Raw genomic sequence first — 288,358 nt, 5'->3', positions numbered from 1 at the left:
TGATATTCGGCATATTTTTTACCCAATTACCCACGAATTATCGTATCTCTTATTAAACTATTTGTAACTGATTCATATTTACTCCCCGGTTCTCCACAAATGCGGTACTGTGACACTATCGGTAGGACAGATGTGACTATCTAATCAGGAACTTCTAGAAAACGGCCCGTGACACTATGGTGACATTTATCTAGTCATGACGTTCACGCTGTATATACAACTTCACTGATCAGTTGACTCTGGAACACTTCCGTTCTTATAACTGTGTTTATATATAAAATACAGAAAACTACAACATCTGTGATAGTAAATTAGGAGTTGTTATAATATCTACAGTCTGAGTTTAGCAAACCTAGAACTCAGATCTAACAGCTGAAAAACTACATTGCCTCTATCCCAGGCTCGAACCAGAGGCTGAGAGTACGTTCTTCTAAGAATACTAAATGATGTCTGAATGATATCTGAAAATACCTTAAGAGTTCTAAAGGTGACAAGAGCCACACACTTCTTGATAGATTTACATGATTTTCTCGCCCTGCCTGTAAACCTAGGCGGCTAACGGTATATCTTCCCCAAGAAGTCCAAATGATGTCCGAAGGGAAATTTAACCTCGCTCACAGATTCGTTGTTACAGCTAAAGAAAATTACGTTCGTTTTGTTTTTTAATTTGCTAGGAGCGGCATCTTTTGGTTTAGTAAATTTAATATCTCCGAAGCTCCTTCGTTAGGCTAGAATAGCATACTTGTAGTATTTTCCTTTTGTTTTTACAAGATTCTCAAAACAATCGTTGAGTTGCCTAACATTTGTGTTTCTAAATCAGATTTAGGGATCTAGCTTTCTGTAACGTTTCGTAGAAAATAGTCTTGATTATCCCGGAGTGTCAATCAGTCGAAGAACGGTCGATTGACTGGTTAAGAGGGACTAATTTCATATTAAGGGCAGATAACCTATTTTGGACTCAAGAATGCCCGGATTTAATGGCCTCGGATTTACAACTTTTTCAGTCTATTTTGTTTTGTTGATGTTAAATGGTTATAACTTGTTAAATACAACACGACCGTTTATTCAGGGACTATTAATGTGAGATGTGTAATATCTTAGACCTGCGTTAGCATTCCGTCTTATAACTCGCTGAGTCCAACTTGAATAAGTGTGATCAATATTGATTTCAAGTCCAAATTGTATTATACTCATGGTTCTAATAACCAATCAAACATACCCGTAAGTTATTATATTCCTTACGTTATTTTATTCGTGACTTTTTCGTTGACATTAAACTTACATTATGCAAGAGCTAAATCTGTCTATTACGGGTCTTTGTTTAGGCCTGAAATGTTATATAAATTAATTATTAGACATTAACTAACTTATCCAGACCATTATCAACTCTAGATGGCATCGCTAGCCTGCGATCTTTAGTGGATTGTGGGCCGATTTACTGCATAACTTTACTTCACGATTTAACGATTAAATTCCAGCAAATCGCCTTTATAGTGAGAACTGCCAACTCGTTATCGAATCTCCCATAATGTATCTTTAAGGTATGGTGTACGTATACACGCATGGCATATCCGAGAATACAAAATTGAGATTGAAAGCTAAACGCACATTCGAATCCAACTTTAAGTTATCCATTTTACCACGGTATGTTTTCACGCTGTTAACATGGCCATACTTTGAACTTGTGCTCCTTTTTACATTTTTTTTACAAAACAACATGAATAATTCGGAAACAGTTGCCGATACCACATACGCTACTTGCTGAATTGCAGAGCAGTCTACTTCAATGGATTAAAAATTGAACTCATATCTTGGAAGGACTGGGGAACATATTGCATTTATCAAAACTTGTTTTTGTGTGTAAGTTTTTGTGATAATAGGATAGACCTAAATATTTTCATCAATATCTGATTACAAATGGCTCATGCTCACTCAACCGTAGAGGTACAGATGTAACATTTTCACGATTCATTCCCATATCGCCGAGTTTTATGGGAAAAATTTTGGTCGGCGTTAAGGGGTTGGGTGGCCAAGAACAATAGACCCAAGCTGAAGGATAAAACTAATTAAGCAGATAATTTTGGGAGCATTTATTTTTAAAAAATTTATAACAACTTTTAACAACCTTTAACACATAACATAACACACAATTGTAACTTTTTGCACGCATAAAGTGTCAAAACATAGTCCAAAAATTCTAACAAATTCATTCTTCCTTGTTCATATCTATGTTTCGAATCTTCAATCTTCCTGTTGATATCCGTGTATTTTATCTTTTTAGGTGGTTGTCGATGGCCACTTGAATACTGCAATAACTGAATTTCAATCGCCTTTTGCTCTTCTTGCAAAAATGCTTTTCCAATTATTTTTTTTAGGCGTCCGTGTCAGTTGTTCGTTCTTCGCGTGGTTTGGATGTGGTTCCATTGTATCTGTGTGAATTGCGCGTCTAACCATTGCGTAACCATATAGTCGGCCAGTTGTCTATATTTCGGCCATTATTGAAAACCATGCTTCGTCAATCTGCAAGTAAAAGAAAGATACATATAAATTGTTTATATTAACTATATATTTATATTTACTATATATTTATATTTATATGCTATATACGTCAGTACCATTTAAAAATAGAAAGGCACTTAAATCAGATTATTCTAGAAAACGACTTACTAAATGAATCAAAGCAAAAGTTTGTGAAAACAATGTGTTGACACATTAGTGATTACTTCATCACAATTCCAAGACATTACGAAAAGGTTTAGAGTCTGTACACAGTCTATACATCAGTATCTGGTGTGTCTAATAACAGCAGCGCAGCATCTGTACATGGAGTGGACCAGACGATTGGTGAACGCCATTAGCACCTAGGACCACACTCTCAGAATAGCCTGCGGCAATCCATCGGCTGTGTTTGGTCTCGGTACGACGTTATTACGTCTCCTCTGAATTTCATCCCAAAGAAGTCCAATCGGATTTAAGTCCGGACTAAGGGCTTACCAGTGCATAACGTGGACACCGATCTGCTGTAGAAAGTCCTGAGTAACTCTGGCGGTGTGGGCACGGGCGTTGCCATGCTGGAAACCGTTGTTTCGATGACGTGCGATGTGGTATGACGTGGGGTCTGAGAGCTTGATCGATGTAGTGCACTGGTGTGAAGCCGCCTCCTCTCCCTGGACCAAGATTTTGGAACACCACAGGACCCACTCTCTGGTTCAGGCCGATTCCACTCCAAACCATTATGCTTGGACCTCCCCATGAGTCTCGTTCCATGACACATTGGTCAGAATAACGCTGGCCACGTCGACGCCATCTGGTCCTGCCATCTGCAGTTGATACGCAATACCGACTCTCATCTGTGAACAGAACACTTCCCCATTGCCTGTGTCGCCAGTTCTGGTGTTGTTGGGTAAATTGTAAACGTTCACGTCGATGAGGTAAGGTCCACGACAATGGATGTTCTCTCTGGTTAGACGTCGGCGTACTGTATCGGTACTGATGGGTCTTCCGTGTGTTCCCATCCGTGTGTCTGCACGTTCTGTCTCACAACATGGCGGTCTTGTCGCCTTTTGGTAACCCTTGGTCTACCAGTTCGGGGGCGATCATCCGTGGTGTTGGTGGACCGAATGCGTTGCTGAAGCCTGTAGATGGTCCGAACATTGACCGGGAAGTGGCTTGTTCAGTGTGGCCAGCGTCGAGCCTTCCATGCGCCTGGTTCCTCTGGGCTGCCGTGAGTCGTGGCATGCTGCTCGCGTTGTAGTGTGAATGATTCAACCATTTATGGGGGGTGCATTTTATTGGGCTGGTCCCGCTGAACAGAACGTGCAGCATGAGTTACATGGAAATCATGGAGAACACATTACCATCTCAGAAGTCAGATTGTGGTTTTGAGAACATTTCCTGGGTTCAATTCTGTGTTTTGGAAGGAGCATTATTGCTCGGGTAAAGTTGGAGATGTGGTCACAAATATACAATAAAAACATTTGGCAAGTTTTATGCAATGCGTCTATTCAGAGTAGCATGCCAACCTGACGTTTCTTTTGCTGCTTAGTATATTTTGTTTTAACTATCAAGCGGTTATTATTTGATCGAAACCGCGTTTTGACGAAGAGATAAGACTGTTAGTTTCATTTTTGCTTGTTTATATAAGTCCCGATCAATTTCAAGTTTAGATTTACGCCATCGCTTTTCAGGTCAATCTTAGACTGTCGAATGTCATCTGAAAACCATTTTCTATTCGGTCGTAAAATAATGTTTCTTGTTACGGCTGGAGCATGTTCATCAAGTATGTTTGTTATCAATGTTTTAAAATCTTCAACGCTCAAATTATTTGTATTGCGATTGTGAATAAAATTTGATAGACTAGCGATCAATGGTTTCAGTATAAATCATTTATGTAATTGCCTTAAGTTCATATTTTTCGTTGCGTAATGATCGCGCTTTGTTTTCATTGCAACACGTGGTTGTCAAACTATCTGTCAAAATTAAACCACCCCCACAACAGCTGCATTGATTTCGCCCAACACGTGACGAAGGCATTGTTGTCTTCCACTCGAAATTAGTCAAATTTGCCAAGAGAGAACTTTTTTATTCGTTGGGATATTTAGTTGTGCAATGGATTTTATTGAACTGGAGTTGATTTCAAACACACAGGTAAGTTTATGATAACCAAAGTTTAGTAGCTTGTTCATATTCGAAGAAATCTGTTTAAAATTTACGGTAGTTATCGAACTACAGAATTAAACAACTATCTAACCTTTGGGGATAATTATTTACAACTTTCAAAGCTGCCTATAATTAAAGGACAATATTGGTGCCAGTCATTATCACATATGTGATAGAACTGGTTAAACACGTTCCAAATATTATTTTATCACATGGATCATTGCTACGATAGATGAGTAATCAATGTTTCAACAATGGGAAGTGACGACCGCAAAAGGAAAACACGAGTTATCCCTTTATATAACAGACTGAAGTGACGGGTGATAACAGATACTTAAACAATTCGCTAGGCCCTCGTGACTTATTTTGTCTTAAAATATGTTAACCCTGTAGAATAAAACGTGATAACGGAAACGTCATTTAAATGTGCGTGTCCGTCCACAATTTGTTTGTGGACACGCTACAGGTCACAATTTTTATCCCATTTTGACGAAACTTGAAATATAGGTCTATTTCCCAAAGATCTCAGTTCTTTTCGATAGTGGCATGTCTCGGACCATAACTTCATGAATTATGGTCCCTGATTGTTCGAAAAATCACGTTTTTAGCTTGTGGACACTCTAGAGGTAACAATTTTGATTCGATTTTGATGAAACTTGAAATGCATGTTTATAACCCAAAGATCTTGGTTCCTGTCGATATCGGATCGTACTTCCTGAATTATGGTCTCTGATTGTACGAAAAATAGCGTTTTTAGTTTGTGGTCGCTCTAAAGGTCACACTTTTTACCCGACTTTAAAAAAACCCTAACATTTTAGTATATCATCTTTACACCCTAATGATATTTGAGTTCGAATTTCGTGAAAATCGGACCAAAACTGTCGGACAAAATGGCCGCCCCTTGTAATAATAATAATAATAATTTTTTTTTTCAGTAATTAGGTCGAATGACCCATAGATACATAGTATATAATACTTATATATTTACAAAAATAAATAATTGTCATTTACACAATTTGAAATCTAATCATGTTCAATTTCACTATCTAATAATATTCACAATACTACAATATAATTTTGATTTAAATTATATTCGCTTTATTTACAGTTTTAAATATAAATGATTTTAATTTGTTAATTTATTTAAATCATTACAAATTTTACAAATGTTCCCCTTTTGTGCAAGTGCCTTATCCAGAAAACATGATATGGACACCATAATACTTTTGTCGGCGTTTGAACATATCTGCTTGAACTTATATACATTTTGAACTGGATTTCGATATAGTTTAGGTAAATATTGTATTCTTAATTCATTATAATGTTTACATTCTACCGCACAATCACAAACAGGACAGGCTGAGATATTTACTTGCTTCCATCTAAATAAGTTTGCATTTAAATGGAACAAATTTAATTGTAGCTTAGTTATATTTCTGTTGATTAACGTAAACAGAACACAGTTTTTATAGGGTACAATCACTAGTTTATTCTAAAAGCACGACGTTTCGACAAGTATCCTCTTATCGTTATCAAGCACAAATGACACTTTAGTTAGTTAGTTGTTAGTTGTGTTTTACGTCCGCTTCCACCGAGGTGATATCGCAGACAAGACACTTTAGTAAACTTGTGGACTATATATATGAAATCAATAAGAAACCATCTGCATGGATTAAGAATAACAGTAATAGAAATAATCTGAGGTGTAAAGGATATTTAACAATAACAACAAACATAACAAGGTTATTAGCTACTAATAAACACTGATACTGCACGAGTTGGGGGTTATGAGGCCCTTCAAAGGGTGGCATGTATAGATAGGGGGAAGCTGATTAACGTTGACAGACAAATAGTTTTCCTGGGTTATGTTCAGTTTAAATGTACAGTAAAACTTCAGACTTTCACTGTTTGAGATTTTGGTTGACCATTCCTGTATATGAATGTCAATTAAACGAGTTTTTAATATATTTAAAAAATATTTCGAGCTACCAACTTGCTCACAGTACCAAATCCAAGTGAACTTAAGAGCAATTTTACTTTAGTCACCCAAGTAACACGACCAATAGTATCTAGACGTCTTAACATTGTGTACCTTTGTATGCCGGTGGATTTGTGTCAAAAGTCAGTGCTATGTTAGTGCTTTTACATCTACAATGTTGCAAATGTTTAATGTTACGTGTAAATTGTTCGAAGTCAAATGTGAAAAAATCTTGTAATACTGATATATACATCGTGTAAATTGGCGTCTACTTTTTGTCATTAAACATTTCACATTTCCAAATTTCCACAACACAACACGCCAAACCCCATCTACCCAGATCTTTAAACTTTGAACTCTTACATCTTCTCACATGACACCGGAACTAAGTATTGTAGCCTTCGACATTTCACTTTTGCATCGCAACACAGGGTTTTCAACATGAAATTAGCCAGTATGCAAAAAGGTTCACACGGCACCTATTTTTAATCACGTGACATCTTGCGTGAAGGAAACATAATTTTCAAGCAGGGAATTCTCCCCGGCAAGAGGACTGATAGAAATTGGTTAAAAGACAGCATTGGTGTGTATATTTAACCGAATGCAGTCATTTTGATTTCTTAGACTGAATCTCCTTAGACATCCGTGCACCATTAATGAAATTTCATTTAGGAAAATGCTTAAAATTACAGAAAAGAGAATTAAAAAATTGCTGATACAGAACTACATATCAAAAAATGATTAATACGTATATTAGAAAAGAAAACGATAACAAAGGAAATTCTGAGTTTTTATGTTCCAAGTTTTCGTTTCTACATGTAAAAAACGAAAAGCCGGATTTCTCGGAATTATTTTTCCTATTCCGAAAAGTCAGATTCTTTTCCGACTTTTCGGTAAAATACAGAGTCAAAACCTACAACTCGGAACTGTTAAAAAAAAAGGCAAATAACTCGGAGCGAGTTGCAATTAAAAGAAAATTAAATAAGAATTACATTTAAGTCTTCACATTATTGTCCCGAGTCTTTTTGGAATTTTTCTTAAAATCGCATAATCCCAAAATATCTCACTTCCGATAGCCAAGAATGCTTGGACAAAGTCCCGAGTCTATCAAATACAATCTGGAGAAGAGTAGGCGAGAACTCTGTGATATTCTCTAAAAATGTGTTTTATTTTGACAAACATCGAGTCAAAACCTGAAACTCGGAACTGTTAAAACTTAGAAAATCTTTTCTGAGATTTCCGAATTTTCGGTATGGCCGATTTCCGATTTGGACTGAGTTGCAAGTTGTCTGCAGAAACCGCGCCAAGGTGGATTTATAGGAACTGGGACCAGTGGCGGTGCCGGGGGGGGGGGGGGCATTAGCCCCATCCCTCCCATTAATCTGGTCTGCGCTCTGTTTGCCCCCCTCCCAATAATTTTAGAAAATAAAAAAAAGTATTTGTGTTACGTTTCGGTAATCAATACCTTCTACGGTTAATAAATCCCACATCCCCACTCAGTCATAAACTTGCATGTTGTAGAGCATTTCCGACAGTCTATTTTTCCAAATTTTCTTAGCGAGGTCCCCTATGGACTCGCTACTTTGGCGCTCACAAGGGGAATTCGTTGAGGTTCGCAAGTCCGTTCGTTTGACATTTTGTTCTCTAGTCGGATAAACTAGTGATCAGGCGACGGACGGTATCTGGTCAGATCTTTTTATCTCGACGATCGGTGCCTGACAGAATGCTGTAAGACAGCATTTCCGGGAGTCTATTTTTCAACATTTTCTGGGGGAGGACTCCCTACTTTCACGCTCTTGAGTGGGCTTCGTCGTGATTCGCAAGTCCTTTCGTTTGACACTTTACATCATCGATCAGTGCCTGAAATACTGCCAGGCTGCATTTCCGGCAACCTGTTTTTCAAAATTTTCTGGGGGAGCCCCCTACCCTTAGTTAAAGATCGTGCCTTTGCCTCCTTAACCTTGGACTTTGCCCCAGCTTTGCCCCTCCAATCACCGACGGCTGGCGCCGCCACTGATTGGGACATGAAGAAAAAAAATGTTTAGGGACGGCGATTTGGGCTAAAACTAAAGTAGTGTCGTAAACACGGGTTTTTATTATTTTTATTAAATACATGAATAAAACAAAACTAGTCCCTAATCCGTGCATTAAGCATTCACATACCCTGGAAATTAGAGGGTGCTATTAACACTTTAAAATATATATAACTACAATTATGTACTGTGATAGGACGGTAAAAACTAAAATAAAATCTGAAATGTAGTCAATATAAATAAAATAAAACCAAGTACGAACAATCCAAACCATAAAACAGAATTCGAAGTCCTTAAAAACGTTATAGGCAAAATAGTGTATTCAAGCAAAATAGTGTAATCAGCAAATGGACTGCTCCTCGTGTACAAACACGACAAACAGTGGTGACAGGTGTCCGGAAGAGTAAGCTTACCCTGCCTGGCGCCACACCCGCCATAGCTGCATCCAAACTATTAGGCGAAATGTCGATAAAATAGCGTGATTGGCCAATGAACTATCGGTATGCAAAATGCACGCGATAAACAGTGTTAACGATGTAATAGACATTATCAGGGAGATAGTAATAGTATACGTGTCAATTAAATATATCTAGAATAATAGCCGAGAGAGACACGTTATATTTACCAATCAAATCAATATGACGGCCATAAAACTTTTTAAAGGTTTTAATAAGTTTAGTGCGCAAGTATCCTTGTAGTTGAAGCTTAGATGACAAATGCCTCGATCTACTTAAAAAATCAGAATAAAAGGAACAAGCTCTCGCGTAACGAATTAGCTGAGACACAAACACTCCATAAGCTGGTGATATTGGAATGTTACTACTAATAAATGGAAAGTTAACAATCGGAAAGTCAAAGTCATCACGTTTATCGTACAATTTAACACTCAGTTTGTGGCAATTGTCAAAATCGAGACGCAGATCCAAGTAGGAAGCGTAATTTTTGCAAACGATATGACAAGAAAAATAAAGTGGACAACGTATTTTGTTTACATTAGAAACGTCAGGCTATCTGCTCTGCTTGCCTGAACTGCGCTGATTGGACATTAGTAAACAGACTGGCGTTATCGATCTAGTTAATCATAGAAATATATATTTATATTAATATATTTCTATGTAGTTAAAATATATGTCATTGATTCCATGCTTGAAAACTATTTTTTTTTCTTCACGCGAGATCTCATGTGATTAAAAAAGGTGCCGTATAAAGGAATTTGCATACTGGCTTATTCCGTGTTCTATGTAATTGTAATATGTTGCAGGGTACAATACTTAGTGCGAGTGTCAAATGAGAATATGTCAGAGTGCAGAGTTTAAAGTTCTGGGTAGATGGAGTTTGTTGTGTAATGTGAAATGTTAAATGAGAAAATGTAGATGTCAATTTACACGATGTTAGATACCAAATTCTTTATGCACAGGATAAATAAAACAGTTTGTATTTGTCAGTAGTCCAAGATCATTTACATTTGACTTGGTCCAATTTACACGTAACATTCAACATTTGCAACATTGGAGATGTAAAGGCATTAACAACATAGCATTGACTTTTGACTCAAAGCCCCCGTCATAGCTGTATGGCATATGTATCAGCTTGATCCAATCACGCACACATGACGACATGTATTATAGTGCAAAATTGTGACGTCCACATTCCTCTTTTGACCCTGCTGTTGAGCTACATTGACGGATGCTGAGAATAGATTTACAGAAATCCGTATGTACAAACTCAATATCTTTGCGATATTCATAACCCCAAATTGGTTTTATGATACAATCAAAAATTTTAAACACAATATGGGGAGTTGGTGAACCTGTCTTTCGAAGTAATGTAAACATTGTATGGGCATCAGGGCTTTTTTAGCTTTTACAGACAAGGAAACTATATATTGCTTTACTCCAAAACAATCTCGATGAAAAAAGTAGACCAAGATAATTATAATAAGTGACACATTCAGTATTATAGTATTCTTAATAGTAAAACCTTTCATTATGTCGCAGTGTACCCCCGTTCCTGAAGACTACAACTTTTGTTTTTGATATATTAACTTCTAAAGGGGTTGGATGGCCGAATGGTTAGCACGTGCGCGCTGTATCATAGGCCTGTCATTGAGTCAACTGGCGTGGTTTCGAATCTCCGGTTGTACGTGACAAAGAGTAGGGTTGCCTGTCCAACCTCGTGGGTTTTCTCCGGGTCGACTGGTTTCCTCCCACTGCTAAAGACCCCTACGCGCAAGCGAATTATTGACATAAAAATAAACCATAAGTTAGTCCCGAAATGACCCAGTTTGTGTCGAGTGGACGTTAAACCCCATCTCTCTCTCTCTCTCTTTCTCTCTCTATTGACTTCTAAATTAAATTTACAACAAAATATTTCTAATAAGTTGATTTTACACTGGAGGCCACGAAAAGTATCTGATACAATGCTCAGATCATCTGCATATAGTAGCATAAGAATATCATCTACATCCTGATTTGTGAATATAGCTCGTACATTTCCACTTCTCATACAATCTACAAGCTGGTTGATGTATGAACAGAATAGTAATGGACTTAAAAGTACAACCTTGTCGCACACCTGATTGACAGTTGAGAGTTAGCTTTGAATTCACTTTAACACAAGAATTGACTAATGAATACATATTTGTTAGATCTTGAAACATTTTACCGGATACACCTTTGTTTAGTATAAGCCAATAATTTAAGACGTTTTATGGAATCAAAAGCGCGGGAAATATCCACATCGAGACAGTACATGCGACCTTTGGATTTTGAAATGTATTTTTGTACAAGACCCTGTAGGGTGAATATTTGGTCAATAGTGGAATATTCCATTCTGTACCCCGCTTGTTCTTTACAGTATTTGCCTTTGGACCATTTCTGTAACCTATTGTGGAGTAGAGTGCAGTATATTTTACCTAAACAATCAAGAAGAGAGATCCCTCTATAGTTCCGACAATCCGAAACTGAACCTTTTTTATGAAGTGGAACAATAAGAGCTTTCGACCAGCAATCTGGAAAATCCCCATGATTAAAAATATTATTATAAATAACCGTTAAATTTGGTGCAAGCTTTATAATATACTATTCAAAAAAAGTAGGGGATATTTGATTTGTAAGTGTTATTAAAGTCACCTAATGAAACTGACGAAGAAACAAATGACAAAATGAAATGAAGTTAACATTCATCGATTTATTCCAAATGATCGTTAGACTAAGTAAGGCACAGACTGACCATTATAAGGGTAAAATGATACCCGGGGTCAAACAGCAAAGTTACCACAGCATCACAACCAAGTCAGTAACGGGTAAATCCTCCTCTGTTTGCCAAACAAGCATTGATCCGACGTGGCATACTCCTAATGAGACGCCTAAGGTCATTTTGGTCCAGATTGTCCCATTCCTGTTGCAACGCAGCAGCAAGTTCTTGGACATTGGCAGGACGTTGTTGACGTTGACGTAACCTCTGTCCAAGCATGTCCCAGACATGCTCGATGGGGGAGAGGTCGGGACTCAGTGCTGGCCAAGGTAATGTGGTGATGTTCTGTTGTTGGAGGTAACCTGTAACGATCCTGGCCCCGTGACATCTTGCGTTGTCATCCTGGAAGATGAAACGGCGGCCATGACGTCGTGCGAACGGCACAACATGGACTGCCAATATGTTGTCCCGGTAGTACTGGCCTGTAACACGCCCTGCAACAACATGTAAAGCCGTTCTTCCAGCAACAGTGATGCCTCCCCACACCATAACAGAACCACCCCCAAATCGATCATGTCTAATGACGTTAACGTCTTGGAAGCGCTCGTTTCGACGACGCCACACCCTCCTACGTCTGTCCAAAAAATCAACAGTGAACCTTGACTCATCTGAAAACATCACATTGCTCCAGCGTCGATTATCCCAGTGTTGACGATCCCTACACCAACGACGTCTTGCCTGAATGTGATGATCTCTCAAACAAGGGATCACGCGAGGACGTCGGGCGCGAAGGTGACCCCTATGCAGTCGATTCCGAATCGTCTGGCCACTCACACTGTTTGAAGACGAGCGCTGATCTGATTTGCTGTGATGACACGATTTCTCAAGGCCAAGGTACGGATAAATCGATCCTGGGCTTGAGTTGTCGCCCTTGGTCGACCTGAGCGTGGTCTGTCCTGTACAGATTGTGTATCACGGTATCTGGACCATAGCCTGCTTATGACAGGCTGAGAAACATTCATCGTCCGCGCCAAAACCGCCTGTGTTGTGCCGATCTGTAGCATGCCAAGGGCACGTAACCTTTCATTTTGGGTAAGCCGACCCATATCAAAATTTGTTTTCTGGTCACTAAAACAATTAAACTGATGTTTCCACCCTGGAATTCAATGCCACAATGACTGTAACATTCAAAGTCAGAGTCGTGCAAATCTTGGGTTGGACCCCCATGATGATCCCAAGCATCACCTGCATTCCATGCGGTAGCTATTGGTGCGTTTGGGCGTCACATGTAACTGGAAATGTTTCTTCTGTTAGGTTCTATAGTGACTTTTTTCGTAGTCATTTGCATATTTTAGTATTATGCCCCCAAAATCAAATATCCCCTACTTTTTTTGAATAGTATATATTCTATGACAATTCCATCTGAACCGGGGGAAATTCCCGATTTCATACCTCTAACACACTCTGTAACTTCAATTGTACGCAAATAGTGTAAACATCTGCTATATCAAGGTTGTGGGCCTCCTAGAGGTCACAATTTTGATCCGATTTTGATAAAACTTGAAAAGCGTTTTTATAATCCAACGATCTTGGTTCCTGTCGAAATTCGCACATATCGGATAGTAACTTCCGGAATTATGGCCCTTGATTGTACGAAAAATCGTGTTTTGAGCTTGTGGTCCCGATAGAGGTCACGCATTTTATCCGATTTAAAAAAAAAAATGTGTGAATATATCACAGTTATACACTAATGGTGGTTCAGTTCGAATTTCGACATAATGGCCACCCCTTGTACGCAAATAGTGTAAAATATGGTATGTCAAGGTTGTGGAACCTCTAGAGGCCACAGTTTTATCAATCTGATTAAAACACAGATCCTATTTCGTTTCGTTTTTATAGTTCAAAATTTTGTTTTACTTGTCTTTACTACACTTGGATCTGGAATAGTTGTTATTTAACTCGTGTTCTGAATGGTGTCAGGAATAAGCCAATGAAACGGTCTGTTACGGCGAGCTTTAGGCGTGTTTTGCACGGAACTGTGGGTAACAAACTAGTAACATCAATGCTGATTGGTTAATCCAATGTCTGACGTCATAGGGTCAAAAGCCGCTCTTGTGACCTCTGATGCAACCTATCGCTACAACCGGTCAGATCTTCATGTAGTCTAGGCCATCGGAAGTCGGTCTTTTGACCCCTGACGTGACCTATCGCTATAACTTGTCAGATCTTCATGTAGTGTAGGCCATCGAAAGTATAAAAAAACGAAACGAAATATAGATCTGTATTTTAATCAGATTGCAGTTTTATCCGATTTGGATGAAACTTTAAATGTATGTTTTTATCATAAGATCTTGGTTCCTTTTGATAATCACACATATCCGAACGTAAAATCCTGGATTATGGTCCCTGATTGGTCGAAATATCGCATATTTAGCTTGTGGATTCTCTAGAGGTCTTAATTTTGTTCCGATTTTAAACACCGTTTAGATATATCACCATTCCACCATAATGAAGGTTGAATTCGAATATCGGGTAAATCGAAATGAAACTGCCCGACAAAATGGCCGCTCTTTGTTTGCAAATTGTGTATAAGTATGTAATCAAAGGTTATGGATCCTCTAGAGGTCACAGTTTTTATCCGATTTTATATTCCAAAAAGCTCAGCCCCTTTTGGTATTTGCGTATTTCAGACCAGACCATAACTTTCTGGATTATGGCCCCTGATTGTACAAAAAAATTATCGTTTTTGTTTTTAGCTTGTTCTCTATCCATTTCTTGCAAAATGTGGGCGTATCCTGCCTGGCAGCCGCTGGTTTAACTTTCTATCGGCACATGCCTTATTTTTCTTAAATTAGATATATAATAAGTTTGCCCTTTTGTTTAATTTCACGTTAGACGGAAATTTTTTATCATTTGGTTATCCATTTATAAATATCCTGTAAATGAAATATGTATTAAAAAGTGTTTTGCATTTTAGTAATTATAGTAATTTTTTTGTTTTTTTATGACCACATGTTCATGGGGCCGTATATCATCGTACCGGGAATTCTCGTATTCAAGCCCTTGGCTTAACTTCGAATTTGTCAGACCATGTCAGTGATGAAACATTTCTTCTGAAATTAAGCCCAGGGCTTAAATTCGAAAAGAGGAAAAAACGACAAACAGTATAATGTATACCAATTCGACGTGACTCCATGGGCTTAAATTCGAAAGGGCTTAAATACGAGGATTCCCGGTAATCAGGCTGGTCATTTTTTGATATTTTTTTTACACACATCCATGTTTTGTCTGAGAAGTCATGAGTGTGAATCTTATCAATAGTCATAGTGGGGCCCATTTAATCAAAAGCTTGTAATCGCTAATTCCCTGGCAACCCATCTTTATTTAAAATAAAATAGGTCGGGATTGTTTACTTCTTTATTACAAATGTCATGTTTCCATCTGGGTCATTATTGATCAGTGGGTTTACAAAAAATATTTAATTTTATAAATGGGAGGTTGAAAGGGTTGAATCAATAATAATTGTATTCTGAACATATACAGGTGTTATTTGCTTGTATGGCGAAGATTTAAATTGCAAAATAACGCCAGCTGGTTTCGCCCCATTTTAAGGCTTTACTTTCTTAAAAATAATCAATCAAGTCTTTTATGTTAAAGTAACAGCTGCTTGCAGATGTGTATTGATATCGTGGAGACCTATCTGCAGAAGTCCCGTATAAAATCAAAAGAAAGATGCTTGGGGAGAGGTTTGCGTAGCAGAACTTTCTCAAAACGGTCACATATTTTGGACTTTATGATATGGAGTTACACAAGGTGGGCTCTTTAGATGTTACCTATATGTATTTGTTAACTGTGGCAACATACTCACTAAATTATTGTCAAAGGATTAATATGAAAAAGGGGTTACTTTATAGGTTAATTGTACATTAATGGGAGCGACCGAGCTACAAATACATATGTATGTACCCAGACAGCTACAATAGTAAACTTTTTGTACAAATGGATAAAGTGTAGTATATATGGTTTGAATTCTATGGATTAACAAGGTTTTGCAGTGTTTACAAACGTATGTAATTAGTATATTTTTTATTATAAGTTTGAGGAAGATTAGTTTTCTTCGGATATCACAGCCTTAAAGTCTTTTTGAGATGTCAAAAAAAAAAAATAAATAAAATGTATGGACCATTTCAAAAATTTCGTTTGTGCCATGAAGTAAAGTTTGTGATGAAATAAAAACTGGGGACAAGAGATATATGGATCATTTGCGAGCATCTGAATGTAAAGAACAGTGTAATAAGTAATGTTCGGTATCCACTGGATTGTCAAAGACGTGTCTTAAATATTTATGCGGCTATGTATAATTTGGTTATTTCAGCTTCCGAAATGAAAAAAAAATATGTGGACAATCTTGGTATCTATTTGTAGTTTGTTTTAAAAATCTCTAAATGAGCTTGTATTGATAAAGGTGGGGTCTAGTTTATTGCATCCGTTTATTGTTGAGGGGATAACGGATTTTGGAAAGGTTGATGTGTGACAGAAATATTCATTTAGTTTTTTCTAAAAAATGCCAGATCGCAGATTGTAAGAAGAGGATGGAAATTTAATTAAATCAGAGAGATAGTTGAGGGTCATATTATGTATAATCTTGTACATTAAAATAAGTTTGTGTCTCCTCCGTCTCTCGTGCTGTGGAATGAAACCAGTTTCTTCATATACAAGTTTGTGGCTGGCCCTTTTACTGCTCCGCATATAATCCCGAGTATGTCTAGTTGTAAGGTTTTCAACTTTTGCTTTAGCTCTACGATGCACCCATCCCATATTTCGTCACAATAGTCAAAGTATTTCTAGAAGGACGATAATTAAAAGACTTTAGACAATTAACTTGTTTATATTATAATATTATTTACATGTTTATCCCATTTAGAGTTTCTCTGAAATGTCAGTACTATATGTTTGTCTTCGGTAACTTCATTAACCGGCCTTGTCGAGGTGTAGTGTTTGTAAAATCGGATCTCTTTTAGTAGAAAATGCAAGTGTTTCAGTTTGGAACGGGCTGAAAAGGACCATAGCTATGTGTTTAGAGATGTTATTCAAGTCTTTGTTTAAAGTGTCCGCGCAGGCAAGTGTGTCATATACTTCGAGATAAAGGCTAGTGTCATCTGCAAAAAAGTCTTATATTGTAATTTTTAACAATATCTCTGATGTATATGAGAAATAGAAGTGGTCCCAGGACAGATCCCTGCTGAACACCAGCTGGAATGGTTTGGGCACTAGAGAAGACAATGCCTGGGATTACACTTTGTTTTCTATGTAAGTAACTTTCAAACCATTAGACTAGATCTCCCCTTGTACCAGCCTCCAACAGAGCGCTGCATGCCACACCCTTCGAAAGCATTGTTGATGCCACAGAACACCGCCGTAGTATAATAGCCCTGTTCTGTGGATTGACAAAAGAAAGTGCAAAATATCTATTAATAGAATCTCCTGCGAGAAAACCGCTTTAAAGTTGCAATTTCATATTTTTAAGTTATATTTTTAAAATTTATTAAAATAAAGCCTTAAAAGCGATGGTATCTATAAACAGTCCTACCTTGTTAAAGAATGATCCTATTAATCTTATAATTCACTATTGCCAGTTGAGAAATTGGCAAAAATATAATTTTCTTTTTCAAATTCAAACGTTTGAAGATAGCTACTCCATGATGGAGAATAGAAAACAAGGGAGGTAATTGTGTTATTATTTCCGGTGTAAATGAGTTTAAGTGTGAGAATGACACCTATGATCGTATAATAGTGAGTTGACAACCTATTGAGCAAAAGACATAGAAATAATTATGTTTTGACTTTCTTAGAAAATATGAAATTATAACTTTAAGCTTAGTTAAGATTGCATTTTCCAAGGGAATTTGAAGACGTGTTTGTAGATACAGTTTTCAAAATGCTTAGCGATAACACTCAGAAGCGACACTGGTCTGAACTCCCTGTATAAGACTTGCTGTGACTTTAGTCGTGTCCGCGTTTAGTAAAGAATGATAGAGTAAATAACTGACATAAGGAACTAGATATTTCTTTAGGCATACATTTTAGTAGTTTACCATTAATTTGATCAGGACCGACTGCTTTTGGTGGATCTAATGAGTTTATGGTGTCTTCAACTTCTTTCGGCTTAGTTAACATGGTCAAGTGTTTGCTCTGTCCAGTTGTGAATGGTTAATGAAAAATTAATTCAGACAATTGGCCCAATCTAATGGGATGAAAACCAGGGTTCCATTATTGACGAGATGTGGTATTTGTGCTTTATTTAAGTTATATCTATTCGCGTAAGAATCAACAAGACGCCACCAATCAATTTGATTTTTAACAACATTTTCTTAAATGTCTATGGGCCTCAAACGCCGTATTTCTATCCACAATTGCAGGGATATTTGTGTCTATAATTCATCTGGGTTATCTGAACCATTTATGGTGGAATCCTTCTTTAGATAATCCATCATGATTGCGGGGGCCATTACCGTGCCACTGGAAGACATTATTTCGAATTTATTTTTTGGGAGTTGGTGACGTCACGTGCTTCCACGGTATATTTGACAGTTTGTCTCTGGGTCAAAATGATGAACCCAAGTTTCATCCCGAGTAACAATATGACCCAAGAAAGCACGTGGATCTCCCCGATAGTCCCAGAGATTCTGCTGACTAAACCACGACTCTCTGGCGTTTTTGTTCTTCCGTCAACATTCTGGGCAAACACCGACGGGTAGAATCATTGTTCATGGATTATTGGTTCCTCTGATGATTTACTATTGCCTTGAGCAATAGTAAACTGCGTTATTGTTTCGAGAAAAGCATCAACTTTATCTTGGATGACCAGACCGTGGTTCGTCTTCAGTAACGACCCTGCTGTTTGACTGCACTATATGTATCTAAATGCCCGGATCGTCGATGTTATGCTTCTTGATACTTGATAAACTCCTTAACAACTCACAAGTTTAATGTTTATTAATGGATCATGCAAGTCTTACAATTAGATGTTGATCGAAGCGTGTCTTCCAGAAGAGTGAGATATACAAGATAAGTGGACCTGGGGTCACATGCTAAACAGATTAATTACCACCCGAGTAACTCATTATACTATGAGTAATAATATACCACCCGAGTAACTCATTAACAATATACATATTATGACAATAGACGTAAATGATGCGACCATATTACGCCAAATAACAAATATAATTTTTATATCTTTACTTTTAGTGTCAACGACAATATGAATTGTGATACAAAAAATCTAAATATGTCTTGACATGCAATGGTTGTCAATTTTTTTACATCGGGGAGACGGTTACGCATCTACGGGATAAAGTACGCAACCATCGACGGGATTGTAATATTGAAAATCAGCCCTTATTTGTAAATAGACATATCTTTAGATGTGCACAACACCTACAAGTAAAATTCCAAATTTTCCCTTTTTATAAAATGAAAGCCGATGACATCACGAAAAGGGAACTAATGGAAAACCATTGTTAATATTGTTATATTATGCCCTGATGATACCCCTGTGGCGAAAATATTAGACAGTGATTAGACAATTAATAATGATATAGTTGTTCAATTCATACTATTATAGCTCGCGGAATTCATGTTTTGCACATGCCGAGATATTTTTCTAACAACACGACCAGATTGTTTGAGTTTTGGCGATGCACCCCTCGTACAATTAGAACTGAACGCTGGAATACCTTAAATGAGTTACTGTTAAGATTCCTTAAGCAAATGTTTGCTTAAATAAGTTACTGTTAAGATTCCTTAAAGATACATCATGGAAGATTCAATAACGAGTTGGCAGTTCTCACTATAATAGTTAAAAACTAGATAATGTAAAGGCAATTTGTTGAAAATTTCATTCAAATTGATCGACTATGAACCGAGAACTAAGCGGTTGAAATTTCTGCCTAGCCTCGATCATCATTACTAAAGTCAGTACGATAAACAGCATAGTCTCGATTATCCATTTAATCGTTTAATCGTGAAAGAAAGTTATGCAGTAAATCGGCTCATAATCCACTAAGGATCGCAGGCTAGCATAACCATCTAGAGTTGATTATGGTCTGGATAGGTTAATTAATGTCTAATTAATAAAGAAAGACCTGTAATAGACAGATTTAGCTCTTGCATAATGTATGTTTAAGCAAATAGTGCTAAAATCCCATATGACTTTATTTCGACGAATGGGAATTGTGGCTGTGAAATTCCGATTCTTGTATGGCCCTAACTCTTGATTTTCAAATCCAGGAAGTGTCCAAACTTCACCACTAGAGCTTTTGATCAAACTACAGCACTACCTTTGTACCGAGACAGGTTTTTATTTCAAATTGCCCACTGGTTTCTTATAACCAGCATACAATGCAAACAAGATGACACATAGTAAAATTTTAGTAATGTATTAATGGAAATAACTAAGTTTAGAGGTAATAATTATAGTAATCGGTTATTATATCCAAGCCATACCTAAACTTACAATTGTTACACACGCAACACTAATAAGTACAGTCATTCTCATGCCTTACAAACAATTTATTTATTTACTTTTATACACTAAGATTACAGCCCCAAGATGTTAGAATAAAGGCTAAATATAGAGTTTAAGACCACATACAATTCGAAAATAGTTTGGTCCAAATCTGAATAAAAATATTACTTAAAAAAATCTATCACTTCTATGGCCACGCAGTTAATGTTTACTTGAGATATTGAAATACAGAACTTGTTTTTAACTTTGAAATATAATTTTCCGTATCAAAGATCTGGCTGGTTGGTGCCTTTAAGTAAGATCATTTTAAGTTCAATTTAATTTTTTTTATTACAGCCGAATCTTTACATGTGGATGTATTTAATTACATAATAACAGTCACGAAATTAACATAGAAAATATCTGTGAGTTTAAAATTAACATAGTACATATTTGCGAGTTTGAGATATATGTTAGCGATCTCACTGGTTCTGTATTTAAGTACAATATTGAATTAAAGAAATTGAACACTATGTTCTGTATATTTTATTATTACATTTTCCTTCCAGGCTCTGTCGGTAGCTCTACTTGTGATAATGGCACTTCAATGTAGCATTGCAGGAATGATACCACTGTCAGGAAACACCACACAACCACAACCCACAGTTTCACCAATCAATAATACCCCAAATCATGATAAGTGTTCGAACAAAACTTTTGGAATTACAGAGTGTCACCCGCCTGTATTAAACCAACGAGTGATTCAGCAAAGTTACACGGATGCCTTTTCTCCAGCTTGCACTAGACACGATATTTGCTATAAATGTGTAAGTAAATCAAGCCATTCGACTCATTGTACAAAAGATGTGTAGGGCACATGTGATTGTATGGTGTAACAAAATCAATTAGTTTTTTTAAATCAGGAAGTGACATGAACATAAAAAAAACAACAAAAACAACCCCACCTCTGCGTGTAACCTACTGGTAACAAAAGAGTGGAAGCAAATTTACTTTCAGCCAATCACAAATAGCAATCACCACCAGAACGACATGTGGACCAATGTCGTTTTATTTGGCCGTTTAGGAGATAATTTGTTGGCCGAGGACAGGAAACAAATTGCTAGTTGACTAGGGCGTTTCAAGGCATATCTACCACATTTCACCTTTTGTCTGATTGGAGAATTGTTCAATTTCACTGTATATGTGTAATGGAAGGTAGACAACTCCAATATCTGAATCCTATTACCTTGGAGGCAGACCATCGTAAAAGTTTCGGCTCTAACTTTTCCACAACTTTTTGTTTTCTTGAACCCTCTCCACCACAGGAAGAGCAATAGTCAGGTTGACCACTGAAGCTAGGAATATTCACCATAGTTTACTGACCAACGTGTCAGTAAATATGGAGAGAACGAATACTATAAATAGTTAAAATATACAATTACACGGGGACTTGCCCACTGTGTCATATTTTTCAAATGAACTACCCCTTTTCTACATCAAAATATACAATAAGATTAAATATATCACGGGTTTTTTTCCAAAGTCCACGGTAACTAGCCGAAAACAGATTGATAGCCTACTTTCTTATATCTTTCGGTGTGAATAAGATTTAGTGTTTAAAAATGTTTTGTATTTTTTTTAAGGGGAGCAAGTTCCATAGAAGTCGCGACCACTGTGAGATAAAGTTTCTCGAAGATATGACCAAAATATGTGAAACTTTGGACGGGTTTTATGATGTAAATATATGTGGAGGAGTAGCAGGGACGTTTTATGCCCAAGTTTATCTTTCAGGCAAAGCTAATTACCACGAAATACCCTTAGAATTCTGTTCTGAGTTTTGGGTGGCCGTATGTTTGGGCTGAATAAAATAAATTCTATATTTCATTATTTTTCTTTTGTTTCTATGTATATTATTAGCAGTTATCATGCGATCGTTTGATTGACAGACGATAACTCCACCCACATATTCTCAATTATCAAGTAATATGCTCAATGGCTATGGTAGCTTCGCTTTCATCACCAGTTTCCGGCATAGACATCAGCGACTAACGGTAAACCTTAGCTTGGTCCGCCATTTATTAATTTAATTTTAAATGGACGACTATTTAAATCCAAATTGTATCCAAGCCATCCGTGGGTCTACAGAGTTGATTTTGATCTTGTCGTGTAAATAAAGGTCTAATTAATAATTTCTATAACATCTCAAGCCTAAATAAAGATTTAGCCCTTGGATAATATATCGGATTTCATATCTATATACATGTGTATAAACTCGTAAGTAGTCGAGAATGTTCCCAGGAATCCCAGGGAATTAATATCGATTGATCGCTCTGAAATTTATTGCTTTACCCCTGTAATGTTCTAACTTCCTTTTAATAGTAATTTAGATCATACCGATGTCCAATGAGTTTTGAAAAGAATGTAACTTAACACATGGTTAAATTCTCTTATTCGGGTACACGATGCTTTGTCACCCAACTAGAGCGAGGGCCTAAAATCTGCAGTTTACGCACCGTGGGTTGCAAATTGGAATTTTATTCTAAATTTAATTCACTTCCCATGCAACATAGTAAAATCTTATAGCCACAAAATCAGTTACCCGTTTGTAATGTGTGTGTCCATTTTAGGCTATGGAAAGTAAATAGTATATCGTTTTATTTGTATTTTCGTAGCACTGGAGAAAATGTCAAATGTAATGCATGACGTGAAGACTAATTATTTTTCATCTGATTCGCCTTTCTTGAAGAGCAGAATACACTATTTAATCATTGCTGTTCAAAATGGTTAAGTTAATAATTTCATAAATTAAATTATAATTTATTACTCTTGAAAAGGCAAGAAGAAGGGTTGGTAAAGTAGGCCAATCAAAACAACGGCCTATGAGTTTGTGCAGAAGCCTTTCATTTGATCATCACACGTTTAGCGAACCAAAATGGGGTTCCTGTAACCGCCCTTCTGCCCTGGAATAAATATTTCCAAATTAGGCCTATTGGTGTGTGTGTATGTGTGTGGCGGTGGTGGAGGTGGGGGCTAGGTTTAGACTCGTTTTAAGAAGAAGCAACCCCTCTTCACATTCCCCCACAAGTCGAGTCAAATATTTCAGGTCGATTCCTCGTGACAAGCCTCAGTTCACATCTAATTACCTATGCCAAGTAAGAGTTGTAGGTCTAATATTAATAGTTATAAATTAGTCTACCTGAGGGGTGCATGCCCACTTTTTTCCGAACCCCTAGTTCATGTCTCCCCTAAAATATCTAGGGTGAACGCCCCATAGGAACAGAGATGTGGCCTTAGGCGTAATCCGGATGGCCTGACGAGCCATGTTTGGGACCATGCCGCGTCCCGGGGGTGGGGGGGGGGCTTGGTATTCTTGAAGTATATCAGAATTCACTCCCGACGGCCAATAGTAGGTAAATTCGAGCTATGTTGCACCAAAAGACCTCTGGGCCTGACCGGAAGTGGATTCTAATTCAGTCATTATTTTTTCTAATTTTTTATACGCCTACATTTTTTTGGTGAACACTCTACAGGTCACAATATTTTTTTCCGATTTCTATGAAAATTGAAATATAGGTTTATCACCCTAAGATCTCGATTCCTTTCGATATTGGCATGTATCGGACTGTAACCTCATGGATTATCGCCCCTGATTGTACGAAAAATCACGTATTTAGCTTGTGAACACTGTAGAGGTCACAATTTTTATCCGATTTGGTTTAAACTTGAAATGTATGTTTATAAAACACAGATCTCGGTTCCTTTCGATATTCGCGCATATCGAACCATAACTTCCTGAATTATGGCCCCTGATTGTACGAAAAATCGCGTGTTTAGCATGTGGATCCCATAGAGGTCACATGTTTTATCCGATTGGATATATCACCGTTACACCCTAAGAATGGTTGAGTTCAAATTTCGTAAAAATCGGACCGAAACTGACGGACAAAATGGCCGCCCCTCGTTGGCAAATAGTATACTTTTCTCTGAATTACCACCTTGCCTATAGAAGTATTGCAGGCACAGTGCTCCCACTGTGAGGAGTCCTATAGGCAAAACACAACTCCCCTTTAACCCACTGTATTCTACTTAAGAGGCATGCGGACGACCTCGTATGACTACTCGTGCCTTTCACATGTCCCCAAGTGTTTCATACAAAGTAACAGTTGGGACACTTCCATCTTACGGCAAGGGCCGGTAACTCAGTGAATAGTATAGTTTCCCCTGAATTACCGCCTTGCCTTTACATGTAGATGTAAGTAATGCGGGCACAGTGCTTCTGCTCCGGAATCATTTCACGAATATCAAAACTAAGACAATGACAACAATATGAACTTTATTAACATCCAATAGGGGATTACCGGTGTGCGATCAAAGACAGTTTGCAAAGCAATTTGGAATTTGGGTAGTCATCTATAATAACCATTATGCCCGTTTTAATCTGGGGCATTAAAATTTAGCTAGAATTATAGGGGTTAATTTATCGGGACTGAAACCACGAAGATACTCCAAAATGGGAACATAATATATAAAAGTTCAAAGCCTTATGTACGGAATAATTGACCGAGATTATCAAAAATGGGTTAAACGGGGAAAAATATGTGGTGGGATGAAATGTGTTATGGGGCGAAGTGTGTTATGGGGCGAAGTGAAGTATGTTATGGTGCGAGGTGTGTTGTGGGTTGAGTTAGTATTGGATGTTAATGCTCAGGTAAAGTGGGAGATGTCACAAATATACAATAAAACATTTGGCAAGTTTTATGTAATGCATCTATTCAGAGTAACATACCAACCTGACGTTTCTTGTGCTACTTAGTATATAATAATTGTAATTTGTTGTTCATAAATACGCATTTAGTATAATTTGGAATCTCCCATTTAGGCTACCTCCTGGCTAATTCCTAATCGTGTCTCTTGAAGGGGAGCCTTTGCGTGTGGCTTTCTTTACCCGACGAGAGTTACTTACCTTTGAAATTAACGATATATGGGATTGGTCGATAAAAATAACACAATCATCAATGGCGGATAACTTGAAAACGTGTCTCCCCTATAAATTAATCCAAGGGTTAGTGGAGTAGAACGAAATGAGACCACTGGGGAGACCCGAGGATGAAAAACGATATACCATGGTAACGAAAACTAGACGTTAATTACAATTCATAAGATCAATTTAAAGTGTAAAACAAAGAATACTGGAGACAGGTGATTAAGCAAATGTATAAGACAATATAAATGGGGGCTAATTAAGGTGGATTAAGAACCATTAAAATAAAGTTTACTGAATTAAGTAATACTGTGTAGATTAGCACGATGTATTAAACATTTACTATTTAGTCCAAATTCACCCTACTACAATGGGTCCGTTTCCATTACGTAGCTAAAAACGAGTACATGGAAAACGGGCTTCATGCAAATGTGATGGGACCTGTCCTTTTAACTGGCGAAAACACGTACATAAAAACAGGCCTTTGACAGGATTGTCAATGAAAATTTTATCATATAATACCTGGTGGACTCGCTTGGTTCGAGGGCCGAGAGCTCTCCCACCACTGGAATAATATGATGAACCGTGGTGTTTTTTTTTTGTTGTTGTTATTTTTGAGAGATATACCTGTACAGATAATTCTAAAAACAATGAGTGTCCCAGAGAACATTGAAGCAGGCGTATATATTGTCCCAGCAGAAACACAACTTTTTATTCAATGTAGTTGAGTAGAACAAAAGTTCCGTCTCGCCACCCCTTTTGATTAAGGTATACTATAACTGTCGCGGACCCATAAAGTTATCTCAGTAAGTAACAATGTGCAAATTTAATTCAGAATATAGTTCTACAAAGAAAATAATCCATAAAAAGTAAACATCGAGAAAATAATAATTATAATAAAGAAAACGGAATTATCGTGAAATACATTTTATGCGCATGATTAGAATGACTGGAATATTTTAACGCCCAAAAATCAAAATTTTAATTGAAATAATAAGAACCAGTGGCTGCCAGGCAGGATACTCCCACATTTTTCAAGAGATGGATAGAGAACAAGCTAAACAAAACGCGATTTTTCGTAACATCAAGGGCCATAATTCAGGAAGCTACGATCCGATATGCGCGAATATCGACAGGAACCAAGATCATTGTGATGTAAGCATAAATTTAAGGTTGCATCAAAATCGGAACAAATTGTGGCCTCTATAGGGTCTACAGCCTTGATATAGCACATATTTACACCATTTGCGTTATACGAAGGGCGGCCATTTTGTCCGTCAGTTTTGGTCCGATTTTCACGAAATTCGAACTCAACCATCATTACGGTGTAACGGTGATACATTCACCCGTTTTTTTTTAAATCGGATAATAATTCTGACCTCGAAAGGAACCAAGATCTTTGGGTTATAAACATGTATTTCAAGTTTCATCAAAGCTCTAGAGGGTCCACAACCTTGATATACCATATTTTTACACTGTTTGCGTTCGAGGGGCGGCGATATTTTGTACAATCAGGGGCCATAATCCATGAAGTTACGGTCCGATACATGCCAATATCGAAAGGAAACGAGATCTTATGGAGATAAACCTATATTTCAAGTGTCGTTGAAATCGGATAAAAATTGTGACATGTAAAGTGTCTCCACAAACCACTGTGGACAGACAGGGGCGACGACAATATGCGTCCACATGAAAATGTGGGCGTATAAAAATCCTAAGTATTTCATTTTTAGAAATATTTATTAAAATTACAAGAATATGGAAGAAAAATCACGAATATTTGATTAATAAACAAGGCCTTTTATAATGAAATCAATTGCGCAACGGTCATCGAGGGGGGTAGTCCATTATGACGTCATCAGTCTATATTATTAGTATGTCTATGCCTAGGAGTCGCGTGGCCAAGGTCCAAGGTAAATGACCATTATTAGGGTGACCCACCATAAATGAATATCTCCAAATATCTCGACAATTACGCCACAATATTTATATATATGCCAAGCCTCAAATCAGTTTCACACAATTATAGTCACTAAATAAACGATCATGTTGTACTTAATAAGCTATGACCATTAATCATCTATAAATAATAGACTGAAAACTGGTTCCAAGTGTCGTCCATAACATCCAGACACTTTTGAGTAAAAGATAGGTTACGTGCCCTTGTTTGGAAATTAGTCTCGCTTAACCAGTCTATCGACCATTCTACGTCTGATTGATAGGTCGGGATAATCAAGACTATTTTTTAACGAAACAAAACAGAAAGCTAGAACAAGAAATTGAATTTAGAAATAAGCACGTTAGCTAGCTCAAGAATTGTTTTAAGAAGCTCGTAAAAGTAAAATGAAACTACTGCTAGTATCACGTTCCTGTCTAACCCGAGTGTTTCAGAGATATTATTTGTACTAAACCAAAAGATGCCGCTCTTAACGGTACAGTTAATGATAAAGCGATTTAAAAAATGAAACGAACGTAATTTCTAAATCTGCTGTAATAACCAAGAAGCTTAATTTTACTGCTATTCAAAATCGTCAACAATAATTTTTTTTACGGCTGTAATAGTTGATCGATTTGTAGAGAATTGCACGTGCCATGGCTATTTATAGTATCATACTGTCAGAAAGTTGGTCTCGACACGGCGAATGTGCACGCTTCAGTGGTAGTCTCGAACTATCAGCGGTGGACTGTATTTATTTAGAGTGCATGGGTCACCCTACCATTATGTGTCATTTAGACCCACTTCCGGTCGCCGCAGAAAGTTTCAAGGACACCAAGTTCGCCGGAAGAACTCAAATCATTAGAGAAAATAATGATTGAAATAGTACGTTTGGGGCATCGGAGCCCAAAGGGACCGAGGTTGGGGTCCAGTTCTTGGGACCGTATTCCAGCGATTTCGTGAAACGAAGGGCCATGTTCGGGCCCTATATCTTGGCCCCTATGGACCAAAATCGATTGATTTCTAGAGGATCGATAGCCCGGGGCCCCAGTTTCCATGTATTAAAATTTCGGGCACCTTGGCAAAACCCCAGGGACGCGGCAGGGTCTGTTCATATGGGGCGTGCACCTCATATTGTTTTTCTCCCGAAACACCCCCTAGAGAGTTCAATTCGAGTAAGTGACCTGTATGGAGAAATAATGTTTTTTACGCATGCCTTGGTAAATAGATCTTCAATCCAATCTAGCCTCTACTGGGTATGGAGATTTTCAATATCTAGTTTGGTTGGCATGTTTCATAAAGAACTAGATAGGCTATTAATGTTAGTGTAATCTGCCCTTGAAGAAAGACCAATCGGATGTCCCCCCCCCCCCCCTCCGAGTTAATGATAGTACATTGTACATATAGCGTTCGTTTTGTAAAAAGATGAGCAGACAATCATTTATGGGCTTTTCCATTCAAATTATTTAATCCCCCCCCTCCCCTCAAAAACAAAAAGTAAAAAAAACCCATTATACTGAATAAGCGTTTTATTTAAAATATTAGTGAAATCAAAACAAAGTACATACCAAATTAATTTTCATTGATCCTAAATATGAGTAAAAGTAAGGAAATGTATAATAATGAACACAATGTTATCAAATAACTTTGTGCATTCGGAAATAATTATCTTAATCGTACAGGAACAAGTAGCCAGATATAGTAAAATCGATTACACATTTAAATCCAAAGATTGATAAAATAAATTAATTACATCCATTTAAAGTTTACATTAAATGACCCCTAGTTAATACAAGTCAGCCTATACTTTATAGAGGTATTCATTTTCGAAGTTGCTCAATTAGATTGAAATCAGTGTTTTAATCTATAACAGTGCACATATTTCAAATTATTAATGAACTATCTGATTTGTTCCTGCTTTAACACATCGAATTTTTAAGAAAAATGTAGGGCTATAAATAAATAAATGTTATTATGATATATTTGTTCATACATAAACAGACTAATGTGATGAAAATAGGTAGTTACTATGTCAAAGATTAAAATTCTCTAATAAACACCTTTGAACGCAAAGAAATTTTTATGGTATTATTTCGAAACTATCGGGTTCAATTATTCTATAATTATATTTCTTAGCAGTATGGATATTTTCAAATAATTTTACAATGTGATAATCAAACAATTTTTTAATCCAGCGAGGAAGAGTTTCGATACCAATTTCATTTGCAATCTCATCACACATTTCAAACTGAAAATCTTCCATCCTATGGAGATATCTTGGGGGCCAATTCCTAGCTAAACGTTTTTGTAACTCATCTTGTTCAGCTAAAAGCATCTCCTTTCGTGGAGGCAGTTTAATCTGTTCCTCTAAGACAGCCTTGAAAAATCTGGCTAGTATAGATATGCATGGAAACGGCAAGGAGTTGTTGAGTATACTGATGAAAGACAAAGTGGGGTTTGCGATATTTATGGTATGCTTATATAAATGCCTAATGGTGTTGTCCGGGGTAACTTCAAATCCACAATCAGGCGAGAGGAAGGAAAAGTTATGCCTATACCCCGTATTAAAAACAACAGCATCAATGGCAATCTGTCTGCCGTTTGTTAAGATCACCGCGTTTTTAGTGAACGCTTCAACACTGCTTACCAATTCAACGTTCTTTGGGAAATGCCTAAGTTTGTGCTCCCGTCTGTGACTGAAGTAGACATATTGGGCTAATGAGGCAACTTCTGTGGTTATATCCCAACCCGAAAATGAGGCACCAATGGTAAGCACCGACTTATCTCTGAATATCTCTGGATTTCTATAGGAATGACTATGAATGGTAGTTCCTTTAAACTTCTTCAAGCCGGGGTAATCAGGTATGTTTGGTACTGCATATTGGCTAAAGATATAAAGAAGCATGCCACCCACGTTAACAAGCGCTCATCACATGCCAGCTCTGTTAAAAGTTGGCTGTAATTAAGAGTTATTAATGACGAGTATAGCGCTAAAAGCAAATTTGATTAGTACAATATTTTCAAACGACTGCAGTGTAAATGAGCTTTACTTGTTCATCTGCTTGTAAACAGCATGATAAGAAATTTTGTCACTTAGTCGTGTAACTAACATTAATGTATATTCTTTTTGACCAAAAGCGAATAAACACCATCCCAAAATATGTCTTCAGATACAAAGGTGCGGCATTAAAACTCGCAGCAAATTAAGCGGCAATTACAGTTAGATAACCCATGTCCAAAATATCTAGCCCAGCGTAATTAAGATATCCACACCACCCAAAAAAACTAGTTTAATCTAAATAAGTACAACTTGGTCAACGATAAAACAAAAGTAAAATAACTAAAATCCTTTTTATTATTGCATTTGACTCTTCAAGGTCTCTATGTATGGAACCGACCAATTCTATTTGTATAAAAACTATCTAAAACGAATTTGATTTTTTTAAATGTGTATGGCCTTAGACCATTGGTCCGAAAGTTCAGAACGGATCTGCTCCAATAGAAATAAACTACAGTTGCTCAAGTCCCATGCTATACGACGAATGTATAAAATGTCTTTTATCGACGCAAAAAGCGAGTTCATGTCATTTCTACAATCGCAACGACATTGTAGGTCAGTCTGCCAAAATTACTGCCAAAGAAGTGGGTCGGCATGATTTAGAAACATCGAGATATACTCTAAAATGCACTATTTACAGTAATTTTTAAACAAATCGCCATCGATCCCCTAGAGTGCCACCCTACCACCCCCGTTGGACATAAGATGCTTTTACAATCCATTAGATGGGAACTAATAACCATGGTAAGAGAAAATTACCCAGTGCAGACAATAACAGCATCAAAATCATTCGATGATGGACTGTTGTGTGAGTTATTCAATGGTTCGATGTTAACATTCCATTTAGTTCCCCACAGACCATCGCCGATATGTTTAGGTTTCACCATTAATACTCTTGTATTAAACTAAAATAAACAAAGCATTAATCCAATAATAATATAAATATTTTACATGGAATTAAATAAAACCTTTCAGACAATATAACTTATTTAACAGAAAAGTTAACAACAAAAAGATGCAAGGGTGACTTTATAACAATTTTAACAAAATATATTGTAGTTACCCAGATGTAAGGTAGCAACCGGAAGTGTTCTGTGTACTTCTCTAGATATTTTAAAACCTCGCTATGGCCGAAAAAACTTGGAAGGTCGGAATCGAATTGGAAATCGGGGAAGGCCATAATCTGTTTTGGAATATTTATTCTGTGGAAAAAAAATATTTTCATTAACATATTTGCACTTTTAAATAATTTAGTATTGGTATTTTGTGTTTGATCGGCATACCAAAACTAGAGATTTAAAATTATGTTATACATTTCGATGTTTAAATGGTACTGCCCCAAAATACCTGAGTGATCTCTTACAATCCTATACTCCGGTAAGGACCTTAAGATCAGTAGATAAGAAACTCCTTGTAGTGCCTAGGCCTAAAACAATCCGTTTTGATCACAGGACTTTTCCTACTCGGCCCCAACAGAGTGGAATAATCTGCCACTGGAAATAAAGAACTCTCCTGATATTGCTGTGTTTAGATCCAGACTTAAAACCTTTTTGTTTAAGAAAGCATTCACTTTATGACAGATGTGATCATTTTTGGACTGCGCTTTGAGAATGCTCATGCATGGATATTGCGCAATATTATTATTATTATTATTATACTTTCAATAATATACTATCTGAAAAGTGTTTGTTTTCTTACAATGCACAGGGCACAAGTTGCAATAATATCATAACAACAGAGGAATTATCACCCTGACGAAAAAAAAGTAACAAAATGCGTCATTAATATCATGTACTAAAAATAACCTGAAACTCACAAAATTAATGAAGCACAAGCACTGACTATTTAGAGACAACTATATTGCTCGATAAAATTAGTTTTTTACGAATTGACTTTTAACTACCTGGTCTTCTTTTATGTACATTTAGGTTGTATTCGACAAGCTAGATACTTCTATTCAGACCCTCTATAAGTATGAACGAAGAAAAATGTGAGGCGAAGATTACGATGTTAGCTACCTTGATGGAAAAAAAACCCTTTGAGGATAATATTTCCGAGTTAATGACATAACACATCATTTTATAATAAAATTTAATGATTTTTGTTTACGAAAATCCATACAAAGTTACTTAAATCCTCGCCCATAATCTAACTGGTATATTTTTGAGGATATTTTGAGAGTGGCATTTATGTCTCCTAAATGTAATCTTTCCATTAATTAAAGATATCAAATTTGCCTCTTTTAGCTGCCTATAGGTGTAATATTATCAACAGTTTGTTCCTCCATGATAGCTTAAGTATCGAGCGCCTAAAGTACTCATAACTCTGCTCTATATAAAGTGTTAAAATATGATTATGGTCCCAATTTACAAAGCATTATTTGTAAACAGTTATCATTCTCAAGTTCACAAAATAATCATTTATATAGCGTTTTCATTCTAAAAATATGAAATCATCATTTGGATAACGTTTTCATTATCAAGTTTACAAAATCACCATTAGCATAGCGTTTTCATTCTACAATTTACAAAACCGTCATTTGGATATATCAAAATTTGAAAATGGCCGAATGTCCAAATTAAGGGTTTGGTCCATTACAATTTTAATACTTTATGTTTGCAATCTGGCGCACAATGCAACTCTATTAAAATAATGTTTTATTAAAATACATTTAAGTAACATACACTAGGGATTTGTATATACTACTATGGATTGGTTGTCCACTTTTATCACTACCACGTTGGTCAGAATATATCCATGTTCCGCCTATCCTTGAGCCTTGTTCATAAGCCACTACGTCAAACCTCTCTTGATTCTCGGTGAAGTATCTCAAACAGCCTAATCCGGAAGCTCCGGCCCCAATGATGCAGATACGTTTCTTTTCACTTGGCATACTAAAACAAAAGTTACCATGATGTTGTGAAAATACATGTAATTAAATTTAATACCACATCCAAAGCATACGCGAAATCGCCTTATTTTGAAATTCACTTGCAGAAAAGAACTCTTCCCGAGCTTCTCAGAAACCCCTACCAACCCCCACACTCAGATATTGGTACCTAGTTCAATTGAGACTTTACATGTCTGAATAAACACTGAGCTAATAAAGAAACACTCCAAAATTATCTCAACGTTTTTTTTTAGCAACGTTCTTTTAGATAAATCTATATCTGTCTAGTAATATGACTATTTTTGTTTATCTTTATCTAATAGTACATATGTCTGTAGGCGGACCGCACTGTGTCCCGGGACACATAAATTAAGCAAGCAAACATTCTAAGCAATCAATCGTATATATCAAATCTAATGTTTACCAGTTTAGCGACCCTTTAACCGATGCCCCTGTATTTATGTATAATAGGGCTGACTGAGATCAAAGGTGTCACTAATCTTGGAAAATATATTATGTGGTCACTGTGATAACAAACACCGGTCATCCGTATGATATGGGGTCTGTCGTTGTTACCCCCGTTGTTTTCAAAATACGCACTATGGAAGAAAGGAATTACCATAGACAGTAGTTTTGAGGGACATAAATCCCATAATATACTGTAAACAGCTAAGAACACGACGCAGTGATAAAACTCTAGTACGAGAGGAACATTGGCCCGGGATAGAAAGGGTTTGTGCTTTGTGATGTCTGTCATTGGTGCTTTACCTTTATCCCGGCCTCTACTAATAATAATAATAAAGAACGGGCTATACTATATACCGGAAAACACCATGTTATACTGAATCCCTAGCCCCTTCTTTTAAATCCAATTCTTAGTAGGAAACCCACTAATGTGGCTCTCACCCGAGAGCCCCAAATTTATTCCTTTTTTCTTCAGAAACAAAAATACAAGAATACCAGAAGCACCATCCAAGGAAGACCATCATCGCCACCAACACCAAAAAACAGTTAAATTACCTTTGTATATAAACCTAATGTATTGTATGAATTTAATAAAACTAGGAAATATCACGAACTAATATTTCATCACCCTAGGTCAGTGCTTATGTGGAGACTTAACCTCTCCCCCAAATTCTTAAACCTAACCCTAACTCCCCGCAAACAGCGAATCAGGCTATGGGTTTCCTATTTAGGGTGTTTTCCGATATTTAGTGTGTTTTCCGGTATTTAGTGTTTTTCAGGTGTTTTCCGGTATTCAGTATAACATGATGTTTTCTGGTAGTTTTCTGGTATATAGTATTGCCGTAAGAACTTGTTTTATGACCGTTGACTCGGCGGAACTCGTTGCCCAGTGACACATATGCGCCGCGTGCATCATCCCTTTTGGTAAGTCGGCAAAGAGCAGGTATTTCCCAGTGAATGGGTAAGGTGGTCGCTTACACTGCTGTTGTTAACAAGAAATATGATTTTAGGTTCATTAGTTTGGCCCAAAAACGAAAGCTATCGAAACGACATGTTAATATAAGAGCCTGTCGCACTATTAACAGAAGTAACACACTTGATAAAGCCATTTCATCACTTTATTTTAACCGAAAGAATGCGCCTTTCCCAAATTATTGCCCTTTCCATGCATTTTAGACCTACATGACCACAATAAAGGTACTATACTATGTATGAATGGAACACCGGAATACAAACACCCGTTAAGAGAGAGGGGGGGGGGGGTTAACGTCCACTCGACACAAACTAGGTCATTTCGGGCCTTACATATGGTTTAATTTTATTTCAATAATTCGCTTGCGCGTAGGGGCCTGTAGCAGTGGGAGGAAACCGGAGGACCCGGGGAAAACGCACGAGGTTGGACAGGCGACCCTACTCCTTGTCACGTACAACCGGGGATTCGAAACCACGCCAGTTGACTCAATGACAGGCCTTATGATACAACGCACACGTGCTAACCATTCGGACACTCCCCACCCTTTAAGAGTATATTCAATAGATCGCAAAACCTTGAAATAAAAAATATGCCAGAGTTAACGGTTTAATGCCTTTAATAGTGAATAAGTTTCATCCTCTTTGTGAAATATCACGGGTAATTAAAGTCACTGGACTTTAGTCTCTAATGATACAAGCCCTACATTTTTTTGCAAATGTAAAGAAAGTAAACGTGACATTTTACGGACATATTCGTCTTTATTTGTTTGTGTTTGTCATTACTGACATTTGGTAGGTAAGACGGAAATCATGTCCTACTAATCACCAAAGTATTGCAAATAGTGTGCGACTTAATTATGTTACATCTTTGACTGCAAAGTATGAATGAATCAATCAACTGATTTTTTAAACACGGCAAGGTGACATTGTTGATGTTTAAATCCATTTTTATCGGTTGGCTGGTGATACGTTTGTTTATTAATGATACATTATGTAAGATTTAGATAAAGAACTAGCCATTCTTGCTATAATTGTTCGAAAGTAGATGATGTAAAATAAATAATTTGAAAATTTCATTCAAATTACTCTATTGCAAGCGAAGATGTTAGCATTTGAAGGTTTGACAGACATGTGCAATAATTTCAACCACCGTACTGGTTGATCGAAGCTAAGTCTCGGTCCTCCATATTTGATTAAATCAAAGTATCGCCGAACGAACCATTCTAATCTATTTAATATCGGAGAAATCTGATGCCATCGAGAGTTGATTAAGGCCTGGATCAGTTAATTAATGTCTAATTGATACTTAAGAAAATATTTCAGGCCTAAAGAAAGACCTGCAATAGGCAGATTTAGCTCTTGCATAATGCATGTTTAAACATATCTATTATTCATTGAAAGTCAGTGTCATGGGAGGAGGCAATTTCATTTTATTCATCATCATTTCATCATTTTTCACAAATAGGTTAGTGTGTGTGCGCTATGTGCATTGTGGAGATGTGCAGGGAATTGGATGGACTTTTTGTGGCTTTCAGCCTGGTTACTTCATTAAATCTCATTTTTCATCGGTAAACCAGAGTGAGCAATTTCACAATGGCGGCCGTTTGTTACATTCACGCTATGGTTGCAAGGTAGAAAACTGTACAAGTCAAATTCAGAATTAAAGACACTTTCTCTTCAATACCAGGGCTTCCTGTAGTGATGTAAATAGTGAATATTCTGTGATTTTTGACTCTGTCTTCGATGATTTACCTAAGAAAGGCTTGCATGTTATACATCTAAATGCACGCTCACTCCTACCTAAACTCCGACTCATTGCTTCGAAAGCTAATGCAGCGGCCATAGCTGTTAGTGAAACTTGGTTAGTATTACAAATGAAATTTTTTTACATCTTGAACTACAACATCATTAGAAAGGACAGAAACCGTCATGGCGGTGGTGTGTGATTATATGTCCGATCTGACTTTGCTTCAACTAATAGAACTGACCTAGGTGACACTAATGAGGAATCTGTATTTATCAATCTCCTGTTGCCGAAATCAAAACCTCTTCTAGTGGGTGTTGTGTACAGACCTCCAAACCATAATCATTTCCTAGCTTCTTTCAAAGAACTCCTTTCAAATCTTAAAGCAGACTATGAAACTGTTATTCTTGGTGATCTAAACATGCGTTACCACGACTGAAACCCTGCAGCCAATGTAAAAATTACTTAGATCTTTTGAAACTGTATAACTTTACGCAAATCATCTCCGATTGTACCAGAATTACTCCTAATACCAAAAGCATTATCGACCATATCATATGTAACTTTCCTGAAAAAAATTTGAAATCTGGAATAATCCACTCGGGTTTGAGTGACCATATAGGTGTACAAAAATACCTATAAATCTGCATAATACTGTAAAAATTCGATCTCTCAAAAATTATGATCGGGATGAATTTATAGATAAGCTAACTTTTCGAAATTAGGAAACTTGTTTCAATTTAGGCCATGTCAATGAAGTGTGGTTGGGCTTTAAAAGTACTTTTTTTTGGAAATCTTAAATTCGGTTGCTCCAGTGAAAGAGGTTAGACTAAAACAGAGGACTGAGCCATGTATGTCATCCACCATTTTGGAATTAATTTCTAAAAGGGATTCGCTTTTGGCACGTTTCAAAAAATCTAAAAATCAATTTGATTACAAAAGTTTTTGTAAAGTAAGAAATAATACACAGAGAGTCGTTAAAAGGGAAAAATGTACATATTTGAGTAATAAACTGAATGAACACAAAAATAACCCCAAAAATGTATGGAGAAGTTTAAAAGAATTTGGCTATAAGAATATTAATGGTAAAAAGGTAATATTGTAATATCCAATGATGGTGCGAATATCCATGACCAGAAAACGGTTGCTAATCTCTTTAATGGATTCTTCACTACTGTCGCTTCAACACTAGTTCGACAGTTACCTATACCTACCTCTATTTATAATTATATTTCTAAACTTTTGTCAGATTTCTATGTCAGCAGAACTGTGTAATGCTCACAGTCTTAATTTTAGCCTGCATCATGTTTCAGAAGATTGTGTATATAAGGAGCCCCTATCACTTAATATTGTCAAAAGTACAGGTCTCGATGACATTCCAGTTCGCTTTCCAAATGACGGTGCTGATGTCTTTAAAATACCCATTACATTTTTGATCAATTTATCCATTGCAGAGAATTCGGTTCCGGATAAGCTAAAATTAGCTAGGGTAAAACCATTATATAAAAAAAACCCAGTTCTCTTCTTTTGAGCAACTATAGGCATGCGAGCATTCTCAGTATTGTGTCAAAGATTCTGGAAAAGGCTGTTTATGTACAACTGGAGACTCACTTGAAAGACAATAATTTATTATATGAACAACAATCAGGCTTCAGGGGCAGCCATTCAACTGACACATGTTTGATCAGTTTGCTGGCGTCCTTCCAACATGAAACAAGTTGTCAACGTTGGTGAAACTTTCCCAGACCCCTTGAACATTTCTTGTGGTGTTCCACAGGGCAGCATCCTGGGTCCATTGTGTTTCTGTTATGTGAATGATCAATAGCATACCCGCCCCTTGTAAATTAATCTTATATGCTGACGACAGTGCCATCCTGTGTTCTCATCCAAATCCTGAAATAGTATCTGTAAAACTTAGCGAAGCCTTAAAGACTTGTTCAGATTGGTTAGTAGACAATAAATTATTCCTTCATTTAGGTAAAACTGAATGTATGATATTGGGCCCAAGTAGCAAACTAAAGAAAACTAGTAGTTTTGAAATAGTGTGTAATGATCATGTCATTCAAGCAACCGATAGTGTAAAATATCTGGGTCTATATATTGATCATTATCTCATTGGGTGAATTAATAGTTAATAATATTATTAAAAAGGTCAATACCAGATTGATTTTTTTATTTAGATATAACAAGTCTTTAACAAAGTAAACTACGAAATTATTAACCAATGCTCTTATACAATGCCAATTAGATTATGCATGCTCAGCTTGGTTTTCAGGCTTAAACAAGAAGCTGAAGAACAAACTGCAAATTATTCACAACAAAGTTATCCGATTCGTACACGGCTTAGGTCCTAGAGATTCAATTACCCCAAATTTGTATAAAGATCTAAATAGTTTAAATCTTGAAAATAGAGTCAAGCAACTGAAAATGAACCATGTTCACAAATTCTTTCATGATGGGCCACTGGTGTACATGAAAGCCAATTTTCGCTTAGTCAGGGATGCTCATCTACATAGTACTAGATCAAGCATTTATAATTATGTTGTACCAAAATGCAAAAATAATACCCAATATTCAACTTTCTACTATTCAAGCCTGGAATGAACTTCCAAACAATAGAGAACATAATTGTCACTTTTAAGAAAACTGTTAAACAAAACTTGCTAGCAAAACAAATACAAATGTTTTAGTTTGTTTATGTATGTATACTCCAATGTCTTTCATACCTTTTTATACACCCACATTTTTATGTGGACGTATATTGTCGTCGTCCCTGTCCGTCCGTCCACAATTGTTTGTTAACAGTCTACAGGTCACAATTTTTATCTGATTTCAATGAAACTTGAAATATAGGTTTATCACCCTAAGATCTCGATATTGGCATGTATCGGACTGTAACTTCATGGATTATGGCCCCTGATTGTACGAAAAATCACGTTTTTAGCTTGTGAACACCGTAGAGGTCACAATTTTTATCCGATTTTGTTGAAACTTGAAATGTAAGTTTATAACCCACAGATCTCGGTTCCTTTTGATATTCGTGCATATTGGAACGTAACTTCCTGAATTATGGCCCCTGATTGTACGAAAAATCGCGTTTTTAGCTTGTGGACCCTATAGAGGTCATAATTTTTATCCGATTAAAAAAAAACGTATTATTATATCACCGTTACACCCTAAGGACGGCTGAGTTCGAATTTCGTGAAAATCGGCCCAAAACTGACAGACAAAATGGCCGCCGTTCGTTCTCAAATAGCGTAAAAGTATGGTATATCAAGGTTGTGGACCCTATAGAGGTCACAATTTTTATCCGATTTTGTTGAAACTTGACATGTAAGTTTATAAAGCAAAGATCACGGTTCCTTAAGATATTCGCGCATATCGCAACGTAACTTCCTGAATTATGGCCCCTGATTGTACAAAAAATCGCGTTTTTAGCTTGTGGACCCTATAGAGTTCATAATTTTTATCCGATTTTAAAAAACGTATTATTATATCGCCGTTACACCCTAAGGACGACTGAGTTCAAATTTCGTGAAAATCGGCCCAAAACTGACAGACAAAATGGCTGTCCTTCGTTCTCAAATAGCGTAAAAATATGGCATATCAAGGTTGTGGACCCTATAGAGGTCACAATTTTTATCCGATTTTGATGAAACTTTAAATGTATCGAATTGTAATTTCCTGAATTATGGCCCTTAATTGCAGGAAAAATCACTTTCTTGCCATCTGTCGAAAATGGGGCGTATCCTGCCTGGCAGTCGCTGGTTGTACTTCACATCCCTTATGGTGCACACACATTTTACTATTTATTGTCATATTTCATCCTTCATCTTTCATAAATGAATCTGCCCCTCTATGATGACATAACCTGATCCTCCTCCAAGGACCCCATTGGAAATAAACCTAGTTTTAATTTAAGCAGGTTTTTATGGGTTATCCACAAGAGACAGGTCATTCATGACATCATTTCTTTTTCTCTCATCAAAACTTTCTCATCTTATTTTCATGTAACTTTATATTATCACCTCTATTGACATGTTTGATATGCCTCTTGGAAAAATAAATAAATAAATATTAAAATATCAATTATTTGTAGCGGCTGTGAAGTAACAACTTATGGGTAGCTTCATATACCTTATTCGGTTCTGGCACGCTTTCTATAACACTGGCACTGACACTGCATTACGCCGCCATTTCCCAGGAATGTAACTTACCGCGTTCTGAGGTTTTAAACCAACCCGTTCAACCGACCAAGATGAACCAGTTTAAAACCAGCGGCTGCCAGACAGGATACGCCCACATTTTGCAAGATATGGACACAGAACAAGCTAAAAACAAACAGGATTTTTTGTTCAATCAGAGGCAATAATCCAGAAAGTTATGGTCTGAAATGCGCATATATCAAAAGGGGCTGAGATCTTTGGGATATAAAGATATGTTTTAAGTTTCATCAGAATCGGATAAAAATTGTGACCTCTAGAAGGGTCCACAACCTTCGTATTTCATACTTTTACACAATTTGCGTACAAAGAGCGGCCATTTTGTCGGTTAGTTTCATTTCGACTTTCCCGAAATTCGAATTCAACCTTCATTATAGTGGAATGGTGAAATATTTAAACGGTTTTTAAAATCGGAAAAACAAATTGTAACCTCTAGAGAATCAGGAGCCATAATCCAGGAAGTTACGTTCGGATATACGCGATTATCAAAAGTAACCAAGATCTTAGTGTGTAATTGTGATATATTCACATGTTTTTTTTAAATCGGATAAAAATTGTGACCTCTACAAGGACGGCAAGCTAAAAACATAAAAATTATGACCGCTATAGGGTCCACAAGCTAGAAACGTGATTTTTCGTACAACCAGGGGCCATAATTCCGGAAGTTACGGTCCGATATGCGCGAATATCGAAAGAAACCAAGATCTGTGGGTTATAAACTTACATTTCACGTTTCATCAAAATAAGAAGAAAATTGTGACCTCTAAAGGGCCCACAACCTTGATAAACCATATTTTTACGCTATTTGCGAACGAGAGGCGGCCATTTTGTCTGTCAGTTTTGGACCGATTTTCACGAAATTCGAACTCAACCAACCTTAGGGTGTAACGGTGATATACTAACGAACTCAACCATCCTTAGGGTGTAACGGTGATATACTAAAACGGTGTTTTAAATCGGATAAAAATTATGACCTCTATAGGTTCCACAAGCTAAAAACGCGATTTTTCGTACAATCAGGGGCCATAATTCCGGAAGTGACGGTCCGATATGCGCGAATATCGAAAGGAACCGAGATCTTTGGGTTATAAACTTACATTTCAAGTTTCAACAAAATCGGATAAAAAATTTGACCTCTATAGGGTCCACAATCTAAAAACGTGATTTTTCGTACAATCGGGGGCCATAATCCTTGAAGTTAAGGTCCGATACAAGACAATATCGAAAGGAACCGAGATCTTAGGGAGATAAACCGTTGAAATCGGATAAAAATTGTGACCTGTTCAGTGTCCACAAACAATTCTGGACGTCCGGACGGACAGGGCGACGACAATATACGTCCACATGAAAATATGGGCGTATAATAAAAAGCCATCTCGCAGACAGGTTGCAAGCTGGGTCTTTTAAATTGGTTTATTTGCGTTCAGATGACAAAGTTATATGTGCAGTGGATGATATGAAATTTATAATAAGAAGTGTTGAATAAGAAACATAATTATCTCAGGTTTCAAAAACATTTAGATACGAGTAGGGTCGCCTCGTGTGTTTTCTCCGGGTCTACCGGTTTCCTCCCACTGCTAAAGACCCTACACGCAAGCGAAATATTGATATAAAATTAAACCATATATTAGTCGCGAAATATATTAGTTCTCTCTCTCTAACATTCAGATACAATATAAGTTACTAATTTCTTAAGCTTTGTCAATTATGTATAAGATCCAATATACTTTAAAGTACTCATATTTGTTTGATTGCAATTCTTTGTCTTCTGGCCTGTTTTAATTTTATCTGTTAAAGATGTATTATGGGAGATTTTAATCGAGGGTTAGCCATTCTTGCTATAACAGTCCAAAAATAGATGATGAAAGAAGAATATATTGAAAATTTCAGTCAAATTACTTTATTCTGAACAAAGTTATCACCATTGTAATTTTTGACTCGAAATAGGAGTCACCTCTCTCTTCACCGTTTCCGAGAATGGCCGATCGTTTGATTGACAGGCGTTAACTCCGCCTACATAATATCAATTATCAAGTAACGTTTTCAATGGCTGTGGTACCGTTAGCCTATTCGGTTTGAGACGGGTTTGCAATTCAATTCGTATCACATTTATTTTTACTACAAATTAAAAATAAGACTTTTAATATATAGATAAGAAGCGAAAGTTTGAAAGGAATGGACCAAATCAATGAGGCATAATTATAGCCGACTTCTTGTTAGCCTGCGTGTACTCTTGTGCTGTAACTGGTAGGCCTACTAACTCCCGAAGCAGACAAATAGGAAACAGTGATCCAATGGGGCTGTAATTCAACTGGGGTGATGTTAGCTGCGATGTTTATCAATTTCCATAATTTTTCTGTAAACGCCAGTGACAAAAGAGCGTATAATACCTACATCCAAACTCTTATTTTAACCACAACTAAACATAATATCAAGACCGTATATATATCGAACTTTTAATCAAATTCAAATTGACTGACATGCGGCCTCGCTCAACAGCGGCCTCGATCTAAAATTTCCGGGAGTATGACGTCAACGTAACGGTTAATCTCCGCTTGCGACGCCATTTAAAAATTGAATCAATCAATGAAATCCTGTTTAAATCCAAGCCGATTCCAAGTCATCCGTGGGTCTGCAGAGTTGATTTTGTGCTTGTTGTGTAAATAAAGATCTAATTTATAATTTCTGTGACATCTGAAGCCTAAATAAAGACTTGCAATAATCAGATTTAGCTCTTGCACAGGGGCGTACATAACGATTTTGTTTGGGGGGGGGGGGGTGTTTAGCCAAAATGCGACCGACTGATTCCAATACCCCTAGTACGAGTGACGCAGTCAGGAGCCGAGCACCACAGGTGCGAGTTTTGTAGGGGCCATGTGCAGTAGCGGATCTAGATAGGGGTGGGGGGCAAATCTAGGGCGCCACCCTAGCCACAATCCCACCCCACAATGAATGTCAACAAAATACTGGCTATAACATTAAGTGTCCCGGTAGAACATAGATGATATTGTATAATTATATAGTTGTTTGCCGATCGTTGTCTCGCCGGAAAGCAGTTTTATTAAAGTTGACATAAAGTTTATGTCATATATGATTGTGCCTATAACACTGAGCAACCTGAGAAAATTTTGAAAAATTGAGTCCATATCTTGGCATTTGAGGTCATTGCTGGGAGAAATTCTTGTGGACGAGAGGACCAGAAATGTGAATCAATTAGACAAAATCTCGAGATCTGCCCCTGTCAATTCCGCCTGTTTTGCAAGAGTTGACAGAACTTTTGTATAGCCTGACGCCCCACGACCCACATACCAGTGGTACTACTAATATAACTGTGCAGTTCACTATAACCGTGAATATGATAGTGCTGAGACAGTATAAGACAACAGAGGAGTGGAAGAATGATGTTATAATGGAATCGAGCGCCGCAGGCTCGAAAAAATTTCAGATGTGTAACCGAGCTTTTAATTTTTGGGACTGGGCCTGACAATTTTAGTCAAAGTCATGGCAAATGGATCCTCGTTAATGAGAGGATAAGAAATGGGACAGAATCTTGAGGCCTATCTGTCAATGTCGCCTGTGTTGTGAGAGTAGAACTAACAATTCTACAGTCTTTTGACCCACGACTCACTCACTAGTGGTACCACTAACTGGGCAATTCACTGTAACTGTGAATATGATAGTGATGAGATAGTATAAGACAGAGAAGGAGTTGAAGAATGATGGCATAATGGAACTGAGCGCAGATATGTAACTGAGCTTTTAATTTTTGAGGACTGGGCCTGAGGGCACTTTACCTCAATTGGGCACTTACTTGGTCTCTGAAATGCCCTGGACTTTGGGGAGAGATTTTGCAGAACTCTGGTGGTCAGAAAACACCCCATTAATTCATTTAGTCTGAGACCGACTGCGGTGAGAACTTTTTTTTTGAGACCGAATATTTTTTTGCCATGGGGTGAAAAACATTTTTTTCAAACATGATAAGTTGACAAGGTTATTTTATACTAAAGTTTTGCGTGAGTAGCGTGACGTGTGCAGTGAGCACTTATTTTGATACCGACTGCTCAAATCTTACGACCGACTGCACTGATTTTGCGACCGACTAGTATTTGGGATCTATTCTGGCATTATTTGTTTACCTCATTTATTCATTAAGACGGCGATGCATAATTTTGAGACCGACTGCAGTGACTGCACTTATTTTGAGACCGACTATTTTTCTCCCTGGGGGAAATTTTGTTCTTAGACCTACATACTCACAGTTTTGAGTGAGTAGCGTGACGTGTGCAGTGAGCACTTATTTTGATACCGACTGCTCTTATTTTGCGACCGACTGCACTGATTTTGCGACCGACTATTTTTTTTCCTGGGGGGGGCCCCACACACATTTACGCTCCTGCTCTTGCATAATGTATGTTTAATATTTAGTGGGTGGGAAATTACTGTAAATATAAGATCTGGTCGCTGTGTCTTTCATAACAAAACTCAGTCATTTTATTTAGAATGCGTTCCGCGTGGCGAATTCCTTTCTAAGAAATTGCACGCTTTCGATCAACTATATATAAAATGACGACGGCGAATGGGTTACCTATGCTGCCTATTATACTAGTGTTCCCGAAGGAGTAATTTACTATAACACTGCGTGTTGGCAACACAAGATTTATAATTAAAACATATGTAGCGCCAGATTACCGTATATCTCAATTAATAATATGAATCCAAAGCTTTTAGCTACTAAACATCATTTATAGAACAGATCAATATCCAACGTTAACCTACAGCCAATAAAGGGAAGACCCATACAGCTAGTATGTATATACTATACATATCTGACTGAGATAACACTATCGTATTGGCATTGCCAGTTTCTTATCAACCAGAGCGATAGGCCATTACACCTCTATGAAATTCAGTCGCTTCTTATTGAATGGTTATGTAAAGCCTTCTGACTGTCAATAACAGAGGTGACCTTGTAATCAGCGTGCTAGCGCAATACATAAGCCGGCCAGTGCTATCCTAAATCTTACCTTAACAATTTCTTTTAATATTTCCCAATACACGAATTACTGCTAACACCTTACTGAATATCGAATTAGGTTAATATATTGTAATATATTATGTCATTGGTAGTGGTCGATAGATAACCAATCAAATTCAACATTACTGTTGGCGAGAGAGATATCGGTTGAACAACTATTGCTTCCAAACAGTAAATTCAAAACAACAGGATACGTTTTGGATATTTAATTTTAACAGATCTGATATCTTTCACAAGACTTGCTTTGTAACATCGAAACCATAAATAAGGGAAAATTTGCATGATCTTCTGGAAAATGTTAGTTATTAAAAAAGCACACTAATATGGATATACTACTTCTGAATTTTATTAACATGCTACGTTTCAATACTCATACAGGTATCGTTATCAAGCAAATAATGATTAATTAACGTAGTGCAATATATAGAGATAACCACTTTTGAAGCCATTTAGCAGATACACCAATAACAACAAATTGATTAACAAGATGAAAGATATAATACAGAAACCATTTAGCAGAAAACACAACAAAAACAATTAATTACCCAATTCAAAAATCATCAATGTATGTTAAATAAGTAATTTTTTTTAAAGTAAATAAAATCTTTTAACACACCATGGATTTTAGTTGAACAGTTTGATTCTCAAAGGTTATTTCCCTGTTGTTTGTTTTTATATCGGTATAGTAATTCATTTATATAACAAAAGAAATACATATCGAAGCTCAATAAATATATTTTATGGCATATCAATGGCCGCCGCTTGTACACAAATAGTGTAAAATATGGTATATCAAGGTTGTGGACCCTCGAGAGGTCACAATTTTTATCCGATTTTGATGAAACTTGGAATGCATGTTTATATCCCAAAGATATTGGTTCCTTTCGATATTCGCGCATATCGGATCGTAACTTCCTGAATTATGGCCCCTGATTTTACGAAAAATCACACTTTTAGCTTGTGGTCCCTCTAGAGGTCACAATTTTTATCCGATTAATTTAAAGGCGTTTTAATATATCACCGTTACACCCTAATGACGTCCGAGTTCGAATTTCGGGAAAATCGGACCAAAACTGCCGGGCAAAATGACCGCCCACTGTACGCAAATAGTGTAAAATATGGCATATGAAGGTTGTGTACCCTCTAGAGGTCACAATTTTCATTCGATTTTGATGACATTTGGAATGCATGTTTAAATCACAAAGATCTTGGTTCCTTTCGATATTTGCGCATATCGGATCGTAACGTCCTGAATTATGGCCCCTGATATTACGAAAACTTGCGCTTTTAATTTGTGGTCCCTCTAGAGGTCACAATTTTTATCCTATTAAAAAAACCCAACACGTTTTAGTATAACACTGTTACACCCTAATGATGGTTGAGTTCGAATTTCGTGAAAATCGGACCAAAACTGTCAGACAAAATGGCCGCGCCCCTTCTGCGCAAATAGTGTAAACATATGGTATATCAAGGTTGTGGACCTAGAGGTCAAAATTTTGATCCGATTTTGATAAACCGTGAAATGCATGTTAATAACCAAAGGATCTTGGTTCCTTTCGATATTCGCTCATATTGGATGGTAACTTCCTGAATTATGTCCCTTGATTGTACGAAAAATCTCATTTTGAGCTTAATAAAAGAAGCGTTATACACTAATGATGGATGAGTTCGAATTTCGTGAAAATCGGACAAAAAACTGACGGACATAATGGCCGCTCCTTGTACGCAAATAGTGTAAAAAAAAATCGTTAGCATAGTTTTATTTTGCCATCTAAATGCCTGAAGAGCCGCTATCGCGGCGAAAACATTAGTGTAAAAGGATTAAAGGGACTGTACACCAAACACATTAAACAAATATTGACGAATTAGATAAATAAATCTACATTACGTGAATATTATGAATCAAATAACTAGAAATAATGATAAAGGGAATCGATCTCGAAGCATGGGGAGAATTAGAAATAGGACCAGAAAATAACGGAAGCTTATGATTATGGAAACCCTACTTAGGCTACACAATTATTAGCTGATAGCTTTCTGTAATAAATATAAAGATAAACCACTTAAAAATGGCAATTCTAATTACTAGCGATTCCTTTCAAGGTGATTAAATAAGATACACCCGCATGAGCATTCCGAATTGACTGGAGTTGAAACAAGGTATCCGTTGATGGCATTGTGTGACACAAAGTTAATTGTTAGCGTGTCCTTTTTAGATGTATTTTTCAGCAGATATCGGAGCACATTGAGATCTGTATTTTAATAGACTGTATGTATCCGAACCTGGGTTATAATTGTCCCCGCCTTTCGAAGAAAGCAGGTGACTATTAAAATGGGTTCGCCCGTCTGTCCGTCACACATTTTGCAACACAATAACTCTCCTTCTGATTGAGCTAGAATGTCCAAACTTGGTGTAGGTGTTTATTAGGTCAATGTCTTGATGGAGTTCGAAGATGAGCTTTTTTTGCGTAGGGTAAGCAGAGATAAGCAATTTGATTGGTTTATGCTTTGTAACACGATAAATTTAGTTCTAATTAAGTGAGAGTGATGAAATTTGGTGTATAGTTTTATTACATCAATACCTTGAATAGGTTCGATAATGAGCATTTTCTGCTCAGGGTAAGCAGAGCGATAAGCAATTTGATTGGCCAAGACTTTGGAACACAATAACTCTCATTCTAATTGAGCTAGAAAGTTCACACTTGGCGTAGGTGTTTATTAGGTGAATGCCTTGATGGAGTTCAAAGATGAGAATTTTCGGCTTAGGGTAAGCAGTGATAAGCAATTTGATTGGTTTATGCTTTGGGGCACGATAACTTTAGTTCTAATTTAGTGAGTGACGACACTTGGTGCATAGTTTTATCACATCAATACCTTGACTAAGTTCGATAATGAGCACTTTCTGCTCAGGGAAAGCAGAGCAATAAGCAATTTCATTGGCCGAGGCTTTGGAACACAGTCACTCTCCTTCTAATTGAGGTAGAATACTCAAACTTGGTGTAGGTGTTCATGAGATTAGGCGAATGCCTTGATCTAGTTCGATGATAAACATCCTCTGCTTACGGTTAGCAGAGATAAGCAATCTGATTGGTTGATGCTTTGGGGCACGATAACTTTGGTTATAATTAAGTGAGAGTGATGAAATCCTGAGTATAGATTTATTCTATCATTACCTTGACTAAGTTCGATGGTGAGGATTTTCTGCTTAGGCTAAGGAGAGATAAGCAATTTGATTGGTCAATACTTTGGAACATAACGACTCTGCTTTAAATTGAAATAGAATGTTTAAACTTAGATGTAGATGTTCATTAAGTGGATTGTCTTGACTGAGTTCAATGATTAACATTTCGAGCTAAAGCTAAACAGAGCTAAGCAATTTCTTTGGTCGATGCTTTGGGAAAAGGTAACTTTGATTCTATCTGACAGAGAATATGCAACCTGACTTCTGAGATGGTAATGTTTCTCAAAGGAACCAGGCGTTTGGAAAACTCGACGCTGGCCATATTGCCCAGGTCAATGTTCGGACCATCTACAGGTTCCAGCAACGCTTTCGGGTCACCAACACCACGGACAATCGCCCCCAAACTGGTAGACCAAGGGTTACCACAAGGCGACAAGACCGCCATGTTGTGCGATAGCACGTGCAGAATACCTTCACACAGGCATCTGAGAAAGCACGTCAGACAGTGGGAACACACGGAAGTCCCATCAGTACCGTTGCAGTGCGCCGACGTCTCACCAGAGAGAACATCCACTGCCGTAGACCTTACCGTGGACCAATCCTCACCCATTGCCATCGACGTGAAAATTTACAGTTTGCCCAACAGTACCAGAACTGGCGACACAGGCAATGGAGAACTGTTCTGTTCACAGATGAGAGTCGGTATTGCGTATCAACTGCAGATGGCGGGGCCAGAATATGGCGTCAACGTGGCCAGCGTTATTCTGATCAATGCGGCATTGAACGATACTCATGGGGAGGTCTAAGCATTGGCCTGAATCAGAAACTGGGTCCTGTGGTGTTCCAAAATCGTGGTCCAGGGAGAGGAGGATGCATCACAGCAGTTGTAGTACTATAGGATTTCTTACTTGTGCTTATTTCTTGGTGATCGTAACAGGACTACAGCATAAACTAGTTTCACAATTTTATTGCTAAGCTATAATGGCTTTGCGGGTTCTTCGTTCTCAATAATAATGGCTGCTAGGAATTTCTTAATGAGTTCTGATCCAACTCGCTTCTACCCCTAATTTATACCCCCTAATTTCTGCATGTCTTCGATAACCTTGACGTTAATTTCCAACCCATATATGGAATAAACTTCTTTATTTCCCACAACTAAGATAGGAGACATTACCTATTTTGGCCTACCAACCATAGTTCAATAAACAGCCAGAATTTGATGGATATTTTGACAATGATTATGATTTAACCAAAATATCACTGTTTTTTATGTATAACTATATATTCACGTTCAATAAGTACGTGTGATTTAACGCTATGTAATGGATAATGGCCGAAAACTGTCCATTATGTAAATAGAAAGAACAACCGAGGGGCGTTAGCCCCGATGTTTTTCTTTGTATTTACATAATGGACAGTCTGAGGCTATTATCTAACTTAACCCATAGCCACTCTTTGTCTAAAATAATAGACATCTTAAAACAATAGTGTCTTGTAACACCTCAGAAATAATGGACAGTTACTTAAACCAACACCGCAGTCATGTGACTGCCACCGAGTGATTTGTTAACAATTAATACAAACAAAAAAAGGATATCAATACAGTCATGTCTTCCAGTGGAGAGGATATATTTATTACCCAGTCAAAAATTGTTCCTAGATATGACAATGACAATGTATGGAGTGACATATTGGATATGGGGGAGAATGCAAATCCAAGGATTGACCATCCAAATTTTAATATAGGGTAAAATATTTATTCTGATATATCGGGTGTGGATACAAATCCTGACTCTAAAGTGGAATACAAAGTCCATTATAATCCTAGTAATTCCAGATTTGCTGAACCGTTGAAACAATTGGAGCTACAAAAGTTAGTTAACGATGGATTATGTTCCCCAGCAGAAAATAGTGGACAGGAGCATAGGAGCTTACGTACTGTTGGCCAATATTCTCAATTCTCCATTAACACTGACAGTAAAGGGAGGAAAATACATACAATATTGTAAAGATGTGTCAAAAACCGTTCGGGGTGGCTTGGACCAACGCAGAATACAACCTAAGGTCACTAGAGCGTATCAAATCCTGCAAAATCTACAATACGTCTTTATGAAAAAATACACGAGTTTAAGGTAGGCTACTACTATATGGTTGTTTATTTCGCTCTTTATTACCCAGTCTAGAATCATTTGATGAATATGTACACATTACAATTATTCTAAATTCAGAAGCATTTTGATTGGCTTTTGATTAAATGGGTCGGAAAATGAATTGACCAGATTGTATTGTATGTTAATAAGCCACAGAAACATTCTTTCAATTAGACTGGTGATGATTTAGAAAATCATGTTAAAAACCAGATTATTTCTAGTTTTCAGACCGACTGATGCTTTTTATCTGAGACCTAGGAAGCTACCAGATTCTAATGTATGGTATGGTGACTCGCCCATGGGAATTCATTTATTGCAGCAGACAATAAAACACATCTGCCAGGTGGCTAGATTCAAAGGGAACCCTACGGACCACTCATTGAGAGCTATCGCAGCTACACGTTTGTTTGCTGCAGGAGTAGATGAACAGGTCATTGTGGGAAAACACTGGACATCGTTCAAGTGCATATAAACGGACACGCGACAATCAACTATAGGACTTGCGTAACATTTTTGTAGCTGAAAAGTGTCCAAAACAAAATAATTCAAAAGTGTCCAGTGATTCCAGGGAAATTAACACCCATTCTTCGGAAATTTCAATTTAATTAAAATTTTGTAAATGTTGAAAGGGAAATTAGTAATAAATGGACAGGTTGTTTTGATTTATTTTCAGTTGCTTAATATATAATGACTACACTTTATTATTAATGTATTTTTCACTAATAATGGACAATGTCTAAAAATAATGGACTAATTCCATTTATAATGGATTGTATTCATTAATAATGGACTGTTTGTTTAGACAACAATCCATTCCTCATTATAATGGGTTAAAAGAACAAGGGATGACATCATAGCTGTGGTTTTAAGACAGAGTAAAGTAACAATTTTGCAAAGAACCAAAATTGTCTCAAGGACCAAAGTTTTACATTCCTCCCATCGCTAAGACATGTTGATACTATAGTAACAACATGGAATAAAAATATAGGTATCATGGGGAGTAAAATATTTCAATATAATGATAAAAGTTCATCACTGCACTTTAATTTAAATACCGAGAGAAAAAAAAATAAATAAAAATAAATGATTCTTGAAGTGTCCTAATTGCAACCTCGATAACGATTCACACTCCTATAGTAAAACACAAAACATAACTGTTGTTAACCGTTCGTCCAGTCCTATTCACAATCCAGAAACTAACAATCGTTCATTTTCAGATACATAATGATTATGAAATAAAAGTTCTGCTAAAGCACATATCATTCAACAACATGTGACCTAATCAGTTTGATCTCAATAGTTTGTTTGATAATATAAACTCAGTCCCCCACGTGTAGGGTCACATATTTGACTTCTGGTTACCACAAAAAGGTGAAATATAAGGTTACATCATGTTTAATTGTTAATGACAGTTTGTTCAATTATCCGATAATATGGAGTCCATCTTTCCTGTAATTTATGTTTTCGAAGATGGTTTTTGTAATTCACTGGATCACCCACCTTAAAAAGGGTATCAGTTGTCTTTCTGTTCACATATTCAACGTTTTTACGCTGCGTTTTCTTTAACTTCTTGTGAACTAAAAGAAAAGCCTGATGCTGATTTTTCAACGCTATTTCGTGAGGATCAGTTCCCGAATAATTCCGTCGGGGTTTCAAAATGTTGTTCAATGGCAATACAAGATCGCCATTATGCAACAAGTAAAAAGGGGAATAGCGGCCAAGGTCTGATTTAAGTATAAATCCCAAGTGTTATAACTTTCTACGATCTTCTTAGATAAGATGTCATGCATCGCGCGATGAAATCGTTCGACCTTCGAGGTCGATCCCGGGTGGTAAAACGACGTAAGGACATGCTTAATATTTAACTCTTTAAGGGTGTCCTTCATTATCCTATTTACGTTCTCCCTACCGCTGTCTGTAACCAATTCTAACGGCGCACCATATCGAGGAAAAATTTCTTCTATCAGTAAGTGGGCGACATTCTCGGCAGATTTACTTTTTACTGAAAGGCCTCCCCATAACCAGAAAAATGACAAATAAAACTAATTATATATTTGTTCGGTGAAAGGGTTGTGGGATACGGCCCCGATAAGCCTAATCCTATTTTAGTAAAAGCATAAGGTGGTATATCATAGAACTGCATAGGTGGATTTTGTTGAGTTAAAGACCTCGATTGACATAACACACATTCATTTTCATAATTATGAATACGGATATACATGTTTGGGAAATAATAATGTCTTTTTATGGTATCATGTGTTTTATCTACCCCTAAATGTCCGTTATCATCATGATATTGTTTTATAACAGTATTTTGAAGGTGTTGAGATATGTATACCTCTTTGTCGGGTCATCATCCGGACTTGCGATGAAATATGATAATTTGTCTGTAAGAAGAAATCCATTTTTTGTCTTATTACCACCTGTATTTGACTTTAAATGTTTAATAATAGTTACAATTTCTGGATCGTTCTTTTTTTATGTCAAAATTATCCACATTTAAATGTATTTTATCCGGCAGGTCTTTATCCGGAGCAGTACATTTCGCATAAGTATGTGGATCAAATTCATTTGAATTGAATGCACTAATCTCAAACATATCACGTGTGCGTGGTTCGATTGTTTCACACTCCACTTCACCTGTAACTTCGGGGGGGGGGGGGTGGGTGGCTGAATAGTTAGCGTGCGCGCGCTGTATCATAAAGTCTGTCATTGAGTCGACTGGCGTGGTTTCGAATCCCCGGTTGTACGTGGCAAGGAGTAGGGTCGCCTGTCCAACCTCGTGGGTTTTCTCCGGGGCCTCCGGTTTCCCCCACTGCTAAAGACCCCTACGCGCAACCGAATTATGTAAATAAAAAAATTAAACCATATGTTAGTCCCGAAATGACCTAGTTTGTGTCGAGTGGACGTTAAACCCCATTTCTCTCTCTCTCACCTGTAACTTTTGTGTGACAAAAAGTAAATTGGTCGTTCGACTTTTTCTCCGTTTTCATCTTCATGTACCTGCACTAACGCTGCGCCTATAGATGTATCGCTTGCATCAGTATAAAGTATATACGGTAAATTAGGATCTGCGTAAGCTAATAACGTAACCGTCGTTAAACTTTCTTTTAAAAATTCAAAAGCAGTTTGACATTCGGGTGACCATTTAAATTTTGCATATTTTTTCGTTAATTTGATTAGAGGTTCCGCAATGTTAGAAAAAAATGGAATAAAGCGTCTATAATAACTGCACATTCCCATAAAACTCCAAACTTCTTTTACCGTACGAGGTTGATCCAGACCCTTAATAGCACGAACCTTATCCTGATCTGTTTTAATTCCTCTAGGAGTAATCACAAAGCCTAAATATTTAGTTTCTTGTTGAAAAAAAAATACATTTAGAGGGTTTTAATTTCAGTCCATGTTGTCTCAACCTATCAAATACAAGCTTAATATGTTCATAATGTTCTCGCTTCGAACGAGAATAAATTAGTATATCGTCAATATATGCTTATTGCAAAATCTTCGAGTCCTTTAAGAACGCGTGCCATTAAGTTCGATAAAATGCTTGGACAATTATTAATTCCAAATGGCATTACATTAAATTCAAATAAACCTTTATGACATACAAACGCTGTCTTTTCCTTATCTTTTTCATCTACCAAAACTTGCCAATACCCAGATTTCATATCCAGAGTTGTGAAGTATTCTGACTTATCTAATCTTTCTAACATGTCCTCAATCAATGGAAGGGGCCAACTAACAGTTTTAGTAATTTTATTAAGCTTCCGAAAATAAACGCAAAATCTTTTTGTTCCATCTTTCTTGTCCACTAAGACAATAGGAAACGAACAAGGACTGTTATTATTAAGTAACATCCCATATGCCCGTTGTTTGATGGGGAAATGGTTACCCGTGTCAATAGTCATTTTTACAGTATCCGTATGTCCTAACTCTGAGTCACTTACCGCAAATAAATCATGATTTTTCTTCAAAAGATTAAATAACTTAACGCGTTTCGTATCTGGCACATTAATCTTAGCAAATCTTTCATTTAAATTAGCATCAGTACACTGCGAGGTCCCCCGTAAAACCTGATCCACCGACGCTATCGTACTGTCAATCGCCTCGACAGCGCGACCAATAACACACCCGCTTTTTAGTCGAAACGTTTTGTTCGTACCGTTTACAATAAAAACTGGGATTCTTCAATTTCACATTAATAACATACCTTGTCTGAGGTTTTAAGATTACGCAAAACAGAAGATATTACTGCGTCATTATCCAAGGAAACATACATTTTACCAATTTTCATACATTCTAAATCAAAGAAAAGCCTACAGCCATGAGAAACAAGAAAATCTCGACCTAAAATTACATTTCTATTCATATTGGGAACAAGGGGGGTTGGATGGCTGAATGGTTAGCGTGCGCGCGCTGTATCATAAAGTCTGTCATTGAGTCGACTGGCGTGGTTTCGAATCTCCGGTTGTACGTGACAAGGAGTAGGGTCGCCTGTCCAACCTCGTGGGTTTTCTCCGGGTCCTCCGGATTCCTCCCACTGCTAAAGACCCCTATGCGCAAGCGAATTATTGAAATAAAATTAAACCATATGTTAGTCCCGAAATGACCTAGTTTGTGTCGAGTGGACGTTAAACCCATTTCTCTCTCTCTCTCTTTCATATTGGGAACAACATGAAACATGTGTCTTAAATTTTTACCCTTAATTTGAAATTCCAAGTGTGCATAACCTACCAATTTATGTTCAATACCATTTACTGACTGTAATGTCCAGTTTTGGTTTATATTTTAAAGAATCATACACCTGCTTACTAATTAAAGATACTTGAGCCCCGGATCGAAAGTTTCGTTTTTCTATTTTAATTCAACACGAACTAGAAGAGCCAGAAACATTTATACCAAATAAAGGCCTTTGATATCTACTCTTTCCGTTAGCCCCCTGAAAAGAGTATCGTAGTTTCCTGTTTCCGTAGTGTTTTAGACTTAACTGATGTATCTCGTCGTTTAAATTTTGGATTTGATTTAAGATAGCAAATTTCCTACAGTCACGTTTAAAATGTCCTTCTATGCCACAAAACCAACAAGTCGTATTTCGCTGAAAACTCGCCTTAACCTCGTTTACCTCTGGCCTTTGTCGACATTCACGACTTACGTGACCACGACGAAAACATATTCCACACGTGCGGTTTCTTACATAATCGCTATCCATCGGTTCATGTTCGCTATTGGATATATTCGTTGATGTTGCCCTCCTAATCTTAACGCGAATCTTTTCGTTATATTTTGTTCTTGTCTAGCCAATTCTACAGTTGCGACAAAAGCCTGCGGATCTTCACGCAAAATTTGTGTTTTGAAATATTCGTGCTGAAGTCCTTCTACAAAGACATTTATTAATTGTCTGTCAAATTCCCGCTGTCCGGCATTACCCGGAAATGATTCAGCAGCTAATTATAAAAAAAATTCAGCAAAAACTTGCACGTTTTCCTCGGGTTTCTGTTTGATTTTTGTTAATATTGCCAATGCCTGTTGTGTATCCGTAATTTCCGAAAAATTACCCATTAGTTCTTGTTTTAATGCACCCCACGTAACATTCGCGTCTGCTATCATTTTTCTTTGAATAAAATGACACACAACCCCCCTACTAGATTGAAATGCAACTAACTTTACCCGATCATCAGGTACTGTGGCCAAAACACAATATTTTTCGATATCTTTAATCCATTCTTTAAATTGTTTCGGATTCCCTTCACATCGTTCAATTATATTCGCTACCGAATATGTGGAAATAGAGAAAGACAAGCCTATCAACTGGGCCCTAAATTTCTATAAAATTCCTCAGCCATTATAACAGATAAAAATTAGTGAAAAATCGAAAGAGAGTTACTCACAAAAAAATGGCTAATTCTATCTGCTCCCGTATTCACGGAGGACCCGGAGAAAACCCACGAGGTTGGACACGTACAACCGGGGATTCGAAACCACGCCAGCTGACTCAATGACAGGCTTTATGATACAGCACGCACCTGCTAGCCATTCGGCCATCCAACCCCCCCGACTCAAATTGAATACTGTTGTACTATAGGACTTCTTACTTGTTGTGGTTGTTTCTTGGTGATCGTAACAAGACAACAGCATAAAATAGTTTCACAATTTTATTGCTAAGCTTTTATGGCTTTGCAGGTTACTCGTTCTCAATAATAATGCCTGCCAGGAAATTTCTTAATGAGTTCTGATCCAACTCGCTTTTACCCCTAATTTATACCCCCTAATTTCTACAGGTCTTCGATAACCTTGACGTTAATTTCCAACCCATATATGGAATAAACTTCTTTATTTCCCACAACTAAGATAGGAGACATTACCTATTTTGGTCTACCAACCATAGGTCAATAAACAGCCAGAATTTGATGGATATTTTGACAATGATAATGATTTAACCCAAATATCACTGTTTTTTATGTATAACTATATATTCACGTTCATTAAGTACGTGTGATTTAACTCTATAGACAGAATAAAGTAACACTTTTGCAAAGAACCAAAATTGTCTCAAGGACCAAAGTGTTACACAGTGCGCTACATCGATCAAGCTCTCAGACCCCACGTCATGCCACATTTCGCACGTCATCGAAACAACGTTTTCCAGCATGACAAAACCCGTGCCCACACCGCCACAGTTACTCGGGGCTTTCTACAGCAGAACAGTGTCAACGTTATGCACTGGCCAGCCCTTAGTCCGGACTTAACCCGATTGAACATATTTGGGATGAAATTCAGAGGAGACTTAACGTCGTACCGAGACCAAACACAGCCGATGGATTGCGCCAGGCTTTTCTGAGAGTGTGGTTCCAGGTACCCATGGCGTTCAACAATCGTCTGGTCAACTTCATGTACAGACGCTGCGCTGCTGTTATTGACACTCGCGGTGGACACACCAGATACTGATGTATAGACTGTGTAGAGGCTCTAACCCTTCTCGTAATGTCTTGGTATTGTGATGAATTATTCACTAATGTGTCAAGATACTGTTAACAAGAAATTGTTTTGATCCATTTAATAAGTCGTTTTCTAGAATGATTTGATTAAAGTGACTCTCTGATTTTGAAATCGTACTAACGTTTTTTGTTGGTTTTTTTTTTTTTTTTTTTGCTGTTTAGTATATTTCATTCGCGGATACATTAAGCGTGTTATGCCTGAGATTGTGGGGAAACAGCTTAATCACCAAAGGTTGTTTTCAATGTCTTTTTCTCTCTTTTCACTGAGATATAGGTTTTTGTCAAGAGGCCAAAAGGAAATGGTTTGGTGGTTAATGTTATTTAAAATACAGATGGATTAGAGTTAAGAGGGTGATTAGAGTGAGATGTACGACAGTTAATCCAGTGGTTACTTTAGTGAAAATTCCCGTTTGTGTAGCTCAAAACTTTCATTTTCAATACCAAACAAGAATTTGAACAAATCTATCTTATCTGTCCATTTTACCCAGAATAATTATCAGGAAAGCGGATAAATATTGAATAGCTATTAACTGGGATAGAGTTGTCTCCCTTCCATTGTAAAACTTATAATATTATATGGGCGTATCCTAATTCGCCAAAGAAAGAATCTGTATCGCAAAATGTACAAACCACATGGCCCAAACAGTTTACAGTTTTACACATTTTCACCTGGTTCGACTGGTTCCCATTCGTGTGCCTAAATTTATAACGTATTTTCCAAATATACATTGATAACGCACGTTTAATATCACTTGAAAATTAGAAAAAGGGTGCACTAAAACGTCGCTGCCAGGACAAAATTTCCCATTTTCCATTGTATTGTTTCGCAACTGACACTTTTTTTACCCCGCCCCCGCCGCACCTCATTTCCTACACTGAACTCATATGTTGTTCAACTCCACCCCACCGTACGACACGATCGGCCTACGGAAAGGCACATTTAAGACATAAATTATAGAAAAACCCAATAGATTTTCGACAAAACAAGTTTAATGAGAAATTAACATTACGATGGTATTTACACTATACAATCAATGATATACATATATTATGTAATTTGTTTATGTAATTCCTCTATTATTTGCATATAAACAGTAGTGAAAATTTATCAGGCATCAAAGAACATGCATTACATACAATAATTTGAAAGCACTACGTTCAAAAGTTTGATGAAATATATTTTGGTCGTTTTGGAACACAATAATATTTGTTAAAAGGTTTTTAAGAAATGAACACACTCACATGGTAACACCTTAAAACTTATAGTCTTAACACACAAATATTATATTTAAAATCATGAATGAGGGAACTGAAACCCATTAACCGTACTTATAACTTTTTAAAAAAATGTTGGTTACTTTGGTATTACACAATGGTTTCTCTAGGTTATATTCTTGATTTTTTTTCAAATTTGAATGAGGTCTGTATCACTACAGGTCCGGGACTGTACAGCGCAGTGGACGCTTACGGCTAGCCCCCGGATCCGTTCACTTACTTTGAATTGTTCGTTTGTTTGTAATTTCCGCGTGTTGTGTCTTGTTCGCATATTTATTTTTGTGTAAATTATGTGTGGTGAAATCCCCCTGCACTTACTATTACATCTATATCTAAAAGATATTTCATTTAAGTTTTTAAAGCTGGACTAGTCACTTACATTTAACTAAACAAGGGATATACTATGTATACATCACAGATTTGACCATACTTAAATTAAAACCTTGTTTCAGCATCGATCTTGTGCACATACAAAATTGTATACAAGATTATGCTTAAAGGAGTTAAATCGCTAATATTTGGGATCTAGAAATTGACACAATTGGGTCTCAACGCAGATAATAATGTAAGCGGAATGTATATAAACTGATTTACATTCAATCGTTTCCGTTTTCACTCTTAATTTCAAATTAGTTATGTTCAGCGAAATACGCCAGAGGTCTCAAATCGAATGGCGATCTCTAGCGTCTGGTTATTCCAGTCTAAGCTCCCCAGATAAGAATATGACGTCACCGTTTGACATGACTTGTGAAATATGTCAAGCCTCGTTCTTCGAGTCACTGGTTACAAATGGCGCTGAAGGGCATTATGGTACACGATTCGTGTACCAATGGTAAACTGTTTATTTTGTCTTAAATATCGGATATCAGAAGCCCATCTTTTCCCGGTAAGATCACATCTTGATTTAAATTGACAAATAATTTGTGTTTTAAATGTGGAAGACTTTGGATGATATTGAGTTAGAGACTTAGCTACTTTAAAGGGACATGATACTAACCCAATTTATATTGTTTTTCCCTTTCATAGATATACCAATATTGATATCATTAGACAGCTCCAAAATCGTAATGATCAATTAAACGTCGCGCGTCGGACAAATTATTAGTTAGCACAAATGGCACGTTTTAAGATTGCCATCTTCTTGTACGCGATAGAAGACGAAACAGCTCTTTATTCGGTGTTCTTAATTCTCAATTCTTAGTTCTTAATTCATAGTCTTTAATTCTTATTTCTTCATTTGTTGTCGTATTTCGACATTTGTACACTAAAATTAACATTTGTATCTTAAAATTAATATATGTTTTACAAATCAGACATTTGTCATATCAGATTTGTAAAATGTATTTTTGTTTAATTTAATTTTGTTTTAATATAAAGATAAAATTTATTTTAGTAAATCAAAAAAATAATCTACATTTACATTTCATTATAGACATAAAACGAAAAACAAATTTCTAAACACAAATCTCCAAATACAAATCTTGCAAAACATTTCTCCAAAAACATTTCTTCAATAACATTTCTCCAAATCATTTCTCGAAATTCATCGAACCGGAACATTATGACGACATGAGCAGAATCAACCTGGCATACAACAAAGTCACCATACAGTAAAGGGGAATCGAACAAACATAATATATACAACAAGAAAAATGGTTCGATGACCGTGACTTTAGTGAAATCGTGTGCGTACACCAAAAAGACACAGCTACTGTAATAGGTTGATGTGTGTACAGGGTTTCAGAAAGATATCTTGAACGGTTTATGAGATATGCTCCGGAACGAAATCGAGGCGGACGGACGGACGGACGGACCCCATTTCAATATCCCTCCCTAACTTCGTTCGGCACGGGATAATAAAATGAAAGTTGTCTATTTTCAGAAATTAGATTTTGTCTGATAGCGACATATTTCTCTGGATAAACAAAAGAGGCTTTATCTCTTCTAAATCATATAATCACGAATGTACCAGTAAAATAGCTAATGCTCGTATAGTCAGTGAGCGATAGACAAATACTTTCCGGTGAAGTATTATACGATAACTGGAATTTCGTATTAAGACGCGTATTTTGACTTTTAAATACCCCCTCCCCCACTAAATAGAGTTCAGACGATCCAAATTATATCTGCTTTAACAAGGTAAGCAGATATAATGTCAGAAAATATTTTACAATTTTGAAAATGTATTCGGACCTTTTAAATGGTATGCAACCCGATATTGTATTGTGTGTTATGACCCTTATTTTGACGTTAAATACAATTAAAATACATTTTACAAATCTGATATGACAAATGTCCGATTTGTAAAACAAATATTGATTTTAAAATACAAATGTTAATTTTAGTGTACAAATGTAAATTATAGTGTACAAATGTCGAAATACGACAACAAATGAAGAAATAAGAATTAAGGACTATGAATTAAGAAATAAGGACTAAAAACACTGAATAAAAAGCTGTTTGGTCTTCTATAGTAAGCGGCGGCATATTAACTTCAAAGGCAACAGTCGGTTCGACAATGGGGTCAAACACATCATGCTTACGAAGGATTTAGCATATATTTGGGACACATGTCTATAAAACTAAATTGCATTTTCATGACTTTCCCTGACTCGATTTCGATATTGGGTATAACTAGATCAGGCCTTTAAGGAAAGAAATGGGAGATGTCATGACTTTTTTTAAGTTATCAACATGTAATAACATCTATACTTGGAATATCTACAGATAGTTTTGTTTTCTACAGTTAAGATCTAGCTAAACTATGTCTTTATTATTTATACAAATAATACAATTTCTCCAGGTATTTACATAAAGTAATATGAACAGTTTATATACATATAGAAATAAAGAACAGTTGTCACTAAGGTTGTCTTACTTACATTAGACATGGCAAGGTTTGGGGGCGTTTCGAAAAGTAGAACATGATAAATTTATGAAACATTTTCTTTTTATTTCGCTGGAACAATAATAGTTTATCCTATCATCTTGTAAGATATGGGGAAAATATATTCTACAAAATATTATTCTGTGGTGTTTGTCACCACAAGAGTTCCACAAGAAATTGGACATAGAAAAAATATTAATTTTTTCCAAACATTCTTCTCAGACCCCATATATCCCTGTGTGGTACCACATTTTTCGACTGAAAATAATATTCATAGTGTTTTGGGGAAAAAAAATATATCTTGTGAAACTCTTGTGGTAAAAAAACACCACAGACCCAAAACACTGTATCAAAATTATTCGAAATCTTGTGGAATGTGGTACCACACAGGCATAAAGGGAGGTTTGAGAAGATTTTTTTGAAAAATTTGATATTTTTTCTATGTCCAATATCTTGTTGAACTCTTGTGGTGAAAAATACCACAGACCCAATGCACTCTATGAATATTATTTTAATTTGAAAGTCTTATGGAATGTATTTATTTTCAGAAACCCAATATCTTGTGGAACTCTTTTGTGGAACTCTTGTGGTGAAAAGTTCCACACAAATGCCCCCAAACCTTGCCATGGATGTCTTACATTGCTTCCTCTCCAGACGAACTAGTAGTTTTCTTATTTACTTCTAAAACCCTTGAATTGGAAAAACATATACTAGTATCCAATTTTAAGATACAAAATCGACCATAATCTATGCAACATAATGTATCTACCCAAACAAGGCAAATCGTTATTTAGTCTAAATGTTACTTTAGTATAAAATAATATACATTTATCTACAAATGACTAGAAAATAAACAATATTTATACAATTATATGCAATATACACCCTATTTTTTTATCGAAGGCACTCCGCAAATATTTCTGTTCATGACTTGATTTTTTTTTTCTGGCGAATATTTCTACATGCTCGATGTAATATATGCGCTAACAACATAGTCCTAATATGACTAAAACATCATTATTATTTTCTAAACTCAAATAAACATTTATCTTTTTACGGATCGCTACAGCCTAGCCTATTGTTGCTTATAGTTCCGTTAAAACACTGTTGCTCTATACTTTTAAAAACTATAAAATGTCAGTGTTGTATCAATACAGACCAGAAAACGTGACCATTCCCCTTATATAGTTTTCAAAATATAGTAAAAATTACATATTAAACTGGTGTCGCGGTTTGACTAGATACACTACATGATTCGGTATCCTATTTTTTAGTTAAAAAAAGCTGCATAAGACTCCTCGTATTTCAAAGTAAAATGGTAGACAAACAAAATAATGTACAATACCCAATTAATGTAATAATAAAAATAACATGTCACATGTCATGGGTTATATCAAGAATTTCAACAAGAAAAAATAATTCTTAAAATCAAACAAAACCTCGCGAAGTTATAAACCTAAATATAGCGAGAAACATTTTACCCGGGAAAAAATCATCTGAAAAATTAAGGGAAATAAATGGGACTTGTATTGCTGTAATCAAATTGACTTCCCATTGTATGTATTCATTTCGGAAATAGGGGACGAATTATCCAAACTACGGCTTATTGGTTTATTTTCAAGCCCGTTAGCGTTTATTTTTCACTTTTTTCATATTCAATTCAAAACGGTGACGGGTAGCTAACCGAAATCAAAATTCTGCTCTGGACGTTTTTAAGCATTCCTTTAAGGATTTAGAAAAGGTTACGCCCATGTCTGTTTGCAAGTAAGATATCGCAAAAGCCTTAGGTATTTTTAAAGTTTCCAGATGGTGGCACTTCTGGTTCGATCGACAAACTCCATATTATGTGTAGGTATCAGTAATTACTTAGCTAGTACAAAAATAAATTTTGAAGCCTATCTCACCTACTTTTTGTCGATTTTCTTTTTGAAAACTTTGATCCTTAACTTCTCCAAGGCGAGGTAAGTTAGAAAATTTCTAATGACATCGACGAAGTTGGATAAATCAGATCTACTTACATTCCCAATTTCATGAATATCGTACTAATATTCAAGAAGTTCTCATGTTGGTTTTTACTTATTCGAATTTCCAAAATTGGAAATAGCAGATTTAAAGTAAATGTTTTAAGGTACTCAAAGAAAAAAGAATTAGTGAAATAGGTCAAATAGTCACAAAGTTACAGCTATGTAGGTCGACCGTTTTTGTCAGTAAAATTCGATGATTTCCGATTCGTAAAACGTTTTGAAATATATGCATTCCAAGTCACGCGATGCAGTGAAAAAAAATAATTTAATGACAACTTCTGGTATAACTGGAAATTGTTGTTTTTGGTAAAAATTTGCCACATTTCGACCATTATTTTGCCAAAATTTCAAAACGCTCCTTCTCGAAATGTTGTGACCCTAAAATTTTGATATTGGACAGGTATGATAGGTCAAGTGGTGGACTTAAAATCCTGCAGTACTTTGGGAATGAATGAATCGTGTGGAATTTTCTGTGAGTTATCTGAAGTGGCCATTTTACGTAAAAACTATGTCGCTCTAAACTTATGTAGCTGCTCTTCTTGACGGGTCTGCTAAAACTGCTGAGTGTGGTTATGAAGGGAATCCGTCCGAGTGTATGTCAGAAGAAACAACCTGACCTGCGCTAAATCCACTAGTGTGCTACAATATTCTGAAAATGTGTACAAATCAGTATTTTCCTTGCGATTCTTCTTTTACTGATGACCGACGACTATCATCAAGAGTTCAAATGAACATTGATTAACAACATTAGTACTTTTTTTTTTATTTGAGCGTTCCTCGTGCCAAATATATTATTTTGGTTAAAAATCATAATGTTTTTGTGACAAAATCGGACGTTCACGATCATTGTAAGAAGGGGCGTAACTGGTGTATAATTTTGCAGAATCAGACAACTATTATTCCCATTTGTATTCTGTAGTTAGTAGCAGGGAATTGTATAAATGCATGGCAAGCTTTTATATCAGCACAATCTAACCAAAGCAGCGCTTTTTCATCAATGACCAACGACTATTTTCAAATGACCACCGATCATTACCATTACTACTATATGTTTCTTTGTTAGAACATACCTGTTAAAGTGGGTATTTGGTCAAAAATCATAATCTTTGAGTGGCATTTAGCGATCGGGAAACACATTAACAGAACACAGTGTTTATGGGGTACAATCACTAGTTTTATTCTAAAAGCACGACGTTTCGACAAGTATCCTCTTATCGTTATCAAGCACAATGATATTTAGTAAACTTGATGCAATATAATTATACTCTTAAAAAAAACCGTAGGGGATATTCAGAAACAATACAAAGCTGCGAAAATGCACTGCTGTTTTTATTAGAGGAAATCAGTGTATGCTTACACATGAATATAAACAGTTCATGGGCGGCTTATCTGACGACCCCATTTCACTCGCAAAGAGATACACTGTCAAAAGTGAAAATTGACGTTTTTAATTTTTGTCTTAATAATGAGTAATTGCTCCACCAATCCTCAGACAGTCAGCAATTCGTCGTGGCATGCTCCTAATCAACCGTCCAATCACGATTTGTGGTAATCTGACCCACTCCTCTTGCAGTGCCACGGACAAATCTTGCAGTGTTGTCGGTTGACGTCGACGAACACGTCTCTTGATCATGTCCCAGGCATGCTCTATAGGGGAAAGGTCAGGACTTATGGCTGGCCAAGGCATATGGACAATATGGTGACGCTGGAGGTAGTCATTCACGACACGAGCGCGGTGGACACGGACATTATCATCTTGAAAGATGAAACGTTGACCTGCACGATGAGCAAAGGGCAGAACTATCGGTGTCGGGATGTGGTCACGGTAGTCCGTTCTGCCAGTCATGGTGATTCCTCTCAACACCATAACAGACCCACGCCCGAATCTGTCATGCTGTCTGACGTTAACGTTAGGATGACGCTCATTTACATGCCTCCAAATGCGAGCACGCCTATCGGTGAAATCCAGAGTAAATCTGGACTCATCTGAGAACAATACACGCGCCCATCGACGATTACCCCAATTTCTACGCTGCCTACACCATTGACGCCTGTTTGCCATATCCTGGCGAGTTAATGGAGGCACAACACGCGGTCGTTGCGCATGCAAATGGGCTGCATGTAGCCGATTTCTAATCGTTTGGGGTGTAACTCGAATTCCTGTAACTTGGTACAAGTTTACAGAAAGCTGATTGGCCGTTTGTCCTCGATTTCTCAGGACCTGTGTACGAATGTATTGATCCTGGGCATGTGTAGTGGATCTAGGACGACCTGAACGAGGTCTATTATCAACATTGTGTTTTTGTTGGTACCGGTTCCACAGTCTGCTGATAACAGACTGCGACACTTTAAGCATGTTGGCTACTGCTCGCTGTGTAGAACCCATTTGAAGCATGCCAATAGCACGTAGACGTTCCCCGTCTTCATTAGCCCAGTTTAGGAGCAGAACAGTAGGACGTTAAACTCCATTTCATTTCACGTAGACGTTCATCATGCTGAAGACGTCTCATTGCAAATTAAACGTAACACACTAAAGTAAAGATACGCTAAACAGTAAATCTTATGCAAGGACCGACAGGAAAGCAAACATGGATAGGATAAACCAGCACGCGGCAGTTTTCATCAACCCTTCCTTGAAGTATCAAATTTGACACTGAACCCCTCCCACGGGTATGGCGCTATTGCGTGTCGCATGTGCAGCTCAGTGACTCTGTTGGGGCGATAAGTTCTTCGTCTGTGAACATACTCTCAAAGCATGTCAAGTGTCCATGACTATTTATCATATGACAACCTGCATAGGTATTTGCATTTCCATATCCCCTTTTTTTGAAGAGTATGTATGAAATTCATAGTGAAACCATCTGCATGGATTAAATTAACAGTAACAAAAAGAATCTAAGAGGTAAAGGATATTTAACAAAAACAACAAGCTCAACAAGGTAATTATCTTACTGAATAAACACTAATATACTATTCAAAAAAAGTAGGGGATATTTGATTTTGGGGGCATAATACTAAAATATGCAAATGACTACGAAAAAAGTCACTATAGAACCTAACAGAAGAAACATTTCCAGTTACATGTGACGCCCAAACGCACCAATAGCTACCGCATGGAATGCAGGTGATGCTTGGGATCATCATGGGGGTCCAACCCAAGATTTGCACGACTCTGACTTTGAATGTTACAGTCATTGTGGCATTGAATTCCAGGGTGGAAACATCAGTTTAATTGTTTTAGTGACCAGAAAACAAATTTTGATATGCGTCGGCTTACCCAAAATGAAAGGTTACGTGCCCTTGTCATGCTACAGATCGGCACAACACAGGCGGTTGTGGCGCGGACGATGAATGTTTCTCAGTCTGTCATAAGCAGGCTATGGTCCAGATACCGTGATACACAATCTGTACAGGACAGACCACGCTCAGGTCGACCAAGGGCGACAACTCAAGCCCAGGATCGATTTATCCGTACCTTGGCCTTGAGAAATCGTGTCATCACAGCAAATCAGATCAGCGCTCGTCTTCAAACAGACACTGGTGTGAGAGTGAGTGGCCAGACGATTCGGAATCGACTGCATAGGGGTCATATACATGAGTAGGTGGTTATTGGCTAGTATCAGGCCCTTCAAAGGGTGCCATTGATAAACAGGGTGAAGTTGATAAGGCACAGAAAGTGAGGCCATATACATGAAATTAAAAAAGATACGCATTTGTAAATACAAATATAACAATACACAATATGAACTGACTAAAAAACAAAATGGCAGGGGGGGGGGGGGGATTTTAATAAAACAAAAGGTGCTAAATTGCCATAGTTAAATTATATTATGCATCTTAATATCATCATCATATGCCCTATAGTCAAATTGCAGGATAATCCTAAAAATAAATTGCAAGAAAACGTTTTATTGCATTTTCGTATAGTATTTGGTCCAGAGAACAACATATCAAAAGTTGTCTAAAATTGAGCTACCGCAAAGGGTCTAAATATGACGTCAAACAAAATGGCCGCCATTTGTCCAAAATCCCCTTTTTCTGCTCATATTCTATGAATGTTGTTGTTGTAAAAGGCTTAGGTGTAAAACAATGCTATTATAAAACCAATATCTTAGTAATTCATCACTCTGGGTGTTTTGCAGTGTTTCATGTGACGTCATGGAGTCATACGGGGTCGTTATGACGTCACGACGAAATGTTTTCCTTTCTGATGGTTTGTTAGCCATTTCATTTGAAGTTGTAGATGGATGGATAGCAAAAGTGCAGACAATTGCTGCGATAGAAATGCCGACCACGATTTATGATCGGTCTAGAGTATATTATCACCAAAAAAAGTCCCAGTCCGAAATCCGTGCCAGAATGAGTTCAAATGGCCAAAATTCAAAATGGCCGCCGGTTTTGACTGGAAAATGTCATTTTTTTTTATCCAGTTATCATAGTATGATCGAGCTTGGTATCAAAATGTATCCTTTTGGGGTAGCTGAATTCATTTCCATACATATTTTGGTGAATAATTATACCACGGAGTCAATATTGGGAAATAACTCCAGATGGTGGCCAGTTTTGGCGGGGAAATTCGAATTTTACAAAATGACCACATTTGGTGTCAAAATATACGTTTTGGAGGCTGCGGATTCCATTTTAGACTCAATTTAGTAATTAACTGGTTCCGATGGGTCAAAATATGTGGAAATATTGGTGGCAGTCATAATTACATATGTGATAGAACTGGTTCAATACATTCCAAATATAATTTTAACACAGAGATCATTGCTACGGGAGAAATGAAGCACGTGAAGAGATGGGAAGTGACGCCAAACATGACAAACACGAGTTATCCTTCTATGTATCTGACTGATGTAACGAGCGATAACAGACAAACGATCGAATTTCATTTCACTGATAATTCCGTTGAAGTTGAAAAGTTATTATATGGGACGGTGAGAGGGTATCCCACATTTCAAAAATAGAATTGGCTGTCACTAAATAAAGGAAAACGAGAAAAATAGAAAAATCCCGTGCATTCCCCCGTTTTTATTCATACTGTTCTTAATAAAAACATGGTAATGCACGGACTTTTTCTAATTTGTTCGTTATCTTTTATCTAATGACAGCTAATTCTTTTTTTGAATTGTCGGATATCCTCTCACCGTCTCATATAATAGCTTTTCATCTTCAACTGAATTATCAGTGAAATGAAATTCGATCGCGTGTCTGTTATCGCTCGTTGCTTCAATCAGTTATATAGTAGGATAACTCGTGTTTGTCATGTTTGTCGTCACTTCCCGTTTCTTCACGTGCTTGTTACACATCTCCCGTAGCAATGATCTCTGTGTTAAAGTTATATTTGGGATGTATTTAACCAGTTCTATCACATATTTTATAATGACTGACACCAGGTCGAGCCTGCCTCAGATCTAACACTTTTGCATTCATCAAGGATCAACTAAATTTCATTTCTTTCCGACCACCGCTCATTGCGGAAGCAGTGTAGCGGGCATGATGAAAGGGGCCTCTCTCAGCTCATTGTGTCCGATTTCGATCACCAACATCGACAGTGGAGCCAAGATGACCAAACCTATTGAAGCACACAGAGAATTTATTTCACAAAATGAGTCAAATAATGCGACACAGATGGATCCCAGATATGCATTGAGCTATTTAATAATGAACTGCCTATCGTCATTCGGAAAATGACGGAAAGATAACGGGTATTGGAGGCCGACAATAATGAGCCGATTAAGATCCCTGACCGAAGTTCAATAATGAGCGGAGATAACAATTTCAATGGGGCAGAATATTTAAGACATACGTATGAAAATCGATTCAGTTACCCCGAAAACATATATTTTGATACCAAAATCGATCATATTATGATAACTGGGTGGAAATTGGAATTTAACAGCCAAAACCGGCGGCCATTTTGAATTGTGGCCAATTTGACCCATTTTGGCACGGATTTCGGACTGGGACTTTTTTTTTTGGTAATAATATAAGTCTAGACCGACCATAAATCGTCGTCGGCATTTCTATTCCAGCAATTGCCCGCATTTATGCTATTCATCCATCAACAACCTCAAATGAAATGGCTAACAAACCATCAAAGAGGAACAATTTTCGTCATGACGTCATAACGACCCCATATGACGCTATGACGTCACATGGAAACACAGCACAACAGTCAGAGTGATGAATTACCTAGATATTGATTTTATAATAGCATTGTTTTACACCTAAGCCTTTTACAACAACAACATTCATAGAATATGAGCAAAAAAAGGGATTTTGGACAAATGGCGGCCATTTTGTTTGGCGTCATATTTAGACCCTTTGCGGTAGTTCAATTTCAGACAACTTTTGATATGTTGTTGTTTAGACCATATACTACAGGAAACAATAACAAAACGTTTTTTTGCAATTTTTTTTAGGTTGGCCCATTTTTTTCCATTAATTTGACCCTACTACTAGGGATGTAAGTCCCTATTAAGTTCAGGTGGATATCTTCTGATATTTTTAGCTTGGATCTTCCAGGATTTCTTGTTCTGTTGGTTAGCAGTGAGTATCTGGACCTCATTCCATTTAACTCTATGTTGTGGGTGGTTCTGGAGATGTTCCGCTATACCTGAGTTATTAGTGGCAGATTTGGGCCTATGTTCTCTTATTTTTTTTTTGACAATTGGTCGTTTCGTTTCCCCAATATATGATTGATTACAGAAACAAATCACTTGATAGACGACTCCTTTGGGTTGAATCGTGAGAATTGGTGGGGGCCGAGAATGTGGTATCTATGTTCGATATCTTTAGTACATTGCCCACTTTGTATGTTAGATTACCATAAAGGGGTAAGGTTATACTGATGGGGGGATTTGTCAGGTTTTTGATGATCGATCTGTCCTGGTGTTTTTTTATCGTGTCATTGACCTGCTTATTCACTTGTAAGGGGGATAATTATTCAAGTTACAAAACACATGGCGTAAATGGTCTAATTTTTCCTGCAGGAATTCGGTTCACAAATGTTTGCTCTCCTAGCAAAGGGCTCTTTTGATATAGTGGAGATGACTGGAGTTGTAATTATTATATTGGTCTGTGTGGGTTGGTTTGCGGTATATTTTTGTTTTCATTTGATTATTCACTTTTATAACCTGTACGTCTAAAAATGGTAAGGTCTCATCCTTTTCTGTTTCAATAGTAAATATAATTCTGGGATGCTGTTTCTTCAGGTGTTCTAGTAGGGACATTGGTTCATCATTTTCTTCAAGCACACAAACGTATCATCGACCTTGCGAAGCCAAAGAATTGGAGTAATGGGAGAGGTTCTTGGCGCACACTTTTCAAATTCTGTCATGAAAATTTCATGACCATAGACAAGCCGTTGACATGCTTGTATATGTCGTCACCCAAGGTGAAGAATGTACAATCAATGCACATAGTAACTAATTCCAGGATGCTGTCTGTTGATAACTTAGTTTCTAGGGGTACTTCTAATTCATTTCAATGGCTTTTTGGCGGGAACGTTGGTAAACAGGTCAACCACATCATACGACATGATTCTTTCAGGGCGGGTTAGGTCTCTAATTGTGTTGCAAAAGCCACCAGAGATTTTGATAAAGGATGTAGAGGAAGTTCCCAAAGGAACAAGTAGCTTAGACATATATTTAGCAACATTATAAAAAACTATATGTCTTCAACAGACTAATAATCTGGCCTTAATGGGGTTTTTTGTGAGTTTTGATAGTGGCTCGGGCATAAGGGGGACGTGGGTGGTTAGGTTTCAACTGGTAGGAACGATCTTTGGTTAGTTGTTGGGAGTCACATAATGTTGTTGTTGGATTTTATTTTGGTTGTTCTGTAGGTAGTGGCATCATTAAGCAGTTGGTTGACGGTGTTCATGATGACAGTGGATTTCCCTTTATCAGCTAGTATGATCCTTATATGCTTGTCGTTTTTTAGATCTTGTATGGGTTTAGTCTCGCCCTTGGTAATATTGTGGGAGTTCTTCTTTGTGGTGGGTTTAATTATTAGGTTGGCTATCTGGTGGCGAAGGGAATCAGCTTTACCCTCTGGTGCTAGTTGGCATAAACCTTTCTCAATGTTAGGGATAAATACATCATTATTTCTTGGTGTCCAGGATGGTGCAAACTTCAGACCCTTTGATAGTAAAATGATTTGGTCGTCGGTTAGATCTTTACTGCTGAGTTTGACAACTGTCTTAGTAAGGAAGTCAGTCTAGTGCTTAGTTGTGTCTGCTTTCTTGGTTGTGGCATTATCATTCTTTAGTTGTTCAAACTTTTTGAGGTGTCGTTGTTTAATTCTTCCTTCGCTGGCTTGGTTGGTGGAAGTCTGAGCCTTGCGGATGGAATTAAAATCTCTGTAGTAAGTAGATGATTGAGTTCCAGATGTGATGCCTCTATTGCTTGTGGAAGTCGGTGCTTCACATCCTAGGGATTTACTAGCTTGGGGTAAGATCTTATTTGCAGCATTGAAGTTAACTGGACCTTTAAGTTTTAATCCTTGTGGCATAATGTCATCGTCTCTGTGCCTTATAAGAAATGTTAAATTGTTACACACTCTTATATATTTTGAAGGGCCTCACACTCGACAATAACCCCCTACTCATGCATTAGTGTTATTCGGTGATCTAATTACCTTGTTGTGCTTGCTGTTTTTGTTGAATATCCTTTACCTCTTAGATTCTTTTTCTTACTGTTATTTTAATCCATGTAGATGGTTTCACTATGAATTTCATATATATTGACCTCAAGTTTACTCAATTTCATTGTGCTTGATAACGATAAGAGGATACTTGTCGAAACGTCGTGTTTTTAGAATAAAATTAGTGACAAAATCAGGCTTTCACGCTCGCTGGGTAGCCGAAGGGAAGGTCATAAGTTGTGCATAATTTTGTAGTGATCAGACTTCGGTTATTAAGCTCTGTATTTAGGGGCAGATCATCGTATATATTTATGGGCTGTCACGACTATCATAAAGTTAATATATATATTATCCACATCCTCATGTAAAAAGAACCACAAGAACAAATGTTTTTAAGAGTTCATTGAGAGGCATTTAATATCTGGCGGTGTCATGCTTTCCATGTTGAAATTCCCGAAGGTGAAGATGGCATAGATCATAACAGGTTTCATGGCACACCAGACAATCCAGGGTAATTCTAACTGTACGTGCCAACCTCTGGCATATACCTATTTTCGAGAAGAAGTGTTCACTTAAAATCCTGACCTGCCTTCCTATTTTCTTAGTTTTGGGACCCCATTTTTGTAATGATGTTTTGGCCAATATATGTCATCTTCTCCTTCAGTAGATTTCAGTATGGAATGTATGTTGTCTCCTGATATTTACTAACTCTCCATTAAAACTTCCAAATGTTTCCCCGTCTTCATTAGCCAGGTTAGGGGCAGAACAGTGGGACGTTAAACCCCATTTCATTTCATTTCCAAATGTTTCTATACACTGATCGACTTCTAAATACAGATGGGAATAAGCGCGGTCTAATTTTTGACAAACATAACCTATTTGGCACATTCAGGTAACCAACCATGCAAGAAAAGGTGATAATCAGCGGTCATTTAAAGTCGACAGTGGAGAGACGCACCCGTCGAACAATGCCATACTTAAAATCTCTATATATGTGTACGTACATGTATGCAATTCTAACATTCCATCCATTGTTAATTTGAAAGATATAATGGTAATCAATTTTAGCACGTGTAATCAGCCAGGAGAACGTATTGAATATGCTGCTACGAACCCCCTGCAGCTATTGACAACGTTGTGATCTTTAACCCGAGAGCTGAAATATGTTTCATTTGATTACGCTATCATATTCATATAAGATTTATTCTGTGTAAATATCATTGGACAACCGTGAAACCTGTCACATGCGCTTTAGATCATAAGGTATGTCATAGAGTTAAGTGGCGTAGGTAACAGGGTCTAGTGTTGTCTGTCCTATCTCTCAGACTCTCTCAGAGTGGACCTTAAAGGGACAATAACACTCTTGCTGGCTTGACAGCTCCAGAAAATACAAAATAGCCTTATTATAAGTACTAAATGTGTTAGTGTCTTACCTGTTGTGTAAATTATCCATTAAATCATATTTTACTTGTCCAGAGGGTTAAAAAATATTTTTAAATCCAATTCACATTTGAAAAGCTTTACGTCAGGCTTTTCAAATCATTTAGTTGAATTTTTCCAATTTTTTAAATTAGGTGTGTTAAGATGAAATTTGTATCATCAATTAATTGGAATATTGTAAAATAGTACAATTTGTTGACAATAATAAAGATTGGGACATATTATTCAGTTACAACAAGAGTGGTATTGAGCCTTTAATCCTCATTTTTCTCTCAAGTCAAAATCATCCTTGATGGCGACTCAATGGAATATATATAAACTTAGTAAAGGTGACCAAACATATGCATCACCATAATGTTCGTCCCAAAATGACCTAGCCTGCGTCCAGTGGATGTTAAACCCTTTTCCCCCTCTTAAGTCTAAATCATAATCATCCCTGCTAATGATTATATGGAATATATGAAATTTGTAAAGATGTCCATACGCATTCTTCATCAGGGGTATTGATAAACGGAACATTTCATCCCAATTTTAGGAGTTTTTAATTTATTTTCCTTTTTTATTATGCCTGTGCCGGTCATTTTTATTTTTTATGCTGTTAGTAGGAAGGTTGCTAGTTGTGGGTAACATTCAACTTTGGTCCTAGTCCCTGCTAAGAACGATCTATAGCGTCTCAAAATTTGGCTTCCATTAAATTCAATTTTCAGAGAGAGTTGAGTTTCGGCCAGTACCAAGATATCATTTGCAGTAGAAACTTCAAACTCTGCGTGTAGGAGGCGACTGAATGGTCCTACTAAAGCCCACAATTTTGTCTGTCCAAATCAATTATTATCCAAATAACAGATCATCCAAATTTAGTTCCAAATTAGCCCATTTTATTGAATATTTTTCTATTAAAAACATATTTTTCCGATTTGCCAAATTGGTATCAACTGCTAATATTTTGTGGGGTGTATCTGGGTACTACCCCAACACATAGAAAAAAATTGGTCCAAATTCCCGACCCAAGACTTATCACTGTCTGCATGGTGCTGTCGGGGACACACTCTTAATCAAAACTCACCACCTATTTTGGAGGGGTAGGTCAAAGTTTCAGAAAGATCCCATGGTTAGATTCTTAGAAATCCGATTTGTAGAAAACACAAAAATAAAATAATAACAATCTTAACAGAAACAATTAGCTTTCATATGAAATAAAAGAAAAAAAAATCATGAAAATATATAAGAACCAGAAACTTAATTTAAAGATTAAAATCTGATACCACTCAACTGGGTTGATGAAAAGTTATCTAGCAGAATGTTTCATAAAAAAAGTATAAACAGTGACAGAAATCATGTTTTGTTTTTATGAAAAACAAACAAGCCCAATGTACAAGAAACCGCGACACCCCACATTTAAATTAAGTATCTTACTTTACGGATTTATTAATTAAAGTGATGGTAATGTTAAACAAGATCCGTGCAGCGAGATCGAGGACATCTTTGTTCTTGGTATACCATTTTGGACTGACCCAAGCGTTGGCATCAAAATTAAATCCGCTACTATAATGATGTCGTTTCTTCTGCTTCCGAGTCCTCGGTTGCCGGGTTTTCCTGGTCCATTTTTTCAAGGCTAATTGTTATCGTTTTTGGCGTTGATTCACTGGGAACTGATGTAGATGACTAAAAATGATATTGTAAAGAATAAAGTCACTATTACTCGTTATAAAGACAATAATTAATTATAAAATTCAATTCTCCTTAAACATACATTATGCAAGAGCTAAATCTGTCTATTGCAGGTCTTTCATTAGGCCTGAAATGTTATCTAAATTATTAATTAGACATTAATTAACCTATACAGGCCATAATCAACTTTCGATGGCGTCGCTAGCCTGCGATCTTTAGTGACTTTAGTAATGATGATCAAGGCTAGGTCGAAATTTCAAACATTTAGTTCTCGGTTCATAGTGGATCAATTTGACTGAAATTTTCAGCAAATTGCCTTTACATTATCTAGTTTTTAACTATTATAGTGAGAACTGCCAACTCATTATTTAATCTCCCATAATGTATCTTTAAGCCAAACCCATTCTAAGCTTAAAGGATTTTCAGGGTTAACCAATCTATAAACTTGACATAATATATACTATTCAAAAAAAGTAGGGGATATTTGATTTTTAAGTGTTATTAAAGTCACCTAATGAAACTGACGAAGAAACAAATGACAAAATGAAATGAAGTTCACATTTATCGATTTATTCCAAATGATCGTTAGACTAAGTAAGGCACAGACTGACCATTATAAGGGTAAAATGATACCCGGCCGGGGTCAAACAGCAAAGTTACCACAGCATCACAACCAAGTCAGTAACGGGTAAATCCTCCTCTGTTTGCCAAACAAGCATTGATCCGACGTGGCATACTCCTAATGAGACGTCTAAGGTCATTTTGGTCCAGATTGTCCCATTCCTGTTGCAACGCAGCAGCAAGTTCTTGGACATTGGCAGGACGTTGTTGACGTTGACGTAACCTCTGTCCAAGCATGTCCAAGACATGCTCGATGGGGGAGAGGTCGGGACTCAGTGCTGGCCAAGGTAATGTGGTGATGTTCTGTTGTTGGAGGTAACCTGTAACGATCCTGGCCCTGTGACATCTTGCGTTGTCATCCTGGAAGATGAAACGGCTGCCATGGCGTCGTGCGAACGGCACAACATGGACTGCCAAGATGTTGTCCCAGGAGTACTGGCCTGTAACACGCCCTGCAACAACATGTAAAGCCGTTCTTCCAGCAACAGTGATGCCTCCCCACACCATAACAGAACCTTCCCCAAATCGATCATGTCTGATGACGTTAACGTCTTGGAAGCGCTCGTTTCGACGACGTCACACCCTCCTGCGTCTGTCCAAAAAATCAACAGTGAACCTTGACTCATCTGAAAACATCACATTGCTCCAGCGTCGATTATCCCAGTGTTGACGATCCCTACACCAACGACGTCTTGCCTGAATGTGATGATCTCTCAAACAAGGGATCACGCGAGGACGTCGGGCGCGAAGGTGACCCCTATGCAGTCGATTCCGAATCGTCTGGCCACTCACTCTCACACCAGTGTCTGTTTGAAGACGAGCGCTGATCTGATTTGCAGTGATGACACGATTTCTCAAGGCCAAGGTACGGATAAATCGATCCTGGGCTTGAGTTGTCGCCCTTGGTCGACCTGAGCGTGGTCTGTCCTGTACAGATTGTGTATCACGGTATCTGGACCATAGCCTGCTTATGACAGACTGAGAAACATTCATCGTCCGCGCCACAACCGCCTGTGTTGTGCCGATCTGTAGCATGCCAAGGGCACGTAACCTTTCATTTTGGGTAAGCCGACGCATATCAAAATTTGTTTTCTGGTCACTAAAACAATTAAACTGATGTTTCCACCCTGGAATTCAATGCCACAATGACTGTAACATTCAAAGTCAGAGTCGTGCAAATCTTGGGTTGGACCCCCCATGATGATCCCAAGCATCACATGCATTCCATGCGGTAGCTATTGGTGCGTTTGGGCGTCACATGTAACTGGAAATGTTTCTTCTGTTAGGTTCTATAGTGACTTTTTTCGTAGTCATTTGCATATTTTAGTATTATGCCCCCAAAATCAAATATCCCCTACTTTTTTTGAATAGTATAGTTGAATGTAGCACATACTGTATATGGAGATATGTAGTATTACAATTAAAAAATATATATGACAACACCAGCAAACATTTGCAATTATTGTTCTTCTGCAGACATTTGCAATTATTTTTCTTCTGCATACAGACGGAAAGAAATGGGGGTTTACCGTCCATTCGACACAAACTCGGCGATGTCGTGACTAACATTTGGTACAATTTTATTTCAATAATTCGTTTGTGCGTTGGCGTCTTTTGCGGTAGGAGATCGAAAACTCGTCATATGACTTGATGACAAAGCATATGACCTGGAGCGCAAGCCCGAGACTCGACCACTCAAATCAATCTTCTGCAAAACGTATTCTCCAGGGTTAATCCATCATTGTAGAACATCTACCAACGTGTGCATATTGAGTGATCAAGTGGTGAAGATTTCACAAGGTCCCGTGATCCGGGAAAATTATTGGCACTAAATTTTTATTACCAATCTTAAGGCCATCGACAAAAAGTAGCTATTTTGGGTATTACTAAATGTGCCGTTCAAATTCATTCATATATTAATATTACGACTTAAATAAAAATATAATAAATATAGTATAATACCACTTTACCAGGATGTGGTAAATACCTAAACCAAAGGTAACAAGCCACACCCCAAAATAAACAGATTGCATACATGTATATTAATTAATTGCACATTTATCTTTTAGTAAGGCATTAAGCAATCAAACTCATTAGCCGAGGCCGAAAATGCCCATGATTTTGATGTAGTGAAACTAGTCACCACGTTTCATCACTCATATTCAATTAAAATCAAATTATCGACCAATCAAATTGCTTATCTCTGCCCAGCCTTAGCAGAAAATGCAAATCATCGTACTCGGTCAAGTCACATGATGAACATCTACACGAAATTTAAACATACATGAACTACCGCAATTAGAAGCAGAGTGATGGTGTTCAAAACTCTTGACAAATCGAATTGATTATCGCTTCTTAGCTTAGCCTAAGCAGGAAATGCCCAGCATCGAACTTAGTCCATGTAATTGGCGTAATAAAATCATTTGTCAAGTTTCATCAGTCTGACTCAGTTTTGATCAAAGTTATGGTGCCCCAAAGCACAGTTACTTTGTCCCAAAAAGTGTGACAGGAAGGCTGACCGACGTATGGATAGACCAATTTTAACCGACTCCTGCTTTCTTAGAAGACGGGGGAGGGGGTATCTGATGCACGCTAAAACTAGAATTTAAACAGGTTATAAATGTCTTGATTAGCAAGGATGTGAAAATGACTGAGGCGTACAAGTGTGTTAAATATCAATTAAGTTACAAAGCACGACCCTGTATTTTACGGAGGATTATTCTCGAGGCTGTACTTTTTGGGTTTATGCTCAGGACACCGACACAGTTTTTATAGGTAACAACAGATTAAGAGGTTGTAGAGGTAATGGGATTAAAGGATTGGTATAACGCCTCATTACCGGTTAATTAATAAGTCGACATTTTTGCGAATTCTATACATGGATTATCAGTTTCACATAGCTAACATAGAATTATACAATTCAACAATGGGGAACATCAGCATATTTATAGATGTTAATGGCACCAGTAGATAATCTATGCTTTGGGTTTGACAACTGTCTGTCGACATTCCGGTACATTCTTCTTGTATTGTGTCTTTTCTATTCGGCTTCATATTGCAGCTGGTGGATCTTGGAAGATATTTTCTGTCTTTTTAAAAAGGTTATCAATTCATAAATATTAGAACGAGCCTTACCAATTATCTTCTTAAGCTTTCCATGCCATTCTTCTAAGTTGTTATTATTGTCAAAATCATCCAACTTTATGATAATCACCCTCTATTCAATATGTGGTGACATATTCGGCAAGTTGTTGGCATAGATTATAACGTATCTAACATTACATCTTATACTTAGTGCCATGGAACATCGTCTAACAAATTGGTCTGACTTGTATGGAATCTGTACTCCATAGTTTTAAGGGGGTCACCCCACTATGCCAGTTTTTAATCCCTGAACAGTTAATGATTATCGGATTATAAGTAACACCTTAATCAAGTGGGCCAGTTTCATGGTGTAGAGAACTGTGTTCAGTAGATTAATCGTTCAGCAGATTAATCATTTAGCATATGGCATGTGAACTGTGTTTATCATATTTATCATGATGATAAGCTCTTTTCAGAGGATACTATATATGGGATACGGTCAAAACCCCCTCCGGTCAGAACCCCCCTAGGTCAAAACCCCCTAAGTCAGAACCCCCTCTGTTCAAAACCCCCCATTTTTATATTATATAATATTAAAATCATTTCAAAATTATGTTTTTGTGGTTTGTGAAGTGAAGTACACAACAAAATCGATTATTTTTATATTTTATTTGCAATTATATGGGTGAAATTATTTCCATTGGATGGTGTGCCCAATACCTTTTATGGTTTGCACACAAGTTGTAAAGTCTTTCTTGTGGATCTCCTGTAGTTTTTTGGTGGTTGTCCGCGTGAGTATTGCAGGAGTGCAGTCTTGACATTGCTGTGATCCAGATGGAGATGTTCGAGAGCCCGCCAGATTGTGGGGTCTGATATTCCCAGCAGGGAACTAAACGCCCTGTTCCAAGACTCGCATAGATTGTTAGTGCGAGACCCACCACCAAGTGTTGTCAGATGAACGTTCCAGAGTTCTGCTGGGAATAGGGTTTGGTATAGGAGATTTTAAATTGTAGCGCCATGACTTCATTTGAGATTGATCAGATAATTGCTTTTCACTTGAATGATTACAATAACTGAGGCTATGTTATTAGACTGGTAAGATAGACTGGTAACTGAAAAACGGCGCCTCCATGAAGGGCATTACACCGTCATCCAGTACAGGGATGCTGTCTCCCACATAGTAGGCTTGTAAAATTAATTTTAGAATTATTGAAAATGTATATTTTATAGGAAAATGTTTGTAAGTGAATGGAAAATGATTAAAGGAAATGTTTAAATGATAACTTGTATATTCTATGCTAAAATGATAAAAATGTATTATAATGTGTAAAAAAGTGGATGTGAAATGTTATAAAGTATTGAACTGAACTGTCTTTCAGTGAATGATAACTTGTACATTCTATGCTAAAATGATAAAAATGTATAAAAATGTATAATAATGTGTAAAAAAGTGGATGTGAAATGGAATAAAGTATTGTTTGAACTGTCTTTCAGTGAACTGTTTTAATCGTCTGGTAGACCCTTAATTAATCCTAACTAATCCCCATTGTTGCATCGTTAATTGTCAATTAATCCCTTAACAAAGGAACTGGCATAGTGGGGGGAAATCGTTTTAGGTAATAACAGACATTCCATTCTGCATTAGGAAAACCTATTGTGCAGATGTTGACTTGTTAATTAACCCGTAATGAGGAGTCATACTAATCCTTTAATCCAAATTACCTCTACACCTTCTTAATCTGTTATGGCCTATCAAAATAATGTCGAAGTCTTGAAAAGATACCACTTTTTTCAGGGGAGTCGTTTATTCTTTACTTGTTAACTTGAACAGTCACAAAAAAACACTAAACTGGCTCATTATTCAGCATTCTAGCCTCTAAAGGTTAAAATACATTGCCAACATAGGTTTATATAAAGGGAGAAAATTCTCGGCAAGTTTGATCCAGATGTAATGTAGCCGCAGACAAACCTGTTTTATATAACATGTCTAATGAAATAAGATTGTTTAAACACTCGAAAAGCCAAATTTTATTGATTCAAAAAAACGTCATGGGATCATTCTATGTGTGATGATGTATACTAGCAATAATAGTTTTCACACCCGTCAGTCCCTTTCACACCATGTAATATCACGATTTTTGGATACTTTCCAGAGGTTATCCTGTAAAATTATAGTTTTTATTATCCCCGTTATACATTCAAGGCCAAAAGTTTGAGACCACACTTTTGTCAATGACTGCAGTTCTTTACCACATCCAGGTATGCACATGTAGTTAGTTCTATTCATTTTCTAGTGACAGTACCTGTTTCCTTTGTATCTCTTGCATGGTTTGAGATAATAATTTGACCATGTTTTCTTGTACAGATGCTAATCGGTCTATTCTCTCTAAACCTTGTTTGTAAATATGTTTCATATCATCCTGTTGAGAACAAAACAATACCAATTAACACTGTGCTAACAACGCATAAAAAAAATTGAAGTATGACCCTCTATATCCTCAGTTCCTGAAGATGAAATCCACACTTGCTCCTTGGCATCACAAATAAAATATACCGAGTTGTTGGAATGGAGCAACACAGCCTACCCTTGTGCTCATTGGCGTGCACGTCAAAGAACAAGAGACAGGTCGTGAAGATGATGTTTAAGTCCCACTCCTACCTCCTACATATACCATGCAGTGTGCAATGAGGTAAAATTGGCCCATACAGCGGCGTTTCCGCCTACTCTTAATTGAATTTCAGCTGATAAGGGTTCTTTTACACGCATACCCTACCCACGTGTACACGAACCCCGTTTTTCTTCTTACCCGAACGACTAAAAACTATTTCTCGCCATGCACGACTGAAATCGGGGAACCACAATGAAAAACCTACGGAAATAAATATCGAAAAACACCGGGGTCAAAACCAGAAACTTATGGATAGTGAGCCAGCACCTTCTTCACCGAGAATCGAAGAAATACCACTATCGAGTCAACCTTATCCGACCTTGCACTGGACAGGTTTCCATGGCAGTAAAAATTAACATTGCTATGTCCCAAAATAACCGAATATGACTTTGACAAGACATTAAACCCCATTCCATTATATTTTGCAATAGGAAAATATCTGACTCACTAGTTTAGATTCCATGGTATTTCTAAGTTGTTTCATCTCAGCGGCTTGCATCTTGTAAAACTCCTCTTGTTTTTTTTCAAGAAAACTATTACTGAAAGACAAAAATATCTGCAAACGTAATCAGTTGCATCATATTCTTGCCTCATTTTCCAACTTATCTGATCCTATGATTATTCAAGAGACGAAAAGTAAGGCAAAAGTAATTTAATAATTAATTTTTAGTGTCTTACATTTGACTGCCCCCGGTCGTATGCTGTAATATTTTTCATTCTACATCCCCTGACAATCGATTTTTTGAGAACACTCTTATTTGTGCTAGGATTTGGGTCATAATGATTGGCTACATAAATTTATCGTGCACTAATTTACCTATGCTTATTTACACACGACTAGAGCAAGGATCGAGTGTACATAGGTACAGTCAGATATCTAGCACGATAACCGCTGGGACGGTTATACGAATTCTTGTTAATAAGCAACTACCGTAAAGCATTATCAGCTATAATATTAATATAGGATGAAATTAGAAAAATAATCATCAACAAATTATTTAAATCTTTCTAAGGTACCTGTTTGAGAAAGTAGACATTGCTTTCGAATCTTGGCAGAGTTTTATTGGACTAAAAATCTCGGATTTGGCGGGAGGTGGTGGACTCGCACTCGATTCTCGGCTACTGTAAATAACAGAACAAATATTAAACACTCGTCAATTTGCAACAATCCAACTGATTTGATAATGTGTTTGTCCAAAATGAGTTTCATATGTACCCTTTCATCCAAAAAGATATATTTGTTAAACTTTACTTTTATAGATATAAACGTAAATGTTTTACCTTAAAGCAGGAAGACCAACAGGTGATGCAGCATTTGAAAGTTTGGAACAATTAAATGAAGGTTTGACAGATGGACCCGTCAATGATCGAACTAAAGACGGAGAGGAGGTAGGGCTAGCTGTAGGACTTCTTGAAGACTGACGCGAACCACGTGCTGAAGAAGGACCCGAGGAATAATCATCTCCACTTTCTACTGTTTCTAACGGAGCATTTTCAACAGAATAACTTCTAAATCCCATATTTTGTCTTTTGGTTAAAATGTCCTTACGAATGAATAACAAATCATTGGGTTTTATCACTTTTTTAGCATCAGCTTTTAATAAGAGTTTTGTCGATGGCGTATCGTGTTCTGGACAAAAAGATGTAGTGTCAGTATCGTGGTCCTCAGTATTTACGGCTTCATACCCTGAATGTTTGTTTGAGAGTTTTTGGTGAATTGCATTAGCGATTGTATTACCCGATTCCTTTTTACCGCACTGGTCAGCAGAACTAAAACGTATTGTTTTCGGACGACCTTCTTCCACTGAAGACCAAACAATGCGTCCTTCCGAATCATCGCCTGTCTTCTGTCGACGAACCTTCCTGTGAAAAAGTCTACGGATGCCACCATAAACTCTATGCAAAACACCTGCTTCCACTTGGACACACTTTATATCATCTTCTCCAGGATAAGTGAATACATTGTTGCTTTTCCCATCGTTGGGAGAATGGGGTCCAGCACGCCGAACCTTTGGTGACATATTTCGTAAGGTGGATAATAAATTGTTCCTAACGATTGGATTCTGGTGATGCTGTAATGGCTTCACTTTATTTCTATGGGCTTCAATTTCCCGTAGACGTCTCTGACCGTAATCTCTGATGATGGACTGTAAGAGAATAATAGAACAGTGTTATACTTAAGAAAACCCATTGTGAACACAGGGATAATGGAGAGCTGAAATCGAAGACCGTTAAATGATTGGCGAGGGTTTACATAGTTAAAGAAATCAAATAACTACTATGAGTTGGAATAAGATGCGGTAAGAGTTTCCTCAAGGTAGTTCCTGTTCATGTACGCCCACTACTTTCATTTTTCCAATAGATCAAATGGCTTACAATAGAAATAACATAGATATTAAACTAATATTCTTGAAACTAACGTTATTATTTAATTTTATGTGGTCGATTATTTGATCAAGGTAGGATTGTATTCTGTATATGATAAAGAGCATATCACTGAAAGTCTAGACATTATACAAGTCACTCCTTTATTTTGCATAGTATTACATAGTGAGAAGCATTCCACTGCAACTCCGGATAAACCAAAAACAGAAACAAAACCATAAATTGTTTGTTGCTATAAAAACGGCCACGCCATAAATATTTAAAGGGGATTTTTATTCCACATTAGTAGGTGCAATGACAGATAATGCATGGATTTTACACCTAATTTATATTTAATTGAGCGATAACGTGATATATTCATGCAAACTAATTATCCAATTGCAGTCCTAATGTAATAAACTATTCGATAAATGTCAATTAGCGATCAATAATGGTATCATGAGTTGCAGAATCACCAAGTATAGCTCACGGAGTGCATAATTGATCAACTCCAAAAGTGTTTCCAAAACCGCGATACGCTCGTAAATACATGTATATATATTGTTATATACATGTTATAACATCTTAGAGAACATGTATAATATTACATTACTGTGTAAAAAATAACAGTTTGACTGTGTAAAAAAATAACAGTTTTACATGCACACACATATATATATTATGTATGAGTTGTTCAATTGTAGCTTTAATCACTACTTGATTACCCATGTGTGCTCCCATTCTTCAAATCATTTAGCGCTGATTGTTTTTGGGTAACAAACGGATTTTGAAGTTGCAGCCGATTATACGAGATTTAATATCTTGCTAATGAGAGCTCGTGTAACTAACATTGCTGTCTATTTGCAAAAAATAACAGAAACAAGACAGTATCAGTGACCTGGGTTAACTTAATACTAAGTGCAGGGGTACTGCACCAAACATAATTTACACACAACAAATCTACGGACAAGACACAATACGCAGAAATCACAAACAAACGAACATATCAAAATAAGTAAATGGATCCGGTTTACAACGCAGTCACATTTGATTCTTTTGTTAAGATCCAATCTTCTTTCGATATTCTAAATAGACATGCTGGGGTTTTTCTCTAATATTCCATGCTGAATATGATCACTGCAATTCCACAATGTATAGATAACCGTAGATCATTAGATATATTTACAAAATCTTGACCGTTGATGTCACATAAGATATTCAATAATTCTAAAACTTCCTTTCAGAGGAGAATCAATTAACATTGGCCATCCAAACATTAATATGGTATCTGAAAGCAAATTTTCTCAAGAATGATCCAGACATAACGTATTATCTCATTAAGAATTCATTTAAGAATCAATAAACTCTTGACAGATTTTTACCTCGGCATCAGGGTGATCTTTCAAGGCGCCAAGTACATCTTCACGAGATAAAACAAATAATTCCGAATAACCTACAGATCTTACGTCTGCTGTTCGCCTGGAAAAAAGATAGCACCAAATACGTTATTAATTAAAACAGAAAGAGCTTGATAAACCAGTTATACTTTCAAACCAAAGCCCTGGAAGGGTGCTATTGTCCAGGATTACCAGAATGAACCTGGCCGAAACTGTTTAAGGAAAGCGGGAAATTTGTACGCTCGACATTTCACTAAAATAAAACTTGCAGAGAATATGTTGAAGTCAGAAGTAAAATAGAAAATAGCACTGCAAATAGCACATATTATGAACTAGAGATAAACATAGCTCCGTTTCGGATTTGTCATCTCGAGATAAACGGGTAAACGTTGCCAGGCTAACCTTTCTTATCATGTTTAGTTGGTTCTTGGGTTATATCCCAGTTAATATGGAAACCCCAGCTTCCATATCGACAAGTGACACGTTTATTTGGTCTACATCAATACATTTTTAAAACGAGCTCTGTTATTATTTAACATTTACCATCGCTATTTCTATTTCTGGCCTTCACCGTTGTATTTGTATTGTAGAATTTCACTGGATATCACAATACCCTTGTATTTTTATCGTTAGCTTTCACTAAACAGCACAATACCATTGTATTTGTATTGCTGGCATTCACAAAACAGCAAAATATCCCAGTATTTGTATTGTAGGCTTTCAATGGATATCACAATACCCTTATTTGTATGGTAGGCTTTAACTGGAGAACACAATACCTTTGTATTTGATGATGACACTATCTCTAAGATTCTCTCTTTTCATATTGTATACTTGTTACAGGGATTATCCCGAAAACGTAGCTATATTTAATGGGGAAACTCTGTATAATTCATACTGAAATACGAGGCAGGGGGGGGGGGGGGGTGTCACTTCGCGGATGTGACTTCTTTGTGCGGTATAAGCGTTGTAGTCTTTCCTTCAAAACGTTAGATCATAGTATTTAATTGCAGCGGGAATATCATTTCTGTGTTTCTAATTTTCTTTTGTGTGTATACTAGTTGGTTGTGAAAGTACATCTGCTCAATTATTGTCGCAGTTTTTAAATGTTTATTATCAATGAAATTAAAATCAACAAAGATCTAACAGTTCATAATATAACGGATACGTAACTAATTAACTATGGAGCGGAATTTACCTCATAATTCTAACTCCTAATCTAGTAATACGTATGCTAATATGCTTACTTCTATACATGTTAAATTGGCTATTTACACATGTAAAAATGTTAATTTATATGACTTATTTATATGTATTTTGTTCTATTTCCATTATTACTTTTAATTTTGGTAACAGATGGCGCGGTTTACAGTTGTATGGAGGTTGATTGGGGACATGTAAAATCTCGCCTTTTTCATATGATAAAAATCATAAACTATTTTATGTACAAAGGCAAACTATTCTAGATATTTTTAAAATAAATAGACTTCTTTGTCGTGCATTTTTCCTAATACTGCTATATCGATTGATTTGGCTTATTTTGTTACTAAAAGAACAATAAAATATATAGTAAGAACTCATTACGTCATGCATGAGAGTGAATAAATAAATATAAATAGGCAATGATTAGTTTAGCGTATCTTTTCCCCTCGAAATTATGAAACATTTTACGCACACAAGTAAAGTATTTTTGATATTATTTTAGCTTTCTATTGGGTCAAGCTTCCAAATCATCGTGAGCCGCGGTGGCTCGGTGAGCAAGTCCCTGATTCGGTCTCGGGTTCGCTCCCTGTGTTGGAAGAAAGTCCGTCGTGGTTTCCCTTTTTCATTGTTGCAAGACGGGGTTCCTGACAAGGAACACTGTCTAGTGGTTTTAATGGCGTGCACGTAAAAGAACCCTTGGCAGTTGGAATTTGAAATAAGAGTAGGCCGTAGCCTACTGCACACTTCATGCCGTATTCCCATCTTGATTAGCACAGTGGGTGCTGAACGACGGGACGTTAAATTCTATTTCATTTAATTTAAAGATACATTATGGGAGATTAGATAAAGAGCTGGCAGTTCTCACCATAATAGTTAGAAACTTAGACAATGTAATGTTGATTTGCTGAAATTTTCAGTCAAATTGATCCCACTGTACCGAGAATTTAGCGATTGAATTTCGGGCCTTGCCTCGATCATCATTACTAAAGTCAAACTGATCCACTCTGTACCGAGAATTTAGCGATTGAATTTTGGGCTTAGCCTCGATCATCATTATTAAAGTCGGTACGATAAAAAACCCCAACATAGTCTCGAGAGTTGATTATGGCCTAGATAAGTTAATTAATGTCTAATTAATAATTTAGATAACATTTCAAGCCTAAAGAAAGACCTGCAATAGGCAGATTTAGCTCTTGCATAATGTATGTTTAATATCCAAATCATCGGTTTTGTCTTATGAGGTAGGGGGTTTCTTTTGACCATTGGGCGAACGATTCGCCTCTTGTATTGATCTTACTAATCTCATTCCAAAGTTTGGTATACAGGTCACAATTCTATGGAATACAATTACTGCTTTTTACTGAGCGACGTTTCGACTAGGCTTCTCTAGTCATTATCAAGCTATGATAAAAAATGAAAATATGACAGGACAATATATACATGTACCCTACCATGCTTAGTTAATGCTGACAAACCAACGATGAACAGAGATCAAGGATTGTTCCTCCCCAGGGCGTATGATATTCTTATCACATAATCAAGGCTGAGCATAATTCTTTTTTTTCCTTTTTTATCATATTTAATACTTATCAATATTCCAGTAATAATTTTAAGTTTGTAATAACCATCATAATTTGCAAAAATGATAACTAATAATTCCCAACTATTTTCGCTTTTCAGGCATTTTTGCTTTTCAGGCCTGCGGTTATTGTAATTTAATGCACTCAATAGTTCTAACCCTGCCTTTCTACATCACTATACCATCCAGTGAAGTACCACTCAATATTTTAAATTGTCAGCCTTCAGGGGACTATTGATCATTTGTGCAGTCATTGTTCTAAGGGTTTTTCGTATATCAGTAGAATCACTCGCAACAACATCCACATATCAATTATTTTTGTCATAACACCAATTAAATCTCATCTTCTTGGGATGTTGTCATTATCAAAACCTCATCAAATCGTTGTAAATACTCCACAAAAATCTATTCTTTTATCATTTGTATTTATTACAGTGAAAGGGGTCGTTGATAACATTTCATCAATTTTCATTTTCTTTCAACGTTTGTATTATTAAAACCCACTAATCATTATGTATACTCCACAACAACTTATCCATTAATCAATTAGTCAATTTTTAGGTTAATTGGTATTATTACTTATTAGCGTTTAATTAAATCAGATTACCATTAGGTACACGTAATTAAGTTGGATCCCTGGTTTGTCAGCATTAACTAAGCATTGTTGTGTACATGCATATATTGTCCTGTCATACTTTCATTTTTTATTATAGCTTGATAATGACTAGAGAAGCCTAGTCGAAACGTCGCTCAGTAAAAAGCAGTAATTGTATTCCATAGAATTGTGACCTGTGTACTCTAGTTCAATTACTAAATGCCATTGAAACAGTTTTCCAAAGTTTGGTGTCATAACTAATTGGATAAAGGCCAAACAAATTTGAGATTGGTATAGTTTTGCATTGTGTAATACATCTACCAATGTTTGTCCGATTTAGAGACACTTAAAATATGCGTTAAAGACCGAAAGATCTTGGATGCGCATATATCTGACATCAGATCACGGCATCTTCCGTCTTTTGCGTAAAAAGTGTACGTAGTTTGTTCACCCAATTTGAGATGAAACTTAAAATATGGGTTAACAATCGAAAGATCATAGATTTGTTTGATTTCGGAGTGACCCCCTTTGTCGAAAACATTATGAATGCGATACAGGCTATAGTTTTTAACATTTTTTTTAAAATTTTGTTATGATCCCTTAGCCAAAAACCATATCGATATTCAGTGTTCTGCAAACCCCCTTTGCGGAAAACCGTGTAAACTCTAAATGATATTTTTCATCTTCGATGTGAAGAATTTGGGCGGGGGGGGGGGCTATCGATTTTCACTATTTATCGCCCATTTCTTGCACAGATGTGGACATAGCTTGCCTAAGAAATTTACAGTGTGTGTGTAGGGGGGGGGGGGGGGATTATGCTTTGCTGTAATTTTATATCTGAATTATCATTTCCTGTTTCTCAATCCAATCTCAAATAAAATAAGATATTGTTTATAATCCAAAGCGAACACACAAAAAAACTTTGTTCTACTGGCGTATATCTATATTACTTAAATATTATAAGAATAATTTACTTTTGTACGTAAAATATTTTATATATCTTTAGAGAAAAAAAAGGGTATTACTTCTCTGAAAAATATCGAGAACGAATATTGCAAAAAAAGAGGCTAAATTAATTGATATGGCCGTATTATGGCAAACGCACGACAAAGTAGCCTATTTATTCAATCTGATTAAAACACAGATCCTATTTCGTTTCGTTTTTATAGTTCAAAATTTTCGTTTTACTTGGCTTTACTACACTAGGGTAGGCCATCGAAAGTATAAAAAAAAGAAACAAAATATAGATCTGTATTTTAATTAGATTGCCTAATTTATTCATCTGAAAAATATCGAGAATAATTTGATTTTGTACGTAAAATATGTTATTATTTTTCTATTTCGTTTCGTTTTTATTGTTCAAAATTTTTGTTTTACTTGGCTTTACTACACTAGGGTAGGCCATCGAAAGTATATAAAAAAAGAAACGAAATATAGATCTGTATTTTAATTAGATTGCCTAATTTATTCATCTGAAAAATATCGAGAATAATTTGATTTTGTACGTAAAATATTGTCATGTCTGACGGGTTATGAAAAGGGAGAGATTTTACATGTCTCCAATGAACCATCATATAGTAAACAGTGCCATCTGTTAGCATAATGAGCGTTAAAATTATGACCCCCTTTTAACCCGTTGTGATAAGTCATAATTCTAACTCTCATTTTGTTAACAGGTGGCGCTGTTTACTATATGGTGGCCCATGTAGGACATGTGACATAGTGCCCCTTTTATATAACCCAAAACACGACGTTTTCTTTCAAACATAGGTACAAAAGCAAATCATTCTCGACAATTTTTGAAAGAAAAATTAGGCTAGTTTTTTCTGTAAAGAAAAATAAAGTATTTTACGTGGAAAAGTAAATTATTCTGATATTATTTAAGTAATCTGGAAATACGCAAGAAGAGCAAAGTTTTTTTTGTGTTTGATTTTGTTTATAAACAATATTTCATTTCACTCAAAATTGGATTGAGAAAAGGGAAATGATACTTCAGATGTAAACGTACAGCCCCTAGGTCCACAAGATTTCGGAAAAGGGGGATAACTCCGGAACAGAAGGTCTGGGAACGGAGACGGATGGGATAAACCGACAGGGCTCGCTCTCTCATTGTCCCAATGATTTACATCGAGAAAGAATTAAATCTTTTAAAGGGAGGTTACAGAAGGTTGGATATTGATGGAGTTTTCGGCTTAGGGGACATAACCTAATTAGATAAAAAAAAAATAATATTATAGCCTGTATCGCGTTCACAATTTTTTTCGGAAAAGGGGGATAACTCTTGAGCGGAAGGTCCGATGCTCACCAAATTCAAACCAATCCAGGATATTTCGATCTCTAGCGCATGTTGGTGCGGTTCAATCTAGATGCGCATATCAGATCCGTCCACCTTCAACACATATTTTAACTGTCATCTAAAAATTGGTATATGTATAACATGCTTTGTCACTACATGTATTTGCCTAAAGGGACAGGGCATTTTAACGGGAAGTTACGGTCCGATTTCCTCCAAAATCGAATTCATCAGTGATTGTTGTGTATTAAACATACAGCTCATCACAATTAGAATCCCTTCGGGGCGCAAAAGCTATGTATTCGATTTTCGTTCAACCAGGGGCAAAAATACAGGAAATTACGGTCCGATATGAGCCAAAATTTAACCTATTCGAGATCTGTCGGAAATAAACATACATTTTAAGTTTTAAAAGAAATGGAATAAAAATTGTGACTTCTAGAGGATCCGCAAACTATGTGTGCAAACTTCGTACGATCAGGAGCTATAATCCAAAATGTTATCGTGAGATAAGTGCCATAATCGAACCCATCCGAGATCTCTGGGATATCAACATATAGTTTAAGTTTCTTCAATGTCGGATAACAAATTGTGACCTGTAGACACACATACGGGCAGGGCTGATGACATAATACGTGCACATGAAAATATGGGTGGATGCAATATCTTGAAAGCATAATATTTGTCTATACTACCTTATGTTGACTAATCAATTTTAAGGCTATGTACCTTTGCAGTCTTGCCAAGTATCAATGGTATAAATTAAATTTATTGATTCCAAATTTATAGGCATGGAAACATTAAAATATAAAAGGGGAGGGGTGGTGGCAATTACCCCGGAACCCCTCAACGGGGTGTAAACAATGAAGAACTATACCAATTTTAAATTCGTTTAGTTATGACACCAAACTATAGAATGAGATCAATAAGGGCGGTGAATCGTTCGCTAAATCCCCAAAGAGTTCTTCTACCTCCTAACACAAAACCGGTGATTTGGAAATGAAATAAAGTTTAACGTCCCGCTGTTATGCACCGATTGTGCTAATGAAGACGGGCACACGACGTAAAGTGTGCAATGTCGGGGGATTTTGTACGGACAGGGGCGCTGATAGCTGGAAAACAAACCGGAAAACCCAAGGAACTTTCTCTTCCAACTCCGGGAGCGAACCCGGGACCTCTTTATTACCGAGTCAGTGACTTACTCTCCTGGCCCGATATAGATTACTTCAATGATATCAAAAATACTTTACTTGTGTGCGTAAAATATTTCATAATTTTGAGGGGAAGAGATAAGCTAACCTAAGCATTACCGATTTATATTTATTTATTCACTTCCATGCATGACGTGAGGAGTTCTTGCTATATATTAATCTTTTAGAAAACAAATAGGTCAACATAATCGATAGTGCTTTATTTGTGAAAGTGCACGATAAAATAGCCTATTTTTTATGAAAAAAAATATTTAGAATAGTTGGCTTTTGTACGTAAAATATTTTATTATGTTTGACAGAAAAATGTCGTCATGTCTGTCGGGTCGTGGAAAGGGCGCCACCATACAATGTTAACAAAATGAGCTTTAGAATTATGACGCCTTTACAGCGAAACATTTGTAAAATGTCAAAATATTAACGAAGCTAAACTTACTACAATAAATTAAGATTAATAATGGAAATAGAACAAAATACAAATTCTAACTGCAATATTTAAAAAAATAAGTCATATAAGTCATTCCTTTCCAAAATTGTGGAAAGAGCTGTCAATCTTCGTCTTCAATCCCATATTTCGAAATATGAGTTGTTGGATAAGTTTCAGTCTGCTTACAGACCCATCATGGCACTGAGACCACTGTGTTGAGGGTCCTCAACGACCTACAGTGTGCAGTGGATACAGGGAATGTAGCATCTTTGACTTTTGGATTTATCTGCAGCGTTCGACACTGTGGACCATCAGATTCTAGACAATAGACTTAAAACCAAGTTTTGGATTTCCGGTACACCACTTTTATGGACCACATTATATCTTAGTAATAGACATCAAACAGTTCTACTTGGTGAGGCTAAATCTCTACCGTTTAAACTTGACTGTGGCGTACCGCAAGGCAGTGTATTGGGACCCATGTTTTTTGTTCTTTATACAACCGCTTTGGGGTCTGTGATCGATGGCTATGATCAGAGGCACTACCCTAACGCCGATGATACTCATCTCATTGGTGTGTCTAGTCCTATGCTAATCAGAAATGCCTTACAAAAAAATACTGACTGTTCGCTGGCAGTTAAACAGTGGATGGAAGCGAACAAACTAAAATTGAACGACGATAAAACAGAAGCTCTTTCAGTAGGTTCATCACAACAACTCGAGTAACTACATGATCTTATAATCACCATTGGTAATTCAGAAATAAATTTCTCCAAAAATGTTCGAAACCTTGGGAGTGATATTTGATCCTTCTCTGACAATGGAAACTCAGGTTGATATGGTATGCTGTACATTCTACTATCATCTACGCTGTATATGCAACACCAGAGACTATCTCACTGCTGACGCTTGTAAACTACTTGTGAGATCACTGATTTTATCAAGGATTGATTATTGTAATAGTTTACTCTATGGAATCCCACAAGCACTTCTAGCCAAGATCCAGAAAGTTCTTAATACTGCAGCCCGAATAGTAACAAGGACACATAAGTTTGATCACATCCAGAATGTGCTAGTTTCTTTACACTCGTTACTTGCTGAGGCGCGAGTCAAATACGAAATACTAACATTAGTGTATAAATGTCGCAATAATGCAGCTCCCCAATACTTATCTGAACTCTTATATGACTACAACCCTATTAGATCACTTCGCTCTCAAAATAAACAGTCACTAGTTGTTCCAAGATATAATTTAAAGTCATATGGGTATAGGTCTTTCAGTTCAGCTGGTCCTAGATTATGGAACGAATCAACAAACTTTAAATCAAATTAAATCCGCGCTTAAGACTTTCCTGTTTCGACAGTTTTACCAACAGAGCCATTACTAAAAGCGTTTTGAGCATGTGTCAACATGGAGAAGACGCTATATAAAACCTCATTATTATTATATTATATTTTTACATGTGTAAATAGCCAATTTAACATGTGTTAGTATGAAGTTGCATAGATAGAAGTAAGCATATTGGCATACACGCATTACTAGTGGAGATTGTAATGAAATAATCTGATGATATAATAAACCTAGATGGATATGTTAGTTTAGCCCACGCAGTCAAGTTTCTATCGTTTCGGACATTGAGCTATACGGTAAATGGGTTCAAATTTCTCTTAATTTAAAAATAAATAAGGTTTCAACCTTCATATCATATTAAGTCGTTCTGAATTGAAGCAATGGATTTTGTGAACCATTATTTGCCGCTTACATTTATTTTCCTTCCTTTATCTTCTACTTTCATTTTCCCTATCGGTTATGACATCATTTCACTTAGATGTAGGTTATTGTTTGTTCCTGTATATCTGTATTTAATGTGTAGATTTAGAAAGTCTACTAGGTTTGAAGTTATTACGACGTACACATTATTATTATTACCGCGTTATTACAATGACGCACTGACCAGTCTGAAGCATATTGTTATACAACTAATCAGCAGACGATATTTTGAGTTGGGATTTAATTGCTGAAAAGTGCTTCATAGACCGTACCAGAAGAAGAAAGACAATGTAAAAGCTCAAAGCTATAAACAAAAATACATCAAAGATATTCACTAGACCGAAAATTTCGCGGTCTTGTCTAGCGGCTAAATTAGCAGAATTCTTTTACAGATTTAGTAAATAAAAATAGTTCTTGATGAAATCTCAATTTCGTACCAGACAAAATGGTTAATTATATGTCTTGAACAAAACTAAAAGTTGCCATTAAACTCAAAACGCTTCGCTAGATTATATTGGCAGGGTTAGATCAATATCATGTTTTTGACTACTTTAGACTATCACTAATGCAGACGGGAATTGGAAACCAGATCCGTTGAATAACAACCAATACGCAACCAATCTGTGTTGATGACATAGAAAGAAAAAGAAACCGTTCAATATTCTTGGTCGCTATTCTATGCAATTTGTATCACTTGATCCATTTAATTTAGTAAATAAATCTTTTCAACTTGGAATCTTGGAATAAGTCTTTATTCCCATGAAAACCTGTTATATGTGGTAGACAAAAAGAAATAAACTAGTGATGAATGCGTATTCAGGTAATTTCAGATTTTTATTAGAGCATGTAGTAAATTACAATAAATGTATACTACAAATATACGGTTTATGGTAACGTGGCTGTTTATAATTTTAAGAATGACATTTGCGTCTTGATACATTATATGTACACATGCAGTCTTATCAAAGATTTATTGCACCATATATTACGTTAGATATTTTATAATGAACTAACGAACAGTTTCTTTAATTAGTTTTTCAATTTTGGTATGACGTACATGTACGCTTGGATATTCTTTTACCTCATTTTAAGAAGGTTCAGATATCGTCACAACTGCTGGTGTAATCAACCTATGACTATCGAAGGCGTTTAGATTAATTAACTATTTCGACACTAATCTGGATATAAATCTCACAAGAAACGAGATACTGCCACGAAGACGGAACTGTTTTGACATGGAAATGTAGGGCCTTATCGACTAACAGTTAAACGAGGTGACATCAATAACAGCTAAGATTATATGGATGTTGATTATTTTTATTTCACAAGCTCTATTCCTGGAAGTGTTTAGCATATTTATTGTAACTTCTTAAATTAGTCAACCCAGTTCAAGCCGCAGGAATCTGTTTTATTTCGAGCAAGGAACCATTTCAAGCAGAGAAATGTTATTAATGGTGTCAGGTTCATTGGTCTGACAAGAGCAAGTAGCAGTTTCTCGAAGGTTAATCGATTATCATATTACCTAATAAGCACAAATTAATAAGAGCTTTGGTATTTATTTAAAGCCAAAACAAGCTATCACATAGGCTATTTTACGTTTGTATCTTTAAGCATAGCAAACTTCTTGGATCACAATGGTATAGTCAAATATAGATGAATATGCTCTAATCAAACTTGTAAGATTTAAAGATACATTTACCTTTAAAATACACATGCTCGGTTCGTTGGGGTTTTACTGAGCCCTAGATGAGAGGAGGAAGGGAGGGAGGGGTCATTAATCTAAGACAAAACAAACTACTGAATAATTGTTATTAAAAACTTCCCTATGTGTTTGAAACCACCTCCGGTTGAATAAAATCCATTGCACATTTGAATATCACAACGAAAAAAAAGTTCTCTTTTAAAAAGTCAATGTTTTTGCTTGTAGTTTCGACGAAGTTCATCACACGATTGTACATGTCACGTGATGAGCTAAACCATCTTAATATGTTGAAGGGGACAATGGTTGACAAATTTTGACAATCACGTGTGTTGCAATCAAAACAACGCGCGACATTTCCAATCGTTTGAGTTTGGGGAACAAAAATGGTAACTGAAGACAATAAAATTAATTTGGAAACAATTGATTGTCAGTCTACTAAATTTTATTCACAATTAATATTATATCACCGATTACACGAATACTCGTAAATATTGCTTTTCACATCATCATCACCCCATAATTGTAAATACCCTGTATATTATATTTTAATAAAATATAGTGGGCCCTACATCCCTGTCATGCAACTCTGTGGCTAACATTTACAAATAAACACACTTTATTTCATAATTTTAATTGATATTTCATAACTCGAAATCTAATCCCATGCTCTGTGGTTATTAATAATAATAATAATAAGTCTCAATTTGTATAGCGCAAAAATACATTATGGCAGTTTCTATTGCGCTATTGCGCTATTTGTCCATTTTCAAAGTTTTATAATTACCACAACCAGTGGCTGCCAGGCAGGATACGCCCACATTTTCGAGAGATGGATAGAGAACAAGCTAAAACGAAAGTGATTTTTCCTACAATCAAGGACCATAATTCAGGAAATTACAATTCGATATGCGCAAATATCGAAAGGAACGGAGACTTTTGGGTTATAAACTTACATTTCAGGTTTCAAAAAAAATCGGATAAACACTGTGACCTCTATAGAGTCCACAACCTTGATATGCCATATTTTTACGGTATTTGAGAACGAGGGGCGGCCATTTTGTCTGTCAGTTTTGGGCCGATTTTCACTAAATTCGAACTCAGCCGCCCTTAGGGTGTAACGGTGATATATTAATACGTTTTTATTTTAAATCGGATAAAAATTATGACCTCTATAGGGTCCACAAGCTAAAAACGCGAATTTCCGTACAATCAGGGGCCATAATTCAGGAAGTTACGTTCCGATATGCGCGAATATCTAAAGAAACCGGGATCTTGGGGTTATAAACTTACATTCAAGTTTCATCAAAATTGGATAAAAATTGTGACCTCTATAGGGTCCACAACCTTGATATACCATATTTTTACGCTATTTGAGAACGAACGGCGGCCATTTTGTCTGTCAATTTTGGGCCGCTTTTCACAAAATTCGAACTCAGTCGTCCTTAGAGTGTAACGGTGATATAATAATACGGTTTTTTTAAATCGGATAAAAATTATGACCTCTATAGGGTCCATAAGCTAAAAACGCGATTTTTCGTACAATCAGGGGCCATAATTCAGGAAGTTACCTTCCAATATGCGCGAATATCGAAAGGAACCGATATCTTTGGGTTATATGCATACATTTCAAGTTTAAACCAAATCGGATGAAAATTGTGACCTCTACAGTGTTCACAAGCTTAAAACGTGATTTTTCGTACAATCAGGGGCCATAATCCATGAAGTTACAGTCCGATACATGCCAATATCGAAAGGTACCGAGATCTTAGGGTGATAAACCTATGTTTCAAGTTTCGTTGAAATCGGATAAAAATTGTGACCTGTAGACTGTTCACAAACAATTTTGGACGGACGGACAGACGGACAGGGGCGACGACAATATACTTCCACATGAAAATGTGGGTGTATAAAAACTCGTGCAAGTTTCGCGCTAATTGTAACCATTTTCACTGCATCTGTGTAGAATACAATAACTCATGACATGGTACCTTCTACGGTAATAGGATACAAAGCGTTGATTGGCTGAGGCATGATCGCGATCTACGAAATGCCATCAGAAAATACCATTCTCTGTAGATTTCAAAATGGAGTTGTACTTGTGATTAATATAGGCCTATAGTTAAAAACTGAATGTACAATCGTATGGATACATTGTCCTGTGAATTTCAAAACGAAGCCTGGATTTTCGGAAATTAATTGTGTTCCTGAGACGCAAAATTCCGAACAGTTTTTGCTCAACGGAAATAATATTCGAAGAGAAATAGAAAAACGTGGAACTATCTGCCGATAATTAAACCGATGTGCGGTATGATTTGTTGTTGATAACAATTTTTGGTATTTATAAAAAATAATAATAATAACGTTATATACCTTTTCAATGATTCAATGGCCTCGGCTATTAATTTTGGCGAGGCAAATGTAAAATTCATCGGCATTTACGGATTTACCCCGGCTACAGCAGATTGCCGAGGTTAATTGGCAGGACTGTTTAAGTTCATCAGGAAATATTAAAGGAATGTCGTTTTTTTTGTTCTGCACCTGTGTTCAAAAGAAATAATCCCACCCAACTCTCTAACCAAATAATTAATACAAGACGGAAACAAAATAACGGACTACGGGCGTATTTATGTTTATAAACGCCCAAACTCATTACTGGGTCCGAGAGCAATAGCTTATTCATACACAAAATTGGATTGTGGTGACAGAGCCAAACACCATTACGATAGACAAACCTTGCTGAGACCCCCTTATACGAAAAGATCTGTCCCCATAATTGACGTAATTAGCTTACATTTTTGTATGTTTCGATACATATGTATGTATGTTTCGAGATAACTTGGGATATTTAGTTGTACATTGGATTTTTTTAACCGGAGGTAATTTCAAACACACAGGTAAGTTTATAATAACCAAAGTCAAGTAGTTTGTTCATAATCAAAGAAATCCGTTTAAAATTTAAAATGGTTCAGACAATAAGTTGAGAATACCAATTCACCAAAGCAATTACCATCTTCCATAGATGAGAGGAGGAACAGAGGGTTGGGGGGGGGGGATTAATGTAAACAAAAAAGTTTAATATTACCTATTTATACCGCCATCTAAGTTGAGAATACCAATTTCACCAAAGAAATCACCAGCACCCATCTGTTTCAATACTGTACCACTTTCACTGTCAAAAAATAATTTAACTGTTAGATTTAAATATATCACTCTTATTATAGCCTATACGACAGTCTTGGGACGATCTAACATCTCGACTTGGATTTAATCACAGAAAAATACATGCTTACATACAAGAATTCATATTATATAAATGTAATAAATGTAGAATAAACCATGCGGTTTTTGAAATCATCTCATGAATAATATTGTACGATGAAAAGCTTTAAACTATCTTCTGAGAGATTCTATATTACGAATAGAGATTCAAACATCAAGGCCAACATCGTTGTTATATTTTGAACCAGACTACGTATATAGACCCGGAGCCCGGGGGGGGGGGGTCAACCGAGCTGAAAAGTGTACCAATTGTCTCCTATCTGGTATCAATGCATGCATATCAGAATCTGGTATCATCAGAATGTAAGTCTGTCGGGTAGCTGGTGGTGGGTCTGGTATTGCACGCCCAAAATGACATCCCCCCGCCCCTCCCAACTAGGCTAAATTAGCTCAAAAGTGTACCGCATGAAAGTCGCACTGCATTGTACCATACATATTTAGGTATTACAAAACACTCTGACAGACATTTCTAGTGGTGGGGTATCCCTGACAGAACTATTAATTGCCAGACATTTGTAGTAGGGGAGTATCCCTGACAAAAGTTATCTTATTTCCAGACCACAGCTTGGCTAGATTAGCTGGAATCTGTACCACCTAAATCAGCTTTGGAATTGTTCCGTACCTCCACAGGAATAATAAATTACCACTGCCAGACATTTTGTGCGGTGGGTTACCCCGAACAGACAAGCCCCAAAGTGCGCCAAGTCCACAACTTGGATAGATAACAGGCACTGTTCCCGTTTTTTGCCAGGATGCTTAGAATTCTAATACCTAGCACGTATAGAAGAGGCAATAAATAGATCTTTTGGGAAAAAAACGTTTTATGAGGTTAAAAATGCGTTTTTGAAAAAAAAAAAATGTTCCTGCAACCGCATTTTATCGCCTCTTCAACACGTGCTAGGTATTAGTATTTTAAGCATCCTGGCACAACTTTTATATTTTTTGGACCATGGGAACAGTGCCCGCTAATCTATCCTATTTGGGGCGTGGCATTTTGGCCGTGTCTGTGGTGGCACCGAACAATTTCAACGCAGTTTTAGGTGGTACTGTGGTCTGGAAATTAGATAATTACATAGCTCTGTCAGGGGTATCCCACCACTAGAAATGTCTTATAGGGTGTTTTTGTAATACCTGAAGATGTACGGTACACTGCTGTACGATTTGGGGGGTTGGAGGGCTGAGTGGTTAGCACTTGCGCGCTGTATCATAAAGTCTGTCATTGAGTCAACTGGCGTGGTTTCGAATCCCCAGTTGTACGTGGCAAGGAGTAGGGTCGCCTGTCCAACCTTGTGGGTTTTCTCTGGGTCCTCCGGTTTCCTCTCACTGCTAAAGACCCCTACGCGCAAGCGAATTATTGAAATAAAATTAAACCATATGTTAGTCCCGAAATGACCTAGTTTGTGTCGAGTGGACGTTAAACCCCATCTCTCTCTCTCTCTCTCTCTCTCTCTCTGATGTACGATTTAAATGTAGTACACTTTTGAGCTAATCTAGCCTAGTTGGTAAGCATGGCATTTTGGGCGTGGGATACCACATCCACCACTAGATACCCGACTGACTTACATCCTGATGATACCAGATATGCATGCATTGATACCATGTAGGAGAAAATTGGTATACTTTTCAGCTAAGTTGACCCCTGGGCTCCCGCCCTAATAGGAAGTTCTTAATAATTTTCAAGACATGGTATTGTTCTAATTTAGAAGATAAAAAATTCATATTTCGACTTTAGAGGGGTGTTCTGAGATCAGTAGGATCCAAGACGCTTTAGCGATTTCCCTAAACTCTTTTTAAGTGACTCAATACAACTGTTAACCGGCCGTTCTCCGCCAGCATATTTTAATAAATTATCTAGTTTATGAATATTAAGTTTATGGATATTAACTTTATGTATTTGAGGTCAAAACGTTCTTCATAGACCTAATGTAGACAGGCTCTGTGAGTGAGGCAGAGTTGGCAGAGTTCACAGAGTTCACAAACTCATATCAGCTTTAGTTTCTTAATAAAATTTAATGTTTTACAATTTACAGGGTCACAAACTAATATCAGCTTTTTTATTAACAAAATCTATTGTTTTACACTTTACAGTGTTACAAACTAATGTTAGTTTTATTTTATTAACACGGTCTGATGTTTTACGGTCTCCATGCCTGATACACTATTCTAGCTATTAGTGATCTATCATTTTAAATACATGTATAATGAAAATGTTTTGAGGTGTACAGTTTGTGTGTTAGTTAATATCGATGCTAACGAATGATATCAGTCCAATAGATGATGAATTGCAACCAAATAAAATTTATAAAATTCAGATTTCCACTATAATATTAATAAATAATCACCGAAATAATCTTACCTTATTATTTCGACTAGACCATCAGCTACTATAAACATTTCTCTTGCTACCTCTCCACGACGACAAATCAGATCCCCTGGGGTAAATATATAAGCTTTCATCTTAAGTACCAAGTCATGCAGAAATTCTGGCTGGCATTCTTGGAATATTGTTACCTGTAGGCAAAAATGGATGATTTGGAGCAATATATTATGATGGATCGTTAGGACAGACTTATAATTAACGCTTCTAATTGCGTACAGAACATGTGTCTATTGTATGTTTAGCTGTAATGATGATCTTGTTAATTAAACATAATTTCGTTCCTGGAAATGCAACTTACATGTCTCTTCAGGCCATTCTTTCAAATTAAAAAAAAATGTGTCAGGTATGAGTGTGAAATATCTTGGTATGAGCACGAATCACATGGAGGTTTAGAACTATTTCGCCCTCAATTTACAGTGACCCACGAGTCAATGGCTAACCGCAAATGCATACATCAGTCTGAAAATATACTAACGTATGCCTCCGCGTGAAATATCTTGGTATGAGCACGAATCACATGGAGGTTTAGAACTATCTTGGTATGAGCGTGAAATATCTTGGTATGAGCACGAATCACATGAAGGTTTAGAACTATTTCGCCCTCAATTTACAGTGACCTACGAGTCAATGGCTAACCGCAAATGCATACATCAGTCTGAACATATACTAACGTATGCATTGCGTGAAATATCTTGGTATGGGCACGAATCACATCGAAGTCAAATTATTTTGTTCATTAATGACTAACGAGCACAAACTCGGATAGTGTTTCTTTTTATAAACTTCACCATGCATTCTTTTGTTAAGCACGGTTCTAAGCTGAACACTTTACACGACCTTTTGTTCCTAATATGCAAGGAAATGACCAAGGAGGTACAGATAGATGATTTATACAACAATGTTCATGTTGAGCTAAATTAGTGTGCCAATAATAAAATAAAGTGCATTTCGATCAGTTAGTAATATTACTAAAATAAAGATCTACTAAAGTGTGTATTATTTAATCAGTAATATTATTAGGTGAACTAAAGTGTGATTTATTTAGTCAGTGAAAGGTGAACTAAATTGTGTTTTATTTAGCCAGTAATATTGCAATAAAGGTGATCTAAACTGTGTTTTATTTAAAATAAACACAACAGTTCTATGGATAACAATTACTGTATTTCTATTACTGTGTTTTATTTACTCAGTTATATAACTACAGTAGAGATTTAAAAATAAACGTGTTAAATGGTAACCTTAAATGGGTCTAAAAGCACACATTAATGTAATTTGAATGTATAATTACATAAAGTGATTTGTATTCAATTCTTCAAAAATTTATTGCCATTTCTAATCATTTGTTTGGTGAAATACGTGAACAGTTCAAAATGAACTTTTTTTTAAATTATCATTTCGTCTTGTAATATATGTGTTTCTTTGTTCACTTCGAATGGCCCCCAAAACTATAGAGTACACGAAATGGACCAATATTGAATTCTATTTCGTGTTTTAAATTTCGAATATTATGGAAAATATTGAGTTAGCTGCTTTAATATAAAAATTCGTGATATAAAAACAATTATTATATATCTTAAACATGTTACAGAAAAAATTGACACATGAAACGAAAATTGTCTGTATCGGTAAAATCGATCTGTTCTCCTTTAATACTCTAGTTATAGGCATGTCTACAGGCTATGATATGGTTGCATATGTTGCTAGACATCCCGTCTATTCATATATCCAAGACGACCCTAATCAACTAGCAATTAGCCTACACCCTACATACTTGATCTGTATAATTTGTCATTCACATCCTAGTCTGCTGATATTTGTACTTAAAAGGGAATTTTATGTTCTCTAAGGAAATACTGAAAGACTCTGTAACATGAATGAAGTAATTATATCAAATTGTAATTCTATGGAGGTCAATCTAAGATTGTTCCCGATCTCTTCAAGGGAATACCCGGGGAAATTATGAAGCGTTAATCAAAAATAACGATTCACCACCGTTGGGTTATTTTTAGTTCCCCTAAGCTAGGAAGAGTTAGATGATTTATTCACATACATGTATGCTATTTCATTTTATGACACGTTTGTGTTCAGTTTTTCATTGATTAACAAATGCTAGAAGGCTTTTAACTATGAATTAAAACCGTTTGGGTGTTAATTTTCAAGTGATGAGACGTACATTACATTGGTTTGCGAGTGAGAACACGGATGTGTATTCGACACACCTCTCGGACTTCGAGTTTAATCAGCGTTTTTTGAATTTATTGAAATTATATTAACAGGTATTTTCAGGACTGCATTAATAAAAACAGGTATTATACATTACCTTTTTAAGTGTCTCTAAATTTACATGTATGGCTAATTCCGTTTTCAATTTGTCAGGTAATAATCCTAATGAATTGATATCAGCACCATTCAAACGTCCTCTGTAAATATAATTATATTTCATTTCAATACAGTTAGATACTATAGTAAAATCCTCTTATTGTCTTGAGCTGTGAATTGATACAATCCAATTGTGTACAATCTAGTATCATAACATTTACTAAAGGTGTTCATAGCACTATAAAAGATAGTCTCGCAAAATGAGATATATATATTTTTTTTTTAAATTATGGTCAATCGCTAAATGTCACTCAAAGATTATAGCCTTTACCATGTTCAGAAGCTGTTTGAAAAGTGGAGGGGGTGTATAACTCTAGAATGCTGAATATTGATAGGATTTGAACTCAAAGGGTTTTTGGAAGGAGCATGTGGGGTGTAACTCTGGAACCGAATATTGCTGAATATTGATAGGATTTGAACTCAGAGGATTTTTGGAAGGAGGATGTGGTGTGTAACTCTGGAACCGAATTCACGGAACGATGAGTATTGATAGGGTTAGTCCTCTTGCATATTCCTAAAGCAATTGCCCGAGAAATACCTCTCTGGTCATTGCTGGATTTACTTCTCATACTTCAGCTTTTGAGGGAGTGTGTCTCTTCTTCCCGTTCAATCAAATCTATCCCAAGTACAGAAACATGACAGCTCTTTGTTTAATCTGGGGTCTTCCCTAAACCTTTGGACAGTGATTTAAGGTATTAAAAACAGTGAAAGGATTGTTCATCTCCAAACAGTATTGTTTACATTGTGTCCGATTTGATAGCCTCGTTTGTCAAACAATAGTTTTTCTGCAAAATTCTGATATGCACTGGTTAATTGTACGTAACCGTATGTACACATATTTGGTCCAATTTGGAGCTCTGTTTATAGCCTAATGATATTGCTACACAGTTAGCTATTGGTAATCGGACTATTGACCAGTCATAATTTGGAACAGAAATTTGCTTCCATTACAGCAGTGTTAAGCGTGATTAGGTCTAATCAAACGAAACACTGCGAGGAGTATGGTCCTCTTATGACCCCAATGCTTCAATCCAAATGTGAAAAGAATCTTTTAAAAACTATAGCCGCTATCGCGTTCACAGGGTTTTCAGCAAAGGAGATATGGTATGGAAGGTTTCGGAACGTTCATAACCGATAGGGCTTGTCCGCTCATGACCACAATGCTTCAAACCATATTTGAAAAAAAAATCATTCTTTAAAAGCCCTAGCCTGTAAAACGTTCATAAGCTTTTCGACAGTAGACGATAACTATAAGGAGCGGAAAGTCGCGGAGCATTGATAGGATTCGTTTTCTCATGACATTGCTTTACGCCTAATTAGTTACAAGCTCGAGACTGTATTACTCGGCAAAGGAGAGGGGGAAACTCTGTAACGGAAGATCGCAGAACGTTGAATATCGATTAGACTCTATCATTCAGACAAATATTCTATGAATATTAGTCTGGATAAGTTGTCAACATTTGAGAATATCTAGGTTATTGGCTGGATTATCCGGTATTTAACATTATCATGAACAGCATCTAAGGGAGGTAACTGACCCTAATACACGATATCGACGCCCATGAAATTAATTGAAGAATTGCTATTTCAGAAAAGCTATCTGCATTGCTTGTTCAATATCCAATACTCTTTATTTTTTATTGTAAAATTTATTCTCTTCAAGGATCACATCTATTAGACCAAGAGCCAGTGACGAAAATACTGCCTCATAAGTAATAGAAGGTTTGACCATATTAATTGGCAGCTATTGATAGGGCAAATTCAAAACACACAGTCTTACGAGGTTTCAGTGGGGCATTTGGCTGGAAGGGGTAGATAAAAAAGGGCCAAAAAGGGCTAATATTAGCCTCATAAGTAATCGGATCAGAATTATTTCTAAAATATTGCCATACAATGTATGAATATAAAAAATATAAATCTGGCCGGAAAAAGTGGGGCCATGCCCTTTTCTGACTGCCTTAAGAAGTGCCGACGGGCGCCAAAATTTGCCTCATAAGTAATATAGTTGACTGATTTCAGTGGGGCACATCCCTAATCTGACCACTTAAAATCTGACACTCCCACAAAAAAGGTCAAAATTTGCATCATAAGTAATACGATCAGAAATAATGTTGTGGTGCTATATCACTTCATTGTTCCCAAAACAATATTGAGGAAGGTTGGAGATTGATTGATTCTAGAAAGATAACATATTTGTTGTTGAGGAAGGTTATCTTTTACCACAAGTGAATTCCATCCTATCCACATTTGTGTATCAGTAGTTTCTGATGCATGTGATATCATCCATATAACATCCAAAAGCTTGTCATCTGCACAACTATTAGGAATAATAGATCTTCTGTGATAAATCCACTGTTAGTTATTCTAAGCTTCTTCCTATATGGTTCCCGATTTAAAAGGATTGGAGTAAATGACCATCTTGTCCGACCAACAGGAAGCTGGTTATCATTGTGAGTTGTTTCAGTACGGCAGTACAGGTAACCAATGATATCTTCTCTAATCCATGTGGAACCATATTCTGTTCTTCCTGTGGACTGTATGTTAATTCGTCTCCAGATCTTCAATGCCGTTGTAACTAACACAGTGTCCATAACGATGTAAAATATCAATTACTTTTCTTCGGCTTCCTGTTATACTCTTCATCGCCATTAACAAGAGTCAAATGTTTGGAAGTTTTAATTTTGCCACACACAAACATTGTACATGGTATCTAGAGAAATTGATGCAATTTTTCTTACATTTTTTTCTGTTTTTCTTATCTCTGGTGAGGACGTCCTAATAATTGAGTAAAAGGTCGATTACTAAATCTGGCACAGAAACCTCTCCTTGAGTTATATCCTGCACTGTTAATTTTGATGACAAAGTGGACTTTGGTACATTTAGTATTTCCTTACGTAATACGTATGCTATGTCACAAATTTTTGCATTTATCGATGATTTTCTAAGAACACCTCTTAAATGGCCTCTTCAACATTCATTCTATTGTTATAAATGATTTTTCCTTTAGTACTTGATGATAATAATGTCAATTTCTCTGCATCAAAGTAATTCACTATCTGCCTTTCAAAATTGAAAATAGTAAAATCACCAAATATATTATTAAAGATACATTATGGGAGATTTTAATAGAGAGTTGGCCATTCTTGCTATAACAGTTCAAAAATAGATGATGAAAGAAGAATATATTGAAAATTTCAGTCAAATTTATCACCATTGTAATTTTTGACTAGAAATAGCAGTCAACTCTCTCTTCACCGTCTTCGAGAATGGCCGACCATTTGATTGACAGACGTTAACTCCACCTACATAATCTCGATTATCAAGTAACGTTTTCAATGGCTGTAGTACCGTGAGCCTATTCGGTTTGAGACGGGGTTGCAATTCAATTCGTATCACATTTATTTTTACTACAAATTAAAAATAAGACTTTTAATATATAGATAATAAGCGAAAGTTTGAAAGGAATGGACCAAATCAATGAGGCATAATTATAACCGACTTTTTGTTAGCCTGCGTGTACTGTAACTGGTAGGCCTACGTAACTCCCGAAGCAGACAAATAGAAAACAGTGATCCAATGGAGCTGCAATTCAACTGGGGTGATGTTAGCTGCGGTGTTTATCAATTTCCATAATTTTTCTGTAAACACAAGTGACAATAGACCGTATAATACCGACATCCAAACTCTCATTTTAACCACAACTAAACATAATATCAAGGCCGTATATATCGAACCTTCAATTAAATTGACTGACATATGCGGCCTCGTTTCGTACACTCTATCATTTAGCCTCGAGCTAAAATTTCCGGGAGTATGACGTCAACGTAACGGCTAATCTCCGCTTACGACGCCATTTAAAAATTTAATCAATCAATGAAATCCTGTTTAAATCCAAGCCGAATCCAAACCATCCGTGGGTCTACAGAGCTGATTTTGTGCTTTTTGTGTAAATAAAGATCTAATTTATAATTTCTATGACATCTGAAGCCTAAATAAAAACTTGCAATAATCAGATTTAGCTCTTGCATAATGTATGTTTAACTTGGCTGCCATCCTCCGAAAACAGATTTGCAATGTACTGATTATACAGATTCTTGTAAAAAAGATAATGCCACGAAATAATGTAATATTATATTTAAAGGAGATAAATCGCTATTCTTTGGCACATAGAAATGGACACAAATGGGCCGCAACGCATATAATAATGTAATATGAATGTATATACACTGATTTACATTCAATCGTATCTGTTTTACTGTAATATCTAATCAGTTATGTTAGGCGAAATAAGCGACGAATCCGAATTGAATGGCAGTCTCTGGCATCTGGTTATTCTAGTCTACACGGGTAGTATTCTTCCTACATGGGATATGTTTAGCCTCGTTCATCGCGTCGCTTCATACAAATGTTGGATATCAGAAGCCCAACTTTTCAAGGGTAAGATAACAACATCAATGTTGATTTAAATTGACCATTAAGTCGTGTTTGCAACGTAGAAAACTGGGGATGATATTGAATTCAAGAATGATACAGTTGGGGGCCAGTCGTGCTGTATTGAATTTCTACTATGTTGTTGAAATCTGCAAATTAATAGTGGTTTTTTTTTAAACTAGTCAGTTTGTAGATTTAACTTTGAAGTGATATCAAGCATGAGTATTCAGATTTGATATTTTTAGAACCAACTAATACATAGTTAACATTTGGCACCATTTTCAGTCATATTACTTATGAGGCAAATTTTGACCCCATTTGTGGACGTGGCAGATTAGGCACATTAAGTGGTCAGAGTAGGGGTTTGACCCAGTGAAACCAGTTAGATTTGATATTTTTAGAACCATCCCATAAATAGCTAACATTTGACATCAATTTCAATCTTATTACTTATGAGGCATTTTTGGGCAGTCAGAAAGGGGCGTGGTCCCATTTTTTTCCGGTCAGATTTTGCATTTTAAGATTCATATATAGCACCACAACATTTCAAAACTATTTCTGATCGTATTACTTATTATGCGAATTTAGACCTTTTTTGTGGGCGTGGCAGATCGGGCAGATTTTAAGTGATCAGATTAAGTGCCCCACTGAAACCAGTCAGATTTGATATTTTTAGAATCGGCTCATACATAGCTAACATTTGGCACCAATTTCAACTATATTACTTATGAGGCAATTTTGGCCCCCGTCGGCACTTCTTAAGGCAGTCAGAAAAGGGCATGGTCCCACTTTTTCCGGTCAGATTTATATTTTTTATATTCATATACATTGTATGGAAACATTTTAGAAATAATTCTGATCCCATTACTTATGAGGCAAATTTTAGCCCTTTTTGGCCCTTTTTATCTGCCCCTCCCAGCCAAATGCCCCACTGGAACCTCGTAAGACTGGGTGTTTTGAATTTGCCCTATCAATAGCTGCCAATTAATATGGTCAAACCCTGGCTCTATCCTCGGTATCCCCAGTGGTTTCATTCCGTTCTACTCCACTAACCCCTGGGTTAATCTATTGGGGAGACACGTTTTCCGCCCTTGATGGTTGTGCTATTTTTATCGATCAATCTCATAAATCGTTAATTGCAAAAACGTTGGCAAAGGGAAGTAACTCTCAACGGACAAGGCTAGGAGTTCGTCTAAATGAGAGAAGTCCAAATTATTCTAAATGCTTTTTTATTAACAACAAATTATATAATATTATATTAATGAAGACCGTGCGTTTATGTAGGTTCAATAATTTTATTGAGAATCGTTCGTTCTTTCGTGGAATTTTACGTCAACCTGATATCGTAGACAAGTAATTGTGAATCAAATTGCCAAGTATAAGTTTAATAATAATAAACATAACAGAATGAAACATTTCAGACAAAGAACGAATAGTAATACTAATAAAAACAGTCAAACATATAGATGTTATACATATTTGAAAGTAGCGAAAAATACTACAGATTTTGATAATACAATTAAATATAAATGAATTAGAAATATATACATTACTTACATAAATAATTCAGTATCTGGACATGAATATGGTTATCTACCCATATAAAACGAAGGCGAAACGACAGGTTTGTAAACTGTTTTTTGAATGGTTCGTAGACTATAGCTACAATCAAGGCAAGGGCAAATAATTTGAAATCGTGGAAACCCTATGGATTAACCCAGGGTATAGTGGGGTAGAACGGAATGGGTACACTGGGGGGACCGAGGATGCACTGGGTCTTGAACTATATGTTTTTTTTATTAATCCTAATTTTTCGTCACCATGACTAAGCTAAAAAGTTCCACTGACCATGCGTAACTAGAAGGTTTTTTTATGGGGATGATTATCCAGTAAATTTAGCCAAATGTTGACAACCGAAGACTAGGAGGTTCTGGGTGACCTATAGTAAATATCGATAGGGTTCGTCCTATTATGAAACCAATGCTTCCTACGACAGTTAAAAATTATAGCCTCTAGGTTTTTTTTGTCATAGCTCTGTCACGGAATGTCGTGGAACGATGAATAGGGTTCATCCTCTCACGGTCACAAAGCTATAACCTTCATTCACAAGCAAATGGTTGACCGATCGACGGACAGGGTGAGGACATAATACAAGTGTAAAAAGTCTCTACATTAACGGTTTACAATATATTACTACACCTTGTCTTTGATAAATTTTCATTGGATTCATTATTAATACATTATTGTGCTTCCACAGATAAATATTGCGAAAATTAGCCTCTATAAAAGTAGGCCTGCAGCCAAATTTTCTAGCGTGGGGTTCCGCTATAAGGTCCTCCCTAATAAACAAACTATGCATTTTTGGAAAGCTTATAGCACCAGAAACACAAATCCAGAGAGTTCCAAGCAAAAAGTTTGCACTAACTCGATTTAGGGCTAGAAGAAAATTGTGATAATTGTCAAGTAAATGCTATATTTATACTAACAGTTGTGAAGTTGACATAAAATTAAATATTGGCGAAAACACCCAGTGCCTTCATCCTCAGCACAGAATATGCTATTGGTTAACTTTTGATGTAGAAAACATAATGGACAAGGGAACATACAGAATTTTTAATTTTATGTCAACTTCACAATTGTTAGTATAAATACAGCATTTACTTGAAAATTATCACAATTTTCATCTGGCTTGGAACTCTCTGGATTTGTGTTCCTTGCGTTATGAGCTTTCCAAAAAATGTATAGTTTGTTTATTAGGGGGACCTTGCAGGCCAAAGATTTCAGCCATAATAGAAACCTTATTGTCGTAAATATAATGAACTTCGACGTTTTATTTCTTAACTAATCTTAGTATTTAAATGACTTATTTTGACTATGGCTTGGTCGTTATTAAAAATTTGTATGTGACCATAAGCTTTTTGGAACTATTTTTGATTCTTCGGGTACACCTGAAACACAAATGACTCAAACGTGTTAGTTATAAACTCGTGACCTTCCCTGATAATGCATCCCGTATACTCAGAACTCTTAATTATCAGAGTTTAATGTGGCGACAGAACATAGTACTATTAAACCTGCGTGAAATGTCATTAGATCTATTATGAATGACACTATGAATTTATTCTCTTATGACAATTACAGACAGAACCAGTGACAAAACATGTTAAGAGGGTGGTTATGGTGATGGGGATTATAATCAAAACAATATAATGCATTTATATTGTTAATGTATTTCCCTAGCATTTTCTATGTATACAATTCTTTATTAAAGAAATGAAGGGTAGTAGTATGATGACCTTGTAAATATAAGTTTAACATTAAAGATATTTGAATATGTAAGCATTAGAGAATGGGAAAAGGTTTATTTTATTGCCTGCATAAATTGCTGACAATTAAAGAATAAGCATAATAATCTTATGCGGAGACGTTTAAATGATATTATGGATAGATGAGACCATGATAGTTTATTATTATTATTATTATTATTATTTTGTTATTATTAATTGAATATTGCATTGCCTGCAGAAACTACTGATAATTTTATTACTGTTAATAAAATAGTCAAAGGTTAAAGAAAAAGCATAATAATCTTTTTATGAAGAGACGTTTAAATGAAACTATAGATAAATGCGGCCATAATATTTTAATGTTTTTGTCATTAAGCGAATATTGCATAGATGCGACAATGATATGCTAATGATTTTGTTATTTCTAAAGCGAATATAACCCATAACATCAAATGACGTGCACATGTGTTAGTTCTATATGTTATGGTGTACTTGCCTAAAATTGATGTTGTAACTACAATGAAGAATTAGTAATATGGACGATTACGTAATGGTCTATTGTATCAAATATTAAAAGGATGGACAATACAATTATCTATAATTAAGTGATTGGTATTGTTTTGAAGATTATATTTAAAGGAACTGGTCCATCTGTGTCTATATGGAAACAAAATATAGATAATAACGACAAATACCCGGATCAACTTTAAGAAATGTTCGAGGCACCCTCTTTCATGCGCTACGTTTATTTAAAAGATGGGAGCAGTAACGTCACCAGTACTACCTCATCTTTCAATATGCACACCCCGCATTAAAACGGCGATGTTTTGAGTAAATCGTGGCCATTTTGTGTATTTTATGGGTTAATTTTAACTATCAGTTGTGTCTTCTGTCTTTTCCAATTGACAGTTGACGGTTCTAATTCTGTCAGTGACACCTCGAACACAATTCAATTCAGTACGTAGTTTGAATGAAGGCGGCTATAACGTTGATCGGAGTAGTCGTCATCTATATAGAAATAGACCTATCTCTCTAATTGGCGCGATGCCCTATGCACATTTAAACATCTTAAAACCAAGTTTAACTTAACACCAACTTGAAGCATTCGTTGTTAATTCGAATAAAATACTGATATAAATTCCCCTTCTTTTTATACTTTTGATGGCTTAATTTACTACAACGAAATTTGAACTATAAAATAACATCGATGACAGAGGATCTAGGTTTTCAATAAGGTATTTAATTTTGGTTGTTGTCTCGCACATTTCGAAGAAAACGGGGAACTATTAGAATGGGTGTTTCCGTCTCTATATATGTCGCACTTTTGGGGACACGATGACTTTCCTTCTAATCAAGGAATGGTCAAACCAAACTTGGTGTAGTTGATGTCCTCGATGATGACCATTTCTACGCAGGCTAAACCGAGATAAACAATTGGGACATTCTACTTAGGGTAAGCACAGATAAGCAATTTGATTTGTTGATGCTTCTGAACACAGTACCTCAGAGTTAAGAAACTTGGTGTAGTTACATTAGCTCAATACCAGGTACCAGGACTAAGTTCGATCATAAGCATGTACTTCATATAATTTGATTGCTCACACACAATTAATGTTGGGATTTGTTTTTATATTACTGAAATCAACTTTTCTAATCTTTTGTTAAACTTCAAATCCAAATTGACCCCTTTCTATTTCCCCCTTCTTCTTAAAGGTGTATCAAAAAATCTCTAATTCCAGAAAAGTCCCTGACATATAAACCTGTACAAGTAGTTTCCTTACCTTGACCAAACATAATCATACCATCGTTGAACTCGTTTCTGTAGATCATGTGGAACATTATGTGTAGACATGTATAATTTGGCACCATCCTGGAAAACAATAGAAATGCGTAATAAACTTTCATTACAAATATATTGAATAATATACACAAACCCTGTTGGGACATCGTTTGAGAAATTAAATATATTAGATACCACTGTTCATTTGAGGCGATCACATATGACGGGGGATTTATATCGTGTTCTATTTCCGTCATTTCCCGCGTCGCTCGTCGCCTTTTAAAAAAAACGTGACGCACGACGCAAAATTTGCGTCGCGCGTTTTTTCCAATGTTAATTTAAGCTACGGAGAAAAAGGCGACGTCGACTTTTTAACACGACGTAGCCCTTTAAAAAGCGTCGTGCATCGCTTTTCAAAACTATTTACAGATTGACGGGAGACTTCGTTATTTTACATTTTTAAATACAATTATTCTTAAAAATACATCTGCATTTTCGCAAGTTTTTAGGTTAGGTTTTGTTTTCATTTTCAATTATTATGTGAAATTTATATCCTATTATAATGTTTTATCTCAGAATCCTGGTAAATTTTAAACGGATTTCTTCTATTGTGAACAAACTACTGTAATCACCTCCTGCTGAACCAGCGGCTGCCAGGCAGGATACGCCTACATTTTGCAAGAGATGGATAGAGACCAAGCTAAACAAAAAGCGATTTTTCGTACAATCAGGGGCCATAATTCAGGAAGTTACGGTCCGATATGTGCAAATATCGAAATGAACCGAGATCTTTGGGTTATAAACTTACATTTCAAGTTTCATCAAAATCAGAAGAAAATTGTCACCTCTAGATGGTCCACAACTTTGATATACCATATTTGAGTACGAGGGGCGGCCATTTTGTCTGTCAGTTTTGGCCAGATTTTTTACGAAATTCAACCTCAGGATTATGGCTCCTGATTGCTTGAAAAATCGCATTTTTAGCTTGCGGATTCTCTAGAGGTCACAATTTTTTGTTCCGATTTTAAAAACCGTTTAAATATTTCACAATTCAACAACCATAATGAAGGTTGAATTCGAATTTCGGGAAAATCGAAATGTAACTGCCCGACAAAATGGCCGCTCTGTGTACGCAAATTGTGTAAAAGTATGCAATACGAAGGTTGTGGACCCTCTAGAGGTCACAATTTTTATGTGGTTTTGATGAAACTTAAAACTTATCTTTATATCCCAAAGATCTAAGTCCCTTTTGATATTTGCACATTTCAGACCATAACTTTCAGGATTATTGCCCCTGATTGTGCAAAAAATCACGTTTGGTTTTAGCTTGTTCTCTATCCATCTCTTGCAAAATGTGGGCGTATCCTGCCGCTGGTTATTTCAAGTTCCGACTGTTCATGTCAATAATATTCCTGATTAAATTACTTTTTTTTGTTTATTCAACAGATACTGAAATCAAAACAGTCTTGAAAAGAACAGTTGGGGATGTCTAAACATCGTTTATCGTCTTTATAAAAATGTTTTTAAAACAAAAAATCACTCGTCAAAAGAGGCATCGCAGATTGCGGGTATTATTGGGTCTTGGGTGTTTATTATGCAGACCGTGGGAAAAGCTCGTGCAAGTTTTGCGCTAAATTTAAACATTTTTACTGCATCTGTGTAGCATACAAAACTCATATGGCGTGGTACCTTTTGCGGTAATAGAATTCCATTCTCCGTAGATTTCAAAATATATAAGTAATAACTAAGCGTACAAACGTATGGATACATTGCTCTGTGAATTTCAAAACGAAGCAGGGAATTTCGAAAATTAATTGTGTTACCGAGACGCACGATTATAAAATTCTGAACAGTTTTTGCACACCGGAAATAATATTCGAAGAGAAATAGAAAGACATGGAACTGTCTGCCGATAATTAAACCGTTGTGCGGTATGATTTGTTGATAATAATTTTTAGTATGTATAAAAAAAAAAAATAACGTTATATACCTATTCAACGATTCAATGGCCTCGGGCTATTAATTTTGCCGAGGCAAATGTAAAATACATCGGCTACAGCAGATTGTTGTTATTAATTGACGGGACTGCTTAAGTTCATCAGGACATATTAAAGATATTCAAAGGTGAGATTCAAGGCCCGTAAAACGAATGTCGTTCTTTTTGTTCTGCACCTGTGTTCAAAAAACGTAATCCCACCTAACTCTCTAACCAAATAATTAATACAAGACGGAAACAAAATAACGGACTACTGGCGTATTTATGTTTGCAGTCGTCCAAACTCATTACTGGGTCCGAGAGCAATAGCTTATTCATACACAAAATTTGAATTGTAAAAGAGCCAAACACCGTTACGTTAGACAAGCCTTGCTTTGACCCCCTTATACGAAATGACCTATCCCGATAAGTGACGTAATTAGCTTCCATTTTTGTATTTCTCGATGTCCAAGTTTATGATAAGTTCAATTTTACAAGAGACAACTTTTTTATTCTCTGGGAGATTTAGTTGTACAATGGATTTTATTTAACTGGAGGTAATTTCAAGTTAATAATAACCAAATTTAAGTAGTTTGTTCATAATCGAAGAAATCCGTTTAAAATTTACTATGGTTCAGACAGTAGTAGCCAGAGGGAGGGGGGGGGGTTATGTTGCCCGAGGGCGACTCTTCTTCTTCTTTGACTTGGTCCAATTTACACGTAACATTCAACGTTTGCAACACTGGAGATGTAAAAAAAACTATACAAACATAAGACTGCATCATAAGGTCTGTCATTGAGTCAACTGGCGTGGTTTCGATTCCCCGGTTGTACGTGGCAAGGAGTAGGGTCGCCTGTCCAACCTCGTGGGTTTTCTCCGGGTCCTCCGGTTTCCTCCCACTGCTAAAGATCCCTACTCTCAAGCGAATTATTGAAAAAATTGAACCATATGTTAGTCCCAAAATGACCTAGTTTGTGTCGAGTGGACGTTCACTCCCCCTCCCTCCCTCTCTCTCTCTGTCTCTCTCTCTCTCTGTCTCTCTCTCACACACACACCTACCCACCCACACACACACACTTTAATAACCATATAATATGTAGCATAGCTACATGGAAATGGTTCAAGGTAGCAATTGTCCTAGCTATTAATACACTCGTTTTGGTTTTTGGATTTAAAGTTTATTTTAACGATGTACTTCAACTTGAAAATATGAGTATGAGCATGAGGTTTAACTGAAATAAAAGAAATAGGTTCCTAATAATTACAAATCAAATTATAACAAATGTACATTAAAATACTGATCGACTATGAAACAGTAATAATAGGCCTAAATAGCGTAAAGGCCTATAGACTTGCTAAAATAAACAGATAGCCTATCAAATATAAGACTTCGTAGACCCTTAAGATGTACCTAGTATGCAATAAGCCTAGATATAATTATAAATATAACTAATTTTAACAGCAGCAATACAAGTTGAAAACAGAAATTAAGGCCAAGGGTCACAATGTGATAATAAATAGAATTATGATCTAGTAGGCCTAACCTATACAAGTATAAATATATATATATACAGTGCACTCTGTCACACTCGACCTCTGATCACTCCGACACTGTTACATCCGACACAATTTTCATGTTCCGATTTATTTCCTTATTACTTCAGTCAAAAAATATATCTGGGTAATTCGACCTCTGTACGTTCCGGATTACGACATATATATATATATAATCGACGGGATTGTAATATTGAAAATGGGCCCTTATTTGTAAATAGACATATCTATAAATGTGCACAACACCTACAAGTAAAATTCCAAATTTTCCCTTTTTATAAAATGAAAGTCGATGACACAACGAAAAGGAAATTAATGGAAGACCATTTTATTCAAAAATACGTTTCTTGACTTAATAGTCAATAAGTAACAATTGGCCATTAGCTTCATTAATTTTCTTAAATCTATCCCATGATTATCTTCCACTCATTGTTCATAAATTGAACCCATATACTAAAGATTAACACACGTGTGTACATGTTTTCTATTAGTTAACGATATACTATGTAACCGTAGACAATGGTAACTATAGCCAATTAAAACCACAGTGTTACTATGTAAATATGTATAAATATACTATACTGTCCATCTTTATAAAATGACATTATTTATGAATAGTCCCAAGACGGACGAAAAGTACTTTAAAATGTTATTAAACCAGTGTTGAAATCAGTTTGTGTCGGCATACCTTTTTTTTTTTTATCTTTTCATCATTTACCGTGAAACAAAGTAGTGGAGCTTTGCGGTTGTATAACGTTGGTATTAGGCAGAGGCAGGACCATAAACACATATATATAGCCATTAAGCAGACCGATGGATTAGGCAGACAAAAACCGGTCTGCCTAATATTTTAACTGATGAATTTTACATGTTAAAAAGTGAGAAATCACATTTCTGTAGTTGGAATAGATTTTAGTTGCCTCTCACAGTAATTTTGGGTATCTGGATTTAAAAAAAGAAAATTAATATTTTTTTTTTTTACTCTTAAGTTTTGACCTGCGTATATTTCTTTATCTATTATTATGGGCATTAGCCAGACAGACTTTAACCCTAAACAGTTTTCTAAAAACATATGAATGTCTATATTTTTTTATTTTTTTCATCCAGGAAACATTGCTTTTAGTTTTGATAACAAATTTGTTTCGTATTTTTTATTAATTTTTAAAATAATATTTTATCATTTTTTGTTACTGTCAAAATTCTCGTTTCGACGTGAGAGGTTATATTGAAACATTCATGAGTATATGACGTCACGTCTCGATGACGTCAAGGTTTCGGTGACGTAAACGGCAGGTGTCAACCTCCTCTCTACTCGGGAACTTTCGGGACTTTTGGTTTGCATTTTTGGTTGTGGAAAATGGCACCATATAGACTACAGTATGGAAAACGGGTGGTAAGTAAAATTATTATTATTCCGAATACCGAAAGAATTTTAAGTAAATAAACTAAATCAAATGACTATAATTGAGTATGGATTAGTCTTATGCGCGATTTATTTTAGCCAGAATGGTAGGCCTAAATCTAATGCCAATGGGGCTCAGTTGTCTTAGACTTAGCCTTGATAAAACTTAAAAGATGGAATTTTTCTACAGGCCTAATGTAGTCTACCTGTACTCTTCACTTTTTGGGTCACCATAACTTTAAGTTCAGGTACGGTCGTCACGCAGGGTTGGGTGTTAAGACCATCACTATTCATTGTTTGTGTGTTGGATCTAGGCTACAATTTTAAAGTCGTGCTTAGGCCTACTTTTGGCACTTTTCTTTTGATAAATCTAACACCAGTCAGGTGAAGTTGTATTGTTTTTATTATTTATTTCCAGATTAAAGCCTGCGTCACAAAGGAAACTAGTGCTACATGTAGGCCTATCCATGAATCCAATCACTTGACAAGCAATCGGGTAGGCTTTGATCGTTTGTTTTAGCCTAATTCCTTTTATACGATAGGCCTTCTGTAACAGAGTTAGATCAGCTGATATTCTAAATCTATTGTTTTTATTTTCAAAGACATTACAAATTATCAAATTAGACTAGGCTATAATGCACTGGGGTAGGCTACATTGAACCAGTGGTTAAACGTACCCCAATGACAATGGTTCAATTCAATCTGCTACATCACAGTTTTATGATTAAAATTTTAATAAAATTCAAAATGGATCAAGCTCTTGTTTATCTGGATTGTAGATTAGCCATGAATTGGTTGCAAGTACAAGAGTTTCCTACACTAAGCAGTTAACATACTTATGGAAAATGATAAGTGAAAGTAGTGAATTTTAACTTTTAAGCACTCTTTTGAAAAAATCATTGGCTAAAAAATAATTGACAGCATGTTGACGGAGAAATAGGTCTAAGAATCAGTAAGAAGTTATCTCACTTCTGTGTAGTCTACTCTTGGGTTACCTAGTATTATCAATGGTGGCTCAACGTACCGGTACCCATATGTTCACTGTGCCCCGGTCTCCCCTATACATATCATTTTGTTGTGGCAAATCATTTTGTGGCGAAATAAAATTGCACAATATATTAGTCCTTATAAACTCCATTTCAACTGATTAGTCCTTTCCAAAACGATTAATGCTGCAAAAAGTCGTCATTTGAATGGTTTACACGGAGCTATATAACGTACAAATTACTCATCAATTCACAGGCATGTTTTTATTTTCAACAGCTAATTTCACATAAAATCTGGAAATCTGGTTCACATTAATTCATTGATTGATACGACAGAAAAAAGATGTTTACAATGATTTTGGGAGTTAATTAATTTTGTATTAATCATGCCGTATTGACGTATTCGTTCATTTTTCCATGTATGTATGCAATAGCCTTGACCAATAAGGACACCATTTTTTATAACTGAACCCTTGTCAGCATTTATATGACATGTTGATTTAATTCCAACTGTCAAACTTGGTGTGACGCATTTGAGAGATAGAGAGGGGAGAGAGATATTGGGTTTAACTCCACTCGACACAAACTAGGTCATTTCGGGACTAACATATGGTTCAATTTTATTTCAATAATTCGCTTGCGCGTAGGGGTCTTTAGCAGTGGGTGGACCCGGAGAAACCCACGAGGTTGGACAGGCGATCCTAATCCTTGTCACGTACAACCGAGGAATCGAAACCAAGCCAGTTGACTCAATGACAGACCTTATGATACAGCGCGCACGTGCTAACCATTTGGCCATCCAACTCCCAAAGCATTTGGATCTTGAGAGGACGGACCCTATCAATATTCAGAGTTTTATTAAGTGGCCACATTTACCGAAAACGTTGAGAATATAGGATTTTGGTTTTTTTTCAAATTCGATGTGAAGAATTGGGACAAATAGAGGATGAACCCTAAAGTTCTCCGTCCATCTCTTGCAAAATGTGTGAGTGTCTTGCATGGTAACTGCTTATTTATTGCAACTGGACCTTTAAATAAATCAAAATTATTTCTTTCTTTCAGGCAAGAAGGAAATAATCAAGTTTATAAAAGAAAACAAACAACTTTTCGGTGCGTTGAAGTGCCTTTCAGAAACCGACGCTTATGAAAAAAACAGACATGAAATTATTTGATGAAAGAAAGACATACAGACTGAAAGCGTCAAAAGTTCTTAAAAACTGGGTAGATAAAGAGCTGACAGTCCTCGCTATAATAGCTAAAATAAAACTAGATAATGAAAAGAGCATGTCTTGAAAATTCAATCAACTTAGCGTCGTTCGGGATTTTTGGAGAAGAGCGGAGTATCGATTATCATTTTTTTTAACCAAATCACTACCTCCCAATTGTTATTAAATCCATAAAAAAATCTCGAGCATCCGATAACATTGAGAGTTAATTACCCATTACGGTCTTGGGACGTTAATAAATGTCTAATTAATGATTTATATAACATTTAATGCCTATAGAAATATTTGGAATAGGCAGATTTAGCTATTACATAATATGCATCTTTAATATACATGTATGTGCTTTTATGTGGACACAATGTTTTAAATTGGACTATAATGTTAGGTGTTTATCAGTCGAATAGCTTGATGCTTAGGCTAAGCATAGATAAACAATTTTATTGAGTCGATGATTTGGTACACAATAAAATCAATTTTAATTGAGCCAGATTGGTGAAACTTGTGTGTATAGTTTCACTACACCAAAACCTTGATTAACTTAATTAATAGGTGTCGGTTGAACACCAAAACCTTGATTAACTTAATATGGTTTCCCCATTTAATATGTGTAGGTTGAACACCAAGCTCACTCTTGGCTTGTTTCTACCGCCTCTATTAAATTGAAAATGATATTAGATTTAAGGGCATATAGCTCTATTCTTGGGGACTTAAGCATAGACGAAGGTGGGTCTAAAAGCACATTTTACTGTATATTAAGTGATTTGTATTCAATGTTTGAAATTTTATTATAATTTTTTAATCAGTTATGTTTGGTAAATATGTGAACAGTTCAAACGTTTGTTCCTTGTTAATCCATTCTACACGATTTTATTATAGTTAGTTTGTCAACTGTGAATCAGGCCTTTTTAAATACTTATTGGATATTAGGCATCCATTTTGTCACAGTAAGCTATTGACTGAGGCAATGTTTTTGAAGCCGGAAAATCTACGTATGATTCTGATTTAATTGATTATAATAATTTTATGCAATATATGACCAACACCACTAATATTTTTGATTATTCTATTGAACCATTGATTGATAACTTCCACTGTTTCACTAATGTAACTCTTTCAAGTAATAGCACTACTAATGATACTGAAACTTCCTTCGATAATCCTGTTGGTACTGATAATAATAGTCTGATTTTTGAAGATCATAAAAGTAATGATCCAACGATGCATAAAGGCGACCTCAGCAGTCAGTTTATTGACCCTGATGTAACCCTCGATTCATTACAATCCATCAATTATCCCTCTGTTTCCACTTTATTTTCAACCAAACGTAAAGGTTTTAAAATAGGTCATTTAAATATAAATAGACTTTTCGGTAAAATTGATGAAGTAAGGGATTTAATTTTGCAAGATAATGAAAATTTTAATGTCATGGGCTTTTCTGAAACGTTTTTACATTCTGAAATTGACGATAAATTTATTAATATCTTTGGTTATGATCTGATCAGAAAAGATCGACTGAGCAAAAGTGGCGGAGGCCTTATCTTATATGTAAATTCAGATCTAAAATATTCAAGAAAACTTGATTATGAACATCAAAATATCGAATCCATTTGGATTGAACTCCATCCAGAATATGAAAAATCATTTTTATTATGTCTTGTATATAGACCACCTTCTTCGTGTACAGGTTGGTTTGATGATTTTGAAACTAGTTTAAATTCCATAAATACTGGTCAATCTATTTATGTAATAGGAGATTTTAATATAGATTATTCAACTACTGTTCCAAAACGATGGGAAAACATAATCAATATGCAGGGATTACATCAATTAATTACTGCCCCTACACGCTGTTTTAAAAATTCTTCTACAAACACACCGGATAATATTGTTGAAATTAAAGTTCCTCAATATGGTATTAGTGACCATTTTCCGATTATTTTTATCATTGGAAACTGCAAGAGAAAAATCACAAAACACAACCACTTGGAAATTCTATACAGAAATTACAAAAACTTTGATGATTCTAATTTTATTAATGATCTTGCTAAAATTCCATTTGAACTAGTCGAGTCAATTGATGACCCAAATTCTGCCCTTGATACTTGGTATAACCTTTTTACAGGTGTTTTAGACTGCCATGCTCCGCAAAAGCGAAAAAGAGTAAAAAGATACTATCAACCGAAGTGGTTTAATGAGGAAATAAATAAAGCCCGAAAGTTCAGGGACTTCTTTAAAGCCTCCAAGACGTGTGACGACTATAGAATATGGAGAAATAAAACCAAAAATCTCATTAATAAAGCCCAAAAAAACTTTATCAAGGACTCTATCGAAAATGAAGAGCAATCTAAAAACATATGGAGATATTTTAGTGACATACAGAATAAACCCAATAATTGCCCTTATCCCAATAGTATTAAATATGGAAAAACAACAGTTAATGATCTAAATGCTATTGCTAATGTGATGAATGATTACTTCACTAATTTAACTGATGACATTAAGCCCCCCTATACACCACTTTCTCAAGAGTGCAAACGAAAGATATCAGATTACGTAAATGATAAGATTCCCCCAAATAACAACTTTTCTATTAATTGTATTACTACCACAGAGGTATTAAAACATTTATTGAGTTTAAATAGTAACAAAGCCATTGGGTGTGATGGTATTGGACCCAAAATCTTAAAATTGTCTGCGTATACAATTTGTAGCAGTTTGACATATATCATTAATCTTTGTATTTCTCAAAACATGTTCCCTAGTGCCCTTAAACTGGCTAAAATTATTCCTATACATAAGAAGGGAGCTAAAGATGATCCGAACAATTATAGGCCAATCTCAATTCTCCCCACAATTTCAAAAATATTCGAAAGGCACTTGAGCACTCAAATTCAAACTTATTTGGAAACCTTCAATGTTCTTTATGCTTACCAATCTGGATTTAGATCAAATCATTCATGTGCTACTGCACTGATCCGAATGACAGATAATTGACTTGATGCTATCGATAATGGTGCGATGAGTGGTATAGTGTATCTTGATTTTAGCAAAGCATTTGATCTCATTGATCATAAGCTTATTATTGAAAAACTACATCTTTATCGATTTGATAATAATTCACAAATTTTGATTGAATCATATCTTGACTCACGGAAGCAAAAAGTATGTTTAGGATCAATTACCTCCTCAATTACTACAGTCAAATGCGGGGTTCCACAAGGTTCGATCCTGGGTCCTCTCCTATTCCTAATTTTTATAAATGATCTCCCACTCAATATTGAATCAAGTCAGATAGATTTGTTTGCTGATGACAGTACCCTGCATTGTTCACACAAAGATATTTTATCCATCGCCAAAAATCTCCAAAATGATCTCTATTTGGTTGCTAAATGGTGTGAAAACAATGGGATGGTAATCAATCCTTCGAAAACAAAATCAATGCTGATTTCAACAAAACACAAAAGAAATCAGAAAAATCTAACTTTATCACTCCATGGTGAGAAAATTGAGACGGTTACTACCGCAAAATTACTTGGAATTCAAATTGACCAAGACCTTAATTGGGAAGCACAGATAGCAGATATGTCTAAAAAACTTGCATCAAAAATATTTCTCCTAAATAAGATAAAAGATCATTTACCTTACGAGACAAGAATTTTGTTTTATAACAGTTACATACTACCAATATTTGATTATTGCTCTATTATTTGGGGAAATGCTACCAAAAGTAGATTAGACATTCTTTTAAAATTACAAAAAAGGGCAGCAAGAGCTATTCTTGATGCACCGATTGAAACTCCGTCCACCTCTTTATTTACTAAACTCAGTTGGCTTACCCTTACACAGAGGATTCTTTACAATAAAATTGTCTTATCATTCAAAATTATTACATTTAATACTCCACTTTATCTAAATTTCCATTTTATTGAAAAATCTCTTGTTTCCAAAACGGATATCTTGCTCCGTTCACAGACCAGTAAATCTCTTTTTCTTCAAAAATGCAAAACGGAATCCATGAAACGTACTTTTCATTATTCTGCATGTCTTTTATGGAACAATCTGCCTTTTGATATAAAGATGTGTAAAAATGTTGAAAATTTTAAGATTAAACTGAAAACTCATTTATTTTGCACACTGAAGGAACCATAATATTCAACTGATGACATACTTATTATTTTTAACTTGCAACTGCATTCTATTTTATTTTGTGTGTAATTATAGTGTTCTTCCTATATTCTACTTGTATAATGTATATGTTTTGTAGTTTGGGAGTGACTTATCAAACTTCCCACTTTAAAATGCTATTGCATTTCTAATGATTTTAAATTTATCCTGATATTACATGTATATATGTCTTTGTAGTTTAGGAGGGACCTATGGAAGATTAGTTTTTTTTTTGCAAACCAAATACGTTGCCTCATTAAATAAAGTTTTTATTATTATTATTATTATTATACTGAAATGGAACAATATTAAATTTTAATTCGTGTTTGTAATTTTGAATAAGGGATGATACTGAGTTTGAGGTTTAGCGTTTAGCTATTTTAATATGAAACTTTTGTCAGAATCAAAACAGCTGTGGTTTTTTTTTTCATTTTACTCTAAATTTCTCAAACATATATTAAGACTAAATGATTGATTTATAAGAACGTTTATTTTGTTGTACATGTGTCATAGGTCATGTATTTGGATGGTTGGCATTCGTTTCAAATTCTTGAATAAATTTTATGTTTTAAAGTATAATGTTGTTTGCAAAGTTTATTGTTGCTGCAAACAAGATTTAATTTACATCTAACAACTCTTGACAGTACCACCAATTATTGTAGACCTAACCAAACGCTCCTTCGAGTACCCCTTGATATAACTAGTAATAAAGTAATCAACGTATATATTGTGTTTGACCCTACATCCTTCACAGTCCTTGTACCACGCCTTTCATTCCCCATATATGTGCCTCGCTTGACCCAGTAGTGTTCCCAACAATTAGACCCTCCGAGAATGCACATACCCCCACACCATAAGTCTAGCCTAGCAATGTTTCCTTACCAACATTCCATATAATTGTTCCCTAATATACAAATTGTCCTACCTAATCTAATGATCATGTTATAGACACCGGTATAAATAATGGCTATATATATTACTCAATGTTTTAGCTCGAGACGATTAAACAATTTAAAATACAGACATTATTTCGCACGTGCCTTTCAATGAAATACCTCATGTGCGTCTAATATTGTTGCATCTAGTATAATAAAGGTACGATTGTCAAGTTGCTCGTAAATAATGTGAAGTCACATCTGTGTTTTAAGTATAAATAATAGCCTGTCCAGTGGATATCCTGTCAGCCTAATGACTTGTCTGCCTAATGGCTATATATAATATATGCACTGGTCTGCCTAATATCTATAAATATGCACTGGTCTGCCTAATGGCTAAATATATGAACTGTTCTGCCTAATGGCTATATATATATGCACAGGTCTGCCTAATGGCCTATATATATGCACTAGTCTGCCTAATGGCTATATATATATATATATATGCACTGGTCTGCCTAATGGCCTATATATATGCACTGGTCTGCCTGTTTTATATTAACAAATATTAGGCTGACCACCAAAAATGTATATTTTTTTATTTTTGAGGATTTTTTTTAAAATTTCAGATATGAATTAGACAGTCCCAAAGGTGTCATTTTTAAAATTATCATCTCCGAAAAGTAATAAGTATGGATTTTCACAAATGTCTACCTAATGCCCAAAATATAATAGCGTCATGATGATTAAACCTAACATAGAAATACATATTTATAAATTAAAATATTACTTACTACGCTGGGGGAATAATTTTAGTTAAAAGGTACAAATGGGCTTGTTCAAAGCACATGGTTTAACAAACTTTTTATTAGGGGCACATAACTCAATCATATTTCTTGTTAAGGCTGGAAAATAATAAAATGAAAGTAGCACAACAATAAAATGATAGAAGCAGTAAGTGTGAGCGTAACATTCCACCCCCGATGACAGCCCAAACTGTCATCCAAAATAAAACGCGAACTATTGATAAACAATTAAATTGAAATTGTCAGTGGTTTTCACAAGTAAAGTGTTTTAGTTCACTGAGGTTCAACACTGGTATCATCAACATAATTTGATGTAACTTGTCCTTCTAGAAAGCAGATTTTATCCACAGGACGACCGTACACACCTATTTTAGTCTTCACCTTGACGGATCTGACATAGCCATCATTTCCAGGATAAGTATTTACTATTAAACCAAGCGGCCACTGATATCTAGGAGTTTTGTCGTCTTTGATGAGAACGAGGTCACCTTCTTCCAGGTTACCAGGTTACGTTTTGGTTCAAACTATTTTTGACGCGCTTGAAGAGCTGGCAGATATTCCCGTTACCACCGATGCCAGAATATATCAGCGAAATACTGAACTTGTCTCCAACGACGTTGATAAAGGTCTTGTTTGACGAAGATGCCTGAAGTTATAGTTATCTCAGTAGAAGGGGGTGATTTGGTGTCAGTGGTTCTGAATCTCTGGGGTCATCAGAGAGCTTTGTATTGGGTCTGCTCTTAACTATTCCTTCAACGATGCATCGTCAAGGGGTTGTTGATTGAAGGTAGACCTTTCAGTGAGAGAGAGAGAGAGAGAGAGAGAGAGAAATGGGGTTTAACGTCCACTTGACACAAACTAGGTCATTTCGGGACTAACATATGGTTTAATTTTATTTCAATAATTCGCTTGCGCATAGGGGTCTTTAGCAGTGGGAGGAAACCGGAGGACCCGGAGTAAACCCACGAGGTTGGACAGGCGACCCTACTCCTTGTCACGTACAACCGGGGATTCGAAACCACGCCAGTCGACTCAATGACAGACTTTATGATACAGCGCGCGCACGCTAACCATTCAGCCATCCAACCCCCCAGACCTTTCAGTACAGATCGGACAGTTCGAATTTGGCATTTCCAAACGTCACCCATGTGGGATGCTGCTGGTGTATTAAAAATCCACTTGATTTCCTTCTTTAGCATAAAATTGTGAATTTTATCCGAATTCCAAAGTTTTTTTGGGTTTTTTTACTTGCTTTATTCTGCTTGACCCTCGACAAAGTTGTCCCCGTTATCACTGCGTATTTCTTGAAGTTCACCCCGTCGAGCTATACAACTTTGAAGCGCATCTAAAAAAGAGTCAGTGTCCAAAGTATGGCTTACTTCAATATGAATGTTGTGGGTAGTTAAACACGTGAATAGACAGCCATATGTTTAACTGCGGCCGCGTTTTACCAGGAATAGTCCGAAGTAGTCAACACCAGTGCGTGTGAATGGAGGTTCGCCAGCAGTAAACACCCTGTCCTTTGGTAAATCTGACATGAATTGAGATTCAAGAAAGGCTTCGAGTTTCTTGCACGGTAGGCATCTAAACAGGATACCTATAACGTTCACATGACCTCTAAGGATCCAATAATGTTGTCTTATATCGGCTAATACCCTTTCAACACCTGCGTGAGCGGATAGGACATGGTAGTATTCAATTATCAATCTTGTAACATGGCCCGGGGGTAGAATCTTCTCGTGCTTAGCTTCAGTAGTAAGGTCAGTATTGAAAAGCCTTCCACCTACACATAAAACACCTTGTTCATCGTGGTAAGGACATAATTTCCGAAGGTTTTTCTCTTTGGTGACAGCTTCGGTAAAGTTTGTTCGCTGTAAGTATGTAACAATTGCCAATTCAGCTGCTTGGGTTTCTGTGACAGTAAGGTTTTTTAGGGAAGTCGTTCTTCTTCTTATTGAGTATGGTCTTTAGACGTAATATCCAAGCAACAGCTTTCTTCAATGTAAACCGCGACAAGTATCTTTTGAAGAATGTGTTGATGGTGTTGATTTGCGTAGTAATAGGGTTCATTCTTTAACTCGGCCTTAGTATCAATGTCCATTTCAAAATTAGGTTGAGAAGGTCATGTGTCTTCACGCTGCCAAAGGAATTGGGGTCCATGGGGCCATTGGGATTTACTAATCAGGTAAAGAGCTGCAAGTCCTCGTGATGCGTGGTCTGCTGGGTTATCCTCGGATTTTACATTGTTCCATTCATCAGGCGAGATGTGATTTGCAACGTAAGTCTGGAATCTTTTCTCTTCATTTCTAAGGTACCACAACACAATCATACTATCGGACCAATATGCTGATTCAACAAGTGGTATTTCAAGTTCTTTGCTAATTATTTTGTACAGTCTAACTGTCTCTACAGCGACGGCAATTTCTTGGCTAGGTATTGTCATTGGTTTCAAAGGCGCAAGTTTTGACTTGGACATGATGAATGCACAGTAGACATTATCATCAACGTTGGTGAGACGAAGATATAATACCGCTCTGTAACCTTGTTTGGAGGCATCAGCAAAATGGTGTAATTGTGCAGTAGCTACGCCGAATCCACGTGGTTTGATGCGGCGAGACATGGTAAAGTTTTCAATAGAGGGTAGATATTGAAGCCATCGGTTCCACTGTTTAGTTAAGACGTCAGGTATAGGATCATCCCAGTTACATTTCATACGACACATTGTCTGGAACATAATTTTTGCTTTAAGAATAAATAGGCTAACGAATCCAAGAGGATCGTAATCTGAGCTTACTAAACTTAGAACTTCTCGTTTGGTATGTGTTTCTTCTGGCAATGAAGTGTTGAATCCAAAGGTATCAGTCTCTACTTTCCAGAGTACACCAAGCGCTCTTTCAGCAGGAAGTGTTGTCATCAAGTTCAAGTGATGGAATAGTTTTGGCATGTTCGGTATTGGGTATGTTTTGCAGGACTTCGCGGGAATTACTTATCCACTTGTTAATACCAATCTAGACATGACCATCACTAGTATTTACATCTGGTATTGATATATCTTTTAGGTGAGGCCATTTGTTGATTTCGTCCTGACGCACACGACTAGTTAAACCAATATTCAACTTTGGCCTTGACAAAACATTAGCATATCAAAGGTGTGGGTATCGTCAAAATTAGAAATTCGTAGGTCAACGACGAAGGTATCAGCATACATATCGTTTGGGTCAAGTGTAGTTAGTCTCGTAACTTTATGCTTTCTAGGAATACCAAGATGGTGAACAAGTTCATCTGAGCAGATAGACTGAGTCAATCCAGAATCCGACGATGCGTAGGTTTCAATATAATTTCTATAGCCAAGTCCTCTTACTAATATGGGAACGATGGGAAGAGCTGCTTTCCCTGTGGTGGCTCCTACAAAGTTACAATTTATAGGCGGAGATGGGGTTGAATCTCTAGGATCATTTTGAGCGGAAGCACTTGGAGAGGATAAACGTGATTCCGTTGCGCCATCAGAAATCTTTGGTAGGTGTAGAAATCTATTATGTTTTTGTCCACAACCGTGGATGTTGCAGACGAATTGTCTCGTGCATTTTTTTCCACTGTGGCCTGGTTTAAAGCAGTTGACGCAAAGTCCCTTTGATTGTACAAAGGATAATCTATCCTTGATTCTTAGTGCTCGAAAAGATGGACATTTGGGTAATAAAATGCTTCTGTCCGCAATGGGGACAAGTTGACGACCAAGTTGGGTTTGTTAGTGTATCAGTCGTATTTCGTGTTGAAGATGATTCAGTAGTATTGTTTGTTTGTGATTTATCTCGAAATTTCCTATCTGCGGTTCACCTAGCTATTTTCCCGAACACGGAGTCGGTGGCTTCTTCAGCTGCAGAGCTAATAAAGTTTACAACATCGGTAACATTTGGCGATCGGTTTCGTTTTGTATTGTGGTTAAGCTTTAACCACCGCGTTTGTAAATACATAATTGGGTAACTTCTCTATAATAGAAAGCAGGCTTATGCTGTTATTTAATTCATTCAAATATCCCATAGTGTCTAGAGTTTCCTTAAAACATCGTAAATCATCCGCAAAGTCTAAAATACTTACATTATTGGCAATTCTAGGTCTAGCTGTAATCTTCGATATCTAGGCTTGCGAAACATCACTTTCATTTCCAAAAAGCTCCTTTAGAAGTTGCAATGCTAATTTATACCCATCTGACGGTGCTTTGACTAGACAACATTAGAGAAGTTTCTTCGTTTGTCCTGTACAATATTGTATGAGGCGCCATAGTTTGGCACTGTCAATGATAGTATCAAGATCCACCGTATTCTCAAAAGATCTTATGAAGGACCGGTATTTCAAAGGGTCTCCGTCGAGGTATGAAAGTTGATGTAGTTTAGTTTCATTTAACATCTGACATAAAACATCTCCGATTTGTACTGAAGCTTGAAGCGAGTTTTCAGCGGCACAATTTTCTGCAGATACTGGAGGAGGCCTTATTGTCGAATTTCCCCGTGATAGTCTGGGTTTTGGTTGCTGACTTACATCAGAATATGTTGCATTATTGTGTATAGTAGTCGATTGAGGTGTATCCAATTTTGGGTTGTGTTCTCGGTTTCTTGGGGTTGAGTAAGTAAAAGGATTTTCAGTAGGACCTACATCGTTAATGGCCTCTTTGTAACTCTGCTCTAAAGATTCAGCTCTAACAAGTTTGGACTTCAATTCAATTTAACGTTGTTTTTGTTCGAGATCTAATAGAAGTCTTTCAATTTCAAGTTTCTTTTGTTCGGCTTGCTGTTTATCTTCAAGCTGCTTTAACTCTAAATCGCGTTGTTCTCTTAAAACAATCGATTCTCTCCCTAAAGCGATTCTTTCAGCTGTAGCCTTGATTCTAGTTTCATAAACAGAAGGTGTTGCAGATATGTGTGATTGATTACTAACATCTGATGCCCATGTATGAGGCTTATCTTCATACTGACTAGCTAACCAAATACCAGCTACATCTTTAAAATCATTCGTTGTTTTAACAACGTCCAATCTGTATCTCTCAGATTCTGACATTTCTGTTACATCTGTTAATAAAATGTGATATTCTGTATGGGATTGTCCGAAATCTTCTAAAGCTTGATCAAATGTTTTAATACGTTCTGCAATCTGGGATGTATTGGGGTTATCTATCATTAAGGATTCTTTTTGGTTCATTAAACGTATAAGCGATCCTTTAGAAACGCCACGTCTGGATTTCAAATTTCTTATTCTTTCATCTTGTGTCACTGCCAGGTTGAGATTCTCGGGATTATAATTCGGTGTAGAAGTTGTAGTTTTTGAATTCTATTCCTGGTTCGACATGTTGATACAGTATAACAGGTATATATTTGGGTTTGGTTCACTTGGTATATTAACATCAATAAGTCCTGGTCGTATTTAACTGAATGCAGCATAGCTACATGGAAATGGTTCAAGGTAGCAATTGTCCCAGCTATTAAAAAAACTCGTTTTGGTTTTTGGATTTAAAGTTTATTTTATCGATGTAGTTCAACTTGAGAACATGAGCACGGGTATGAGCATGAGGTTTAACTGAAATAAAAGAAATAGGTTCCTAATAATAACTATCAAATTATAACAAATGTACATGAAAATACTGATCGATTATGACACAGAAATAATAGGCCTAAATCGAGTAAAGGCCTATAGACTTGCGAAAATAAACAGATAGCCTATCAAATATAAGACTTCATAGACCCTTTAGATGTACCTAATATGCAATAGGCCTAGATATAATTATAAATATAACTAATTTTAACAGCAGCAATACAAGTTGAAAACAGAAATTAAGGCCAAGGGTCACACAATAATACTTCATAGACCCTTAAGATGTACCTAATATGCAATAGGCCTAGATATAATTATAAATAGAACTAGTTTTAACAGAAGCAATACAAGTTGAAAACAGAAATTAAAACCAAGGGTCACACAATAAACAGAATTATAATCCAGTAGGCCTAACCTATACAAGTATTATTTAGTAACTTATATATATAGTGTCATGATGATTAAACCTAGCATAGAAATACATATTTATACATTAAAATATTACTTACTACGCTGGGGGAATAATTTTAGTTAAAAGGTACAAATGGGCTTGTTCAAAGCACATGGTATAACAAACTTTTCATTGGGGGCACATAACTCAATCATACTTCCTGTTAAGGATGAAAAATAATAAAATGAAAGTAGCGCAACAATAAAATGAAAGAAGCAGTAAGTGTGAGCGTAACATAATATCTTATCGTATTTAAAGCCAATGACTCACGACTTCATATTGTAAGCCGATACGTTTCAGAGACATGTTTTAATCAATGAAAATGGGATATACTGAGTTTGGAACTAGAGTGACCAAAGAAAAATATACACACGTTTCAGCCTTGCATTGATTGCTCAATCAGCGATCATTTGTTTTCTCTGTGTGTGCCATAGACGTGCAAAATAATATTTGTGACCAACTCACTCACAGGTTTCTGTATTAAACCCAACAAAGGATTGATTTGATTATGTTCCCAGTTATCATGTTCAAAACTATACGAGGAACAATGTTCCAATACCTTCATAATACTAAATGGGTCACGCACAAACTAATGCAAAGAATACAAAGCCGGCGCGCAAGCATGATGAATTGTCTCTAGACTGTATGGTAACTTGCTAGTCCACATGAGAGCTTCTCAAATCCAATCTTCATTATACAAATAAAGCCTCACAGTATGGCGTGCTTATGGTATACAGTTTTTGACATGTACCATTTCATCCTTTGGTTAAACCAATTTCTTCTGGCTGCCAACATACAACGTATTGATCTTTATTAAATAGATATTGAACATGACCAACTTAAATTAGTGACACCCCATTCCAGCTCCAACACAAAAAATTTGTTTGTCACGATCTAGGGCTTCTTCGGGATGCCACTGGCTTTGCCAACGTGCCCTTGAACCCTCTGTTATTGTTGTATTCAGGGCCCTGTTTCACGAAATTTTAACTAAAGATAAAATCCAAATTTTAGTAATTTGATTGGATAATATTAGATTGATTTCAGTGCTTAGCCAATCAAAATCGAAGTATCTACTAAAATTTGGATTTTATCTTTAGTTAAAATTTCGTGAAACAGGTTCCTGGTCCTTGTTTCACAAAAACTCAAACTAAAATCACTATAATTGATTTTAACTAAAATCAAACTGTAATTTAAAATTTTATGCGTTTCACGAAGATCGATTGTAAGTTAAAATGCAATTTTAATAGATTTTAGTTAAAATTGCTTGCGCTCGCGCAGTGCACAATTTCGGCGAGGGCACTTAGGGTGTAAGCATATACACGCTTCGGAACTGAAAACTGCTGCCAGGTTGAACTAACCGTTACAATACCAATGAGGAGAGTTTCATACGTTGTAACAATGTCTGCACATGGTCAGACAGTTGTAGAGAGATGAAATAAATATGTTTATTGCGGGTTATTCGCATTGATATGGATCAGTTGGTTGGCCTTGAACTTGCATGTCGCTTTCGTGACCTTGGCATTTGATTTAATCGCAGGCTTCAGTGGAAATAATGCGTATCGATAAACTAAATCGCTTGAATTTAGTAGTTTTATGGTATTTTCGATAACAGAAACTATTGAGAAATTGTCACATACATGTGATATTTCTGACTCAAATACACGAAATAACCAATGTTCCATGGACCCGTTCAATAATAATTTTAAAATGCCAAAGTGTCCCACTACTTATTGGATAATGCCTATCTAACTTACTAAATTAAAATGATTTTTTTCCCAATATAAATTACCCTTGGCTCCTATATAAATCATCATAACCCCAAAATCATAAATACTTTGCATATGGCGTATCTAGTATTAAAGGACTGACGGGGTTTCGATTTCCCCAAATTTTACGAGAGAGAGTGTAGGGTCGTCCGTCCAACCTCGTGGGTTTTCTTTGGGTCCACCGGTTTTCTCCCACTACTAAAGACCCCTACGCGCTAGTGAATTATTCAAATATTGATTTTCTTGACCTAGGTTAAATATAGAAATATTCATTTGATACTAAAAAAACGAGATAGTTTTAAAGATTATGAAGCATCCTCTACTCTCTCCATTCTACCTCGCTCGATGAAACTTAATATTCCATTCATTTCATTTCCGTTAGAAAACAGTTTTGACTTTTTAAAAATAAGTATATTAGGATATTTTTTATACTACCTGAATCCCAGAAGCACAAAAGAACAAGATATCCTAGACCGTTTACTACAATAAGCCCCAGATTTTGAAATGTGGTGGTCGTTAAGTGGTTTTATAGAGCACATATTGTGTTTTCGTCTCAATGCAATGTCTTAAATATCTACCTAAACCCGTCTACAGTCAGTTTTTAATGACCACATTATGAAATTTATTAAGTATATTCCTATTAGTGTAAAATATTAACACCCACTGATCCCCTATGACCAGATTAATAATTAAAAGTATTCTGGGTGAAAGTAACATTTAGGAGATTTTGAAAAGTAGTATATGTGTTTTTCCGTCGATGAAAATGCGCCCACACAGCGTCCTGACTTTTATAACGTTTATGACTTAGGGGTGTACATCTCAATGAGTACCTGATGACAACGCCTCTCTATTTTCCAAACATTCTGCAGTCGAAACACTATTTGAGTTTTCAAGTATTTTTATGTAAAGTATGGTCACATTAAACGTAATAATGATTAATTCAAGGAATACGTTGACATGAAAATCTGAACCCAAAATATATTCTCTTCTGAAAAGGAAACGTAGGCCTGTGGTTTTCCATTGTGGTTTATTTCTTACCACAATCCGCCAAATGGCCCACAGAATGACACACATTGGAAGTAACATATATGTATCAAATAAACTCACGGATTTATACTTTAATAATATTTCATATTAAAACAAACTTACCAATAATCGTTCAAATTCCTGCCGACTGGCATTTTTATTATTGATAACATTTCCCACTTGACCTAAGAAATAAAATCAAAACATCTGTTTTTAGAAAGTGCATGCTGTTACATCTCCCACGATCGGCGACTTTTTCTTTGCACTGGCTTAACGACGACCTGCGATTTTCACAACACGAGAAATGAAATGAAATGAAATGGGGTTTAACGTCCTACTGTTCTGCTCCTATACTGGGCTAATGAAGACGGGCATACGCCTCACAACACGAGAGTCGCCGTTAAGCCAGCACGACGAAAAGGTCGCCGAAAAAGGCGCCGATTACTTTACGATATCGGAGCCTTTTTCGGTGACCAATTCGTAATAATAATAATAATAATAATTGTAACTATAACTGCGACGCAGTAAAGACGGGTTTTACCGGTGCCACGTTACCCTTAAACATATGTCACTTCCGGTACCAATGAAACCATTAAACAGGTTTCCACATAACCATTGCACACATCAAATAAAATGGTCGCAGAATCAACCAAATCCAGCAATATCAGTTCATTTTATACATTTATTACATGTAAGGGTACAGTACTTCCGGTGATAATGAAAATGTTGAATTAGTTTTATGTAATCAGAAATGGCATTAAGACATCACATGGTGAAAATTTTATGTAAATCAAATAATAATTGCCACTTTTATAGACCAAATAAAATGGACGCCGAATCAACCAAATCCAGCAATATCAATTCATTTTATACATCTGTTACATGTAAGTGTACAGTACTTCCGGTGATAATGAAAATGTTCAATTAGTTTTATGAAATCGGAAATGGCATAAGGCATCACATGGTAAAAATTTTATGTAAATCAAATAATAATTGCCACTTTTATAGACCAAAAACCTTGAAAAGTGACTTGTAGAAAATCGTCTATTTCTCTGCAACCGTACAAGCTAGAAACCATTTATTTGGTATTTGTATGATCGTGTGGGTTTAATCTATTTGTTGATTTGAATCAAATATCATAATTTTAAAAACAATACAAATCAGATTCATTTGAATAAAATATTTGTTTTGAAGGCTAAAAATACAGTTTTTGCCAAAATGACGTTACTTCCGGTGACAGTAAAAGTGTTAAATTACTTGTATGAAATCGTAAATGGCATTAGGCATCATACACTGGAAATTTTATGAAAATCGAATAATAATTGACACTTTTATGGACCAAAAACCTTTAAAGTTACCTGTTGAAAATCGTCTATTTCTCCGCAACTGAACAAGACTTAGTTAAAAACCATTTTGTGATATCTATATGATCGTTTGGGTTCATTCTATTAGTTGATTGGAATCAAATATCAAAATTTTAAACAAATTTACGTCACTTCCGTTGCCAAAAGGCAACTTTACCGGTAACAAAAAAAAGGACATTTTGGACTACGGGGCATATGAACTTTGTTTTATACAAATCTAACAATAAATAATTAATCCAGGACTGAAAAAATAAATTAGCCAATGGGGGCCAAGAAAATATACGGTGACAAAAAATGTTACCATTTTTGGTCAAATCAGGTGACTCTTGAACCCTGGGTAAAATACCACATAAAAATATTTATTAATAAAAAGTTTTTCGTAAAAATTTAAATTTTCAAAATTTGGCGCCTAATATCTCCGAAGATTCATTGAAAATAAAAAAAAATCTAAAGAACTGTAGCTACGTGCCTTGTCTTCGGCTATGCCAAAATGTATCAAAAATTACAATCCCACAATTATTGATAATATAAGCATTCCACACATCAAATAAAATGTACGCAGAATCAACCAAATCCAGCAATATCAATTCGTTGTATACATTTGTTACATGTAAGTGATCCTGATAAAATTACATTACTTCCGGTGATAATGAAAATGTTAAATTAGTTTGATGAAATCAGAAATGGCATAAGGCATCCCATGGTGTACATTTTATGTAAATCGAATAATAATTTCCACTTTCATAGACCAAAAACCTTGAACAGTGACTTGTAGAATATCATCTATTTCTCTGCAACCGTACAAGTTAGAAACCATTTTTTGGTATCTGTATGATCGTATGGGTTCAATCTATTTGTTGATTGGAATGAAATGTCATACTTTTAAAAACATTACAAATTAGACTCATTTGAATAAAATGTCTTAAATCTTAAATTACTTAAATGAAATCTTAAATGGCATTAGGTATCACACGGTGAAAATTTTATGAAAATCGAATAATAATTGACACTTTTCTGGACCAAAAACCTTGAAAAGTTGCTTATTGAAAATCGTCTATTTCTCCGCAATTGAACAAGGTAGAAACCATTTTGTGATATCTATATGATCGTATGGGTTCAGTCTATTAGTTGATTTGAATCAAATATCAAAATTTAAAACAAATAACAAATACGATTCATTTGAATAAAATATATGTTTCGATAACTATAAATACAGTTTTTGACCAAATTGCGTCATTTCCGTTGACATTGAAAATGTTAAATTGGTTTGACCTAGTTAAATTACGCATCAAATGGTGTCACTTTTATGAACATCCAATAATAATTGACTCCTTTACAGGTAAACTAGTGTAAATATTGACTTATGCAAAATTGCCCATTTCTCGGCGACTGCTCATATAATAAACTAATTTTGACATACATTCTCTTCGTATTGAATATTGCTACTAGTTTATGAAAGTTGCGAAGAAATATTTTAAAATATGAAAAGCCTGAATGGGTTGTGAATAGCTCATTTTTTCACCTTTTTTCATCTTTAAATCGAAATGATCCGAAAACGAAATAAAAATTAAAAAAACTGAGCGTGATGATTTCTGCGCCTTAACAGGGCACACCCTTTCAGTCATACCAGATTTGAAAAAAGTAATATTTGCTTTCAAAAAGTGGTACCGAACTGTCAAAATTGCAGTTTTTGCTAAATTTACGTCACTTAAGTTGCCGAAAGGTAACTTTAGCGGTAACAAAAAAAAATGACATTTTGGACCACGGAGCATATGAACTTTGTTTTATACAAATCGAACAATAAATAATTAATCCAGGACTGAAAAACTGAATTAGCCAATGGGGGCCAAGGAAAAATACGGTGACAAAAAATGTTGCCATTTTTGGTCAAATCAGATGACTCTTGAACCCTGGGTAAAATACCACATAAAAATGTTCATTAATAAAAAAGTTTTTCGTAAAAAATAAAATTTTCAAAATTTGGCGCCTAATATCTCCGAAGATTCGTCGAAAATAAAAAATCTAAAGAACTCTAGCTATGTGCCTTGTCTACGGCTATGTCAAAATGTATCAAATATTACAATCCGACAATTATTGATAACATTACGGCAAAATTTCGAAAAACGACAACTTCGGTGATTTCGGACATTTCGCATGGTCGCAGAACGTTAGAAATAGCTTTAAAATTTAAGTCAAACCCACTTTCCCCAGTAAAACCGAAGACATCGAATCGATCCGACAAGTAGTTTCTGAGATATGCTCAAATGGAAAAATAATAATAATAATAATAATAATAATTAGAACTGCGAAGCAGTAATGACGGGTTTCACCGGTGCCACGTTACCCTAAACATGTCACTTCCGGTACCAATGAAACCATTAAACAGGTTTCCAGATAAGCATTGCACACATCAAATAAAATGGACGCCGAATCAACCAAATCCAGCAATATCAATTCATTTTATACATCTGTTACATGTAAGTGTACAGTACTTCCGGTGATAATGAAAATGTTCAATTAGTTTTATGAAATCGGAAATGGCATAAGGCATCACATGGTAAAAATTTTTATGTAAATCAAATAATAATTGCCACTTTTATAGACCAAAAACCTTGAAAAGTGACTTGTAGAAAACCGTCTATTTCTCTGCAACCGTACAAGTTAGAAACCATTTTCTGGTATCTGTATGATCGTATGGGTTCAATCTATTTGTTGATTGGAATAAAATATCATAATTTTAAAAACATTACATATCAGACTCATTTGAATAAAATATCTGTTTTGAAGGCTAAAAATACAGTTTTTGCCAAAATGACGTTACTTCCGGTGATAATGAAAATCTTAAATTACTTGTATGAAATCGTAAATGGCATTAGGTATCACACAGTCAAAATTTTATGAAAATCGAATAATAATTGACACTTTTCTGGACCAAAAACCTTGAAAAGTGACCTGTCGAAAATCGCCTGTTTCTCCGCAACTGAACAAGTTAGCAACCATTTTATGATATCTATATGATCCCATGGGTTCATTCTATTAGTTGATTGGAATCAAATATCCACATTTTAAACAAATAACAAATACGAATCATCTGTATAAATTATTTGTTTCGAAAGCTATAAATATAGTTTTTGCCCAAATTACGTCATTTCCGATGATATTGAAAATGTTAAATTGGTTTGACATAGTCACAATTGACATTACACATCAAATGGTATCCCTTTTATGATAATCCAATTATAAATGACTCTTTTACAGGCAAAATAGCGTAAAAAGTGACACTTGCAAAATTGACCATTTCTCGGCAACTGCTCATATTACAAACTAATTTTGAGATAGATTCTCTTCGTATGAATTAATGCTACAGGTTTATGAAAGTCACAAAGAAATATTTTAAAATATGAAACGTCTGAATGTGCTGTAAATAGCTCAATTTTACACCGTTTTTCACCTTTAAATCGAAATTGCGCAAAAATGAAATCGAAATTAAAAAAACTGCTTCCGACTTTTTTTGCGCCTTTACATGGCGCAACTTCTTACTTTTTATTTGCTTTCGAAAAGACGTTCCTAACCGCCAAAATTGTAGTCATTTCCGCTGCTGACAGAAAGCTTTATCGGTAATAAAAAAGTTGAGACCTTGCACCATTGAGCATATGAACTTTGTTTTATACATATCGAGCAATAAATAATTAACCCAGAACCCATAAACTGAATTAGCCAATAGCGGCCAAGGTGAATTATCGATACGAAATTTTTTCATATTTTTGCTCAAATCACATGACCCTTTAATTATAGGTAAAGCGCCATAAAAAAATATTCATAAATAAAAAAGTTTTTTGTCAAAATTTAAATTTTCAAAATTTGGCGCCAAATATCTTCGAAGATTAATCGAAAATCAAAAATCTAAACAATCGTAGCTATTTGCCGTGTCTCAGGCTATGTCAAAATGTATCAAATGTTAAAATCCGACAATTATTGTTAATATTACGGCAATATTTCAAAAAACTACAACTTCGGTGATTTCGGACATTTCGCATTGTCACAGAAAGTTCGAAATAGCTTTAATCTCTAAGCAGTGTGAAACCCTAATAATAATCCGAACAAAAACAATTTGCCGTGTCTCAGGCTATGTCAAAATGTATCAAATGTTAAAATCCGACAATTATTGTTAATATTACGGCAATATTTCAAAAAAACTACAACTTCGGTGATTTCGGACATTTCGCATTGTCACAGAAAGTTCGAAATAGCTTTAATCTCTAAGCAGTGTGAAACCCTAATAATAATCCGAACAAAAACAATAGTGTTTCACACAAGCTACGCAGTGTGAAACCCTAATTAATGTGTTTTGCCATACCAATAAAACTGACATCGAATTCTAAACGTCTATAGATTTTTATCACCATTTCCGTATGAACATAAAAGAGTACTGGTATGCGTTTATACTGTATAGAATATTATAAAACAAGACAATCGAAACCATGTCTAAAAGCCTTTTGAAGAAATTATTAAAATGGAATGTCAACCTCTATTGTAACCAATGATATTTAAATAAACATGAAGTATGTTCTCTGAACAATCTGTTGTCTGAGGATTCGGGTCATCTTTTCCGTGTCTATGTCAGATAAATTTTAAAATAATCCTACTGATAGCATTTATCACAGAGCATACTTAACGGTTATTTAAATATCATTGATTACAAAGACTGATGAGTAATCCTACTCATAGCATTTTTTTGTAAACCCTTCATTACCTTTAGATACATTTATTGCAATAGGCAATGGGGTGGATGTTACAATACAGTCATCTTCAATAGAAGGCTTGATCTCGCCTTAACTACGTACATCTTATCAAGCCCTTCACGTAATACCCCGCATATTTTAGCACTAATTTCGATTGGGTATAAGCCCAGCTTGTGATCCTATCAGATTCCTTCGTTAAAAATATGGTTACGATTATCAAGTCTCGCGCTTCTAGCTAAAATGTCTACATGTGACAATCGAGTTGCAAAGGTCAAGGTTCGATCAATGTCAAGGTTGCTGGAAATCATGGTTGAGCAACAAAGGCTGTAAACTTGTCTATTTCTTTTTCTATGGAGGCCGCCATATTTGTTTACAGTGTGTTATGTGCCACGACCTCTGTTTGGACAATACTAATTAGTCACGTGTAAACACAACGAGCGCAAAAATTCCGGAATTATTGAGTATTGAAGCAACGACTAGATGTTGTAAAACTCGCGGTCGTTGCTTCAGGAACATGCAATACAGTATAACCCCTATTAAAATAGAATTTCTCTAAATCCCTATTGTAATAATTGTAATTATTTTTGCCATACCAATAAAATCGACATCAATTTTTAAAACTCTATAGATTTTGATCACCATATCCCAACACCATCGAAAACATGTTTAATTTCCCGCATCCCATGGGCACAAATTCTCATTGCAAAAATATTTTCGTTCCTACAAAACCGGTCTAGAAGAAATTTTATCAGTGTTTAGTTAATATAGAGATAATCGTTTGCTTTGATGTTCAACAAAAATTTAATAGTTCTACGATGATATTCTTCTTTGAAATCCGGATTAATTATCTAGAGTAAAAATCATAGCACGGGAGGTCACTGGACAGAATTCAAAGTTGTTCGCCACGTCACGTGATCGTTTTTGCCACAGTCGACCAACCTCGTTATTGTCTACCTTCGCTTGTGTTTTTGTTAAACACAACATGGCGAGCTCCACGTAACGGGGTCTTCCCATATCGACGACTAAACAGAATTTGGAAAGTCGACCGCGGCAATCTTTGATGGGTAAAAAGCATTAATGAGGCAGGGACCAGTCATTATTAATATAGTTCACTTAAATTGATTTTTATCAGAATTCATCTCATTCACTAATTAATAAAATGAATATAGTTCACCTAAATTGCATAAACTTGAATTTTGTCAGAATTCAACTAACTCATTAATTAATAAAATAATAGACTACAATTCAACATGAAGCTGACAGGTGATCGAAATTCAGTTCATTGTGATTATTTCTCATAATAAGTTGAATACGTAAATCATTCCAAGACATTTCATATTCATTTCTTTCTACGATGACTAATGCACAGTTACAATCTAAGTTTATTCCAACAGCAAAAGGTGGCAGATACCTATGTGTTGCCGATTTTAAAGGGACTATCCCGATTTGAACAGAGTCTCAAAAATAAATTCCGAGAAAATATGAAATTTAAGCGCCTAAATATAGAGGAATTGTGTATTTACCTTGTCTCAAACTTTCAGTTCAAAACATTGAGTCGTTGTCCTTTAGAGGTCTATACAGTGCAAGTTTGATTTTTCCAGACACCGCATAATACAGCGTAGGACACCGGTCTCCATTTCCAGGTGAAGACTGACGGGTTTAAGTTGTTTAAAAACATATAAAATACATTGAGTTAGTTGCTTGGCCCTAAGATAGAGGATTTTAAGGGATTTTAATACAAAATTAAGAAGTCTTATTCTCTAAAATATTATCGGGATTGGCCCTTTAAGTATAGAATAAATAAGAGAAATAATAACGACTTAGTGATATGGCAGTGCTGTGAAAAAAGTAAGGGATGTAGGACTACAGCATCTACCATCAACGATATAGTTAGCAGAATAGACGTCGACCACAACCACCCACCAGCCCATTCCGATCTACAGTTACTGTGATATAAAAAGCATCTTTAAAATTGTACATCAATTCTCAATTTCTTGTAATTTTTGTTGTAAGCTTCTAATTTTATATTCTACTATTTATACATTATTATTAAAAAATAAATCTTATTTTATAGATTACAGAAATGATGCAGTTCTTAAAGGAAAAGGTCCAGTCTACGACAACTCCGATTACTCAACTTCATCAAGAAGAAATAAACGGGATGTTGAATGGACAGAAGATAATATAACCACCATCGCCAACATGCCAACTTTTTACTTTTAATTGGAAAAGCTCGTCCTAATATATTTGAAGCAATGGCATTTTTGCACGAAGAGCAAAAGACGATTGAAATTCAGTTATTGCAGTATTCAAGTCCAGCGACAACCACTAAAAAGAAAACAATTCTCCAATATCAACAGGAAGATTGAAGATTCGAAACATAGATATGAATAAGGAAGAATGAATTTGTTAGAATTTCTGGACTATGTTGGAGACTTTATGCGTGCAAAAAGTTAAAATTATGTATTATGTTATGTGTAAAAGGTTGTTATAAATTTAAAAAAATAAATGGTCCCAAAATTATCTGCTTAATTAGTTTTATCCTTCAGCTTAGGTCTATTGTTCTTGGCCACTCAACCCCTTAACGCCGACTCAAATTTTCCCCCTAAAACTCGGCGAGTAGGCGATACGGGAATGAAACCACGTAACACATTGCCGGAATAGAATCTACACTAAATGTTGAAGACAGTGTTAAGAAGAAAGGTGCAGAACCCTTTACAAAGACAAGGTGGGACAAACGTCGTGAGGTAGCTAAAACCTGGTTACAGTTGGATAAATGGATGGAAATGTCCAGTCCATTTTAACATTTTTCGATACATGGATTGATGACGAACGAAGGATATATTGAAGATACAGTCGGTAGTGGTTTCGGATTTCACCCAACGGGTTATAGACGTTTTACGGACAAGACAAGGCTCTTAAAAAGGTGCGAGAAGAAAAGCAAAACTACTGTTTGTTCCAGGAGATACCCGGGAATGAAACCACGTAACACATTGCCGGAATAGAATCTACACTAAATGTTGAAGACAGTGTTGAGAAGAAAGGTGCAGAACCCTTTACAAAGACAAGGTGGGACAAACGTCGTGAGGTAGCTAAAACCGGGTTACAGTTGGATAAATGGATGGAAATGTCCAGTCCATTTTAACATTTTTCGATACATGGATTGATGACGAACGAAGGATATATTGAAGATACAGTCGGTAGTGGTTTCGGATTTCACCCAACGTGTTATAGACGTTTTACGGACAAGACAAGGCTCTTAAAAAGGTGCGAGAAGAAAAGGCAAAACTACTGTTTGTTCCAGGAGATACCCGGACTCTAAACTCTTAAATTCCTCACTATTTCTTCAGTTTTTAATTTAATTTTTGGTGACATACCTGAAATTGTCATCCCGTTGCTCTCTTCGTCCATCCTTAACGCCTAGAAGTTCGATAAAATTTCACATATTTCGACATTGTTTCTTTCTTAAAACATAAACATTACAGAATGCGTCTGCGTAATGGGACACTTGCATTTCGCGTAAAGGGTAGACAGGAATCTCCAAATCGGGTACATTCGGTTAGAAATATTTAGTGAATGAAACTTCGCCCGTTTCTTTTGCGACTGTAATACTTATTAAATTTCACACTGTGAATCCTGTATTAAACACTCATGTTTTTTGGTCGGATTAATATCATGTTCTGTTTCCACCTGCTTATTTCGCAGTAACTGCTCATTAAGCCACTCGGTTTTTGAGAGCAAGGTCTGGAGATGTGACTTTTTTGTAAACAATTTATTAGTTTTCCAAAGTACATAGGTTCTGATCAGCTGTAAATAAATATTTAAAATATATTTATCTAAATCATCCGCCTTTGACGATACAGTTTTTAGCGTATAAACTAGACAATAATTATCCGGTTGACACAGAATCAACGGCATAGTATACACGATGGCACTAGCTATAATAATTATTGATACAAAATATTATTTCATCGCAATTTAGCTGATATATCTGAATAGTCCTCGTAAATAAGTGGAGGAAGGTGGAAATCGATTTTCATATTCCGTTTTCCTGCAAATGTTATTTAACTTCTTTATAAAAGAGATACATCGTCAAAAGTGAAAATGGACGTTTTTGATTTTTGTCTTAATAACGAGTAATTGCTCCACCAATCCTCAGGCATTCAGCAATTCGTCGTGGCATGGTCTTAATCAACCGTCCAATCACGATTTGGGGCAATCTGACCCACTTCATTTGCAGTGCCACGGCCAATTTTTGCAGTGTTGTCACGTTGACGTCGACGAACACGTCTCCCGATGAAAAAAAAACGTAACACACTTAAGCAAAGAAACGCTAAACAGTATATCTTATGCAAGAACCGATAGGAATGCTAACATGGATAGATAAACTAGCACGCGGCAGTTTTCATCAACCCTTTCTTGAAGTGTCAAATTTGACAATGAACCCCCAACCCTACCCCATGTGTATGGCGCTATTGCGTGTCGCATGTGCAGCTCAGTGGTTCTGTTGGGGCGATAAGTTCTTCATCAGTGAACATACTCTCAAAGCATGTCAAGTGTCCATGACTATTTATCATATCACATCCTGAATAGGTATTTGCATTTCAATATCCCCTACTTTTTTTAAGAGTATATAAGATCAACCGAAAACCCATGAATCATTCTGAATTTTTGCCATTTGCGAGAAATAGGCAATTTTGTGGGAGTCACTTTTCAAAAGAATATAATATTGTTCTATTTTCATGACATTTGATGCCTACTGTGACTGTTCATTATCGAAAAGCACAAATCAATGCGACCATATAGATATCAAAAGATAGTTTATAACTTGATGCAATTGTCCAAAAGTACCCTTTACATTGTATTGCTCAACACATATATAGTGATTTTGAAAGAAAACTATATTTTCAACCCTTAATTAAAGCAAACATGTTTTTTTTAAAGAGTGTTATCTTATACAGTTTAAGAATAATGTTTACTAATTTCCTTTAAGTAATATTGTGTAGATATACGATCAAGCATTGGTCACTTTGTAAGGGTTTCATACATCAACCTGCTATCATAATGGCCATTTCGTGTAATTTTATTACACGTGTATCATGCTCATGGGAATATGTTAAGTGACTCCGTTAAAGGATAACGGGCACCGGCGAAACCCGTCATGACTGCATAGCAGTTATTGTTTTCTATAATTTTCGGTATTTTGATATTCTTCACAGTTTACTGGATCAAAGATGTTTTTAGTATTGCATTACAATAAGTTTGAAAAGACAAAAACGCGAATCTTAGAAAATATAACCGCTTGAATAATTAGGGTTTCACACTGCGTAGCTTGTGTGAGGGACTATTGTTTTTGTTAAGATTATTATTCTTCTTATTTCGTTTGAAAGACTATTGTTATTACAAAATTTATTAGGGTTGTGTGAAACACTATTGTTTTTGTTGTGAAACAACTATTGTTTTTGTTAAGAGTATTATTCTTCTTCTTATTATTATTATTATTATTCAAATTCCATTTTCTTCTTCTTCTTCTTCTTATTCTTATTATTATTATTATTATTATTCAAATTCCATTTTGATTAGATCTCAGCAACTGCTTGTCGCATCGTTTCGATTTCTTCGGTTTTACTAGGTAAAGTAGGTGTGACTTAGAGGATAAATCTATTTTGAAGGTTCTGCGACAATGCGAAATGTCCGAAATCACCGAAGCTATCGTTTTTAAAAATATTGCAGTAATTTTAACAATAATCGTTGGATTTTAACTTTTCATACATTTTGGCATAGCCGGAGACAGGGCACATGACTATGCTACTTTTTATTTTCGGCAAATCTTCGTAGATATTAGGCGCCAAATTTAGAAAATTTAAATTTTTACAAATTTTTTTTTATTTATGAATATTTTTGGGTCGTGTTTTACACAGAATTAACGAGTCATCAGACTTGAGCAAAAGTGTGAAATTGTTTTGTCTCAGTAATTTTCCTTGGCCGCCATTGGCTAATTCAGTTTTTCAATCCTAGATAATTAATTATTGTTCGATTCGTATAAAACAAAGTTCAAAGCCTCCGTTGTCTCAATTGTCATTTTTTGGGGGGGGTTACCGATAGAGTTATCTCTCATGACCGAAAGTGGCTTAATTTTACCACAAACTACAATTTTGACAGTTCGGTGCCACTTTTCGAAAGCAAATATTATTATTTTTAAAATTCATATAACTAAAAGAGTGTGCCCTTTAAAGGCGCAAAAAACTGTGAGGTCAGTTTTTTTTAATTTCGATTTCATTTTCGAGCAAATTCGATTAAGAGGTGAAAAAGGTGTAAAATTGACATATTTAGAACCCATTCAGGCTTTTTAGATTTATAAATATTTCTACGTAACTTTTATATACTTGTAGCTATTATCCACACAAAGAAAATGTATGTTAAAATTAGTTTGTAATATGAGCAGTTACCGAGAAATAGGCATGTTTGCATGAGTCCCTTTTTACGCTATTTTGCCTGTAAAAGAGTCAATTATTATTGGATTTTCATAGAAGTGACACCATTTGATGCGTAATATCAATTTTGACTAGATCAAACCAATTTAGCATTTTAAATGTCACCACCGGCAATGACGTAGTTTGGGCAAAAACTGAATTTATAGCCTTCGAAAGAAATAATTTATTCATATCAGTCGTATTTGTTATTTGTTTAAAATTTTTAAATTTGATTCTAATAGAATGAACCCATTTGATGATATTATAGATAACACAAATCGGTTTCTAACTTGTTCAGTTGCGGAAAAATAAGCGATTTTCAACAGGTCACTTTTCAAGGTTTTTAGTGCATAAAAGTGTTAATTATTATTTGATTTTCAAAAAATTTTCACTTTGTTACACCTAATGCCATTTACGATTTCATACAAGTAATTTAAGATTTCAATATCACCGAAAGTACCGTCATTTGGGCAAAAACTTTTGATATTTGATTTCAGTCAACTAATACAATGAACCCACATGATCATATAGATAACACAAATTGGTTTCTAACTTGTTCAGTTGCGGAAAAATATGGGATTTTCAACAAGTCACTTTTCAAGGTTTTTGGTCCATAAAAGTGTCAATTATTATTCGTTTTTCACAAAAGTTTCATACAAGTAATTTAAGATTTTCATTATCACCGGAAGTACCGTCATTTTGGCAAAAACTGTATTTTTAGCCTCTAAAACAAATACTTGTTTGAAGTAAGGGATATGCATTATTCGTATAAAATTATGATATTTGATTCCTATGGACAAATAGTATTAATCAATACGATAACATTGATATCACAAAATTGTTTCTAGCACCTTCCCTTGCCGAGAAATAACCAATTTTGTCAGGATCACTTTTTAAGATTTTTCTCATTTAAACTTCAGTTTATGGGTTCTGGGTTAAAAATATATTGCCTGATTTGTGTAAAATAAAAGCCCATATGCTCCGCGGTGCAAAGTCTTAACTTTCTTCTCCCGATAGAAAATTCTGTCGGCACCGGAAGTAACGTAATTTTGCCCAAAACATGAATTTTGACGTGTCTAAAGGTGTTTTAAAAAGCAAATATTAATGTTTACAAATCTAATAGATCAAGATGAATGCTCCTACTAAAGCCACAAAATATGTATTGCTTAGTTGTTTTTTTATATTTCGATTTTGCATTTGCAACATTTTGATTTAAAGGTGAAAAAAAACGTTTAAAAATGAGTTATTTACAATGCATTCAGGAATTTCATATCATAAAATATTTCTTGACAACTTCCATGAACCTGTAGCAATAATCCATAGGAAGAAAATGTATGTGAAATTTAATTTGTAATATGCGCAGTTGCCGAGAAATAGGCAATTTTGCATCCGTCACTTTTCATGTTATTATTAGCCCGTGAAAGAGTCAATTATCATTCGGTATTCAATTTTGTTTTATCATTGGATGCCTAATGCCAATTTGGACTAGGTCAAACCATTTTAACATGTACAGTTTCACCGGAAATGACGTCATTTGGGCAAAAACTGTATGTTTAGCCTTCTAAATGCGCCAGACATAATTATTCTCTTCATGAGAAATTAGATTACTATACAATTAGTTTGATCATCACTTCAGCCTAAATTCAACGTTAAAATTTCCGAGGGTCCGGAAGACAAAGTTTTAAGCAAAGGAATAATTATGCAACCCGCAATTACTTTCGCCTTATTATTATGGACCGGGATATTATTGTGTACACCTATAGTCTCCTTTCAAAATTTCCATCACGTGTCAGTTCAGGATAAATTTGTATGTAGTATGTAGTTTATATCAATATCAAAACGCTACAGCCCTCGGGGCCAATTAAATATTCAAGTCAGTTGGACAAACAATTGTGGTCTTAAATCTGGTAAAGATAGGTTGCCAGGCAACGAAACATACGTCCATAGCAGTTAAATCGTCCGGGCAGTCAACAAGTGTTGTCACATATTTTTACTTTTTTCGGTAATGAAACATTTATAATACACTAAAATCTGATTAATACTCAAGAAGTAATTTTCAGAAAACCATTAGAATTTGTTTGGTTTTTATAAAGTTCTGTCCCATGCTAACGTTTAGTAGACGAAACTTTTAATATCATGGATTTAGTTGTTCAAATCATAAAAATTCATTGAAAATCAATATACTCGTTCGTCTCAAGATCTTAAACTCTGTGTATCAATCTGAAGTTAATCGGATGATAACTTTAGCCTCTAGAACGTCACAAGATTTTTCAAAGTGATCAAGGGCCATAACTTTGGCAGTAATTATCGGAAATCGTTGAAAATCAATAGACTTCTTCGTCTCATGGCCTTGAACACTGTATATAAATTTGAAGTCAATCGGATAATAAACTTTAGCCTCTAGAGCGCCCACAAGCAATTGTGGACGCCGGACCCACCGACGGACGGGGCGACTATAATAGACGACCACATTTCAATGGGGGCGTATAAAAATGAAAGTTATATTCTACTGGGCCGAAACAACTTCATTAACATCCAAGTAGGCCGAAACGACTCAAAGCCAAACCATTGCCCCCGCCCAAATCGACTATTCCAGATAATTAGGTCAAACATGGCAGATGTTCAGTTGCGCGATGTAAACAAACCACAATTTTTCAAGAGAGAGAGGTTATATAGCTTAATCTGACATTGGTTACCTCGTGTAAGACAGTAATGGGATGGAAATTCCAGGTATGTCACTAAGTTTTAGCCGTTTTAATTAAAAATTGAAGAAATGGCAAACAATTTTCATGTCGTCGTGTCACCGGGAACAGACAGTAGAAAGTGAGAAGGCAGCATCTACATTCATTCCAATCGAAACTACACTACACTGGGATGTGTCATAATATATTTTACCAAATATTATTCACCTTTGATACCAAATATTATTTACCTTTGAGAAAAATAACAACTGACTATTAGTACAGGTATTAATCATTCCCTTAAAATAACATTTCATTCATAACATGATTTTTTAAACATGGTTTCAATTAAAAATCCTTAAAAATTCTCTTTGGTATGGCTACTTCTATTCCAACTAGTAATAAATGTAATAATGGTGCATCGGTTATAGAGACCATAAGTCCAGAAAAAATTGTGAATGGGAGAATTGAATATAACCATCCCAGAAAATAACATTCAAAGGAAAGAGGGGAGAACTAATTATTAATCAACTGATTGGATAATCCCTAATTAAGCAACTCACACCCATCTAATCTGATTAAGTAACTTGGACTGAACCAAATAGGTCATTTTGGGACTAACATATATTTAATTTTTATTTAAATAATTCGCTTGCTTACAGGTCACTATTTTTAAAGGATCGTCTTGGAACTTGGTATAAGTATTCCTTATAGCCTAAGGAAGGCAACTATTGGTTTTGGTGCATTCCCGACTCCTAAGGGCAGAGCCACGCCCAATTTTTGTGTCTATCGTATACTGGCCGCAATTCTGAATGGATCATCTTCAAACATGGCACATGTATTCCTTATAGCCTAACAGCAGCAACTATTAATTTTGGTGGATGTCTCGGCCCCTGGGGCAGAGTCACGCCCATTTCTTTTGTGTTTATCGTCTGAAGGCCACAATTCTGAATGGATTATCTTAATGGAAGATTCCTTATACCCTAAGGGCGGCAACTATTGATTTTGGTGCATGATTCACCCCCTTGGGTGGTACCACACCCACTGTTTGATAATACTTTGTAAATAATCTACAGGTTGCAATTATTAACATATCTGGATCCAATTCAGTGTGGCCCATCACAGGGTTGTACCTATTTATATTGGTCCACGTACAACCCCCAGGGGTGGCGCCCAATTTTTGTGTCTTTGTCTACGGGCTAGAATTCTGAATGGATCATCTTGGAACTTGGCATATTTATTCCTTATACTGTGAGGATAGCAACTACATTTTGGTGAATGTCCCGACTCCCAGGGGTGTAGTACCAAACACTCTTTTTTGTTAAATGTTTGTCTTTAAATACTCTATACGTTGCAATTTTTAACAGATTTTGTTCAAATTCAGCATATCAATCATTTCAGTACAGGGTTGTACCTATATTGCATTTATATTGTTCAATATACCCCCCCCCCCCCGCTGGGGCAGAGCCATGCTCATTTTTTTGTGTTTATCGTCTACAGGCTTCAATTCTGAGTGGATCATCTTGGAGATTTGCATATTTATTCCTTATATCGCAAGGGCAGCAACTTTTTGTTTTGGTGCATGCGCCGACCCCATGGGGCAGTGTCACACCCACCATTTGTTGATATTTATGGAAACAGTTTTATATAAGCAGTTTTGCTTGTTACTGCATCCTATTCACTAATATTCTCCTAAATGATAAATTGTAAAAACTAATGTTCTCCTGAATAAAATACTGTTTAAACCATTTGTTGATATTTCATGTTCTTCATTTTAAAAAGTACCATATCAATCAAAGCAGAAATGTAGACGTATATTGCTGTTTTAATAAGCCCGGTGAAAAAAAAATAGCCTTATTCTAACTACTAAATGTGTTAGGTCTGATTTTTAGTGTAAATCCTCCATTAAATTCTATTATTTCAAATCAAAGTCATATCTGGAAAAGCCTAACTTTAGGCTTATGCAATCTACTGAAGGTAATTAGTGCTGGATTTGATCGGCTACATGTACAGTGCCTGTTATAATTGTTTCAATAAACGAGAATATGTATATTACTGCAATTTATTAATCAGAAGCAAGATTGGATCATTAAAGGTGTGTTCGGTGCTTTTATGGATGATTACATGTACACTATGTCATAGGTGAGCCCCATATTGATGGGGGGGGGGGGGTCTCCACCTGGTTCATACACAATTGCAGACAAAACCCATTTTTATATTTTAGAATGGAATTTGACAGCTTTTAATCACAAATGTCAGGCCCTTCATCCTGCATCACTGACAAGGGGGAACCACGCCGGAAAATCTGGATGAACTTTCTCGGCCAATGCAGGGATCGAACACCCGACCTCCAGGATAGCGAGCCAGCGTCTTACCCACTTAGCCACGTGATCCCCTTATCATTATTAAGACAACGGGCCAGATATGGTATGTTGTTATGTAAAATGAATGATTTTATTAGAATTAAACTTACAGAAACAGTGGCCTGGATGTTATCCGTGTAATCTCCCTTGATATGAAGGCATTTTTCAAGTGAGATCGACCGGTGCAATATACTTATTGAGTGGTGAAAAAACCTGACTGGATGCCACATTTTGTGTCAAAGAAATCAAAATATCTTTTGGGGATCTCTGACAATTATTTCTTTACACGAATGGGGCGTTTATTTGGCTCATTCAATCTCTGGTCGTCCCGACCGCGAGTAATTTGCAAGGTAATTCGTACACATGGCTTTGTTTACAAATGCTAAGACCTGGCACTTGACCCCAGAATTTTTGACAGCGACCCCACAAGCGCGACCGCTGATTGGCCAAATTTTAGAAAGCTGCGCAGGATCCAACTCACACCTATGCAAATGTGATTGCACGTTTATTGAAAGTCCGATTTTATAGACCGATTTAGCGGGAGCAAAGATGACGAATTTCAACCCGAGAAATTCGGTCTACAACAGCCGTTTAGAGAATAATTAAATATTGTAATGAATGATATTTCAATAACCGTGAAGTATGTTCCCTGAAAAATGATATCAGTAGGATTATTAATTTATCTGCTATACCAAACTCCCCAGACGATCCAAACTGCTTTAAAACATGTTATCGATGGTGTTGTTTCATAATAATCTATACAGAATACACACATACCAGTACTCTTGTGCGGAAATGGTGATCAAAGTCTATAGACTTTTAAAAATAGATGTCGATTTTATTGTATGGTAAAATACATTAATTACAATTATTACAATAGGGTTAAGTGAAATTTTATTACAATTATTACATTCATTACAAAAGGGATGGATATTACAATAGGAAGTGAAATTTTATTACAATTATTACATTTATTACAATAGGGCTTGTAACACATGCTGTTTTTTATTGCTTTTGAACAAAGACAATAATTGTTCTACTAGATTGTCTCAGTTTGTAGAATATAAGTACGATGTTGCCACAGATAATCCCCTGCATTATTCACCTCAGACACCTCATTGTATATCGTTTGACAAATCTACACCCTACACTGCGGGACTAAGCCATTGCGTTTGAGACTATAACGTGCAATCTACAGACCAATCTAGGAACTCACCCCCTTTCACCGTTTGTTTAATCATACACATGGGCGCACTTTATCAACTATTTTACCAACTATTTGACTGATCACAAGAAAGCCTGGCAGCCCATCTTAATTTCACACAAAAAGCCGATTGGCATTGTTTAGAAAGATGGGTCCTGCATCTGTCAGGAAGCTAAACAATCATAGACAATTATAAAGGTATCAATATATGATTTGTAATTAACCCATATATCATAGAATATATGCTTTCTTATAACCCATATTAATCGAACATTTTATTTTCAGGCCAGGTTACACGATTAATATTAAACAGTTTACAACTTTTAAATATTATTAAAAACTTTAGATTTATAGGAACGTGTAAGTCGATCTTCATTTTCTATTACAAACAGCCACAATTTATATTCAACAGTTACAACTTTTAAATCAAGATTTTAAAAAAAAATAGATTTATAGGTAAGTCGATCTTTATTCTCTATTACAAACAGCCACACTTTATTATGAACAATTTATATAACATAATGAGAAGCATATATTTCGATGAACCACGCAATCTAGATTAATTTCTATTTTAGCACGGATTTAAAAGTGCAATATTGCTTTCCTCACGATTTCATAATATATCATGTTGAAAATATTCCCAGACGAATCAAACTGACTAACTACCAAGTCCATGCCGCGTACACAATACAACCCATGCCAGGTTCCAGTACATGACGTTAGCGCTAAGGTTAGCCAATCGCTTTAAGACAATTTGATGTGAAAAGGATTGGGTATCGAAGAAATAAAGATTGATATGTGTTAGTACTATTTTGCCTTTAAGCTAATCATAAGAGTACAAGTAAACGTCGTTAGTGATGAATGTGTATGTATTAAACATAGAACTATATGCCTTTTTAAAGCGATTGTTTTATTGGTTGTTTGTTTTAAAAAAACAACAATAATTTATTCAGAATTGTATATGAATATGGGTCGATTAACAGGCATATCATATATTAAACTCCTCTCCCTGGCATATAGACACATCTATTTACTTTCTATAAATGAGCAATGTACATAATGTACCACATATTTCCCAATCAACTGTACTATTATAGTTGGCCCTGGAACCTTCTGGTGAGTTTACAGTAATTTCGGTGTCTTAAATTTCTTTCAGTAGGATAGCAGTGCTTCGCAGAGTAGAAGGGAAATATTTTATTGTATTAATATATGGCATATGAATATAAGTAGCAATTCTATAATACTATAGGGCCTATCTGTAGAGGTTACCCAAGTTCTGTAAATATGTTCTGGTTAATGTATTGAAGTCGTTAGTTAGTACCAGTGACAACGAGAACTAGGTTAACAAGGAAAAGTCTGGTAGTTTAAATTCGGACAATGACAACATAGTCTGATAATCCAAATGTGGTAAACCCATGCGTTAGAAAAGTGGTTAGCCGCCTTCCTAGGTGCCCATATAAGTACACTGTGTTGAAATCCAGGGTAGCGTCTGTGCAGCTGACCTATCCGATAAATGAAGTACCTGGTCAATTTCCCGGGGCTCAATACATGACTCATGCACGTAACCTCTTTATAAAGAACGTGCGCGGTTTAAGTTTCTTTAGACATTATTGAGAGCCTGGAAAATAGATATCATTTGAAGTTCCCAGGGGGAACATCATACCCACAGCCTCCTCGGCTGAGAGGCTGGGAAACAGACATAATTCGGACATCATCTAGACACCACTTGGATTAGACCACCCCGTTAACTCGTAGGACAGCCACATGATGTTGTTGGGTACCGTCAATTATTTTGTCCTACGAAATGGTGGGGTCGAGAGGTAGAAGGAATGATGTTAATGGTAATCTATGTTGGTAAACACAAGCTGGAGATAGAGAACTTATATTTAGCTTATATTTAATGTCATAGCTGTGTGTGTAGTTTTTTTAATATAACCGTTTTATTGTGGATATTATAAAGGTATAAAAACATAGTTAACGTAAAAAGTGTTCCAGAGTTAATTGATCATATGCACAACGTGAACGTCCTGAATAGATGAGTGTCACCCTAGTGTCACGGGCCGCATACACAACGTGGAAGTAATTCATAATTCAACTATTTAACGACACCGTGGTGTCCACGGTGTCACAGTTTGGTCTTTTTTGGTACCGCTACACAGGATAGTGTTACAGGTATTTTTATTTGGTGCCGTTGATGTAAGGATATCGATCCTGAAAATATGTAGCAGAGAAGAGGGTATGCGTCACACGTTGGATGTGGGGTTTGGGGGGATAGTCACATCTAACCTGCGACTCATCGCACTGCATAGTGCTACATATTTTATTTTGGAGCCATAACACAGATTCCAAAACCCGAGGAAGAAAGAGTTGGTGAAATCTTCAGCAAATGGGTAAATGCAATTTTTTCAGAAAATTCAACATGTAATGTTGTTTAACCAGACCACTTAATATAAGAATACAATTAAATAAGATAGGTGTTTAAAATTCAACTGAATAATAATAAAATATATTTATTATTAAGTTTTTGGGGACATGGTTATAATTAAACTATGTAATATGACTAGCTAGGTATTTTAAAATTGTTAAACTGGATTTAAAGTGGGTCTAAGGGGTAGATTGCAAAAATATTTTATTAAGAAATAATAAGGAAACGGGATAGGGAATAAAATAAAGAATTAATGATGTCTCCGGTCTAAGTAGGAAGGAAGTTCGGAAATAGAGATTTTGCGCGGTTGACACAAAACTCCATAAGAATTGTTCTTCTTCGGGCATAGATCGTAACTACATATATTGAAAAGTCTATAGGGAGTTTGAAGTCTTGATTTTTGTTTCTACATGAATGTAATGTACCTGTATATGTATTTGTGTTAAAGTATAAACCTGTTAATCGCGAGTAGCGTTTAGGTTTTAGGGTAAACAAAAATGCCCAAGGAAATTTAGAACTGGTTCTAATGAAGGTTTTAAAGGAAACACGGTGTCCTGCAATATATAGCGAGTAGCTTATGTACTGTTTGGTAAAAAATTGTATAAAGGAGAAATGAAAGCGGGAAATCATACCATGGGAAAAAGGGAAATTTAAATTTGGATTCGAATGTGCGGTTAACTGTCGAATAAATTTTGAATTCTCGGACATGCCATGCGTAATGTATACATAAAGCATACTTATTGTCAAAGAAGGAGTCACGAACTTATTAGTCAATAAGTTATATGTGTTGAAAGTAAGAAATATAATAACTTACAATTGTATAATACAATTTGGTCTCGAGATAAATATTGATCAAATTTATTTCAAGACTCCTTTTGGTAATTAAATAAAATGCGGTGTGGTTTGTATTCGGAAAGAAATGAATTCACGGAAAAACATTTAAAATGTTAAGATGAGGTATCTATGTTATTTAGAAACACGCGGTACCACTGATGTTGAAAATGAGCGTACCTGTCAAGAATTGATTAATGAAGGTCGCCAAATACACAGCCCGATTGTTTCTATATAAGCTTAGAGGGTATACAAAAGCTGTGTATTCTTCAACGTTAAGACGGGTGTAGTCTTAACGAGAGGAAAAGGACTGCCAGTACAGAATCTGGTTGTTGTAGACGATTTGCTAATGAGTACTAATGAGGTATAAAACTGTTCACTGTTACCAGGTAATACTAATAGGTAAAATGTTAGTAATGTAATGAGTGTTTAAGTTATTAATGACTGTACCGAAGCTATATGTGGGTTGAGTGGGGTGCACACCACACGCCGTGGATATAGTTTTAAATAAAACAGGATGGCTTTCGGATAGTGGCAATGTAACAGTGAGAAAAAATAGGTATATTAATGAGACTAGGTCAAAACGTTAAATTACTGATGGTATGTTGTTAAAGTAACTATGTAATTGTTTTGACGGAATTATAAAAATAAAGGAAATCATAAAAAGGTAGATTACTGAGTTAAGGTCAAGAGGTCAAGAGGTAATTTAATACTGTTTTAGAATTCTGATGATTAAAGAGACGCATCAAAGTTTATTAATAATTGAATGAAGTTTTAATTTTAATTAAGAGTAAGAGTTAATAATAATGTTAGGCTAACATTGAAATAAAGTTTTAAATTAGGACTACTTAGTTTTTGGTCAGATGACAATGACATGTTTGATTTGAAGATGAATGAATTTATCCCAACACAAGTCGTCAAAAGAAGTGCTGATTGAAAATTCTTAAAGCCGGGACTTCTACCTTACTTAGAAGAAGAAGACGATGGTAGCGGAAACAGACCATTGGAAATCCAAGAGGATGAATTGGCGAAGTTAATGTGAAACTTAACTTTAACAACAGTATGTGTAGCGTAATAATATTTTGAAATTAGGACATGTAAGAATTTAGGAACATTTTAGTTATATTTTTTCTGTGTTTAGGTTAAAGTGGAAGAAAACGAACAATATGACAGTGAAATTACATTGACTTTGAAACAGTGCTATTTATTGTGTTATAACGTGAATCAGTGTATTTATGTTATTGCAGCATGCATATCAGTGTAATGATATTATTGTAGAAGTATGACGTGAATTATTTAATGGACAACTAGAAGTTTTTAGTAACTATTATTAGTGATTATTTAAAAATTGTTCGCAACATGGAATGACAATTTTGAAATGTCATTCTGAAAGTATTTGTCTTGTTTTGTCTTTAATACATGCTAGAGAACGACGTTAATTAAGCAACGGTGCTTATTTAACGCATTGCGAAGGGGCGTATATAAAGAACTTATGTTTAGCTTATATTTAATGTCATATCTGTGTGTGTAGTTTTCTGAATACATCCGTTTTATTATGGATATTATAAAGGTATAAAACATAGTTAACGTAAAAAGTGTTCCAGAGTTAATTGATCATATGCACAACGTGAACGTCATGAATAGATGAGTGTCACCCTAGTGTCACGGGCCACATACACAACGTGGAAGTAATTCATAATTCAACTATTTATAATTCAAGAGAAAGTGTTCATCATTTTCAAATGACCACATTTGCAGGTGGGATTGTCAGAAATATGGTAATAGTGCATATTGAAGAAATATGCACAAATATTTTATTTCAGATATTTAATTTTTATACGTCCACATGTGGACGTATATTGTCGTCGCCCCTGTCCGCCCGTCCACAATTGTTTGTGAACAGTCTACAGGTCACAATTTTTATCCGATTTCAATGAAACTTGCAATATAGGTTTATCACCCTAAGATCTCGGTTGCTTTCGATATTGGCATGTTTCGGACAGTAACTTCATGGATTATGGCCCCTGACTGTACTAAAAATCACTTTTTTAGCTTGTGAACACTGTAGAGGTCATAATTTTTATCCGATTTGGTTGAAACTTGAAATGTATGCTTATAACCCAAAGATCTCGGTTCTTATTGATATTCGCGCATATCGGAACGTAACTTCCTGAGTTATGGGCCCTGGTTGTACGAAAAATCGCGTTTTTAGCTTATGGACCCTATAGAGGTCATAATTTTTATCCGATTTAAAAAACCGTATTATTATATCACCGTTGAACCCTAAGGCAAGGTGAGTTCGAATTTCGTAAACACCGGCCCCAAACTGACAGACAAAATGGCCGCCGTTCGTTCTCTAATAGCGTAAAAATATGGTATATCAAGGTTGTGGACCCTATAGAGGTCACAATTTGTATCCGATTTTGTTGAAATTTGAAATATAAGTTTATAACCCAAAGATCTCGGTTCCTTTCGATATTCGCGCATATCGGAACGTAACTTCCTGAATTATGGCCCCTGATTGTACGAAAAATCACGTTTTTAGCTTGTGGACCCTATAGGGGTCATAATTTTTATCCGATTTCAAAAACGTATTATTATATCACCGTTACACCATAAGGACGACTGAGTTCGAATTTCGTGAAAATCGGCCCAAAATTGACAGACAAAATGGCCGCCGTTCGTTCTCAAATAGCGTAAAAATATGGTATATCAAGGTTGTGGACACTATAAAGGTCACAATTTTTATCCGATTTTGTTTAAACTTGAAATGTAAGTTAATAACCCAAAGATCTCGGTTCCTTTCGATACTCGGACCTTAATTTCCTTAATTATGGCCCCTGATTGTACGAAAATTCGCGTTTTTAGCTTGTGAACCCTATAGAGGTCATAATTTTTATCTGATTTAAAAAAAACTATTATTATATCACCGTTGCACCATAAGGAAGGCTGAGTTCGAATTGTAAGTTGAAATGTAAGTTTATAACACAAAGATCTTGGTTCCTTTCGATATTTCCGCATATCGAATTGTAATTTCCTGAATTATGGCCCTTGATTGTAGGAAAAATCACGTTCTATTTAGCTTGTTCTCTATCCATCTCTCGAAAATGTGGGCGTATCCTGTCTGGCAGCCGCTGGTTACCTTAATTTTTCAATGTTCCCTACCCTTACACTTGATATGCCAAATTTAAAAATCACCAATAAAATTACGGGCGATATTATTAGACCAAGACAAAGTTCAACTTTGCTTGTATCAGGCATATAAACCAAATCAAATTCAAGCTCATTCATTTACGACCTATCTGTTGCTTGAGCATAGTTACACATCGGTTATATTACCACAAAATTATCCCTAAATACGAGGCCCCTCGTTCATTTTCTGATTTTGTAATTAGCTCAAACCATTTCCTATTTTGTATTCCGATAAATATCTTTTTGTATTTTGTGTATATAGGTATATCTATATACAATTTTAAATTACGGTTAATGTGATTTTGGTATTCAGCCACATTTTTATAATTTGAATTGTCGGAGAATTTTTTTTTCATGAAGGAGGTGCATTGTAACAGTACATATTGAAGAAATATGCACAAATATTTTATTTTAGATATTTAATTTTTATGTATTTTAAAGAATGTTTATATGTTTATTAAAGACGGCGAATGAATAATCCCCTAATAAGCATAAATCAACCTACGCTGATGGGTGTCAACAGATTATTACCCATGTTATAAGAAATGAAATGAAATGGGGTTTAACGTCCTACTGTTCTGCTCCGAACTGGGCTAATGAAGACGGGCATACGCCATACATTGTGCTATGAGAGAAATTTTGCCCGGATACCGGCACTACGATCTACTCTTATATCGAATTCCAACTGTTAAGGGATCTTTTACGTGCACTTCAATATTTGCATGGGATTCGGTTTTTCGTACCATCCGAACGAAAAGGGAAGGGGGGGGGGGGAGGGCAGGCCGGAAAATCTGGATAAACTTTCTCGGCCAATGCATGGATTGAACACCCGACCCACTTAGCTCAAATTCACAATTATCTTCACTTAATAAATTACTAAGAAACGACAATATTGGATTTCTCTTATATATTTCAAGGTGAGCTCTCTACTGTATAATTTGAATGCTAAACTTTATATATATTTTTATTTTAACTTAAGATTTAGTGTTATATCATGTTATATCGGATAAGTACGATTAATAGAATCGAGTATTACTTTAATCGATATTTCTAAATCTACGTAAGCATTGATTAATAAATGGAAAAGTACGTTTATCGACAAAATACTTGTTTATTTAAATATGTTTCAAATATAGATAATTAGTGTATAGAAATACTTAAAAATGGGTGCCCTAAAATAAACGGAAAAGTAAGAATTGATATGATTTATTACCTGTTTAATTACTGGCGAAGATTTTACACTATATATTATATACTTTTACAACGTGACGTAAAAATTAATGTCAAGTTTCAAATTGAAAGTACTTAAAGATGTTGAATATTTTTAGTATCTGAACTTAATTTGTTCCATTGTTTGTACTGAGATTGCAGAGTGCACGTTTCGTTAATATTAAAACATGGAGATATTATTGGAGTAGTATTTTGATATGAAGCAACATGACAAGTGACCCCACTCGGGGCCAGTGTCTCGAGCTTCTATCAAATGGCTTCGGTGTACTAGAAAGCAAAAGGTACCCCTAGTCTTATTACAACACTGGCTTATACACAGATACAATTCATTTGTAATAATAAAATACATTTAGGAGGTTAGGGTTTCAAAGTACTTGTGCATTTGAGCTGTACATTGGTAAATAAATCGAAAATATGTTTATTTATGTCCCATAGGAAATCCACACGACGTTTCCTTTTCGGGTATGATCTTCGCAGTCTTTCGTTTCATTCGTACGTCGCACATACAACTATACATCAAAAACTTGCAATTAGAAGACATTGTAAATTTAAAGGACTAATCCGGCAACACTGAGCAGCGGTTTCCGGACTCGTTAATTAGCAGTACGTGCAATACTTAGTTTAAAGTATTTCATTATATTAGGAATATAACAAGGTTTAGTTCACTAACTATGTTACTTACCCACGATAGTAGCAAATATAAATACACCTATTAAATAACTCACAATAACAAACAGGTATCTGAAAGATGAAATATATATAATATAGAATATATATATTATAATACAAATTAATACAAAATGTTTTGTTAGCATACACAAAATCTTAACAATATCAAACTGCATCTGATATTTCTATATCTATTCTAATATTTGTGACTGTCGTTTGTCTGTCTATTCAGGGTTGGTGGCTACACTAGAGCTGTCCCGAGACTGAAATTTGGTGTATAAGGGTAGCTCGGACCGGGGAGTAACATGGACTAGGTGGTGCTGGACTACCGATTCTGGTTTTGTAGTTATACTACTTCCAACCCGTGCAGAGCCGGGCCATCCGCTAGTTTAACAATAACACGTTGTATTTTCCGAACCATTAAATACACCTCTAAAGAATCAGAAATATAGACTTTTAACACGCCAACCATCAATCTAATTGCATGTATAATTTGGCTGTATAAATGGATACTTATAAAAAATACATTAACAAGCGATTGAACATTGTTAATTTTCCTTGAGAGCAAATAGTTCCAGATGATATCTAAAAGGCGAACAGCTATGGTCAACCAATCTTGAGATATCTTAAAGTTATTATTTCCAACAACAAACAGGCTCCAAATTACGACGAGGTAAAAAGTGAATACATGTGTATTGAAAAAGAAAAGAACATAAAGTGTATAAATTATTCAACAGCAAAATGTTTTGTGAAAAAAGACCCACAACGTTCTTTTAACTTTTATATGTTTTAGATAAAAGTGAATATATTTGTAAATGATTGTTAAAAATAAATTAACACAAAATAATAGTTACAGGTATGCATATCAAACAAAAACGTTTAGTATGTAATCACAGTAATCGAAACAAAGTTATTTTTCTAATAATAATAAAAACAATGACTCTCCTAATTAATACAAATTACATCTATTCAAATGCATGTCTAACACTAATAACATAATTTGAAACGCATTGTTGAACAATTTTTATCAAATTTATCTATATAACGCACCTTAAACTGCAAGCAGATTTTTGTGGTCAAACACATCAAGAAATCTGACACAATCTTTCCAATATAAAGTGAAGTGTGATAGAAATTATGCATTTATCGTTGAATCATTTTCAGTCCCCAAAAAAATTGAACATAGCTATCACTGTTTGTTGCACTTTTGTGGTTAACAAAGATTTTTGCAGTGAAAAACAACAGTAGAAGGATTATTAGAAATTGCAATTAGTGCTTTGATAGTGGGTTTTCTAACAGTTAATTATGTATAAGTGTGCCATTTCAAGCCTTTGGCTATTCGTGTTAGACATCCATTTGATAACACACGCCACTTACTCCATATTAGACATTCGCCAGCTGTAAATAATACCAAAAAAAAATTGTTACTTATAATTGCGTTGATTATGAAATCACCCGAGGAAACCCAAGATTCTCACGACAAATGCACATTTCTTTTCACATTTTCTTCAATTTTCTCAACAAATTGCATATTAATTTTGTGGTTTTTGTATATCATATTTTTATGATAGGTGATTTCCTGGGATCCTGAACTGGACAAATATATGCATAATAATACCAAGGTTGTGGCCACTCTAGAGGTCACAATTTTTCATCCGATTTTGATGAAACTTACAATGTATGTTTATAACCTAAACGTCTCTGTTCCTGTCGATATTGGCGCATATTGGACCGTAACTTCTTGGATTATGGCCCCTGATTGTACGAAAAATCACACTCTTAGCTTGTAGGCCCTCTGGAGGACACAATTTTTTTTGATTGTAAAAACCGTTCAAATATACCACAGTAACACCATTACTGAGTTCAAATTCACAGATCAAATGGCTGCCCCCCTTTACGGAAATAGTGTAAAAGCATATAATACACCGGGCGACCTTCGGATGTAAACTGTGGTTGCGACTACAGTGTGAACCAGCACCCGAACTCAAATGGTCCGGACCATTGGCTATTCAATATGACGGCGCCCATGTCAGTTGTTTCGGCTGCTATATTTTCTACCATTTACTCATATTTAAAACTATATTTTGACGATGGGGATGAAGAAATGCTTTTAAAACATTTTCTTAACTGGTAACATGGATCATTTCACAAAGTTTTTTGTCGTGGGCTTATATATATTCTCTAACTTCCGGGTGTAACCATGAACCCTGCAATACGGTCCATGGTGTGAATGACGCATTGACAATTTTCAATTTATGAAATTTTTCAGACAAATCTCCACACGTGTCAGTCTTTTCAGCCCTTTCGACCGTGCTCTATCGCATGGTACACGGCCAGAGGTTGAACTAAATGTCATTAGCATGCAGATAGTTGGACTAGAGTACGGAAATCCGTGCAACTGAAGGACGCCCTGTCGTGGACCATCTAGAGGTCACAATTTTATTTCCGATTTGCGCTTATCTGTCTGGATAATGTCTGGATAATGGATAACTGTCTGGATAATGGACCCTGATTTTACGAAAAATTACATGTTTAGCTTGTGGTAGCAATGTTGATCTTAATTTCAAAATCGTTCAATATATCAGAGTGTTCCTAGAAAATCGGACCGAAATTTTTCGTCAAATGGCCGCTCGCCTTTACGCAAATAGTGTAAAAGTATGTAATACCGAGGTTGTAACAAGTTTTATCCGATTTGGATGATACTTAAAACGAGTGTTTAAGTATCACTAGTTCTTGTGTGAGTTCAAGTTTGGTGCTCATCGGCCCTTCCGCTCTGGAGTTAAGTCAAATGCCCTTCACGCAAGATTTGAAATATGAATGAAGTTTGTGGACCTCCCAGAGTCGACAATTTTTGTCCGATTCGTGAGATCAAAATTACTAAATTGCTAAATGCCAATCAAAGAAGATGAAAATTAAACTATGTGTTGGGGATCAAAAGGTCTTGGATGAGTTTCGCTTTGGTAGTCCGAATCGGTTTGTTACATAATTCCCATCCGTCGGCTTTTCGGGTAGAAATCGCGGAATAAGCTTTATTTTGAAGGTTTTGATGTTTAATGTCAAAACACCAATGTTGACATTTTTCTGAGAAGGTCTTCACGGTATGGGAGGCCATTTTTTTGAGGGTAGCCATTTTGCGATAATATTCCAACTTACTTTTTTATTTACACCTTATTTATAATGTTATCGACATATCAGCTGTGATTTGGCAATGTATTAATACTGGCAAGGGTCGTGACTATATTTCAGATGTTTTCCCATCACTTCATGAAGATATTTCAAAGATGGTGACATAGATGTCATACGATTGTCCATTGTTCGGGCTCTCCAATGACACTTTAGTTGTTTTGATTCGGTGAAATCTTACGTAGTAATAACTTTTTTCGCAAGATCACCATTTTTTTTTACTTTTTATGGGTTTATTTTCTCAATATATCGGATATTTTTTTCGACTACTTCCGGTTTTTGGATCATTGTCGGGATAGTTTTAACAAGTTGTTTGGTTACCGAACCTTCTGTACAAGAAGTTTCAGAAAAATCCATTCAGCTGTTTTCCAAAGAAAGAAAAATAGAAGAGCATCTTCAGTAATTTAAGGATTTTTCAACTTTTTTCCAAGATTGAGGCTCTTTTTTGACCACTTATATTATTTCAATGCTTTTATTTTTGGACTCACGCTATAGTACACCGATAGGACTCTGAGTAAAAAAAGTTTCAGAAAAATCGTAGATTTCGTTTTCGAGAAAATGGCGTCTCAGAATGCTCCAAAACGGAAAATACTAGATTTTCGGCGTACCATAATTTATTTTCTAGCCATCTAAATCGTTTTCCATCATATCATGAAGATATTTCCAAAATGGCGATCATTTTTGGCGGGAAAATCGGACGATGTGGGGATTTTGATTAAGTAGTGGTGTTTGGTGTCAATACATATGTTTTCAGGGGCACAGATTCCATTTTTAACGGTTACAGCAGCTAAATCGTCCGTGCGGTCAACAAGGGCTGTCGCATATTTATTCCTTTGTTAGTAATTAGAGTCATTTAATAGACAATTTCATACAGATGACATTATAATTTTCGTCGTTTGAGGGTTCACAACAATCACAAGGTTCTAAAAACTAAAATAAGGGCCGTAACTCAGGAAGTAATCTACAGAAATTGTTGAAATTCAACAGACCTTTTCGATTTACTAATTCAAATAATGCTTATAAATTTCATACATATCGGATGATAACTTTTGTTGTTCGAACGTTCTCAAGGTTCAACAAAGTAAAACAAGGGCCATAACTCTAGAAGTAATTGACGGAAATTGCTGAAATTCAATAGGCTTCTTCATTTCACTAATTTAAATGATGCATATAAATTTCATACAGATTGGGTGATAACCCTTGTCGTTCGAGCGTTCAGAATATTCAACAGAGTGAAACAAGGGTCATAACTCTAGATGTAATTAACGGAAATTGCTGAAACTCAATAGGCTTGTTCATTTTACTAATTTATACGATACATATAAATTTCATATAGATCTAACTTTTGTCGTTAGAGCATTCACTAGGTACAACAAAGTGAAACAAGGGCCATAACTCACGGCCTAATTAACGGAAATTGCTGAAATTCAATAGGCTTTTTCGTTTCACCAATCTAAATGATGCGTATCAATTTCATATAGATCGAATATGTATAAGCTTGTAGCATGTTCCTGGAAGCACGGGTGTGTTTTACCCATTACGTATATTATCCAACAATGTAAATTCGTCATCCAAGTTGACCACTAATATCGATTAACCAGGAAAATAGCACATTTACTTGGTCGATCGCTTTGTAGTAGTTGGACTCAAATCTGATTCTAAGACTTGGTGGCGCGATCGAGACTTTTAGTTTATGTTGTCTGTCAGTTATAGATACAAAATTAACGGTGGTTAAAAATGTGAGAATTAATAAATTAATAATAAATTTATAAATTAAAAATAGAACAGAAATGTATGATATTAAATATAAAGCAGTATACAAAGAAATAAAAACAAGGACTGCAAATGAAATAGTAATACCTGCTATAAGAAATCTTCGTGGCATAGATTATATATCAACTGACCCCAAGCTGCGTGTAAAAGAAGTCATTGAGAGGAATGCAGTTGCGTTGGAAAAACAAACTATATCACCACTTAAATGACAACGTTATCCGTCATTTATGACGTCTCTGCCATCACTATTGAAATAACTGGTGGCAGTGATGTCAAAGTAGCCGACCACAAGTTCGTTCCACAGTTCGCCATAAGCGTGGTAAAAGCATGGTGGAAACCCCAGATATCGCGCTGTGGTCTCGATGGTCGCAAATGATCGCCGAGTCACGGCGTTTGTTGTTAGCATGTTCAAAACAAACGCCAAGGTTCTGCGATCTATCCTGGAAAGATGTGAAAACGCGATTTTTCAAGTTTGTAATATTTTGGGACATTTTCGCACGCTGTGTTCACGTTTGCCGGCGACCTTGTGCATTTTCTGGTCGCCGCACGGTCGCTGCAGAGCAGTAAGGACGCCACCCCGGTCTGACGGGGCATTAGAATTTTCCAGGTTAGATCGCAGAGCCTTGGCGTTTGTTTTGAACATGCGTAAAACAAACGCTGTGACTCGGCGATCATTCGCAACCATGGAGACCACAGCACGTTATCTGGCGTTTCCACCACGCATTTACCGCGCTTATGGCGATCATGACGCGCTCTGCAACAATTTTCCGTCGCAGTAAGGACGCCACCCCAGTCTGATGGGGGTATTAGCAAGTATTTCATTTACAGCCACGTCCCCACCACTCGGAACCAAGTTGCCGCCAGGCTGGAACGAAGCTCCTATAGTCACATGCTTGCTACGCTGTTACGACCTTTATGTATATATAGGGAAGATACTGAACATCGTCCGTCAGCTCCAACTTAGCGTCCCAAGAGTAAACATCAAGAAAACTAAAAATTGTTATTGATTGCTTGACTTTTGATTGTTCTCTGCTTTGAAAGTTAATGAAGTCATTATGGGTGTGGCGAGAGAGCGTCCTACGCCTGGTAGGCACGTCACGGGAGTGTGGTGAGAACGTACCCCGATCTGTCTGCTAACGACGAGATCATGAAGGGAACACGTTGCGCGTAGCTAGAGCTTGGCCATGCGGGTATTAAGATCTTAACTGGAGCGCGCTAGGTGTAGCAAGCGCTTGGTTGGTCGTTGTAGAAGCATGATGGGTGCGTGTCAATTTCTTGCCACGTTTATTGGCGCAAGCCCAACGCTGCCGTTACGCTCTCTTTGCCTTCTTGCCAGGAGACCTAGTTACGGTACCGGCTTTCAGGAATGTGCTACAAGCTGATAGCCTACGGAGCAGAATTGGACTTAGATGTAAATAACAACAAGTAAATAAATGACAATAATGTGTTTAGAAAACGTTCCGCAATCTTGGAGATATGCTAAATTGGTGAACATACGATCATTTTATGCAGATGTATATGGCAGAAATCGAATTTGCGCCCCCGAAAACATATATATTGACACCAAAGACAACTACTTAATCGAAACTAGCACAACGTCCGATTTTCCCGCCACAAGTTGCAGCAATATTGGAAATATGCTAAATATGCTCATTTTACAAGGTTGTAAATGTCAGAAATGGATTCTGCGCCACTGAAAACATATAACTTGCCACCAAACACTACTACTTAATCAAAATCTGCACATCGTCTCATTTTCCCGCTTAAAATGGCCGCCATCTTAGAAATATGCTAAATATGTGAACATGTGATCATTTTACAAGGTTGTAAATGTCAGAAATGGATTTTGCGTCCCCGTAAACAGATATATTGACACCAAACACTATTACTTAATCAAAATCTGCACATCTTCTCATTTTCCCGCCAAAATTGGAATGGAATCTGCGACCCCGAAAACATATATATTGACACCAAACACTACTACTTAATAAAAATCAGCACATCGTCTTGTAAAATGTGGTAAGTTGTTTTTGAGCTTTTTAAAGTCTTATTTGCAGGCCTTTGCCACTATTTTTTATTAGTTACCGTTCAGACAAATGTGATTCGAGGCTTACATCCACCAAAAAAACCTGTAAAATTATGGATGCCTCAGATGCTAGCGGTTGATACGTGATGTCAATGAATGTAGGCCTAAACATTGATAATGAAGTGTCAATTTTGGCCTGTTTGGCGTGTTTCAGCTGCCATAATCGCCTTCCGAAAATTGTCTATAGACTGTGCCTAATTAGAAGAAGCTTACTTCCAAATGGTTTTAATTAAATTGTGACTGATTTTCTACTGTGTTATGTATTTCAGTGATGTGTTTGGATAAAATATGAAGTTTGAAAATAGTGTGATTGACATTTGCAGAATTTCAGGGATATGCATGAATCAAGCTGTTAACGCAGAATGAATCTTTTGAACAAAAAACCCCTGTATACATTCTTTTTTTTCTCTCTTTTTTTTCGGGAGCCACAGTGGCACAGTAAGACGCTGGCTTGCTAGCCAGGAGGTCGCGGGTTCGCGCCCGGAGATGGCTGAGAAAGTTCACCAGGATATCCTGGCATGCAGGACGGAGTACCTGGTAAGGTCCTGTGTACATATTGACATGCACGTAAAAGATCCCTTGGAAGTTAGAATTCGATATGAGTAGGCCGTAGCGCTGCTGTCCGGGCAAAATTTCCCTCATAGCACACTTTTTAATGTTTAAAGTGGGAAGCATGACCATGAGAACTTGTCTGGCAACCACTTAGACTGATTTAACAACAGGTTAATCACTTAACGATGCCCTGCTAGGTGGGTTAAATATGGACCATTTTAACGATGACATAACCATGCGTTATATTTAACACCATGAATAATAGACTTCCAGAATCGTTAAATATACCGATGTTGTTAAAAGCCTGTCATCACGTGCGTCCGTAAATTATCGTCTGTCGTTCTATTGACATTTCTTGTAAACCCTTTTTAATTAAAATCTTTTAAGTGTTCAACGGCTGAATAGTAAATTTATAGCACATATTTTAGCCATCAGCCAATAAAAATGCTGAATTCTTCAAATATATTAATGTGAGACTTCATGACCCACAATTCATGCCATGTGTATGATCTGAGTTTTAAATAGATATTTTTTTTTTAGGGAGGGGGGGAGGGAAGAATTCAGGGATGTTTCAAAACCTGCTAATCGGGATGCGTTGGCATTGGTTTTATAGCTAGTGCGATTGATATTCACTTTGCTACGTATATATGTGTATATGTATATGACGAGCCCCAACTTGTTTACGCTATTATCTAAACCTTTCCGGTATACAGATATGTAAAATATGGGTGAGCCAAATACCACTCGAAAGTGAAACACTATTGTTTTTGTTAAGATTATCCTTCTTATTATTAGGGTTTCGTCTGAAAGCCTATTGTGATTACTAAAATTATTATTATTATTTACCACGGGAGCTTATTTCTCAGTGCCTGTCACAGATACCGATCTGAAACCTAATTTTCGCCCGGGAAACCATGTGGTGGCTACTCAATAAACTATTTTTTCAACTCCTGTAAAGACTCGGAGTGGCAGAAATGGCCAAAATAAAAAATCGGCCATAGTTTCCTCAATTCTTCACCAATTTTAAAACCAATGACTTTTTCGAAAACCTTGTGACTTTTCCTGGAAGATAGCTGTTGAATATTCCGAAATTTCAAAACTTCGTCGCTGTCATTTTACGTCCGAAAATTTAAAAAAAGTTATTTTTGTTATTTTTCCAAATTGTCAAGTTTGACCTACATGTTTGAATACCTGAAGTCAATCCGATTCCAGCAATAGAAGTTTCATTCACAGTTATCGCCCTTTATTTTTCGATTTTTTTCGAATTTTCTGCCCATTTTCCAACGCTTATATTTTTTTGAAAGCCCAAATCGATGTTTCTGAAACTCCTGGATCGTAAAGTCATATTGTCAGACCGTTGGATAAAGCAATTTCAACAACGATCCGTAAACCGGAAGTAGTCGAAATAATGTCCGATATTTTGAAAAAACGCAAAAAAATGGGTGTTTGGGGAAAAACGCGATTTTTCCGTCCATTTTCAACGGATTAAAAGAATTAATGTATCGTTGGGTGGCACGATGATTGGACTGTCGTATGATACCCAATTCATACGGATACTATAACCAGGCAGCAAAATATCGTTGGGTGGCACGATGATTGGACTGTCGTATGATACCCAATTCATACGGATACTATGACCAGGCAGCAAAATATCCCACGCTGAAAATGAAGTATTTTCTGATTTGGAGCGTTTTTGGACGCCTTTGTCTCAAAAACTTAACCTACAATTTTTTTTTTATCTTTCTCTATCGAGAGTCTATTCGATAGTTTTGTGCATGAAGCCATCCAATAAGACTTAGGTTTTAGTATATTTCATTTCCATGTTGGAAAATTTTTGTTATTTATTTTGCCGGGTATTTCTTATTATTCAACGTTTGGTTTATGTAATTTATGAGACAAATAAATGATCATTTCAATTCAAACAAATATTTTTTCGTATGAGCAAAACATAGCCATTATATTGTGAAATATAATAAGGAGATAAACACTTCCTGTTACGTATTTAGAGGGGGTTTATTTCCATGTTGGAATATTTTTATTATTTATTTTGCCGGGTATTTGTTATTATTCAATGATTGATGTATGTAACTTACGAGGCAAATAAATGGTCATTTCAATTCAAACAAGTGTTTTTTCGTATGTGCAAAACATAACCATTCAAGAGCACGGGGGATACAAATCGTGATTTCACCGTCGGGTGTGACCGGTTCAAAACAACTAAAGTATCGTTTGGTAGCTCGATGTATAATACAATACAATATTGTATGACACTCTTCCTGTCTAATTCCTGAAAGCCGGTTCAGTGCTGCTTGCAGGTCTAGTTATTATTCTTTTTACATTTTGATTAGATCTCAGCAATTGCTTGTCGCATCGTTACGAAGTCTTCGGTTTTACTCGAAAAAAAGTGGGTGTGATTTAGAGGATAAAGCTATTTTGAACGTTCCGCGACAATGCGAAATGTCCAAAATCACCGGAGTTGTTGTTTTTAAAAATATTGCAATTATTTTCACAACAATCGTTAAAGTTTAGCTTTCGATACATTTTGGCATAGCTTGAAACATGGAGATAGCTACGCTACTTTTATTTTTGGATTTTCGGCAAATCGTTGTAGATATTAGGCGCCAAATTTAGAAAATTTAAATTTTTACAAAAAACTTTTTTTATTTATGAATATGTTTTGATGGTATTTTGCACAGGATTAAAGAGTCATCTCACTTGAGCAAAAATGTGAAAATATTTTGTCTCAGTAATTTCTGTTAGCCGCCTAGATTAATTCTTTATTGTTCGATTTGTATAAAATAAAGTTCATATGCTCCTTGGTCTCAATTGCGATTATTTTTTGTTTCCGATAGAGTTTCCTGTCGGCACCGGAAGCGGAGTAATTTTAACAAAAAATACAATTTTGACAGTTTGGTACCACTTTTTAAAAGCAAATAATATTTTTTTTTTTATAAAACTGACATAACTAAAAGGGTGTGCTCTTTAAAGGCGCACAAAAGTGTGAGCTCTGTTTTTTTTTTTACATGTACAATTTCATTTTCTGGCCTTTTCGATTAAGAGCTGAAAAAGGGTGTAAAATTAGTCTATTTACAACCCGTTCAGCATCTTCATATTTTAAAATATTTCTTCGTAACTTTCATAAACTCATAGCAATAATCCATTCGATTAGAATGTATCTGAAAATTAGTTTGTAATATTAGCAGTTGCCGAGAAATAGGCAATTTTATATGCGTCACTTTTCATGTGATTTTGCCTGTAAAAGAGTCAATTATTATTGGAATTTCATAAAAGTGACAGCATTTGATCCATAAAGCAAATGTGCATTATATCAATTTGAGCAGAATTTAAATTTTACACCATTTGATGCCTAATGCCAATTTTGACAAGGTCAAATTAATTTAACATTTTCACTGTCACCGGAAATTACGTCATTTGGCAAAAACTGTATTTTTAGCCTTAAAAACAGATGTTTTATTCAAATAAGCCTTATATGTAATGTTTTTAAAATTATGATATTTGATTCCAATCAACAAATAGAAAGAACCCGCAGGATCATACAGATACCATAAAATGGTTTCTAACTTTTACGGTTGTAGAGAAATAGACGATTTTCTACAAGTCACTTTTCAAGGTTTTTGGTCTATAAAAGTGTCAGTTATTATTCGATTTTCATAACATTTTCACTATGAGACGCATTATGCCATTTATGATTTCATAGAACTAATTTAACAGTTTCATTATCACCGGAAGTAATGTCATTTTGGCAAAAACTGTACTTTTATCCTCCAAAACAAATATTTTGTTGTAATGAATTATTTTTATTATTTGTTTGAAATTATGATACTTAATTCCAATGGACATATAGATTGGATCAATACGATCATATAGATATAAAAAAATGTTTCTAACATTATCCCTTGCCGAGAAATAACCAATTTTGTCAGGTTCACTTTTAAAGATTTTCCGCATTTTAATTTCAGTTTATGGGTTCTAGCTTATTATTTATTGCCCGAAATATATAAAACAAAGTTCATATGTTTCATGGTACACATTCTCACCGGAAGTGACAAGAATTTACAATTTTGATCGGTCTTTTCGCAAGAAAATATTAATTTTTACAAATCTGATAGATCAAGAAGAATGTCCCTATGACAGGCGCACACAATGTCGAACTCAATTATTTTTTAATTTGGGTTTTGTGTTTGCGCCATTTCGATTTAAACTGAAACAGGCTTTTCATATTTTAAAATATTCCCATTTAATGTTCATAAACTTTTAGCATCTATCTATACGGAGACAATCTATGTCGAAATTAGTTTGTAATATGAGCGGTTATCGAGAAATGAGCAATTTTGCATGTGTCATTTTTCACCTTATTTTGCCTGTAAAAGAATCAATTATTATTGGATTTTCATAAAAGTGACAACATTTGATGCATAAAGCAAATGTGCATTATATCAATTTGAGCAGAATTTAAAATTGGCATCGGAAGTGACGCCATTTTTTCAAAAACTGTATTTTTAACCTGTAAAACAGATATTCTATTCAAATGAGTCCTGATTATTTTGTGTTTAATAAAAGTATGATATTTAATTCCATTTAACAAATAGAATGAACCCATACGATCATATAGATATCTCAAACTTGTTCAGTTGTGAAGAAATAGACGATTTTCTGCAAGTAAATTTTACGAGTTTTTGGTCCATAAAAATGTTAAAGATACATTATGTGAGGTTAGATAAAGAGCTGGCAGTTCTCACTGTAAAAGTTAAAAACTAGATAATGTAAAGGCAATTTGCTGAAAATTTATGTCAAAGTGATCCACTATGAACCGAGAGTTAAGCGATTGAAATTTCGACCTAGCCTCGATCATCATTACTAAAGTCGGTACGATAAAAAAAACATAGTCTCGATTATCCATTTTTTTATTTAATCAGAAGCGGCAGACCGGGTTCTAATCCAGTATATATCGCAGGCTAGCGATGCCATCGAGAGTTGATTATGGTCTGGATAAGTTAATTAATGTGTAATTAATAATTTAGATAACATTTCAGGCCTAAAGAAAGACTTGCAATTGGCAGATTTAGCTCTTGTTTAATGTATGTTTAATTATTATTTGATTGTCATAAAAGTTTCACCATTTGATGCCTAATGCCATTTGTGATTTCATAAAACTAATTTCAAAAACTTATTTTTACTGGAAATGACAACATTTTGACAAAAACTGTATTGTTCGCCTTCAAAACAAATATCTTATTCAACTCAGTGTTTTCAACATTGCTTTAAATTTATGATATTTAATTTCATCCAACATATAGAATGATTTAATACGATGCTATAGATATCAAACAATTGCTTCTAACTTCTTCCGTTACTGAGAAATAACCAATTTTGTCAGTGTCACTTTTTAAGATTTTTTTCGAATTTTAAGTTAGTAACAAATTTTGTCAGGATCACTTTTTTTTTTAACATAATAACAAATGTATACATGGAATTGATATTGCTGGATTTGGTTGATTCTGCGTCCATTTTATAACACGTGTGCAATGCTTATGTGGGAATCTCTCTAATGGTTTCATTGGTACCCGAACTGACATAAGTGCAAGGGTAACGTCGTACCGGTGAAACCCGTCATTACTGCATCACAGTTTTAGTTTTACATAGCGATAATATTATAATCTCAACAGCTGCATCCTAAATTGTTTCTGTTTGACCACAGCGACTATGAATCTGAACAAATAGTGTATTATGGTACCTGACTATCCGGTTGTTCATATATACACCTCACATCAAGGCTTAAACAAAGTAAAAAAAAATATCTCAATATGCTAGTTGGCAAAAAAATGTACATTTTAAAAAAACCAGGATGAGAGTAATTTTTGCACTCAACCAATCGTAAAACATACGCGAATATGCATATATATATGAATTTTGACAATGTATTCGCCATCTCTTCTCCAAACTCATTCGTTGTGGTCGAATCCAAGACAATTTGCCCTTGTGTGATCGACACTATTTATATATGTGTTAAATAATAATTGTAGCTTATATTTTTGCGTTTTAAAAACTTCATATTAATTTCAAACGTGCTCATTATTTAAAAAGTATTGATATTTTATTCCCTTTTATACCTCCTGTGAAAACCAGTATTGACTGAAATTTATACATAAGATAGCGCAGGCGTACTCGGTTGAACCAGATCTATTAAACGAACTCTTTAACACATTGCCACAGCTACACATAACCAAACAAGTAAACAGACGAGAGACATTTCCAAATCCCTTTCATTTGGTTAGAGATGTTTGTTGTGTCTTAAATATAATGTATTAAGTTCCCAGAGAATGTTGACGGAACTAGTCATCACCTGTTTATCCCAGAAGACAGGTAATTTCAGTCAACATGTTAATTATCAAGAAATAACTTGTATTAAGGTGACAATGTGCATAATCACGGGTTGATTCGGTACCCGGTTTCACTTTGTTCCTTATTTCTTTAGTTACCAAATTTTTACAACGACACTGGGATAATCACGTAGGTTGATTCAAACTACTGATGTATGTAGTGTTTGCTGTTTGTTGAACAATTATGCTGCATTGTGTTTAGTGCACATTGTGCTTTTATTTGACCACTAATATCCAAACCAAAAACCACCGCAACATTCAGTTATAAGTGGTCACAAGCTTTTGCCACGGTCCGATAAATTAACACCAATTGTTGTCACTTTCTCGACTATGACCCAGTCTTTTTCATGTTAAGACCAGTGGTATTAAACAAGCATTATCCTGTTTGACTGATTCAATTCAAACAAGCTTACAACATGTTTATGACCAACGCGTTTAAGTGGCCAAAAAGTCCATTACCGACTGCAAATCGAATGATATCCATCGTATGCCAGACATAGCGATGGTGTTGCTAGTAGTTGTAACTACAAATTGTATAGACCTAGAGAAATAAAGAATATTACGACTGGTTTAGTTGAATTATGTATGGCTACATATTTTACCTTCTGAAATAATTCGACTGATTGTTATTTACATCGTTTGTGTATTTTCCACATTATCATTGACGATACCATATAAAACTGTTGTTGGCCCTATTTTTGATTTAATTTTGCACAATACGTAGGAATGCTCTAGAATGTTTTCAATTCGTCTGAATTCTGAATAATTGTATTAAAATTATTACAGCTTCAAACCATTTGGGATTTACAATTAAGTTCGCAAACAATTCGTGCTTTATGTGCCTCAGGTTACAAGCTAATTGTCTTGAATGACAGCTCACAACACTTTCTAAGATTCTATGAAATTATTACAAGGGTTGTTGCTGTTATCTGCCATTCTTACTGTACGTACACATAGAGTAACTACACATACCCCCATTCACGTCAAGTTACCTTAACTGTAAACATACCCTGTCTCATGCACCACACGATAGTCAGTTATGACCAAATCCTCGTGGCAAAATATCACCACGAAAATGATCACAATATAATAGAGTTTCTCTTTAACAAAATTGATGAGAAATATATGAAGGGGTAACCAAAAGCTTCAAATATGAACAAATTACTGATTTAAGTGAAATGATGCAACTAAAATTGAAAATCGAATGGTCCTAATAGATGTTTGAACATTTACATAAATCAGAATCATGTGTCTATTTGCCTGTTTTAGTGTTATGACTAATGTTTATTCGCTTTCAAAACGGATTCTGCTTGACTTGATTTATGGTGAAGAAAATCGCTTAATGCTTTTAGTTTTGTTGTCATAATTACATTGGATTCATTTATTGTGAACATAAAAACATTGTGCACTCTTTATTTTCTGTCCAATTTATATCGATTTTATTAGATTTGAGTTATTCATCAATTTATCAACGATTGTTATAGGATGTGATTTCTTAGAATATATCCTTTACACAATGTAAACAAATTGAAGTCAAACAGCATAATCTAGCAATAGACAACTTTCCAAATGGAATGATTAAAAACACTTATACATTTGTTATGTATCGCATTTTTATTGTAGAATACGTTATTAAAAGGTATTGTTTTATTTTACAACATATGTGACCTAAGTGAATGAGACAGAAATGAGGTTTAACGCCCACTCGATACAAACTAGTTCATCTCGGGATTAACATATGGTTCCATTTTATTTCAACAATGTCCTTGCACGTTGGGGTCTTTAGCGGTTGAAGGAAACCGGGGCATCACTGGGAAACCCACGAGCTTGGACAGGCGACCCTACTTGTCACGTACAAGCTGCGAATCGAAACCACGCCACACACCTTGTGATCTAAAGCACACTCGTTACACCATTAACCCCCCCCCCACACACACACACACACACACACACACAATTTAGGTTTATTTCATGACATATGTTATAAACTTCCGTTGCTTTAACTTATAATTACCACCATTTGTTGTATCCAGGAATAAATTAGTCTAAATTTTACTGAAATACGGGTTACAGGTCAGTAGAGGAAATTTTTATGACCTCTTCCTTTCAACTATGATTTTAGGGTTTATATTTGGAACCTTGTGTAATATTTAAAGTACGAACTATGGATTTTTCTGTACCGGAGACTCAGTGCGCGGGGGTGTCCATCAAATGGGCACAAAACCAGACCCATCTTTTCTAGAGTAAATTTTGCGTAGAATACGATGCCGAGTGGTAATCAGTCCGCCGTTGGGACGTTTTCGAGATATTCGGAGTCAATTTAATGTCAAATGAAGTCATTTGCACTGGAAGTGAATGCGCAGCCATTCTTGTACCATGACAGTATGCTGAAAATGATCGAAAGTAATCACTCTTTCAATAAAAATGTAAACTTGCTAAATTCATCTTTAGTCTTAGAGACCCCGGAGGTTAAAAGGTGAAATTTTCCGTTTTTGCACTAGGAAGATTTAAAGCAATAAAATGTCAATCTAAAATATAAAAACTAAAGCGAAACCTGTCCTAATTTATATAGGGAACATTTAAAACGTATCTTTAGGTGATCTTAGCACCGTACATTTACTTTGGAACGTCGAAAAAGATCTTGCATAACAGAACCAACACACTTCGAAACCTGTTTCAAAAATACCTAAAAACTGCCAAATCGAAATCTCCCCGATTTAGTTTAACAACGAATGTTATGCATCATGAAACTAGTTGTCCGAAAAACAGTTGAATAGCTTCATGGTTAGACTCTAGCTGTTGCTAGATTAGTCTGTAATTTACGAACTTTTAGTTTAGTTACTTTATCTCCCTTTACCGCAGACACGCGAACAATAATGTTGCCCAATCAGAAGTCGTGATACAATCACATAAAGGAATAGATACGTTTATAGTCGTTGAAAGTAAATAAGAAAGGTTTGAACTAAGATGTGAAGTGGCCCATAACATAATCATAGCTGAAAATCGCATGGAAAGCCAAGCGTACTAGCGTAATGGAAAAAAGAAGGGTAAATTGGAAAGGTTTGGGCTAAGATGTGAAGTGGTTCATAACATTATCATAGCTGAAAAGCTGAGGCTGGAGTCGAAAAGTTCCAGCAACCTTGATATTGAGCGAACCTTGAACTTTGCAACTTGGATATCACGCACGGGTAGACATATCAGTTGTAATGCGTGAGACTTGGTATTCGCGATATTATTTTCCATCGAGGATTCTTGGAGGCCTAGAGCTTGGCCCTAGACCAATCGAAATTAGTGACGAAAAATGTATAGTTTTGCTTAAAGGTCTTGATAAGATGTATGGAGTAAAGACGGGATCAATCCTGCTATTGATGATGTTACTACCCAAGCAAAAATAATTGGTTAATATGTGACCACTTTGTTCACCTAGAAAGACGTTGTCACCAGAAGTATATTTGCAAATTCTGAGAGCATGAAGCAATTAGTTGGGTCTTCAGCCCAACCAAGCGGGTCTTCTATGGATTATTTGGTTTCGTACAACTGAATGAGTTTCATGCGCAAAAATGAATAAAGTTAGCCACGTAATGACCAATTTTGTGCTGAATTGAAGCTATCACTCCATCACACACCCTCCGTCGCCCCCCCCCCCCATACAAAGCAAGTAATTGTTTGTAAAGTTATCCTAGTTATTCGCCATTTGATCAATTGATAAAATTTAATGTAATTCGTATATGAAAACCTATATACTGGAATCCATTTCCTTCCTTGATTTATATTCACTTACACAATTTCCTTCTACACCATCTTAAATTCCACAATTATATCATATTACTATTACAAATCTGTATCACGTTTTATAATCACCATTCTTAGCATGCAAATAATGGAAATTGTTAACAAAATATAGACAGAGCGGTCGATTTACAGTTGTCCAGACAAATCAAGAGCTAAATGACTGATAGTTTCCATATAGCCTACACCAGGGTGAACACGTTTATTCTTCTTCGGTTGAAACTAAAACCACCGAGCAACTTTAGGTATGTATGGATTTTTGGTGCACTTTAAAATAAATTGAATTATTATTTGTCTCGGTTTAAAACAAGCAACAAACAATAATAAATTAGTGAACTACAAAAAATAATCTTTTCCCCGGCATTCACCAAAAGCAAAGCATTGGGTAAACCCATATTCCCATCTGCTCTAATTCGACAAGCTACCAAAATGCGATGTGGTATTAGATGTTTTAAAAAATAAAAAATATAACCATTGTCGTGCGCGACGCCCGTTTAAACTGGCTATGCGCAGCTTGGTCTTGGATGTCAGAGAAATGAATCTGTTAGGCGGTAACCTCTGGGTATACCGATATTAATGCATAGGTGTAAAAGTTATATAAGGATAACAATATCATATCTTTTTCAGCACTAATTTCATATTATAACTTTAAACAAGTTATTTCAAAGAGGCGTAGGCTAAAATCTTGAATATAATTGCAGAACCACTTCATATTATAATTTTAATTTTAAAAAATGTCAATATAAAAAGGGATAGGTGTTGATGTTGGAATCTTGAATATAATTGAAAACCATAGCTTCAAAAGTTGGCATTATAGCTGGAATATGGTCATATGAAGAATGTGGATGTTGATATTGGTACAAAACAAACATGAAGAACTACAGACGGAACATGACACGGCCTGAAGTTAGTTAATAGAGGCGTGATTAGGAATTGCGATTGATTTCTTTGTCAGGATCACATCACACAATTCTGAAGAGAGTTACAAACATCGAATTTCCTTTTCATCAAATCAAATGTGTTAGGTGGAGAAAAGAATGAATATTTGCTGAAAGACCTAGTCATTAGCTATGCATGTTGTTGAATATAACCATTCTTCATCTGAAAGTCAAGAACGTGCTATAACATTCTATAAAACCCCAAGTCTAATAAATACTCCTATTCACGCCTAAGATTCTTAAACGATACAACATTAAACAGTTTAAAGCCTAAAAGATGGCGCGTTCATACTCTTTAATATCTGGCGTCTGATTCGTCTCATGCCTCTTCTTAAGTGTCCTTATCTCATATATACCCTTTCTGAGACTTGTGAATAATTACGGATAAATGGAGATTGGTAAAAAGTATCGTGACGTCTCTTATATCATTATTGGTAGAATTCTTTTGTTCCGTTCTGATATCAACAATCCATCCATTATTAATCAAAAGTGTCTTAATTTGATATCGGTTTGGGAATCCAATCGAACTTTCAGCATGCAAGATAAAAAAAATGCCTTCTGGGTTTAATTGTTATTTGGTTTATAATACAAGAATAAAAATAATACTTATAAGAATCTATTTCCATCATGTAATTTTTGCCTTTCAATATGGACAAAATTATAACTAACATATTTACATAGCCTGGGAAATAACCACATAAATGTAATTAAAAAGTAATTAAAATAGATAAATCATATTTTTAACAAAAAATAATACAATATTGCGAAAGTTCGTTCAGTATTCACAAAGACGTGATGCATTCAGCATCTTCTGCGGGCGATACATGTGTAATCTTCGCCTCTTTTTAATCCGATTGAATCCCAGTCGGGAGATTATCTACCGATAACATTTTTATTTCTTTTCGAAATTAAAAGGTAAATAATCAATTTGAGTGGGCTACATTTTAGCGTAGAAATGGTCCTACTACTGATGTCTTCCGTCTTACTCCAGCCACAGTAGTGGATCGTTCTATAAGCAGTTCCTTTGTTTTTTAATCAAATGACTACAAAAACGTTACTGGCCTATAACTCCCTTAATCTCCACATAAACTGGCCTCAAACTGTACTGCACATAGCTTAACATATAATAAACCAATTCCCATTGAAATAAAGGTGAAGCCTTACCCCACAATTATATGATTTGACGAAACCCAACTGCTACGCGAAATTTCTCTCCTATCCAACTTAAAATGTCCGCCCAGTCAGAAATAGCATGCGCACTCCGTCCCACGTGATCATCATACGTCATTTGCCATATTTGGCTTTAATAGTAAAAGAGAGCATCGCTAACGCTGCAATTATACGTCCGCATTCCTGCTTTGATTGATATGGTACTTTTTAAAATGAAGAGAATGAAATATGAAATGGTTGTAATATGACAAGAGACAAAGAAGGCTAGGCGTTGGGTTTGTTTTGCTAAATTTACAGACAAAATATTAACAAAAAATTGGGTGTGACACTGCCCCAGGGGTCGGGGCATGCACCAAAATAAATAGCTGCTGTCTTTACGGTATAAGGAATACATATGCAAAGTTCCAAGATGATTCATTCAGAATTGCAGTCTGTAGACTATAAATACAAAAATTGGGCGTGGCTCTGTTCCTGGGGGTTGGATATGGAACAATATAAATAGGTACAACCCTGTTATTTAAATGATTGATATGCTGAATTTGAACAAGATTTGTTAATTATTGCCACCTGTAGGATTTACAGATAAAAAGTAACAAAATAGTGGATGTGGTACCACAACCTCAGGGGTCAGGACATGCACCTAAATAAATAGTTGCTATCCTTACAGTATAAGGAATAAAATAAATATGCCATGTTCCAAGATGACCCATTTAGAATTCCAGCCTGTAGACAACAAACAAACAAAATTGGGCGTGGCTCTGCCTCAGGGGGTTGGACATGGACTAATATATATATATATATATATATATATATATATATATATATATATATATATATATATATAAGTAAAATTCAAGTATTAGAGAACAAACACTAAAATTAAAATTTTTGGCTAGTACTTTCATCGTTATCAAACGAATCGTCAGGCCATTTTAATGCGTTACTGACGATTCGTTTGATAACGATGAAAGTACTAGCCAAAAATTTTAATTTTAGTTTTTTTTCTCTAATACTTGAATTTTACTTATATGATTAACTGAGAGTAAGATCATTTTATATATTTTTTTCTTATATATATATATATATAGGTACAAACCTATGCTGGATCACTCCGAATTGGATCTTAATCTGTTAATAATTGCAACCTGTATATCATTTACAGACAAAATATCAACAAAAAGTGGGTGTGGCACCGCGGAAAGGGCGAGGGCGGGGGCGGGGGGTCGTGCACCAACATCAATAGTTGTCGTCCTTAGGGTATAAGGAATAAGTATACCAAGTTCCAAAATAATCCAAGGCAAAAATTGGGGCATTCACCAAAATCAATAGTTGACGCCCTTAGGCTGTAAGAAACACTAATGCCAAGTACCAAACTGACCCATTCAGAATTGCGGCCTGTAAACGGTAAACACAAAAATTGGGCATGGCTCTGCCCCTGTTCAAAGACGATCATTAAGAATCGTGGCCTTTAGGCAACACAAAGAGAAACAAAGAAAAATAGGTATGGATCTGCCCCTGGGGGTCGGACAAACACAAAAAAATAAATAGGAATAGGTATGCAAAGTTTCAAAAGGATCTGTTAAGAATTGCGGCCTGTAGGCGAAACACAAGACACACAAAACTTGGGTGTGGCTCTGTCCCAGGGGGTATAAGGAATAAATATGAACAGTTTTCAAGACGATCGATTAAGAATTGCGGCCTGTAAGTGTCACACAGACACACAAAAAAATGGGCGTGGCTTTGGCCCTAGGGGTGTGTCTTAGGGTAGAAGGAATGAGTGTGCAAAGTTTCAAGATGATACGTTAAGAAATGCGGCCTGTAGATGGGCGTGGCTCTGCCACTGGGGGTCGGGCATGAACCAAAAACAATAGCCATCATTTTTGCGGTATAAGGAACAAATATGTAAAGTTTCAAGATGATCACTTAAGAATTGCGGCCTGTAGGCGACACACACACAGGGGTGACGGCAATATACGTCCACATTATGAATGTGTGCGTTAAAAAGCGTTATAGCACTTCCTTATGAGTGAAGCGATGGGCGGGGTTAACGCGTACGATATTTGGCGAGTATTCACCTCATGGCGACTTGTACATTACAAGAAATATCGTTTCGAAAATGTAGAACGCATTACCACAAAGAAAAACTATTCCATAACTATTTTAGTGGTCCAGTCTTCACTATTTCTGATATAATTAGTTATTTCTTTGCAAACTGTAATGATATATGTTGAAAATCTTGCGTTTAGCGCAAAATGTTGTGACTAATTTTGGCGTGGATTAAGTCGTGAAAATTTATATTTTGTCCGAAAATGCAAATGACGGCTTGCATCACAACCCCCAAGGGTACTTTCTGTAAAATATTTTTCGGATGTTTTCTCTGAGAACTTTAAACAGTGTAGTGGGTCTTGGAATATAAATGTTACATTTCTATCCATAAAGACATATCCCAATGATAACTAGCATGTCGGTTGCATATTCTTAAGTTTAACCGATATGCCAGGGACATGTTCAGATTATACACTAACTTATACTAAGTATATTATGGGTTAGGTTGAGTTTAATATCACACATTTACCATTAGCAATAAGCGTAGGCTACCTGAAATAACATCACAAAGTTACCATTAGCAATAAGCGTAGGCTACCCGAAATAACGATTTATCTATCAAATCCAACAAAACAGATCATAAAATAATGAATGACTGTAATTCTAAGTCTTTTAATTGAATTTGGTGATTAGATTTGATGCATTGAGTGTTTTATCTGGAAACGATAGATATTATGCTGGAATTGAAATGCCATATATTCGTGTGGGTTTAATGGATTGATAAATGTATCAGGTTTTCCCAACTGGATCATTAATAAACATAATTGCTTTCAAAACAATTATTAAACTAATTAGTCTTTTCGTCGATGTGTGTATCAATTATATTTGTATCCATGTTTGTCGCACTGTAAATTTGCCATTGCTTATGCAATCAAATTGTGACAGCTAGACGAGAATCCAGTAGCTGCGCGCCGTAGATGAGGTTATGTTATCTATGCAAGAAATGGGTTGGAAATGAAATGAAATGGGTTTAACGGTCTACTATTTTGCACCGACTGTTCTAATGAAGACGGAGTGTTGGAAATAGAATGAAATTGGGTGTACCGTCTTACCGGGATAACGAATACGGGCTTACACCATGCAATAAGAAATTTTGCTCGAACAGAGGCGAAACAGCCTACTATTATTTCGAATTTCAACTGTAGAATTACACTTTGTAGTGGACTTTTATGAATGGGATGTTGAGATCTTTGCACACTCGCTCTTTTTTTCGGCAATCCTGTTATTAACATGTACATTTCAGGGTTTCTAGACAACTGTCTGACATCCTAAAGATAGCTGTAGAATCGGAAAAATGACAATATACATCAATTGATTAAATATTAAATTTTCTAAATAATAAATTTGTTTAAAGTCAGTTGTATGTTATACCACTGAAAATAATTATTATTATTACAGCATATTTATAGTGCACCCTTTCATATCACATGTCCAGGGGCACCTTACAAAAATACAATGTAATATAAAAAAACGGATATGATCTTGTTAACAATTGCACACAGAGTCAGTTAAAAGCTTGTTTAAATAAATGTGTTATGATTTTACATTATACAATTTAGAGAAATTTCCAGTCACTTGAACGGATTATTTGCAATGGATAGTGTGTGGATCAGATCGATGGCCAGACAATTGTCAAATTGGTAAATGTCTTTTGATCACGACTATATTGTCTCTATAGGCCACTGCTCTAGTTGGAAAGGGGTATAATACCTCAATTTCAATTATTTACTGGATGTGTGGACAAATTCCTATTCTTATTAACTAATTCTGTAATTAATTACACATGATTTAACCTCGCTTATCGTGTCCCAGAACTAGGTCATATCTGTAGACTTGTACAATTACAATAGCAAATTCGTGTGTTTATACCACAATAGCTGTGTTCTTGCCAGAATTTCAATTTTTAAAGACAGATTGAGTATAAAGATAACATAACACCCCCCCCCCCCAAAAAAAAACCCAACAAAACAATTCGTTAAACAGAATATTTTGTTGACGTTAAGACGTAATATGGCAATATATGTTGATGTGTTGAGGGGGCTATAACTATATTTAAAATACACATGTGACGTCATCCTTAGAACAGTAGGACGTTAAACTCCATTTCATTTCATTTAATGTTGTCGTACCATTATTTCAAATAATGGTGCGGACAATATGCCAAGCGGTACCTTATTTATACTAGATAAAATTTTGGACCCGCGTGACGTATTTCATTGCAAAGCACGTGCGAGTGTCTGTATTTTAAGTTGTTTAATAGTCTCGAGCTTAAGACATTGCGTAATATATTGAAATAACAACCCGGGACTACGTGCCTCGTGTTGTTTCAATATATTACTTAATATCTCGCTCTCGACCATTAAACCACACTTATGCATGTAGATACACAGAATATCATCAGTACTAAAAAAATGTAGAGCGGAAACACATCTAGAGCTTATGGTAACAGTAAATTTAAAAGTACCAGTAACATAACAAAAAACAAAAAAACAAAAACAAAAAAATATTCGTTAAACAAAATATTAATGTTTAATGACAAAAAACCAATGTTGACATTTTTTCTGAGTAGGTCTTCACAGTATGGGAGGGTATTATCTGAGGGCAGCCATTTTGCGATAATATTGCAACTTATTATTTTATTTTCACCTTATTTATAATGTTATCGACATATCAACTGTGATTTGGCAATGTTTTTATATTGACAGGGGTCATGACTATATTTCAGATTATTTCCAAGATGGCGACCATTTTTGGCAGGAAAATCGGAACCTGTGCTAATTTTGATTAAGTAGTAGTGTTTGGTGTCAATATATATGTTTTCGGCGTCACAGATTCCATTCCTGACATTTACAACATTGTAAAATAATCACATGTTCACATTTTTGACGGGAAAATGGGACGATGTGCAGATTTTGATTGAGTAGTAGTGTTTGGTGTCAATATATATGTTTTCAGGCGCGCAGAATCCATTTCTGACATTTACAACCTTGTTAAATCAGCACATGTTCACATATTTATCATATTTACAATCGGACGATATGCTGATTTCGATAAAGTAGTTGTCGTTGGTATTAAAATATATGTTTTCGGGACGCAGATTCCATTTTTCCATATACAACTGCGTAAAATGACATATTTTCACTAATTTCGCATATTTCCAAGATGGCGGAACGTTTTCTAAACACATGATTATTTTACAGGTTTCTGAGTCTAATAAGCTTGTAGCACATTCCTGAAAGCCGGTACCGTGTCGTACCCATTTGGTATATTATCCAACGATGAAAATTCCTCATCCGAGATGACCACTGAGCTGAAATCGATTTTCCTATTCACTCGGTCTCCTGGCATGAAGGCAAAGAGAGCCTAGCGGCAGCGTGGGCTTGCGCCAATGAGCGTGGCAAGAAATTGACACGCGCTCATCATGCTCAAGCGCTTACTACGCCCAGCGCGCTCCAGTCAAGCTCTGGCTACGCGCAAAGTGTTCCACCACGATCTTGTAGTTACCCGTCAGACCGGGATACGTTCTCACCACACTCCATGACGTACCTACCGGGCGTAAGACGCTCTCTTGCCACGCTTACAGAGACTGTGCCATGCTCACCCGTCCTCATTCATTTTCAAAGCAGATAACCACAATCTCGATGTCTTCCCTATATAGACATAAAGGCCGTAACAGCGTAGCAAGCATGCGGCCAGGAGCTTCGTTTCAGTCTGGCGGCAACGTGGTTAAAGGTGGGGGGACGTGGCTGTAAGTGAAATAGACGCTAAGAAGTCCTCGTGGCATATATTAAGTTATCAACTGACTTCCACGCTGAATGTGGAAAGAGCACGTGGAATGCTGTTGAGTTGGAAACGTAAAGTATGTTACCACTTACACAACAACGTGGCCGGTCACTTTGACATCACGGCCACCAGTTCTTTCAATGGTTATGGCAGAGACTTTCACGTCGTAGTTTGAGTGGTGATATAGTTTGTTTTTCCAACGTGACACTATTTCTTCGAACGACTCCTTCCACACGCAGCTCGGGGCCAGTTGATAATATAATCTATGCCACAAAGGTTTCTTATAGCAAGTATTACTATTTCATTTGCAGTCCTTGTTTTTTTTAATTCTTTGTATACCGCTTTATAATATACATTTATGTTCTACTTTTTAATTTATTAATTATCTTTTCAATAGTTTCACATTTTAACCATCGTTAATTTTGTATCTATAACTGACAGACAACATAAACTGAAAGTCTCGATGAAGCCACCAAGTTTTAAAATCAGATTGGAGCCCAATCACTAAAACGCGATCGACCAAATCAATGTGCTATTTTCCCGGTACTGGCTTTCGGGAACATGCTACAAGCTTATACATAGCAGAAATGGATTCAGAAACCTTTTCATTAATGTGTTTAGAACATGTCCTGCAACAAAAGGTGGCCATCTTAGAAATATGCTGAATGGATGAACATACCATCATTTCATCCAGTTGGAAATGGCAGAAATCGAACTGCACAAAAACCCGACTACTTAATCAAAATCAGCACATCGTCCCATTTTCCCGCCACAAATGGCAGCCATATTGGAAATATTCTAAATATGTGATCATTTTACACAGTTGTATACTGCAAAAATGGAATCTGCATTCCGAAAACATATATCCTGATACCATAGACGACTACTTAATCAATATCAGTGCATCGCCCCATTTTCCCGCCAAAAATGGACATCATCTTGGAAATATGTAAAATAGGTACACTTGTGATTATTTTTCACAGTTGTACACGGCAGAAAGAGAATCTGCACCCCGAAAACATATCCTGATACCATAGACGACTACTTAATCATTATCAGCGCATCGTCCCATTTTCCCGCCAAAAATGGCTGTCTTCTTGGAAATATGCAAATAGGTAAACTTGTGATCATTTTACACAGTTGTAACTGACAGAAATGGAATTATGCCCCTGATTGACACCAAACACTACTACTTAATCAAAATCAGCACATCGTCCGATTTTCCCGCAAAAAAATGGTCACCATCTTTGAAATATCTTCATGAAGTGATGGGAAAACATCTGAAATACAGTCACGACCCCTGCCAATAATAATACATTGCTAAATCACAGTTGATATGTCGATAACATTATAAAAAAGGTGAACATAAAATAATAAGTTGCAATATTATCGCAAAATGGCTACCCTCAGATAATGGTCTCTGAAGACCTACTCGGAAAAAATGTCAACACAGTTGTATACGGCAGAAAGGGAATCTGCACACCGAAAACATATATCCTGATACCATAGACAACTACTTATAGATACATTATGTAAGATTTAGATAAAGAATAAGCCATTCTTGCTATAATAGTTCGAAAGTAGATGATGTAAAATGAATAATTTGAAAATTTCATTCAAATTACTCTATTGCAAGCGATATTAGCCTTTGAAGGTTTGACAGACGTGTGCAATAATTTCAACCACTGTACTGGTTGATCGAAGCTAAGTCTCGGTCCTCCATATTTGATTAAATCAAAGTATCGCTGAACCATTCTAATCTATTTAATATCGGAGAAATCGAGAGTTGATTAAGGCCTGGATCAGTTAATTAATGTCTAATTAATACTTTAGAAAACATTTCAGGCCTAAAGAAAGACCTGCAATAGGCAGATTCAGCTCTTGCATAATGCATGTTTAATCAATATCAGCGCATCGTCCCATTTTCCCGCCAAAAATGGCCGTCATCTTGGAAAATATGCAAATAGGTAAACTTGTGGTCATTTTACACAGCTGTAACTGACAGAAATATCTTCCTGAAGTGATGGGAAATTATCTGAAATACAGTCACGACCCCTGCCAATATTAATATATTGCTAAATCACAGTTGATAACATTATAAATAAGGTGAAAATAAAAAGATAAGTTGCAATATTATCGCAAAATGGCTGCCCTCAGATAATGGCCTCCCATACTATGAAGACCTACTCAGAAAAAAATGCCAACATTGTTTTTTGTCATTAAACATCAAAACCTACAAAATAAAGCTTATTCCACGATTTCTACCCGAAAAGCCGACGGATGAGAATTATGTAACAAACCTAATCGGACTAATATGTGTTGAGGGAGCTAGATAACTATATTTATACATGTAGATACACAGAATTTTAATCGAAAAGAGCGAAATGGCGATTTCCACCATATTCCGTTTACAAGATTCTGAATAACGACATAGTATTGACTCTAAATTATCAACACACAAATTGTGAGAGTAAATGGCGTCAACTGATATGCTCAAGAAAATGCATTTCTATTGATTCAGAGCAATGTTGACAGTCTTTGGGATTGTCATCCCAAAGCTTTATCAGTAAGTAAATGAAACAATGTATTGGTTACTTATCTCTCCTTTTAGCTAAAAGAAGCGGTGGCAGTTGCAGAAGGTGGAAAATATGCTGAGGTTTTCGTCTGATACTACTTGTCATATAATACGGAAAATCCTCAATACTAAAAATAATGGAGAGCCGAAACACATCTAGAGCTTAAGGTAACAGTAAATCTAAAAGTACCAGTAATTACTAAAACAAAACAGTATCAAAGTTCAAAGCTTTATTATAACAAAAATTAGTCATTTTCTAATTGCGCTACCAAATCCAGAAAATGCAATATTTAAGAAAACTGAAAAAAAAACAATTTATAATTTTCTATGGAGTAACGTTGTAGATAAAATTAAACGAACTAAAATAAAAAAAAACTTATAAACAAGTTGGTTTAAACCTAACGGAAATAATCAATAAATGAGAGTCAATTCCCTAGTTCAAATTCCTTGACTGCGGCTTGATGAAAGTACCATACAATATATTTGCAGTTGGTTCAGAATGACTCCGGTCAATAAAATTAGAGACCATTAACCCGTTTTGGAAAGACGTCCTGAAAGCCTGGACAGACTATGTTTTCAAAGTTAACAAAACCAATAATGGAAATTATACACAAATTGCTTTGCAACCTTTATGGTTTAATGCTGATATAAAATTATACTTTATAAAAGATTGGCATAAACGGAAAGTTTAAAACATTTGAGAAACTGAAATCGATATATAAATTGAAGGCGCATTTTTTCAATGTGTAGCACTCAAATTAGCCATTCCAAAATAGTGGAAATTAAGCCTAATATCCCAATGCTATTCTCCTCTACCCCAACCAATCAGACCTAAACCACTCGAATTTCTCTTTGGTAAGCAAAGGTGTTGCAAATATGTATATACTCCATTAACAGAAAATGATAGTGGAGAGTTAGGCAAAAATGAAATATGGTGGGAAGCAAGACTATGCAAAGCTAGTAATAAAGATATATGGAGTAAATACTATCCCTTGAAGTTGTATATTGGATACAAAGCTGTAAATACTACATATTTAGATGTAGTTTATCATAGCAGCCCTAGCCTACTTGGCATTGCTGCCTTCCAATACCAGGTGGAACAAAAAAAAAAATCAAAAAAAATCAAAGCTCAAAGTAACTGTACCCTCTTAATCAAACGCAATGTTGGAATATTGCTATTAATTACACCGTTTTTTGATGGACCCAAAACATGTACGTTATTTAGCTTGTAAATGATTGAAGATGAAAAATCAAAAGAAAAATCAAAGCTCAACGTTACTGTACATCTAGAAATACCAATAATTCCACCCACCAATATTACTAAAATATAATGGAGAGTGGAAACACCCTTAAAGCTCAGTGTAATACAGTAATTCAACACAGAAAACCATTTTAACACTGTTGTAAACCTTTAATTCAAACAGTGGAAAATGTACATTTCAAATAAAAACATACGCGAGTGCCTGTTAGGTCCCCTTTTCCAGCAACTTAAGGGGGAGGGTTGATAAGCCTTAAATATATTGGGTTACCAGGCTGGCATTTGGTTAGAATATAAACCCCATTGTAATCGTAGATTTTTTTTACAGAGATAACATTATGTAATATAAGGGTTGATTTTGTGACTGCATTGATTAATTCCTGTGAAAATTGAACGTAATGCCTCGATTTTGATATATGAAAGACTAAAATGTTTTCAGACAATAATTTATAATATGACAATGGATTCTAGCTTTGTGAAGATTTAAACCGACAGTTCGAGTCTTTAGCCCTTGTCAAACCTGTTTATTTAAGGTGAATATTTTATCAGTTAGTCTCAGAATTGTCGGTATAATATACTCACGGGGATACTACAAACATATCTGGTTTTATATCTAACCAAGCACCTAGAAAACTCCCATTATCACTTCCAGCAATAAAAGTTACAATGTCTTTACACTAAAGGAAATGATGGATTTAGTTGATTTTATTTTCATCGTGAATGTACTTATGATGAAAAAACCCTTTGACTAACGTAGTTATCCGTCTGTAAAATAAACCCCTGATAATTTGGTTACCATTGAGAGAAAGAGAATACTAATTACCAAATTGTAAAGCTAATATTATTTTAAAATGAAACGGAATGTAAATTAAACAGCTCCCATTATTTTGATCTTAAACAAGGCAACATTTTTATTTCCTGTATGGTTATTCTCAAAAATTACACAACACCCGATTCTGTGTTTTGTGTACAATCCGGATTCTCCAATATATTTGAGCACGGGTTTTGAGAATGTAGGCTAAATCACAAAAATTTACCCATGAAGCGACTGAGTTGCTTTCTCATAAAAAACTTGAATAATAGTTGTGAGCCCTATATCCTGGGAAACACGTAACTACCGTAATAGGCCTGTGACCAGAATTTCTAGGGTGAAAACTATAACTACATCCCCCCCCCCCCCCACACACACACATTGCAAACTAGAATCTACGACCACTATAAAATAGATGAGCATATTTTTGAACTAATTCCGATTAGTTCCAAGCAAAATGTTTGCACAAACTTGATTTAGGGCAGACGAATATCGTTATAATTGTCAAGTAAATTGTATAGTTATACTATAACATTTCTGAAGATGACTTAATACACTATTCCTGGCCGAGGATGAAGACATCGGGTATTTTCGTTACGATTTAATTTTATGTCAACTTCAGAATTATTAGTATAACTATATCATTTAGTTGACAATTATCACGATTTTCATCTAACCCTATTTTGCTTGGAACTATGTGAATTTGTGCCCTTGGGTTTAAGCTTTCCAAAAATGCATAGTTTGTTTAGTTGGGTTTCTAAGCACGCAGGCCTATAACGAATTGCCCTTGTTTTGGTTTTAATTTAAGACAAAAAGAGAATATATAGTTAATCTGCATGGATTTAAACTTTTTTCAAGATATTTTACGAGACCTGATCACCAGGCTGGTCTAGTTACCTACCCAATGTTCTGGAGTAGTAAGTTACCTTGAGGAACGAAATTATTAATATTCACTGGATCTAAACATGTATCACAATACTTGAATCTATGGCTGACTTTACGATCTAGAACGCACGCTTTAGACCAATCATCCCCCACCCCCTCTTAAAAAATAAAACATTGGTGATATTGTTTATTAATCAGCGGTTATCGCAAAACAATCACGACCATGTTCAGGTCGATCTTGTTATGCTAAGCAATGTAATTGCCCTTCAAGATTATACATCCGAACCGTTGATAAGTTGTTGCGTGTGCATGCACCCCTGCAAGAAAGATTACACCTGTTAAAACCATTTGCGGTTTTTACGTTATATATTATTGGCCAACACCCAAATTATATAAAACCGGATCATTTACTACTATGGGAAACAATGGTCGACAATAATAGTTAAGTGACTGCGACAACACAGAAGAATGCCGATCTATCTTCGATCACAAGGAATATAATTGTTGCGTTGAACAACATAAAGTGCCGAGAAGTTGCCTAGAATGTGAGACTGAATCTAGATGTTCCATGCAACATGAGAAATATGTTGATTTCCTAAATAAAGTGATCACGTATTGTGAGGAATTTGAGAAAACGAGCAACAAGGACATTGAACGTACAATAGGTAAGCCAATTAATCAGAGTGGTACAGATACTATTGACATTGACAATGACGATAGTGTAAATGGGAGTCAACTTGTGGACACATTAACCACAAAGGGGTTCTGGTTTTAACGATTCCTGAAAGTAACACATTCATAACAAAAGCCGAAATTACTATTTTTTTAAATAAAATTTTCAGGTGGCTCATTTAGTAAGGTGCTGCTCGCTAACCAGGAATTTCAGGGATTAAAACCTAGATAGTGAAAGACAGTGAGCCTGGCAAAGAAACAGTGCCTGGTCCGAGGCTGAGATCACGTTCCCCATGCAAAAAATTGGCCAGTGAAAATTGTTTCAGAAGGCGTTAGACAAACAGCTGCCCTTTTCGTACACCAATCATGTTCATAAAAATGCCCCCCTACCCATCACGTGATTCATCTTCAAAGGTGAACACCAACATCGACACGTATTCTCAGTTAGGATAAAGGTTATTGCACAAACCCATTATGGTATTTTTTGAAGACAACATAATACAGGTCATATTATATAGCTCGACAAATTTTCTGAAATTCTAAGAAAGTCTAGCAGTTCGGATGGGACGAAAAACCGAGGTTCCGTGTACACATTGGTTTGCACGTAAAAACCATTCGAAATAAGAGTAGGCCACAATCGGTGCACATTGGTATGTACGTAAAAGAACCCCATACAGGAGAAATTCGAAATAAGAGTAGGCAAAAGAGAAGGACGTTCATCAGAAAGTGTGACCTAGCTACTGGTATATTTGAAATTTTGAAATTCTTTCTGTACATGTCATGTATCCAGTTAGATGATTGAGAAGAATATTCACGTTACGGCACTGATTAAAGCAAATAAAATGTATTGATGTTATGGTGATAAAATAGGCAGATAATCAATTAAATATGTATGCATGTTTGAACTAATTAGGAATCCCATTCAATATATTACGTCCACCCCCTCAACATACAGTAATACCGTCTCTATCTATCTATCTTCTATATATATATTTGTGACTGTCGTTTGTCTGTCTGTCTGTCTGTCTGTTCGGAGTTGGCGGCTACACTAGGTCTGCCTCGAGTCTGAAATTTAGGGCATAGGGGTAGCTCGGACCGGGGAGTAACATAGGCCAGGTGGCGTTAGTCTACCACTTCCGGTTTCGGAGTTATGACCCCTCGAGCGAAGCCGGTCTGTTCGGGGTTGGAGGCTACACTAGGTCTGCCCCGTGTCTGAAATTTGGGGTATAGGGGTAGCTCGGACCGAGGAGTAACATACGCTAGGTGGCGTTAGTCTACCACTTCCGGTTTCGGAGTTATGACCCCCCGAGCGAAGTCTGTCTGTTCGGGGTTGGCGGCTACACTAAGTCTGTCCCGAGTCTGAAATTTGGGGTATAGGGGTAGCTCGGACCGGGGAGTAACATAGGCCAGTTGGCGTTAGTCTACCACTTCCGGTTTCGAAATTATGACCCCCGAGCGAAGCCGGTCTGTTCGGGGTTGGCGGCTACACTAGGTCTGCCCCGAGTCTGAAATTTGGGGTATAGGGGTAGCTCGGACCGGGGAGTAACATAGGCCAGGTGGCGTTAGTCTACCACTTCCAGTTTCGGAGTTATGATCCCCGAGCGAAGCCGGGTATCCTGCTAGTCTATATATATATTTGTGACTGTCGTTTGTCTGTCTGTCTGTCTGTCTGTTCGGGGTTGGCGGCTACACTAGGTCTGCCCCGAGTCTGAAATTTGGGGTATAGGGGTAGCTCGGACCGGGGAGTAACATAGGCCAGGTGGCGTTAGTCTACCACTTCCGGTTTCGGAGGTATGACCCCCGAGCGAAGCCGGGTATCCTGCTAGTATATGATTAAAGATACGAGGGGTGATTGATAAGTAGTGAGCCTCAATTGGAAAACCGTGCAACACAATGATACCACGTTTTGCATGTGCACTATTATGTTTCTTGGGCTCTGTCACAAACTTTCATCACATTCGGTTAAACTGTTTGGTTTTGACAGGTCATAACAATCAAGTAGGGTCTGTTGTTATCAGAAAATGAACCATATCGAGGCGAGAGCTGTGATTAAGTATCTGCATAAAAATGGTCTAACACCGAAAGCCATACATGATATGGTTGAGACATTAGGAGATGATGCTCCTTCTTATTCCACAATTAAAAGGTGGTCAGCTGAATTCAAGCGTGGCCGAGACAGCATTCTATTATCACTGAAACTTTGGAAATGACAAAGGTTTCGGCACGATGGGTGCCAAAGCTTTTGGCGCCTGATCAAAAGCGTTCAAGACACATCATGTCAGAAGAGAATCTAGCCTTATTTGAAACTGATCCTGACCGCTTCCTAAAACAAATTGTTACTATGGATGAAACTTGGGTCCACCACTTTCAGCCAGAAACAAAAGAGCGGTCAAAACATTGGAAACATGTGACGTCGCCGACCCCAAAAAATGCAAAGACTGATTCATCGGCTGGAAAGGTGATGGCCTCCGTATTCTGGGATACTGAGGGTGTTCTCATGGTGGATTACCTCCAAAAGGGTCAAATAATTAACGGTATATACTATGCAGTTCTAAATTTTGCAATATTGATGAACTTTTGCCGATGAAGAAATTGGTTCTGTTCTTAATTGCCTGGAGGAGGGAATTTGACAGGCGGTTTGTGTTAATAAGAGTAGTAGTGAATACTTTAGAGCAACAACGGTAAGTTCAGACTCTCTTGTCTGTACGTTTGAAAATGTATATTATTTATTTTTCTAATTGATACTTTATTTGATCCACAATTCCTTCAGTGCTATTTAAACAGAAAATTCGGTGTTGTCACAGTTAATTGATGGAGTGTATAGTTACTTGGATATTTTCCAGTACAGAAAGTCGACAAATTACTTATCTTTATCGATATCGTCTGTAAAAATGGACGCACACATGGATAATTAATCGTTTTATGGATGTCAATGCTTACACGTACATTTTACATCAAATCAACAGTCTTAAAACGTACAGGATCGCCAAGTAATTAGAGGAAGCGGGCTTATATGGTTAATAACTATTACAATACTAGTCTGAGAAGGCATAATTAAAATACTACATCACAATTCAGTCGACCAAAATAACGTTCAACCTGGGGATTATGTAAAGTCCTTCTCTGATCATTCTTTTGTCACTCTATAACACCAACATTATTGTAAAAACTGACCGACAGGAAAAGATATGCATATTTTACATACAATATCCAAAATGTAAATCATTTCATAAATACAAATGGCAAAATTATGATAATTGATGAACGTTTGACAAAATTACAACTGATCGATGGGGAATAATTAAAGCTTACACTGGATTAACTATTTATAAAATCCACAGGCAAAAGTAAATGGTGATAGATGTCATGTAACTGATATAATTTGATATTAGTTCAATTATACGGGTTGCACGTGCCTTTGCATGTATCACCAATGAGCATCATACAACCACAAACAATACGAAATAAACTTACCAACATATACTATTCAAAAAAAGTAGGGGATATTTGATTTTGGGGGCATAATACTAAAATATGCAAATGACTACGAAAAAAGTCACTATAGAACCTAACAGAAGAAACATTTCCAGTTACATGTGACGCCCAAACGCACCAATAGCTACCGCATGGAATGCAGGTGATGCTTGGGATCATCATGGGGGTCCAACCCAAGATTTGCACGACTCTGACTTTGAATGTTACAGTCATTGTGGCATTGAATTCCAGGGTGGAAACATCAGTTTAATTGTTTTAGTGACCAGAAAACAAATTTTGATATGCGTCGGCTTACCCAAAATGAAAGGTTACGTGCCCTTGGCATGCTACAGATCGGCACAACACAGGCGGTTGTGGCGCGGACGATGAATGTTTCTCAGTCTGTCATAAGCAGGCTATGGTCCAGATACCGTGATACACAATCTGTACAGGACAGACCACGCTCAGGTCGACCAAGGGCGACAACTCAAGCCCAGGATCGATTTATCCGTACCTTGGCCTTGAGAAATCGTGTCATCACAGCAAATCAGATCAGCGCTCGTCTTCAAACAGACACTGGTGTGAGAGTGAGTGGCCAGACGATTCGGAATCGACTGCATAGGGGTCACCTTCGCGCCCGACGTCCTCGCGTGATCCCTTGTTTGAGAGATCATCACATTCAAGCAAGACGTCGTTGGTGTAGGGATCGTCAACACTGGGATAATCGACGCTGGAGCAATGTGATGTTTTCAGATGAGTCAAGGTTCACTGTTGATTTTTTGGACAGACGTAGGAGGGTGTGGCGTCGTCGAAACGAGCGCTTCCAAGACGTTAACGTCATCAGACATGATCGATTTGGGGGTGGTTATGTTATGGTGTGGGGAGGCATCACTGTTGCTGGAAGAACGGCTTTACATGTTGTTGCAGGGCGTGTTACAGGCCAGTACTACCGGGACAACATCTTGGCAGTCCATGTTGTGCCGTTCGCACGACGTCATGGCCGCCGTTTCATCTTCCAGGATGACAACGCAAGATGTCACAGGGCCAGGATCGTTACAGGTTACCTCCAACAACAGAACATCACCACATTACCTTGGCCAGCACTGAGTCCCGACCTCTCCCCCATCGAGCATGTCTGGGACATGCTTGGACAGAGGTTACGTCAACGTCAACAACGTTCTGCCAATGTCCAAGAACTTGCTGCTGCGTTGCAACAGGAATGGGACAATCTGGACCAAAATGACCTTAGACGTCTCATTAGGAGTATGCCACGTCGGATCAATGCTTGTTTGGCAAACAGAGGAGGATTTACCCGTTACTGACTTGGTTGTGATGCTGTGGTAACTTTGCTGTTTGACCCCGGGTATCATTTTACCCTTATAATGGTCAGTCTGTGCCTTACTTAGTCTAACGATCATTTGGAATAAATCGATGAATGTGAACTTCATTTCATTTTGTCATTTGTTTCTTCGTCAGTTTCATTAGGTGACTTTAATAACACTTAAAAATCAAATATCCCCTACTTTTTTTGAATAGTATATATCTATATGCTTATGCTTCTTATATCCAAAATATAGTTAATGGAGATATTTAAAAAAAAAACTGCCTACACTTTAAAATGTATTCCGCCATATAGGACCAATCGGTATTAAACCACTTTGTCAAAATTTCAATTATCCATAACTTTGTCATGTTATATATATGAAATTAATTAAATTTTAAATATATGTAGAACTAGAACTACGATGCAGTAATGACGGGTTTCACGGGTGCCACATTACCCTTGAACTTATGTCACTTCCGGTACCAATGAAAACGTTAAACAGGTTTCCACATAAGCATTGCACGCATGAAACAAAATGGACGCAGAATCACCAAATCCAGCAATCAATTCATGTTATACATTTGTTACATGTTAATGATCCTGACAAAATTACATTACTTCCGGTGATAATGAAAATGATAAAGTCTGTATGATCGTATGAGTTTATTCTATTTGTTGATTGGAATCAAATATCATAATTTTAAAAACATTACAAATCAGACTCATTTGAATAAAATATCTGTTTTGAAGGCTAAAAATACAGTTTTTGCCAAAATGACATTACTTCCGGTGATACTAAAAATGTTAAATTATTTTTATAACATAGTCTAGGAGACTAGGCATCACACGGTGAAAATTTTATGACAATTGAATAATAATTGACACTTTTATGGACCAAAAACCTTCAAAAGTGACTTGTAGAAAACTGTTTATTTCTCCCCAACCGAACAAGTTAGAAACATTTTTATCATATATATATATATATATATATATATATATATATATATATATGACCGTATGAATTTTATTAATATGTGAATTTAAACCAAAAGTTAAAATTGTTAATAAATATTAAATAATTCTTGGTTGGAAAAAATATTGATTTTAAAAGTTAAAAATGCAGTTTTTGACAAAATGGCGCCACTTCCGGTGTCAATTTTAAATTTTAATCAATTTGATATGACGCATACTAGCTTTTTGAATCAAATGGTGTCCCTTTTATGAAAATCCAATAATAATTGACTATTTTACAGGCAAAATAACGAAAACAGAGACTTATGCAAAATTGTCCATTTCTAGGCAACTGCTTATATTACAAACTAATTTTAACATACATTTTCTTCGTACGGATTATAGCTACAAGTTTGTCAAAGTTACGTTGAAATATATTAAAATTTGATAAGTCTGAATGGGTTGTAAATAGGTCAATTTTACACCTTTTTTCACCCTTTAATCGAATTTGCTCGAAAATGAAATCGAAATTAAAAAAAAAACAAACGAGCTCACACCTTTTTGCGCCTTTAAAGGGCATACTCTTTTAGTTATATCAGTTTTAAAAAAAATAATATTTGCTTTCCTGTGTCGACAGATAACTCTATCGGTAACAAAAAAAAATACAATTAAGACAACTGAGCATATGGACTTTGTTTTATACAAATCGAACAATAAATAATTAATCTAGGACTGAAAAACTGAATTAGCCAATGGCGGCCAAGGAAAATTACTGAGACAAAAAAATTCACATTCTTTGCTCAAGTCAGATGACTCTTTAATTCTGTGTAAAACACGACTAAAAAATATTCATAAATAAAAAAGGTTTTTTTGTAAAAATTTAAATTTTCTAAATTTGGCGCCTTATATCTGCGAAGATAAAATTTAACGATTGTTGTGAAAATAATTGCAACATTTTTAAAAACAACAACTCCGGTGATTTCGGACATTTCGCATTGTCGCAGAACGTTCAAAACAGCTTTATCTTCTAAGTCACACACACTTTCCCAGAAAAAAACCGAAGAAATCGTAACGATGCGACAATCATTTGCTGAGATCTAATCAAAATGGAAAAAGAATAATAATAATAAAAAGAATAATAATCATAACAAAAACTCACACAAGCTACGCAGTGTGAAACCCTAATTATATGCATATATGCATATGTACTGATTAAATAAGAACGCCAGATTCAAAAAGTCTAAACATAACTATGACTGTAACATGCTATGATAACATGTTCGGCAAATACAGGAAAACAGATCTGTGGTGACAGACATTTTATATACAAGAAATGTTCGATGACGACCTTCAGGGCATACTTCTTGATTGACATTTTCAAATTGGAACAAAGTGTACGGAATGTCTTTCAACCACCTTGAGCAATAATATTTCTTTAAAAGTAGCTTTTGTAAATATAAAAAGCCGTTGAATATAAACAGTCATATTAGTGAAAAGTGAGAAGAACCGTTCAGTGGATGAGGACAAATTTGCATCGATTCATAACCTCAAAGAGTGTTTATCCAAATCACCGTTTCCTAAAACAAATCGATATATTGGAGAAAGTGGGGAGATAGATGAGCTTTGCTTCAAAGTAAATTTGACACCCTAGACACCGAATCAATAGAATTTGCTAGAATCGAATTTAGGCGTCCCAAAACCTTGCCTTGATCAATGACCGGCATTAAAAACACTTTGATAAAACATATAATATAATAAAGAAATACAGCTAACACATACGATACAACCCTCCAATTGCGTGATATCGAAGCTAATGAGCGATTTTTTTGCTAATCTATGAACCCTTTGCTGACACAGTGCTTAATCACACCAGAAATCTCGCGTTCATGGTCATATACATACATATCGCAGTATGAAGAACCGACCCGGAATCAAAATCAATAGAACTAGTACTTTCAAGTAACTCACGGGTTAAAATGGAGATTGAGAGACAGTAAACAATGATAACCATCATGGTCTAGTAGATCCAGAAGTTTCTAGAATTTATAGGTCCATTTAATAAGATCAACCAGATGTACGTATTATGTACCAAAGAAACGGGGAAGGACATCAAATCATACAGGAAGTTTCTGGTTTGTGTCAATTTCTAAATGGGCATGTCAATTAAAGCATCATTCCTGTTTAGTATTATCATTTCTATTAAAAATTTACTGTTAATGTATCGCTTTAATAAATTCTGGAAGACTAGTCAGCTATCTTAACCTCGAAAAAGTGAAATAGTATCACGTTAACTAGCCTAGCACATTCTATCATTCGCATGGCATTTTTATATCTACGAGAGACCGATGAATTTTGAAGATTAAAATACTATATATAATGCTGATGGTCGCCAACAACAATTCTTAATTATGAAATATGTACGTACGTAAAGCATTGTGTACTACACTTATGCCTAAATAAATAAAATATGTACGTACGTGATGCATTATGCACTACACTCATGTCTACATGTGTTGATGGTTTGGCAGAAGAGTTATAGGGTAATTTGGTTTACCCACTGTTATTCTTGATAACATACCTAATCATACCTGGGTCAATTCCCCAAGATATATTTGCACTACGTAGACAAAGTACAATAAAAAAAAATTGAAGATAGGTTGCCAGACAACGAAACATACGCCCAGAGCAGCTAAGTCAACACGGGTTGTCGCATAAAGATTTACAACACACTACGAGTAACAACCCATTTGGCTTCTAGCTCTGCCCTGTTCTTAAAAAATTAGCATGCAAAACATTTAATATCAATTGTCATAATTATTGAAAATCATTGAAAATTGATAAGCTTCTTCGTCTCACAAAAGTCAATTGGATATCAACTTTAGCTTCTAGTGCGTCCACAAGATTTTTTAGAGTGATCAAGGGCCTTAACTATGGCAGTAATTATAGGAAATCTTTGAAAATCAACAAGCTTCTTCGTCTCATGTAAATCGTTGAAAATCAATAGGCATCTTTGTGTACCTTAAACACTGTATCAATCGAATATTAACTTAGCCTCTAAAGGTTCCACAAATTATTTCAAAGTGATCAAGGCTCATAACTCAATCGAATATTACCTAGCCTCTAAAAAGGTTCCACAGGATATTTCAAAGTGTTCAAGGGCCTAACTCTGGCGGTAATTATCGGAAATCGTCGAAAATTAATAGAATTCTTCGTCTCATAACCTTAAATACTGTATTAAATATAAAGTCAATGCCCCCAGAGCGTCCGCAAGATTTTTTAGGAGTGACCAAGGCCATAACTTAGGCAGTAACTATCGGACATCGTTGAAAATCAACTGGATTCATCGTCTCATGATCTTAAACAATATGTATAAATTTTAATTGGATATGAACTTGAGCCCGTAGGGCGTTCACAAGCAATTGTGGGCGTATAAAACCGTTCAAATATATCACTGTTACACCCTAATTGTACGAAAATTCACATTCTTAGCTCGTGGACCCCCTAGAGATTACAATTTTTATCCGATTCACAACACCGTTTACAAATGTCACCCTTACACCACAATGACGGTTGAGTTCGAGTTTCGTGAAAATTGGACCGAAACTGACCGACAAAATGGTCGTTTCATGTACGCAAATAGTGTAAGAGTATGTATTTTCCTAGAGGTCACAATTTTCATCCGATTTTGATGATAACTTAAAACGTATATTTATATCCCAAATATCTCGGTTCTTTTCGATACTCGCGCGATATTTTTGTCCGATTTAAAAACAAATTCGTTTCAATATATCTCTGTTAAACCATAAAGAAGGTTGAGTTCGAATTTCGTGAAATCGGACCGAAACTGCTCGACAAATTGGCCGATCCACATACCCAAATAGTTCTGGACCTTCTGGAAGTCAGAACGTTTATCTGATTTTGATGAAACTTAAAATATATCCGCGAAGTCCGGTATCTTAATGTGTCCTTAAGAGTGATCTACGACTCAACAGTTGACATTACACTGCTCTTGAGATCCATATATTTATTACATAACTTGAGTCTCAAGGGGGGGGGGGGATGGCTGAATGGTTAGCGTGCGCGCGCTGTATCATAAAGTCTGTCATTGAGTCGACTGGCGTGGTTTCGAATGCCCGGTTGTACGTGGCAAGGAGTAGGGTCGCCTGTCCAACCTCGTGGGTTTTCTCCGGGTCCTCCGGTTTCCTCCCACTGCTAAAGACCCCTACGCGCAAGCGAATTATGTAAATAAAATTAAAATTAAACCATATGTTAGTCCCGAAATGACGTAGTTTGTGTCGAGTGGACGTTAAACCCCATTTTTCTCTCTCTCTCTCTCTCTCTCTCTCTCTCTGACTCTCAAGGTTGGTCTTGGCATTCATTCGCTTGATTAAATAGCTGTCTGTTCACACTACAGGTGGTTCTTACACGATGTGGTTATATAGAATCACGGGTTGTTGGATGGCTGAATGGTTAGCGCGCGCGCTGTATCATAAAGTCTGTCATTGAGTCGACTGGCGTGGTTTCGAATCCCCGGTTGTACGTGGCAAGGAGTAGAGTCGCCTGTCCAACCTCGAGGGTTTTCTCCGGGTCCTCCGGTTTCCTCCCACTGCTAAAGACCCCTACGCGCAAGCGAATTATGTAAATAAAATTAAACCATGTTAGTCCCGAAATGACCTAGTTTGTGTCGAGTGGACGTTAAACCCCATTTCTCTCTATATATATCACAATCCTAGTACAGTTTTCCAGCACTTGGTATTAAACTCGTCTTTAAGAAAACATCCCAAGTCTTTGTCAAACATTTTAACCACGGTAATGAAATATAAAAACTTGTTTTATTCTTGTCTTATGCGTGTTATGGGAATTTCTTCTTAAGGCAAAAAATGAAAGACTTAAAATTGTAATTATTGGGTCAATTTGTAATATAGATATAGCAAAGGAAACCCGCAGCCGCAGGTAATATTCGCCTTGTGGCTTAAAGATACATTATCACGAAAATATTTATTGGGTGGTTATTTCCAATAAAAGTATGGCACATTTGGTATATATGGAAGGTAGAGACGCCCAGTCTTACTAGAAAAATACCGAATTCCCTGAAAACCACCCGTGGGGCAAGCACTGGGCAAAATTGTCAGGGTATCACTAACTGGCAACCCGACGGCTTATTATCTGCCAGCTTGACTTGGGAGCCCTTGCTATTTCTTGATCGAATGGTTAGCTATCGTGGGAATAGTGTGGCTTTACACGTACCAAATACCCGGTGAATAAACAGCGGAAAAAAAGGTTGACAGAAGATAATCCAAGAATTTATTTAGGCTTCGATATGTATGGTAACGACAAATATAAACAGTAAATGCCCACCCCCTCCCCCCACACACCCTCCCCATATCAAGTTACATTACTAACAAGACTGCTTAAAGTACATTTCTACGTCATGAGGTAGGTTTTTTTCAATTAAAGAGTGATTTGAAGCAAACATTTGATAGATAAATTAGTGTGAATATGTTTTTGTCGAAATATATCACCAAATTTCATAGTTTGTACATGGGAAGGCATCTCTAAATATGTTGATCATGTACCAATCACAATTTCGTAGACTTGAGGGAATTTTACCGAAGATTCTTTAGGCACGGTTAATCCTGGCCTAAATAATACTTAGGATATAGCTCAGAATATGACTCGTCAAAAGAATATCAACGAACCTAACAGTGACCTTGAAACAATTTTACGACTGAATATCTTTAAAGAAGGAGGATACACCAACTTTAAATTGAAAGACATTACAATGGGGCAAGACAATACATATTTCAATTATTATAATTAACTACACACAATATGCACAATATGCTGAAAAGACGATGTTTGTTTTAATGGCTTTGACGTTAACGGGTGGAGATCAAAGATACTTTAAACAATAATAAAACGTATATAGTGTGAGTCGTGGAAAACACGACACTAATAAAACATTTTAACGACCTTACTTACGCTAGGTTTGATCAATTTGAATAGTTCTTGACGTTTTCGTAGTTAACAGACTTAATTTAACTACATGTCTATAGCTTCTATTCTGGTTTATTGTCTATTTAAATTCAGTGAATAGATAATAAATTAGTATGAGGCGTGTATACATCTGTACAAGATATGAATATAATAGTCCTTAATAGGTCAATGAGGCGAGTTACTGAATGAATATTACTAGCTTAAGAATTTGTATATTGCTTGTAAAGATTGTTAAAAATCTAATATAGTCTTCTAATATTGCTTACGAAGGCATCAACCATATAAAAAATCAGTACCCTCAAATTGGTTCACTTTTAACCTTTTTTTAGGGGGTGTAGTATGTAATGTTGTTATTTTATATATACTATTCAAAAAAAGTAGGGGATATTTGATTTTGGGGGCATAATACTAAAATATGCAAATGACTACGAAAAAAGTCACTATAGAACCTAACAGAAGAAACATTTCCAGTTACATGTGACGCCCAAACGCACCAATAGCTACCGCATGGAATGCAGGTGATGCTTGGGATCATCATGGGGGTCCAACCCAAGATTTGCACGACTCTGACTTTGAATGTTACAGTCATTGTGGCATTGAATTCCAGGGTGGAAACATCAGTTTAATTGTTTTAGTGACCAGAAAACAAATTTTGATATGCGTCGGCTTACCCAAAATGAAAGGTTACGTGCCCTTGGCATGCTACAGATCGGCACAACACAGGCGGTTGTGGCGCGGACGATGAATGTTTCTCAATCTGTCATATTCAGGCTATGGTCCAGATACCGTGATACACAATCTGTACAGGACAGACCACGCTCAGGTCGACCAAGGGCGACAACTCAAGCCCAGGATCGATTTATCCGTACCTTGGCCTTGAGAAATCGTGTCATCACAGCAAATCAGATCAGCGCTCGTCTTCAAACAGACACTGGTGTGAGAGTGAGTGGCCAGACGATTCGGAATCGACTGCATAGGGGTCACCTTCGCGCCCGACGTCCTCGCGTGATCCCTTGTTTGAGAGATCATCACATTCAGGCAAGACGTCGTTGGTGTAGGGATCGCCAACACTGGGATAATCGACGCTGGAGCAATGTGATGTTTTCAGATGAGTCAAGGTTCACTGTTGATTTTTTGGACAGACGTAGGAGGGTGTGGCGTCGTCGAAACGAGCGCTTCCAAGACGTTAACGTCATCAGACATGATCGATTTGGGGGTGGTTCTGTTATGGTGTGGGGAGGCATCACTGTTGCTGGAAGAACGGCTTTACGTGTTGTTGCAGGGCGTGTTACAGGCCAGTACTACCGGGACAACATCTTGGCAGTCCATGTTGTGCCGTTCGCACGACGTCATGGCCGCCGTTTCATCTTCCAGGATGACAACGCAAGATGTCACAGGGCCAGGATCGTTACAGGTTACCTCCAACAACAGAACATCACCACATTACCTTGGCCAGCACTGAGTCCCGACCTCTCCCCCATCGAGCATGTCTGGGACATGCTTGGACAGAGGTTACGTCAACGTCAACAACGTCCTGCCAATGTCCAAGAACTTGCTGCTGCGTTGCAACAGGAATGGGACAATCTGGACCAAAATGACCTTAGACGTCTCATTAGGAGTATGCCACGTCGGATCAATGCTTGTTTGGCAAACAGAGGAGGATTTACCCGTTACTGACTTGGTTGTGATGCTGTGGTAACTTTGCTGTTTGACCCCGGGTATCATTTTACCCTTATAATGGTCAGTCTGTGCCTTACTTAGTCTAACGATCATTTGGAATAAATCGATGAATGTGAACTTCATTTTATTTTGTCATTTGTTTCTTCGTCAGTTTCATTAGGTGACTTTAATAACACTTAAAAATCAAATATCCCCTACTTTTTTTGAATAGTATAGTTTCGGTTAATACAATTGGGCTGCTACAGGGACGTTATATAGATATGAAATGAAACAAAATTACCTCTACAAACATTACAGCATATACACACACACGCATACACACCCACACCATCCGCTTCACTCACTGGCCACCACACAGCCACACACACAGATATACATATTGTTTACCCCATATCTAGCTTTCAAGTTTTGACATTCTTTTGTAAGAAGTTTACTTGTTGTATTTTATGAAATTTGAAAATGAAAATCTAATAAATAAATAGCCAGGACCAAATGTTAAAAGGAAATAATATAGGTTGCCGGGCAACGAAACATACGCCCACAGCAGCGACGGGCTTTTTCGTTTTACTAACTCAAATAATGCATATAAATTTACTACATATCGGATTATAACTTTTGTCATTCGAATGTTCACAAATTCAACAAAGTAAAACAAGGGCCATAAATTTAGAAGTAACAGACGGACATTGCTGAAATTCAATAGGATTCTTCGATCCACTAATTTAAATAGTGCATATAAATTTCATACAGATCGGATGATAACTTTCATCATTCGAGTGTTCACAAGGTTCAACAAGGGCCATAACTCCAGAAGAACTTAATGGAAATTACTGAAATTAAATAGGTTCTTCACCTCACTGAGGAAAACAACATAATATCAATTTCAAAACAGATGATAAATGTAGTCTGTAGAGTGTAGACGACGGACAGACGTATATACGTACGTATGGACGGGGCGACGACAGGATACGATCACATTTCCATGTGGGCGTATAAAAATAGACCTAATATAAAAGGTATTCATTCACAATATTATTATTTCTTTAAGTGGCATTATTATTAATTGCACAGATGTGTATCTATTGTTACTAGAACGGTGTATATATACTTGTGTAAACTATTAACTAGAAATTAAATATTTAATAGTACAAGATAGGCGTTGCTCTATAAACAACTTAAATATGTATTCATTTTACTGATGAAAACAAAAGTACTTAGTCATCAACTCCACGTACCTGGGATATGGAAGGTACAGGGAAGGACAGTCTAGGTGTTATTGGTAATAAACAACCACATAGCAGTGTACATATTGTAAGATGTATAATAAATAATATCCCGCATCCCAATTATGGTAACTTGTTAAAATTAACTTTTCAAAAACTATGGTAGGCTTTAGGCGAATGAATCTCGGAATGTCTAGACGTAAGTGATGGATAGGTTGATCCGTCATAAATTTGCATACAATCGTATTTGATCATCCGAAATCGAAAAATATTTGTACGAAACGACAAACAAACCCAAGGAACCAATACTTCTTTAATGTTGTTTGTCATTTAAAATCAATACCTATTACTGATATTTGGTACTATTTACCAACATGGATAGTAATTTTTATAAAGATATAATTAATATATACTTACTCCCAATTACTTTCCGGGGGTGGTAAGTCACCAATAGTTGTTAAGGTCAAGGTTGACCAAAATAAAGATGCTAAATATTTCCTTGTGACAGAAGCATATTCACCCACGGGCTGTGGATACGACCACCCTCCTCGGAAGCCTTCTGCTTCAGATATCAAGTAATAAAAAGCAGCAAACCAATGTGCTCCCAAAAAAAGAATGTGGCTGAGATTTGCAACACGTATAAGATTTGGATAGGCATTCCTCGATTCTAACATGTGTAAGAAGTTAAAAGATCTATACACTTTAAGAAATCTCATGAAACGTAACATCGGATGAATGCCAACTAAAAACTGAAAAAAATCCAGTGGAAGTAGGCAAATTATGTCTACATAGAGATATTTGGAATTCACATACTTTCTGGCCAACTTTTTGCTATCGTACACCATTAATCCTTGATCCAAATATCCCGTTCGAAATTGCACTAATATATCCAAAATATAAATCACATCACTTAATGCATCCAAACTAAACCATGCCGCTGGGCAGCTATCCTGAATTTCCCGGAAAGCTTCCCTTGCAATACATGTCCACAGGTTATATAAAACAGCAATAGTCACCACTCCTAACCACCAGAACATAAAACTCCCATGGTGCTGCACCACAAACGTATGTCCGTGATGCAGCGAACGCCAGTGCATGGGGAAGTGTTGTTGATCCTCCTCATTGTCCGAATTTTCATTATTTCTCGAATTTCGTCGAGTAGAAAATTTCTTTAAAAAAGAGTCTTCTCTCTGTAAACCGGGTTTTCTACGCGGAGCTTGCATTTCTTGTGCTGCCCGTAATGTGTTCCGTAGTCGTCGCCATTTCGCACCTGGAAAAATCCCTCCGCGCCTTAGCATAGCACGGGGCTTTTTGTTGCCGTGAGAATCAACAGAGCCATCGGACCCTCTTGATGAGTGTTCACTGTTTTCATCCGGGTTGTCAGCGGCATCAACCACGTGACCTGGGCCAATGCCTCCAACTTTAGCAAGTGCGGTATCTTTTAATTCACAAAGTTCACTCATTTTAAATACAATAATGAATGGCATGCGGAATGATAACGCTTGTTTATGGAAATTTGTGTCGATTCACTAGAAGTCAGACACAGTGAGAATTACATTTGGATCAATATTGCTTTATTTCTAAGCTAGCCGTAGTGTTTGAGTACACATGAAACTTGGACTTCTTAATTAACTACATTGACTACATCGCTATATTACAGTCAATGATGTCTGCTGTCTCCGATTGCTAATTTATATAAGATCATTAGGAGGTCTTCAATTCTATTATATGAATCATAGATCATAGCTGACATGTATGATGTATAGATCTACGTATTGGGTCCACTTAAACAGAACACTTACACATTTTCTAAATATTCCTTGCCCTCACTGCCGTTGATATCTGAAAAATAATTTAATAAAATCAGTACAAGATAAATGCCATGACATTTCAGTGCATTTTAAAAACAAGTAATTATTAAAAGAGCTAAATCGCTAATATTTGGCACCTAGAAATTGACGCAAATGGGTCGCAACGCATATAATAATATAATATGAATGTATATAAACTGATTTACATTCAATCGTATCCGTTTTTACTTTAATTTCAAATCAGTTATGTTCGGCGAAAATACGCCATAAGTCTCAATCGAAAGGCAATCTGTAGCCTCTGGTTATTCCAGTCTACACCGATAGTATTTATTGCGCATGCTCTCCAGATAAGAATATGACGTCACCGTTTGACATGACTTGTGGAATATGTCTAGCCTCGTTCTTCGAGTAGCTTGTTACGAATGGCGCTGAAATGCATTATGGTACAAAATTCGTGTTTATTTTGTCTTTAAATATTGGATAGCAGAAGCCCATCTTTTCCCGGTAAGATCACAACATCAATGTTGATTTAAATTGACATATAATTCGTATTTTCAATGTCGGAAGACTTTGGATGATATTGAGTTAGAGACTTAGCTACTTTAATAATATATTTTCTCCTAAGGATAAAGACCAATCTTCCAACGTTTTAATGCTATAATTTGTTAAGAACACCTGACTTAGTAAACACTCTTGCACTCTGTCATGTTCACTACATATTATATCAATTAATAGATATAGATAGACGGCAACACTCTATACCGGAAAACACCGGAAAACACCTAGAAAACACCGGAAAACACCATTTTATACTGAATACCGGAAAACACCAGAAAAAACACTAAATACTGGAAAAACACTAAATACCGGAAAATACCCCAAATAGGTAACCCGGAGACTGGCACCTTCAATAGATAACCCGGAACCTGGTCCTCTGTGTGCCTGGGTTTGGGTTATTTTTTTCCGGTGTTTTCCGGTATTCGGTATAACATGGTGTTTTCCAGGTGTTTTCCTGTGTTTTTCGATGTTTTCCGGTATATAGTGAAGCCCTAGATAGACAGGACCATGGTCGTTCTTGGCCGGTATTCTTATACAAAAAAAAAATTAAAAAAATGGCAGATCTCTATGCAGAAAAATTGGACGTTAAACCCCATTTTATTCATGAATTAATTAGATAAATTAATCCTTCGCTGTAAGAAACTTGATATTCCTAAAATTGTCAATCATATTTTCCATTTCATATACTAGTAAACAGAACTGAAAATAGCAGACAGAAAATCAATTTTGTATTCAAGAGTTTAATATCCACAGGGGCCTCAAAACGAATTCTTATTAATACACATTCATATGATTAAGAAAGTTAGAAATTTTATTTCTGCATCAATTTATAACGCCGAACATAATGCTGATGTCTAAAACAATTGGTGATCGGATTTAAAATATCAAATGGAGGATGTAATTTAGGAAATTGTTGTTTATTGCAATAGTTCTAGGGAGATTATGGCAATTTATTTAAATTGTGAACCTTCTGCCAAAGAAATTATTACTAATCTAAATATGAAAAACAAACGGTTGTTGGAAATATTACCATGTATTATAATAAAAACAGAATATAGACCCGGGTGTTTTTACAAAATGACAACAAGCTGTATAACAGTTTGAATTTTATGAGGGTTTGAATTTTATTAAAGGAGCTAAGACTCTAACCATTTCCGCAAAACCAATGAACAAAGAAAATCATAATTATAATGCGGCAGTAAATAATAATGACTGATTCACAATGATATAGTAATAATAAAAAAAAAAGCCGTGAAGAATGAGCTTATTAGGTATAAACGATTTTCGTTCAGTTTGGACTGTTAGCGTATTTCACCGAACGTAATTTATTAGAAATTACATTTTTTTAAAAAATAAATTGAATATAAATCACTTTATACAAACTCATATTACATTAATATGTGCTTTTAGATCCATTTATGGTTACAAAAATAGAGCCAAACGCTCTTTAAGTATCCTTTCTTGAATCATTCAGGTGATCTATTTCCCACCTACTTTACAATAGCTGCGTTCACACTACATGCGCATTGAATTAGAATTTCGGAGATCGGCCTCCGGAATTCGGTTTGGTTTTTCCCGGTTTAAAAGCGATGCATCACATTACAGATTATTCGGATTGAATTCAGAATGAAAACCGCCACACTGAATGCGCAGTGAAGGGCATTCGTATCCAAGATGGATGCGCCAGACATTCGTATTGGTGATCTTATGTTGCTTATGTTTAATTTCCTAGTACAAGCACGGCTACATCAGCGACGCCGGGTCTTACATCTTCCACACCTTGCCATGGCACCAAAATCATATGCGAGTGAGGATCATTACTCTTTTGGTAGAGTTTGCTATACATCAGCACGTATGTACATGTACTTCACTCTTGACTCTGTACTAGCGAAGATACATTTCATAATTGAAATGTTATGAAATGGGGTTAAACTTCCTGCTGTTCTGATCTGACTGGGCTTATAAAGAGGGGCATAGGCCATTTTCCCAGGACAGCGGCGCTACGGCCTACGCTTTTATCGAATTAACTCTCTCTTTCGTCCCATCCGAAAGACTAGACAGCTGTCCTTGTCGGTCCCTCCGCCCTGCAACAATGGCATGGGGAAACCACGAGGAACGTTTTCGGTCAACACCGGGAGCGAATCCTCGACCACCAAACTAGGGAGCCAGCTTCTTACTCACTGAACCATCGTGACTCCCATTTCATAATTCAAATCCTTTCAGCACTAAACATACATAATGTAAAGCATTACATTTTGTTGTCATTTTTATTATCCAGCTGTATGCAATACATGCTAGAGACTAGATTCAATCAACCAAACTCCAGACGACAAAAGCTTACCTGTCCTGCCCCCAAGGTCTAGACCGTGAATGCTCAGCTGTGATCTGAACACACCTATCTTTGCATTTGGATTTTTATATGCCCACATTGAAATGTGGTCGTATATTGTCGTCGCCCCCGACCGACGCGGTAGAGGCTAATGTTAATATCTGATTGCCTTTAAATTTTTGCACAGTGTTTAAGGTCATGGATGAAGAAGCAAATTGAATTTGAACGATTTACGATAATTACTGCCAGAGTTATGGCCCATGATATTTATGCACAGTGTTTAAGGTCATGGATGAAGAAGCCAATTGATTTTGAACAGTATAGGCCAGAACTCGTAATCAGAATTAAGTGTGTTGTAAATGTTTGCATTACTGACAAAAGGAAAAGTATACCTCAACCCCTGTTGACTGCTCGGATGACTTAGCTGCTGAGGGCGCATGTTTCGTTGCCTGACAACCTATCGTTAGCTAGTTATGTTACCGCAGTATTTGTTTCAGTGACAAAGGGCTACAGCTATGTAGGCTACACCACAACATGCGGGCAAAGTTATCGTTTCCGGTAAAACTGTTGATCTGAATCAAGCGTGTCACACTCAAATCTTGACTGCAAATAACCCGATTCGGAATAATTGTTCCGGGTTGAATTAGGAAAAATATACAGATTCGTTAATTCAGATTCAGTTCGGTTTTTATCGAATTGAGTGTGACGCCAAAGTCCGGAATAAGACTTTATTCTGAATTCAATTCAGATTAAACCCCTGGTGTGAACGCAGCTTAAGGTGTCCTACTACTTTACATCTATCTTAGTTATCTTATTTAGAATAGACAATAAAAAATCCGTGGCGTAGACACACCTAATAACCTACATCACGATCAAAGATAGCCACGCAAAGCGTAGCAATACGCCTACATAGCAGCTATGTCTCGACAGCAGCTTATCGGAATTGAAAACTTGGATGTCGACCAAATTTGATGATAAAGGAAACCTTCTAGAAATCTGATCTCTGCCGTATTTACAAATTGTGTTAAAAAGTGTTGCCTCTATCGCTTGCATAGGCTTCTCGGGGAAAATGGGGTAACTTGGGAACAGAAGGCCACGGAACGTGAGATGTTTATAGGGTTCGTCTTCTCAAGACCCCCATGCTTTACCAGTTTTGAAACAAATCCATTATAGAGCATGACGGAGAGTAGTAGAATGCCGAATATTGATAGTATTCGTCTTTTCATCAAGCCAATGAAAACGATCTGCTAAAATCTATTACCTCTATCGCATTTACAAGGTTTCCGGGAAAACGGGGTAATTGTGAAACCGGAGGTAATTTCAGAGCAGAACGTCTCGGAGCGCTGAATATCGATTAGGTTCATCCTCTCATGACCACACTAAATTTGAAAAGAATCCATTACAATCTATAGTCTTTATTGAGTTCACATTGTTTTCGGTCGGAAGGGTGTGTGTGTGGGGTAACTCTGGAACTGATAATCGGTATGGTTCATCTTCTCATGACCTCAATGCTTTCCACAATGCTTTCTATGGACATAACTCTGACACGAAAAATGAACTCATACTACTATGCATAAATGATTGGTATTACATTATTCAATATGCCAATTTATGTTGATAACCCTATTCTTGATTTGGTTTAAACATCCTAACCTAAACTGGCCCGCAACGCTCAAAATTCTAACCAGCGGCTGTACTCTCTTCAGTTATACTCCCACTGACAGAGTATTACCGTTTTGTTGTACTGATGTCAAAGAAATAAGTACATTTGACATAAATGTGATAATTTAGTGAAATATTTATTGACTATATTATTCTGTTTACAGTACATACATGTACCACAATCACCAATGATTTCCCCGTTGACATTAATGTTAATTCTCGTCTCTTGATCGGCTCTAACTGTTTCCCAAATTTTCGTTGGGTAGCACGCTTTCTACCACAAATAGAGCAACATGTGGCAACCTCTTGCTCAAAAGCCGGTATGAGGTTCATGGAAAACTTGAGATACACAAAAAGGAAGTAGAGACAAGTAACCATGCAACTTTCTGCTCTACATTTCAACCTAACCAACCTCTTAACTCTCGTGTCCTTTCTCCTCAAAATCACAAATATTCACCAAAACCTGGCAGAAAATATATATTCAAACCCTTTTTTTCGATTCAACACCAGAAAGTCGACAAAGATCGCCTTGCAAAAGGGAAAGGGAGAGAAATACTTTAAATAACCTTGGCGTTGAATTGAGTTTCCTCGAATTGTACGATATATACATGTTAGTAAAACACTTAATGGACATGCCACTATAGTAAATAGATCCTACACACGAACCAGGCTTTAGCAAAATCTAGCCGGATCAGGACTATCTTGTGTTTATTGTTAACTGTCATCAACGGTCGTTAATAATTACTGGTGGATATTTAACCTGAAACATAGCATCTACAGATATTTAGTTTTCTCATTGAAATAGATATGGCCAAAATTAAATGATACTGTAAAGGGAGTGACAATATTGTAATGAATAGAAAAAAAATCAAATGGAATTTAATGTCTTACTGTTCTGCACCAACCTATATAATGAAGATGAGCATACGTCATACATGATAGTTGGGGAGGGGGCATTGTACGTGTACAGCTAGTATATGTAAATGTCATCATTAGTGTGCAAGGGAGCCGCGGTGACTTAGTAAACGGTGGACTCACTTATCGGGCGGCCCCGGGGTTCGATCCTAGTCTGGCGTGGTTCCCCCTTGTCCGCGTCTCACTAATCAGGAGATCCTGGGTTTGATCCCCGTGTTGACCTAGACAGTTCCCCAAACTTTCCAGCGTTGTTTCACCTTGTCAGTGGTGCAGGAAGTAGGGGTAGCGGGGTGGGGGCTGTGATGGGAGGCGTCTAGTTATTTGAATGGAATATAAAACTGAGGTCCCGCGCACACGTTAGCGTGCACGTAAAAGAACTTTAAATTCGAAATAAAGTGTAGACCGTAACGCTGCTCTTTGGACCAAATTCCCCCTATAGCATAATCTGTGTAAATGTAGTAAATGTGTAAATGAAACAAAAAGTCTGTTAAAGAAACCGAATTTGATGTTTATACATGTAGGGCGGTGATGGTGATCACGACCAACTTTGATGACATTTAAAGTGCAGAGTAACTGCGTAATTCTGATTTTCAATAAATGTTTTACTTCAATAAATAATTAGCTTTTTTCTTATATCTATATTTGTTAGCAAATTACACAATTACAGATACGGTTTCAGGTTAAATGTTTGTAATTCGGCCTGAAATATCTGAACTAGGGGTTTACAGCTACCTGTAGTAAAAATAATGTAGGGTCTAATTGAAAGGGTATGTGGGTGTGGGTTTGTTTTAGTGGAAAAAATCACGTGGTTTCAATGCGATTTACAAAACCACGGACAGAGTCCGGTCTCCATTACTTCATAGACATATTGCTCAACCAATGTCAACATATCTCCTTGCTCATCAGGCTAGGCGCTCCGCCCATAATTTCTGGGTAAACACCCGCTCACCAACCCTTGCAGTCCCCTGTGAGCCCATTAACGATAAAAATATTGGACTTGTGTGCTGACACACGGTCTCATGCGTCATACAGCATCAGCAGTCAACACACACCTGAAATACTGTTAATGAGTGTTATCAAATGGAAACATTTGACAGAAAGGGAGTTAACTCTTTATTACAGTTAATAGATTTCCAAAATTCTGTATGTTCCCTTGTCCATTATGTTTTCTGCATTTTGGTTTAAATCAAAATTTAACCAATAGCATATTTTTTGCCGAGGATGAAGGCATTGGGTGTTTTCGCCAATATTTAATGTTATGTCAACTTCACAATTGTTAGTATAAATATAGCATTTACTTGGAAATTATCACAATTTTCATCTGGCTCTAAATCGAGTTTGAGCAAACATTTTGCTTGGAACTCTCTGGATTTGTGTTCCTGGTGTTATAAGCTTTCCAATAATGTATAAGTTGTTTATTTGGGAGGACCATGTAGCGGAATTGTGTTTCTAAACAAGCTAGAAATTTCGGCTGCAGGCCTACATGGATCATATTCGCTGATTCACTTGATTTCTGAACATAAAAAACCCCGAAACTATTCGATTTTCACCGTAATCCCATAATCTAATGTGTGTGTCAAGTTGTTTTATTTTGTAAGTCGTCATTGTGTGACTCGTTAACATTAACACAAACGTATCTACATTTTGTATTTGTGATTAACATTTGGCATGCAGCTAGTGAGTATACCCGACGCCAATACAAGCGATATAATATGCCGATGTATTTTCACCATAAGGAAACTGGTATGCTACTGTCCGGGAATAGACGTTTTTAAAATACATCCCCTTTATTAGAATCCACAAACTTCGATAGTTAATACCGACGTGTCACTTGCAGACTACAGGATTTTGGTGAAGCCTTGCGATAGTCTGCACTTCTGATGAAAAATTCTGGAAATGTACATAGTTTGTCAATAGGAGGCTTGTCAATAGCAGTTGACGCGATAAATGGAAAAGGCAACGTTCTAGATGTTTGACTAGCGAGGTTGGTGTGTTTGTCCACCTTTCTTAAGATTTAAGAGCGAAAATGCATGTTTTGTTTATGCTAGAACACTTCTTGCATAGGCTTAACCACGCTACACACATATATTAGTTAGGGAGATTGCCTACTAAAATGACGTCACTGTCATAGATTCCTTTTAACAGGCCTAGCAAACAATCGAAATGGTCCACTCTTTTCAACATTTTTGTCAGTTGATTGTAATTGGGCTCTTTGGGGTTATAAAGATTAAGATCATCGAAATACTTTGACGAAAAGGAAATAGTACCAATATATCTTCTCACCAATATTGCTAGATGCCAATTTCGAGAAAACATTATTCACTTTGGAAATCAACCCAATGTGCCCTACATGTATTGTTGAATCAAATAAGAATTCAGGGGAAATGTTATCGTGTTCATCGCGTAATTATATATATCTAGTTAATCGGGGTTATTTCTAAAACGGTGTGGCTAAGTGGGTAAGACGCTGACTCGCTAGCCTGGAGGTCGGGTGTTCGATCCGTGCATTGGCCGAGAAAGTTCATCCAGATTTTCCGGCATGCCCCCCCCCCCCTTGTCAGTGATGCAGGGCGAAGGGCCTGACAAGGACAGCTGCCTAGTCGTTCGGACAGGCGAAAAACCGAGGTCCCGTTTACACATTGGCGTGCACGTAAAAGATCCCTTGACAGTTAGAATTCTATATAACACACTAAGCGGTCGCCATGCAAGATACGCCAACATTTTGCAATAGATTGGCTGAGAATAGAGAAAATCGATAGGGTACATCCCCTTTTATCCTAATGCTTTACAGCGAATTCAAAGAAAACAATTTGTTAAAAAAAACTGTAGCCTCTATGTGGAAAAGGGGTATCTCCGGAAAGGACGGTCACGAAACGCTGAATATCGACTGAATTCGTACTCTCATGATCTCAATGCTGCACACCGAATTTGAAATAAATCCGTTAAAAACTGTTGTCTACAAATTGTGACCGCTAAACACCCGACATAATTCTACTTGGAAATAGTGTTGAATTATATAAATTTGTCAGATGTGGCGAAAAAATGAATCACGGCGAAAAATAGAAGGCAGGGATTCCAAAATGGCCTTAGAACAGAGGTGGGGAAGAGCGATATTTTCATATTGCAGCTTAATAGGGATGAATAGGAACGGTCAGAGGACAACGTCCGATCAGAGACCATTCCTAAAGGAACTATGTTGGGCCAAATTGTTGTTCTCTGTGCCTTAATTGATTTAGCGACACTCCTCACTTCTCCTGCTTCACCTAATTCTTTCAATCCTCTTAATCTTTTAGGACGTTTCTTATGAAAAAAAAATATTTCCTGGAATAACTATTTGACATTTAGATAGCCGAGGAGACAGGACGTTTTGTTGAAGAGCTCTCCATGCTCCAGTGAACATTTTAAGTTTTAGTGTGCAGATTAGTTTTTCGCTGTTTTAATCATTTGAAATAGTGGAAAGACTAAATGATAAAATAGAATCGTTAGAAAATAATATTGAGCTCACAGACAGAATGACTGAATCATTGAGAGACCTGATACATCAACTTGTGAAAACTAGAGTGAGGGAGGAGATGAAAATAATGAAAGGCGACTTCAAGAAAGAGATAGATAGTATGAAAAACGAAATAGACAGAATGAAAAACTCCAAAAGTGGGAATGAATGTGAAACGAATGTGGCCAAGAAGGCTGACTGGGAAAAAAGGAAAACAAATGTGATAATTAAAGGTCTATTTGAAAGTGGGGGTGAGATAGATCAGCCTGATTGTACACTGAACAAAGTTACGGCCTTGTTTAGAGACAGTCTAAAAATTAGGTCAGTAAAGATTAATAAAGTACAGAGAAAGGTTAGTAGAGGGAAATATCCTGGAGTTGTTGTAGCGACACTTGAAAGTGAAGAAGAGAAGAAAGTTATTATGGAAAACAAAGCCAAACTTCGAAATAGCTCTCATCATTCCAACGACGTACCCCTAGAAATCCGACTCCAACAAAACAACATGAGGACTCTACTAAAGGAAACTGGTCTAAATAGAAAATATAGGATCGCTGGATCTAGAATTATTCCCAATAGTGAACACTCGCACGCATAGGAAATAGTATATCTAAGTTGCTGGAATGTGAACGGATGGTCAAAACACAATAATGATAATTCCTCTTTTCGACAGGATGTTGTTAGTATATTTAATAGTGATATTTATGGAATATCTGAATCTTTTTTATGTGATGATAATTCCAGAAATGTGCCTGGATATAGTTTTTTAAGTCATAATAAGGCTAATTTACATAAAAATGCGAAACGAGGTTCGGTCGGTGTAGGCTTTTTAATCAAGGATAACCTATTTAATAATGTGGATATAGGTGTATTGGATAACTCAGTGGAGGATATTCTGTGGATTAAATTATCATCTCAAAATAGTTCTTTTAACTTAATTTTATGTGTATGTTACCTTCCCTCCAATGGATCCACACGTCAAGGGGATCCTGAATTACTTTTCCAGAACCTAACCAATCAGTTGTATAAATATCAAAATGATGGACTAGTGTGTATATGTGGAGATTTTAATTCACGAATTGGAGAAAATAGTGATTTTATTGAAGGAGTAGATGATATAAATCCTAGGACAAGTGTTGACCCAAATACTAATCATTATGGTGATTTGTTTCTTGACTTTCTTGTAGATAATAATCTATGCATTCTTAATGGACGAGTAGGTGCTCACAATGACTACACATTGTGTTTCAACGAAAAGAAAATCGGTTTGTTGATTACGTCATCGTACCCCATGAACACTTTCCAGTCTATTCAGAATTCAAAGTGAGAACAGTTAGCAGCATTATATATGAACATAATTTAGCGGTGACGAGTAATATTACTTCAGTGGTCAATTAATATACCAGGACGAAATAAACAACAGCTGACTGACGACTGCTCTGTGCCGGAAAAGTTTAGCTATTATGATGCAAAAAAATGTTCCTGTGAATTTCTTAAGTAATTTCAGTGAAGAGATTAGTGAGACTATTTTACGAATAGAAGGTTAGATCAAGGACACTAATAATGTAAATAGGGCTTATGAAACTTTAATTAATTTTCTCAAATCAGAGTTATGCAATTTTTGGTGTAAAAGTGACAGGAACTTATAGGAAAGCTACACGTCGACCAAGGAAACCTTATTGGAATGAGGCGTTACAGACTTTATCTAAAGATGTCAGTGAAAAGGAGAGCTTGTGGTTAAGGTGTAAGGGTAATCCGGTGAGCAAGAAGAAAACCATGAATATTGTGTGATTCGGCGTGAATTTGATAAATTGCACAGAAAATACAAAAGACAATACCAACTGCAAAAACAACGAGAACTTGCGGAACAGATAACGGATACCAAATATAAAAGAGACTTTTGGAAAACAATAGGTAAGGTTGGGTCAGTTAATAATAGAAATGTAAAAATACCATTGGAGGTATTAAACAGTAATGGCTCGGTAACAAAAGATGTGGATTTGGTGCTTAAAAGATGGGAAACAGACTACAGTGACTTGTTAAACAATAAAGGCGGTGATTCTGAAACTGACGATGCCCATACTAGATTTATGAAGCGGGAAAATGAAACTTTGTGTCATGTGAAAATGAATAATGACTTCCTAAACGAGCCCATAACTGTGGATGAAGTTCGCGCTGCAGTTTCTAGACTGAAAACAAGAAAAGCTTGTGGTTTAGAGGCTATCCCAGCTGAAGCCCTTAAGAACCCCGTGTGTGTTGAAATGCTGCACATCATTATATCTTTCTGTTTTGAAAATGGGACAGTGCCAGACTATTGGACTAAAGGTTTTATTAATCCTATACACAAACCGAACTCAACCGACCCCCGGGTGCCTCTCTCTTATAGGGGTATTGCCCTGCTATCTGTACCAAGCAAAGTCTATTGTGATGTTCTGAATAAGACTAAATAATTGGATAGAAAATCTTGATCTATTAGTTGATGAACAGTGTGGTTTCAGAGAGAACCGTGGATGTCTGGACCAAATTTACACCCTCCATAGTGTTCTGAGTAATCGTAAACAGTCAAAACTCTCCACTTATTCCTGTTTTATTGATTTGACTAAAGCTTTCGATTTTTGTCAGAGAGAAAGTCTATGGAATAAACTCCTTAAATTCCGAGTAAAGGGTAAGATTTTGAACGCGATAGTCATTATATACAAATACAAAAAGTGCAGTTCGTGGGAGTAACCATACAACAGACTGGTTTGACGTTAATTTAGGAGTTAAACAAGGATGTCTTCTGTCACCTACATTATTCTCAGTTTTTATAAACGATCTGGCTGCGGAAATCTGTAATCTAAACTTAGGTATAGAATTAGACAGTGTACAGTGTAACTCTAAGTATTCTGCTTTATGTGGATGACATTGTGCTTCTTGCGCCTAGTGAAGAAAAACTTCAGATCATGCTAGATACTGTGCATATATAGCTGGTGTAATAAATGGAAATTAAATATTAATAGCAAAAAAATAAAAAAACATACACTTTCGTCCAAACAACGAGACCAGAACAGACTTAAGTTTTAACTGTGGGTCTGAACCATTAGACTGTGTAGGACAGTATAAATACCTCGGTTTATGGTTTGATGAACACTTAATTTGCAAAATCAGCCAGCCGTGCTTTAGGGTTTTTAACTTCAAAATATTATGCTTTGGGTGGAATGACGTATTCTGTATATAATAAACTGTATGAATCTCTTGTCTAGCCAATATTACTCTATGGTGTATCTATATGTATATGGGGTACAGTTGAACACAGTGTGATAAATAATGTTAGGACGCGTGCTTGTAAATTATTTCTAGGAGTTCCTAAGAGAGCATCAAATATAGCTTCTTTTGGTGATATGGGTTGGGTCAGTTCTCCGACAAAGCAAGCAATTGAGGTGTTCAGATTATTGACAAAGCTCGAAAACTGTGATAGAAATCGTTTATTATATAAGGTCCATAAATGGTCTCAAAGACGTTCAAATCGTGGGAAAGGAAGGTATTAAAGTTGTCAGAAAATTTAAATGTAAAGCACGAGCTTAATTTATGTGACGGTAGTAAATCTGATTTTAAATCTTTGTGTAAAAAATTATTTATTACTGATGAATCTAGGTGGTTTTCAAAACTGTGCGATGATAGAAACTGTACAAATGGAAATAAATTAAGAACGTAGGTTGTTTAAACAAAGATCTAAAAGTTGAAGATTATGTTATTTGTGTCATGACCAGATCTCAGAGAGGTGTTATAAGCAAACTTAGATGTGGTATTCTTCCTCTATCAATAGAAATAGGTCGATATTCTAAACCCCTAATTCCCCTAAATAATCGCATATGTCCTTTGTGCTCGTCGTGTATCGAAAACGAAATCCATTTTTCAATTGAATGTGATGTCTACTCTAATATTCGGAAGGAACTATTCGTAAATCATGATGTTAAGAATATATCTTCAAAAGAAATGTTTTTAAGTATTTTAAAAATGAAAAATAACATTACTCTTGCTAATTGTCTTTTAAACATGTTAAAACGAAGGAGAAGATTAATCTGAATGTATTTTATTAATTTTATTACTTTATTAATGTTATTACTTTATTAATTTTATTACTTTATTAATTTTTGTTTAATTATTTAGTATTTTTAATGATTAGATTTTAGAGAAAAGTGTCTCCTAAGTCGATATGGGTTGGACACTGATATTATTTTATGTATATTTTACGTAATATATGTATATTCTTGTATGCAGTGTGTGACACTATAATAAACAATTACTTACTTACTTACTATTAGAATTTTGCGATTAAAAAAAGCACGTGGTCTGCGCATGTTCCAGCCGGTTCAAATGTATTTGGTTATGTTATTTTGATCGCAAATTTCTATTTGAAAATAGTGTTGAATTATTATAAAGTTGTGTCAGATGTGGCGAGAAATGATTCCTTTTAGCGATAAAAAGAGAATCATGGTGAAAAGTATGGATTCCAAAATAGACTTGGAGATTAACAAATTGACCCCCCTCCCCCCAGTTTTGAATATTATACCACTAGCGCAGTAGCCCCCTTTTGTAGTCCTATTTAGCGCAACAGCAGCAACTGCGTCCAAAATCATCAGAAAACACCATAGTGATCTCTAAGAAAATCACCCCAAAATCAATCTTCACACAGAAAGTTATAATTGCATATTCTAAAAGTAAAAATCTGAACGATATCTTAGTGCACAGTAAATTAGACTAAATAAGACCAGTCCTCACCTTAACCCAAAACAAACAATATATAAAACCCTAGCCCCAACCCTTTGTAAATAAAATCAACTAGATATAAGAATCCCTAGCCCTAACTCTGTGATAGTGGAACAAACATATTTTTTAGAAAATCAAATTCTTAGTAGGAAACACAGTAATGTGGCTCTCATAGACCAGGAGCCCAGTGGGTCAACCTAGCTGAAAAGTGTACTAATTTTCTCCTATATGGTATCAATGCATGTATATCTGGTATCATCAGACTTACATTCTGATGCTACCAGATATACATGCATTGATATGATATAGGAGAAAATTGGTACACTTTTCAGCTAGGTTAACCCCCTGGGCTCCCGCTCTATCACCCGAGAGCCTCAAATTTATTCCTTTTTTCCAGAAATAAAAATACCAGAATACCACAAGCACCACCTAAGGAAGACCATCGGTGCCACCAACACCGGAAACATATATAAAATTCAATGTATTGTATGTATTTGTATAAAGCCAGGAAATATCACGAACTGACATTTCATTATCCTAGGTCATTGCTTATGTGAGACTCAACCTCTCCCCCAAATTTTTAAACCTAACCGACAATCTCGCAAACAATCACGTGCCCTAACCTTATTTACATCTCAGCGACCTTGACGAAAATTCAACTGGCCTTAACAAATAGATTTAGCCGGCGTGGAAGAGTGACGTTTTCATATTGCAGATTAATAGGAATGGTTAGAGGACAGCATCCTATCAGAGACCGTTCTTAAAGGAACTAGGTCTAACTCTAACATAAATTAACTGCATTTGAACAAAACATCTGTTAAAAAGACAAGACTAGTCTGGTTTTTTGGTTGAGGTCCAATGATTTTACAATTCGAATATATCTGTACAACAGAAGGATATCAAACCAAAAGGGGTCCACGAACAGATAAAAACATTTCATTTTGTTTCTCATCTTTTATTTTTATCAAAAGTTTGAGACATGTGATAATCATCGCGGAAACATTTTTATATCAGCATTGGAACATTGTCAAGGTTACTCAAATGCAAATCTAAATTAATTACACTTTGAAAAAGCCGGTTAGGGTTATGTAGCAAAGAGAACATTATAAATGTACTACTATTTTGAGAAAACAAAAGGTGTAACTTGTTCTTAGGTAAACACTAATGACTTTTGGAAATGACAAAAATGTAAAATATTTTGCGTCTACATGTATGTTAGTTAAAATGACGAATATGTCTTCAAATGTTTCACGCCGGGGTTCTTCTGAACCGGTATTTTTAGATGAGGCATTTCAGTGTCGGCGATATGAAAAAACATCCATCCCAGAAGTATAGAATAAAATCTTGATAAAGTGGTAAATTTCCTATTATGTCAAAATTAATGCAGTAATAGAGAAATGTTTTTTCAACTATGAACAGTATAAAAACTGATATCAAGAATGATCAAAAATAAAATTGTACCATCATAATCTAATCAGTTGTTATAATTAACGATAAAATAAGGATAATTAGGGGGTTTATGTTGAATGTGAACAACCGCTAATTAGCTTGTTTTTAAATCTGCTAATAAACTTTGGCAAAATTGGACTTTATATAGCAGCGATACTTATCAACTGTGAACAATTATCTGCAACCAGATTGATTTAGATTAAAATCAGAGGGTACACTATCCGTTTTTTTTTTTTGTCAACTTTAGAAGTAGGTGACATGGGTTTAACAGTTTGTTATACATATCCAAAATACTAAGAATTCTTTCTTCGGTATCCGAGAATACAGATGGAGAGGTAGTTATGTCGCGTAAAGGACGAGGTTTGCCAGATTGCTTGGTTATAGTTTTCAGTTACTCGTGCGAGTAGAATGTGGAAACGTTGATAGAAGTCCGTTCACGTTTGAATATGGCTATCCCTTATACAAGTTGCTAACCCTATTCTAATGGCTTGAACTTTGCTACATTAAGCAGTCGCTAATATGTAAGTGAACAATTGTATACAGTATTTATCAAAGGCCCCAACAATATTTACATAATATGATTAAACATATCTAAGATCCAGTAGGTATATGGTCAGTATTAATATTGTCACTACAACTTACAGTCCCCATAAACTCTTTCATGATCATAGTGTTCATTGACAACAATGGTCAGTGATTTCATGTCTGTAGAATAGTGATTTTAGAGGCTGATTCCTTGATCAAATTATTTTTAGGTCACCTACGAACAACTCGAATATTCAAGGTAATCCCATGAAAAAAACGATTTATTTGATAGTTGATATAGAACACACAAAGGAAGGTACTTCTTTCGAGGGAAAATAACTTTATTTCAGAGGGATTAAGGCAACGAAGAGTCTAGATCATGCACTGATATCAGATAATATACTTTTAAGAGTTGCTTTGATGAGATGCAGTATTGGCTAGCTAGTAGACTGTTTTACATGTCCGCGATTTGTCGCAACAGCAACAAAAGTTAACAAAAGTTGATAAAGAAAACGTAATACATAAAGTGAACCGCGACTGAAATCTTGGTGTCCTTGGACTCGAAACGTTTCTTTCAAATGTGAACGAGCGGTTGCCATGCAAGATACGCCCATATTTTGAAAGAGATAGACAGAGAATAAGCTAACAAAAGCGATCTTTCATACAATCAGGGGCCATAATGCAGGATGTTACGGTCCACCATGCCTCAATATCGACAGAGATTGAGATCTTTGGGATATAAACATTAAGTTTCATCAAAATCGGATAAAAATTGTGAAATCTAGAGGGTCTACAATCTTGGTATCACATGCTTATTATACTAATTGCGTAAAGGGGAGCGGTCATTTGTTTGGCTTTTAGTTCTGCCCCATGCTAACGTTTAGTATACGAAACATTTAATATCATGGATTTAGCTGTTCAAGTTATCAAAATTCATTGAAAATCAATATACTTGTTCGTCTCAAGACCCTTAAACTCTGTTTATCAATCGGATGATAACTTTGGTCTCTAGAGCATCCACAAGGTTTTTCAACGTGATCACGGGCCATAACTCTGGTAGTAATTATCGGAAATCATTGAAAATCACTGGGCTTCTTCGTCTCACGATCGTAAACCCTGTGTATAAATTTAAAGTCAATCGGATATTAGCTGTAGCCTCTAGAGCGTTCACAAGATATTTCAAAGTGATCAAGGGCCATAACTCTAGCAGTAATTATCGGAAATCACTGACAATCAATAGGCTTCTTCGTCTCATGACCTTAAACACTGTGTATAAATTTCAAGTCAATCGGACATTAACTTTAGCCTCTAGAGCGTCCTCCAGATATTTCAAAGTGATCCAGGGCCATAACTCTGGCAGTAATTATCGAATATCGTTGAAAATCAATATGCTTTCTAGTCTCGCAACCTTGAACACTATGTATAAATTTAAAGTCAACCGGACATTAACTTTAGCCTCTAGAGCGTCCTCCAGATATTTCAAGTGATCCGGGGCCATGACTCTGGCAGTAATTATCGGAAATCACTGAAAATCAATAGGCTTCTTCGTCTCATGACCTTAAACACTTTGTATACATTTAAAGTCAATCGGATATTAACTTTAGCCTCTAGAGCGTTCACAAGATATTTCAAAGAGATCAAGGGCCATATGGCAGCATATACAGCGACGTATTTTGGACCAATCAAAACTGCGATTTGCGAAACAGTTTATAACATCCTCAACTACTTGAACAGCTGAAATTTTAACAGGTTTGCATTCAGGATCATCTTTACCAGATCTTTTGACGACCCCAAGAATAGGCCATTCGTCTTCAGGCAACCGAAGGAATTTTGATTCGTTATGCCAATTTCCCAGTTTATCAGGTCTAATTTCTTTGGTAAAAGAATCTGCTGGATTGCATTCACTTGGTACATATCTCCATATAACTGGGTCATGGCTCTCCTGAATCTCAGCGATACGTACTCCAACAAATGGCTTAAACGATCTGGGGTTGTTTCTGATCCATCCCAGAGCAGTTGACGAATCACTCCATAAAATGATTCTTTCGAAGTCAATTCTCATGGCAGATGTGACAGTGTCTACGAGGCAAGAAAGGGTAACACATCCCGTAAAATGGCCTGGAGGCAACAAATCGGCAATCTATGCATCCGTTTTGAAGACGCCATCTAAGAAATTACACATGATCCATAACCATTTTTTCCTCCGTCAACGAAACCATGTAACTGTGGCAGGCCAATAGCACCACTAGGCTTCATACTTGTATGAGTTTTAAAATCTAAAATAGCAGGTTATCGGATGATAACTTTCGGCGTTAGAGCGTTCACAAGGTTCAATAAAGTGAAACGGGCCATAATTCTAGACGTAATAAACGGAAATTGCTGAAATTCAATAGGATTGTTCTTTTTACTAACTTAAATGGCACATATGAATTCAATAAGATTCTTTGCTTTACTAATTTAAATGACGCATGTCAATTTCATACAGATCGGCAGATAACTTTTGGCGTTAGAGCGTTCACAAGGTGCAACAAGTGAAACAAGGGCCATAACTTTAGACGAAATTGACGGAAATTGTTGAAATTCAATAGGATTGTTCTTTTTACTAACTTAAATGGCACATATGAATTCAATAGGATTCTTTGCTTTACTAATTTAAATGACGCATGTGTACTATAATGCGTTTTAGCGCAATTTAGAAACAAGGGACTCAAAGAACAGGGCTAGACATATTCCACAATTCATGTCAAATGGTGACACTATATTCTCATCTGGAGAGCATGCGCAATAAATACCATCGTTGTAGACTGGAAAACCAGACGCTAAAGATTCCCATTCGATTGAGACTTCTGGCGTATTTCGCCGAACATAACTGATAAGAAATTACAGTAAAAACAGAAACGATTGAATGTAAATCAGATTATATACATTCATATTACATTATTATATGCGTTGCGACCCATTTTGGTCAATTTCTATGTCCCAAATATTAGCGATTTAGCTCCTTTAAATAATGCATATACATTTCACAAAGATCGGATGAGAACTTTTGGCGTAAAAGCGCTCACAAGGCTCAACAAATTGAAACAAGGGCCATAACTCTAGACGTAATGAACAAAAATTAGGGCCATACTATATACCGGACAACACCATTTTATACTGAATACCGGAAAACACCGGAAAAACACTAAATACCGGAAAACATCCTAAATACAGAAAAACACCCTAAATAGATTACCCGGAGCCTAGTCCTCTGTGTGCGGTTTTGGACCAAGAGAGCGCCGATGAAGGAAGGTCAAGGTCATTACGATGTTCGTTTTACAAATAGCCCCCCCCCCCTCAACAAAAAAAATAAATAAATAAGATTCCGATTTTTTATCTCCAAAATTTTGTTGTTTTAAAAGACGCAATCAGTCTACCTCCATCATTGACCATATTTTATTTTGTATTTTAATTTTAGTTTTCAGTAAATTTCAGTGTTTCAGTATTTCAGTAGATAAAACACTGCCCTCGGAGGGCCCCATTATATGCCGGTTGCGCCGGTCTCCTGATTCTTACCAGTAACGCTGGCATCAGAGTGGTACGAATTAGTGGAAGGCACGACTAGGCTACCTCCTCCCTAGGTAACAAAAAATCGCATCTTAAAACAGCAAGTATCATCAAAAGCGAGTTAATAAAGCTCTGAATAGTTCGAGTTGAAGTTCCAGGTTTAACCGCTATGTGTCCTAATCACCAAACGAAATGGATGCCAAGTAATTCTCGGACAGGCTGTAATCTGAAAAGTGTCTATCCTTTCCAAGAGCTATCCATCTCGTTGGAAGGGCTAAAAATCTACTTGTTTCTGGGCTTACTTTCATTCCAGGGTCATATATAATCACTTAAAACATAATAATATTCAACATATTCCATCATATTCCGAGGGCCGCACACAGGATTTTTTTCGGGATTACTTTTCGAGCTTTTTTCCCCAACTTGTTGACCAGTTTTCCTTGAGAAAAACACAACTTTCGCCCAATTGTCCATGATAAAACTACATATTCTATCTTACTGCCGTGACGGGAAGTGGTAAGCTGGACGTCTGTGAAAAGGGTTGATCGATAAATTTTCAAGTAAGCAATTGATGTTTTTGTTTGTGAAATAGAGGACTCTAGCCGATGAGGCTACTTTCCCCCCGAGAACCTCAGGCAACCAATTTGTTTTATGTTAACCACTTCCTGGTGGCTGAAGACTTACACCGAATGCGTATTCGGAAAAAAATGTCCCCGAGAAAATGTTTTTTCAGACAATCGATATTCGAGATGTCTTCTGTTGCACAAATTATGCTGCACTGTGTAAGAACTTGCATCCTTTGATCTGAAGATTGTAGATGGAAAAGTATCATTTGCACTATTTCAAAGTAAACCTGCATTTTCGTATATCATCCCGTAATTTGTGATTAATGGCAATGACTGTGGAAATAATATGGGTTGAGGAACGGAAGATCTATTTTCGTCACGTGACTGGACAAATCCACCCCCGTCCCACCCTGACGATGATCCCTCCCGGAGCGGCGCGGCGCGCTCTCTAAAAAAATCTCAGGCACAGTTTACGGTAGCTATTTAGTAACCCTGAGTTTGGTCCTCGTGTGTGGTTTTGGACCAGGTGAGCGCTGATGAAATAAGTTCATTAACATACAAGCGAGCGATCGCCTACGGTCAAAGAAAAATTTCTTTTCAGATTTTTTTTAACAATTTCTTCTCCAAAATTTCTCTCAAAAAAAAATTCCAAATTTTTTTCCAGTATTTTTCTCTGTCAAATTATTTTCTACGGAATGTTTTTTTGTAAAACCAATTTCTCGGAAAAATTCGATTTTTTTTTGTTCCAAAAAATTTGCGAGAAAAAAAAATCGGAAATTTTTTTTTGGGGGGTGGGGGGCTATTTGTAAAACGAACATCGTAATGACCTTGACCTTCCTTCATCGGCGCTCACTTGGTCCAAAACCGCACACAGAGGACCAAGTTCCGGGTTACCTATATAGGGTGTTTTCCGGTATTTAGGGTGTTTTCCGGTATTTAGTGTTTTTCCGGTGTTTCCGGTATTCAGTATAAAATGGTGTTTTCCGGTTGTTTTCCGGTTGTTTTCCGGTATATAGTATTGCCGCAAAAATTATTGAAATTAAATAAGCTTTTTCATCTCACTAATGTAAACCACGTATATCAATTTTAAAACAATCGGATAATAATTGTTGGAGTTCGAGAGTTCACAAGAAATTCTGGACGACGGACGGTCGGACAGTAGCGACGGCAATATACGTACACATTTCTATGTGGGCATATAAAAATATAAAGTATTTGCAGAAAATGACCATTTCAGTTATTGATAATTTCCACACAGGATGTCGACAATGTTGCACAATGCAGAGATAGTCATTTGGAGCCTTACATAAGCAGGCTTCTTTAGTAGTAAGAAACGCCACGCAAAAGATATGCTGACCGTGTTATGATAAAATGCGAAAATAATAATAATAATAAAAAATAATAATAAGGGTTCTTATAAAGCGCTAGACTCCAAACAGTATTGTTTGCTCAAAGCGCTAACAAAGTTTACAGGAAACAGTTATAAATATGAACACTGAAACAAGTAAGTTTTGAGTTTTTGTTTGAAAATGCTTAAAGATGGAGCAGTCCGTAGATGTAATGGCAGAGAGTTTCATGTATTTGCTGCATTATAGGCAAATGATCTGAAGCCAAAAGTTTTCAGGTTATACCTTGGAACAGTTAATAAACACTGGGAACCAGAACGGAGTGATCTAGATGGAGAGTAGGTGTGAATTAAATTACATAGATAGCCTGGTGCTGTGCCGTGTATACACTGATAAGTTAGGGTTAGAACTTTAAAGTTTATTCTTTGACGAACAGGGAGCCAGTGAAGAGATTTTAAAAGTGAAGTAACATGACAAACATTTTTGGAGATGGTGACGATTCGTGCAGCTCTATTCTGAAGCTTTTGGAAGCGATGAATGTTTTCAGCAGAGATACCAGCCAAGAGGCTGTTGCAGTAGTCTAGCCTAGAGATAACTAATGATCTGGTTATGGTTGCGTCAGCGGACTGTGTCAACAGGTGACGGATATTGCCAATATTTTCGCAAGTGGAAATAACACTTAGTGTAGAAGGTGAACAAAATCGGTCCAAGCACTAGTCCTTGGGGGACTCCGCAATTTAATGACTTGTGCACTGAGTTAGAGTCGCCAATATTGACATAGTGTTGGTGATCAGAAAGATAGGATCTGAACCACTGGAGAACTGAGCAATCAAACCCAAAATCTGAATGAAGACGGCCTAAATCAACCGTGAGTGGTCAATGGTGTCAAATGCAGCTGATAAATCAAGTATAATTAATAGCGAAATGTTTCCATTATCTACCCCAACTCGCAAGTGGCTGCTCTATATGCTGACTGAAATGTATCCAATAAATTATATTGATTTAAGTGATCGTTGATTCTTATTTTCACTGCATTTTCGAGAATTTTTGAGAGAAAGGGCAAATTAGACACAGGTCGGTAGTTACTAAAATGATCAGGATCCAGGGTTGCCTTCTTCAGGAGTGGCTTTACAACTACAATTTTGAGTGAGCAAGGAACAACACCTTCCTCAAGACTTTTAATTATTTTTATTATGATGGGTATCAAATATTGCATACGTTCTAGGAGTAGCTTAGTTGGCATTGGATCCAATTGACACCATGTCAGTTTAGAATTTTTGATAATCTTTAGAATTTCATTTTCAGAAAATGTGGTAAAGCAACTAACTTTACGTATATTTTCAGGACCTGATAAGTTCTGATTAGATGCAGGTTGTACAAATGAATTTCGTAAGAGGGAAATTTTATCCACAAAGAAATCGTTAAAACTTTTAAGATTCGGTAAAATGGACTTAGGAGATTTACCCGTTAAAATTGACATGGTTGAAAATAAGGCTTTCGGGTTAGCTGATTGTAATTGTATAATTGTTAGCTGCTTAATGAGGGAATTGAATTTATTTCGCGTAACGTTGTAAATTTGCCTATGAATTTCTAATTTTGATGAACGCCAACGACGTTCAGCCTGGCGGCATTCTGTTTTTGCCAATTTTACCTGATCAGAATGCCAGGGAGATTTTGTTTTTCAGTGTCTTTTCCTTTCCACGATAGGTGCATGCTTGTTGGTAATGTCACAATGGGTAGTGTTGAAAAGTTCAACAAGTTCATTGACACCAGAAGGTGGATTGGTATATAATGTCGATGACATTATGTCATTTACGAAGTCTGGTCTAGAAATAGACCTTATGTTACGACATTTGTTGCATTGCAGGGTTGGTTATCTAATTTTAAAATAAGATCAACATGTATCCAATAATGATCGGACATCTGGTTGTCAAGTACAATCAAGTTTCGCACAATGTCAGTGTCATCTCTAGTTATAATCCAGTCGATAGTCTGTCCGTGACGATGCGTCGGGGTATTAATAATGTTTGTAAGGACTGTATAGTCTACCCACCTTATTAAAGGTCATAATATCTACAAATCCTTCTAATCTATAATCTACTCGTGAATTCTGGGGTTTTCGATGTCTATAGAGTTTATTATGACCACTATTGGTGAGTACAATATGTTGTAAATGATGTCCTATTGTGTTCTAATGAAATAATGATGTAGACATTCCATTTCTTAAATTACATTTGTTTTATATCCAAATATACCCAAATGCATTCCGTTAAAGATGTATTTCAAAATGCATTTATAGGGTAGTTATTTCCAATAAACGTATGGCATGTTTGGTATATATGGAGCATATAGAAAAACAATCTTACTAGAGAAATACTGAATTCCGTGAAAAACACCCTTGTCTGCCCACAGGACGAAAATGAAAAGGTGTCACTAACGGAAAGCCTGCCCGCTCCAGTGACGTAAGGCTTGCTTTGTACGTGTTGATCGAATGGCTAGCAGCTGTGGGGATAATCCAATAATTTGCTTAGACATCTATATTGAAGGTAAATTGACAGCGACTAACGACATATACAAGTTAAAAATTTAATTCTCCTTCAATCAAGTCACGTGACCAACAAGGATATTTAAAATAGATTATTGCGACATGATGTAGTTGTCTTGTGATTAAAATGTTTTGAGGTGAATTAAAATTAGGCCTTATGGTATCTAGAGTATTTTTAAATATCAAAATATTTAATTATCCTGTATGTAGTGTAAATAATACGGTGTGTTGTGTAGCATGTTCAGTGATTACTATATTGAGTATATTATGTTTTGTATCCTGTAGTGCAAATATCTTAAGTTGTATTTTGTCTGGAATAAAGTACAACAAAAGATGTGTTTTATACAGCCACATGAACTCCATATCCAAGATGAATATTACATAGTATGATAATGAAAATAATGTATTGTATTTGGTATAAAGTGGTAGTGTAGTGTATATGTAGTGCATGTATGTTATAATAGTAGAATATTTATATTGTGCGGAAGTATACTTATTTTTTTTCCGAAACACCCGATACTACTTTGCCATGGGAACGCAAATTACTATGGCACATTTCTCTGGTGGAATCCAGATACTGTTACCTAATTTGCCAATTTTCATTTGTGGACTTGATTTGGTTAGGATATAGGATCGATTGTGTTGCTTTTATTTTTATTATCGCACTGTATTCGTGGTCTAATTTTTCGGGATTACTATCGAATACTTTTGCTAAATTAATCTATCCGTTACACATTAAATCTGTAATGCAATATCTATCCTGCACTGTATATGTCTGTTTAGCTATCTAGATCTTCTTCTGACTTTGTGTATGTGTATTATTATTTGGGTGAACAATCAAATATTTCACTAATAAAGGCATAAGATTTGTTTTATATTTTAGTCCATTTAATGGGCTTTAAAGTCCCCGCCATTGCTTAACTGGCAAATCTGAATTGGTTCGCCCTACAAGGTATTTATCAAGACCAGAAGCAAATAACCCATTGATATATACAAAAAAGAATAAACATGACAATCTAAGCAGCATTGATCCATTTCAATTCTATTTATTATCGCCAGCAGCTTCAAAAAGAATTAGATTATTTAATACCGCACAGACAGGTCTTAATAAATCATAATTTCTATTGACATCAAAGTCAGACAAGAGATTAAACGATGCGAAAAACGAATCCCTCGTGAGCTACCATCAACGGTTTTTCTACTTCCCGTTTTAAAGACGTCAATATAAACTATTGTTAGTCGAATTATTTGTGTGTCGTTCCAGAACTGTCTACTAATTCACAGGTTTGATAAATTGTGGGCTGCAACTATTTAATAAACTTAATAAGACGGAAATAAGAGACAATCTGAAAGGATGGCATCATAGACTAATGGCCATGCTGTCCCTCAACTCTTGTCATCATGTTCAAGCTATTACGTATATATACCAACGAAGCCACTTAACCTAATATTCGAGTTGATAAAATTCCTTATAAAAGTGTACTGCGTTGTAAATGAACCAGCGGCTGCCAGGCAGGATACGCCCACATTTTCGAGAGATGGATAGAGAATAAGCTAAAAAGAAAGTGATTTTTCCTACAATCAAGGGCCATAATTCAGAAAATTACAATTCGATATGCGCAAATATCGAAAGGAACCGAGATCTTTGGGTTATAAACTTACATTTTAAATTTCAACAAAATCAGATAAAAATTTTGACCTCTATAGGGTCCACAACCTTGAAATACCATATTTTTACGCTATTTGAGAACGAAGGCGGCCGTTTTGTCTGTCAGTTTTGGGCCGATTTTCACGAAATTCGAAGTCAGTCAACCTTAGGGTGTAACGGTGATATAATAATACGTTTTTTTTAAATCGGATAAAAATTATAATCTCTATAGGGTCCACAAGCTAAAAACGCGATTTTTCGTACAATCAGGGGCCATAATTCAGGAAGTTATTGTCCGATATGCGCGAATATTGAAAGGAACCGAGATCTTTTGGTTATAAACTTACATTTCAACAAAATCGGATAAAAATTGTGACCTCTATAGGGTCCACAACCTTGATATACCATATTTTTACGCTATTTGAGAACGAAGGGCGGCCATTTTGTCTGTCAGTTTGGGGCCGATTTTCACGAAATTCGAACTCAGCCGTCCTTAGGGTGTAAGGGTGATATAATAACACGGTTTTTAAAATCGGTTAAAAATTATGACCTCTATAGGGTCCACAAGCCAAAAAACACGATTTTTAGTACAATCAGGGGCCATAATTCAGGAAGTTACGTTCCGATATGCACGAATATCGAAGGGAACCGAGATCTTTGGGTTATAAGCATACATTTCAAGTTTCAACATAATTGGATAAAAATTGTGACCACTAACAATCAGGGGCCATAATCCATGAAGTTATAGTCCGATACATGCCAATATCAAAAGGAACCGAGATCTTAGGGTGATAAACCTATATTTCAAGTTTCATTGAAATCGGATAAAAAATTGTGACCTGTAGACTGTTCACAAACAATTGTGGACGGACGGACGGACGTACAGGGGCGACGACAATATACGTCCACATCAAAAATGTGGGCGTATAAAAACAAAATAACCCTGTCTAACATACGTCGATCGGTATGTATTAGCATGCAAAAGAGGGTCGACATTTGAGTCAATGATTATACATGTATAATTGTCTGGGATCATTTTCCATTTTTGTTCTAGAAGATATAGGACAAGTTAAAGCGAATTTTCTTACAATCAGGCGCCATAATCTAGAAAGTTATGGTCTGAAGTGAGCAAATATGGAAAAGGACCGAGATCATTGGAAATTAAGTTTCATCAAAATCGGATAAAAAGTGTGACCCTAAAAGGTCCACAACCTTCGTATTACATACTTTTACACAAACGGCCATTTTGTCGGGCAATTTCGTTTCGATTTTCCCGACGTTCGAATTCAACCGTCATTATGGTGGAATGGTGATATATTTAAATGGTTCTTAAAGTCGGATAAAAAAAATGTGACCTCTAGAGAATCCACAAGCTAAAAAACACGATTTTTCGTACAATCAGGGGCCATAATCCAGGAAGTTACGGTTTGATATGCGCAAATAGCGGAGGGAACCGTGATCTTTGGGACATACACATATATCAAAACCTTGACATGACATACCTTTACACTATTTGCGTACAAGGAGCCACCACTTTGTCAGGTAGTTTTGGTCCGATTTTCACGAAATTAGAACTCGACCGTCATTAGGATGTCACGAATTTAAACATTTTTAAAATTGGATAAAAATTGTGACCTCTAGAGGGTCCACAAGCTAAATACGTTATTTTTCGGAAAAACAGGGGCCATAATCCAGGCAGTTACGGTCCGATATGCGCAAATATCAAAATAAACCACGATTATAAACATACATTTCAAGTTTCATCAAAATCGGATAGAAATTGTGACTTCTAGAGTGTCCACAACCTTGGTACACATATAATCGTTGTTACACATACTTTTACACTATTTGCGTACAAGGAGCGGCCATTTTGTCTGGCAGTTTCGATCAGATTTTTACCGAAATTAACATTCAACCATCATTGCTGTGTAACTGTGTTTTATTTAAACCGTTTTTAAAATTGAATAAAAAATTTGATTTCTAGCGGGTCCACGGGCCAAAAAAGCTATTTTTCGAACAATCAGGGGTCATAATCCAGGAAGTTATATTTGGATATGCGCGATTATCGAAAGGAACCAAGATCTTTGTGATATAAACATGAAAATCGCATAAAACTTGTGGCCTCTAGAGGGTCTATTTTCTTGATATACCATATTTTTATACTATTTGCGTACGAGCGGCGGTCATTTTGATATATTCACACGTTTTTTTAAATCAAATAAAAATTTTGACTTCTAGAGAGACCACAAGCTAAAATTAGGATTTTTCGTACAATCAAGGGCCATAATTCAGGAAGTTACAATCCAATGTGCGCGAATATCGAAAGGAACCAAGACCTTTGGGTTATAAACAATGATTTCAAGTTTCATCAAGGTCGGATCAAAATTGTGACTTCTGAGGAGTCCACAACCTTGATATACCATATGTTTACACTATTTGCGTACACGGGGCTGCCATTTTAACCGGCAGTTTTGGTCCAATCTTCACGAAATTTGATCTCAACCAACATTACGGTGTAACCAAGATATATATATATTTTAAATCGGATAATAACTGTTACCTCCAAAGGAACCACAAGCTAAAAACGCGATTTTTCGTACAATCAAGTGCCATAATTCAGGAAGTTACGATCCGATATGCGCCTCTATAGAAAGGAACCAAGATCTTTGGGTTATTAATATGCATTTCAAGTTTCGTCAAAATCAGATGAACATTTCTACCTATAGAGTGTCCACAAGCTAAAAAAAAAAACCGTGATTTTTCGTAAAATCAGGGGCCATAATCCCTGAAGTTATGGTCCGATACATGCCAATATCGAAAGGAACCGAGATCTTTGGGATATATACCTATATTTCAAGTTTCAACAAAATCGGATTAAAATGGTGACCTGTAGAGTGTCCACAAACAAATACGAACGGACACACGGACACACGGACAGAGGCGGTGACAATATACGTCCACATGAAAATGTGGGCGTATATAAACAAAATATGATTATTCATGTAGCGTAGAGGTCTTTAGCATTGGGAGGAAACCGGAGGACCCGGAGAAAACCCATGAGGCTGGACAGGCGACCCTACTCCTTGTCAAGTACAACCGGGGAATCGAAACCACGCCAGTTGAATCAATAACATAACTTATGATACAGCGCGCACGTGCTAACCATTCTGCCATCCAACCCCGCAAGTGTTATTGAAAATTTGTCTGTCTTTTTTTTTTCTAACCTTAAACACCAACTGTTGTCCACGATAATAAGTTAGTGTACGGACTGAAAAATTCCGGTCTCAAACCAATTTATTAAGTTATGGCACATTGCAGAAATTATAACTCAACTAATCAACGAACTGGCCTAATACAGTATCTTGGCATTAAAGATGGGTTCCCGCGTACAAACTGGGTGATTTAATGGTATATATGGACCAAAACATATTCAAACTAATTAATTTGTCATAATTATGCTTCAAATCCTTCTCAAACATTGTAATTGCGAAGGAATGCTCTGCTATTAAAATTCGATCAAACCAGGTCATGTTTACGTCACGTCTTTGAAGTCAGAGGAGAATTCATTGCATACATAAGACGATGTTGTCTTTAATCGCTTACTATTTATTACAAATATGAATCCTAATTAAATTCTCGGATTATCCACAACCCGCGTCTTTTTATCTCAGAAAGTATTGTACGTCTAACTCTTCATAAAGTTTATCAACTTGTACATCAAGCGCTCAATGTTCGCTTGTGACCTTTGACATCACGCGTGCAGAAGTTCCTAATCGTCGAGCTGTTGATTAGGGGAACCCTTACATTTTTGTCCTGTATACGCTCCATGAATGTTTTTCGGGGAATCCAGTATTTTTCTAGTAAGATTGGATATCTCTACTTTCCATATATACCAAAATTGCCATACTTTTATTGGAAATAACCACCCGGTAAATAATTTTCTGGGAACCCATCTTTAACAAGTCGTAATATTTAATAATCACGAGAAAATTCTATCGGATATGATTGACTGTGACACAGTATCAAATTAGACCATTCTGAATCATGCACGAAGTGGGACGTTTGTAGTTAAAGTAGCTTTACCATCATTGTGATAAGAACAACAATCTACACTTATTTAACAAGCTTATAGCCCGTTCAGGCGCTTAAGTTGAAGCTTAAGTTGAACTAGTGTAAAGACCCGAGGGATTCGCAAATTTGGGACAAATAAACCAGTTTAAAAATACCAGCTCGCATCCTGTCTTTGAGAATTCTCTCTATTTTATACTGGTTCATCTTGGCCATCTGAACGGCTTTGCTAAAAAAAAAGAAGAAAAAAACGACCCAAGCTCGCTTAGGACACGCGCAGTACGCAGTAAGTTACATTCCTGGGAAAATGGCGACGGCATGCAGTGCCAGTGTTCTCGAAAGTGTGCAGGAACTGAATAAAGAATATGAAGCTACCCATGCTTAGTTAACTCTAACCTCCGACCGAAGAGGTAAGAATATGTTAAACTGGTTTGGCTTATAGTTCGTGTGAATGCAACACGACCCTGTCTTAAAAACCCCGGCGATTTTGAACTGGTTTAAAAAAAAAGCGTCTGAACGGTATATTAAAAACCCAGACGATTTTGAACTGGTTTAATGGTTTAAAAATAAGCACCTGGATGGGATATAAGAGTATCGTTAATGTCACCCACGTTCATCACAGCAAAAACAGATTATACCTGCACATCTATCGTCCAATCAAATTAACCTAGGCAGATATTTTGATGTGATGAAATTATATACCACATTTCCATCACTCTCACTCACTATTATCAGACCTATCGTGTTCCAAAGCATCGATAAATTTAATTGCCTATCTGTACTTCTAGGCAGATAACGCCCATCGAATTTAGTTATGGTATTAGTGTAATGAAACTAAAAACGTCAAGCTTCATCACTCTCAATAGAATCAAACTGCTTATCTATGACCTAAGAAGACAATGCTCAGTCAAGGCATGTATGTAACCAATCTATTGCAAAATCAAATTGCTTATCTCGGATAAGCCAAAGCAGAAATTTATCACCATAGAACACCGTTATGATATCCAGAAGTAGTCAAGTCGTTCACCTAACAAACATCTTCAAAACGTTGGAACATTATATCTGAATTAGAAGAATTATTGTGACTTAAAAGGCTAAACCATACCAATCACACTGATATATCTGTGTAACCAAAGCAAAAAATGAGCATCATCAACCTGAATTAGAACCGGAGTTATTGTGTCCCAAAGGCGGGGACAATAAAAAAAACATGACTTACCTTAATGTTTCATAATAAAAGAATATAGACAGTTTATGATCTGGAAATAAACAATAACCAACGATATTGGTGAGAAGAATTATTCATTACACTGTGCTCCGTTTTATCTACGTTTGTGTAAATGTGTTAATAATTTTACATAACTAGTATTTCTATTATTGGTATTTAGCACTAATAGCGTTTATCATTAATGTCCAACACGTAACATAACAGAAACCGCGTGGGAAATTATATCCGCCAATTAGCATCGTATTTTGTTTGTCCACGTTCTGCGATTGTTGCTAATCATTTTGCTATAAGCCAAAGTAACATCAGCGCCATGCTACCTTTCAAATTAAGCCCTAAGCGATTAACTGACGTGATTTTGTATCATAATGGGGATAATTTGTTACTTGATTCACCAGATCTCACGCACAAAGATTAATAGCTACAAGATAAAATATAAGTCTAGATACTATTTGTGAAAAGAAAAAGAACAGCCTATCGGAAAAATAAATAAATTTGTCAACACAGTACTGCATTTGGCATTTTTTTTAAATGACACCGAAAGGAGTTTTCCACGAAGGAGCTTTTTCAAGAAAAATGAGAACACCCGACAACCGGCTATAGAATTTACAGGGTAACATGTATATGTTGGAAGAATGCACACTATTAGTTAATATGTCAATGCTCAAATGCTGATGGTGGATCTAACATTTGAAGGAAAACGAGGTTTCCCTTTGCTCTTCACTTAAATCAAGCAGTGACCGAGAAATTATCATTTCACTTCCGGTAAATAAAACTGTTGTTGCAGATCAAGTTAATCATAAGACTATTGAACCGCACGGTTCAAACAACATAATTCATCACATTTATTACATTAACAAACTAGTTATTTTTCCCATGAGCTTCGGATAATAAACAGCGAACCATCTCGGGATTGGACAGGTTTGTACATTAAAGCCAATACGACGGATGTGGAATGCTTTTATTTTTTATACGCCCACATTTTCATGTGGACGTATTATGCCGTCGCCCCTGTCCGTCCGTCCGTCCGTCCGTCCACAATTGTTCGTGGACTCTCTACAGGTCACAATTCTTATCCGATTTCGACGAAACTTGAAATATAGGTTTATCCCCAAAAGATCTCGGCTGCTTTCGATATTGGCATGTATCGGATCGAAACTTCATGGATTATTGCCCCTGTTTGGACGAAAAATCACGTTTTTAGCTTGTGGACCCTATAGAGGTCACAATTTTTATCCGATTTTGTTGAAACTTAAAATGTAAGTTTATAACCCAAAGATCTCAGTTCCTTTCGATATTTGCGCATATCGGACAGTAACTTTCTGAATTATGGCCCCTGATTGTACGAAAAATCACGTTGTTAGCTTGTGGACCCTATAGAAGTCATAATTTTTATCCGATTTAAAAAACTGTTCTATTATATCACCGTTACACCCTAAGGATGACTGAGTTCGAATTTCGTGAAAATCGGCCCAAAATTGACAGACAAAATGGCCGCTGTTCGTTCGCAAATAGCGTAAGAATATGGTATATCAAGGTTGTGGTCCCTATAGGGGTCACAATTTTTATCCGATTTTGTTGAAACTTGAAATGTAAGTTTATAACCCAAAGATCTCAGTTCCTTTCGATATTCGCGCATATCGGACTGTAACTTCCTGAATTATGGCCCCTGTTTGTACGAAAAATCGCGTTTTTAGCTTGTGGACCCTATAGAGGTCATAATTTTTATCCGATTTAAAAAAACGTATTATTATATCACCGTTACACCCTAAAAACAGCTGAGGTCGAATTTCATGAAAATCGTCCCAAAATTGACAGACAAAATGCCCGCCGTTCGTTCTCAAATAGCGTAAAAATATGGTATATCAAGGTTGTGGATCCTATAGAGGTCACAATTTTTATCCGATTTTGTTGAAACTTGAAATGTAATTTTATAACCCAAAGATCTCGGTTCCTGTCGGTATTCGCGCATATCGGACGTTAACTTCCTGAATTATGGTCCCTGATTGTACGAAAAATCGCGTTTTTAGCTTGTGGACCCTATAGAGGTCATAATTTTTATCCGATTTAAAAAAACGTATTATTATATCACCGTTACACCCTAAAAACAGCTGAGGTCGAATTTCATGAAAATCGTCCCAAAATTGACAGACAAAATGCCCGCCGTTCGTTCTCTAATAGCGTAAAAATATGGTATATTAAGGTTGTGGATCCTATAGAGGTCACAATTTTTATCCGATTTTGTTGAAACTTGAAATGTAATTTTATAACCCAAAGATCTCGGTTCCTTTCGGTATTCGCGCATATCGGACGTTAACTTCCTGAATTATGGTCCCTGATTGTACGAAAAATCGCGTTTTTAGCTTGTGGACCCTATATAGGTCATAATTTTTATCAGATTTAAAAAAACGTTTTCAGTCCAAGTTAAAAAAAAACTTTTTATTTTTTATGGAAGACAAATTGTACTATTTTTAACTCTGCTTTATAAAGATTAAATTTACAATCGTGTGCGTTGGATATTACATATTTAAAGGTAATGATATAGAGCCATGTTATTTAACAGAACTATTTAGACTTGTGTGGTAGAAATCTCAGATAATCAGCGGATTACTTTTCATTTAAAACTATGTAAATTTCAGCAGTAACCAATCTACCTCTTTGTAAAGAACAAATTGAAAACATCAATGGCGTTACAGGCTTTCTATTTATATATAATTACTTGTTAATATGTATTGCTTTTATTTATCTTTTAGAGATGCATTATGTAATAGTAAGTGCAAGAGGGCACACACACAAGACAAATCACGGACAGAACATAATATACACAGACATTTTAAACAATAAAAAAATGTATATATCAGATCAAGTGAATGGATCCGGGGCTGGTACGGAAACTCAATAGGGTTCATTCGCTCATGACGCCAATCTTCACACCAATTTTTAAAAGAATCCCTCAAATAATGTAGCCTCTATTGTGTTAACAAGGCAATTGTTGACAAGCGGATAGACGAACTGGCTGGCAGGGTGACGAAATAATACACGTGTACTTTATTCTGAGCGAAGTAATGGATTAATGGAACTTTTGAGAAGATTTGGTCTGGATTGTCTAGTACAACTGCTACAATCATAATGTCGTGATTATCCACTTTAACGTTGAATTAATAAATGGCGGGTGTTGTAAATCAATTAATATTCCGGCCACCAAATGCTATAGAGATTTGATTATGGACTTGGCTAATTGATAATTTATATAACATTTGAAGCTAGAAAAAAGACTTGCAATGGGCAGATTTAGCTCTTAGATAATGCATCTTTATAATTATATTTATTTCAAATACTTTTATCCTTCATATATTTTGTTAACATTTACTTGTATATAAATGCTTTGTAATAATATATTATCAAGTTCATAAAGCCATAATTAATGACATCGTGATACCATAGATACCAAACAGTTACTTTGTGGGATTTCATTTATTATCAAAACGCAACATATCAATTAAAATGCAATATTTACATGTCTTCTCATAATAACTTTTTAAATTGAAACTTGACAATAACAAATTTGACACCACGGGTTTAAATTTTAAAAATAAGAAACCAACAAAAAATCGTGTCTGTATTTCAAATGTCAAACCCCTATCTACTTTATGGAACATTACTTGATAATGGTTTATAATTATTCCAGGGTATGTAAATCAGTCCTGATTCAACCAGATTATTTATATGTAAAAGATATTTTTAATTTATCCAATTTTATAATACAGAAAACAGTTTCTCCCGTTTTATTTTTGTTCCGTTTTATTTTTGAGTGGCTTGCCCCAATCCATCTTAATCGAAAAACATTTGTTTATAGGGTGTGTTCTGTAAAGATCAGGCAATCAAAAATCAGACTTTTAGCATCACCAGTTTCCACATGGATTGTTCGCACATACGAAGCAAAATAATAAGTTTCTTAATCTTTTTCAGGAGACAAATGGGTTAAATAATATGGCGTATGTCAGTCTTCATTAACCCTGTAGGTGTAGAAAAGTAGGATGTTCAACCCCATTTTGTTTATTCATTGCATAGCAAATTAATATTGCAAGATGTATGCTTTCAGTAAATTGTCTCAGATTCTATCCCTGTGTCAGCCGCAAACGTTCCTCGGATTTTCCAGTGTGGTTCCCCCGTGTCAGAGATGCAAACCGACGGGTCGGGAAAGGACAATGCCTAATCGTTCTGATAGAATGAAAACCGAGGTCTCGTGTACACGTTGGCATGAACGTAAAAGAACCTTTGATACAGTTGAAATTTAATTAGTGTCAGGGATAAATTTCCCTCATATCACACAGTATGGCGTATGTCCGCCTTCATTAGCCCCTTAGTCGCAGAAAAGTAGGACGTTAAATTCCATTTATCTATTCATTGCATATTTATTAATATTGCAGCATATGCTTTCAGTAAATTGTCTCGGATTCAATCGCTGTGCCGGCCGCGAAAGTTTCTCGGATTTTCCGGTGTTTTCCCCCTTGTCACAGATGCAAGACAAAGGGTCTGGAAAGAACAGCGCCTAGTCGTTCTGATAGAATAGAAACCGAGGCCCCGTGTACATGTTGGCGTGCACGTAAAAGAGCCATTTATAGTGGAAATTCAATTGTGTTTATTTCCCTCGGAATATTCACACCCAACATTCTGAACTAAACTATTAGTTCGGACGTGAGGGTCGAGAACCCACTTTTGTTTGATATATAATGTTTCTTGGTGGATTATTGTTGGGTAGTGTCCCCTTGATTTTTCCAGGGTGGGTGTGGTCGTGTTACCCTTGTGGAAAATTAAAATATTCTCAAGATGGCGGTTGGCGAGAAAAATACAAAAAAATCATTTTTCACCATCCTAGGTCGTGTAATATATCGTTTTACAGGTTTTCGGGGTCGCTGAACACGAATTTGGGCATATTTTTAACACCCGTCCTATTCCGACAAAGATATTTAAAATGGCGGCGGAAGTACATGAATTTCATATTTCGCCCTACTAGGTCGTGTACTATATCGTTTTATATGTTTTGAGGGTCGCTTAACGCGAATTCGGACATCTTTTTAACATAAGACCCATCATGAATGCGGAAAATAGAAGAAAAAAAAAACAAAGTTCACACAGCTGGATTTATGATAAATCATTCCAGAAATTTCAATTTTAGCTAAAACTATAAGTAACAAAAAGATATGATATGTAAAACATATAACCAAAGCAATATTAATATTAATGTATTATATTGTGTGGCGGCCGTTGTGGCTGTAAAAAGTCAGATTTGTCATGTTCTGATTTTTGTTCTTGATCCAATTCAGACAAATGCTTCAATTCCATCTCATTTGAGGCTCGAACAGAGGATAGTGATGATGAAGACGAAGATGACACAATATGATACATTAATATTAATATTGCTTTGGTTATATGTCTTATATATCGTATCTTTTAGTTACGTATAGGTTTAGCTAAAATTGAAATTTCTAGAATGATTTATCATAAATCTAGCTGTGTGAACTATGTGTTGTTTTTTTCTATTTTCCGCCTTCATGATCGGTCTTATGTTAAAGAGATTTTGCGCGACCCACAAAACACGACCTATAGTAGGGCGAAATATGAAATTCTTGTACTTCCGTCACCATTTTGAATATCTTTGTCGGATTAGGTCGAATGTTAAAAATATGCCGGATTTCGTGTTCAGCGACCCGGAAAACCTACAAAACGATATAGGATGGTGAAAATGATTTGTTTTATATTTTTCCCGCCATTTTTGGCCGCCACCTTGAATATTTAATTTTCCCCAAGGGTGACACGACCACACCCACCCTGGAAATATCAAGGGGACCCTACCCAACAATAATCCACCTAGAAACATTATATATCAGGCAAAAGTGGGTTCAGTGATAATTTGGCATTTGACGTCCGTATGTTGTGTTCTTGTAACGTCCTACTAACAAATAATTATATGAATACTGTCCACAAATATATTATCATAAACCACATATATTTGAGATAGTTTTCTGAGCAAAAACATCTGAAAAATGTACGTTTCAATTCGATCCCTTAGGCACGCTCTTTTAGACTTTTTAAGTTCTGAAAACGATTCAGAAATGAAATGAAATGAAATGGAGTTTAACGTCCTACTGTTCTGCTCCTAACCTGGGCTAATGAAGACGGTTCGATTCTGTCTAATGATGATAAACAAAGATTTTATTGGCCACCATATGATCACGAAATTCTTATCTAAAAGACATTTATCGATTGGCGCTTACTTGCAAAGACGAGGGAATTAAAAACAAACAAACGATGAATGTCTGCAAAATAATTAAATGGTTTGTCGTATATCCAGGAATTCACAAAAATGTAAAAAATTAAAATGAACAAAGTGTTAAGAGCTTCTAGACTTGAAATATTATCTTAAAACATTTATGCACATTTTTTAGGAGTGGTAATCTATGTACAAATTCAATTTCTACAGGAATATGGCCATTATCGATTTCTATGGGCGTCCTAATTAAAGATAAATGAACATTATAAAATCAGTTCCTGGCGTCGGGTTCTCTGTGGTCTCAATCGCCATTTGTAATGAACAAAGCAAAACATATCCCACATGTCAATGCGGAAGTAATTAAAAATAGTTAATCCACAAACGACAAAAAAGAAAAAAGGGATAATATCCCACATGTCAATGCGAAAATAATTAAAAATAGTTAATCCACAAAAAAGAAAGGGGAATAATTTGGACTGTCCACGTATTTCCCCGAACATTTAGAAATTACAATAAAAAATTAAATAATTGAATGCAAATCAGTTTATGTAGAATCATCTTACATCTGAAAAATGTACGTTTCAATTCGATCCCTTAGGCACGCTCTTTTAGACTTTTTAAGTTCTGAAAACGATTCAGAAATGAAATGAAATGAAATGGAGTTTAACGTCCTACTGTTCTGCTCCTAACCTGGGCTAATGAAGACGGTTCGATTCTGTCTAATGATGATAAACAAAGATTTTATTGGCCACCATATGATCACGAAATTCTTATCTAAAAGACATTTATCGATTGGCGCTTACTTGCAAAGACGAGGGAATTAAAAACAAACAAACGATGAATGTCTGCAAAATAATTAAATGGTTTGTCGTATATCCAGGAATTCACAAAAATGTAAAAAATTAAAATGAACAAAGTGTTAAGAGCTTCTAGACTTGAAATATTATCTTAAAACATTTATGCACATTTTTTAGGAGTGGTAATCTATGTACAAATTCAATTTCTACAGGAATATGGCCATTATCGATTTCTATGGGCGTCCTAATTTAAGATAAATGAACATTATAAAATCAGTTCCTGGCGTCGGGTTCTCTGTGGTCTCAATCGCCATTTGTAATGAACAAAGCAAAACATATCCCACATGTCAATGCGGAAGTAATTAAAAATAGTTAATCCACAAACGACAAAAAAGAAAAAAGGGATAATATCCCACATGTCAATGCGAAAATAATTAAAAATAGTTAATCCACAAAAAAGAAAGGGGAATAATTTGGACTGTCCACGTATTTCCCCGAACATTTAGAAATTACAATAAAAAATTAAATAATTGAATGCAAATCAGTTTATGTAGAATCATCTTACATTAGTATATGCTTTTCGTCTATTTTAAGGATCCAAAGAACAGAGCTATGCCTCCTATAACCTTGTCTTCCTTTTAAAATAACGGACTAACCAAACCTTCTTATAAATTACATCACCTCAGTCGTGTTCATGTATTCGATACTAGCAGTCATAATCATTCTATCCATTTCATTTAGCATAGAAGAGTCTGCAGAAATCCAATATACGCATGACTGTATTGTCGTTTAAAGGGGAAGAACCGTACATTCCCTTACAGAGAATGAGAGAGAGAGAGAGAGAGAGAGAGAGAGCGTTTAATGTCCACTCGACACAAACTAGCTCATTTCGGGACTAACACATGGCTTAATTTTATTTCAACAATTCTTTAGCAGTGGTAGGAAACCAGAGGTCCCGGATAAAACCCCACGAGGTTGGACAGGCGACCCTACTCCTTGTCACGTACAATTGAGAAATCGAAACCACGCCAGTTGACTCAATGACAGACCTTATGATACAGCGCGCAAGTGCTAACCATTCGGCCGTCCAACCCCCTCCATTTCCTTACAGTATTTATACAATATTAGTGTATGTATTTTATGGAAATCATTTTTAAATACTGAAGTATTTTTCAAAATAATTCCGTATAAAAGTAATTGTACGGTTTGAATGCTTAGTAGAGTGCGGTGAGATCAATTCACAGTCAAGCGAAATGGATAAGTTTCCTTCCGCTCTATTAAAGTGTTGGAAAGCTTTGGAATTTTAACGCAGTTATTTTAGGTACCTGTATCTTTTTGTATGGCCATATGTTTTTGTTTTGTTTTTTGTTTGCAAGAGACAGTTTGGGAAGAATACGATCTCTCAAAGAATTACATAAGTTTTAAGTTTATTTTTTAATTCGATGCTTCTGGAAAGTAAGTATAGTCTCAAGGTGTTTGCAATGGACCCGGTTTATGCCAGTCCGATTAAGCTTGACTCGTGAAATTATATAATAGATACATCGCCATAATTTTCGCAGTTGGCATTTGAAAGGTATTGAAGAATTAATTTAATACACAATTCGTTGTACAAGTATAAGATGTTATATGCCAATACGAATCAAAACTGTCCCAAACTAATCCAAACTGATGCAATCGAATCGGTGGCATTAATTAAAATAGTATAACCAAAACTATGATAAAGGTTGTCAAATTAAAACTAAACACAATCGTTCCGAACTAGTTGCGAAATACAAATGTTATTGTTATGTTGACGAAATTGGCAATATTGAGTAAACGGTATTAAAAAAAGGTATTAAAATAACACGAGCCTGAGGTACCAGGAACCATACTTTATGAAATTTACTTCATTCTGGTTTTACACATCCATCATGAAAGTAATATATGTATTCAGATCACTTACCTGTATCGGTTCAAAGGTCGAGAAACACGACATTCGCTTCCATTTACCCTTCCACTTTTAAATACAAAGCAGGAACTATTAATCATGTGGAACCATATTCGAATCTTTATTTATACGTCTTGACTTTTAACAACCGTCAACCGCCTGCAGACAATATCTGTTTATCTTAAAAAGATTTAGTTGGATTGTCCACTTATTCACAAGAAAACCAAAATTTAAAAAAATCGATCTCAGCTCGCAAAATCGCAATCTCGGTTACTTCTAAAGCTCTTGAACGCAATCCGGGACAGGATTGTTTTTAGAGATGGAACCATAACATGTACCATGTTCTCGAAGTACCCACCGCAAGTTTTACAACATCTAGACGTTGCTAGACTGGTCTGCGATTCCCAAACTTATAGCTACGTTATCTCCCTTTAAAACAGACACGTGAATGATAGTGCCAAGTCAACCTCCACGGAAACCTTGACATTGAACGAGCCTTGAACTTTGCAACTCGATTATGACAGTATCCAATCGAAACTAGTGTCGAAATATGCCGGGTATTACGTGAAGGGCTTGATAAGATGTACAGAGTTAAAGTCAGGTCAAGCCTTCGATTGAAGATAAACATGTACGAACCTTGTAGGGACTGTTCTATGCTATGGTGTTGCAGCCAAGAAACTGCCTTTTACACTTAACTTGATTAAACCTAATAGTAATACATGTTAACAATAGCCAGAGACATTACATTATACATCGGAATCCATTTAAATCTTTTCTTGTCAACATTACTGAATTTATATACCTTCAATTTATGTGTCACCATGTGCCTCAAATGGACAGTGCTTAACCGATAATGATGTTATGCACACATTGTGTAACAACATAATATAACATAAAGGAAGACAACAAAAGTGCAGTGGTTTTTGAAGCCTCATGTCTCCATATGTCAATCCGGAAATTAGCTCTTGAAAACTGGATCAGAATATTTAATATGTCCGCTGAAATCAATAACAGAAAGTACCTCCTGGTCTAATATTAGATTCCTGAATAAATGAGTTTAATGACACATTTTGGGACTCCACAGCATTACAAATTTCGGAATTCTGTGTTTGGTTGGTAGGAGTTTTGTTGACATAATGGTCACTGCAATGTTGACTAACACATCAATGAGATGATGTGCCCATTTCCATACCCTAACAATAGATAGACAACGATGACTGCTACCAGAATCAACTTTTAATAAGAATTTGTAATGGTTACTGCAATGTTGACTACCACTTCATGGAGATGATCTGCCCATTTCCATACTCTAATATAACAATAGATAGACAACGATGACTGATACTAGAATCAAGTTTTATTAAGAATTTGTAGATGCTACTGTTCAGTCGCCACACTAAGTTAAAATAAAGTCCGTTGAAAGCTCTGGTAATCGATGTCAATCACGCATTCTGAAAGTTAAGAATACCGTTTGAAAGAGAGCGACTATAATTTTGAATCACCATACTTCTCTCCTGGTTCCTCATCAATCTGTGGGACAGTATTTGTCGTCGTCTCTGCCAGGGTCTCCAGTTGAAATGAAATGAAATGAAATGAAATGGGGTTTAACGTCCTACTGTTCTGCTCCTAACCTGGGCTAATGAAGACGGGCATACGCCAAACAGTGTTCTATGAGGGAAATTTTGCCCGGACAGCGGCACTACGGCCTACTCTTATATCGAATTCCAAGTGCCAAGGGATCTTTTACGTGCACGCCAATGTGTACACGGGACCTCGGTTTTTCGTCCCATCCGAACGACTAGACAGCTTTCCTTGTCAGCCCCTCCGTCCTGCATCACTGACAAGGGAGAACCACGCCGGAAAATCTGGATGAACTTTCTCGGCCAATGCAGGGTCTCCAGTTGAAGGACATTTGCAACTGGATGGCAACGAGACTGGAGAACTATTCAAAGGCAGTCATTCATTTACGGCTTATCTCCTCTATGCCACGACGTTGCATGGCATGTTTGGTTGTTAGAGGTGGCCACTCACGTTACTGACTTTTTATATATGTTCCTTGTGCATTCTTGATGATTTACTTTTGTCGGATGTGTATACAAAACTAGTTGTCCGAAAAAAAGAATTAAATAATCCAACCATGAAACTATTCAGTTGTTTTTCGGTCAACTAGTTTCATATTATGTATAGCAATCGCTGTTAAACTAAATAGGGGAGATTTCGATTTGGCGGTTTTTACATAGTTGTCCAAAAAAAAGAATTAAATAATCCAACCATGGAACTATTCAGTTGCTTTTCGGTCAACTAGTTTCATATTATGTATAGCAATCGCTGTTAAACTAAATAGGGGAGATTTCGATTTGGCGGTTTTTACATATTTTTGAAACAGGTTTCGAAGTGTTTTGTTTCTGTTATGCAAGATCGTTTTCGAAATTCCAAAGTAAATGTACGGTGCTAAGACTACCTAAAGATAAATTTTAAATGTTCCTATTATTAATTAAAATAGGTTTTGTTTTAGTTTTTATATTTTACGCTGACATTTTATTGCTTTAAATCTTCCTAGTGCAAAAACGGAAAATTTGACCTTTTGACCTGCGGGGTCACAAAGCACAAAGGTGAATTTAGCAAGTTTACATTTTTATTGAAAGAGTTATTACTTTCGACCATTTTTCCTGATAGCATGTTTTCCTGATAGAAGAATGGCTGCGCATTCACTTTCAGTGCAAATGACCTCATTTAACCTTTGACCCCCAATATCTCAAAAACGCCCCAACAGCGGACTGATTACCACTCCGCAACGTATTCTACGCAAAATTCTACTATAGAAAAGTTGGGTCTGGTTTTGTGCCCATTTGATGGACACCCCCCGCACTGAGCCTCCGGTCTACACCTACTCCGCTAAAAATGTTAAAAAGCTCAACGTTTGTTGTTTCGCATAGTTACCAGGTTAATGGATGCATCGACGAAATGAAATGGGGGTTAATGTCCTACTTTCTGCACCGACTGGGCTAATGAAGACGGACATGCCCCCGGACACCGGCACTTCCGTCTATCTCGAATTCCAACTATCAAGGGTTCTTTTAGGTGCACGTCAATGTGTACACCGATAGGACCGCGGTTTTCGTCCTATCATAACGACTAGACACTGTTCAGTGACAAGGGGAACCACATCCCAACCAACGCCGGAAGCGAATCCGAGACTAGCGCTTTATTCACTGAGCCACAGGCATCGACAGACTATTATAATAAAGTACGTACTTTCAGGATAAATCTTAGTGATTGTTTTGAGAGCAGATATTGATTATAAATGTGATTTCAAATCTATAATACCTTCACGCCCTCGTCCTTGATCAGATTAAAACTATATGCTTGTGTCTGCCTACAACAAATAAACATTGTCTATCGTTAGCCATATTGACTTAGCTCTTAACCACATTAATCGTTAAAACAAAGTAGTCGGAACATAGAGCGTAATTGTTAAATAATTAATCGCTAATGAACATACTGAAAAATAGCTACAGAATTAGTAAGAAAAAATAATTCTCTTGATCACGTATACAAAGAGTTATACACACAAAACATTCGATTTAATATATTCATATCGGTAATTCATTATCATCATCATTATGGCCAACAATCCACTAAGTTTGCTTTCATTGTTCTGTACTGAATAATTATCACAAAAAGAAGCAACTGGCATTCCAGTTTAAACAAACAACTGTAAACAACATATAGTATCATAAATATGAAAACAATTTCATCCATTGATTCCTAAACCTTATTTCATTTGTTTATCTGGTTATAAACTAAAAATCCACATAAAACAAAATCGATACAGTTGAATTTGATTAGAATGCATTCCCACGTGTATTGGTAATATTTCACAATGTGGGATTTTCAGAGATTCCTTCTCTATAAAAAAAAATCAGAATAATTGTTAACAGGTGTCTATTGCTTCAACAGCAAAACACTCAAGTATAAAGCTTTTACGAAAATTCACACGCATATTCAATATACGTAGTCATTATGTAGTAACTGAAAGGGCAGAGGTTAAAAATATGTCTGTAGCTACAGACTTTCAAATAATTCACAATGCGAGTTATTCCAATAAACTATATTACAACCCTTGTTAAATCGCATATTACCAGAATTATTTACCACCCATTAAAACATTCTTGGAATAGAGACACATTCTTAAGAAAGATTATCTATGACCACTAACAAGTTTTCCCGATAAGAATCTAAACTTTTGGATTGTATAGATCATAGGAAATAACCAAAATTGTTCCAGTTAATCGCAAATTATAACCTTGGCCCACAACAATATGACAATTGGCAACATTTCAACGCTCAATCGATGAATTGTACCCTAATTAGAGAGAAAACGTGGATTTATCAGAACAATAAAGGGGGAAATTATGTGATACCGTGGTCCCAATTGCGCTTCAGATGGTTCTATTTTTTAAGAAAGCTAGTTACTATAGAGTTCTCGACGATTCGCACCAAACAGAGTTTGAATAAACACAGACAAAACAACAAGAGGTCACATCATCATTGGTCTAACGAGCTTTTAATGACCGAGGGTTAATGTAATTTTATAGTTTTTAACCGCTTATCAAAAATATTCCTCAAATCACGTTGTATTCTATTTTCCCATCTCCATATATTTGAAGATAAGATCTAAATTAGACAACAGCAGGCGTCGGCTTATTTGTCTGAATCGTTTTTATTTCTTTTTTTTTGTTCGGAAATCCATTAATGCTTCTAAATTACACTTGTATCTTTATTAATAGAATTTTTTTATGTGTATAAATAATAATAATAATAAGAGATTATTCAGGATTCTTAATTATTCATATCGATCAATGGTTTTATATTTAAACCCGGTCAGCTCTAGATACAGAACTTCATATTATATAACCGAGATTATATCTGGATTTGACTAAACACCGTGATATACGAACTCTTTAAATACCGAATTATGGTTATTCCAAGATTGGTTTGTAATTCGTTTGCTGCAATCAATTTTTGTGAAAGAAAAATGCCCTATGACTTTATTCACAAACGAAAAATTGGATTCTTGTATATGGGAGAATCTCAACAAGGTATCTATCTACCCGATTAACAGAACGTCTTTTTGCGAGTGTATATCTATTTAGTATGATATAAAATGGCAAAACAATCAAACACCTAATTGTTTTTGTTAAACATATTGACCTTTTTCAATAACTATATATGTTAACCCACACTACTGACACAGTTGGCATTTCTAAGGAAATGTTTTATTAATGTGACTTAGCTAAAGACACCCTACAGAGAAAGGTATATATTCGTTAAAAGACACAGCTCGAGGTGCACATCTTAAAAAAGATGTAAAGTATTCCATTTGGAATACATGGTCCACGGTCATCGTTAATTATTATTCTTGTAGTCTTTAATTATTAATTTCATGTATACATGGTGTATTGAGAATCAAAGTGATGTATTGGGTACTATTAAATTTTGTGCTAAAACCGTACATGTTAGGATGAGACTCAAATTATAATGTGTATTGAGACTTTTAACAAACAATATTATCATAGATATATTTCATAAACACTTCTGTTTCTGTACTCGCTCAGCTTAATTGTTATCATAGAAGTGGGGTGTGTATAGTACACGTGACAGTGGGCTTTGTAATAGGAACGCCATTCAGTAAGTCCACGTACTGTAACACTACTTTTTTTATCCTGTCTTCCAATTTAAATTGTGTATTGCAATCCAACCGAAAAATTGCTGCAAGAGTGAATCGCTCTTGGTTTTGATTCTCATAATGCGCGTTTCTATCAACAGTGTTTGTATGGTAGATATGACTGAAAATTAGAAAATGTATTCATGCAAGCAAGTTTTAATCCCGAACTTCAGGAATAACCAAATCCTCTTACAGCGTTGAATTGAGCAGTGTATTCTATTATACGTATTTTATTACTATAATTTTCAATTAACAATATACATTATCTAGTTCCTTTACACATAGGTCTTACTTCCCTCAAGGATATTGTTTGCGTACTTCCATTTGTCGAATCATTGACAATTGCCGCACTTAGTTTTCAAAACTCTATTACATTATGATCGGTGTAATTTTCAATTTGGTTCGTGACTCATAACTTTGAATTTGCAGCACTCTTTCTATCACCAATCTAACGCAGATGGCAGACGGATTACAATATTTCAGCACAGCAGGGGGGGGGGGGAGGGGGGTAGTGGTAACGCCCACTCTGTACAAACTACATCAAATCTAGGCTCAACACAGGGCCGGTAAAATAATGTTTCGTTTTCCAGTGTGAAATTTTGGCATTGGGACAATGAGTTTTAGTTGTTAACGTCACCAGAGTTAAATATGTCGATCATTATTCGTTCGAATAAAGTGCGGCGGTGGTTCAATGCGTAAGACACTGGCTCGCCAACCAGGAGGTCTTAGGTTCACTACCGGTGGTGGCCGAGAATATTCTTTGGGCACTTCTGGCGAGGTTTCCCCTTGTCAGCGGTTCAGGAAGTGTCAGGTCGTTCGGATGGGACCAAAAACTAAGGTCCGTCTACAGATTAGCTTACACGTAAGAAAACCCTTGACAAATGGAATTCAAAATAACAGTAGGAAGAGCCAGGTCGTTCGGATGGGACCAAAAACTAAGGTCCGTCTACAGATTAGATTACATGTAAGAAAACCCTTGACAAATGGAATTCAAAATAACAGTAGGCGTATGCCCGTCTTCACTGGCCTTTAATGGGAAGGCAGTGTGAAGTTAGCTCGATTTTCGTTTTTCGATATTGGTGAAAAACGAGCTACTCGTTTTTCGATATTGGCGAATAACGAAAAACATCTAGCTCGTTTTTCGATATTGGCGAATATTAAAACTTGAATCTCAAAAAAGCAGATTTGATGGATGTATATCTACAGAATGTCTCCAAAACAAATTTGATTAAATCAGTTTTGTAAAACGGACTAAAGATATCATTAATGAGTATGCCTGAGCAGTGGATTCACATAAAAACTACTCTTTCTACGTGTTTTTGATATTGGCGGATGATATTCAGGCTTGAATCTCAAAAAAGCAGATTTGATGGATGTATATCTACAGAATGTTTCCAAAACACATTTGATTATATAAGTATTCTAAAAAGAACTAAAAATATCATAAATGAGAATGCCTGAGCAGTGGATTCACATAAAACTGATATTTCTCCTTGTTTTTTGATATTGGCGAATGTCGAAAAACGGGCTACTCGTTTTTCGATATTCAGGTTTGAATCTCAAAAAAGCAGATTTGATGGATGTATATCGACAGAATGTCTCCAAAACACATTTGATTTAATCAGTTTTGTAAAATGAGCTAAAGATATCATTAATGAGGATGCCGGAGCAGTGGATTCACATAAAAACTACTTTTTCTACTTGTTTTTTGATATTGGCGAATACTCGTTTTTCGATATTCAGATTTGATGGATGTATATCTACAGAATATCTCCAATACACATTGATTAAATACGTTTTCTAAAATGAATTAAAGATATCATAAATGGGGATGCCTGAGCAGTGGATTCACATAAAACTAATATTTATCCTTGTTTTTTGATATTAGCGAATGTCGAAAAACGAGCAACTTGTTTTTCGATATTCAAACTTAAATCTCAAAAAAGCAGATTTGATGGATGTACATCGAGTGAATGTCTCCAAAACACATTTGATTCAATCAGTTTTGTAAAATGAGCTAAAGATATCATTAATGAGGATGCCTGAGCAGTGGATTCACATAAAAACTACTCTTTCTACTTGTTTTTTGATATTCAGGTTTGAATCTCAAAAAAGCAGATTTGATGGATGTATTGGGGAATCTACTTTTTTGAGATTCAAGTTTGAATATCGAAAAACGAGATTCAATCGCCAATATCGAAAAACGAGCTTGTTGTTTTTCGTTATTCGCCAATATCGAAAAACGAGCTACTCGTTTTTCGTTATTCACCAATATCGAAAAACGAAAATCAAGTTAACTTCACACTGCCTAATGGGAATATTTATTCAGATGGCCTATCAGTGGGTGTATCAAAGATTAATGCTAAGAATGGTGACAAGTGCCCTAACGCTCTGAACTGAGCCATTCCGCATTTAACCGTACTCCCCCCTCCCCACTCGTTTTTATTTTGAATGGAAAAGCCTCAACATCAAAGTTTAGCTTAATCTGACCTAAGATTTGGCCTATGGTGAGATGTTCCGAAATGGGTTATGTTGGAAAAGATTCCAAATCTGTCATTAATTTTTACATAGGGTTATTTAAAGAGTTATGGCCGTTTGACTTTTACTTTGACCTTGGAGGCCCAGATGACCTTGAAATGACGTATTCGAAATCACTAAAATTGAACAGGCCATATCTCAAGAATCATTAGCTAAAATTCGAAATATCAATTTTATCAGGCAAAATATTAAGCATTATAAACCCATTTTCAGCAGACTGTGGATGCTGCTAAATTTTACCTTAATCGGAGCATTCTAGCTAGTCAACCGACAAGAGTATCGTTGCTCTTGATTTGAAGAGGAACTAGGGTTATGGCAGTATAGTAAACCAACAGAGTGAGTCGCTTATATCTTCATTCAGATTGTAAGCTCGAGTAAAAGTTGAAGAATACGCTTCCATATAACGTTTCCTCCCACTGCTAAAGAGCGCTACGCGCAAGCGAATTATTGCAATAAAATTAAACTATATGCAAGTCCCGAAACGTGGACGTTAACCCCCCCCCCCCCTCTCTCTCCCTCTCATATAACGGAAACAGACTCTTAATTTCGGCAAGTCGAGACTTTCTGGCATGAAACATACACAGAATTCTGTTCGAATAGAGACTACAATGTTGTGACATCAATGGATTTAAGATGTCCAGACACCAGCTAATCTCACATCAGTATTATATTTTATACCATTACTAGACATGAAAGCCCGTGAGGTTTGTTTAATAGAATATTTTAATCACGAGTATTGTTCTGAGAGGAGGGGTGGGGGTAATGTGAGATCAAACCCACATCACCTGCCTACATGACAGACTATATATTCAGGTTAAATATATTAATATAGGGTAATATCAATCCTACGCATTTTGAAACAAACATGAGATACTAATTAAGTCATTTCGGGACTAAAAAGGGTACAATTTATATTCCAATATTTAGATTGTGCGTAGGGATCTTTAGCAGGTGGGGGGAAACCGGAGGACCCGGAGAAAACACACGATGTTGGTTTGTCACCTCCAAGTGTTGAATCGAAACCACCCAACTTGACTTAATGGCGAAACATTATCATCTAAAGCGCACGCGTTAGATCCCCCCCCCTCCCAAATAACACTGTCCATCGGTAATCATGTTGTTACAAAGGACAATTATGTGATAACTGTGGGTGTTTGAACAAAGGTGTTAATTGAGGCCATTTGACTGTAGGTTATGTTGTGCCGTGTTAACATTATTCCCATATAAAATTCTATTACAGATTTAATATTTCCAGTATACCCACTGCTCAAACTATATTTTGACCATGGAAAATTCTAACAACGTGTTAATATTTGAAGGCTGGACTGGTGTGAAAACCTATTCTTCTACTCATTTAACTTTCAAATGTTAATAAATGACCATTCCCTTAAAAAAATTGATAAAATCTAAGGGTTTCCGCAACGGTCCAAATGTACTCGCATAACCTGTAACCATATCCTCAGGTCACAAAGCCAATTACGAGTAGAACGCAAAACGACCCACTTCAACTTAAAACCATTGATTTTTAAAGACTAATGAACATTACTATGATGCTGCTAAATATTAAAATATGCGTATAATTGTTTGTTTTTAATCCAATTAGTGTAATTTAAAGATACAGTTTATAATATGTTGTTACTCGAAATTTAATTATTAAAGCTCATCAATAACTTACCTTAATTACTAATACCCAGGTAAGAACATTTTTTCTCTTAAAACATCAATTGCTCTATTTGCAAAGCATCCTTCTCCCAAATAAGATTTCTAGAAACTTCAAACAACATCTTAATATGCGGCGTCTTTCTTATCAGAACGGCTCCAGTTTTCAGTTGTCAATTAATGTTTGTGTTCTTGACTATACTTCAGTTTCGACAACTGCTTATCACGTCAATAAGATCATCGCGAGGCAAGACAAGACAGTCTTCTATTTGGATTTTATACTCAACATTATGAGTTTTGTCAGCAAGCTTCCCTTCCTCATCGATTAATACAGAAGCAAAGTGTTCGATGGTCGTAACAGGTGTTAAAACTTAAAACGGTATTTACTTGAGTATCGATCCACTATACCTATGTGCAGTTCCTAACATGAGCATACCAGACAATTAAATGATCATTTATAAATCAATAACATCAGAATTTCTTGTTAATTGAGTCACAGATATCAGACAGCACATACTAGTTACTTTTTATTATTAAAATAAAAACGAGATTGATTGTTATTAAGGGTATGATGAGAATATGCTAATCTCTGTACACGTACGTCTAATAGCTGGATATTGTTATCAAGTTTCAGTAGATTTTATACTGTAAATTTTACCCAATAGATTATCTTGTAAATTCATAAAGCACAACACAACACTGAATAGTGATAGTTTTGTCAAGACCTTTAACATTTAAAAAACAAACAAACAAAATGAGGCGATTCGTACAATCCAATCGGTTAGGAATTACCTTTAACTTGATATATGATAAGTTTTTGAAGTTTCGTCCACAAAAAAACAAATATGACCAACCCCCTTTCCTGCTATATCGTGGATATTGTATACGAATTTAAGTTGCAAACAACCGACGACATGGCGGACGGACGACACAAGATACAAATCCAAACCTTATATCTCCACATAAAAAATTCTTCTTCACGTAAGCCACTTCCCGTCTGAATCATTTATCAAGATAAAGATACAACGATGCATTCACTGAGTCTACGACACAAGATTAGTGAAAGCTATCAGTAAGAGTTAGGAATCACGAAAGAAAATAGAAAGCGTACATGTAAACTCTTTGTAATCTTAAGAGCAACACGTATGAAAATTCTAGAAGGCCCATAAACTCTTGTGTGAACATCTTAATCGCTTGCTTTAATGGCAAAACATTAAGTACAAAACATTGCTTCATTTTATGTCTTGATTTCGTAAACCTGGCGTTATATTCTATTACGATGTATGTATGTATCTTTTTACTAATATAAAAAGAATATTATATCGATTGATAGCAAACCTTAATACCCGGTCATTAAATAAGATTGCAGCGTGGTTTACTAAAACCAAGAGTATAAAATATTTCTAATAAAAACATGTATTTGTATTACTTCGGGTACGGATAAAAATTTATAATCCCGTTTTCAGTCTTGTTATGTCGATTCACCGAATAAATTTCCATACATATGATTGAAAATGAGATAATTAAAAACTTAATCTTACTGAAGGTGTCACAACAAATGTGAAGAAAAATGTACTTGCTGAGCCAATAACTTCGTGTTTATTGAATACCAAATATGTTAAACAAAGCTGATGAAGTAAGTGAATATTTAACTGCATAATGACCTGGCAATTTTTTTATTACAATCGAGTACTGGATAAGACAAAACGGTACTGTTTTTTGTCAATAATTTGGTTCCCAATGACATCAGTTCTCTCTTCGAGAACATATTTCTGGTGTAGGGGATGGGCTGGCCTTTCTCTTTAAGGCACATATAAATGCAGCCCTGATCCGTCTCAACATTTGAATCACTGAAGCTGAATACATAATGTGTCGGTGTACCGTCTGCCATTTTCATCTTTAATGTTTGTTATTGGGCGACATTTATATAATTACTTTTGTCGGTTATGTTTCCTTATCGGGGACATGCTCCAAGTTCCTAAATGACATATTTTGTGTTGAGTGGAGATTAAAACTCACCTCTTTATCACTGAGCATTGTTAAAGAAATAAACTCTTAACTTATGTCTTCCCGATTTTGTGCATGTTTTACTTAAACAGCTGTCTTAAAAGTATCACAACTGCTTTTCAAATTTAATGATAGATGGTTTTGTAGTGCAAAATTAAAATGCCGTTTTAAAGCCTTGTATTCCTGATCACCAGGGCAGATGATGATGGAGAAAATAACCGGTATGCTGAATTTCCACTACCACCCTTTTTGTCTTGTTCTGTTGACTCCCAAATGAAACTAGAAACCAATCCTTGCACAATCATTTTGAAGTATTGCCATAATATAGTTCATTAGGTTGGTGTATCAACCATAAAGTGTACTTAAAACTTCCACCGCCTTAATGTTTATTTTCACTGCTTTAATATGAATAACATCACTTATCATTATGAAAGCAATGAACTGCACAAAGGGTTATTCAAAGGACATGGCATTTAACAATACGGTTTAATTCTGAAATATTATAATGTGAATAATAAGATACACGACCTGAATTGTAGGTAGTGTTGAGGTAAGTAGGCCCTAGATAAATTTATGGATTTTACATTAAAAAAAAGACCCATCCGACTTGTCTCGTGAGTTAAAATTGAGGACATATAGATTTGATCATACGTCATTTAAAACAGCATAACATATGGCAAAATCAGGACATGAAAACCAAATATTTTTTCATTGTGTCTTTTATCACCGCGTGTTCCAATTTTATATAAAACTTACCTTGGCTTACCTGCACGATCAGGTGGTACCAGTGAATAAAATAAGCGATATTTTCATTTCCAAATGACAGTTGGTTACATCTAGGAAAACGTGTGCAAAGTATGTTATTATTATTATTATTCATCTTCTATAGCGCTTCGTTATATCCGGTGATATTTCTAAGCGCTTAACAAATGTCACATCACAGTTTGTAATAATATTTAGACAAGTTTGTTTTTGACTCCGATTTAAATTTAACAAAAGTTGAACTTTCTCTAATTGTTCTTGTTAGCTTATTCCACATATGGGTACCATTTAAAGGGAAAGATAATTTTCCCCGAGTCTCTTGTAAGCAGGCACAGATAATAAGGTATTATCCGTGGACGAACGGAGATTTGGTCTTTCCTGTTTGTAGAATGTGAATAATTGTTTCATGTAGGAGGGAGCAGTATCCGAAAACAAAGCTTTATACACATTTGATAGTCGATGCGGGCTTTTACAGGCAGCCAATGAAGACTTTTGAGAGTTTCTGTTACATGATCTCTAGAAGATGACTTGGCAACTAGTCGAGCAAGTTATTTTGTACAACTTGAAGAAGGTTGCGGGAGAAATCTAGAATGCCAGCCAGGGGGTCCATTTCCATAGTCCAACTGAGATATGATTAATGCTAATACAACTCTAGCACATGAATCTTTAGTGAGATACCTCCTGATTCTGGATATTGGTTTTAATCTCATGTGCATTTTACACATAGTATTGTTGACCTGTGGGATGAGAGACATTGTCTTGTCCATGATGAAACCTAGATTTCGTGCTTTACATGATGGTGGTGAAATTTCGTTATCGCCGATGTTTAGCTTTGCTGAAAAGTTGAAACTTTTTCAGTTTTGAACTTGGTAATATCACCCGGAATTCTGTCTTCTCATCGTCCAGCTTTAATTTATTTTAATTCATCCATGTCCGAATATCACTGATACACGAGTCTAGTCTCTTTAGGGGATCGTGCATTGACATCTGGTCTGAAGGAATGAATGTGTTATACAATTGCGTATCATCGGCAAAACCATGATAGCTGATACCATGTTTATTAATAATTTCCCCAAGTGGAAGAACATACAGTGGGACTCCAATGCACAGCGGTTTAGTTACAGAGCTGCTGCTGTGAATATGGACACAGTTAGATAGGACTTCAACAAATCCAGCGCAGATCCTTTGATTTCCACAGATAACTGCAGTCGATTGAACAGAATGCTATGGTCGATGATATCAAATGCCGCACTTAGACTAGAAGTATAAGGTTGATGCCAAGATTGCTGTCCAGTGCTGCATCAATATCAGCTTTTACCTTCGAAAGTGCGGTCTCTGGCAAATGCGTATCCGTCATATTTACATGACTATACACTGTTTACAGTTTTCCAGCAAATGTTCAAGGATTCATTCATACGGACCTAGATGCAACGTGTAACTAAACACCCCCTGGTTACGTCATATTGTAGGGATTTTCCTGGCTTGGTGTAAGCGTGATGCTTACAAGCCGACCCAGATGGCGTAGATCCGCCAACTACATTTCGCAAAACGTGTAAATGGAATCACTCCTACTTGTCCTCGACTTTGGTCCCAACTTTACAATTTTCACCCACCTCTGAAAGTCTTCGGACTAGAAAGATTGACATTTACATGCGGGATTTCAAGCCCCTGATTACTTAATAACGACCACAATACCGTTACCGACAGGCCCCCAATCTGACATACTGTTCTTAATAATTTTTTAGACTTTACGCACATCACTGAAAGACAGTCAAAGCTTGGTCTGAGGAGTTTGCTTTAAGAGTCTGCATTTCGATTCAAGGTTACACAAATTCCATTGAGATATTATAATGTAAGGTCAAACAAGACCCCGGTATAATTTAAATAGAGCGTCGATATGCTCTTGACAAGGAAGGCACAGTTATTAAGGTGGAATACATTACCATAATGCCACTCTGTTGTCAACATCATATATTTATTTGGGTTCTGGTGATATTCAGTTTCTAAATCAAATATAAACTCGAGAAAACTTATCTAAGAGAATGCGAGGTTGAAATAATAGGCATTGAAATTATGAATATATTACCCTTGCTATCCTCAAATTTTAAGTTAACTCTTTTAAAAATATGGACTTTTGGGTTATGTGTAACAATGGGAACATCTTGTGCATTTCGATACTTTATTTCCTATAATTATAGAATATATTAATCTCAGCCTGACACACCAGGGCTAAAAACAAATTAACTTTGATCACGAGCTATTATTTCCAATAATCCCAAATAGTGAACCAATGCTTCCACTCGATGCATCTCTGCGGGTATCTTGGACTGTGGAAGAAGTGTGAATTTGTTATTAGCTTTAGGCGGGTTTATCTACTACCAAGCGAATTGACAGATCAGTATAATGGGAGTTCAATAACAGCCGTTCTAATCGATAAATCTATATCCCATAATATGGATACTCTGTTCATCTCCATCTCCTTTATTAACCAATGTCTCGCGACCTTTATGGATTAACCTCACATTAACCGATTTAAAATCAAAAAATATTACAATATGAAACAAGTAGGTAACAAGAGAAAGGGGGCGTGCTAGATGTATACATGCATATTGGCTGTAGTTCGTAGTTTTCTGTAGTTGACGTCCTGAAGGAAGGAAGAAATAACAGATCATAATAACAGCATTGACCACATACGAATCAAATGAAAAGATTATGTTTATTAAATGGGCATTAGGAATGATTAGATAAAGAGCTATCCGTTCTCGCTATAACAGTTAACAAATAAATAATTAAAAGGGAATATGTAGACAAAGTCAATCAAATTAAACAAAGTCTCGATTATCCATTTTTACCGCAAATCATCAACGGACGGTGAACCGCAGATAGGATTAAATCTGTTGAGAATCTAGATTATACGATGGCATCGAGAGTTGATTATGGTCTTGGTAAGTTAATGAATGTCTAATTAATAATTTATATAACATTTAAGGCATATTGAAAGACTTGCAATAGGCAAATTTAGCTCTTGCATAATGCCTGTAGGTATGTATGTCTTGTACGCCGAACAAAAATACGCTAAAGCCTGAATGAAAATTTCATAAATCAATACAAACGGGAACCCAGGGTGAATGAAGACCAGGGGATTAGCAAGTTTGGTTACATAAATACATGTTTATCTATCTATGTGAGATTTTGAAGTAAATGAAAAGAGGTATGAGATGTTTAGGTAAAATGATATATCTTCCAATCCAGCGGATCTAATGACTGTCGGTAGTAATTGTTCCGATACTTTGGCAGTGATTCCAGAGAATAAAGCTTTTATGAAACATAATGTTGTGGTTATATAAAAACAAATTTGTAGGATCATTTTTTGAATTTGTAAGAGTAACCCCAGTTCCCTGCAAACTCAAATATCCATATTGAATGAGGAAAGTGTAAGATTAAAACTGACTTCTAAACCGAAATTAAAACTTCAATTTTGTCTATAGTTCTACAATGATTTTACAACATGGACTTCAACCGATGATGATTGATAATTTGAAATAGATGATGACCCTTGGGTGATTAGTTGTGTTCACTTTAGGATAGTTATACGAATCAAAAGTGATCTAGGGATTGAAGCGTTGAAATGTTCTCTCTAGATGTGTGATTGAATGAGTGACTTTCCGCAGGTTTCTTTAACTGACAATCCCATCAACAATTTCTATTGTTCGCTTGAATTAAATGGTGCAATATAGTAATTCTCTTTCGCTATTTGGTCTACCACACAGCCGTACTACCCAATCATGTATGCACCCAGTTTCATTAGGAACGGTCTCTGATCAGACGCTGGCCACCCACCGTTCCTATCCGTCCCTATATAGCTGCAAAAGTCTACTTTGAATTAGTGTTGAATTAAAATAAATTTGTGTCAAATATGGCGAGAAATCATTCCTTTTGGCGAAAAATAAAGAATCACGATGAAAATAGAGGTAGGGAACAGCGGTATTTTCATATTGCAGCTATATAGGAACGGTTAGTGGAGAGCGTCCGATCAGAGACCGTTCCTAAAAGAACTAGTAAGCACCATTTTTGTAGGAGTATATAGTTATCACCCACATCTGAATGATCCACTGCCAAGGTGTTTTTTGAGATCTCTCTTTTAAGCTTACTGGGATTATTCGGCTAGTCATAACGAAGGGAGGGGAGGGGGCTGGATGGCCGAATGGTTAGCACGTGCGCGCTGTATCATGAGGCCCGTCATTGAGTTAACTGGCGTGGTTTCGAATCCCCGGTTGTACGTGACAAGGAGTAGGCTTGCCTGTCCAACCTCGTGGGTTTTCTCCGGGTCCTCCGGTTTCCTCCCACTGCTAAAGACCCCTACGCGCAAGCGAATTATTGAAATAAAATTAAACCATATGTTAGTCCCGAAATGACCTAGTTTGTGTCGAGTGGACGTTAAACCCCATTTCTCTCTCTCTCTCTCTCTCATAACGAAGGGTCCTGTCGATATTCAGACCTGCACTAAGATTTTTTTACAGAGTTACTGCCTCTAGCTGAAATTCCCCCGCCATATAGCATATTGTCAATCCAAACCCCATATGATCGGACAATGAAATATACTAAAGGTTTCCATGGAAGATGCGCCCACATTTTGCAAGACATGGGCAGAGAACAAACAGGGAACAAAATCTAGGACGTTGCGATCCCATACGCGCAAGTATCGAAATAAAACGAGATCTTTGTGATATAAACATAAATTTAAATTTTCATCAAAATCAGAAAACATCGTGACCTCTATAGGGTACATAACCTTGATATACCATACTTTTACACTATTGGCGTACAAAGAACGGACATTTTGTCGGGCAGTTTCGTTCCGATTTTAGCGAAATTTGAACACAACCGTCATTATAATGTAACGGTAATATATTCAAACTTTTTTTTTAATCGGATAAATATTGTGACATCTAGAGGGACCACAAGCTAAAAACGGTCTATTAATAATAATAATAATGATAATAATAATGATTTATTTAAGAAAAGTTGAAGATAAGGCTATAATATCCTTTCTAACATCCCGCTCTTCATAGAAAATATACACTTCAAAAAAAGTAGGGAATATACAGAAACAATACAAAACTGCGGAAATGCACTGATGTTTTTATTAGAGGTAACCAGTGTATGTTAATAACAGGCCAATTGCCTACACATGAACATAAACAGTTCATATGGGTGGCTTATCTGACGGCCCCGTTTTACTCGCAAAGAGATACACTGTCAAAAGTGAAAATGGACGTTTTTGATTTTTGTCTTAATAATGAGTAATTGGTCCACCAAACCTCAGACATTCAGCAATTCGTCGTGGCATGCCCCTAATCAACCGTCCAATCAGGATTTGGGGCAATTTGGCCCACTCCTCTTGCAGTGCCACGGCCAATTCTTGCAGTAATAACGGTTGACGTTGACGTCGACGAATACGTCTCCCGATCAAATTAAACGTAACACACTAAAGCAAAGTTACGTTAAACAGTAAATCTTATGCAAGAACAGATAGGAAAGCAAACATGGATAAGATAAACCAGCACGCGGCAGTTTTCCTCAACCCTTCCTTGAAGTGTCAAATTGGACAATGAACCCCTCCCACGTGTATGGCGCTATTGCGTGTCGCATGTGCAGCTCAGTGGTTCTGTAAGGGCGACAAGTTCTTCATCTGTTAACATACTCTCAAAGCATGTCAAGTGTCCATGACTATTTATCATATCACAACCTGCATAGGTAGGCCCTATTTGCATTTCAATATCCCCTACTTTTTTGAAGAGTATATAATACAAAAGATATAGACTGATACATTAAATGACACATCACGATAATTTACAATAGAGGAAAAAATATATACAAATCAGTTAAAAAATTAATTTAAGTATATATGCGAGTTCATAAAACAGAAAGTTTGGATACATAGATGTAACATGTATTAACAAATATACAATATGTACATGCTTATAATATGGAGATACACAGAATACATATACATATAATAAGAAATATAAGGAGGGAGGGGGGGTATGGTTCGATATCGAAAGGAGCCGAGATCTTTGGGTTATAAACATACATTTCGATATACGTCCTCATAAAAATGTGGGCGTATAAAAAGCAGAACAAGAATAGACGGTAACTGAGTCAATAAATAAAGACCGAATGAGACACATAAAAGAAAATATCTGTTTTTTTCTTTTTGGGGAGGGGTATCCAAGACAGTTGCTAGTATCCAACAGAAATAAAATATGAAAACAATGTCTTGGCATTATAAATTTTAGTATTGACTAAACTTATTTTCATGTGAAGCCAAAGATAATTGATTATCATAAATACTTTATTTAAATTTTCGTTTAATTTTTAATTTTTAATTCAAAATTTTAATGTACTTACTGGGCCATCGTATAGGTTTCCGTAAAATTTATTATAAAAATATCTTATATTTAGGTTGATCGATATCAAAACATTATATTGTAATATATAATTTATCAAATTATCTTCTAAAGCCGAAGTTTTATGGCACATAATTACAAAAACAAATGTTTCAACAAGGTTGATCAGGGACATAGGACAATACTGGAAACCGGCCATATTATATAGCTTTATATAAACCGACAACTGAGTGAATTAATGTGGATTTCTTTTTTACGCTAAACGGCCGAAGTTGCACATGATTACAAAAACAAATGTTTCAACAAGGCCGATCAGGGACATAATAATACTGGAAAATGGAAACCGGCCATATTATATAGCTTTATATAAACTGACAACTTTGTGAATTAATGTGATTTTTTTTAAACGCTAAACGAATTTTAAATTAAGCACTCATTGTGGATACCGTTTTATTAAAATATTCTTAATAAAAATAGAAACTGGACTTCGAGAGTTTTTATACTAGATTATCACAGAATTATACATTATACATGTGTGTTGTTGGCCTTGACTTAAAAAAAAATGAAAAAGTAAAAAAAAGGTAAATGGTAAATGGACAACACCGGGAACGAACCCTTTCCTTCCGGTTAGCCAGCAAAATGCGTGCTAATTAATTGAACTACCTAGACTAACTGGTCCATTGCATACCTGCTTTTACATTGAATTCCGTCAATGATTCTTTAACGCGAATGCCAATGTGTACGCGGAACCTTTGGACGTCCTATCATGCAGTGTACTAAAAGGGAATTTTTACCCGGACATTGGCGCTACGGTCGACTCGTATTTCGAATTCAAACTGCCAAGGGTTCCTTTAGTTGCACATCAATATGTACACGGGACCGAAATTTTTATCACATCTGAACGACTGAACATTGTACCTTGCCAGGCCCTCCAATCTGCACCAGGGGCATGAGGAAACCACGAGGACTGGTAAACAAAGAAGACGTCAGGTAGACAAAAGATATGTCATATAAATTTGATGGCAAACATAACCACACCTCAAAGTCTTAAATTATTTTTAAAAAAAAAACTTCAATTTTATGACGTCACTTTAAAAAAATCTAGGTCAAATATTCGCCCCGATCGATTGCGAATTGTGAATGTTTTCCAATATGACGATATTAAAAACTGAATAAAAATTGTAGCACGAGTAGGATTTTAAAGATTGGCTTACATTTTCAAAATGGTGGCACTTCCGGTGAATGTTAACTGTATGAGATTTCGCTAAAAACTTGATAGACGACTCGTATTGACAAATATTTGTAAATAAGGCAAAATTAAAGGGGGGAATAATCGGAAATTGTTTGTTGACATTTTTGGCTTAATCCACACTTTGTAATGTCTTCAAAAGTTACGCCCAGAATTTTCACTCTTTTAACTTTTGAGCTTAAGATTGGGCCATACGCATGCGTCGTAGAGGCCACAATGTCCCGACATAAAATTGAGAAATACGAACAGCTACAATTTGGGGAAAACCGTATTCACATTGGCTGAAAAACAAAAAAAGGTTTCCTTTAATTCTAATATTGATATATTTTCGTTATAGACTTTAATTCTGTACAACATATACTTTTTCCAAAAACGCGATGGAAAAATATAATAATAATCCGAACAAAAACAATAGTTTTATAAAAAACTAATAATCCGAACAAAAACAGGTTTGATAGTTGTTATACAACCCATAATACACTTATACACTAATTTCAATATCTAGCAGATTGATATGTTTTGTTGACCTGTTCTTTTATTCGTTTGTTTGTTGTTTTTTGTTGGGTTTTTTTTTTTGGGGGGGGGGGGATTCAAGAAACTTAAATTAAAGAAAAAAAAAGATTATCAAAATTTGTCAAAAAGTCGCTATCTTATATAGAAAAAACATTTCATCAAGCAAAATTTCCTGTATTTTTTTTTTTTTTTTAAACAACAAATATTTTAACACAGAGTTCATTGCTATGATAGATGCGTTATGAAGATTTCAAGAAAGGGAAGTGAAGATCGCAAAAGGAAAACACCAGTTATCATTCTATATAATTGACTGAAATGTCTGATACACGGGCGAATTTCTGCTCACTAATAATTCCTTCGAAGACCAGAAGTTGTTATATGACACCGTGGGAGGATATCAAAAAAAAAAATAATTGACTGTCACTAGACAAGAGGAAACGGGAAAAATAGAAAACGTCCGCGCATTAGCATGTTTCATTAAGTATAGAATGAATAAAAACAAGAGAATGTTTAAAATCAACAATAATAGCCACGTGTTATCGTTTCTTTACATGTCAACAGATTGGCTAATTAAAGACACGTAACAAGTACCTATGTCCAAATATGGTTTAAAGAGTAAGCTTCCGCAGTAAAATAATCCACCAACTGTGAGCGTTAAATAAAAATACTGCGAGTTTAGAACCTCAGAGCTATCGATATTTTAATTCAGAATACATATCTATATTAGACAAAGCAAAGATCTTTTACATTTCCTGATCCTGGAGCAAAATGGGTTTTTTTCTGATAACATTATTTGGTGTCAGCTACTGGCCTATTATTTTCAAGGTTTTTGTTTTCAGAATATCGGATATTTGTCAGACTACTTCCGGTTTACAGATCATTGTCGGGTCAATTTAACGCTTGTCGCACGAAAAACATTGTCGACAACAAGGGATAATCTAAGACCCCATAAATAAATTGGTTTTTGGATACATAACTTTATTCAAATACGATAAAACCACAGCTAATATAATATATAGAGACTGAATAATAATTAATCAGATTAAAACGAAATATTTGAGGTATTTACAGTGACGACATGAGTTATAAGGTATTTTTGAAACCATACAATCTACAAATAACTTAATTGTCATTTCCATGTAGAATTGTCTTTTGATGGGGTTGATAGAGTACCTAGATTTACTTTCAGATCTAGATTACTAGAATGACCAACACAATATCATCAATAAGAAAGATTCCGAGCGCAGAGCAGATTAAACATTTGTAACCAACAAAATGTTGATAGAAAACGGGAGGGGCACCAGAAGACTCAGTGTGTCCGACAATATAATAGTCATAGTTTCTTGTCAAATGATGAAATGTTGACATTGCCTGACTTCCGTTCTATTTGCAGCATTATACCCGACATTAAGTAGCTGGCAATGTATAAAATTCTCGCTAGACAATTATAAACCAGTTCCTCACAAACGTTAAGGATATGGTCGTGGGGTCACGAAATATCCCTTGTATACGCACAAGGGTTAAACACGTGGCTTGGGCACCTAATTTCGTGTTACTCAATTTTCAGAAACACCCATTGAGGAGTTTTGAAAAAAAAAACTAAACAAATAGCACAGAACTTTAAGTAATTGAACGATTTTTCGAGTTTTTTTTTAAAGATTGAAGGCTTTTTTAGTCCACTTATAGCCCTTTGAGGCTAAGTAACAGAAGATTAAGAAAAGAAATAAAATAAGTTTTCGAGATAAAAGCGTCTCTATAGGCTCCTAATAGAAAAATGCTAGATTTTCGGCGTTCAATAATTTATTTGCTAACCATCGAATTTATATCATTTGGATATCATATGATAGTCTGTTATTCGGGGTATCCAGTAAAACTTTTACTTTATTTTTCATTTTTCAGGGTCTTTTTTTTTCAAATTATCGGATATTGTTTTGCCTCTTTCTGGTCTAAGGATCATTGTCGGGATAGTTTTAACACCTGGCGTTTATACTTAACGTCCTGTATCAGAAATATCAGATATATCCATTGAGCAGTTTTGAAAAAAACCCAAGAAAAATAGAAGGCCTTTTTCAGTAATTTAACGGTTTTTAACATTTTTGAAAGATTGAGGCCATTTTTGGTCAACTTATAGCATTTTGTGGCTTTTATTTTCGGATGCACACCCGAAAATAAATAAGAGTAGTTTTCGAGATAAAAGCGTCTGAATAGGCGCCAAAAAGGAAAATACTAGATATTCGAGAAAAAAGTGGTCTCAAAAGGCTCCACCTAGATGTTCGGTGTACCATAATTTATTTGCTAACCATCGAATTCGTATCAATTGGGTGTCATGGGATAGTCCATTATTGGGACTATCGAATAACACTTTAGTTATTTTGATCCGATGACATCTGACAGAGAAATCATGTTTTTTGAAAGAGCAACAACTTTTTAAACCTTTTTTTTTCATTTTTTTAGACTACTTCGGGTATACAAATTATTGTCGGGATAGTTTTATCAACCGGTTTGTGCACTTGAATGGTAGCAGGGCTCTATAATGATATCCTACATTATCTGATCAGATGAAATCACCCTGAGAAATCGTATGATCAAATGTGCCAAAATGCAAAAATATCAAAAATTAAATTTCAAAAACTCGATACATATTATACATCGTTAGAATCGTAATTAGGTCAGCTATCCCAATGTATAACATTTTCTTAAAAATCTGTTAAAATAAAAATATAATAGAGCATTTTCCAAAATTTCACGATTTTTTTACTTTTCTGGATTATTAGTCCTTTTTGTATCCTATTCCAATTATTTCAAAGTCTTATTGGATGGCTTCATGCACAAGACTACCGAAGGGACTCTCGATAGAGAAAGTTAAAAAAATATCCTAGGTTAAGATTTCGAGATAAAGTCGTCCAAATACGGTCCAAATCAGAAAATACTTGAATTTCAGCGTGTCATATTTTGCTGCCTGTTCTTAATATCGTATGAAATGGGTATCATACGACAGTTCAATCCCCGTGCCACCAAATGATACCTTAATTTGTTAAATCCGTTGATATCGGACGGAAAATCGCGTTTTTCCCAAGGGCATCCATATTTTGCGGGGGGGGGGGGGGTTCTAAATATCGGACATTATTTCAACTACTTCCAATTTACGAACCGTTGTTGGAATTGCATTATCCAACGGTTTGACCATATGGCTTTATGTTCCAGGAGCTTCAGAAACATCGATTATAATGGTTATAAAATGGGCAGAAAATTCGAAAAGTAAATGGCGATAATGAAACGTTTATTACTGGAATCGGATAAACTTTAGGTATCCAAATCTGTAGGTCAAATTTAAAAATATTGAAAAATAGCAAAATTGGTCTCGTAAACAACTCGATTTCAATTTTCGAACGATAGAAGTCAGCGACGAAGTTTCAACACTGCAAAATCTGAGATTGCTATTGTCTCGAAAAAGATTCAGGGATTCCGAAATGTGGTTTCTAATTCAACAGGTAAAGAATTGACGAAACTATAGCCGATTTTCAATTTCGGACAATGTACAAATTTCGACCCTTTCCGGTTTGCGCTGAAGTTTCAAAAATAGTTTATCAAGTAGCCACCACGTGATTTCCAAATAGACAATTTGTTTCCAGATCGACATCTGTTTTCTCGCATGGAGAAATAGGCTCCCGGGGTAAATAATAAAACCTAGACCTGCATGGTAGTGCTGAAGCGGCTTTCAGGAAACAAGCCGGAAGGAATCATACGAGAGTTTCTTCAATGGGCTATCCAGCTATAGTAAAGTTATTTTGATCCGGTGACATCTTACGTAGCTATCATGTTTTTCGCAAGAGTACTTTTTTTTTTCCCCATTTTTTTCAGGGTTTTATTTTCAAAATATGGGATATTTGTTCGACTACTTCAGGTTTACGTATCGCTGTTGGATTAGTTTTAACACGTGGCACTGACACTTATTGTCCTGTACCAGAAGTTTCAGAAACATTGATGGAGCAGTTTTGAAAAAAAAATGAAAAAAATAGAAGATCATTTTCAGTATTCTAACGATTTTTCCACTTTTACAAAGATTGGGACCTTTTTTGGAGTAGTTATTTCATTTAGAGGATATTATATGTGGATGAACACTCTAGACCAACGATAGGACTCTGAGTAAGTGAAGTTTAAGATTTTCGACGTACCGGTAACATAATTTATTTCCTAAATGGGGCTATCCAACGACACTTTCCTAATTATCAAATTCATATCAACTGGACGTCATATGATAGTCCATCCACGACACTATCCAACGATCGGGTTACATCTGACAACAAAATCATGTTTCTCGCAAGAGCGCCAAATTTGTTTGATTACTTCCGGTTTGGGGATCATTGCCGGGATAGCTTTAACAACCCATTATGGCACTTGAATGGCAACATGGCTTTATACTGATATATTACAATATCTGATCAGATAAAATCTCCCTGGGATATCGTGTGTTCAAAGCTGCCAAAAATGCAAAAAATCCAAAATATCGAAAATTAAATTTTAATAACTCAATACATATTGTACATCGTTAGAATCATAATTAGGTCCGCTATCTGAATGTATAACCTTTTTTGGCAAATCTATAAAATAAAAAAAATAATAGAGTATTTTACAAAATTTAACGATTTTTTGACTTTTTTCGATTCCCAGTACAATTTTTGCCCAATTCCCGTGATAACGGTGTAGTATTGGACTGTTTCATGCACCGCGCTATCTAACGATACATTAGCTGTTTCGATCCGCTAATATTCGACGGAGAATTCGTGTTTTTCGACTACTTCCGGTTTACAGATTATTGTCGAGTAATGGGCGTCTCAAAATGATCCAAATCGGAAAATTCTAAATTTTCGGCGTACCATAATTTATTTCCTAACCATCAAATTCGTATTATTTATACAGGTCACAATTCTATGGAATACAATTACTGCTTGTTACTGAGCGACGTTTCGACTGGGCTTCTCTAGTCATTATCAAACAATGATAAAATATGCTTTTCAGAGCTGCTGTTATCGAAATTCAATGCACTTATTAGTTCAAATCCTGTATTTCTAAATCACTATAGCATCCAGTCAAAATACTGCTCACTAATTTAAATAGACGGCAGTCATTGTTCTACTGAGGGTTTTTCGTATATTATTGGAATCACTTACATTAACATGCATATATCAACATTTTCCGTTACAATACTAATCAAATCTCATCTTTTAGGGTGTTGTGATTATAAAAACCTGATCAAATCATTGTAAAAACTCCACAACAAGCTATTCATTAATCATTTGTGTTTATTTCAGGTAAAGTGGTCATTATCAAATTTCATCTTCTTTGATCGTTTGTCATTATTAAAACCTAATAAATCATTGTATATACTCCACAACAAGTTGGGGGTCACGGTGGCTAAGTGGGTAAGACACTGGTTCGCTAGCCTGGAGGTCGGGTGTTCGAACCCTATATTGCCCGGGAAAGTTCATCCAGGTTTTCAGGCGTGGTTCCCCCTTGTCAGTGATGCAGGATGGAGGGCCTGATAAGAACAGCTGTCTAGTCGTTCGGATGGGACGAAAAACCGAGGTCCCGTGTACACATTGGCGTGCACATAAAAGATCCCTTGACAGATGGAATTCTATTTAAGAGTAGGCCGTAGTGCTGCTGCCCGTGCAAAATTTCCCTCATAGCACACTGTATAGCGTATGCCCGTCTTCATTAGACCAGTTCGGAGCAGAATAGTAGGTCGTCAAACCCCATTTTATTTTATTTCATTTTTCAAGTTATCCATTAATCAATTAATCAATTTGTGTTAATTTTCAGGTAAATTGGACTTATTGAATGTTGTTATTAGCATTAAACTTTATAATTCTCAATTAAATTAGATTCCCTTTAGGTACATGCAATTAAGGGGTATCTCTGGTTGGTCAGCAGTAACTAAGCATTGTTGTGTACATGTATATATTGTCTTATCATATTTTCATATTTTATCATTGCTTTATAATGACTAGAGAAACCTAGTCGAAACGTCGCTCAGTAATAAGCAGTAATTGTATTCCATAGAATTGTGACCCGTATACTCTAGTTCAATTACTAATTGCCATTGAAACAATTTATCGTATTATTTAGATGTCATGTGATAATCCATGAATAAGACTATCTAACGACACTTTGATTGTTTTGGTCCGCTAATATCGTGACGGAGAACTCAAGTTTTTGGCAAGAGCGTCAACTTTTTTACCTTTATTTTCGTTTTTGGACGAATCATTGTCGGAATAGTTTTAACAACCGGGTTGGCAACTTGAATGGTAGCAGGGCTCTATAATGATATACGACATATCCAAGAAATCATCTGAACAGATAAAATCCCCCTAAGAAATCCTATGTTCAAAAGTGCCAGAAATGCAAAATGTCAAACTATCGAAAATTAAATTTAGATAACTCAATACATACTATACATCGTTAGAATCGTAATTAGGTCAGCTATCTCAATGTATAACCTTTTCTTAAAAATCTGTTAAAATAAAAATATAACAGAGCATTTTCCAAAATTTCATGATTTTTCGACTTTTCTCGATTTTTAGTCCCATTTTTGCCCAATTCTCCTGATATCGCCGTAGTATTGGACTGCTTCATGCACAATATCTTCGAAGGGACTCGCGATAGAGGAAGTTTAAAAAAAAATCAGAGGAAAAGTTTTCGAGATAAAGGCGTCTAAAAGGCTCCAAATCAGAAAATACCTGATTTTAGACGTATCATATTTTGAGATCTGATCATAGTATTTGTATGAATAGGGTATTAGTAGTCCAATGAACGGTCGACTCAGTGGTACCTTCATTTGTTTTGCGGGTTTTTTTGTTGTTTTTTTTGGGTTTTTTTGTACAAAATTCGGCCACTTCCGTTCTGTGCAGAAGTTTTAAATATAGTTTAAGGAGTAACCACAACATGGTTTCCCCAACAGAACATTAGGTTCCAGATCGGTATCTATTATTTAGGTCAAATCTGTAAATTTGAAAAATAACAAAAATTGGCTCGTAAACAACGTTTTTTTTCAATTTTCGAACGATATAAGATATGGACGAATTTTCGAAATAGAAAAATGTGAGATAGCCATTGTCTCAGAAAAGATTTAGGGTTTCCGAAAATGTCATTTGTTGGAAAATTGACGAATTGACGAAACCACGGCCCAGATTTGAAGAGCATTTTCAGTAATTTGGAAATTTTTCAAGTTTGTTCAAAGATTGGGGCCATTTTTGGACCCTTTATATAAAAATGAGGCTTTTAAATATGGATTCACACCTTAGACCATTGATCAGACTCTTGAATAACAGAAGGTTAATACAAGAAATAAAAGTAGTTTTCAAGATAAAAGCGTCTTTATAGTCTCCAGAAAGGCATAATAACAGATTTTCAGAGTCCCATAATCTATTGTCTAACCATCGAATTATGTATCGTTTGGATGTCATAAGATCGTCCATCGGGCTATCCAGTGACACTTTAGTTGTTTTAATTCGGTGAAATCTGGCGTAGTAATCAGTCATTTCGCAAAGCACCATTTTTTTTTTAACTTCTACGTTATTTTTTTTCATAATATCAGATATTTTTTCGACTACCTCCGGTTTGGCAATTATTGCCGGGGCTCAGTGGATGTTTCTGAAACTTCTGGCACAGAAAGTTAAGTATCTAAACAACTTGTTAAAACTATCCCGACTATGATTTGATTTTGGCACTTGAATGGTAACAGGGCTCTATAATGATATATTACAATATATTACAAAATATCGGAAATTAAATTTTAATAAATCAATACATATTATACATCGTTAGAATCGTGATTAGGTCAGTTATCTGAAAATAAAATATAACCCTGTTTTGCAAATCTGTAAAAATAAAAATAAAATCGACATTTTTCGATTTTCAGTCCTATTTTTCCCATTTTCGGTGATATCGCCGTAGTATTGGAATGCTTCATGCACAATACTTTCGAATCGACTCGCCAAAAAGGCTCCAAATCAGAAAATACTTGATTTTCGATGTGTCACATTTTAGGATTTGATCATCGTATCTGTATGAATTGGGTATCATACAGTCGTCCAATTACCATTCAACTCAGCGATACCTTCCCCAAAACATCCATTTTTTTTTTAACTACTTCCAGTTTAGGGATCATTGTTCGGATTGCTTTAACAACTGGCCTGGCCATATGGCGTCATATTCCAGAGGGTTCAGAAAATTTTGGACTACTTTCGATTAACGGATCATTGTTCGGATTGCTTTACTAACTGGTCTGGCCATATGGCTCCATGTTCCAGAAATTTCAGAAACATCGATTCAGGTTTTCAAAAAATATAAGGGTTAGAAAATGGATATAAAATTCGAAAAATAAAGGGCGATAACTCTGAATGAAACTGAATGGAATCGGATAAACTTCGTGTATCCAAATTTTGAAAAACAACAAAATTGTCTCGTAAACAACGTGTTTTGAATTTTAGAATGTTCGATGTTAAAAAATGTATGATAGCCATTTTTTTCTCCGAAAAGATTTAGGGTTTTCAAAAATGTCATTTGTTGGAAAATAGGTACAAAATTGACGAAACCACGGCCGAATTTTCATCTCTCGACATCGTTCGAAATTCGGGCACGTCCGGTCTGCGCAGAAGTTTCAAATATGGTTTAAGGTGTAACCACCACATGGTCCTAGATCGCTATTTCTTACAAGCACTGCAAAAAAAGTATGCTCCCGGGATAAAACATAATAATAATAATAATAATAATATTAGTTTTAGTAATAACTATAGTCTTTCTGAAAGCCTAACTAGACCTGCATTGCAGTGCTGAACCGGCTTTCAGGAAGTAGACCGGAAGGAATCATACGATAGTTACAAATGTTTTTTTCCCCAAAATATCGGATATTTTTTCGACTTCTTTCTGTAAACGGATCACTGTCGGGACAGTCTTAACACGTGGCCTGGGCACTTAATTTCTTAACATATGTTGCCCAAAAATCCATCGATCAGTTTTCATAAAAGAAAAGAAAAATATAAAAGCATTTTTAATAAAATAAAACCAAGTACAAACAACCAAAGCCATTAGACAAAATTCGAAGTCCTAAAAAAAACGATATAGGCAAAATAGTGTAATAAGGCAAAATTGTGTAATCAGCATACGGACTCTTCACCGTGTACAAAATACACGACAAACAGTGGTAACAGGTGTCTGGAATAGTAAGCTTACCCTGCCTGGCGCCACACCCGCAATAACTGCATCCAAACTATTAGACAAAATCTCGGTAAAATAGCGTGATTGGCCAATGGACTATCGGTATGCAAAATGCACGTGATGAACAGTGTTAATGAAGTAGTAGACAGACATTATCAGGGAGATAGTATACGCATCAATTAAATATATCTAGAATAATAGCCGAGGGAGACATGTTATATTTACCAATCAAGTCAATATGACGGCCATAAAACTTTTTAAAGATTTTAATAAGTTTAGTTCGCAAGTATCCCTGTTGTTGAAGCTTAGATGGCAAATGCCTCGATCTACTTAAAAAATCAGAATAAAAGGAACAAGCTCTCGCGTAACGAATTAGCTGAGACACAAACACTCCATACGATGGTGATATTGGAATGTTACTACTAATAAATGGAAAGTTAACAATCGGAAAGTCAAAGTCATCACGTTTATCGTACAATTTAACACTAAGTTTATGGCAATTGTCAAAATCGAGACGCAGATCCAAGTAGGAAGCGTAATTGTCACTGTCAGTAGTGTTTTAATTTCAAGCTCATCAGGATATATGAATTTTACATAATCACTAAATTTGGGATTATTCAGTGATAGAACAGCATCGATATATCGATAAGTGAAATTAAAATGTCTGACTAATCGTTTATTTGATTTAACGAGTGCCTGTATGTAATCGGCTTCGTAGAAATAGAGAAACAAATCAGCAAGCAAAGGTACACAGTTGGTACCCATGGGGATACCTACCACTTGCTTATATATTTCCCCTCCAAATTCAACAAAGATATTATCAATTAATAAATCCAACATCTGAATTATCTTGTTGGCGGTGAATTTATTTTTAGAATGACTATGGTTCTTAACAAAATATGTGGAATTGTAATTAACAACTAAATATTGATATCTAACATTTCCCGATTTAGAAGAAAAGACACTGTGAATAATGTCTTTTAGCCGAGCTTTTAATTTACTATGGGGAATTTTAGTGTACAAAGTAGAAAAGTCAAACGTCTGTAAAGATGAGACTGAAGCAAGTGATCTAGATTGCAAACCATCAATTAATTCTTTGGATTTTTTTAATATCCACATTTGATTAAAACCACTACGAGAGTATATTTCGTCACAGTATTTTTGAATACTCTCATCCACTGCCGTTAGTAGATGTCAATACTTCTTAAAGTGGTTTTGTGAAAAACGGGATGCACCTGCTATACAACGTTGCTTGTAGGGATTTTTATGTAGTTTAGGTATCCAATATAACAAGGGCAGATCTGTATAGGTATCTCCACATGGAAATCAAAGCGCCTCAATAGACTCTTTTAATTTATTTCCTAACCGTGTAATGGAATTGATATCATTTGGATATCATATGATAGTCCATTATTCGGCTATCTAACAAAACGTTAATCAATAGGTTTTTTTAATTTATTTCCTAACCATGGAATGGGATTGATATCATTTGGATATCATATGATAGTCCATTATCCAGGCTATCCAGCAAAACGTTAATTGTTTTGATCTGCTGTTATCTGACGTAGATCACGTTTTTCGCAAGAGCGCCAAGTTTTTAACTTTCTTTTTTCAAAATATCGGAAATTGTTCGACTACTTCCGGTACCAGAAGTTTCAGAAATATCCAATGATCAGTTTTGAAAAAAAAAATATAAGAGCATTTACAATTTTTAAACTTTTTTTCAAAGTTTTTAACTTTGTTTTCATTTTTCATGTTGTTTTTTTCTCAAAATCAAAATATCGGATATTGTTTCGACTGCTTTCGGTACTAGAAGTTACAGAAATATCCAATGAGCAGTTTTGAAAAAAAAATAAAAATATAAGAGCATTTACAGTATTCTTTCAATTTTTCAACTTTTTTCAAAGATTGGGGGCCTTTTTGAACGATTTATATCATTTCAAGGCGAAGTTTAAAGGCGCCTCAAACGGCTGCAATTAGAAAATATTAGATTTTCGGAGTACCAAGATTTGTGACACTATGCTGTGTCCGCAGTCTCGAGAAACCGGCCAGTGACACTATCTTTCGTCTCGGTAGGACTTTACGCTGTGATCAGTTAACTCTGGAACACTGCGTTTTTATAACTATGTTTGTATATGAAACAGAGGAAACTACAACATCTATGATTATTCTGCCTAGTTATTTACAACGCACACAGATAGTTTTACTGACTTTATTGATAACAATATTAAAATCTGGTATCAATAATAACGCCGTAAAAAGCCGTGGTGACTCCTACACTACAATAACAATATGAAAATTGTGAAAGTTTTCAATCAAACGACATTAAGAAGGGAGGTAATTCTAAGCATAGAGTCATTCGGTAACGTCACTTCAAACATAATGAATACATCGTCTATTTGAGTAACAGCACACTCCCCGTCTGATATCTACTTGATATCACTTAAAAATAGAAAATAATATGAAAACACAATAAAGATGTCTCAAGGAATGATAATTCACAACTGTTTGTTAGTCTATCAGGAGAACTAATTCTGTAATTGGACGTGTATACGTGACAGTTTTACCATCTTTCACTACGCGTAGCACAACCTTGCGGACTTTGTTGTCTTCACTTTCAAGATTTCTTGTAACTATTCCCAGCGGCCATTCATTTCTATGCAGATCTTTGTCTTTAAGCAAGACCACGTCACCAACTTTGATATTTGGTTTATCTTCAATCCATTTTCTTCTTGACTGCAACGACTGGAGATATTGATCCTTCCAGTTCTTCACTACTTGCTGGTTTAACACCTGGTTTGTGCGTTAACAACAAAGATGGAGATAAGATCATGGGGGCTTCAGGATCTGTTGAAATCGTTGTAATGGGTCTGGAGTTAATAATAGCACTGGCTTCAGCCATAAAAGTTACTAAAACGTCATGAGTGATGTTTTTGGCATCGAGTAGGAAAGAATCTAAGATTCTTCTGGTTACACCAATCATGAGCTCCCAACTTCCTCCCATATGTGAGGAGTGTGGAACATTAAAAATCCAAACACTTTTATTATCATACAAAAAGTTCTTGACAGTCTTGTCTTCTATTCTACATTAAAAGTGTTTATTTTCAATAAATCAGCTGCACCTACAAAATTAGTACCTCTATCTGACCTAAACTTTTCGACATCACCCCGAATAGCGATGAATTGTCTTAAGGCGTTAATGAATGCTGAACTTGACATATCTTCCACAACCTCAATATGGACAGCTCTGCTACTAAGACAGGTAAACAGAACAGCCCAACGTTTGTTATTTGCTGATCCACCCCTGGTCCTTCTGGTAATCACGGTTCATGGGCCGAACACATCTACACCGACTGATTGAAATGGCGTTCCAGCTGACACCCGATCTAAAGGTAAATCGGACATGATTTGATTCACTAATGGACCACGAAGTCTTTTGCATTTAAAACAGTTCTGGATAACTGAAGACACCAATCTTTTAGCACCAACTATCCACAGACCATTGTTTCTCAAGGAACCTTCTGTAATATGTCTCCCTTGATGCTGGACACGTTCATGATAATACAATACTAAGAGAGTTGCAATGTATGTCTTGCCAGGAACAATAATGGGGTTCTTAAGTTCTGTTGCTAAATCTGAATTGTTTAAACGACCGCCAATACGGAGAACGCCATTCTCATCTAAATATGGATTTAACTGACGTATAGAACTATTCCTGGGGATATGTGTTCTGTTGCGGAGGCTTCGTATTTCTTCAGAATAAGAATACAGTTGGACTTGTTTAATTACATATAATTCAGCTTCTTTAAAGGACTCTGGAGTTTTTAGCGAAGTATCTTGATTGGATGAAGTAGTCGATGTACGACATCTTGCTACTCTCTTAAGAAAGGCGATAGCATCTACAAGTTTTTTCCAGCTTGATAATTTGTTAAATCGTTCAATTAAACTGTTACTAACAACAGTTTTCTTCACTTCTAAAATTGGACGAATATCTTTATCTAACTGCGGGTTGATTAAGGGAAAGTCACCTTCAGAAGAGTGACTGCCTTCTATCTTCACGTCATTCGTTGTTTCCGTGGGACCTAACAGCCACCTACTGTCACTTATATTTGCAGCTAATAGATGTCTTGAACCTTGATCAGCAGGATTGTTACAACTGCTTACATAGCTCCATTGTTCTGATTTGGTAAAGCGTAGTATCCTTTCTACTCTATTGCTGACATATGTGTAAAATCGACGGATACGATTGTTAACATATCCTAGTACAACTCGATTGTCAGTAAAGAATTTGATTTCACTAAAGTCGACTTCAAGATGCTGTACTGCGACTTCAGCTATTTCAACGGCCATCACAGCAGCACACAATTCCAGACGTGGAATAGTGTGTCCCTGTTTTGGAGCAAGTTTAGATTTTCCTAATACAAAACCATAATGTGTAGATCCATTTCCTGTAACTGACTTCAGATATGCTACTGCTGAAATTGCTTGCTCAGAAGCGTCTGAGTAATCATGCAGTTCTACATTACTTGTAGTCGTGAGTGATGTCGGTAGATACATCCTTGGTATGCGGAGGTGATTTAACAAGACTAATGAGTCTCTCCATTCTACTGGTTGATTAGCAATTCCTAAAGAGTCAAACAGCCCTGGTTTACCCATGGAAGCGTTACTTTGGTCATCAATGATTGCATAAGCTCTTATAATGTTTTGTTCATTGTCAGTACGATATATATCAACTAAAAGTGTTTTGGCACACGATTTTCCGAATTTAATATCACCGCAGACTTTTGTACATTTTGTTGATACCCTTTCTTTTGTAAATGTTTGCTCCCCGCCATGAGCACTGGTGCTTTGGTTTGTATCGCTTTGCATTTCCGGCCTGAAAATATGCATCGCTGTAGGATGGTTATCTCTACCACAAATTGCACATTTAACTTTGACATTACAAGTACGAAATGAGTGGTCTATAACAGACAGAGTGGTCTTTTAAGAATTGTTGTCGCTCCAATATTGGCTTGTACTTGAATGCTCTACAGTCATTAAGAGAATGGTTTAAATTATGTAAAGGGCATGATGAAATTGTAGGTTCCTTTTCTGTTTTATCCTTGTCAGTAAATTCTGTTTTCATGGCTGCAACAGCTCTATGGAAACTACGGTGAGTATTATCCCGTGATGATTTATTATTATCTTCTTTTGTAAATTTTATATGTTCTAAATTCAATGCAGGGTCGTTCATACGTGTGCTCATTTCCCTCATAAACTCTACAAAGTATGTAAATGGTGGAAAGACTACACTGTGTGACTTCTTGTATTTTGATGCTGTTTCCATCCACTTACCTTGGAAACCTGTTGGTAATTTAAGTAAAACAGGGTTTACTCCAGATGATGTGTCGTAGTATGACAATAAGCTTGAATACATAGGGTCTTCCTTTATCGATTCAATTTCTGATAATATGTCTGACAGTTCGTATAACAGTTTATAATCTTTTGGCGTTACTTTTGGAAATTGTTCTAATTTCTTCTTTAGTGTAGATTCAACCATCTCTGGTATTCAGTATCGTTCGTTTAAACGATCCCAAATTCGTTGAAGGCCTTTGACAGGATTATTTGCGTTCGCAGTTCTTAAACTAACAGCGTGTTTTCTGGACTCTGGTCCTAGCCATTTAATTAATAAATCCAATTCCTCCATTGGACTAACTTCAAGATCTTGAGCTATACTCATGAATGAATGAAAACGAATCGGGTTGATCGTTAAAATGAGTAAATCTGGAGAGTAACAACTCTTTCTTCAATAGAAACTTTGTAAGTTCATTCGTGACAGCGAAATTCTGCGTTGTGACGTCATGATTACCACCAGTGTTTATAAATGGTGCAGCATGTGGATTTAAATCGCGACTACTATTACCTTTAATACAATTTATCGGTGTGTCAGAAGTGTTGACAAATTGATCAGACTTTGGGGTTGGCATATGTGTCATTGGATTGTGAGGATGATTAAATTCACTTTCTACATTTTCCTGCAATAACTGTCTTTGATTCTCCACATATTCTTTAATTTGTTGTGTTTTATTAATCGGTTTAATTTGATTTGATGATATGGACTGTATATCCGACCTAGAGGCCACCATCTGATAACTCATCGCATTCAATTCCGCTTCCGCTGCTTCAACCTCACCTTTCATTTTAAGAATTTCTATATCAGATTTCAATTGGGCTTGCTGTCTTTCTAATTCCGCTTTTTTTCTGCGTATTTAAATCTCGTTCTTGCTGCTCCTATTTTGTCTGCTTGCTTCATCAGGATTGAAGAAATGTTGCTTTTGGATGATATTTGAGATGAACTAACCGACTGTAGATCCAGTGACTGCAAATCTTCGTTGCCGGTGTTTAAATTCACATCTGCTGAGTGATGTTGTCTTTCGCCTGTTGAGCCCGGGACGTCATCTTGTTTACTTGTCTGTGACATGTTGATTTGAGTTTCACGGCTTTTTACTATTCTGACTAGTTATTTACAACGCACACAGATAGTTTTACTGACTTTATTGATAACAATATTAAAATCTGGTATCAATAATAACGCCGTAAAAAGCCGTGGTGACTCCTACACTACAATAACAATATGAAAATTGTGAAAGTTTTTCAATCAAACGACATTAAGAAGGGAGGTAATTCTAAGCATAGAGTCATTCGGTAACGTCACTTCAAACATAATGAATACATCGTCTATTTGCGTAACAGCACAATGATAGTACATTATGAGTTAAATATAGCGCGTGTTGTGTGGCGAGAGCCGTTCCGAACCCGGAGCCGAACGGCTAGTCGTACGG

The 288,358-nt window shown here is 36.0% G+C and overlaps 2 protein-coding genes and 1 long non-coding RNA gene across 6 annotated transcripts; 1 reads left to right on the top strand and 2 right to left on the bottom strand.

Moving 5' to 3' along the window:
• The first annotated feature begins 15,521 nt into the window (after positions 1-15,521).
• Positions 15,522-22,263, top strand: LOC126823308 (uncharacterized). Its single transcript, XR_007681113.2, has 3 exons — positions 15,522-15,678; positions 20,944-21,201; positions 22,018-22,263. It is a non-coding gene; the product is annotated as an uncharacterized LOC126823308 (long non-coding RNA).
• Positions 22,264-29,371: 7,108 nt separating this feature from the next.
• Positions 29,372-45,730, bottom strand: LOC126823310 (uncharacterized). The gene is made up of 5 exons (XM_056101738.1): positions 45,668-45,730; positions 33,034-33,243; positions 31,413-31,551; positions 31,109-31,254; positions 29,372-30,209 (listed from the first exon to the last, which is right to left on the bottom strand). The coding sequence occupies exons 2-5, from the start codon at positions 33,240-33,242 to the stop codon at positions 29,372-29,374; spliced, it is 1,332 nt and encodes a 443-aa protein (XP_055957713.1). The 5' UTR covers position 33,243; positions 45,668-45,730.
• A 29,719-nt stretch (positions 45,731-75,449) lies between these two features.
• Positions 75,450-261,532, bottom strand: LOC126823268 (cyclic nucleotide-gated olfactory channel). Of its 4 annotated transcripts, XM_050551990.2 has the most exons (16): positions 250,091-250,169; positions 242,449-242,488; positions 210,440-211,864; positions 164,769-164,789; positions 163,405-163,463; positions 136,341-136,402; positions 114,404-114,492; positions 104,846-104,945; positions 102,502-102,656; positions 99,949-100,035; positions 86,074-86,170; positions 83,609-84,474; positions 83,345-83,449; positions 82,776-82,866; positions 81,962-82,078; positions 75,450-75,947 (listed from the first exon to the last, which is right to left on the bottom strand). In XM_050551990.2, the coding sequence occupies exons 3-16, from the start codon at positions 211,507-211,509 to the stop codon at positions 75,828-75,830; spliced, it is 3,039 nt and encodes a 1,012-aa protein (XP_050407947.1). In that variant the 5' UTR covers positions 211,510-211,864; positions 242,449-242,488; positions 250,091-250,169; the 3' UTR covers positions 75,450-75,827. The 4 variants fall into 4 exon arrangements, with proteins under 4 accessions (XP_050407947.1, XP_050407948.1, XP_050407949.1 ...); XM_050551991.1 differs by lacking the exons at positions 242,449-242,488; positions 250,091-250,169 and adding an exon at positions 261,394-261,532; XM_050551992.2 differs by lacking the exon at positions 164,769-164,789 and having other exon boundaries at positions 250,091-250,170.
• Positions 261,533-288,358: the final 26,826 nt, after the last annotated feature.

The sequence above is a fragment of the Patella vulgata genome, chromosome 6 (assembly GCF_932274485.2).
Source record: "Patella vulgata chromosome 6, xgPatVulg1.2, whole genome shotgun sequence".
In the NCBI taxonomy this organism is placed as follows: domain Eukaryota; kingdom Metazoa; phylum Mollusca; class Gastropoda; family Patellidae; genus Patella; species Patella vulgata.
This window is presented reverse-complemented; position numbering and strand designations above follow the sequence as displayed.

Bases quoted from the DNA above. Each gene is read 5' to 3' on its own strand.
- LOC126823310 (XM_056101738.1), bottom strand. From the start codon at position 33,242: ATGCCAAGTGAAAAGAAACGTATCTGCATCATTGGGGCCGGAGCTTCC. The intron at 31,552-33,033 runs GTATGTTACTTA...TTTTTTCCACAG, and splicing joins AGTATATACAAATCCCTAGT to AATAAATATTCCAAAACAGA. The intron at 31,255-31,412 runs GTAACTACAATA...TGTTTATTTTAG, and splicing joins GGTTGCTACCTTACATCTGG to TTTAATACAAGAGTATTAAT.
- LOC126823268 (XM_050551991.1), bottom strand. From the start codon at position 211,509: ATGCCATTCATTATTGTATTTAAAATGAGTGAACTTTGTGAATTAAAA. The intron at 136,403-163,404 runs GTAAGTAACATA...TTTATTTCTTAG, and splicing joins TATATTTGCTACTATCGTGG to GTCAAGTGGGAAATGTTATC. The intron at 82,079-82,775 runs GTGAGTCAGATA...TGTTCTCAACAG, and splicing joins ATACCATGGAATCTAAACTA to GATGATATGAAACATATTTA.